The 288,358-nt window shown below is 41.3% G+C and overlaps 3 protein-coding genes across 7 annotated transcripts in view; 1 reads left to right on the top strand and 2 right to left on the bottom strand.

Moving 5' to 3' along the window:
- Nucleotides 1–8,341, bottom strand: part of GALR1 (galanin receptor 1) — a 16,880-nt gene extending 8,539 nt beyond the window's left edge. The window contains exon 1 of the mRNA XM_053396682.1: nucleotides 7,158–8,341. Coding sequence (XP_053252657.1) covers nucleotides 7,158–7,865 — 708 coding nt within the window. The 5' untranslated portion in view covers nucleotides 7,866–8,341. The remainder of the gene's footprint in view (nucleotides 1–7,157) is intronic.
- Nucleotides 8,342–91,510: 83,169 nt separating this feature from the next.
- Nucleotides 91,511–195,707, top strand: MBP (myelin basic protein). 3 transcript variants are annotated; one of them, XM_053396681.1, is made up of 9 exons: nucleotides 91,511–91,879; nucleotides 116,564–116,636; nucleotides 139,972–140,065; nucleotides 168,034–168,461; nucleotides 182,821–182,928; nucleotides 186,373–186,408; nucleotides 188,301–188,330; nucleotides 190,680–190,802; nucleotides 193,947–195,707. In XM_053396681.1, exons 2-9 carry the CDS (start codon nucleotides 116,589–116,591, stop codon nucleotides 194,001–194,003), a joined length of 924 nt encoding a protein of 307 aa, XP_053252656.1. In that variant the 5' UTR covers nucleotides 91,511–91,879; nucleotides 116,564–116,588; the 3' UTR covers nucleotides 194,004–195,707. The 3 variants fall into 3 exon arrangements, with proteins under 3 accessions (XP_053252656.1, XP_053252653.1, XP_053252655.1); XM_053396678.1 differs by lacking the exon at nucleotides 116,564–116,636 and having other exon boundaries at nucleotides 91,808–91,879; XM_053396680.1 differs by lacking the exons at nucleotides 116,564–116,636; nucleotides 188,301–188,330 and having other exon boundaries at nucleotides 91,808–91,879.
- Nucleotides 195,708–202,648: 6,941 nt separating this feature from the next.
- On the bottom strand, nucleotides 202,649–248,231 carry ZNF236 (zinc finger protein 236). 3 transcript variants are annotated; one of them, XM_053396675.1, is made up of 33 exons: nucleotides 248,128–248,231; nucleotides 244,466–244,608; nucleotides 243,458–243,622; nucleotides 242,988–243,166; nucleotides 241,168–241,292; nucleotides 238,395–238,567; nucleotides 236,551–236,697; nucleotides 235,090–235,161; nucleotides 232,498–232,662; nucleotides 231,361–231,574; nucleotides 229,629–229,901; nucleotides 227,897–228,100; nucleotides 226,212–226,356; nucleotides 224,848–225,108; nucleotides 223,878–224,128; nucleotides 223,312–223,413; nucleotides 219,361–219,512; nucleotides 218,850–218,950; nucleotides 218,396–218,547; nucleotides 217,596–217,808; nucleotides 217,187–217,457; nucleotides 216,312–216,415; nucleotides 215,087–215,452; nucleotides 214,325–214,470; nucleotides 213,711–213,954; nucleotides 212,744–212,923; nucleotides 212,033–212,191; nucleotides 211,256–211,434; nucleotides 209,856–209,987; nucleotides 208,518–208,715; nucleotides 206,826–206,955; nucleotides 205,643–205,819; nucleotides 202,649–204,261 (listed from the first exon to the last, which is right to left on the bottom strand). In XM_053396675.1, the coding sequence occupies exons 1-33, from the start codon at nucleotides 248,189–248,191 to the stop codon at nucleotides 204,146–204,148; spliced, it is 5,703 nt and encodes a 1,900-aa protein (XP_053252650.1). In that variant the 5' UTR covers nucleotides 248,192–248,231; the 3' UTR covers nucleotides 202,649–204,145. The 3 variants fall into 3 exon arrangements, with proteins under 3 accessions (XP_053252650.1, XP_053252652.1, XP_053252651.1); XM_053396677.1 differs by lacking the exon at nucleotides 248,128–248,231 and adding an exon at nucleotides 248,010–248,121; XM_053396676.1 differs by lacking the exon at nucleotides 248,128–248,231 and adding an exon at nucleotides 247,199–247,621.
- Nucleotides 248,232–288,358: the final 40,127 nt, after the last annotated feature.

Genomic DNA, 288,358 nt, shown 5'->3' with positions numbered 1-288,358 from the left:
CAGCCTAACCCATTTAATCTAACAACAGCCAAAGTAGGGGGGCAGCAGCCTCACTGACATGGCAATCCTGACACAAAGTGTGGTACCCATTGGTGACTCCCCCTTCAGGATCACTCTTGTTGAGGACCATCACATCACAATGGTCAGCTTTGACTCAATGGAGTGGATATCAGCAGAAGTGTCTGGAGTTCAGTGCTGCCCTCCTCCTTCCAGCAGCTTGCTATAACAGGAGTGAGCGAGTATTGCTAATGCCCTCTCATCCTGCTCTTGTTCTCCTCACCAAGGCAATCAGTGAGTCCAGTGTCAATCAGTGGAAATACATTAATAGCTCATAAGAGGTTGAAGCATGATTTAAGCCCCGAGTACGGCCAATATTGATTGCTGCAAGGCAGCTATTATGGTTTCATCCACTTGTTTCATGTAATACCTCTTCATTAGCACTTAGTATATGGGAAGTGTTGCTTTAAATTAATATATCAATAATTTTCATTGGGGTTAATGATAAAATCATGGGTGTTCTTAACTGTTCAGTAGAGATAATTATATGAATGCATTGCTCTTACTTACCTGTTACATAAAACAGATCAATTCAATTTTTTTAAATACTTTCCTGCTATTATAGTCCTGCTATTGTGTGATGCATGGTTTGCAGGTTACAATCCCCTCCACCCAATGTTAGAAACTCAGAAATATAAGCTCGGCACCAATTGGCTCCTTAAACCAGAGTTATAGTTGGCAAAACAGAATGCCTAGTTGCCATTTGGGGGGCTCAAAAGTCCTATTTTTTCCCCAAAACAATTTTTTGGTTCCTGAAATCCATTTTGATTGTGCAAATAAAATATAATGGATAGAATTCTACAGGAGCTGTTGCTAGTGTGTGAAAACAGTCAAGATCCAAGGATCTCCAGGAATGCACCTCCAGATGGTGGAGATATCAAGCAGCATCCTGGTGCCCAGGCAGTTCACTTGGTTGCAAGTGGCCAATAACCAGGTGGAAAATGCACCTGGCAAATTTCAAAGGATGCCTCCACCTCATGAAAAGCCACTCCAGAGGCTCAGGAAAGGTTATAAATCAATGTTTAGTGAATCCACAGTGGTCAGGCACTATGTACAAAATGACTTCTTCAGAGACAAGAAAAAACAGATGTTAATTTATAATATTTTCTTCGTTTTTCAGCCTTGAAAAGCCAAGTGAATGAACTGAGCTGAAATTGCCTCATTAATCTTTCAGTATTAATCACAGTGCAATCATTCTTGTAATTGAAGCAAAACCTGTGAAAATCCATGTCAAAGATTCTCAAAAATTATGCTTTACTTTAGCTTCTGAGGACAATTCTGAATCATCCAAGGGTAATTTCAGGCAGGTACTTGTTGTGAAAAATGTTGTTCCTCATGTTTTTCGCAGCATCCACACAACTCTGTTGGCATCAAAATGGCAATTCACATTTCCACCTCCAATTTAATCTGCATTTACCTCATTGTATTTTTTTTCTTTTAAAAAAAAATCCATCAACTCATTTGTGATATTTGAATGACACTCTTAAAGTCATTCATCCACAGTATACAGATAAATAGCAAAAGACACTTTTAGTAGCATATGTGAAAATCGTATTCATAAGTGTTCTTAAATAATACTATTTATTCAGACAAATGAACAGCCTGAGGAGAAACTTGCTACCGAAATGCTGCTTCTCTTTCCAGTAGAAGGCAGATTTATTAAACAGCTATTGTTTTTTATAGGAGCTGAAGGAGCGTAGTACTTCAGGGACATATCCCAGACATTATCTGGATTAAGATGCATGAAAAATGCAATAAACTTTAATGTCTAAAGTTTAACAACAGCAGAAAAGTTCACAAAGCTTTTCTCCCAAGAGGCCTTAATGAACTGCTTGAAAAAAATATTTTAGATGGCTATAGTCTGAAAATAGCTAATCACATATCTGTTACAGAACAGGTGATAGAGGAGGTAATTTATTTGTCAGAAAGCTCCCACTCTAATGAGCACAGCATCCTCCACCCAAACTTTTTAGAAACAAATGAGTGTGGCAGAGACCCAAATCAGTCAAATTTATTGATGCCATTAACCTTATGGGAAGAATCCCATTGGGCTGGATGTATCAGTGGTGTTACGACCAAAAAAGGTAACAAAAATTAATCTAGTAAACATTGGCCTGTTTAAGAACATTGTGCAATTTTATTTTGCTATGGAGATTATAGATTTGATTATTTGATTTTAAAATATTCCATATAACCGGAGGCATTGTATTTACAGGGAGAATGTAGTTGATATGCCCCAGCATTTATTGAATCACTCCATCTATAAAGAGGTGGGGCAAAAACATGAGGGGTTTTTTTGGGGGGGAGTTTCTCATTGGGTGAATTAATTCCTGCTTACTTGGCAGTGATCCAATACTGAGAGGGAGAGGAAAAGGAGGAGCAAGGTGGCAGGGACATTGATGTGGTGTGGGCACAATGGCAGGAACACTGGCCCACACTGACTCTTCTGCTGCCTGGCCCCTCTCCCTTGGTATCCGGCAGCAACTTCCACATCTGGAAGGCAGATAAACAGCACAGCTGCATCAAGGCAGGAGGTTAGCACAGGAGTAATAAGCCATCACCCTTAGCTACTAACCAGTCCATTGAAGTCACCAGCAGGCATTGAAGTCAGCGACCAGAAGAGTGGAGAAGTTTTGGTGACTTCAATTTGAAACATTAAAAGTATATAAACTCAGTCAGGTCCCTGCTTAGTCAGAGATCCCAGTGCCAGCTGTAGATTGAAGGAGTGGGAGGGTGTGCTGCTGCCCTGCAGCAACTCACAGGGCCCTGAGATATCTGGTATTTTCTATGGTTTGCTTTCTATTTTTGTCTAGCAAACAATCCCTGTTTAAGTACAATGTTCCTGTTTTGTTTATTGCCACTGGCATCCAAAAAGAACCCTTTGCCCCTTGAGAAGGCAACAGGCTAGAAGTGATTTTATTTAGTGTGTGTTTTCATTTGTACCCTAGTAACTCCTGAGGCTGTAATTACGCAGCTGTGATATAAGCAATTATACATACAGCCAACTTTGGGATATCTTGTGCCAACAATGAAACTAAGACTAGGAATAACAACCACTACACTCAGGTATTGTAACTCATTATGGTTTAGTAATTCTGTGGGCTGTACCAAGGTTGTATGACAATAATGTAGCAGCTGCTCTGTTGAACTTTTGTGAGACATTTCTACTTGGACAAGAATTTGATTGACAAGATGAGAGCAGAGGGTTGCTTTAATGATAAGTTTCAATAGGGAGGAAGCCCATTGTGATGCATGTCTTCTATTACTGTGCTACTTTTAAGGTTTGTACTCATCTGAGTGAGCAGTTGGGGGAGGGGAGATTTAAGAATGGTGACAGCCACTTCGGGAGTTTGCTGGGCAAAAGTGTCAGCAGGCAGTTGGTGGCAATCAGGGGTAGAGGTAGTTGATTCCTGCATTTATTTTAGCACTGGGAGAGGACTGCTGAGGCAAGAGAGAATCTCAGTTTCCACAAGCACACAGTTGCTTCATGGATAGCTGGACCAGTGGTGACTATTTAGTGAGCAACCATTCACTTGCATGCTACTGACTGAAGTAGCCCCTTCCTGAGAGCCAGTGTGGTGTAGTGGTTAAGAGCGGTAGTCTTGTAATCTGGGGAACCGGGTTCGCGTCTCCGCTCCTCCACATGCAGCTGCTGGGTGACCTTGGGCCAGTCACACTTCTTTGAAGTCTCTCAGCCCCACTCACCTCACAGAGTGTTTGTTGTGGGGGAGGAAGGGAAAGGAGAATGTTAGCCACTTTGAGACTCCTTAAAGGGAGTGAAAGGTGGGATATCAAATCCAAACTCCTCTTCTTCTTCTTCTTCCTTCACTCCATCCCCCCACAACTTAAAGGTACAGGCAAGAATGCCACTCTTTCACCAATTCCTGAAGCAGCCACCAGTGATTTCACCTACAACTGCTTCACCAAACACTGTTTAAATAAGCACATGATTAAACTCTCCCTCTCTTGACATTGCAGCATATAAGGTGCGGCCAAGATCAGAAGAGCCGTTAGCCCCATTAAGGCATTTTTGATATATTTAGCTATTATTACTCATTATTACATTTCTAATAATGTGGTATAGATGGTTCTACCTTCCCTATTTCATCCTTACACCATCCTGTGACAGGCCCTAGGTCACACAGGGAATTTCATGGCCATGTGGTCTCGCAGGTGCAATACTCAAACTTCCTCACCATTCATCAGCAATAGCATACAAGGTTGGGGAAGGGGGCCACATTAGCTTTCTGGCAAGTGAGTCACTGTTGCTTATCAATAGTGGGGTTGGTACAGTGAAAGTGCACCAGCAGAGCCAATCTGCTACTTCTGCAGGTGCATTTACACCAAGCCAATCTCCCTACTGCCTCACCCCCTACCAGAGCAGTAAGACACAGTGAATGACCCACCAGGAAACTAGAATAGCAGCTCTGTCCAAACTTGAGAGTCACTTCTGTCTGCGGAAGAACATACAGAAGGAGGCAGCAGGCTACTGGCTCCACTCGCAATCAGCTCCCTGGACGTCCACACAGATGTCAGCATAGAAAAATTATCCATATGAGCTACAATGCACAGATGTCCAGGAGGCATGCTATCCAGAACAAGATCAGCAATGCACTCTCATTGCCCCTTTCTATGTGCAGGCATTGTATGTGGGAAAATGCCTGAATGTGGCTAATGTCACATTTTTACTCTGACAATGTTTTTAATCATTTCAACTCTGCCACTTTTGTTACTGAATATGGAGACATTTCCCTTACAAAAACTATTTATTTATAACAAAATATTTATATGCTACTATATAATAAAACATCAAGGCATTTTAATATCTACATATAATAAAAGCACATTAAAAATTAAAATAAGAGATAATCAGCCAACCATTATGGAAAGATGCATTCTTATCTGCCTGCATAAGCCTGGCAAAATAGTAAAGGTTTCAGCAGGCTTTTAAAAAGACAGAAAGCATCTGCTGAATCTCTATTGGAAGTACATTCCACAAGATGGAACTGATGAAAGAAAGCTCTTTTTTGTGTTGATGTCAAATGAGCCTTACCAGCTTGGATAACAACCAATGATACTACAGCAGATGATCTCAGTGACTGAGATTATGCATTGCCATCAGCAGTGTGGCCACTGAGCTCTGCGGCAGCTGGAGCTTCCAAATCAGGTTCAAGGGCAGCCCCACATAGAGCACATTACAGTAATCCAGCCTCAAGGTTACCAAAGCATGGTTATCCCTTTCCAAGAACAGCTATAGCTAATGAACCAGGTAGAGCTGATAAGAACTCCATGGCCGCAGAGGGACACTCAGACATCTAATGGTGGTATATGGGAATATTCCCAAGCTATGGACTTGCTCCTTCAGAGACAGTGTGACCCCATCAAGAACAAATCATTTCCTGTATCCTGGACACAGAAACCACCACGCAAACAGACTGTCTTTTGAGGATTCAAGCAGTTTATTGGCCCTCATCCAGTTCACCACTGCACTCTGATACCAACCCAGAGTTTTCACATTCTCTCCTGATGTTACGGAGAAGTAGAGCAGCATTTCATCATGACACCTTGCTCTAAAACTCCCAATGAGTGCTGCCAACAGCTTCATATAGATCACATAATAAATTAACTAGTAGGCATTCTGAAAAGTGATGGTTTGCATTCCTGTTATCTGTTTTCTGCTTAATAAAACTAGTAAATCAGTGCATGCATATAGTATGCAAGGATTCTGATGTACTGGAAATATTGGAAGTACTGGGATTCTGGGCCAAATACAAAGTCTTTCTAACTAAAAACTGGTTTCAAAATTTGTTACCATTTACAACAGTGAAACTATGGCTAATGGTAACAATTAACTATAAATGTTGTGTGATGAATGGATTGCCATTTTGTATTAAGACAACTTAGAACCATAGAATTGTATATCTGGAAGAGACCATGAGGACCATCTAAATCCAGTCCCCTGCAATGCAGGAATCTTTCACCCAACATGAGGATTGAACCCAGGACCTTGAGATTAAGAGTCTCGTTCTCAACCCACTAAATATCCAAGCCTCCAGATTATAAATTCAAGCAAAAACACTGTGTTGTCAGAATGAAGAGAGTGTGGAGTTTCAAATCAATTGTAATTTGATGTCTTAGTCCCGTCTAGTTCTAGCATTTCTATTGATTCTTTTTATCTCAATCAGATAGTCAAGATGAACCCTTCATCTCAAAAGCAAAACTTCCACTGATCAAAAGACATTACACTTTAATTCACAGATTGCCTTATGGATAGGAACTGTGCAACTACCACCTGGAAAGTGCCTTTGTGCAGGAACAGATTTTAGGAAACCCCTATCTTCTTTCCCTCAGAAAGTCATTCACACTGAGATACCCAAATTTTTTAAGCAAAAGACTGCAATATGAAGCAGCATTCATTTACACAGCCTGTTGCTGCTTGCAAAGTTATCTGGATCAGGGCCTCTCTATTTTTGACACAGGGTAAGAACTGTAATTTGCCCTGTCTTTGAAGCAGCTGCAATTTAGTTCATATGGAAGCCATATAACGAGGTTGTTTGGCTCTGCCTTGAGTAAGTCAATACAATGTGGCTGAGTACTATGTGTTTGAAATGGGAAGTTACACTTATTGTAACCTCTGAAATATATCTCTAGTTACTAGTCTAAAGTTTATAATATCATAAAGAGATCAACCCCCCCACCCCACCCCTTACCATCTGGAATTTAGCTTGTGCAACCATTCCACACACACACTTTTCAACTTTGACTTACCCAAACTACACCATATATAACTTAATTAAGCCTCTATGCACATGAACTACTGCCTCATGGTCAATAAAGTCCTTGCAAATGCAACCTTTAACCTTTTAGTGTATGTTACACATTGTGCAATTATATCTGTAGCCAACACAGATTATGCACAGTAATGTCACACTAAACATTCATTGCACACTAAACATTCATTTTAGTCCAAGCTTTTTTTACACTGTGCAGTCTGCTGTGTAAGTCATTGTTCTCCAAGGCTGCTTTCCCTATATACTTTGGGAATGGCTGCCTCTCACACACATCTATGGCATGACTTGTGCTAATTCACCTGCACTCACCTTCGCATAGCAAAAGGAGATGAGCAGCAGTGGTAGCAGGTACCCAAAGACAAAAGTGCAGATCACGTAGACTTTCTTGTGATGAAGATTGGGCCATACTTCCCAGCAGAAAGTCTGGTTGATGATTTCATGGTGAACGATACGCTGGTGGTGAGCCACAGGCGAGGCCATGGCAATCGAGAGCAGCCAAATGACCCCGACGCCGAGCAGCGCATTGCGGGACACTCGCAGGGACGAGGAGCGCCGGGAATGCACAATGGCCACATAGCGGTCCACAGACATTGCCGAGAGCGTGAAAATGCTGACCAGCATGGAGACGGTGAAGAAGTAGTGGATGAACTTGCAGATGAAGGTGCCCAGCACCCAGCTGGGCGACATGTACACTGTGGACTGGAAAGGGATGCAGAAGAGCAAATAGGCCAAGTCGGCAATGCTCAGGTTGAGGACAAAGATGTTGGTGGTGCTGCGGGGCTTGCCCGGCTTGCTCCTGGCCAGCACGGTGATGACCAAGGAGTTGCCCACCACACCCAGGAGGAAGATGAGGCCAAAGACTATCAAGGTGATGAAGTTCTCGATGCCAATTTCGAAGAGGAAACTGGCCCTCCCCTCCTCCAGGGGGCGCTCGGGAGCCGACCTGGAGGCATTCGAGTCCAGCCAGGTGTGGTTCATGTGGTAGAGGGAGGTGGGGGCGGGCGACTGGGGGTCCATGCTCGGGGCAGTCTAGGAAAGCAAAACTCCACAAAGCAACAGGCAAGCGAAGCAGCCCCGTCTCTTCCCTCCCACAGAAAACCTTTTCTCTTCAGAAAGGGGCTTTTCTATCTTCCTCTCCTCCACCTCGCAAGGACTAAGCCCAGCCCCTTCTTGTTCCCGGGAACAAGGGGGGAAGAGGGCAGGGGAGACAGCCTTGCGTGGAAATGGCACGAGTCCCCGGGACGGTTCCCCTCATGCGCTGGCGAGCGTGTCCCTCTCCTGCCCGCTCAGCAGCGGCAAACTTAAAAGGCGGGAAGCGGCGCTTGCCCTCTCTGGCGGTCCGCTCGCCAGCCCATGCGGTCAGCTAGAGCTCCCTTTCCGAGAGAGACCGTCTGAGAGGGGACTCTTCTCTCGCCTCCTCCTCGTCGTCTTCTTCTTCTTCTTCGCAGGAGCGGACCTCTGGACTGCGCCCCCCGTTCCCGCCTTTCATCCCGCAGGGCTTCGCTCGGCTCGGAGGCAGCCGCTGCCTGACTGCGCGCGGACTGCTCGGCTGGCGCTTTTTCTCCCGCTTCCCCCGCGCCCCCCTCAAGCTCCTCCTCCGGCTCCTCCCTCAGGCTGCCTGAGGCGCCGCTCGCGACTTCGCTGGCCGCGAGACACGGGTAGCCTTTTCTCCCCGGCTCCTGCCCCTGGCGCGCGACGGGGACGGAAATCCAGCCGAAGCAACAGCTTCTCCGCTTCCTCGGGATTTCCGGGCTTGAGCAGCCCGCTGTTGTGGGGATGTGCGGGGCGGGAAGGGGAAATGCGGAGGGGAAACCCGGCCGGTCCGAAGGCGCGCGCAGTGCCTCCTGCTCCTCGCTTTGCCTCCCGTGGTAGCAGAAAGGGCGCCTCTATTTAGCCAGCCAGAGGAGGCAAAAGCCGCCACAGAATCCCACCCAGAACTCCGTCTGGGTTTTATTCCTTGCGTTTGTATTCTGCTCTTCCTCTAAGCTGCTCAGGGAGCATACATTATTTACTATTATTATTATTCGTAAGGGCTACAGCAATGTAAAAATAAAATAAAATACAGTATTAGAAATTAGGCATAGTCAGAGCAGACTAACTTGGAATCAGCGGGTTTAAGTCTGTTGTGCTCATTGCATCTTCTCTTGGGTGTGACTCACTTCTGACATCGCCCCAGTGTGAATGGGAAATCCGCATTGGATTTCTCCCCCTCTGAAGCTTCTGCAGCATCCTTATTTGTATGAGAAGAGGCCCCAAGGGGCCTTGCAATGTCACATATGACTACTGCGGGGGGGGGGAGGAAAACCATCTGTCAAAATTGCCCATGGAGTGTTCGACAGGTGTCATTCATCGATCTCTACAGTTCCCAGTTTTTGACGAACTTTTTCACACTGAAAAGGATCCTGTGACTTTTAGAAACAAAATGGGCAAAACATTTCTCCTAAGGCTATTTGCATACCTGGGACAGCTTCATCTGATTCATGTCTCCTGTTGGCTGCGGAGGAACAGACCTGTTAAAAACGTTTCTTACTCTAGAAATCCCACTAAGCATTTCCACTCCATTTTCCCTTCTCTGTGGCATGACAGTATCTTAAATCACTACCTTCATGGCATCGAATATGCTTTACATTTTTGTTTTTATCTTCTTTAAAGGTTTGGCTTAATACTGAACGCAAGAGCTGTAGTGTAGCTATTGAGGGTTGCATCCAGTACCTCTCCTTTTTCATTCTTTGTAGGCAGTGCACAGATTCATCAATTTTGTGATTCTGTGAAAGATTCTCAGTGGTGATGAATTAATTTAAGGCTTATGTATCAACTCATATTTCCCCTGGGGATCTAAAAGTGTTCCAGTTTTAAAAATGCCAACCACAATTCTCTTTTTTCAGTCATCAGCAGGCAAGCACCCTATCTGTTAGCTCTGGTCTATTGCTTTGGAGACCAGACAAGACTAAAATGGAGTTGTGGCACACTCTCAGACTCAGTAAGTCGTGAATGAGCCAGGGGCAAAACTAGGCTTTATTACACCCAGGTCAAAGACCCAGTTTGGCACCCACACCCACACACATTTGTGTACACACATACACAGGCTGGGACCCTCATTGGGTCAAAAAAAACCTGGGACAAAAAACCCAGCTCTGTTCCCCCTCCCCCCATGTAGCAACGGCTCTAGAATAAGCTACTAGTTTTTCACAACTTAAAGGTTTAAAGGGGCTCCTGGTCAATTGGTCTGCAAAGTGAATGTAAAGCCTGCCCTGACTTTGGATAACAATTGCCTCTCCTGATGAGGAGTTCCTAGTGGTGCAGCAATAAAACTGCTTGCACATGTGCAAAGCTAAGCAGGGACTGGTATGGTTTCAAATTGAATGGGATGGAGGACTGTGTGTTGAGATTCCTGCATTGCTGGGGTTTGGACTAAGTGACCCTCAGGGTCCCTTACAATTCTATGATTCTGTGAAAGATTCTCAGTGGTGATGAATTAATTTAAGGCTTATGTATGAAATGGATTACAGTATCCAAGCACTGCTATGGGTGTTGCTGTTCACTAGCAGCCCCTGCTGGCTACATTTTTCACTGTTGCCATCTTTTCTCATTTAGGTTCCTAAACTTACTGTTCTTAAAGAAGTTTGTTATTCAAGATGCTTCACTAGACCACACCAAACCAGCAACAAAGTCCAAAGCTCAACACACACAATTGTGCCTGCCTCTCATTTCTCTCTTTAAAATGCATCCCTGAATCCCACTGAGCATAGCTTTCAACAGGTAGCTATATGCCTGCCCTGTGAAACGCCCTCCCATCACATGTCAAGGAAATAAACAACTATCTCACTTTTAGAAGACATCTGAAGGCAGCCCTGCTTAGGAAAGTTTTAAATATTGGATGTTTTACCTTGTTTTTAATATTCTGTTGGGAGCTGCCCAGAGTGGCTGGGGAAACCCAGCCAGATGGGTGGGGTATACATATTTGATTGATTGATTGATTGATTGATTGATTGAATAATGCTGAAGAACTCAAAAGCTTGCTACTTTGTGACATTTTAGTTGGTCCGAATAAAGAGATGTCCTAGTATGGACTGAACAGAGCGGGGCTTACTTCTGCATATAATATATATTTGATTGCACCACACATCTCTGTTATCCTAGAAGTTCTTGGATGTGTTTTTAAAGGTACATGAACATGAATGATCAGTACAAAACAGGGACAGGGAGGAACAAAGAGCTGGTGCTTATGGCACAGCAAGGACAATGGTGTATTCTCCTAGAGTGCTGGTTGCCAAACGAACCAGCCTTTCTCCTAAGCAGGAGAGGCAAGTTGCATTAACATGGATTGCTAATTGCTAAATTGCCACTTGTTTCTGCGAATTCCTAAATCTGTTTATTAGGAACAACCAAAATGTCGCAAAATAGTGGGCAAGTTTTTTCAATCTGTTGCAACTCTTCATGAGGCTGGATGTTAAGTAAAGTGGGAAGGGAGAGCCTGCTCAGTATCAGAGCCATAATGTCTGCCTTGGCATAGCCTTTAAAGGGATACAGGTATGGGGCTAGCCAGGAAGAGTGCTGACACTTCAGAATTTACCATTACACCAACCTGAAAAGCTATTCACATTTTCAACATTCTTTCCCACATAATAGCTGTTCATCTATGCAAACAGCAAAACACTATATAGCTGCCTTTACAATACATTTTACAAGAAAATGTTGTTGTTGTTTAGTCGTTTAGTCGTGTCCGACTCTTCGTGACCCCATGGACCAGAGCACGCCAGGCACTCCTGTCTTCCACTGCCTCCCGCAGCTTGGTCAAACTCATGCTGGTAGCTTCAAGAACACTGTCCAACCATCTCATCCTCTGTCATCCCCTTCTCCTTGTGCCCTCAATCTTTCCCAACATCAGGGTCTTTTCCAGGGAGTCTTCTCTTCTCATGAGGTGGCCAAAGTATAGAAGCTTCAGGATCTGTCCTTCCAGTGAGCACTTGCGGCTGAAATGAGTCTCATTTCAAGAATCTTGACATGATGGAATATGAACAACATTATATGCTGCTGTGAGGCTTTTTGTAAGGAAGATGCATAAACTGATAAAAGGATTTATTCAAACATTGAAAACATACAATATATGTATAATAAGAGGGAGATGTAAAATCTTTCAAGCCAACCCCCCCCCCCAATATTAGAATTGAAAATTCTGGTATGCTTTGGGTACATTGCATGTGCAGGACAGAACATTGAGAAGCCATTGCTCTTCAGTAAGAAGAATCTTCCTTGAATTTAAGATGATGATCAGTAAATATATGCCTCCTTGTGACTGTCCTAACATCAGTGCATTTTTGAAGTGAAATAAAGCAATATCCTGCCCTCATGCAATGGATAAGTATGGTGGATTCAATAATGAAATTGGCATATGATTGTATGGTTTAAAAAAATAAAACAAAAATAACATATAAGGATATAGGCACTCAAGCACTGAAAACAGGAATGCAAAGACTTCAAATACATGAAAAACAAAAGCTTCACAAAGTTGGAAGGAGGGTTGCAGATGGACACTGGCAGATGCACAATAACAAATACACTTCATTTCTGTCACTCATCATCCATCACACATTACAGAAAATAGTCAATAAGTGACTTTGACCCTCCAGAGACACATTTCGCACAGCTATCACTGTAGTAAAGCACTACTTGGAGAAATAATTGCATTTTTCTAGATATGAAATACAGTAAACCCAGCATCGTGAAAATGCACTAAAACCCAAACAGAAGTACCACATTGAGGGAAGATGTTTGGATTGTGTGCCTTTGATTGTTAACAACTCTGCATTTCATTGTGCTAAACATGGAATACATGGGGAGGATATAAGAAATGTTTACATCAAATTTAAATTATGTATAGAAAATGGCAAAGTGAATTCAGACTGCCAGGTATTATTCATGGGGTGTATGATTTTTATTGCGTAGAAGTGATTTCTGGATAGTAATTGCCATTTAGCATGGGAGCAATCTTATGCTTAAGAAGCTGGCATAAAACAAGTCAGTGTAAATTAAGCTGGTATAGTTACACCAGATCCAGCAGGGCTGCTGTTCCTGCTTTACCTAAGCCCAGCAGAGGGGAAACAAGCATTTTAAATAGTGTTCCTTGTCAGCTTGCCAGGTCACATGACCAAGCAGGTTGCCAGGTCACATGACCAAGCAGGTCAGGCTTAGGATCCAGTCTCTTGGGGCAGAGCAAGTATCACTAGTGTATATTTGGCTCAGCCAGGGTTGGGGATTTAACAGAAGCTGACTTTGGCTGAGCCAGGCACCAGTCAGCTGAGCCAGACAGCAGCCTAAACTGGTAGTTCTGTGGGGTCTTATCATAGGACTGTCCCCTTAGTGTCTAATTTTATCCATTTTTTTTCTCCTGCCTATTATAGATTTCCATCTGACTAATCTTTGCATTCTTCACTTTCACATCACTTTCACACCTAATCTTTTGGTCAGTCTCAAACCTGTCCATATTCTGCCTGCTGTTTCCCTCATCATTAAGATCTTTGCCGCTGAACCTTCAGGAAAGTTTACATTATTTATTAGGGCAGAAAGGCATATGTCCGCTGCAATGCACATTTGTTTAGAAACTGTATTTTACTGGTTTCAACTTCGGCAGATAAAGAACACAAATTTCCCCCAAGTGATGCAAGGAATGGATTCTCAAACTATAACACACCAATATTGCTTGTAGCTGCCCTGTTTTAAAAGCATGGATTTGAATACTTCATGATCAATAATTTAAGGACATCCTTCTCAGTGTTCTCTGCATTCTAACACAGAAGAGACTCATGAACCTGAAAGTTATTTCATTTGAGATTTTCAGCACAATCTACGCATGTTTAGGGGGCACTGTGGTCAAAGGGGTTAACTCTGCAGTAAAAAGTTTGAGGACAGCAACTTTTATTCTTTTATGGCCTCAAGGTTTCAAAACATTCCCTCTCACAATCATAGAACTGGAAGGTATAACCTGAGGATCATCTAGTCCAACCCTCTGCAATGCAGGAATGTATATGAAGCTGTCCCATATGGGATCGAACCTGCAACCTTAGCGTTATCAGCACCATGCTTTAACCAACTGAACTATCCAGGCTACATACAATCTAAAGCATTACTATTCTAATTTGCCTAGTATTTGTGGAGCTGGTCATTTTGTGATTCTTCTGTATTGTCAGAATGTATATTAGGTTTTATTGTTGTATGCCACCTTGCTATTTTACATGAGTGAGCTGTATATCAATATTTATATTAAATAAATAAAACTGGAGGCCCAAAATAGTTATCATTACTTACATTCCCAATTATCTTTAACATAAAGGTAAAGGGACCCCTGACCATTACGTCCTGTCGTGACCAACTCTGGGGTTGCGGCGCTCATCTCGCTTTATTGGCTGAGGGAGCCGGCGTTCAGCTTCCGGGTCATGTGGCCAGCATGACTAAGCCGCTTCTGGTGAACCAGAGCAGTGCACAGAAACGCTGTTTACCTTCCCGCCGGAGTGGTACCTATTTATCTACTTGCACTTTGACGTGCTTTCGAACTGCTAGGTTGGCAGGAGCTGGGACTGAACAACAGGAGCTCACCCCGTCGTAGGGCTTTGAACTGCCGACCTTCTGATCGGCAAGCCCTAGGCTCTCTGTGTTAACCCACAGCGCCACCCGCGTCCCCCCAGTTATCTTTACTTAGATTTTTAAAAATTCTGAATTAAATGACTAGGGTCTCAATGTAAATGATATGGTGTGGCAGTGATGGAAAACTAAAACAAAAAAGCATATTCTGAGCAAGGGTTTGGCAGGGTTTAGTCTCAGAGTAGTCATTCTAAAAGGGTGACCCTGAACACAGCCTTTCTGACAACACTTATACAACCATAAGTTTTAAGTCTTGCAGTGTTATTCATCAGGCAGAATGGGAAGCTAGTTTGATCTCAGCTATATGAAGGACAAGAGAACCAATTAAAATAGGTTTAGCCATGCATAAATATTCTCCAAATAAGAGCAGAACTGCAGGCCAAAGCCACAATCTTACACATGTTAAGCATGCTGAAACCCACGGTCATTGACATATTTTACATAAACCATGTGGATGCAATTAATGTCCTTAATTTTTTAACATTTAAATATCAACTTCTGGGGATGGTGGAGAGCATCTCAGAACTGGAACATGACATGCTGATAATTTTCCTACTGAAAATTAGTAGCCCCTGAAGCTACTAATTCTATATTTAAAACGCTTTCTTTAGTCCATCTGGACTCACCATAGCTGCTATTATAATTGCAAAAAGTTCATTAATGTCATTCATGTGATTAATAGAATGTGTAGTTTGGATCTATAACATTATTAAACCTGTATTGGATTATGACCCCAGAGTTTCACTATCTGCCATGCATGCAAGAAGAAAAGCAGAAGGGATATTGTAGCCTTTTGCTATGGGATATTTCTAGGGAATAACTGCCTTTTTCAGTTCCTACCTGACAGAATGTTTTTGCCACTCAGAAGCTTGAAGGCACTCCTGCATTAACAGATGTTGGACCTTTAAGGAATGCTACCAAATGATATTTTGTGTCTGATACATTCATCTAGTAACTGAGGCTCGGAAGTTTTAGATAGGTTGAGAAGCCATAAACACAGGCAAACATTATATTCACATGTCGCCCGGACACAACAAGATGAAAATCTAACTTTCTTTCAGTGTAGCAGTGTTTGTTTCACATAAAATACTTACTTGCCTACCAGCCCCTCTCCTTCAGTTTTCACCAACATTCTTGACCATGTTAAGAGACTTATTTGTCATATCAGACAGTAACTCCACTTTTCCCCATTGGGTTCTTATTACAGCCCTTGGAATATTGCTAATTACAAAGAAGGGTTTGGCTTCAAAATCGAGGGCCAAAATTATCAAGATGTTGTTTATGCAATCAGCAATTGTGTAGATGGTTTGTTTTAAGTGAGCTTTTTCTCCCTTTTTTGCCCAATGCAAAAAGGTGCAGGTTCTGTCTTGACTAAGACAAGAAAGAGGGGAGGTTATAACTCTTTACCCTTCACACCAGGAGCTGAATCCAGATCAGGACTTCCACAACTACAATTTGCCTTTAAGGACCCATTCACACAGTTGCTAATAGCAGTTGCTTACATCTAGTTCAACTATGGGAATGAAGAATCAAGGAAAAAATATTGATTGTTAAAACACTGCCCGTTCTAGAGCCGCTGGGGTGGGGGTCACTGTATCGATGGATATATCAATACAGTGCCTCAACATGTATCCTGATGATGGATCAATGTGTGTAGTGAACCTGGTCTCACCATTGCTGGTTTGGGGTTTCTTTCACATGAGCTCTATAAATCAGTTCTGCCAGTTGTGGAACAGGTTTCCTGTGGGCATCCATCTGCAAAGAAGAAGGAAAATCATTCAATATCAACAACGTAGCTTTCTATGAGACCTTATCTCCCCTGCCACCACCCACCCACCCACTCACCCACCCACACCCCCCAAAATATGCAGGCAATGTATTAAAAGTTATGGGATACAGAATATACCCCTTCTAACATCACCTTTCATAAGCAGAAACATGTGTAATATCTGAGTGGCAGTAATATTTGTTCACTTTAAATCCATTTAAATGGCAACACAATAATGTATGATAATCTGACTCAAAGCTTTGATTCTTTTGTCCCTAGTGCTGAGCTGTGAGAAATAAAGCCAGAATCACATAAAATAAAATAAAATTGAACCAAATACACCATATTAGCTAACATGCACATCCAAGATAAATGGCTCATGGAATAAAAATCCATTTTCTTGTTATGTATATTTTAAAATCCAATAAAGATTTTTTTTAAAGTCCATTTTCTGTCAAAACAAACTTGAAACTGGATTTTTCTTGTAGCTGGGGTAGAACGATGAAATCAACTCATTTCTCTAGATAATATATTATCACATTTGAATTGCTTCTACTTCTACTGAGAAGCACATTTTGTGCAAGTCGTATTTCATTTTTGCTTATCAGCATACCTGAGCATCATATTTCACCATATAGTGGGATACATGCAAGAACACTGAGGGTAGGTGGGTTGCTTTTTCTTCAAACACAGAAGACCACAGCCCTTTTTTTTTTTATAACCATGGAATATATGTAAGAGTTGTGAAAGGGTCAGGATAGCCCCACTGTTTCAAGTACTGACCGTGACAGTCTTGGTCTTCTGACCTCTCTTTTCCCTGAGCAAGGTCAGCATGTATCTCCTGCCCAGCTTGCAAATCCATAGGTTATACAATAAGCTGCCAAACAAGAATAATAAGGGGAAAACTTGGGGCATTACTTGACACCAAGATAACCCACAGGAGGCGTTTAGCATCTCTTGCCTTCAGAAAGGTGTGACACGCACACACCGTTACCTGTGAAATGTGACTTGAGAGCTGGCAGAGACCAATAAAAAGGAAACTGAACTCAGTCCCTTGGTTCAGGGCCCCATCAGGTTTGATCTCTGCCGTAACTGATAGATGTCTATAAGGCACCAGTGACCATCGGAGAATGTAAAATTGACCAGACTCACTGCTTTTCTGGTAAGGAGGTGGAGAACGCTGTGCTGCTTTTTATTTAGTTTCTGGTAACCCAATAAACTAACACACTCCACAGTTAAAAAGAGCTTTTCATTATGTACACCTGCCTAGCCGTTAAATCCCATTCAACTTGATGGATCTTCTTTATTAATGCAACAACTTCTTGAAGTTTAGGGTGATATTTTTCTCTCTAGCAAGCAAGTGAAAGCAAGTATTTTCTATGCTAATATTATTACAGCATGTTTAGCTGGGAAGAGAATTACAGATCATAAATCTTTTACCAGGCTTTGCAATGAAATTTATTTCCAGCTTCATCAGAAAATGCAAATTAAAAACATTTGTCACAAATTCATATTTATACTAGAAATTTTAAACTCATGTTTATACCAGTCCTGAAATTTTTACTTCATTTGCATCGTTATCTGTATCAAGTGGCTGATATTGTAGAATTGTGTCAAAGAAACATAACTCTCTGCAGTAGTCAGTTGAGACAGAAGCTATGCCCATTCCAAAAATCGTAACTTGTTATTCTGTTTTTGCATTTGCAACAAATGTAGAATAGGTTTATGAAAATAGATGTATCCAAGAAGTAGATAAGCTGGATACTATTTTGTCTCTGTTTATGGGTAAAAGATTTTGTCTTTTTTCTTTTTTCTTTTTAGAAAAACAAATACATATGTATCAATTGGATAGCTAAGTATTTACCAGTCAGAAGGAGAGATATAAATGTCATATTGCTACTGTTATAAGCCAGTAACAACTTTAATCCTATTAACCCTAGAGAGAACATTCAATGAGTAATTCTGTTTCTGCTTTATCATCTGTGGTTATAGGGTTTGGGCCAGGGCATGTAAAGAGGTCCTACACTTACACAAATCTGTAGTCTTTGTAATAGTTCACTTTACTCAGGCACTGACAACCTATAGTCTCACTTGTCAGCTGATGGAACGCATCAACGCAGGCAACCCAATTTAACACCCAAAGCCTTGTTCTCATTCACTTCTTCGGAGTGTTACCAATCATCTTTGCACACAGGAATATAGTACAGTGGTACCTCAGTTTAAGAACAGTCCAGTTTAAGAACGATTTGGTTTACAAACTCTGCCAAACCGGAAATAGTGTCTTGGTTTGAGAACTTTACCTCAGTCTAAGAACGGAATCCAAACAGTGGAAGGGCACTGGTGGTGGGAGACCTCATTAGGAAAAGCGTACCTTGGTTTAAGAACGGTTTTGGTTTAAGAACAAACTTCTGGAACGGATTAAGTTCGTAAACCGAGGTACCACTGTAATTCAAAACCAGTGGGCACATTTTGAATTCTGAGAGAGGGCTGTGGGCGCCAGTCACAAAATGGCTGCCATAGGGGCATGGCATAGCACAAAATTAGAGACAGTACAGTCAAGGTGAAGCTTTTCCCATAAGTCAATTTCCATGCTAGAAAAGGCGTAGCCTGTTGAAATTCTGCCTGCCATATAGCAGCTAAAGACACAATTATTTGATTCCCCCCCCCATGCTAATCCTAAACCACAATTTCATTTGACATCTTGTACCCACTTACCTGGGAGTAAGCTTCCTTAAGCACAGAGAGGCTTACTTCTTAATAGACATGCAGACCATTGTACAATAAATTAACTATGCAACCATTCTTAGCTGGTAGTCATTTATTTGTTATAAACACTTTCTAGAGAAGATCCACAGCAAAAACTTCCTTGTGCAATCTAAAATAATCAAATATTTATCTCACACATTAGGAAGCCATTCAATCCAACAGTCTTCTCTTTGTCAGAGATGAAACTAGGATTCTTGCCAGAAAAAAAATATCTATGTGTAATAAACAATGAATTTCACAATGAGTTTCTAACCAATGATGAGTGAGGAAATGATAAATGAACTTCCTGAGACTACAGTAAACTGACTGTGCATAATCAGCTGGACTCAAAAACAGAGCAAATTATATAACCAGGAACAGAGCCTACATCAATTATCAGCTAAGTGCAGGCTTTTACAAAAGCAGCAATGCAGAAAGGCTTGAACTATATGGAATCAAACAGAGCAAAGCGAAAGCTCCTGGTAAAAAAATAATAAAAGGCAAGGTAATTGAATGGAAAGAAAACTGTGATAAAGCCTACCAGCCTAGAGTAGAGATTTAGCTGGCCTTGGCTTCTGTGTTACTAAAAGCATGAAACAGGTTTGATGTGGGACAGTAAATTTAGTAAGCTGTTTTATTTTGTTTTGAGTCACCTGCTGTGCATTCCTGAGCACCTGACATTCTGCCAAGAGCTGAGCTGACTAGCTTCAGGGTCTTCCTGTATCTTGCAGTAGTGGCTTAGTTTATCTGTTACTGTGGAAATCATTGAGTAGTTGTTACATATGAATTGCTGCTGCTGCTGACAACTTGTTGGTGGCAGGACACATGCTTTGCATGTAGAAGGTCCCAGGTTCAATCCCTTCAATCTCTTCACTTGTTTCTAAACTAAAAAGGCCCAGTGCAACACGCTGAGCAAGCATGATACAACTACCAAGTCAACATGAAAAGAATTGCATTACAATTCAGAAGAATCACCACAACCATCTTTGACAGATGTTGTTTATCGTCCTCTGTTAGACCAACAGTTCCCAGATGGTGGGTTTGATTCTATATTCAGTCATCTTGTGAAGTCATGTGGAATAATAATAGACCAGAAAAGGATATAAAAGATAGCACTGATCAAGAGGCCTTTAGTGTATCCCTTTCAGGCTATGGATTGTTTCTCTAATACAAACAAAATTCCCCTTGGAGGATCTTAGTATAAAGACATGGGAGCTATCGTCATTGCACAAAAGAGAAATTTCAGTGCAGCAAATGACTCACACACGTAGCATGCACCTGGGTATGGTAGGAAATGCCAGTAGAAATTATGTGGGGGGAAAGACAAAACTGATACAGTATACTATTGTATATTGGTGTGGTTTCAGTTTGGAGACATACAGACTGACTATGGAGTGATCTTGACAACGTATTAGAGACCGTTATGTTAGAAAAAAAAGGTGAAATCCCTCCTTGTGAGTTTAAGATGCTGTAGAAGGAACTGAAGGTGCAACCTGTCCTTTCATGACAGCTCTTTCAAACAGGACATTTGGTTTAATTCTGATTCCTGACATAGCACTCGAACCCAGTCACAGGTTCATTCTGTCCCTGAATATGGAACAGCGTGTGAAAATAGTGATAACAGGTGGGTATCAATCATCCTTTACTTCCCAGTTTTCTCTCTGCAGCAAAAGTGCGCAACCCATTTTGTATGAATTATACCGTTGTTCCACTCGCCCAGTAGCCACAGACAGCCACACTGCTCATGCTCTCAGCTAGCAAGGTGAAACTGCTGAAGTGCTCCACAGTTACAGGTTTCCAAAAAGAGGTCTCAGAAAGATCACAAAAGGAAAGTTGAAGGCGGAAGCAGTGGGGTAGAGAAGTGTGTGCACGAGAGAGAAATCTGTCGCAGCTAAAGATGGGGAGAATACCAATTTGCACTTCTGAAGTTTGCACTAATTTTTACTTCCTGAAACAATATTATAAAATGAAATGCAGCTGTCCTTCAAAATTTGCACTTCTCCTATTTTTGAAATGCAGTCCTCTGACCAAAATCTGTGTGCACAATTGTGGTAAGGAGGATTGAGATGACCAGCTGCTCTGCAAACAAGGGAAACCATGCATGAAAATGCATATATTTGTGAATGCATATTAGGGGGGGAAATAGCTTGCAAAACAGTGTACATTAGGAGAAATAAAACAGTGCACTTGCAGCTTATGCTCAATTTACTTACAGTATCACAACCTTATGTGGGTGAGGAATCAACAAACAAACAAATAAATGGAGAGCTGGGGAAACCCACCATCCTCTGCTCTCCATTTTTCCCCCCAGAACCAAACCCTCACGTAAGTGGTAGCCAAGTGTATACAAAGTCGTCCATGTTAGGAGAAATGTGTATGAAAATGTTGACAAATTTTGGTGAGGGCTTAAAAAAAAAATCACACTCATGCAGAAACATGGTGAACTGATTAGAAAAATGAGAAATTGAGAATTATATTGGCAGCCATAGTGCAATGCCATCGCCTTAAGTTTACAAATTGCAATAGGGACGCGGGTGGCACTGTGGGTTAAACCACAGAGCCTAGGACTTGCCGATCAGAAGGTTGGTGGTTCAAATCCCTGCGACAGGGTGGGCTCCTGTTGCTTGGTCCCTGCTCCTGCCAACATAGCAGTTCAAAAGCACGTCAAAGTGCAAGTACCACTCTGGTGGGAAGGTAAACAGCGTTTCCGTGTGCTGCTCTGGTTCGCCAGAAGCGGCTTAGTCATGCTGGCCACATGACCCGGAAGCTGTACGCCGGCTCCCTCGGCCAATAAAGCGAGATTAGCACCGCAACCCCAGAGCCTGTCACAACTGGACCTAATGGTCAGGGGTCCCTTTACCTTTACCTTTTTACACCAGTATTGATACTCAGAGGTGAAAGGGGGATCTGGGGGTGAGAGGAAAGAAAGGGTGTGTGTGTGGTGTTTTTTTTTTATAAAAAAGGCTTGAGCTGAGTTAGTTTGAGGTCTGCGTGAGTTACTAGAATTAAAAAAACTGCAATCACCTGCCTCTGGTATTTTTGATTTCTTATTATGCAATTCAGGAACAAAAGGAGAATGGCACTTTGACTCCACCACACCACCTTTCCTCCATAATATGGGTGCCACTGCAATTTCTTGTATGTTTTGGGCTAGAACGCTTAATACCTATTCATGCTAAGGAAAAGCCAAGGGGGAAAGGGACCTGTGCATTATTCATCCATTGCTTCAGAGCAGGAACTCAGAGCATCTTCTTTAATTTGCCAGTTGTGGGTGATAAATCCGAGACAGCTTTGACTGCTTTAAGGAACTATTTTGTACCTAGAGTTAATACTGCAGCAGAACACACTAAATTTTGCTAGAGGGGGACAGGAACGATGAGAAACTACAGAGCAATATATTGCTGCTTTAAAGGAATTGGTTGGCATCAGAAAACATCTCTTGCTAGAACCTGACCTTACCTGACAGAAAGCCATGACAATTGCTGGCTAGATAGAACCTGCCTGTGCAGAGACAAAGCTAATGGGTCAAGGCAGGACAGAACCAATCTTTGCAAATGCAGAGAACACAAGATATTGGGGCAAGTCTAAAGACTGCATAAATAAGAGCCTGCAGCTTCTATAATATGCACTGACACTGCTCTGCCACTCTGAATCCATGCAACGTACTACAGATTAGGCTAGCTGTTCTCCACCATAAGACGAGTCCTTCTGGATCAAGCCAATGGCTCATCAAGTCCAGCTTCCTGTTCTCAGAGTGGCCCAAGCCCCCAAACAGGATCTAATGCAACATTACTGTCCTACTCAGTTTGGTCACACCAACCAGTAGCTGTTGGGGTCTAAAAAATTGTGCTTTAAGTCAGTCTGTTTTTGGAGTACAGTTCCCATCATCCCTGAACCACTGGTCCTGCTAGCTAGGGATGATGGGAGTTGTAGTCCAAAAGCAGCTGGAGACACAAGTTTGAGAAACTCTGCTCTAAGTACTGTAATCATTTGTTCATTATGGTTTAATAAAAAAGGTAAAGGTGAAGAAGAAGAAGAAGAAGAAGAAGAAGAAGAAGAAGAAGAAGAAGAGGAAGAGGAGGAGGAGTTTGGATTTGATATCCCGCTTTATCACTACCCAAAGGAGTCTCAAAGCGGCTAACATTCTCCTTTCCCTTCCTCCCCCACAACAAACACTCTGTGAGGTGAGTGGGGCTGAGAGACTTCAAAGAAGTGTGACTAGCCCAAGGTCACCGAGCAGGTGCATGTGGAGGAGCGGAGACGCGAACCCGGTTCCCCAGATTACGTGACTACCGCTCTTAACCACTACACCATGCTGGCTCTAAAGGACTCCTGACATTTAAGTCCAGTGGCAAAGAACTCTGGGATTGTGTTGCTCATCTCGCTTTACTGGTCGAGGGAGCCAGTGTTTCTCCGCAGACAGTTTTTCTGGCTCATGTGGCCAGCATGACTAAGCCGCTTCTGACGAAACCAGAGCAGCGCATGGAAATGCTGTTTACCTTCCCACCAGAGCGGTACCTATTTATCTACTTGCACTTTGATGTGCTTTCGAACTGCTAGGTTGGCAGGAGCTGGGACTGAACAACAGGACCTCACCCCGTCACGGGGCCTCGAACTGCCAACCTTCCGATCGACAAGCCCTAGGCTCAGTGGTTTAGACCACAGTGCCACCAACGTCCCTATGGTTTAGTAAGGTGCTCTAAATTGATCTAACAGAGATCCTTAATTCTTCCACCCCTTTCATTTGTGTCACACACACACACACACACACACACCCCGGCCAGTTGTTAGTTGAACTCTGGGCCAAATGACATATTTGGTTGAATTAATGATTGCATCTAGCATGTCCACTTTAAAAAAAGAAGTGATCATGGGTTTGGGACCATAGACCATGGGGAACGGAGGTTAATCCATCCCTTCTCCTGTGCTACACTCCCAACAAAGATCTCTAGCTGAATAGCAGCCTCCCTCCCATAACAAACAGCAGCAGTGCCGGGTTTTGGGTGTTTCCCCAGTACAGGGTTTAGAGTCAAGGGGGTGCAAAATCGAGAAGATCCACTTGGGGAGATCAAATTTTGGCCTTGCACAGGGCGCCATATTATGACAGATTGCCAAGCACCACCCCAACAGCTTCTTCTTTGGGAATATGCACACACACACAGAGAGACACATATATATCTCAACATGAAATACAATAAAAATCAAACTAATCTAAATAATAAAAAGAATAAGAAACCAAGAAAAAAGAAAAAGAAAGAAAAAAGAGAGCAAAGGGGAAAATAACTATAAGGGTCCTTTATTACATTTATATAATTTATATATATCATATAAATCATGATTTCCACAAAGGTAACTTTAGTCTCTTCGAGATTGCATGCATATGCAATGAGGATTTGTCAGGCTTCACGAAAGAAGTGCCGGCTTTGGAGGAAATCTAAAGACACTTTTGCTAATATTTCTTATTTGAGATGCCATTAAAGAAATCCTTTCTCCTTGGAATCGGATAAAATAGAACCAAGGGTGATTTTTCTGCTTCTATTTTATTTGTTCACAGACTTTTTAGCTTTTGGAAGTAGAAAAAGGGAATGTGACGGCAGCCCCAGCCCCAAGAGCGTTGCTGCTTGGTCAGAAACCAGCTAGAGGGCTCGTGCATAGTTCAATGGCTCAGGAGGTGGAAGATGACCAGTTCTGTTAACCTGGGACTAAATTAGATGAGTCTAGTGTGTGCTATAGTGCTTAGGGTGTTGGACTAAGATCTTGGAGACCAGGGTTCAAATCCCCATTCAGCCATGAAGTTCACTGAGTGACCCTGGACCAGTCACTGTCTCTCAACCTAATCTACCTCACAGGGTTGTTGTGAAACTAAAATGTGGGCAGAAAAACCATGTACAGCACCTTCAGCTCCTTGGGATATAAATGTAATAACAAATAAATAACAAATAAATTCTGCTTGCAACTAACATTTTTTACAAAAACATACAAAATACCAGTCAGTAGTGAGGGAGGGCTGGTTATTATCAGGATCACAGCAAGTGGTAAGCAGGAGTTTCATCCTTTTTTCCTCTCTTATATTCTGTATGAAAATTGCTCCTGCACAGCTGCTGCTGGCATTTGGAAGGAATATCCAAATTTGCATTTCTGTGGCGTTGGTTGTTTAAAGCACATTAAGTGCAAAAACGCATTTAACATTAGGCCTTCTTGGGGCCAGGCACCAACAGTGGGTGGGGCCAGAGACAAAAAAAGTGGGCGGAGCAACAAATGTCGATTTTGCCTTTGCACGGTGCACCATACCATACACTTCTGTCCCCCAGCCAGGCCAGAAAGATCTCAGGGACTCAGTCAAATCAGGCCAAAACATTCACCAGTGCTTGCAAAGCAGGACTTGGAGAGCCAGTGTAGTGTAGTGGTTAAGAGCGGTGGACTCGTAATCTGGGGAACCAGGTTCACTTCCCCCCTCCTCCGCATGCAGCTGCTGGGTGACCTTGGGCCAGTCACACTTCTCTGAAGTCTCTCAGCCCCACTCACCTCACAGAGTGTTTGTTGTGGGGGAGGAAGGGAAAGGAGAATGTTAGCCGCTTTGAGACTCCTTCGGGTAGTGATAAAGCGGGATATCAAATCCAAACTACTACTACTACTACTACTACTACTACTACTACTATTCTTCTTCTTCTTCTTCTTCTTCTTCTTCTTCTTCTTCTTCTTCTTCTTCTTCTTCTTCTTCTTCTTCTTCTTCTTCTGTCCTGCAGCCAGGCCAGAAAGATCTCAGGGACTCATTCAAGCCAGGCCAAAGCACTCACTGGTGCTTGCAAAGCAGAACCAGTGGAATGTGTGGAAGAGCAGGGGCAGTTAGGGAGAAAGTCTCTGAGCCTAGTGTTCCCCACCCCATTGTATCAAGAAGCCCTAATCGATAAGCAGCACTCATCAAAGCCCACATCAGTTGGTGTGCCATGGAGCTTTCATTTGATTGGAACCAATTGGAAATCAAGGTGTTTACACTATCGGCTACAACTGATTCCTTAACTTTTCTATTTGTTTTTATTTGTCCATGATATTTTTCTCTGTTCCAGCTCTAATAGAGATGTTCTGGTAGGAAAGTCTCTTTATGGGCCCGGTGCAGCCAAGTCCCTGCTCAGCTTTCCTGTACCAGGCAAGAAAATGGATAAGCACCTAGAGCCAAGGAATTCAATGATGGGAGACACACAAAATGGTGACATAGGGTCTTTTTGGGGGGCAGCAACAGTCTGATGCTGGCTTTTTTAAGTAAACCCCAACAAAGGCTCACCCCAGTATGCTGCATTTGGCCATAACACTAACTAAACCATATATAGTTAAAAATTAAAATGAGAGCTTTTGATAACTTCTGTTTTGAGTCTATCAGAGGAAACTGTGAAGAAGGTTATCAGTAACGTTACCAGATTGTATATTTATAGGCTGAGATTGCTATTAAAAAAGGCATTGTAAAACACTTAGCACATGTTAAATCGTTTAGAAATAATGATAATGATGATGAACATGCTTAAATGAGGTACCCAAGAACAAAGTTACCTTCACATTAGGTGCTGATACTTTTTAAAAGAAATATAGAGAGGGAGAGGGAGGGAGGGAGGGAGAATGTGTTTGTGAAGGATTACTTGCTTGTCTTGTAATGTGATGTAGGAAGAAAAGGAGGCAGCACCCCCTTTTGAAAAGGTGGTTCTATAATAGGGAAAATGTGTTTTTGCACACCAGAAGAAGGCATTAGGGCATTTTGTAAGGGTTTTCTATTATTTCTTAAAATTCAGTTTTCCTTATGGCAAATAAAACTATTTTGAGTTTGTGCCTCTTTTTTATACCTAGATGACAATGCGATAAAGCATCTAGATTTCTGTGATTAAGCATCCAAGACTCCTGTGGATTTGCTTCTGGTCTGCAGTGTGAAGGTATCCAGAGTTTTTTTTGTTTTAGCAATAGCTTGCTTGGTCAGCCTTTGTTCTTCTAAGTAATGCTTTGTATTTGCTTTGATGGAGGAATAGCCGAAGTCCCTGGTAGCTGGAGCACAGGACAATTTTGAGTTGAGCAAAGGGAGCCCAGATAATGAATCACCAAATTGCCACAGTAACAAAAGTCTCATTCATCTTGGGAAAGTAGAGGACTTGGAAAATGAGGCTAATAACATCTCAGGAATTAGATGGTGCAGGACATATTGGTGCCCTGGATTACATTCTTAGACATCTAGACTCCTTGGCACCATTAGTGCTCAGAAGGAAATTATTTTTAATTGAAACTTAATGATTCCAGACTTTTTAAGAATTGGCTGCTTAAGTCGTTTAGAAATCTCTTTCTCTGCACAGCTAATTCAACCATAAAATGTTAAATAAGCTAATATTTTGAACCAACCACATTTCTACCTCATATTTCACACTGAGTTTAGGATACATTTCTGTCAAAGTAACATAAAGAACTGCATTATACTTCAGATTACCCATTCAGGCTTTAAAAAAAAACCACCACCAGATATAATCAGAAAATGAATATATAAGATGAATTTTTGAACCATTACCCAAACATGGAAATTACTGCTACCATTTGGACTCTGAATGATAGGTGCTGGGATGCACCAGTGGGGCAAACAATTTACGTTCATGTCCTGTTTAGGAGCTTCTCATAGGATCTAGTTGGTCATTGTGGGAACAGAATAAAGTGGTACCTCGGGTTAAGAACTTAATTTGTTCTGGAGGTCCATTCTTAACCTGAAACTGTTCTTAACCTGAGGTACCACTTTAGCTAATGGGGGCTCCTGCTGTTGCCGTGCGATTTCTGATCTCATCCTGAAGCAAAGTTCTTAACCCAAGGTACTATTTCTGGGTTAGCAGAGTCTGTACTCTGAAGCATCTGTAACCCGAGGTACCACTGTACTGGATTTGATGGGCCTTTGGTATGACCCAGCAGGGCTCCTTCTCATATTTTCAGTATGATTTCCCACTGTACTGTAATAGTAGAAGAGCTCACATCAAAATGTGTCGTTTTCGGTTTTTAATACCTAAGAGAGAACCATGACGACTGTTATCGCTGCTGAACTCATTGAACACCATGCCTGTCACTGTGGGATTAATCAGCATGAGAAACAAATTTGGGGCAGGGGTGGAAATTTTCAAGAATTTAAATACTAGGAGAATGTATTTGTCCATTGATTTAAATGGCATAATACTAAATTTGATGAATCTTTTGGGTGCAGACATGAAATACATGTACCTTGCCTTGCATATACAGTATACAGTAAAATCACAGAATTGGAAGGGACCCTGAGGGTTATTTAGTGCAATCCCCTGCCATGCAAGAATTTCAACTAGATCCCACATGACAGGTAGCCATCCAACCTCTGCTTCAAAACTTCCAAGAAGAGTCCACAACCTCTTATTGGAGTCTGTTCCCCTGGCAAACAGCTCTTACTGTTAGAAGGTTCTTCCTAATGTTTTGTTGGAATCTCCTTTCTTATAACTTGAAGCCATTGGTTCGAGTCCTACCTTCCGGAGCAGGGAAAAACAAGCTTGCTCCATCCTCTATTTGACAGCCCTTTAGATATTTGCAGGTGGCTCTCATATCTCCTCTCAGTCTCCTCTTTACTAGGCTAAACATACTCAGTTCCCTCAACAGTTCCTCATACGGCTTGCTTTCCAGACCCTTGGTCATCTTGGTCACCCACCTCTGCACACATTCTAGTAAAAGAAATTCCATTATTTAAGGCTTTCTGTCACAACAATATATATTTTAAAATAAGTCATACAATTTAAGACATGAAAGGCACTTCCCGAAGACCTATTTACTAAGCATTCATCCTCATTTGTTTGCACAAAGTTTGCAGGGAAGTTAGACTATGTCAGCTAAATTTTGACATGCTTTCAAAACACATTTAGGTTTCAGCCCCATATGCACTAGGACTTAGCTCTGAGTAGACATGTGAATTTCTAAGTACAGACTGCTTAATTTTTTCCATGGGTTTCAAGGGCATGCAGTATATTGTATCCTCGCTCACTATCGAAAACATGTGGAAAGGAGTGTGGCAAAACATTGTTCTGGAAGTACATCCTGAATATGGATGAAGAACTATACATCTAGGGCAACTTCAGAAGGGGATATAGATGCTTGTGACACCCCTACACATCTGTATTACTCATTTGATATGTGTAGCATTTATATCTCACCCTTCCTCCAAGGAACTCAAGGTGATGGGCACAGAACTTCTTCTTCACCACATGTTTCATGCTCACCAACACCCTTGTGGAGTAGATCAGGCTGAGAGATTGTGACCACCACAAAGTCACCCAGCCAGCTTTGTATCTGAGTGGGTGTTTGAAGCCAGTTCTCCCTCAGTTCTAGTCTGACACTCACCACTATACAGTACTGCCTTTCCTTATGTGGGGGAAAGTAGATTGCTTCTCCCAATGTGGTGTCAGGATGCTGTCAGCGGCTCCTGGCTGGTTGCCCAGGAAAGTATAAAGACAAGAAAAAGTTTCTTACTGTCCTTTTTTATTTCAGTCTTTACAGAGAGAGGCTATAGAACCCAGCCTCTTGGATAATGGTGTTGTCCCAAGTAAATCTCCACCCCCGTCTCTTCCACTTCCTCATTCATCACTTTTACGGATGCTGCTAGGTGCCCTCTGTCTTTGAGCTCTTTGGTTTCCTACTTCTAAGGTTCGCTGGGTTCTGGGAGATGGAGGGTTTGGGATGCTTTCTGATGACAACATGTCAGCCAGCTGCTGCTCCAGCTCTGCCTGCTCCTTCTCTCCCATGATTTCCCAACTTCCCCCCTCATCTGCCTCTGAGCTGTGACCTCCCACAAACCACTGTTGTAAATCTATCCTGTCTTCCTCTTCCTCCTCCCTGGAAGGGTCAGGGTGGGGAGGTGTTCTCCACCATTCCTCCTCTGCCCAGTCCCTGACAGGTGGTAGAATAAGAAAAGGTTTTATTTAGTGCTCCATTATTTTAGTACACTGTCTTAGCATGCCTCTTTCCTTTCCTCCTCCCCTCTCTCTCATCTTATTAGCCCAGAACATTTAGGCATAGTACTCAATGGCTCTCTTGAGAATCAAGAAAAACAACTGTTCTTGAGTGATTCACTGGAGAAAAAATACGATTTCATTTGTCTGCCCTTTCCTGACACTACACTGTGAATCTACATTTCTCTTAATATATGATGCAGCAATGCATTCCTTTTTACCTGATAAAATAGAATCCAGTGGCATGCTCACTGAGAAATGGATTCATCAAAACCTGTGAAAAGTCCTTGACAAAGATAGATTGAAAATTTCACTAGCTGAGACCCTGAGCCTATCAATCCATGTTGCTTTCCCATTTCAATAATACTGACAGTCGGCATGACACAATGGATGATGCACTGGGTATTGTCCTGAGGATTCAAATCCCTGTGACTCCCCTTTCTATTCATTCCCATGTTAGTGGGGTAGGAGAACTGAAAATAATGCCAATATATTTCTCATTTGGCGACCAATGTGCCCCTTTGGTTTCAAATAGTACACAGGTACAGGTAAAGGTAAAGGTAAAGGTAAAGGGACCCCTGACTATTAGGTCCAGTCGCGAACGACTCTGGGGTTGTGGTGCTCATCTCACTTTATTGGCCGAGGGAGCCGGCGTACAGCTTCCGAGTCATGTGGCCAGCATGACTAAGCCGCTTCTGGAGAACCAGAGCAGCACACGGAAATGCCATTTACCTTCCCGCTGGAGCAGTACCTATTTATCTACTTGCACTTTGACGTGCTTTCGAACTGCTAGGTTGGCAGGAGCAGGGACTGAGGAAGGGGAGCTCACCCCGTTGTGGGGATTCAAACTGCTGACCTTCTGATCGGCAAACCCTAGGTTCTGTGGTTTAACCCACAGCGCCACCCGTGTCCCATAGTACATGGGCACACCAGTCTTAAAAGTCTGGGACACAAATTTTAATGGTCCTTTAATGGCTATAGTGGCTCAGTGACCAGAAGTAATGTATTTAATGATAAGCCTATATGGATTCTGACCAAACTAAGCCTCCAATGTATATTTTGCTCTAGGAGGCTTAGTTTGTTCAGAATCTAGTATACACATCCACAGTTAACGCTAAATACATCACTTTTGGTAAATGAGCTGCCATAGCCACCAGGGGGCCATGAAAATATGTGCCCCAGGCTTTTAAGACTATGAGCTCCCGTTGCTCGGTCCCTGCTCCTGCCACCTAGCAGGAAGAGGAAGGTTTTTCCCAACCCTCCAGTGTGCAAAGTCTCTCACTGGTCCAGCAAATGTCTTAAAACAGGCTCAGGTTTGTAATTTTAAAAAATGAGTTCAGTATATTATGTATGGTGAGATGAAGAGCTACATCTCAGTGGTAGAACATCTGGTTTGCATGCTGAAGGTCCCAAGTCCTTGGCATCTCCTAGCAGGGCTGTGACAATCCCTGCCTGAATCTTTGGAGAGGCCCTGACCACCAGTGTCCACTTGGCTTGATAGAAGGGCAGCTGTCCTTATCCATCCGTTCCAGTCAGCAATTGTAGATGCTGTGTATTCTAAACAAATAGTAGACTGAGTGATCCTCAAAGGCAGTCCCATGTACAATGCAGTTCCTTAACCTGAACGTTACTACAACACAGCTACTGGGGACCTAACTCTGCCTGGAAGAGCCACAGTTGGCACACCAACCTCAGCTCATAGCAGGTGCCATTTGACCAAAAGAATTAGGCCCTTTAGTGTGGGCAACATCCAAGGTCCAAAATAGACTGGACACCAGCTGTTTCATCAGCACCAGCCACCTGCCTGGTCACTCTATCATATCTGGGATGAGTTTATGGGTTTTCTCTATCATATCTGGGTTGAGTTTATAGGTTTTCACCCAGTCCATTGCTGAATTTGGGCCCCTGTTCAGTGTTCAGCCTCTCTCCTGTTTGACTTGTGTTTGATGAAAATGAGACCCCATCCCCAAATCCTTGGGCGTCCTTGCGCCATGCATATGGGCTTCTGCGCAAAGAGCTTGTACCTCACATTTCTTGATGTGGGCAGGAGAAACACAGTACTTGAATATTGTCCTCCAATACATGAGCACTGTTGATCCTTCTGGAAATGACTGGCATTCAGAGTGTTCAGAGTAACTTCAAATCATTTTAAAAGGCTGCTAGATTCTGAGTCATGCATGCCTTGTAATTCAGTTTCAGAATATTATTATAATCCTAAAAACAATTTTCTCCTGCCTTCAACACTAATAGTATAATTAGTCAAGGCCAGGGTGTTGGAGTTGGTGTTTCGTGTGTGAAATATTTGCTGTGATTAGGCTGCCTTCCGGACTTTCCACAGCTGTGCTCTCATTTTGCTTTATAGAATAAGTATTATAATGCCATTCACCGGGGCTCTTGTATAAAGAGGTCAAAGAAAGTACCAAAATTAAAACTAGAACTTTAAAAGTCTTTGGAATATATTGGTAGGCAAACCACAGAGGCTACCTAGTAATGGAAGCTAATTATTATTGTTAAGTTTATTAGTCACTTTATAAAAGGAAAAGTCTCAAAGCTGCTTGATGAGGTAAAATACAACACATAAAAGCAATCTAAAACCAAAAAAATGCAAAGTTCATCATCCGATCTAAAGCAACACAATTGATGTTTGAATTATATTTTATTATATTTTTATCAACAATTTGATTATACAGTTACAGATAGGTAGCTGTGTTGGTCTGCCATAGTCAAAACAAAAAATTTTTTTTCCTTCCAGTAGCACCTTAAAGGCCAACTAAGTTAGTTCTTGGTATGAGCTTTCGTGTGCATGCACACTTCTTCAGATACACAGTGTATCTGAAGAAGTGTGCATGCACACGAAAGCTCATACCAAGAACTAACTTAGTTGGTCTTTAAGGTGCTACTGGAAGGAAAAAAAAATTTTTGTTTTGATTATACAGGTAACTCACAACTTGCACGTATTTAACTTGTGCACATTCAGCTTCATGCCCTTGGGGGAAATAAAAATAAAATAGAAAGGGGGCAGAAAGGGGGCAGGCATCTGGGGAAAAGGTCTTTGGCAAGCCCACCCATCATCAGACCCAATGCCTTTTTTACTATACACATTTTTTTTTTGGCTTTACATGCAAACTCCAGAAAGTAACCCCCGTGTAAGTTGAGTGTCGCCTGTATTTTCAAAGAATATAAAACCCATTAGAAAAGTGAAGGCATCAAATGAAAGCCAAGAACCAAAAGTGCAACACTAGGCATAATCACTGTATTTTATATTGTAGAATTTCACCCACTTTTCCCTAAAAACACATCTCCCCGCTCCTGTTTTGGCATATTGCTGTAAAGACTTGCCTACCCAAATCTGCAAATCAATCAGGTTCCATCCTGTGACTATTTGACAGAGGAGTAACAATTTAGGTGGCACGATAATGAGTTTTGTTAGCTTGCTTTGCTGGGTGAGTCATAGGCATGTCTAGCATAGCAGATTTAATTGGCTTTAAGGTGACATTTCCTAGATTAGGATGAACTGAGTGACCAGACTCAGCGTGCATTTTGCCCCCTCAGATTTATCTTACGGGGGGGGGGGACACCCAGAGTTGTCTTCAGTGAATCAATAAGTGAAAGAGGGAAGCAACTGCATATGGTAGACAGGAAAATAAATTCTTGAACACAGTTGAAAGTAACATTTTTGCTGCAGTTCAGGGAATGCCACAAGAACATTCCTGAGTACCAAGCAAGTGTGGTAATATTTGAGTCTCCCAGTTTTACTGTGGTGGCTCAGACTAGCTATAAAATAAGTATGGCCATCACTTTCCTACCATGGGGGTCATAAAAATACGAGCCCACATGGATCCTTGCTTCCTATACAACTTATTGTGCCGTCACTCTGTGTGCACAGCAGTGTTTGGATTGAACTGGATCAGTTTAACAAAGTTCACAATATATGTTCTTTATCCCTCAAGACAGATCTGGGACTGATCAAATATCATCCATTAAAGTGGTGGGGACATAAACAAACAAACAAACAAACATCTAAACAATTACTGTGTAAGCTATGCATACTTCCTAATTAGCTGGGTTTTCCTGGGTTTGCAGAACCTCCTGATTCAGAATATTCCTTTTAAGAAAAACAGAGCTTTACACTCAGGTATTAATGCCTTCCTACTGGAGTGATATTATAATATATATTTCTTCATTTTTGTTCATATGAAAATGCTGTTTTTATTTTTATTTTTTAGAAAAAGATAAATCCCCTAGTACAGGGGCAGGGGGAGTCTACAAGGGACAGTAGGTATCATGAGAATACACCATTCTGAACAATATTGTCTTCAGAAATCCAGCTTTGCACAAACACTCCATTCCAATTTTCCTTGTGCACAATATTCCATAAATTAATGCACTCCCTCTCAGGATCACTGCCAAAACCTTCTAAGATGAGAATGGGCATGAGTTAGAGGAAAGAGGCAAAGCAACATAAAAGGATGGGGGAAAGGTACAAAAACGGCATGCCCTCCAAAAAATACTATTTTATCACTGCAAATATCTCCCTATTTTATCACTGCATTTAGCTGTTGCTGGATGCTGTGCATCTGCTTTGTATCAGATGCCAAATAGTATGCTCTGTAAATGTCTGTTTGCTTAACAGAAGAGGCCTTTTTTTTCTTGTCAGCATATACCAAACAGAAATTCTGAGATTCTGATTTCTAGATACTTACTTACTTACTTACAGTGGTACCTCTGGTTACTTACTTAATTCGTTCCAGAGGTCCGTTCTTAACCTGAAACTGTTCTTAACCTGAAGCACCACTTTAGCTAATGGGGCCTCCTGCTGCCGCTGCACCATCGGAGCACGATTTCTGTTCTCATCCTGAAGCAAAGTTCTTAACCCGAGGTACTATTTTTGGGTTAGTGGAGTCTGTAACCTGAAGCATATGTAACCCGAGGTACCACTGTACATACTTACATTTCCTATGTGTTAAGTTGTGGGTGAACATATCAGACGACACAGCGATTCTTCAAACAGCTCTTGTTTATTCATAGGCCAGAACAGAACTGAAGTGAAGGGTTCAGCCAGCCTGCTTATATAGAGCTCCAGTACAACTTAACTGTAACAACTTTCTCTAACTATCCAATCACTGAACGTCACTTCCGATCCCTTATTTGCATATGTGGATCTGAACTATCTACAGTATCCCCCTGCTGGCCCAGGGTGATAACTTCAGTACATAACACTATGGGTTGTATCCGGCACTGCTATTCCACTTGTACAGCAGACTTCCACTTGCACAACAGAACTTCTGCTCCCTCTCTTTCTGTGTAGTACTCTACCAATCAAGTTATTTGGGCACCTGAAGTAGAAAATCCTACAAGTGCTTCTCCCTCTCCAGTGCAGAAAAACACTGAAAAAACTAACAAGTCAAGGTTGTGGAATATTTTCTAGTTACGCAAAATTGCTGCTGAAAGGTATCTATTCTGGTGCAAAGCTTCCTAGAACCAGAACCTAGCTCCTGTGTGAAAGCAGCCTTAGCTAGCTTATTTAAATGAAGTCTCTCTGAAGAATTGTTGACTCCATGCAGATATCTGAAGAACTGCAAGATGGTGTTGACAGCTCTGTTGATTTATCTGGTTGTATAAATCGTCCAGAACTGCAATCTTGCTTACTGAGCCGTAATCATCTCTTTTGCCATGAGCTCTCTTCCCCAGATCTCTTGCTGCAGGCTATAATGCAGTGAAGGTAACACTTTCTGTGATATAGATAGGCAACAGAATCCCAAGCTTAATCAGACTTACACAGCTGCATATTTGTGGGAGAATGTGTGGGGGGCCTTTCCTCCCAGGTCTCAGAAGTAGTGCCACACAGGACTCAATCCTGCATGCACACCCCTCGTGACCATATTTTATAACAAGGTTTAAAAACAGGGTTTTAAAAACCCTTAGCCCCACTCCCAAATTTATTATATATAGTTGTATCTATCAAAATTGTCCTGTTTGCACAAGGGCTTCCATAATTCCCCTGTCCCTCTTCTACTCCAGAACATCGGCGGGAAACCCAAAATACATTGGGGGAGCACACAAGGTGAGGGGAGAGAGGGGGACTTCTTTTGCACAAGCAAAATTCTTTGCGTACTTTGCTGTTGTTGTTTAGTCGTTTAGTCGTGTCCGACTCTTCGTGACCCCATGGACCAGGGCATGCCAAGCACTCCTGTCTTCCACTGCCTCCCGCAGGTTGGTCAAACTCATGCTGGTAGCTTCGAGAACACTATCCAACCATCTCGCCCTCTGTCGTCCCCTTCTCCTTGTGCCCTCCATCTTTCCCAACATCAGGGTCTTTTCCAGGGAGTCTTCTCTTCTCATGAGGTGGCCAAAGTATTGGAGCCTCAGCTTCAGGATCTGTCCTGCCAGTGAGCACTCAGGGCTGATTTCCTTAAGAATGGATAGATTTGATCTTCCTGCAGTCCATGGGACTCTCAAGAGTCTCCTCCAGCACCATAATTCAAAAGCATCAATTCTTCCGTGATCAGCCTTCTTTATGGTCCAGCTCTCACTTCCATACATCACAACTGGGAAAACCATAGCTTTAACTTTGCTGTACGCAACCCATATTGTTTAATTTTCTGTTGTATTGTTATAATTCCGGCTCTGGAAATGTTTTTAACATTTATGTATTCATTTTCCTGCTTCAATGAAGAGCAAATGGCAAATATTATAAATAAATAAATAGAGAAAATGAGTAGCCAAAAAGGTATAGCTTTCTACTAGGAACCTCATTTGATTTCAGTTCTGTTCAGGGCCTGTGGAGAAAACCCCAAGCCTCTTAGTTTTTCATGCAGTGTAGCTTTCCATTTGGATTGGTAGGAATCCAGTAGGGTTAAGGGTGCCAACCCAACAGGGAAAAAGCTAACTTTTAACCAATAATGGATCTTCAGATTCCATATCTGAGCGCTAACAGGGATTTGCCTGACCTCCAGGTGGACAGCTATGTTAGACACACAAGAAGGGATCCCTAGCAGGCAGCGATAGAACTTTGTTTGGAATGATTCTAAGGGAGCAAGGTTTAAGAAGCTGCAGATTTGAGAGCCATATGTCAGTTGTGTTAACATTTTTGCAGCAAAGTCCTGGGAGGCTGCTGGAATATATTAGCCCCCTTTTCCATAGAAAAACCTTATAGATCTTGGTAGATCTTTGGGCATTTGCAATAGTATTTTTAATTCAGCTCTGTCAATTTTAAACCAGGTATCATTTCCTTAAAATAATCTCCACCTTTTTTCATTTCTGTTGCTTACCACTCTGACCTTGTATCATTTCAGTAATTGCACAGAAGAAATTCCCTGCAGATTCTAACCATTGCCTACACGTTTCCTTCTCTGAAGACTGATCTACATGCAAGAATATGTTGGGTTAAGTACATATAGAAATACTTGCCTTGTCTTTACAGAACAGAATTATTGAATTTGTTTAACTTAAGGAATAGTTAATTCACAAACCCATATTTCTCACTTTGAACATTAGCCAGTCCTTTACAAGATTTTATTTATAACATAAAAAGTTGGGTGCAAATGTCAAAATAAAATGATATTGAGATTTTCCCCTGCTTCTGTTGTAAAAGACCAATGATATTATGTAAAAATTTGCATGCTGGGCAAGATTGAATCTTCCCCCTCCTCACTTTCATTCAGTAATAAGAGGCTTCCTAAATTAAATGTATTATTATCATCTCTGGAAAGGCAAAATGGCTCAGGATTCTGTTAATGGAGCAATTTTCTTTTTGCGCCTCAAATTGTCAGAAGAATAAAAGGTATCTCAGGGTAGCGATGCATTTAGTTAGATGTGGAAATCAGATCTGAACACTAAATGCCTATTATTATATCCATCTTAGGCCACTAGCATGTTAAATCCTATCTTCTGATCTTAGTGCAGCTGACCATTTGGTTAGTTTAAAGGGCTGCTTGCATGTCCATAGTTCACTGGCTATTTGCTCTGCTTGAGAAATAGAAGTTTGCTGTATGTACATGATGCTCACAACTTACTTGGGGATTATGTTCTGGGGAATCACACCTAAAGCCAAAATTGTGTATAGTCAAGATGCATTGGGTTCAATGGCAGGTGGGATTGTCAAAGCCATTTTCTCCAGGACCCCATCCCCTTTCCACCTCTTTTTTTCTTTCTCCTTCCTTCCTTCCTTCCTTCCTTCCTTCCTTCTTTGCAACACCCTTAAAGCTGAGTGCTCACAAGTTAAGTGTGCGCAAGTTGCGAGCTTATGGATCATTGCATTGCCTTCACTTCAGCAATTTTACCAGTTGGATGTAAACTGTAAAACTTTCCAAAACGTATTTGTGTATCTCTCAGAGGTTGGAAATTTCTTTGCCCAAGGTGTGGGACTGTACCTGACAGGAGTTAGTCAAAACCTCAAATTATGGCTCACCGTGCCAGAACAAAAAATAAAGAAACAGGAACTCCATTGGGGTGCAGTGTAATTTGGTGACTTGGCTAACTTCTTATCCAAACCTGGGCTTACAGTATGTTTAAGTTCTCTTTAAGTTCACAAAGCCCTTCATGGATCACTGCCTTGTCGTGGTGAAGGAGCTTGAATAACTCCAAGAAGCAATGAGCTATGGCAGGCAGGGCCACCCAAGACGGACAGGTCATAGCCGAGAGTTTAGACTAAATGTGATCCACCTGGAGAAGGAACTGGCAAACCACTCCAGTATTTTGCCAAGAAAACTCTATGGACATAAAAAAGGAGAAGTTTTGAGAGTTTCCAAGGCATGCTCTAGTTCATGGGGGCACAGAGAGTTGAACACGACCAAGACAACTAAACAACAAAGTTCACAAACCATGAGCTATAACCAAGAACAAACCTTGGCTGCAGCTCATGGTTAGTGAGATGAGAGCTTAACCATGAGCCCAGCTTCAGATGACACACAAAGTTTAGCATGGCACAGGAGTGAAAAAGACTAGTAGGTTGTGGCTGTGATGTCTTCTCCAGGAGCCCACATGGTCACATAGTTTCAGTGAGCCAAATGTACCATAAGGCTGAGCAGAATCTGCTTAAAGCTATTATTTTAAGGACACTTTCCCACAACTTCATTTTGCTCATCCAAAGAAGACCAGCCCTTAGTAAGAATCTGTTTAGCTGTGGGATACATCTACAGTTTCTAGCCCAGGAGCCATTATGGCTGAGGAATATTTCCTCTCTAGATAGTGAAGATAAAAAGAGCTCAAGCCTGCATATTATTGGATCATTACTCTGTCCACTTTAGCATGAATTGTAAGTGGTTAGTAATGGCAGGATAAATACTCTTATCATCATCTCATCTTGTGCTTACTTGTCTGTTAACATCCGCAATTGTTGATCTTAGCTAGGACTTTCTCTACAGTTTTATGAAAAATGCCCATTTTGAGTTGTTTAAAAGCTTCCTGGGCGAGTTGCACCATTTCCCTATGCATAGATATATGAAAGCTCAGTTAAATAATTAAATGCAATACCTATCTGAATCTATTTGTAGCCAAGGGCTTCATACATGCAACATTTATTTATTCTAGAATCAGCAAAGATGGAATTCCATGCCTTTTTCCCCTCTGTAGTCCATGCACAATCTAGATTTACCACATTTTGTGGCCCTGAAAAGCTCTTTCTTGAGAAACTGGCTTCATTCTAAAAATAAAAGCTTATTGTCATATTGCTTATGCATTATCCCACAGTGTGTCGATTTAAAAACAGAAGAATGTGCTCCCAGTATCCACATCTGTCCAGTGTGGGTGAGCATATACTAAGATTGCAATCACAATTTCTTTCTTCATTCACCTGAGGCATGTGCAGAGTGGGAAAGATGTAGACAACCTAACCAAGGGAAGGATTTTCAAACACATACCCAGTAACCATACCCACCAGCAGGATCTAGAATCAATCTGGATTAGTAGCACGGTGAGAACAAACATGATTTCTGATTGAGAAAAACTACAGTTCTGTGCTACAAATGGGTTGGTGTGTGCACAGCCAAATTTTACCCATTGAAAAATATGTGTGCGAAATGAACGCTATAGAGTGGCAGTTAGTGCCCCAGTGCCTCATTCCAGAAGACTCTTGTCAAGGCCCCAGCATTTCCCTCCAAGCCAGTGAATTGGAATTCAGTGTGGGGAAGCAGATCAACGAATGGGCATCAAGTGAAGGCATATCTGCCCCTTCTCTGGCTGAACATATCAAAGTGGAGGCAGGTGGCAAGGAAATGGTCTCATTGCAATTCATATCACTAGCGTGTACATAACTCTAGTAAGTCACAGACCATACTGAATATGAGGTTAACTTTTTATTTGGTATCATTCCACTAATCACCCAATTCTTATTACACTAATCAGTCCCCGTATATTTTTTTCCTTGAAAAAAGAGGCAGTCATTCTTCCTATATTGCTTTGACCATCTGCTGCAAACTCTTTTTATTTCAGCAAGCCTACTCAGGCATATAAGTTAGTTATGCATATTTGCTTTTAAAGGTTCTGCTGATTTTATCTGTCTTTTATTGATTATGGTTATGATTTTATTATTCTTTATACTGCTTTGATGTTTTTTGTGATTAAATAGTCTATGCATTTTTCATCTAGAGGAAGCCATAAGAGATGCATAAGGCATTCAACTTTCTGTTGCAATATTTTAGCCATTCTTTAAACTACTGATCAACTTGTGGACCTCCTTACCACTGATTTTGAGCCATAACTTCTATAGCCAATTTTATATGAGAAAGCCATTAATACACTACTGTGTGGATTTATTTTTATCCTCTGTGAATAATGCTCAGTTCTGCCTTAAAAGCACCTCACGATTCACATTGGCAATGATTGCTTTTATGCTTGGATGTTCCCATTCATTAAAATTTGTCAAGCTTGCTTGAGCAGGTAAACAATGTTATATATGTCTGCTTTGTTGTCTCATGTGTTTCCTATTCTCATTCCTTGTGTAGTGCAGGAATGAGAATGTGTGGCCCTCCAGGCTACAAGTCCTATCATTCTTGACCATTGACATGCTGGCTGGGGCTGATGGGAGCTGGAATCCAACAGATTTCCCAGTTCTGCTGTAGGGTTGTATGGATAGGGCAGTGTGGGGAGGACAACAGTGGCTTGTTGGAGGAAAAGCAATATCATAAAAGCAGAGATTAAAGCATAAATCAAGTGGCCCAATCTTGCATATCTGGGGAAACCTGTGGAAAAAGGCCTCTGAAATAAATTATTCTTGATGCTTCACATATGGTGGAGGATGCTATCCTGTCACCAGTGCTGAAATATTTGCAATTGGATGCTGCTTTCTGTTTAAGTAATCTTGTTGTATTTATGGTATTGAAATGTACCTCTTTGTATATTGCTATATTTTTGTTTTGCTGTGCTATTGTGAAATTGTTACTGTGCTATTGTTTTGCTATGTTACTTTAATTACAGTTTCCAAGAGAGCATTTTTCCTTGGGCGTTTTGAATTGTGACTATTCCACATAAAGGTTAAGGAATAGTCTTCCGCCCTACAGTGCATAAAGGCACATCTGGAAATCTTCAATTTCCCCTAATTTTATGACAATGACAGCAGCATAACAAATGGCCTGCTCTAAAGCATAGTGTTTTATATTGGCAATACAATTTCATTTCACCAATTATCTTTTAAAAAAAAGAAAGTCTGTATGTGCACACATATACACTACCCAGAAATCCAAAAGGACAGAATAACAGGCCCATAACAAGGAAGAAGTTGAATTAGGGAAGTCCAGCTAGAACAGGATTTGCTGTCTCATATAGTTCCTCAACGGAAGATGCCCTTGTTGACGATTAGATCATCTTTCTCCTAGAGTAATACTAAGATGGAACAGCACCGAGTCAATGTGATCATAGTATTATTACATGAAGTGGAATGCTTAAAGCACAAATTATTAAGGGGAAGATAGTGGAGTGGCTCAAATGAAAGAGCATGCATTAAATTATTTGATGCCATGAGGAAGGATGGATTTATGCTCTATGTTGTTGTTTCAGTGACAGAGCACTTTATCATTGGTTTGCAGACTGCCTCATCAAGTCTTTTTCTCAGACTGCCTCTGCTCTTCTCTCAGCGGACTCAATCCTCAGTAGACTCAATCAGTGGACTCAAAGGTAGGTTCTTCTCAAACGTTAGTATTAGTTCATGCCAACTAGGTGCCCTCTCAACCAGGGCCCACAATCCTGATTCAGCCCCTGCTTTCACATCTTGGTCAAGCCGGGAGTTCTGATCAGTGTTAACCATGGCTGAGGACATCATATTCAATGGGTGAAAGAGTCCTGCATTGCGGGGGTTGGACTAGATGACCCTATGGGGTCCCTTCCAACTCTACAATTCTATGAAGATGATTGAAGAGTGCTGGGAATTCAGCTGGAGAGGGACAGGAGGGGCACCAGTTCCTCCTCTGTGCCTTCAAGTCCAACACTATTGCAAAAATCATTTAGTACAACCGTTTTGGAAGCATGTCACTTTTGAAAACCTTACTTTCCTTAATCTTTATCTTATGAAATTGTCGGGTCAGGGGAGAATAATTCTGGAACCTAGTTTTGTTTTCAAAACTGCAAAGCTTCTTTTCATCCAAGCTTAAACGTTTGATCTGTATTCATCACAGAAATTGCATTGCCAGAACGCATTTAAGCATGGACTTAAACATGTGTCTCTTTTGAGTGCAGTTTCATAAATATGCTAATGCCTATCTTTGGGCCTTTAAATCCACATATATATATGTATGTATGTATTTTCTTTCAAGAGGGTTTTATGTGATTGGGCTCAGATCAATGGGCTCAGAGCTATTGGATGGATTATCATGAACAATGAGAATGTTAAAATAATCCCCAAAAATATAACCTAGATTTGGCAAAAGTGAAGTCCTTTGTTCAAGTCACTGGCAGAGGTGAGAATCCAAATTATGGGGTGCTAAGTGTAAGCATACAAATGGATCCTGCAACAAAATGTTCTGTTCACTGTCTCAGCCAGCCAGCCAATCCGCTTCTACAACATTCCATTCTATTCCCCCTCCTACCTAATTTTCTGGGGGGATTTTCACATACAACAGTTTATGAACATTCTATATCTACCAAATACTCTCCATATTCATTGGGTGTTTTGCATTCCCTGCTCCCTGTTGGGTTGGGGTGTTTTTTGTTTTGTTTTGTGCTCCTGCAAATCTTTGGGTTTCCTCTTGGATACAGCCTAACCCTAACCCTGGAAATAAAAGGGATGATCGTCTCCCAGATCTGATTTAACACTAGAACCAAAGTATCTCATGAAAGTACCTCATTATGTCATGGAACTAGAGCCAAACCTCTTTCCTTCCACCAGGCTTGCTGGTTTCTTTAATGAATGCATGGCAGGCAGAAATTCAACAGGAGTACCATTTCCACATTATTGTACCTCTATGCTGGGGAAAGCTCTCTCGACACTCAGAAATTAAGTAGCTGCTGTTTTACCAGACATGGGATAACTGAATTTTCTGCTTCATTTCTGTGAGTCAGGCTTGAGTTAAAGGCTTAAAAGGAGGGGTAGAGACCAGTTGGAAACCATGTCTCTAATACATACCACATCTAGCTTCAGAGCAGCTTTGCAAAAGACCCCAGCAGAACTCTCAAATTGCTCTTCAGCTTGTCAAAAGCCATTCACCCACAGCTCAGTCCCATTGCCTCTCTATACATCCCAGCTGCAAGCAGATATACTGTGATTAAGCAGAATAGGTTAGGCAGCACTCAAAGTGGATTGGGATTCCCTGGTCCTGCTCTTCAAGCTGACATAAAACCACACTACTTCTTTTTCAAATTGATCTGAGGCTGCCTTTGTCTCCATTTTCAGGTGGGATTCATTCATGTATCTGCAAATTGAGGTTGCTCAACTGAAGTTGATCTGACCATTGTGAACAACAAACCTACTTCCCCTTACCAAATAACAACAACAACAACAATAGTTTTGCAAAAAATGAAAATGAAAAGGAAAGGCCCAGGAAAGAATAGGATGCCAATGATTGAGCAACATCATCTAACTCCCTGTAAACAAATCAGGATATATGTTCAATAAAGAGCCAATGTTGTTTAAGCTCCTTGCAAACGTTGTGCAAACAAATCAGAATGAATACTTAAGTGACCTGGGTCTAGCCTAGCCTAATTTGAAACAAAACTCATTCCACTTCTTCCCTTCCCAAGTTCCTACACTCCAACAATTTAGGTCTAAACCTGCTCTAGGTTTTGGACAAAGACTAGAGAGCAAATAAATAAAAAGGCAGCTAACATTTTTTAACTGGTCTTGTATTGTAGTCATGTATTTTATTTATTTATTTATTTTTGCTCTTATTAATATCATGCAGCTCTAAGCTTATTGATATAGCATCTAAGCTAGAAGTATATAGCACTTTAGTTATGAGTCACATCTGGTCCATTTAAGGTTTCATCCTGTTTGCTCCCATTTCTCCTTGAAGATGGAGCTGATAAATAGTTGACTACCACTGCTACAAACAAAGGCTACAGGTTCCATTGTAACACTACATACCTGGGCGTAAGCCCTATTGAATTCAGTAGGACTTGCTTCTGAGTAGACATGATGAGAATTGCACTATTAATCACCAAATAGGAGATTTTGAGAATCTGAGATATTACAGTATAGGCAAACCCAGTCTCAAATCTCATCTATAGTTGCCATTGTTTTGTTTCTACTTTGCAGAAAGTAGAATGCAAATAATACGTATCCCCAAATTTATGAGCTTAACCTCAGTTAATAATGTGGATTCATTTCTTTAGATCAGGAGTGTGAATGTATTAGTTAAATATAGTGGTTTTTTATATATATATGATCATACATTTCCTGCATTTATTACTATGAAATTTATCTATGTATGCTTTCTTCCTTATAATAAACAGCCTCTTTTTGAGTACTCTGCTGTGCTTATATGTCTTGGCAAATAAATGTGGGTTAGGCTTACATTAGAACAGTGCTTGATAGTTTCTAAATGCAAAAGATCTCTCTCTAGGGACATGTTTAGGGGTTCTTATCCCATATACAGATTCCTCCCCCCTCCCCCGGCACACATGTAACAGTTCCTCTCAGACACTTGTTGCTGTTGTTGTTTTAATCCAAATCTCAGATTTCTTTTGCAGAGCCTTTTATCCTTGGCCTTGATATCTGGGTCTACAAAGAGAAAAACAAAACACTCTAGGGCACTATAGACTTTCAAGTGTTTGCGCTTGTACTGGCAAGGAAGCAACTTTTCAATTAGAGAGAAGGGGAGGAGGACTCAGATGTTGACTGGATTTAGAAATATAAATATATTGATTTGAAAAAGTTTTAAAATATTAAATAGACAAAAAGAGGGATGGGGAAATCCTCCTTTTTTAAAAAAACCCACTTAATCCATCACATCAGAGGTGCCAATCCCCCCAATACTGAGGGGGCCCATCGCCCATGTGTGACATCATGTGTGTGATGTGTGCATGACATCACATCACCTAGAGGAGGCCGATGTCAGGGACCCTGCTGAGGAGGGCTGCACTGAGGAGGAATGGTGGGAGCCACCCACTCCCGTTGCTCCTCATCCTGATCCTGAATCTTCCCATGGGGCAGGAGGACAGTATAGATTTGGAACAGTGATTTGCAGAGGGGCATAGTTCTGAAGGCAGAAGCTGGGAAATACTGGATGGTGAACAGCTAGGAGAAGAAACACTGGAAGAGAGAGGGTTAACAGATTCACAGTCTCAGGACAGCATTCCTCCGCTCAGCCCAAGGTAAAAAAGAGCTCAGAAAGTCTCAGCACAGAAAGCACAGAGGATACAAACTCAGACTGCAAGACGTAGGAGTGACGTAGATTAATAGGGATGGAAGGAGGGGGGGTTAATCCTTAATTGGGAGCACCGCCATTTCTAGGAGATGTGTTCTTTGTTCTCTCGCTGTGATTATTAAAGTTTCTAAGTGGTAAGACGTTCCTTTCTTTGATCTTCTTATCTACTGCCATGGGAGGAGGAAGCCGATTAGCTGAAGCCTGACAGCCAAGCATTTTGGAGGAGCCAGCCGCTGAAGCTGCAACGCACAATGTGCACCGTGCATGTGACATCACACACGCATGACATGCGCCAGGCCCCCTCCCAACAAATATTGAGGGAGCTGAGGTGTCTTTGGCCCCCTAGAGTTGGTGCTCCTGCATCACATACAAAGTTTCACATATGGCCTGATTTACAAAAACTAATTTTAAAATCCATAGCCAAAGATCATAGGGAAGGGTTCGTTAAAGATTATATCCAGGAACAAATAAAAGAGAATATAACTAGGTATAAACAAAAGACTTCTATTTCAAATGAATATATCGGAAGAAAATCAGGCCCAAAAGTCAAATGGGCAGTGCCGGATTTATGTATAAGCTAAACAAGCTATAGCTTAGGGCCCCACTCTCTTGCCCCCCCCAAAAAAAATGTAAATTTGTTTAAAAACGATGTACATTTCCAAAATATAAGATTGCTGTTCTTTAGTCATCTTAGTTGTGTTCGACTCTCTGTGACCCCATGAACCAGAGCATGCCTTGGAAACTCTCACTTTCTTCTCAAAGCTTCTCCTTTTTTATGTCCATGGAGTTTTCTTGGCAAAATACTGGAGTGGTTTGCCAGTTCCTTCTCCAGATGGATCACATTTAGTCTAAACTCTCGTCCATGACCTGTCCATCTTGGGTGGCCCTACACGGCATAGCTTATCGCTTCTTGGAGTTATTCAAGCCCCTTAGCCACGACAAGGCAGTGATGGGGAAAACATAAGATAAAAAACAAATAAAATAAAACCTGCATACAGCAACAGTGTTTTGTGTTGTGTAGGCTCCTGTGATGTAAGTAATGGGCCCCGCCTGCTAGCCTGCTTCATAAAATATCACTGGTTTGTCCATTTCTACATATAGGGTGCCTACATTCTGCATGGACTGGTTGCATGGCAACATATGCAAATAGCTTTAGATACCAATTAGGTCCATAAATTACCATATAGCATATATTCAACACAAAAAACAGTGACAGTTTGTTGCTGACAAAGGACATCTGGACATATAAAGGGCCCCACTACCTTCAGTAGCTTAGGGCCTCATCAAACCCAAATCCAGCCCTGCAAATGGGTATTTTGAGGCCTACCAGTTCAACAGGGGACAAGTAAGAAAGGGCAAGAAGAGACACCAAGAGACATTGGTTCAAAACATCCTACAAAACATGCTGCAAGAACTGAAGTCTGCTCAGAGATCTCTGGATGCAACCCAATGTCAATTGTAAACTGTGTTTCAGAGAGTATTTTAAACAGGAGTCATTTTTGAAAATGAAGTGAACATTTTTGGTGTCGCTTTTTGAAGACAGTTTCTTTTCTTTCTTTCTTTCTTTTTTTGCTGATTCTGAAGGAGTGGTAGGTGAAATTGCCTTTGATATTTCTCTTGATATGGCATTATATTCCTTTTCTCAGTAACATCTCCAATTATTTTCCATTTTCCATCCATACACTGAAATTTTCTAACATTCTGGCTTTCCTAAATTGCTTATTGGCGCCTTAAATATGCTTTATTTTATCCCGCCCAGAGATTACAGCCAAATGTGTACATTGCCTTCTTGCTCTGGGAAATCACATCTGTTCACTCGATCCTTTAGCTGTAGCCCAACAAGGCTAGGAATAGATTCTTTTTTGTTTATTTGTTTGAAAAAAGGAATTCAGGTTGAATTGGGCAGTTCCAGGGATTTAAAACACTGCTCCAAACATTTTGAATCCATACTGTTTTTGGTGAATCACTGCACATTGGCTATGAACCAAATGCCCTTTAATTGTTGCCATTCTTGCATCAATGGATTGTTGATATTTGTCTTGCAATATTCCAATGCTTTTGCTATTACTAGCATGTTCTTGGTGCATTTCACATCAGCGCCTCATCACCAAATCACAGAATATCCACCTTCTTACCAACACCTCAAGCAAGATAAGATGTTTTGCTTATTATTAGTTTATCCTACTTATATCCTAATAGGGATGTGGGTGGTGCTGTGGTCTAAACCACAAAGCCTAGGACTTGCCGATCAGAAGGCCAGTGGTTTGAATCACCGCGACGGGATGAGCTCCCGTTGCTCGGTGTCAGCTCCTGTCAATCTAGCAGTTCAAAAGCATGTCAAGTGCAAGGAGATAAATAGGTACCACTGCAGCGGGAAGGTAAACGGAGTTTCCGTGCGCTGCTCTGGTTCGCCAGAAGCGGCTTAGTCATGCTGGCCACATGACCCGGAAGCTGTACGCCGGCTCCCTCGGCCAATAAAGCGAGATGAGCGCTGCAACCCCAGAGTCGTCCGCAACTGGACCTAATGGTCAGGGGTCCCTTTACCTTTACTTATATCCTGCGTTTCTTCTTGTGAGTGTAAGATGATCCCCCCACCTTTTATGTTCACAACAGCCCTATGGGGCTGGATAGGATGTGTTATTGTAACTGGCCACAGTCACTCCACTGAGTTTCTGTACTTTTAAGAGCTTTTGTTTCCCTCCAAGTATACATACAACAAATATTTATTACATTTGTACTCCTTCACTTCAAGGAGCACGAGGCAACATACACACTCATCTTCCCATTTTAACTCTACAACAACTCTGTGAGGCAAGTTCGGCTGAGAGGTTCCGGCATCCCTCAGGTGTGTGCCATTGAGGGCCAGTGCTTTCCCCACCTGCTTTTTTCCTTTACGTACTTCTGAGAAGCCCAAAACAAACATTTCAAGTCAAAGCTGGCCAGCATGTGTGAGTCTACACTTTTTTTAGATCTATGACTCTACTTAGCTACAGTGCGGGTCCACATTGTATTTCCTTTTCTCCCATCCATCTCCCATGTAACAGCAGTGGGCTTTAAGCTTTCCAGCCAGGCTTCTACAATTGCATGTGTGTGTGTTTGCACAAGGGCTCATCTGAGCTGGCCTAGCCATCCACCTGAATCTAAGAGAACAAGTGAGAACACATTAATTTGAGCTGTGCCAGAACTAGGGGTGACCCCCCCAAGCCAGCTAGGGAGACAGCTTACCATAGTTTTAGCACCTCCATGAGTGGTGAATGTGGCTGTTGTCAAACCGGCATCTGTTCAGGGCTGCCCCAAGTCACCCAGCAACTTACTGTAACAACTTTATGGTGAGTTTCAGCACATATTTTTCTTGAAAAAAAGAACCAGGGGTAGCTGTTCCCTGTGTGTGTGTGTGTGTGTGTGTGTGTGTGTGTGTGTGTGTGTATCCCTGGAAAAGGAAACAAGAGAATGACATAATATGCCCTCATTTCCTCATTTCTCTGGGGCATTTGAAGATTCAGTTAATGGGCCACAGTAGGAAAAGGAAGACTACCATCTTTTAAATATCTTTTAAAAAAAAGAAAAGAAAGAAAGACTACCATTACCTGTCTTGCCTTGTGTTAAGAATCCCTCTCACATGAAAATTGGATTGTGAAATTTGATATAGTCATTTTGTATTTTCTATATATTCTCAGACCATTAAATCTATGATATATTCTTTTCTATTATGGCATTTTTAACACTTGCATGGAGAATTTTAATGATTGTTAGCTGCCTTGAGTATCTTTTGAGGAAGGAGCACTCTATTTAGATAGAATTTAATTCAGGAGGAGATCATGATGATTGATCAATAGAGGCAATTAACTGAAAGGAAATTTATTCCTGTGCAAGATCTTGGTGGGAAACAAATTTGGAATAGCTTAATTGAGGAGGAAGTACTATTGATTTGGGGTGCTTTAAATCAGGGCTGCTAACATATGAGTAAAGGGTACATATGCAGGGCTTTTTAAAGGGGAACCCACAGGAACTCAGTTCCGGCACCTGTCAGGTGAGTTCCAGTGAATTCTGGCACCTCTTTTTCTAGAAAAATAGCACTGGATCAAGCCCAAAACACACATAGCACATCTACAGCAGGATCTTAGCAGGCATGCACATTAAACAATTTCAATGACAAGGCTACTGAAACTATGAATGCAGCTTGTAATTATATATATTGCAAATATACATATCATGTATTATTTTATTTGCTGCATTTATCTTACCTTTTTTCCATGCAGCTCAAGGGGCATACCTTCTTCCTGCCTCCCCATTTTATCCTCACAACATCTCTGTGAGATAGTTTAGGCTGGACAGGGATTTGAACCAAAACTCTAACCACTATGCAATACTGTCTTCTTTCCTGGCCCACAAAGTCCCCCTGTTATGCAAAGCATCTGCATGTGGACATAATGTTTGAATTGGGTTAATAACATGAACAGGCTTGAACAGTGGAACTGAACATCCAGGTAAAATCTTGGAACTGATTGTACTGCCTTTGTTAATCTGCATGGTAGTTATATTATTTAGTTCAGAGTTTATATAGCACTTAATATGTTTTTTGAAAAAATTCTTTAGTGTAGGGTCTATTTTTAAAAAATCATTTAATCATTTAAACAAAATGACAACCTAAAAGCAGTAAAACAGCAATATAAAAACAAATAAAACAACCAGACGATGCAAACGCATAAACCAGGGCTCGATCTTATGGGTCAGGAAAAGCCCATACATGTGAAAGAAAGATATTGAAATGTTACTTTTATCAATAGAAGTGGCCTTGAAAAAAGAACTGGCTTGTCAGATGAGGACTGGAGGAGCACTCTTGCTTCTTCACCACACAAATAGGGCATGGAACATAGTCTAACTGAATTCATTTCTTATCATTGTTGTGTACAGTTGCCTTAAAGCAATGAAAGTCTTCAGGTTATCTTTGTGTGCTTTCTCTAATATCACCATTAAGAGACTTGAAATTTAACAGGTAAACAATGAAAACAGGTCACGAAAGATACTGTATTTCCTGTTGCCTTCCCTTTAAACGAGCTTATTTCTCCTTTCTCCCTCATGTTGTCATGGTTGCCAGAATTGAAAAGTTGCCCTAAGCAGCCTGCAGAGCAAAAAGGAAGCATTTACCAGAGTCCTCAACTGCTTGACAGTGATGATGATCAATAGTAACTTATCTGGATTGTGAAGAAAGGTTTTGGTTGAGGCTGATCTGCACCTCTAATCTATTCCTTCTGATGATTCTTTCATGAGCTGATGGGAAATGGACAAAAGTTACATTTTTGCCAGCTTATTTGAAAACAATATATACTTTGATCAAACCGCAGTTGAAATAATATATGCTACATACTCTACAAAGAGTGAATTCCCTTTTAACTCAGTGGGGCTTACTTTTGAGTAGATACATAAGAAAGAAACCAGTGCCTTGCATGACAATCTACCTCCTACCCTTCTAATCTGAAATGGAAAAGGTGCACAAGATTTTAGTTTATGAATGCATTGTTTTCCTCAAAGGAGTGTAAATCCCAAAGCTCTGCATTTTCTGACTGTTTAAACATGTAAAAGTATATACAGGATGGGGGAAAACACACAATTTCCACAACTGCTTTTTAAAACTATATGCTTCCGGTGATGCTTGCAGTTACCTGACCTTTTCCATCTATCCTCTATCTGCCCCTCCCTGCATTCTCTTGCAGAATGAGCACTTTTAGTAAACAACATTGTTTTATTTTTCATGTTTGATGCTTCCTGACCCTGGAATCTCTGGGAATTGTAGCTGGGAGTGGGAGAATAGGTCTAAGAATTTCTATTGCAACAGTATTCTGCAAAGGAAAAAGTTGGCATAAAGCTGGTGTAAGCTATTGTGCAGCCAGAACTCCACAAAATGAACGACCCCTCTCTTCCCAGCTTCCTATTAATTCCATGTCTAAATCAACTACCTGATACTCCTCATTATGGATAGACTCTCCTAGCCTTTGTCATTCGCTCTTAGTTTATCTAGGCCAATAGCTCATATTCTGAGTGCATCAAAAGAAGAGCAGGACAGAAATAATAAATAGCTGTTATACATGTGGCAAAATTCAAGCTTAAACTGAAGAAAGTAGGGAAAACCACCGGGCCAGTAAGATACAATCTAAATCAAATCCCTTATGAATACACGGTGGAAGTGAGGAACAGTTTTAAGGATTTAGATTTGGTGGACAGAGTGCCCGAAGAACTATGGATGGAGGCTCATAACATAAGATTGCCGGAAGAAATATTAACAACCACAGATATGCAGATGACACAACCTTGATGGCAGAAAGTGAGGAGGAATTAACGAACCTCTTAATGAGGGTGAAAGAGGAGAGCGCAATATATGGTCTGAAGCTCAACATCAAAAAAACTAAGATCATGGCCACTGGTCCCATCACCTCCTGGCAAATAGAAGGGGAAGAAATGGAGGCAGTGAGAGATTTTACTTTCTTGGGTTCCATGATTATTGCAGATGGTGACAGCAGTCATGAAATTAAAAGACGCCTGCTTCTTGGGAGAAAAGCAATGACAAACCTAGACAGCATCTTAAAAAGCAAAAACATCACCTTGCCAACAAAGGTTTGTATAGTTAAAGCTATTGTTTTTCCAGTAGTGATGTGTGGAAGTAAGAGCTGGACCATAAAGAAGGCTGATTGCCAAAGAATTGATGCTTTTGAATTATGGTGCTGGAGGAGACTCTTGAGAGTCCCATGGACTGCAAGAAGATCAAACCTATCCATTCTGAAGGAAATCAGCCCTGAGTGCTTACTGGAAGGACAGATCCTGAAGCTGAGGCTCCAACAATTTGGCCACCTCATGAGAAGAGAAGATTCCCTGGAAAAGACTCTGATGTTGGGAAAGATTGAGGGCACAAGGAGAAGGGGATGACAGAGGATGAGATGGTTGGACAGTGTTCTCGAAGCTACGAACATGAGATTGGCCAAACTGTGGGAGGCAGTGGAAGACAGGAGTGCCTGGAGTGCTCTGGTTCATGGGGTCATGAAGAGTCAGATACGACTAAGCGACTAAACAACAACATATATGTGGCAAGTTTGTATGCTGAAAGAGAAGCACTTGGTTTCTTCATGCTGATGCGCCCCAATTTGGTAATGGCCCAAAGCAGGTCTGCCCTATTCTTTTTCTCCCCTGCCCTGTTCTCATTATTCATTGAACTGTCACATTGCTAGGGGCTAACACATTTTGGCTAGCTGACTGAAACATTGTGGCTCTCATAACCACGTTCCTAAGGATATGGTATTATTGATCCTTAATCTTGCAGTATGCAAAATGCAGCAAGATTTCAAGGGCGGTCCCATTTCCCCTTTCCAGCCCCAAGCCAGGGAGGAGCATGGCTAATTCTGTACAATACAAAAACAAATACCCAGTAAACTCCACCTTGGCACTGACCAAGAGTTTGGAGTACCTGGCAAACAGACAGTAAATGGGAGCCTAGTTTGGCTGGAGTGCAAAGGGTAGAACCAAAACAAAGGTTTTCTTCCAACTTTGCATTGGTGAGCCACCAATTCAGATTTGGGAGGAAGTCTAGGACTCATACCTGGTGAATTTGCCAGAATTTGCCCATGGTAGGTGCGATGGGCAGTGTTGTGGATCCCACCCATTACCTACTCCTTCCTTTTCCACTCGCTCACTAGCCTTTGCCATCCATCTTCTATTGAAGTCCTGTGAAGAACACTCCGTTAGCAAGCATTTTTTGTTCTGTCTCTATTTTCTAACAGCAAATCCCCAGGGCTAGGGAAGTACAATGAATCATTACAGCAAAATTAAATCCATTCTAGGCTATAAACTGTGACATGCAAAATTTGCAAGGCCTCCACAAATCAATCCAGAGAAAAGCAATTATGCAAAAGACTAATGTGATCTCTGATCTTTCTGTGCTACTGGCTTTTATTCACCTAGTGTACAATTTTCTTGTTTAAGGGAATCTTCAAGATAATGGATAGGCAGGAATATCTCTGCTCCCTGTCGAACCATAATAACGATCACCTCTGTGTAGGTGGCAATGCTTAGAGGCCTCAGTAGGTATAGTTCATTCATTAGTGACTCTCAATTAGGCAAGCAACTTCTGGTTATTTCCTAGGCCTGTTCTAAAAGTGCAGGGCTGATTGCAACTGATGGGTAAGGCAGGAAAACCACCGATTACCCATCTCCCAAGGGATGCTCACATGTTATATTCAATGACTGTACAATCTGTGTAGCTATGTAGATAAGCAGATCAGCTGCACAGTAGTATTTATTCACATTAAATATTTGCTGAATATATAGTATGTACATCTGTGTACACAAGAGTAGAATTGTACAAATCAACAAGTGTGCACTCTTTTATACAAACACTCGTGCATGTGTAGAGTCCTCTTGTACCTGTGTTCAGTGTAACATGTGAACAAACCTCCAGGGATTATTGGTTGGGAAGAACCAATGTGATCACCCCATCCATTTTACTGTGAGGTGGCACAGCTAGGAGCACAAGAGAAAAGAGATCTCTTATAAGGAGTGATTGAGTGACCATTCCTGATTCCTTTCTAAGGGAGATTGCTTGAAAATGGTCCAGGGTGGTTGGCTGAAGTTTCTTCAGGGGGAGCTAATTGTTAGCAAGGTGGTATCTTGATGCCTGCAGAACTTTCTTGAGTATTATCAACCAGAGATGGAAGATGATAATCTCCCTCTCACCGCCCCCAGCTACACAAGGGGTGCTTGTATGAAGAAGTGACAGGTCGCCAGTTTGGGAAACAGAAACAGAAACAAAACTAAGAATTGGCTCAGCCTTACCCCCTTCCTGATTCCAGCAAATAGCAACATTATAAAAGCCAGGAGGGCACTGCAGTGTCAGTGCCCCGTATCAAGCATCTCTTACTAGAGTTCTCATGTGAAGAAGTGGATGGCCTGGTAGGAGTGCCCATGCTGTTTGACTCTGCTTGTATGTTTGTGAACGGAGCAAATATTACAGACATGCCATAAGTGCATTCTCCTGCAAATGAAACCAAGTTCAGATTGTGCTGGGATTTTTCACAGCTCCGGGGAAGTGGGAAGTTGCAACAAATACTTTTGCTATGAGTTATTTTCATAGTTCCATTTCCCTCTGGGCTAGGCTCTGCCAATACACAGGATAAGACCACAGTGACTATTTGCTGAAGAAACGGTCAGCTTGACTTGAACGCAGTCATACGATTTGTACATCCTACAGAATCGAAAGGAATTAAGACCTATGACCATTCTGAAAGTACATTTCACTTCTTTTCTTTGACTATCTATTCTGAGATACCATCAAGAATTATCTCTCCCCCCCCCCGAAGTTCAGAATGAAATGTTGCTCATGAAAATCCAAGAAACAAAATGATAGAATGCAGTAAATTATAGGGAAACGCTAGTGTTGTATGTGGGTGTATTCTTTGTCTTTGGAATAGTAGCAATTTCTTCAAAGATATGAGAACTAAAACCATTTGGGGGAATATCACTGATGGTTCACTCTGTGAATTTGGGGTAATTTATCATTGATTAAAATTGACATCGTTTTAGGTTTTCAAATGCCAGTAATGATGAAATCATACCAGATAGGATGAGTGTGATGCTGAATTAAAGGGTGGGGTGGGGGTGGGACAGCACATCCGGAGAAGCAGCTGGTGTTTCAATAACATACTGTATTTGTCAGTAAAAAAAAGGCTTTCTCCCTGCCCTGCCTTTCCTTTTGATTTTGCATTTGATAAAGTCACTGGTTTGTTGTCTAGCTGTGTCTTTCTCAAGCACAGGGGTAAGCTTGAAAAGATCCATCACTGCAATTATCACTATCTTTTGTGCACAATGTTCTCCTCCCCTGCAGTGTGATTTGCTTTAAATCCATTTGGGGGGATGAGATGAATTGCCATTGCTATCTGTGACAAATAATGACCTTAAAAAAAGAAAAATCCAGCTTGAGCCAATGTGCAGCACAAAGCTCTAAGATAAAAATTGAATATTTTTTTGTGTGTAAAGTTTTACTGCAAAACCTAATACTTTGGATTTGCTTATGCTGCAAAGGCTCAATGAATGGCTTGCACTGAATCACTGGAAAAGACACATGGTATTGTTCCTAATTAGGAAAGTACAGGTGTCTGAAAACCTCCACTCTCCTCTGTTACTATTCACTACTTCTAATGTGGCTTTGTGTTTGCCTGCTGGTATTCAATAGGCCAGAAAGGCCTACAACATGCTGTTCAGTGGGCTAAGAGGCCACCTGTCTTCTCCCAGCAGACCTTAATTACAACAGGACTAAGGTGCTGTTGTGAACTGTGGTCCCAATGCTCCATCCTCAGCAGAAGAGATCCCAGAGACAACGTTTCAGACTAGGAAGGGAGCTTTGCTTCAGAAACAATCCTTGATGCTCCTGCATCCTCTGAATCCCCTTCACCAGAAAGGACCCCGAAACCAGACCCTCTTCAGTCTGAGGATGTAGCACTATCATCATTAAACTTCAGCTCAGAAGCTGCCACCACATCACACTCACACTTCTGTAGTGGTGGAAACCTCACGTAGGTGGCAGGTCAAAACTTAAGGCTTCGTTGGTGTTTGCTTGTTGGCGACACATTAAAGTTCTGCTTCTCTGGCTTCTAGCTCCAGTGCTACTTGGAGCTCTCCATGGTGCTAACCTTTTCTCAGTTTCTGGTTTTCTGAGACCTGACCTCAACTTTGCCTGATCACATTTCTGGAACTTTCTGATACGCGCAGCCCAGACTGGTGGAGTAGACTCTTGTGTGTTCTTGTGGGGTCTTGTGTGTTTCAATCATTTGTACATGCAAGTTTCCATCCCCAGTCATTTCGGAGTCTGGGTCCCTAAATGAACTGTAAATAGATAGATGATGATAGGTAGATAAGTAGAAGATAGCTAGATGGAGAGATAGCTAGATATAAAATGAACAAACACCTATCTTATATCAGTATGTTATAATAAATACTTTACAGAAGGTTCTCTCTTGATTATTTAAGATTTGGGAGACCTCCAGAGGACCTGTTTTGTGAGCATTCATTCTGCTTTGCTTGCACAAAGATTATGTGGAGGTGAGATTATGTCCAGTCTTTATTGCACATTTGCTCTGATTTCTTTACAGTGGGGTTATATGACAAAGCAAATTTATCCTGATTGCCTGGTTTGTTGTTTATATAGCTTCCCATTAATCATTCATTCATTCATTCATTTATTCATCCCACACTTTTCAGTGCATTTTCTCATCACTTTTCTAACCACAAAAAGTCTGAGTTGAAGCAGGTTTGTTGTGACAGAGCACTTTAATCCACTTTAATTATGCAAACGTCAGTTTCCAGTTTGCACCTGTATCTCTCCTGGAAAATACTGACAGCACAGAGGCAACCTTTGAATGGCTCTGCAGTGCTAACTGCTTCTGAGAAACTTTCTGTTTAATGGATTTTGACAAACTGAGACGTTTCTCTGCAAACATTTTGCCTTTTTGTCTGAAAATAAATTGACATTTTGATTACATTTTAGAAGATGGGTGACTAAACTATTATTTAAAAGCCTTTGTCATCTGTGCTGATTGTTTAATCTTTCAAATGGAAAGCAAATTAATTATCCCACCTAGTCATTAGCATTAATGGAAACAAAATCTTAATTTTTTTCAAGACATTATATTCAAGTGGATTTGGCCAAGAGTTTATTGTGCATGTGTACATGAATACACACACAGAGACACACACATTCTGAAGACAAATGCATTTACCTTTTTATGGAGCCTAAGGCTGGCTAAGAAAAATATGTAAGATTGTCTCTAGAAATGGAAAGTAATGAAGCCATACAAGTAGATTAATCTTCTCTCCCGCCCAAACAGGATAATAAGCACTGGAGGGGTCTTAACTTTGGACCACAGCAGTTGTAGAAGGTTTAAGCAACGTCTTCCGGCAGTGGCACTTCCCTGTGCAGATTAGCCAGCTTCCCATGACTGCTTTGAAGTAATGAAACAGAAATTAGGAGATCAATTTAGGATCATCTTATGCAAAATGCATTTATAGATGGTTGATTACTACAAACCTTTCCTCTACTACATACTATATACTTCTTTGACACATTGTACATATATGTTTGACAATCACCTATGCTAGATTGTTTGCTTGATTTTCTAAGGTTAGAAACTCCAGAGAATAGTCGGGTGCAACAAAAATGAGAAGCCCTGTAGCTTGAGGAAAACGCATCTGTCTTTCTCATTATTAAAATTCAGGTGGGGCGAAAAACATTCCTGTTCACCCAGGCATTTGATGGCTGAAAGAGCCCGTTCCTGGCAAGATTCAAATTATTAGCTGTGAGGATACATGACTGAGTGTTTGTAGATGTTCTTAATGTTCTGTTTGTTTTACTTTTTGAAATTGTGCTGCTTTGCGCAATTTGCTGCTCTGGGCTCCTTGAGGGTAGAAATTTAATAAATAAAAATCAAATAAATAATGAAGACTAACATGTCTTCAGGTGCCAGAAGGATAATCTTCTATTGGTAGGTTTATATATACACATAGATATAGAGGCATAGGGAACATTTTTTTCTGTTGGGGGCCATATCCAAGCATTGGGCAGAGTCATAAGTGAGTAGAGACAGAGTCAAAAGGGGGTACGGCACACCCCCTCTCTCTTTGCTACCTCCTTCTCTCCCAAAACAGCAATTTAACCTCCTTGACACTGATATTAAATTAGACCAAGGGCCACATAGAATTGAGCTGAGGGTCAAAGGCTGGCCACCTATGGTCACTGGCAGAGGAAGGGGGGGCCGTGGGGGCGGTCCGCCCTGTGTGTCATCCCTGAAGGGGGTGACAATGCCGCAGGCGGCACCCCGGACGCTCGCCACAGGTGGCACCCCCCTGGGACGCTCACCCCGCCCCCAGATGTACAGGATGTGTGTCACTCTAGGTGCCGGAGCAGCTAGCTCCACCTCTGCCTGTGATGTAGAGGAAAGTGAGTCAAATGGCTATGAAACATAGAAAGTACAGTTCAAGATAATTCAGCTGAAGAATGTAGGCAGAACATAGGGAAATAAAGGTATAGATTTGTGGTAAAAAATGAAAAGTGGTTCGCAGGTTGGGGTTAAAGGAGGAACTGGCCTGAAATGGTTAAAGATTATTGCTCTAAATAACAATATCTGAAATGAGAGAAATCAATGTAATACAACTGAGAATGATTTCAGTATACCGAGCACATATACAGGTATACAATTTCCTCCCCACACTAATTTTCACCACTGAGGCTCCAGTTTTATTAATCTGACTTGTGAGGAATTTCTGCAGCTGGATTTTTCCACTTCCTGAAGATCAGCCATATGAAAATAGAACAATCTCATCTTACAACTTCTTAAAACCTTCTTGTTTCCCTAAAGCACATCCCTCCACGAGTTTCTTGTGAAGATCATAACACACTCAACTCCGAAAGGTAATAAGCTTGGCCCTGAGGTACTGTTCGGTTTATTCTTCTGTGTGATTACATGAGAGGGCTGAAATGAGCATCATGATTCTAAATTAGTACAAACCTTTCTTAGAGAGCCAAATGTCTCCCAGGGTCTGTTCAGCCTCAATCAGTTCTCAGACACTGAACCACAGGTTCAAGGATCAAATGACAACTCAATCAGTCCACAAAAATCAGCAGTTAATGTCTCAATATTTGAATGTCACCGTTAGTTTTTATCTTCATCAGACTTCTCTTCAGTAATTCCTTGCCACCAACCTGTTCGCCATCTGATGACTCCTTCATTGCTTTCTATTTAGCCTTTGACATCTGAGGTGTACCCCTTTTGTGATTGAATTCCTTGTAATTTTTAATCATTTTTAATGTTGTAATTTCAATTGCAAATAATAATACAATGCTTGTAAGGCTTATAGCTTAAGAAAATCCTTTTGCAGAAACTCAAGCATGTTGCAATGCCTACCAGCCCATAAATGAGTCCTCCTGCAGAGTTTTCTGCATGGAATCTTACCTGATCCCATTATGCTTTGAGTTATAGGCCAAAGGATCTCTTGTTTCACTGTCTGAAGAGAGGCAGCTGGAAAGCAGTTTAATAAGGTGTGAGGGGATGGACTGTTAACCATCGATGTTTCAAAGAAACATTGTAAGATCATTTGAGCTAGTCTCAACTTTACAGGGGAAAAAGAGAGACCTGAATTTGCAAAAAAGAAAAGAAGCTATCCCCACAGAGTTAAATGTGAGTGGAGGCATATCTCCATTATAATGCACACTGTAATGTCTACACCTGACAGCTGAAAGGCATGTATCTTTTATTTTAGTCCTGTTGGGAAAGGAAGGACATGCTGAGAGAATCAAGCATATTCCTGGACATGCTGTTGAGCAGATGCTGGAAAGCCAGAATAGTTCGTACAAAGGAATTAATCAAGGAGGAGCAATCAGACAAGGGAACAGTTACTGAAAGATAGCAGGAAGTCACAATTAACCTGTTGTGCAGACAGCAGCTGAAAGAGCCGCTTTTACGTGGTTGGTGGAGACCTGACTTCTAATCCTTGCTCAGCCATTATACAGACTGGATACAGAGACAGGCAGATATCGCAACACTGGTATATAGGCATGTTTTGTAGTGTAACATGATGAAAAAGACAGGTCCATGCCAAGTAAGCATATACATTTAGCTATGGTTTAGACAAAAAAAAAAAAATAGAAGGGGACAAAGGAAACAAGAGGGTAAGAAGGGATGAATACAAACACATTCTGACTTTATTTTCATTGGGGACTGATCAATGGAGGCTGCCCCATTAAACTGGGCACTGACCCACCAACTGCAGTGTTCCTCAGCCAGTCCACACTTGCTTACTTACATCCAATCCAGGGTGAGCTTCTTCCTCCTTAGCTTCAGTGTTGCCCTTTTAGGACTTAGAAGGGAAGAAGACGGGAACAAAACTAGAATTAGTTGGCTCTGCTGGTCACTGTTGGTCTCTTAGCCTTCCTGACTACTACAGTAATCCCAATGGTTAACTGCCATAACTAGGGCAGGTGAGTGCTAAGGGTTGAGTCACTGAGGTATGAAACACACTTTATCATGGCATAGCATCAGTTGTTGTTTATCAGGGTGAGCTACATCACAGAATTGTGAGGATAAAGTGGTATTACCCTGTGTGCTCTTCTAACTCATTCCCTTTGGAGATAGAGTTAGCAATAAACTATTCAGTCATCCAGGAAGTATTCAGGAGGAATTGGAAAAAGATCTAAATGAGGGTGAGGAGATATGGGACAATGCCAACTCAATACATTATGGTGCCCACAGGAGAGACCAAATGGTGCCCTCTCTACCGGGGGCAAACTAGATGTTGCTGGGCATCGTTTCTGACCCACATGCTGCTGCTTCACCCTGCTTCATTGGGGAAGGGAGGTCACCCTGGCCAGGGATGCAATAAACCTCTTCTCCTGGTGTGAGAAGTGATTGCAAAATGACTGCAAATCAGGTCCAGCAAATCCTAACTGTTCCTGAGTTACCTTTCTTTTGACCAGTACAACTCATATTATCGATTTTTAGGCATCCGGCTGTGAAACTTCGACAGCATTCACTGCTCCTGCATTTGGCTCTGTCATCCACATAGATAGGAAGGGGTCAAGCACAGTATTGGGACTGTAGTGAACTGAATATAATGCATGAGCTCATTCATTTTATGCATAATAAAGGCGATAATGAACTTGATGGTGGTGATGGCAATTACTATCCAGTCTCTGAAAAAAATGCTAAGCAGATGTGTCCCGAGAGACAGAATCTAAGGTGACATTTCGAGCAATTTACTGAATTATGCTAGACATTACAGAATAGGCAATTACAGGAAACTTGTATAATGGAGAATAAGAGTTTGTTGCTTCTTCTCAGGAGCCTCCTCCTATCTGTGCTCACACACTTGTACCCTGAGGGCCAGTGTAAGAACATTTTACTTTCTTGCATTCTTCTGGTTCATGAAATGAAATGATGTTAGGAACAGTTTGAACCTCAGGAAATGGCTGGCCTTTATGGCCCTTCTTCACAACACACGACACTGCTAGGAATATGACAATTCCCTTTGTCTTTTCGATTGGAAAATCTTTCTGGCTATTAAAATGTGAACTGTTCAAGGGGCTTCTTTATGTCAGTAGAAATATTGGACTGAAGTTCTTTCTTGTCCTTTCCTTTTGACAAATTAAACGTGTACTCTTAAATATTTCCTCGTGCGATGCTCACAATTTGCAAAGCCAAGTGGACTACTTGATTTAAAGCACAACCATTTGGCAAGCCTTTGTCATAGCTATTTTCTATCATTTAAATAAACGTTTGAAGCCAGTATCAAATGATAATAGTTGGTAGCTATACATTTGATAGTTGATATTTATTTCCTTTAACACAGATCTGCAGAGGCCTTATAATGAAAGGACTTTGAACATTCTGGATATTTAGTACAAAAATCACTGGAAAAGAATTTCTGTAAATCTATCATTACCTGTCTTAGATCAGATGTTTTGTGAAGCGTTACCCCTAAGCCAGTTAAAAGAAAATCTTTTTGTTGGCATCCATCTATCTCAAGAGACAATGGAAAAGCCTACCATCGGGAGGGTAAAGTCAAACTGTTCAAGAGTTACAGCGAAAAATGCAAACTGAAATATTACAACAGCAAATGCCATCAGCTGCCAAAAATCACACACCTGGGAGAAAAGACACATCTTGGCCTCATGTCAGAAACATTATAATATTGCAACCTGGCAGATTTATCTGCAGAAAGTATTCAATAGATGGGAAGCCACTACTGTAGAGGTCCTCTCTCTTGTGTCTGCTTGCTTTACTTCTACTGGAGGGGAGGCGTCTGCTGATAAGCTTAAGGTTCAGGTAGGCTCATATCAGAAAAGGAATTCCATGTGTGTCTGAAACCATGTAAGGCTTTATAATTCAAAAGCAGCAATTTGAATTTTGCCAGACTGGGCTCCTGTAGCTAGTATACTGATCTGTATTTACACATCACAAAATATTAAATCCAAAGAAAAGTGCAACTCCATCCCACTGTAAAATTCTACCATGAACGCTGATTCCCTTGGCATCTGATTCCCCTGGATTCTAGCTTCCAGTCACTGCTAGCAAAGCAATTTCAAAGCCTCCAGACAAGGAATGGAACAACACAAGCAGTAGCTACCTGACCTGGCTGCATTATTAGCTTCTAAGTAAGTCTGAGATGTGGCTGCCTGCATAGGTATAGGACAGGTTTGCATCGTAGTGGTGGAATGTGCATAGATATAAATAGACAGAGATATAGATGCTATGTCTTCTGTCTTGAAATGTCAGTTAAATGTAGTTCAGGGCATTATGTTTTGTCTCGTGTTCATTCATAGGTATACATTGGCAACAGATTGCACTGTCATCTAATGACAAGTTGAAATTTATCTGATAAGTATGTTCAGCTCTGAAAATGAGGAATGGGTGAAAAAGGGGCGGAAGTGGCATTGGCAAGATGCTTAGAAAGTTTAGGTAATTTTGATCAGTTTTAGTATTTTAACTTCTGTATGTTTTAAAGTATGGTTGTGAATTTTAGTTCATTTTCCTGTTTTATCTTTTTGAAAACTACTTTGAGGGGGTTTTTACAATCAAGGGTTGCATCAATTTTATGAAATAAATAAATGCTTTTATCCTTTTTCTCTCCTTTCAAAAATGTATTTCCATATTAAAAATGGTATAATCATATATACTAGGGATGTGCTTTGGCTCTGTGTGATCTGGGGGTCTTCTCCCTACACACACACACACACACACACACACACACACACACACAACCACCCACACAACCACCCACACACACACACACCAAAGAGTGAAGTCAGTAAACTTGCAGAGAGGTCTCAAGGGCTCCACAAAGCCTTGTGTTGCTCTGTTATTAACTATACAATGCTATAGATACAAAGACAATACCAAGGCATGCCATGTTAAAACAAAGGACAATAGTCCCACTTCATGGAACACAGTACAGTGGTACCTCGGGTTAAGTACTTAATTTGTTCCGGAGGTCCGTACTTAACCTGAAACTGTTCTTAACCTGAAGCACCACTTTAGCTAACGGGGCCTCCTGCTGCTGCCACACCGCCGGAGCACGATTTCTGTTCTCATCCTGAAGCAAAGTTCTTAACCCGAGGTAATATTTCTGGGTTAGCAGAGTCTGTAACCTGAAGTGTATGTAACCTGAAGCGTATGTAACCCGAGGTACCACTGTAACACAAACATCCTGTTTTTGTCACTTCCTATTCTGTGGAGTCAAAACACATACTGTCATGTGATAGACAAAAATCCCATGGCTGCAGTCATGGAGCAGGAATTCTAACAGTTAATGTGTGTGTGGGGGGGGAATCAGCTGTTTCATCCATACTCGTTGTTACTAGCATGAATTAACATCTCCAATTTACTCAGAAGCACACATTGAAAAGAATGGGAGATGTCTCCTTTGATCATAAGAACACAAGAGATTTTGCTGGATCAGACCAATGGTCCATCTAGTCCAGCATCCCGTTCTCACAGTGGTCACCCATGGGAAGCCCCCAAACAGGACCCAAGTACAACAGCACTCTCCCCGCTTGTGATTTCCAGAAACTGGCATTCAGAGCCATACTGCTTTGGACAGTGAAGGTAGATCATGTTTTTAAAATCTTGCTTGCGGATACCACTGTATCATTAAAGGATATTTCAAGGGAAATTGACTTGTGCATAGTATTGTTGAGAAGGTGTACTCAAGTAAGATCCTGGTGCCGCTGGGTAGGAACAGAATGTATACTAACTGGCCTTGCTCTGTGACTAATACAGTGTTGTGTAATTAAATTGAGCAATTTTTAAGAAACAAAGGGCAAAGCAACTATTGTTCATTTATTAGCAGTAACAGAATAAAGAAAAACGATGAGCAAGCAACCATTTTTGCTTCAAGATCTTTTGTTAACTGAAGAATATGTCATTTTAAAATTGCCAACAATGCATTTAATTTTTTTTGAAAAAAGAAAAACCTTTCCATTAGATAAGTATTCTAGAATATGAATTAGCATTCTTTGAAACTTATAATTGAATTTTGCGCTCGGCAACCTTTAGAAAATTGCCTTCTGGAAATTATTAATATGGACAAACCATGCACAAAGCTTGCATTTTGACTTTGGTGCTCAATTTTTTCTATGGATGAAATGGAAACCAGGCCCTTTTTTGCTGAATATTTGCTTCCTAATGCAGGGGACAAGGCTGCAACAGTGCCAGTTGCACAAGTCACAGTAAGTGGACATCTGAATGACCTCATGGTCTCTAGCTGAGCATGCTTTAGGTTCCTGAATAGGAATACTTTCCTGAATGCAGTCTGATCCTCTTGCAAGAAATGGGTCGTATCAGTAAAAGGACAAATTTGCATTTAGAATTGCAGCATTAGGAATTATCACACAGACAGGCAGAAAATAGGATTGCTTTCGGAAATCAGAACTATTCTAGACAAGGCCCCCCCACCCAGCGGCGGAGGAAGTCTCTCAAGCACCTGGGGTGGTGTGCCCAAGGGAAGGGCAAACTGCCCATAGGGCCGCAGTGCCCATAGGGGCGGGGCATGAGGCACACATAGGGTCGGGGCGCATGGCACCCATATGGACATGGTGCGCAGTGGGGCCTCAGCCACCCTAGAGCTGGGGGGGGAGGCAGTGGGTGGACAGCACAGAGCCTGCAGGCACAGAGATGCATGGGTCGTGCACGCTGCAGGTCCTGCAGTGACGAATGCCGCCCACCATTTTGTCACCTCCCATCAGGGCAACACTCGGGGCGGACCACACACCCTGCACCCCCCCTTCATACACCCCTGCCCCCCCCAACGCACCTGCAACAGTCATTTACACTTTGCAAGAGCTAACAGAGTACAATCCTCTCTTGTGACTGACCCATGTTGGAAAGCACATGGGAATTTATTGCTGGAGTGTGCATCCTCACCATCATCTTCCTCCACATGGAAAGCTTAGCAGATGTCTAAATATTACACTTATCATATCAAGGGTGCATGAAAATAACTATTAGTAGCAGTAGTAGGAGCAGCAGTAGTATACTGCCCTTCACCCATGGATCACAGAATAGTTCACAACATAAGCATACAAAATGGCACGACAAGAATGCATAACAAAGCAAAAGCAAGAATAAAAACGAATCAAGAACACCTCTCCCACACATTTAAAAGGCCATAGTGTTAATCAGCCAAATGCCTTGTTGAAGAGCTCTGTTCTCACCTGACCCCTAAAGATGAAGGCACCAGGTGAGCCTTTCTCGGGAGAGCATTCCACAAATGGGAAGCCACCACAGAAAAGACCCATTCCTGTGTTGCCAGCCTCCAGACCTCTCATGAAGCAGACAAGAAGTGCCTAAGATGATGGCTGCAGGATCCAGGTTAGTTCATATGGGGAGAGGTGGTCCTTGAGGCCTTGCGATCCTGGGCCATTTAAGGCTTTATAGGTCAAAACCAGCACTTTGAATTGGGCCTGGAAACTAATTGGCAGCCAAGTGCACTTGGACCAGGATTGGTGTCATATGATCAAACCGTCTTGCCCCAGTGAGCAACCTGGCCCCTGAATTCTGCACCAGCAGAATTTTTTTATCTGACGGGCTACTGATCCAAACCATGGCTGTATTATGGTTGGGCCAATTATGAGGGATCGTCTCGGTTCCTTGAGGAATTTCATACCAGTGCCTATTACCATGGAGAAGGGGCAGGCAATGTTGGGGAGGCTATTAGAGGCCATTGTGGTCAAAAGTGTTACAGTCATGGTCAAGATCGATAACCACAGGTGGCCAGGTTTTCCATCTCTGGTTTTTCTGGCTGGTTTTTCTGATGCCAGGAAAACATTGAAATGTATTCCTCTCCCTCTAGGACACACACACATGCCTGACTGAGCTCAACTGTCATTTGACTCATCCTCTCCCTGAATGTGCTCTGCTCGGGGCTATTCTACCTGGCTGACCCAGACTGGGAGATTAAATAGCAAGGAGCAACTGCTATTGAACTGCTTTCCCAGCACTGCTTCCTTCAGCAGCCATTCCAGATGGTCATTATAATGACTATTTTACATTGTGTAAAAACAGGGGCCCAGATTTGTGTATTTTCCTCTTCACCCCTTATCTCCTCTCTCTTGTATCATCTCTATGAGGGTGTATGCCCAGTGCCAGCCCAAGACATTTTGCTGCCTGAGGCAAAGGAGAAGATGGCATCTCCCTCCAATTCCACATACCAACTCTAACCAGTCTGACAGCTGAATAGTAGTTCAAAAACATCCTGTACTGTCCCTGAGGAATAGTGGACTAGCTCAGGAGGGGCACAGCAGCCTAGCTTAGGGTGCTTAGGCAGAATTGTGGGGAGACAGCCTTACTCTGTCTATTGGTAGAGTTGGCCCTGTGTACACCATTCATTCAAATTGTAAACCACCTCAAGGGTTTCTGCATTGGCAGAAAGGTAGTTTGTTAAGTGTAGTTGGTAAATTGATAAATATTCTGAAGCAGCACAAGCACATCCGAGTCTGTCCTCATAGGTACTCCATTCTGTACAATTTGCTCCGGTCTTAAATTACATTATTTGTACATGCTGTGGGATCTTGAAAAAATCATGTTGTAATTATGCACTATTGTGATTTATTAATCAAGAAATAGTATGGTCGCCTGCTATGGACTCACAAATTAGAGTCTCTAATACACTCTAATTTCTACATTAATCACATGGACAAAGTTCAGAACATCTTGTTTTCATGACTGCTAACCCAGTTGGTAAGCCATCCTCTGGCATCATGTTGCAAACACATTTTCTTCTCATTTTTTTGAGACTATTCTATGTGTCAGGTCAGCCAAAAACAGCCAGTGAAGAAAAGGTTTCCAGAATAATGACCCTTCAGATCAGTGAAGAAAAAGCTTCCAGAATAATGACCCTTCAGGTTCCTGTTATAGCTTATATACTTTTGGAAAATTCAGATGCAGTACTGAATAAAGCAATTAAGCAAGGAAAGGGGAAGAAATAGCCTTAAGTCACATAATAAATAGATTTATTATAGTCAAGGGAGAAAATAATAGAGAAACTTGAGTGTGTAGACAAATTGTAGACGAAAATAAATCTGACCATTTATCATGGAGAACAAAGCTCAGTAATAAAGAAAAGGCTGAAGAAAGAATGGGCATGGCTGGTCCATTCTGAAAGGCACTGTAGCTAACATACAAACACAAGAAGAGGCTGCTGGATCAAGCCAATGGTCCATTTAGTCCAGCATCTTATTCTCACAACGGTCGACCAGATGCTCATGGGAAACCAAGGAGCAGAACATGAGAACAAGAGCATTCCAGCAACTGGCATTCAGAAGCACTGCTACCTCGAACTGTGGAGGAAAGCATAGCTACCATGGCTAGTAGCAACCGACGGCCCTCCATAGCTGCCAGCTCTAGGGGGTCCAGGGTGCCAGGGGCTCTGACACAACTTCCGGTAGAAAATGAGGTCTTGTGAGGCCTCAGACCTGACCTCTGAGACCCTGCGAGGTCTCAGAAGCAACATCTGAAGCCTTGTGATACCTCTGACAAGACTTCCGGCTTCTAACGGAAGTTGCGTTCAGAGGCCTGGCAGGCCCCTGAATGTGACTTCTGGTAGAAACTGGAAATGATGGTGGAGGTCTTGTGAGGCCTCAGACATGACCTCCGAAACCCCGTGAGGTCTCAGAAGTGATGTCACGGGCCCTGCCAAGCCTCTGAATGTGACTTCCATACAGCAAAAACTGGAAGTTGTATTGAAGGTCCCGTGAGGCCTGGGAAGTGCTGTCATGTCACCGACACAACATGGCATCATGACGTCACATTACGTCATGGGTGCCATTGGGCACCCATAACCTGGAACCCAAGTCTGTGCCCCTGTAGCTCTCTCCTCCATGAATTTGTCTAATTCACTTTTAAAACAATCCAGGTTGGTGGCCATCACTGGAGAAGCGAGTTCTAAAGTCTATGTGTTGTGTAAAGAAGTACTTTCTTTTCTCGGTCCTTAAGCTTTGATTCTGAGGGACACAAAATCAGAGTCATTACCATCTAAATAGCCCATTTATGAAGGCATGTGAGTGTGCCACAGAAAGATATGTTTCCCTCGGTGTGTTGTCTCCCCATTCGTGTGATATTGAAAAAAAGTGATGTGGCACAATTGCATTAGCATTTCTGCCTCCCCACTCTCCTTCATTGCTTGCCTTTTGTGAGAGCAGAGAGAGGAGCCAATACAATGCCATCATGCCATATTCTTTTTTAACTATACATTACTGGAGGAGAAATGAGCTTGCAATGCTCATGCATTTTTCAAGCATGTGACCCCAGTGGGAACAGAGCTAATTGCAAAAGCTTTTTGTTTGCTCCTGGATAAGGCTAGCTCGTGACATTTTGCCGCCTGTGGCAAAGGACAAGTTAATGTTCCCTCCCTGTTCCATGTGGAGAAGCCAACTAGAAGGGCAGTTGAAGCTTACTTTGGCACTGGGATGGCATCTCCACTGCACCTGAGGCAGCAAGTCAGATTAGCAAGAAGAGGACAAGTGCCAATGTAGGGGAACGGCTAGGAAGCACAAGAGAACCAACCAAGGGCTGTTATTGCTGCACCCCACCCCAGTATCTCCTGCCTGTGATAATGAGTTGAAACTGCTTCTGTAGCTGGTGCTGTCAGGTTTGATAGACATAGCCTGTGCCTTCTAATCAAGGAACTCTACAAATAACAGAATATGAGCTCAGTTCCCATACTGGCAGTATTTTTTCATTCTCCTTTGGCAAGTCTATTAGGTGGATAGAGTAGCTGCAGTCACAATATTCCTGAATTAAAATTGAAGGCAGCCCAGTCGTTTGGTAAACAGCTCCCTTTTTCTTCTCTGTTGAATTATTGCAACATTGGCCTTTTAAATAATCATTACCAAACTAGATGTGATTGGAGCAGCTCCTGATTGTTGTTCATATTTCTGTTCCATCCATACTAATATAAACACACTTCCTGCCTCTTTCAAAAACATTTTTGCAAACATTTCTGTTGAACAGTCATTTTGTCACCAATCATCGTGGGCGGCTGCTTTTCCTCTCTCAACAGTTTGACAGAAATGTTTGCACAACCCCAGATTGTTTCATGCACCCACCTCTTCTTTCTTTGCTTGAGAAAAAAAGTGAGGACCCAAATACTTTGCCTTTGCAAAGCAGGGGGTGCTAATGGGTAGCTGAAAGAGCTTGAGGGCAGACCTGGCCTCCTTTCGCAAAGTTTCTCATTTTTAGGAATGGCAGTAGCTCAGTAGCAGAGCATCTGACTTGAATGCAGGAGGCCAAGGTTCAGTTGGTGCTGCCTCCAGGTAGAGCTGTGGAAAGCTCCTGGCTGAAACCTGGAGAGTCAGAATAGAGAGCATTGAACTAGGTGGAGCAATCGTCTGTCTTGGTATAAGGCACCTTCCTACATTCCACTGCATTCCACTTGCAAAGGGGAAAGATGACTGGCAGAGGGAGAGCTATTGGCTGGGGAAGTGAGCAAATCCTACTTTGAGCCAGCTTCAATGAATCAGTGTCCAGCTCAAAAGGAGGTTCCACTTTTCCAAATGGGGAGAGTTTGTATTTTTGACATCGCCACCGCTGGATTTCATTGACAACTCTCGTTCACGACCTTCGCCCAGTATACCTGAAGGAGTGTCTCCACCCTCATCATTCAGCCTGGACACTGAGGTCCACTTCTGAGGACCTTCTAGTGGTTCCCTCACTGCAATAAGTGAAGTTACAGGAAGAAAGGCAGAGGGCGTTCTTGGTGGTGGTCCCCATCCTGTGGAGCACCCTCCTATCAGATGTCAAGGAAATAAACAACTATCTGACTTTTAGAAGACATCTGAAGGCAACTGTTTATTGGGAAATTTTTAATGTCTAATGTTTTACAATTTTTAATGTGCTGTAAGCCACCCAGAGCCAGATGGGCAGGGAACAACAACAACAACAACATATTTAATAAAATATATGGTACTTCTTGGTTCTATCTTTTAAAACCTCAACAACCTCAAAGTGGGTTACAAAAAGAATAAAACAAATTATGAGAAACAAATAGAACTGCATGTTACGGGTGTTTTCTTCATTGCTGTTTTTTATTTTAATGGCTGTATATTTATTGTGTGAACTGCTTTGAGACTGATAAGTTATAAAGGAAAACTGCCATATACTTTGTAAATGAATGGATGTGTGTCTAATTTTTAAGTCAAAGGGGATGGGGGCATAATTCCCCTGTCCTTTCTCAACATGCCTTCTGGGCTTTGTCCCCTCAGGCATTTTTCTCCCAATCTAGCTCTAATATTGGAAGTGAGAGGAAATTGGGGGGGGGGGGTAACTGCCTTAAACAAAGGATAGGGGAAATAAGGTGTGGATAAGGAGAGCTCATCTCTCCTTGCCCATATCTCTCTCTCTCTCTCTCTCTCTCTCTCTCTCTCTCTCTCTCTCTCTCTCTCTGGCAATCAAACCCTCGCCTTCTTCCTTATGGGAACTTTCAGACTGCCGCTAGCTTTGGGTGGGGTTCAGTTGCATAGTTGCAAATTCAGGTTGTGCAATTATAGATGATGGACAGGTCTTCTGTGACAAACTTGCTTCGCCAAAAGATCTGTGTGTGATAAGGAAAGTAATGGAGAAACTCAATGGAAAATGTGAAGTAACACTTGCTTTGCTACAACATTATTTAAGGGCTTTCCCACATTTTGCATTTGAGATGAGGACCCATTTTAGGCTTTTGCATAGACCATTACAAAACAGTCCGTATGACTTGCCTTTGTCAAACGGCAGGCATATTACACCACTCTGAAATCTTTCATTCTCTGAGGCATTTTTTAATTTATTATTTCCTGCCGATCGGAGGAGAGCACAGCTATCGATTTTGCTATTGTGGCTGTTTAAAAAAACAAAATATATAGAGGTAAATGGTTTAGCTTCTATTTAAATTCAACGCTGGCTAGTTTTATGAGAATCAGAATGACAGTGCCTTCAAACGCTGTGCAAAGCTTCACGCATACCGGAAATTAATTTGCTATCAGATTAATGGCCTTGGCCAAAAGGTTAAGCCTTTCTACAGCTTAGCAAAAGCAATTTTGAAGTGAGTTGTGGCAACTTCCAGATGAATTCCAGATGGACAAGACAACAAAACCTTAACAGTTTAGCAGTCAGCAACCCCTGTACAAAGCCTGAATATAGAAGCAAGAGAGAAGAAGAGATGAGAATAAAGACAGGGCCCTATCATGAGACAGAATGAGGTCACCCCCTGAAACAGCTGATTTGGGGGTGTCATGAAAGGACAGCATATTTCTCTGCTAGTCAATTGTTGTTGTCATATTCTTGTCATCAGAGGGTGTAAGAGGCATGTAATATATGGTACCCAGTACTGTAGTTGTAAATGGGACGCAGGTGGCGCTGTGGGTTAAACCACAGAGCCTAAGACTTGCCGATCAGAAGGTCGGCAGTTTGAATCCCCGCGACAGGGTGAGCTCCCGTTGCTTGGTCCCAGCTCCTACCAACCTAGCAGTTCAAAAGCATTACAAAGTGCAAGTAGATGAATAGGTACCGCTCTGGCGGGAAGGTAAACGGCGTTTCCGTGCGCTGCTCTGGTTCGCCAGAAGCTGCTTAGTCATGCTGTCCACATGACCTGGAAGCTGTACGCCGGCTCCCTTGGCCAATAAAATGAGATGAGAGCCGCAACCCCCGAGTCGGTCACGATTGGACGTAATGGTCAGGGGTACCTTTACCTTTACCTTACTGTAGTTGTAAAGCAGGGGTTGTCAAGGTTTAACTCACCTCGGCCTGTTCACTTCCATGGTGATTACTCCATGGGCCGGATTGCGTCTGCACAGATGCGATTTTTTCTGTCTGCATAGATGTGATTTTTGGCGTCTGTGCATGTGCAGATGTGGTCTCCGGCGCCACAGAAGCGAATCCTTCACTCCAGTTTAGCGCAGTGCACGGGGACTCGCTGAGCAAGCGGCTCGGTTTGGGGGCGGCTCGTGGGCCATTTAAACAACCACAGGTTGCCGACCCCTGTTGTAAAGTAAGTGCAGTTACAGTTAATGTCATTAGTTGGCGCTAGTGATAACAGAGCTACATAAGGTGTACCAAACCAAGTCACTGGGCCTTTGACACCCAGAAATCTCCCAGTGTGTGCCTCCGCCCCCTTACACAGCACTCACAACAGAGCATTACAAGGCACTTGTGGGGATTTTTTTTGCCTCATAGTCAGAATAATTTGGCTGGTCTTGCGTATTTTGTCCATTGATGGGGGAGGCACCATTTGCTGCTCTGCCTTGGGCAGCATGGATGAAGATATTGGGACAGCCGTGAGTTGTTTTATGTCTGGGCAAACCTACTCACATATTGGGGAAATAGTATCGCATGAGCTGGCCAGCCTTCACATGGCTTAACCCCTTCATCTGAGCCATTTTCCCAATGAAATTTGCCCCCAGCCCACCTCCCGCAAGCTGCTATTTTATCCTGCAACAGAAAGTTTGGAGCTTCACAGTGCCACACAGTCTCTCTCTCTCTCTCTCTCTCTCTCTTGCCAGTTTTTACAAACTTTAGAAATGCTTCTCTCCCTCATCTAATTTATTTGTTAGGAGCACTGCTGAGGATAATAACCGACCTTGCAAAACAGTTACTTCAGGGAGTAATGAGGAGGGGGGAAATGCCCAATGATTAATAAAAGCAATTTTTTAAAGTTCACATTAGAACATCCTTGTGATGTATTTCAACTTTTTTTTAAATGAAATCTGCACTAACGGTTCCCTATTCTATAATAATGCAGAGCTTCTTTAGTTGGAACAAGTACATTATCCCACAGAGTCACCAGAGGGCATCAATTATTTGTGCAAACTGCATTATTGAGTCAGAAGTGCTTATTGTGCCTGTGTTTATATACTAAAACAATCTTCTACTGGATGAAGTTCCAGTAAGTCAGAAAGTAATTTGAAAGTGCACCCAGCATAATTATAAATCGCATTCATAATGATAGCATTTAATTAATTAATAAACAGATACTTGAGAGTTAATTCCAAGAAGAACTTTCTTCACATATACATATACTGTAGTTTCAAAAAATACTTCACTGCATTGTTTTCTAAATCAGCTTGGAGCCACGCAGAAGTTCTGGACAACAACTACCCTCACCCTCAACCAGCATGGGAAAATGGCCTAGAATTGTGAAAGTTGTAGTCTGATAATATCTGGAGATCACTAGGGTGATCTAATGTCACCCACATGTTATGAGTAAATAGAAATAAGAGCGACCCAGTGACATTTCTTGAAAACTCATGATTTTACAGCTTGGAAGGGCAGCAAAGTGATGGATAAGCAAGTAACCCCTCATTACATCTCTTCTCCAACACCAACTTTTCTGCCCCTGGAAAACAACAACAACTATGTTGCCTTTAAGAAACGGCATCAGGGTTTTCTGTGTTTTCAGAGGATGTTCATTATTAGTAGACAAATCATCAAGGATGATTGTACACCATTGCTAGTTTTCTAATTAAGAAACCAACCCATCCACCGCCCCAGTAAGTTTCTAATAAACCGTGTTTCCCTATAACTCAGTTTGAAATCCATTACACAGAGACCTTCTTGCCTTATTGGATGCCTCTTGTTGTCTTGTTTATTTTATATGGGGATAATTTTATTCACTGTTTGCTTGGCCTGTTTGCTGCCAAAGAGATAATGCAGAACAGGGGGAAGGTTGGGGGTTATGTGCCGGCAATATTTTGCTCTTGAATTATTGAAGTGCCCTTAAATAATTTAATAAACCTCAGCAGGTTATTATTCTGTTGATTGACAGGAGTCACTTTGATTCTACGGATCTCTGTAGCCCTGGAGGGCCAGAACCACTCAAGGCAAGGCTGAAGAGATCTAGCATGCAGGAAGAGAAAGGGATACATTGATATGGTGATCTCTGCTACAGAAATGCAGCCTGGTGGGAACTCTCTAGTTGCATGGCCATTTATAGGAAAAAATAATAATACTTTGCCCATCTGGCCCCAGCCACTCTGGGCAGCTTCCAAAACAAATAAACACATAATAATTCTAATTGTCCCACAAGTTTACCCCTAAGATCTAAGTGGTGTGATTCTGAGTGTGCTTTTGGAAGATGCAAAGTAGAGGATCAGCCCTGCTGACTTCTTCCAGTTCCACCATGCTAAAAGTTTGGACATGCACAAAAACAATGGTGGAAACAGAGGCCTTGTAAGATTGGGATGGAGAGTTGAGCATCTGGGACTGGCCTTGTTACATACTGCAGGGAACAGGTCACTAGTCAGTCAGGGGCTAAGGAGATACTTCAAAGGGAAAGTAATCAGTTGACATGGACCTAAATGTCAACATCATCAAAATGTCAATATGGTTAAATCCTGCTGCCTGTGCTAATTCCTGAGGGAGCAGGATTTTACCCTCTGTTCATCAGCTGATAAGTGCAGGGGGAGGGGATCCTGCTACTTTAGTGTTAGCAGATGAACAGTGTGCCTGTGTTAAATCCCTGTGGGGAACTGGCAGGCCCAGTCAACACAGAATTCAACCTTGCTTTCCACCCATCAGCTGACATCACCTGCCCATCTGAGTGATGCCAGCTGATTGACAGGTGGGCATGGTTTTGAGAAAATGATCCTATGGCTCCAATGGACCCTTTGGCAGGCCAAGGGTGATTGAGGGACAGAGGTTCCCCACCCCTGCTTTAAAACATAGAAATTTTATTGATTGCAAGTATTAATAATCAATCCATGTGCAGGGCACTCAAGGTTTCTATATTATACTAATTTCTGCTTTCTGGCCAAATGAGGATTCACAAATAGGCAACATAAATTGTGAGATGGAATTTCAAACCAATAATCTGCACTGCCCTCTGAGAACTTTTCTTAAAATTGCATCTTGATGCAAATGCAACTGAAGAATATATACAAAAATTAATCATCCACCAGCTTTGAGGCATAAAAAACCACAATGTGCTAACTTTTGGATAGATAGCCTTATCATGCTGTCCTATAAATTTATTACAGAATAAACTGAAGATGGTATATTCATGATTAACTACACATCACCTCTGTATAGGCTCTTTGCAAAACATACCCATACAGATGATGAAATGCTAGCAGTAAAACTAAGATAGCTTATCAAGGATGCAGGGGTTCATCAGCTGAAGGCACCAGCAAAATATAAAATATGATCTGTTGTTACCATAATCCTAAATAAAAACACATCTTTATTCATGCATTCACTCAGTTGCCTTCTCACCTTTCATTGGCATAAAACCTATTCAACCCATTAAAATGAAACAGAAGTATTTTACAATGTAAAATAGAAACACAACTAAAATTCTTAAAAATAATCATACAATTCTACCATTGTTTTATCCATTTGCTGTTGACCTCACAACAGCAGGGCTCTCTCCCCACCTGCCCAGCTGCATTCTCAAAGGCCTGTGCACAGATGTGAGGCTTTAGATGGCGTTGGAAAGTAAGCAGTGTAAGTAAGCAAAGTAAGCCAGGCATTCCTTGAAATGGGGAGCCTCCTTGGCACAGTTTTGGTCCAATCCTGTTCAGCAACAGCAGCAGTAACAAGTAAATGCCTCTTCCCTGCATCGTGCAGGCTGCTCAGATGTACAGCCTTCATGCTGGAACTTCAGAAGTGGTGGTGCTTATGTAGTACCATGCCCGGCCTCTTGGTGGCACCAATGTAATACCACAATACGAGAAACAAAACTGTCTCATATGACCAAAGCACTGTTTTATCAGAATTCTACACAGTAATATCTTCATATTTGTTATACACATATGGGAGACCCAGTCTTTTACTATCTACTTACATTTTCTAGTCAGGCATTTGGCCTGATCATTTTCAGGGAGGCTGGCACAGATCACATTGAAGATAAAAGTTTCGTGTGCATGAAATGCTATGTTTGTATGCATTGAAAACTTATGCAGAAGTTTGCGTTAGAAAGGAGGTTTCTCTCTAGCTAATGCGGCAAGATGACGCACCCCAAAAACTGAAGCAAAGATTACTCTCGTGCAAGGAGAACTCAGGGTCTATGTTAGTCCTTGGAGCCAGCAGCTGTAGAAGTTCAGCTCAGCGATCCTGAACAATCAAGATGCTCACATAGGATCTCATTCCCTGGGAACAGAGAGAGAGAAAATTATTTAGCGAATCCCAGAACTGTAGATGCAGAAATATGCAGTGCAGAAATATGCAGCCGTCCCATACAGGGATCAAACCTGCAACACTGGCATTGTCAGCACCACACTCTAACCAACTGAGCTATCCAGGGTTACTGAACTGTATTAAGTAGTAAAAGAAGATGGGACCATCTTAGCTTAGCTTAATAAAGCTACATCCGTTGCTTGCTTTTTCCAAGAGCAATGTGTTACAATTAAACATTGAAAAATACAAAGTAACTGTTTTAAGACTGTTTCCAGTTAAGCTTTGAAACACTTTCTTGCAGTGTACTGCATTCATTTCTACTCTGCGTAAGGTCCAGATCAGGGATTCTGCTTGTAGCAACTCTCCCTCACTGCGAGAAGTGAGGTTACAGGGAACCAGGCAGAGGGCCTTGTCAGTAGTGGCACCCACCCTGTGGAATGCCCTCTCATCGGATGTCAAAGAGATAAATATCTGACTTTTAGAAGACATCTGAAGGCAGCCCTGTCTAGGGAAGTTTTTAATGTTTGATGTTTTATTGTGTTTTTAATATTGTGTTGGGAGCCACCCAGAGTGGCTGGGGGAACCCAGCCAGGTGGGTGGGATATCAAATTATTATTATTATTATTATTATTATTATTATTATTATTATTATTATTATTATTACAGGTTGAGGGGAGATGGTACATGCCTATTGAATGCAGAGGACACACAACAAGCCCCTTATATACATTTTGCTCTTCTGTGATCAGGCTGGATGCCTGAATTGCGAATCCTATGTTCTGTTGCCTGTATTTCTGAAATCTTAAGCATGTACAAATCTTTGGTGTACAAATTTGTCCACTTTGTAATCCTCGGCTGCTGTATGATGAATTGAGCCACTTTTGCCAGGATGTCCAGCATTTAGCAGAGAAGACACCCAACCCCAGCTGATCTGCAGGCATCTATGCTGAAGATGTTTATCTGCTGACCCCTGAAAAAACTCTCATTGATTCCTGTGGCGCTATGTGAAATATAAACTCAGCTGTTTTGTAGGTACATGCACAGAGGCTCTTTAACGCTAATAGCTCTTTTCTCTTGCTGTCGCTTTTCTTGACTGCTGTGTTATTTACACCATCACACCCCCCTTCTGTCTAAGAAGTTTTTTTGCTATGAGGATCAAACAAGATCAGGGGCAGCCACACTTTCAAGAGCTCAGAGGAATTTTGAAAATGTGTTTTCAACACTGTCACAGAATATGCACAGCCACAAAATGCTTGCTGTGAGGGTGTGGTCAGTCACAATATGTGTTACTGCAACAAAACACTCATTTCCCTAAAGGGAAATGGATGCCGTTACAAGTAACAAAGTTACACTAGAGACTGAGAACAAGGCTTCAATCCTAGGTAGGTTCGTGTGGGAGTACGTTCCCACAGCACCACCTTTCTTGGGCTCCATGATCACTGCAGATGGTGACAGCAGTCACGAAATTAAAAGACGCCTGCTCCTTGGGAGAAAGGCGATGGCAAACCTAGACAGCATCTTAAAAAGCAGAGACATCACCTTACCAACAAAGGTCTGTATAGTTAGAGCCATGGTTTTCCCAGTAGTGATGTATGGAAGTGAGAGCTGGACCATAAAGAAGGCTGATCGCCGAAGAATTGATGCTTTTGAATTATGGTGCTGGAGGAGACTCTTGAGAGTCCCATGGACTGCAAGAAGATCAAACCTCTCCATTCTTAAGGAAATCAGCTCTGAGTGCTTACTGGAAGGACAGATCGTGAAGTTGAGGCTCCAATACTTTGACCACCTCATGAGAAGAGAAGACTCCCTGGAAAAGACCCTGATGTTGGGAAAGATTGAGGGCACAAGAGGAAGGGGACGACAGAGGACGAGATGGTTGGACAGTGTTCTCAAAGCTACAAACATGAGTCTGACCAAACTGTGGGAGGCAGTGGAAGACAGGAGTGCCTGGCGTGCTCTGGTCCATGGGGTCACGAAGAGTCAGACACGACTAAACAACTAAACAACAACAACAAAGTTCCACTGAACTCAGTGGGATTTACTTCTGAGTTTACTTCTGATTTACTTCATAGGCTTGCTCTGAATATCCTAACCAACTCTTCCCCCAGCCCCATGCACACATCCAGACTTCATATTTTTAAAAAACCCACCTTGACCACCCTGGTTTCTCCATTTCTCATCTTCCTACCATTCCCTTCCTTCCCCCAACCCCCTGCCTGGTCACTTCTCTCTGCAGTGTAGGGAAATCCATTTTGGAAATTCTGAAATGGTTGCCCTCTGCCAAGGATGGAAATAAAGAACACAGAAACATCTGATAAGGCTTTCCTGATTGGTGGGTCATAATGAGAGCTCTGGGAGAGCACTGGGAACCCTCAGGTCTCATGGTGCCTGCAGGATGCCTGCCCTTTATTGTTTGTTGAAAGTTTTTTGTGATTGTTCTCTCCTGACCAAACCTAAAACCCATCCTCTTGTTCTTGGGTCTCAGGGGAAGGGGAGGGATTGAATTTTCCACAGGAGCCAATATCATAAGTCACAAGAGGTCATGTTCACACAACAACATGGTAATCCAGAAGAGCATTCTCAGAATACAACAAAGCTTTTAAGTACCAAGTCCATTGTGCATCAAATCTCGGGGAATTTTCTTTGCACTGCAATTTAGAATGAACTTCTGTTTATGATGTGTCTCATGACAGAAAAATAGCAATGAAGATTTAGGCTAATAAAGACATTTTTGTTTAAGAAGCCTTTCCCCCCAAGCATTTTATGGAATATTAACTGTACAACTGTAGATACAGATATTGCTTTAGTTAAGAGGACCCTGCCTTTTACTGAGTCAGACAATTGGTCCATTTAGCTCAGTATTGTCTGCACCAAACGGCAGCAGTTCTCTGTTGGAGGCCGCTCCCAGACACGCCTGAGGATTCTGGTGTCTGACTACAGGCAAGGATTCTTCAGGAGCAAATATCTCCTCAGGAGTAAAACTCCCCTCTCAGTGATACTGAGGTATTGCTAGGAGTCAGCAGCAATTGTGGTTTGTGTTATGTATTCAGGGTGTTATGTATTCAGTGGTCTGTGTTTGCCTGAGCTTGAGTCTGGACTAAGGATTCTGAGCCCCTGTGTTCTGATTTGATAAATGATATCCATTCACAGAACATTTCAGTATTTGGGCCTCTGCATTGGCCCTTAAACTCTGAGTCATGATTCACAGCTTGGAAGTTTAGATAGCCAATCACATTGGGAGTAGGAGTGGCCCAGGCCTTCAGAAATGTATATAAGCAGTGGCTTTGCCACTGTTATTCAGTTATGTAGTTCAATAAATGTTCTTGCTGTTATCACTGTGTCTTGTCTTGTGGGAACCCACCTACACTTCAGTTTGGTTCCAGCAGCTCCAGGTCAAAACCCCAGTGCTGCAATCGAAGAGTTGCTGATATATTGTCTATGTATTAGCATGATCCCTTGCCTGCTATTGGATTGCCTGTTCTGATCTTGTAGAAGAAGAAGAGGAATTTGGATTTGATATCTCGCTTTATCACTACCTGAAGGAGTCTCAAAGTGGCTAACATTCTCCTTTCCCTTCCTCCCCAACAAACACTGTGAGGTGAGTGAGGCTGAGAGACTTCAAAGAAGTGTGACTAGCACAAGGTCACCCAGCAGCTGCATGTGGAGGAGCGGGGAAGCGAACCCAGTTCACCAGATTACAAGTCCACCGCTCTTAACCACTACACCACACTCACCTGTCCCTTTTTGAGATCTCTTCTAGCTTGGAGCCTGGCCTGGGACTGCTCTGACTTTCCCCCAAGTCTTTGCAGGGGACTCTTAACTACAATCTGGCTCATGTTCTGGTTGCTACTGTTTACTGAAGAGCCCAGTGAATACAGGACACTTAGCCATTGAACCCAGAACCTTCTGCATCCAAAGCAGATGTTCTACCACTGAGCTAAATCGCTTCCCCAAGGACAAAGAGAGTTTGTTTCTTTGTGTTTTTTCTTGATACCATGCTTTGGAAGCTTCTGTGTGATGGTTTATAGATCTACAAAATAAACTAATGGGAGGTGTGAGAATGGAGAGGAACATGTAGTTCTCTTCTGAGTAGGGGGAAGAAAGAGAAGACACACACCCTGCAAAAAGGACATATTTCTCAGTGTTTTTATATGAAAGGTGCATTTGACAACTGTTTTATGTGCTTAAAGTCTCCTGGGTGCCAAGCAATTGTAATTTCCTTTCTTGCAAAGCTGCTACCATCCTGAGATTTTATTTGAAAGGAGAAAAAAATTGAAGAGCAGAAGAAGATGATTGGGAATACTCCTATCAAGCCCAGAAGGCAGGAGCTGTCCAGTGATGGGGCATATTATGGTGTATTAGCTATAACAGCTTTCTGTGTGGCCTCCATTGAAACAGAGCTCTCTCTCTCTCTGGGCAATCAGGTCACGTCACCCATCACCTTTCTTGTCCCTTCTGCAAATGGCCAGAATGTAATACTGGCTATTGTATTTCCAATAAAAAAATAATTCTAAAGAGAAATCATCTCAAAAGTTGAGGATAAGGAACCTTCTTTAAAAAGGGGAAAAATCACAATGTGTGCAATGATGAAGCAAGAAATGGCCTGAATTTTGAACCACATTAGCCTTTCTATGGTTTTTAATGCAAACATGTGCTCACTGTAGAATATTAAATGTTAGAAAGACATTATAGTTTCTCTGGGCTTCCATTTTAAAGTTCCATCCCTGCTGCAAATACATTTATAAAGAAAAATCAGTTTTAAAATCTTTGCTTCCTGGTGGTTAGTTGTTTGTATGGAGTCTGGAGTGCAGTCTATTCACAGTGTTTAAGATTTCTCTTTTTTTATTACTATTGCTATTTAATTATTAAGATTCTGTAGATGTTCCTTGTAAAATTGACACCAAGATGGATGAATATAAACAAAGCCAGCCACATTTTTATTTGGCATGGCTCCTTTGCCTTTAGCACTATGATTGAGAAATGCAAAATTCAGCAGACAAAAGGCAGCATTGAATTTATTTTACCTGTCAAGCAGCAGCTGCATAAAATAACTTATTTTCCATCTAGAATATAAAAGTCACCTTTCAAGAGTTGTTGACAGTGACATATAAAATGTTATATGTTTCCCAATTTAAAGCTAACATATGTATTTTTATATCTCTTGTGCAAAAACTAAAAATACTGCATATTGGGGGATAAAATTAAAATATTAATTTATTTGTGGTAGAGTTACAAAAAGAAAGGGATGCAAATAAACTGCTAGAGAGAGAACAAAAAATGGAATATAAGAGATAAAAAGCTGGGGGTAAATTCATTGGCAGAAAATCTATTAAAAATTGAGCAGCAGCCTGAAGCAATAAAAACTCAGAAAGCACAAGAAAAAGAAAGCAAAATCACAGGAGCAACATATTCTAATTAAAGAACTGAAAACTAAGAATGGAAAAATCAAGGCTGATGTGGAGAAAAGCAAAGACACTCTGCAGGAATTAGGAAATTGATTGAAAAAGCTGACCCATAATCACAGATTGTCTAGGTTCAAACAAATAACAAACCGTGATTAAGTAAAAATGGAAGCAAAAGCTGCACTGGAGCTGCAGCCCATGAGCTCTTTCCATGAGATGCTAAACCATAGCTTAATGCCACATCTCAAGACAGCCATGGAAGGGTTTATGCAGGGGAAGGCATGAAAGGAAGGGTCAATATGCCAAGGGAAAAAACTGCACCATACATCAAAAAAGCATATATTTAAGGCACCACATCAGTCTGCCATGCAAATTGTTGTGATATAAGTGTACTAGCCACTGAGTCAGAATGGCTTCCCCCCCCCTTCCATTTTCCATCTTTGAGACATTCAGACTAACTTTAGCTTTATATTGTATTTCACAGGGTTTTGAGCCACTGTGTTTTGAAGTGACATACAATAATAGATGCACACAACAGCACAATAATTCCAGGTGATTTGTGCTGCTGAATGACTGGCTGTCATTTGCCTCCTTCCCTGTCTCTTCTATCTTTTCCCCACATCAGTAGAGGATAACTATTCTACACATTCTTTACTGGCGCAGAAAGGCAGGTGTGCTCAAGTAGTTGAGAGAGTTATCAAATCAAATACCTTTATTGGCATCACAGTATAAAACATGTCAGGTCACTGGGATAATTAAAAGGACAAGGGTGAAGCTGTTGAGGGTTGTAAGGTCACACTGTGATCATGTGCACTTAGATATTCTGCCTCACCCTGTCTGTTCCCCCAAAAGGATGGTTCGTTGGGAACCCTTTTGGGTAAAATTGTGGCTAAAAAGGAAGCTACTAAAGCAGTGATATCTTTGTCCTGATCTGCCAGGAGAAACCTCATTATAGGCCGGAGGTCCAACATTGTGCTCAGCATCAGTTGGTGAGGTCTACTGTGTAGAGAGCAATCTAAGAGAATGTGGTCCATTGAATTAGGTACTCCTTGGTTGCAGGCACACAAACGGGCTTGATATGGAGTATGTGAGCATCTACCCTTGGTCACTGAAGAGGGGAAGGCATTTAATCTTGCGAGCATAAAGATGGGAAGGGAGTAGTAGATCCTTTAGATATTTGGCACAGGTTCTGTAGGGTGTTGTAATACCTAAGGCCTCCGAAGAACAGGATCTCAGAGTATGAGGTAACAAGCACTGTCTTTCGTGGTCATCGAGCTGCTGCTTGATTATTTGGAATATGTAACTTTTGTCACACGCTTCAAGGCTCTCGAAAGCAATGTCCAAACTACAGATTTTATCTTGAATTGCTTTAAGAGTGTTAAATTTGAAAGACTCGGGTTCAAGTTACCTGTTCTGTAATGAGGTTCACCAGTGACTTTGTACCAGTTTCTGTCAGTCTGGCCTACCTCAAAAGGCTATTATGAGGAGAAAAACCAGGGGTGGGGAACCCACAGGTCACAAGCTAGATCTGACTCACAGGCAGATTTCTGAGTCTCTTCCCACCCATTCACTGGTTGTCCTCTGAGTACAAAGTTGTCTCCTTGTGAAACAATAAAAAACAACTATCAGTTCCTGCTTGCACTAGTTTCTCTTAGAAGATGTTTCTCTCATCCCTCACAACAGAATGTTACTGTCTAGATATTATATCTGTCTCTCTTTCACCACTATTCACAGTGATGTTGCATTCCTTCCCTACTACCCTTACCACATGTAGAAGGGAATGTCTGAACCAGAAGACCCCACATTTATGTGAATGCAGGTGATGCCTTTACCCTGGATAATGAATGGCATCAACTACCCTGACCTGAACCATTTGGAACCAGTTCTGGGAAAAATCTGGCAACTTCACAAAACTACTAATAACTGAATAAACTTGTAGCACCACACAAAGTCTGATTGGGTGGTATAGCTACATGGGTAGACCAAGTGATACTAAGCCAACCTATAAAAGGAACAGAGAAGAAAAACAAGACAAATTTAATTAAAAATTGGTTCTCAGGAGGATGGAGTCACATAGAAAATGTTTAACAAGTTCAAGAAGATGACTTCAGAATTGAAAGAACCCTTGCTGAACCTTGGGTTAGATGAGTAACAATTTCCAGTGTGCGCGTGTTGTTATAGTAGGGTTTGAGAGTAAATTATCAACCCACATATAATGACTTGAAGCTATTTTATTTTGCCTTTTGTTTTTCTTACACTGTTTTCTCATAGGATGAAAGCAAATCGCACACTGTTCATACCTAGCTTTTACTTAAATGATATCTTATTTTAAGGAACTTGATGAGCAGGTACTAACTTTCTATGGTTTCCTCAAGTGTTTTGGTGTCTGTCAGGGCTGAACCCTGTGATCAGTGGCAGTGCCATGAATCGTTGCAGATATTCATCCTGAAGGTCAAAGCAGGGTGTTAGCAGCCCGAGATAAGCCGTTGTGCTTTAGTCTCTGCCTCTGTTTTCTAGAACTGTATTTAGACTGTATTGTGCTTTAACGGGTAAGCACAAGCTCAGACTCAGTGACCCGGATCTGCAATTTTAGTGGATCCGGGAGCATTTGTGCATTGCAAACATGAGCCCTGCAGAGTGCAGGTGTGGAAAGAGGTAGACTGAGTGAGATGCAGGCACACTGGCCAAAACACAACTAGGGCAATCAGCTTTGGCAGTGCCAACCACTTAACATGAGTGGAATCAGAATCCTAGTCCCCTTCCCATCTTGGGATTCCTGGTCTGCTTCTCTCTACCATGGCCACATGACCCAGAAAGCTGTCTGTGGGCAAACACCGGCTCCCTCGGCTTGAAAGTGAGATGAGCACTGCAACCCCATAGTCATCTTTGACTATCCAGGGGTCCTTTACCTTCTCTCTACCAGTACAAACAAATCCATCTAGCAGTTACCTTATCCAGCCCACATTATCAGTTTCTCCTCAAGAATATAATGGGGTACTTTGTCAAATGTCTTGCTGACACCAAGGTGCACTATATCCACAGCATTCCCCTTACAGGAATTTACTTAAAGGAAAGCACAGTCAATGACAACTTTTGAGAATTGTGAGCACTCAGGGAGGCTGTAGAGTGCAGACCACTGGAGAGATTTGAAGAATGAAAGAAAGGAAATTCACAACCCTCTACATTGAAAGTAAGGTAAGCACAACAAAAACCTGTGTGAATTTCACTGGCATTTCCCCTCTACTTTGCTAATTTTTGAATCCAATTTCTTTTTCTTGTTAGTTGATGGAGAATGGTTGGAGAGGAATTGCAGGAGAAATTTTCATCACAGCATTTCCACAGGGAGCAGTAATTGCCAGATCCACTTGAGTAATGCAATTGTCTGTTTCAAATAGCTTACATCACATTCCACCTAAACATTATTTCTGAATTGTTATGTAAATGTAATAACAGCAAGCAATTTATCTGCCATATCACAATCCTCACTGACCCAGTCCCTTTCCACTCCTTTCTTCCTGTTGAATGCTGGGAGAGATTGCTAAGGCTATATATTGTTCTGATGATAAGTACTGCATGACATACCCTGATGCAAGAAATGAATGGACTAATAATGAAATTAGAATGAAAATGAGCAGGAGAGAGAAAAGGTGGTTGGGACTAACGATGGAGATTGCCAACAGGATCTGAGAGCGATCAGGTTCCATATTGTCCAAGATGTGTAAACAGTTCTCAGAACAAAGATAAACTATGTTAGGACTTTTCCCCACATATGGGGAAAAGACAGTATCTGCCATCTTGTTGATTTATAAAGTACAATTTACATATTGATTACCTCCCAGCTGCTTTCTCTCCCTGAACCAACAGCCCCACCTGGCAAACCAACCTCTCTTTTTTCAATTCTAATGAGGGGTTGCTGTTTGCTGAAGGAAGTAAATTCATGCTTATTTTTATTTGTTTATTCAAAAGAGAAGAATAATCTGCGTTAGATTTTACACAGGTTTTATTTGAAGCATGTATAACCGGGCTTTCCTATATAGTTCAAGGTGGCTTACAAGAATATTAGAAACAGCCAAGTACAACAAAGACATAAGCCAATGGGTCTTACTCCTGCATAAACACATGTAGGATTGCTCTGTTAAGCCCCTATGGGGCACCCATCAGCTGCACAGGTGTGACATGGTGTAAGGCAGTTTTCTGTCATCCTGTGTTCCCATCAGACCCAGCAATCTTGGCCAATGGGAGTTATAGTTCAGCAGCTCCCCACCCTGCTGTATACCTTTGATCCCTTATAGGGGCAAGAGTGTGGTTTTGGCTAGGGGGGGAAATATCAGACTACAGTATACAGAGCATAGGGCTGATATCAGAGTACTTTGGTATTTTGCTGTAAATAACAGGACCGTGAAATGTAGTTAAACTAAGGAGGCTGTTTTTCTGGCTTTATTTACATGATCTTCAAATGACATTATATAAAAACATATGGAAAGCCCAGCTGAATCAGTGCAATGGTCCATCAAGTCCATCAGTCCATTCTCACAGTACCCAATCAGATGCCCAGGAGAAGCCTGCAAGCAGAAATATGGCTCTCAGGCTGAAAAAGTTCTCTCACCTTTGACTTAGACTAATCGGCTTGTAGCGCAAAAATTAAGCTTTTCCCATTAGAATCGTTCATGCTCACCCTCAACATACCACTTTCAATCTAGATTGATTCCATATCCTGCCACCCACAGGCATGTCATGACTTGATGTGCATTTGGAAACCCTCCCCCTGGTTAGCTTATTCATGCCTTTTTTGCCCTACACACAATCCAGGTACCATAAATGGAGGAGGATGTGTTGATTGTAATTTTGGTATACGCCCACCATCCATCATTGGGCAGGTGTGGATTCATGCAATTGCCTACATGTATTTTCACATGGGCACACTGCATGGTAATGCAGGATCAATCTGCAGGGAGCTTTTGTTTTTGGAATGAAATAATATTCTCAAGAAATGCTTTTCAGGGGCAATAGATCTAAATTGTGTGTGGACTATGTTGTTTCTAGAATAAAATTTGTGTACACAGCCTGTCGGATATCACCCTTAGCCTTTAAGGATTTTTTCTTATTTTAACAGTAACGCATACACATCACATTTTTTGCTTGCGGTGAGCAATGTAGTGAGGATCACAGGATCCAGGAATGAGGACTTCAAACTCAAAGGCAGAGCTTACATCTATGTTTTAGATTTTCAGTACTTGGTAGGAAAGCAACAAGGAGCAAAAGGCTTTCTGAAGTGTGGGGTGCTTTCATCTTCCAAATCTCAATACCTTCTTTCAAGAGTGGAAGCTTTTGGGGATTTTTTTTTGCTCCTCTCCTATTTCCTGGAAATAATCAATAGGAGCATAAAAGGAAGTCTGTGATCACAAACCAATCACATTCCAATGTTTTCACCTCAGTTTACTTCCACATAATATGTTTGTGATCCAAGTGCAATTACCGTACTACAAGTCTCTCAGGAAAAGGTGCAATACTAATTTTTTTACTCCAAGTTCTTGGTCTGAACAAATGCAATACTTCTGTCCATATACTTTGCCATTGCTGATGCAGTTACCATTCCTGGAAAACTCTTTAGCTGAGAGGTTATTCTAACAGAGAATTTGCTCCAATAAATTACCATTGGAGAGATTATATTGTTCAACCTGAGCAAACACCTCTGCATTAAGAAGGAGTTGGCACCCTGGAAATAAACTGAGCAAGCGGCATTCTGAAAAGAATTCACAACCCCATCAAAAACCTACAATTCCTTGGAGAAGCCACTCAGTTAACTGTTGCTGCAATATACTAATGGAAAGTTGAACTGAAAGGAGAGTGATGAATTATGATACTTTTCTGAGTTTTCCCCCACAACAAACAAAACTTCTGTTTCTGTAGACTCTTTCTAAGCCCAGGTAATAAAATCCTTCTTTTTATTATAGCGTTGAAAGGTCCTCCCTCCAATTTTAATTATTTTTCCCTAAAGGGATAAAAAAATCCAAGATATATTAGGTACCTTAGGGTACCCCAGTTTGTAGTCATTTCTAAGACTGGGTATATTTGTAGGGATCATTTGTTTGAAGGCAATTCATTGTTTGAATGAAACTAAGGCTGCATTTGGATGTTGCTCTCTCCATGAGCAGGTGCTCCTGTGCTTTCTTCCGGGTTTCACTCCTGCACTGACATGCACACCTGGCTACAACTCCAGCTTGGATTTTTGCCCCGGCCTTGTGCTTCAAGCCTTAAACCCGTTAATCAAATGCCGGGATATTTGCTCATTAATCCAGTTGTTCAGTGTGAGTTGTGGTGAGCCTGAAGCCTTGGTCTAGGATGGTGAAGGAAGGGATTGCTACAAGGGTTAGCCAATAAGCATTCTGCACAGACAGACAAGGAAGGTGGGAGAGAGGTGGCTTCCTGATTATTACAATGACTCTCCAACTTTGCACAACTGGTCCAACCCCCCCCCCACTCCTCCCCATTGCTCAAGCCTAAGTCCTTGCACTGATTGGACAGTTACTTAGCATGCCATTGGATGCAAGCCAATATACAAAAATACAGCAGAGACTACCAGCCCTATCCCCCAGATGCAAAAGCATGCATTTACGGCTAGCAGTAGCACTCTTACTTCTGCTGCTATTGATTGATTAAGGTGGAGAGGAAGCAAACAAAGTCAAGCCGCATCACTCAACCTAGGATCATATGAACTACTAGATGATCATAGAGTTGGTCCCTTCCAACTATGATTTCTATGATCCTCGCCTGCCTAGTAGGGGCATCATCCCAACCTATGATTCATTGCCAGTTCACCCATGAACTATCATCAACTCCCTGGTTTATTCAACCTCATCCACCCCACCATTGATTTTAGACAATCATTCATGGAAATCACCATCCCCGGATCTAGCTAAAACAAGGAATAAAGCCTGATGTCATCACCATTCACCCTCTCAAAATAGACAATATGCAGACATGAGTGGTTTATCTCCACTGTAGGTTTATTAACACCTTTACCATGCCGTTTTGCTTTGTTTTGAAAGTGCAAAAGCAAAAGGGGAAGGAAAAATATTCCTGTGTGTTCAGTCCTTTGGGTCAAGATATATACTAGTGAAGAACAGGGCACAGATGGCATTTTTGAGTCATTAAAATAGCAACATGCAGTTTTGCAAGCAACAGGAAGGATGCAGAGGAAATGACACTGGTGTGTGTGCCAGATGCATTGAGCAGAGATAGCTTCCGAGCACGGGTGCCTCCTTCTTTGAAGAATTGCTAACCCCAGCACAGCAGACACAGTGTTTGAGTTTTAGGAAGAAATTCTGCATTCTGTATGTGCATGGATGAAATGGGGGGAAGAAAGTGTGGGAAGAGCACTGGCATAGGGAGCTTGGGGATATTGTAGAATCCATGGGTTGTGGTCAATAAAATTATACTCTTGAGTAGACCCAATGAAATTAATAGATGTAAGTTAGTCATGTCCATCAATCTCAATAGGTCTACTTTGATTAGAATTTAGTTCGCTACAACCTAATGTGTCTTTTGGAGTAGGACTGGCCACACGTTTGGCTGGAGTCTTTTAAGTCAGGGGTGTGGAACCTGTGGCCATCCTGATGTTGGAGGACTACAACCTCCTCCACTCCTGCCTGCTGACTGGGGCTGATGTGAACTGGATTCCATCAACCTCTGGAGGACCACAAGTTGCCCATCCATGATTTAGGCGGACTCAGACCAGGAAGGAAGCCCAAGGAGACCATGGATGGTTTGTCAGGGTCATTTTGAGTCCTGTAGACAAGGCTGCAAATGGAAGGCAAAATGGGTCGGCAGTAGTAGTTCTGACTCCAGTTCTGCTGTACTTCCTGGATACAACAATTTTCTGCCTGAAAATTTGTTCCTCTGGTATCTTGCCAACTTTTTTTGCAGACCTTAACTGAACTGATTCACAAACTACAGGCTCAAACCCACGACCCTGAGATTAAGAGTCTCACACTCTACCCACTGAGCAGGTCTTAGGTGAGGGCAGGTGAGCAGAGGCAACTTTCTCAGTCCTTGCTACAGAGAGAAGAGACACCCACTGCCTCCTCTTGTTTCCCCCTCCATGTGGCACTATGGGAAGGGTTGGATTCCTTGGCTGAAATCTCTACCAAAATGCAATCCAGGAGAAGCAGTTCAGCAGCAGAGATGTGCTTTGCATGCTAGTCTGATCCCCAATGTCTCCAGGTAAGGCTGGGAGAAACCCTTGCCCCAAATCCTGGAGAGCCACTGTAGACAACAGGGAGAGGGGCTGCTCCTCCCATGACCACGCTTCTCACCTTGCAGAGAGAGAGGTGAGAGAGTGGAGAGACTCTATGCTGCTCACAACATAGAACTATAGAATTGTTGAGTTGGAAGGTACCCCGAGGGTCATCTAGTCCAACCCCATGCAATCGCCCAAGGGTCCAATCCTCTATACCACGGTGCCCAGAAAGTAACTTGAAGTAGGACCAAGCACTCCCTTGCTTCGCTCGCCAACTTTTCCGCTCCAAACCCCGGAAGCGGCAGAACTCTGAGCAGAAGGCACCATGGGGTGGGGTTGCAGGGACTTCCTGTGTGGGGGGGAGTTCTCTCCACCCACACCCCCGATCCTGTCCAGCCCCTGCTGCAGCGCAGGGGGAGGATTCAGCTTTGTTCCTTCTGTTCACCCGCTTCCAAATAAACGTGTCAGTGTAACGTGTAGCTCGACTCCAAAGGGGGCGGGCGGCGGGCGGGCGGGCGGGGAGAGTGCCCAACCTTTCCTCTGCCCCCGGGAAGGTCCGATCCAGCGCAGAGGGTGCCTTCTCCTCCTCCTCCTCCCTCCCCCGCGCCCCTCCCCGCCGTGTTGACATTCGCGCGCCTCACTCCGTCCTTCCTGGTTCGGGAGGCGGGCGCGCGAGCCCCACCCCTCGGCGCTCGCCAGCTCCGCGCGCGTCCTTGCCTGGGCGAAGGTGCTTCTTGGACGGGAGGCTGCGGCGATCAAAGACCCCGGCGGCTGGCAGGAGGAGGCGGAGGAGGAGTGGGAGGCTGACCCCGAACTCGTGGGAGGAGGCGAGAGAGAGAAGGCGGTTGGGCAGCCACCCCAAGCCGGCGCACGCGGGCGCCCCTTTGGAGCTGCCCACCTGAGCGCACGGGACAGGAGCGGCGATTTGATTCGCACCAGGCCACGCTTGCTGCGGAGGGAGGAGGAAAGCGGCGCCTTCCAGCCTCGTCTCGCTTCGTGACAGCGCCGACCGAGCCTGGGAGGGAGCAGATCCGAGGGGGATCTCCCCCACCCAGCCACCCCCTCGCCACCCGCCCTCCTCCTGCGTGGCAGCTGACGAGCCGACTCGCCCTGACCTGTGGGGTCCCCCACGCCGCCTTTGCTCTTCCCCGCCGCCACTCCAAGTCGCCTTCCTCGCGTGGGTAGAGGAAGGGGGTCTCCTCCGTGTCTCCGCGCCCGCCCGATCCCCCTCTCCGGGGGGTGGATGCTGCAGACCCCCGGGAGCCTGCGAGGCCAGAGCGCGCGACAGAAGACACCTGGGGTGCGTTATTGGGGCGCGAGCTGCGCCTTCTTTTGTACTCTTTTGTGCATTTGTGTGTGTCACTGTATGTGCGCGCGTTTGTGTGTGTGCGAGAAAAAGGGTGGCGCGGCTGCCGCTTGACGATAGCTACAATCTGTCTCACGTCTGTCTGGCGGCGCTGCGCCCAAGACGCGGCGCGGATCAGCCCGATCGTGGAGTATGTGTGTGTTTGTGTGCCTCTGTGTTGCGATCGCCAGGGGCTGTAGTGGAATTGCTGGCTGGATCCCAGGCAGGGGAGAAGGCGGACTTGTTGTCCCTATCGATGTTGTGGCCTGAGGCTGATAAATAAATTCAGGCTACCACCAGCCTTAAGGGGCGCAAGCTGGTGGAACACGCCCAGCCCTTCCCTAATCTTTCTCTCCACTAAGGTAGTCGACTAAATCTTCCCCAGCGGTAGCTGCCAGAGTCGCGGGGGGGGGGCATTGTGCGCGCCCTTTGTGCCACATCTGGCGTTATGGCATGCATTTCCCGCTCACCTGAGAAGGAGTTACGAGGCCTCCCGCAACGGGCCTGGACTGTGGTTGATGAAATGGGCGAGTAAACCTGCATGTATTGCTCCACGCTGCCTTGCGATGTTGCATAAGTGGGCGGGTTGTAAATATTTTTATGAATAAAAATTAATAAATAGTGTAACATGCCAGGGCATGAGCTGGAGAGGAAGTGTTGCAGGAAGGCAGTAACCGGTTTGCAGCACAGAAGTGTAGTTTTTCTCAATCCGGAATCCTCAACATGCTGCTTTCAAGCTAGATCCGTTCTAGACTTGATACACATTTGAAATCCCTCGCCTGGATTATGTTCCCTGCGCCTACACATGCCCCAAGTGAATCAAGGAGGAAGTGGTGACTGTGATCTTGTGATGATCCCACCCATGATGTCGTTGGGCAGGTGTGGATACACCACCATGTTTTCAAAAGGACACACTGAGGGGTACTGCAGAATCAAACTGCAATGAGCTTTTATTTTTGGAAGGAAATCAGCTTATCAGAAAGCGCTTTTGGGGGGCATTTCTCCACTGTAGATCTAGATTGTTTGCGGACCACATAGAAAAAGGCAAGGACTCTGCCTCTATTGATCCTAGAACAAAATGTCGTGTGTACACAGCCGAGTATTGCAGAAGGGATATATACAAATGGTTGCAAGAGAAAGTGGGATGAGCTGGGAGGCCCTGATCTCTTGTTGTTGCTGGTTATGCTGCTGCTTCTTTGTGAGTTTTGTATGCTTAAGTGAGATGAAAATTGTCTAGCCAGCCTATGTGATACTCTTCCTGATACAATATAACAATTATGGGAGAATAACAATTAGAAGAGACTGTGTTGCTTCAGGGACTACTCATAGGATAATGAACATGAAACTCTTGCCCTGAGGAAGTTCAGAGGAACTTAGAGTGCGCATACTCCTCAGTCAAGCTAAGTTGGTCCAATAGGAGAAGATAATCAACTGTGACATATAATCAAATGACAGAGGAGGGAGTTCACCTCATTTGGCAGTGGACCTTCTGATTTATAAACTCGTTTGGAGTTTGTCCTGGTCACTGACTGAATGGGAGACCATCTGGGAATCCTGTTGTAGGCTGCCTGGAATTCCAGGGTGGAAGACGCCAAGCAGAGGCCTGCTGGATCAGACTAGAGGCCTGCCTACACAAGCATTGTGTTTCCCACAGTCACCTGCACAGGTGGGAAGCCCATAAGCGGGAGATAAACAATAGACCTCTCCTGCTGCTGCTCCAGGACAATTTGTGGTATTCAGAGGTATGTTGCCTTAGATCCTTAAGGTAAAGGTAAAGGGACCCCTGACCATTAGGTCCAGTCATGGCCGACTCTGGGGTTGCAGCACTCATCTCGCTTTATTGGCTGAGGGAGCCGGCGTACAGCTTCCAGGTTATGTGGCCAGCATGACTAAGCCGCTTCTGACAAACCAGAGCAGCGCACAGAAACGCCATTTACTTTCCCGCCAGAGCGGTACCTATTTATCTACTTGCACTTTGATGTGCTTTCGAACTGCTAGGTTGGCAGGAGCAGGGACCGAGCAACAGGAGCTCACCCCGTCGCAGGGATTTGAACCGCCGACCTTCTGATCAGCAAGTCTTAGGCTCTGTGGTTTAACCCACAGCGCCACCCGCGTCCCTCTATCCTTAAGGTACTATACAGTAAATAGCCATCACGACTGGTAGCCACAGGTAGGCTAAGCCCTGCATGAATTTGTCTAATCCCTTTTAAAAACAGCCCAAATTTGTGGCCTATACCACTTCTTGAGGTACCAAACTCCATAGTTCATTTATGTGCTGTGTAATTCCTTTTTTCTGGCCTGAATCTTCTATAGCAAAGTACTTTTATCTGTCTTGAATCTTCCACACCCAAGCTTCATTGGATGACATTGAGTTCAGGTAATATGAGAGTTATTCCACTGCTCCTGATCATTTCTACAACTTTTCCAGCTATACAGTATCTTTCTTGAGATGTGGTGACCAAAACTGTACAACATATTCAGAGTGTAGTTTCATATGATACGAAAGCTTTCTGATATTGGTAGTTCTTTTCCTGATTACTTTTCTAATGATACCTAACATAGGTAGGTGAACATTACAGTATTTCACAGTTGCCACACACTAGATCAATGTTTTAATTGAGCTTTCCACTGTGATCCTGATATCTTTTTCCTGGTTCAGACCTAATCAGTGTGCATGTAAGGTTGGGATTGTAGACCCCTCCCCGCAAGTGAATTACTTTACACTTGCTTATATTAAACCACATTTGCCATTTTAATTCCCCTTCAACCAGTCTGGAGAGATTCCTTTGGAGATCATTGCAATCAGTTTTTTGTTTTTTGGTTTCTCCCCACCCTGAATAATTAGGTGGCATCAGCTTTGCTAGCTCACAATTCACTCATAACTCTGGGTCTCATAAATACTCCAGATCTTATCAATCTGACTTCAAATCTGAAACCTTCCACCTCCAAAACACACATGCCCACTTTTAAGATAGTTGCAGTTGGAGCTCCTGAAGGACTTGCCGTATCTTGGATACTTATGTCATATGGTGTTGAAATATCATTGCAGGTTATTCATCTGAACTTTTCAGGATATTCTTATCTCACACTTGAACTTGGTAACAATGGTATGATTGTTGCGTGTCCTTGTTGATCGTAGTTGTTAGAGAACACATCAGCCATGCAAGCTTATTTTTGACTCCGTGCTCCATACAGACTAGCTCTTGTCTATGCAAAACATTTTATAACTTATTTGCGTGGCCTTTCTCCCCTGACAATTGTGTACTTGGAGGATATTCTTTAAAAGGTCCACAAACTGTCATTTTATACTAAACATAGTACTGCAATCTATCTGATATGGTAATTATAAGTTAAGTTGAAAAGAATGAGGCAACATTAAATAAACAGTTGTTAGCCTACTCATGATTTGAAAGACTTCTACATCATTTTTACCCCTCTTGCACATACATATATAGAGAGATAATGTTAGCAATTGAAAATGACTTTATTCCAAGGCTGGAAACAGCTCCACTTTAAAACAAGTGCATTTCAGTTGTTTAATACAGTGGTACCCCGGGTTACATACTCTTCAGGTTACAGACTCCGCTAACCCAGAAATAGTACCTCGGGTTAAGAACTTTGCTTCAGGATGAGAACAGAAATCGTGCTCTGGTGGCGCGGCAGCAGCAGGAAGTCCCATTAGCTAAAGTGGTGCTTCAGGCTAAGAACAGTTTCAGGTTAAGAACGGACCTCCGGAACGAATTAAGTACTTAACCTGAGGTACCACTGTAGTTTCGGGAGGTGGGGGGGTGCAATTGCTTTTTATAAGCTGCTTCAAGCACAGGGAGTGGCAGGATTTTGAGAGCATCTCATATTGGTCAGTTGTTGCAACCAGTGGCGAAGCACTACTGGGGGCGGAAAGCAGCTGGGGGCATGGTATGCATCCCGTAGGGGGTGACGCACACCCTGGGGGGCATGGTATGCATCCCAGGGGCGTGGTACACCATCTGTGAGGGCATGGTGCGCATTCTGGGGGCATGGCATGCTGCCTGTGGGGGCGTGGTGCCCGGCACACTGGGGAGTGCACAGCGTGTGTCGGGGGGACGCCACGATGGCACCCTACCAGAATAGTGGTGCCGGGGGCGGTCTGCTCCCTCCACCCTCCTGTTCCTCTGCCAGTGGTTGCAACAATGTAGTTTGAAAGTGTTTCAAAAACCAAAACAAATATTTAAAAACATGAAAGTGCTCCAGTCACTTTGGTGTACGCTAAAGGCATGTGGTGGTGGTGTTGTTGTTTGTTTTAAAAATACCATAATATGCTACCTGGAAAACACAGTACAGTCGTACCTCGGGTTAAGTACTTAATTCGTTCCGGAGATCTGTTCTTAACCTGAAACTGTTCTTAACCTGAAGCACCACTTTAGCTAATGGGGCCTCCCATGCCACCGCGCCGCCGGAGCACGATTTCTGTTCTTATCCTGAAGCAAAGTTCTTAACCTGAAGCACTGTTTCTGGGTTAGCAGAGTCTGTAACCTGAAGCGTATGTAACCCGAGGTACCACTGTACCCTTATATTTCTGAAACTGAAATGTTGGTTCAAATTGCTGGCTGGGATCAAACTGAAAATATTGATTGCTATTTTACAACAAGATCCTTTAAAGCACCGTTACCTCTGTATGATAGATTAAAAAAGACCTCACAGACAATTATAGGTCAGACCTCAGCATACGTTTGAAATTCATTGTGGCCAGGCTGATAATTCCAGGTTATAAATAACTCTCGTTTCACCAAGGACACCATTCAGAAGAGAAAACTTGATTGCTTTTCAAAATCATAATGTAAGCAGACCAAAGGATGTGACAGCCTTACCTAATTTGATGCCACCCAGCTGTTTTAGATTACAGCTTCCATCATCTCTGGCCATTGTCCTGGGAGGGCCAGTCTGGAAGTTGAGGAAGGCTGGGGGGTTGAATAATCACATAGCTGAATAATCTGTACAGAGAATGCTAACATTGAATAATTGTAGCCTTGAAGGGTTGAGACATACTTTGTATGTAGAAGTTCCCAACTTCCCTAGCATCTCCAGGAAAGGGTAGAAAACATCTCTCTGCCTGAAACCTTGGACATTTGTTGCCAGTCTGTTTAAACCATATGAAGGCAACCAGCGTTAGAAACTCAGATATATAAGCTAATCACCAAATGCCACCTTAAACCTAGGTTACGATCACCACAATGATTGTCCCTTTTTTTGCAATGGGTTTATTATTATTCTTGATATTCATTTCATTCATTTCATTTCAATACCACTTTATATTTTAAAGAAAAAACCCTCAAAGTGGTTTGCAACACATTAAAACATCAAATAAAACAATCCAAGATAAAACATATGCAAGCTTAAAGGAAAATATTTCAGATCCTTCTCTACATGACATTTTGCTTTCCCCATATTTATTTACCTCCTTAATTTATATTGCGGCTCCATAGCAGAAATACTCTAAGAAGCCATTGTTGGACTAGGACCTGGGAGATCAGGGTTCAAATCCCCACTCAGTCAGGAAACTCACTGGGTGGCCTTGGGCCAGTCACACCTTCTTAACCTACCTCACAGGGTTGCTGTAGGGATTAATTGAGGAGGAGGGTGAACCATGTGCTCCTTGGAGAAAAGGGTGGGATATAAATAAGCTCTTCTGCTTACCTGCTTAAGAAAGCTGGAGAAGCCAGCCAGATGGTGATGTCAGTCACCAGCCTGGCATCCAGAGATCTCAATGTCTTCGCAATTGGACGCATGACAGTGATAAAACGCGCCTGGCACCTGGCTAATTTCAAACGCTGTAGGCAACCTGTGACCTATGGGCTGCAAGTGGCTCTTGTGGGGCTTCCCTGTGATCCCCTGCCAATTTATTCCACTGCCGTCTGGGCTGCTGGATTTTGCTGTACAGTTGTGATGGGTGCCATCCTGCCCACGTAATCATGTTCCTCCTCCAGCACACCACACAGCTGTTTGGTGCACTGGGGGATTGCGGTTGTAAAGGGGAGAATAGCGCACAGGGAGGCATAACCTCTAGCTGCTGCATGTGGCCTTCAGGGACAAAAAGGTAACTTCTCCCTGGATTGTAGATATAATACTCAGATACGGTCTGGCTCTATATAATGCGTCTTCCTTCCTGGTTTAAACATGCAGCATAACTCTTGGGCTAAAGCATTCTTTTGTGTGGTTTGTGGTGATGTGGCTTGACACTCGAAGCAGATTTCATGAGGATTGAATTTCAAGCACTCTCCATGCTATTTGGTGTTCATTTAAAGCAGGTCTCAGGAATAACATCTTCTAAAGTACTTCAGGCTGAAGTCTCTGGGGCCCAGCTGCACACTGTGTTCCTGCTCTCAGCTAGAGTGCAGGGAACTTTTGCTGAAATTACAATTTTGGCTGAGGTGAAGCCCATATTCTCCCCTTTGCTTCGCAATTTAAAAATCCAGATGGCATACCTAGCAGTGGAAGAGAAATCCTTAAGTGGCTACAGGGAATGAGCTAGAAGAATAGTGTGACCTGCATTCCCCCTTACAAAGTCAGGGGGGTTCATAAGTGTGTATCATTGGCCCGCATGATACTGTATCTGGCAGGAAGCCTTGGAGAAATGCTGTGACTCACAGAACATAATGGACTCATAAAGCATAGTTGCCTTGACTGTAGGATGCCATACCCTCCAACATTCCTCATGAAAATAGTGACATTCCATTCTAAAAGCATGGTGACTGTCATTGTAGGGGTCACTTAGAAGGTGACTGCTCAAGTCCGAATAGAAAGCTAAAATGGCTTCAGGGTGGTGAATCATGATGACTGGCAGCAGTGCATGGTTTTGTTACTGGAGTCATAGCTTCTATGTTCTCAGTTTTAAAAAGAACATTTCTGCTGGCTGTCTCTAAAAGCACTTGGACGACACTTAGCTAAGTGGTGGAGACATCCCAGAAGAAAATGAGCAGCTATGGCCAGGTATAAGCTTCTTAATCACTGCTCTATACTACTCTCCTTAAGGGCTCCCTTTCCTCGCACATTACCAGTGTGATATGGCTGCTCCCTTACACCCCAAATTCATGGATTCTTCTTTGCACATGATTTGGAATTATTCTAAGCGTTCCAGAAAAATTCGTCTGAAAACTAGGAGCTGTCTTGGCATTCTGAGAATCAGCCTGAATCAGGTCTAGAGAAGAGACATTAAAAAACACTAAAAAGAAACACCACCCCACAAAAAGCTAAACCCTGTATCATGAACCCTGTCCAAATATAATCCCTTATCTAAAATACTTCAAGCTGTTATGGGACCAAGCAGCCCCATTCTCCCCATTTCTTGTTCTTTTTCATCTGGCACTTTCAACATTGCATAGAACCTATAAGTCACTTGTGTGCCTTTTAAACATTCTGTTTCCTTTTTGTTTACAAACTAATATACTTTAGCTATACTTAGGGAATCTCACAGATCTGAAGAAACCACTACCTTGTTTTTGGAGGTTCCATTCCCTTCCAAACTGATATACACCAGACCATCCAAATTCAACATTCGAGGAGATTATGGTGATTAGACCACGAGTGGGCAAGGTATTTTACAGAGTAGCACAACCCAAAGCCACACTTCTGACCCAAATAGCATTCTGCCTAAATTTAGACCAGATGTGTGGGGTAAGGGTGGAAACGGCACAGGTGGAGATGAAAAGGAGAATGGATGAGAGAAAGATGGATAAGGAGGAATAATTGTGAGCAAATGCTGTTGTACCATGGTGTGCATGTATGAGTGTGGATGCTTTGTTTTGGTTCAGAAGAAGGGGCATGTTTGGTCAACTCAAGGATTATGACAGCAGTTAAATTTTAGACATCTTTGCAAAAAGAAAGAGGTGGGTAGCATGATGTGAATGCTTGGCAAGAAAAGGCAACTTATTAATACTTTTACAGCTGTTGTTTTTCTTATGATGACTTAACTGAACTCATTGTGCCTCAGTTACCAGGAGTCAAGTCAGCTTCCCACATTTCTATCCCTTTGCTTGCTCTCTCAGGCTGGAGCTGACACCAAAATGTAGATGCGAGCAGTTGATCAGTGCCTTTCGGGGGGGGGGCGGGGAACTGCCTTAGCAACACTGGCACATACAGTCGTACCTTGGATCCCAAATGCCTTGCGACTTGAATGTTGCAATGCCTTTGGCTCCTGAACGCCTTAGGCTTCTGAACACCGCAAACCTGGAAGTGAGTGTTTCGGTTTGCAAACATTATTTGGAACCCAAACATCTTCCGCTTGAGTGCAGGAAGCTCCTGCAGCCAATCGGAAGCCGTGCCTTGGTTGTTGAACATTTTCAGAAGTCAAACGGACTTCCGGATGGGATTCTGTTTGACAGCCAAGGTACGACTGTATTTGTTTAATAAAATGATAAGGTGACAAAAGGTAATTCCAGAGATGTGGGGACAAGATGTCCTTGAAAGGATTTAAGTGTTGGGGATAAGTGAAACCCAAAGAAATTGGGAGAGGGCTTCTGGGATGTCACATCACCTTGGTTCCTTGGTTCCAATATTGTCACCTGGCTCATTTTTCAGTTACACTGTTCTGATTGTTTCATTTAAAGTTGCAGGGACCACATTTGTGTCCCTCCCCTTGTTCTCAGTGCTGCTGAGGGTGACTGACAGCACTGCTACTTTGTCTGGTTTGGCAGTTTAAAGAGTGTCATACTTTGCTCTGTACGTGCGCATTCATATGATAACTGTATTTACAATGGAAAGGCCCTGAGATTATTTTTAAAAAAGAAATATTGTTTATTTATTTCCAAACATAAAAATGGTGTTTGTGTGTGTGTGTGTAGCACATGAACCTTTCAGGTTAAAAGATAAGGATGTGCCCTGCCCAACTGTTTATGCTCCATAATTTGATCACCCCATTAATCATGTGGGCGCAGAATACTTGAATGCCTGAGTACATGTACATGCATATGTCACAGCTTGCAATATAATTGCCTGGAGGGATGTTCCTGCATGCTTTATTCCTGTGATCACTTGTTGACTTGCATTGGTTCCCTGTCTTGCTTGGGATAGGGGTGAAATAGTTCACTGTGCATATAGTCATAATTTTTTGAGAAACGTTTCTGACAAAGCCTGGCAAAATATATTGTTTTATATCCTGTGATATTATGGTGAACAGAGTGTGCTTTTAAGCATACCATTAAGGCACTATGTTGCCTTAATTTGTTTTCAGTCTTGTAATAAGTACAATGTTATAGATTAAGGTTTTTACAAAAATCAGTAAGGTTAAAGCTTTGGTAAAATGCTTGTGACTTTTGAGTTTGGGCATGTCCTTTCTTTGTGCTTGTTTTTATTAATTTGTTTAGAATTGAGGAGGGGTGATGAATGAGGAAATGGTATTTGGTGCACTAAAATGGTGTATTTGGGGTTTGAATCCAGATGATGGCGATTGTAGGGGTTTTCAAATTATGCTCTGCATGCATACATTGGATTGCACCCACTAGTCCAGAACAAGTTTGGGGGGGGTGAGGGAGGAGGAGTGGGAAAGCGGCATATGTCACTTAGCAGTATGGTAAATTCCGCCCACTATTCCCCACAGAATATTTTCTTTCAGAGAAAATGTACCTCATCATTTATTTTGCTTTGGATTCTTTGCTTTAGTATGCAAATGAATTTGCGAACCCTTAAACTGCAGGGTTTCGTCAAGCCTTGCACATGAAATGGTGAAAGGGAATAAATTCTGCTATACAGGTGTTGGCTATTGAGGTGCTAATCTTCAAGTTCTTCTCAGTGGTAAGCTTCTTTCTTTGTGGGATAATATCCCGGGCCTTATTGCTTCAGAAGAAAGCAATGCCTCAAGAGGAATTTAGAACTGGCTGGAGATGGTTAGTGAATGAGATGTTACATCTTAGTTCTTAATTTTTCTTTCTTTCTATACAAAGTAGTTGCTATTAGCTTGTCAAGAAGCCTGTTAATCCACCTTTGGGAATCCTGGCTAAGTGAATGGAGATAATGTCATGCTTTTATCCCATATTGATTTTTTGACATGAGAATGCGGTAAGGAAAATATCCTTGTGTCAGTCAGGACACGAGCCAACCTGTAACCTTGATTTCATGGTACAAAACACTTTTCTTGTGTTGTGGAAGCAATAGTTTTTCAAACTCCTGGTTGAGTTAGAATTTTAGCGTATGCCTTCTATTAATAGGAACTTTTTATTTATTAAATTTCTATACCATCCTTCAGCCGAAGATCACAGGGCAATTTATAATATAAAAAAACAAAAATAACAGTTTTAAAAGTCCGTAGATGGGCAGCTATGCAAACAGAATTGCCCCTTGTGTAAAATACCAGGTCGCATCACTTTGTAGGCAGTCTGTGGTGCACAGCAAGAAGGGAAAGCATTCAAGGGTTAGAAGGAGTAACTAGAAAGATGCATCTGAAGATCCCAGGGTGGTTAGCAGTATAAAAATACAAAATATTTATAGCTATAGTGTAGAGATTGGTAAAACATGTCCTTTAACTTTACAGCATACATCCACCCATCCTCTAAACCCCTTTCTAGGATACTTATTCTGAGCAGCCAAATTCCCTCCCTCCTCCATTTTGTCCCTCTCAACCAACACCTCAAGATTTCATACTGCCTGTGAGCTCACGGGTGCTTGTTTGAGTTTTTAATCTATAAAAGTTTACACTCGCTTTAACCTCTATTTTGGGGATACCCAGGAAGACACCTGATTATGTGGAAAACACGCCTTTCTTTTGTGTGGCCTTCTTTTGATTCCTGACTGGTGGACATGCCAACATCCAAGTTTACTGTGAGAGGGAAGGATGTAGAAATGTCTTACTGTGCTTTTCTAAGAGACGCAGAGTGGCAGATTATTGCAACGTTTATTTATCCATCTAATGGTGAGATTCACGAGGAACCATGGCAGGGGTGCTCTGAAGCTCACAGATCTTCCTCTGGGCAATGTGTGTATGTCACACATTTAAGCAGAAGTTGCAAAAGAAGACATGGAAGTCATTCACATCTTCCCCTTTTCCTTGATGATACTCCGTCTCTTGTGGATAATGCATTCTGAAGGAAATTCTGCACCATTTCAAATGCTCAAAGAGGGTTTCTTTCATCCTGTTGTGGAAAAGGTCTTTCACTGATTATACTTCAAGTGACAACTTCAAGATTCAAGTGACAACATAATTGACTATTCCTAGCAATATGTTTCCATGACAAATCAGTCAGTAGCTTCAAGTGACAGCAAACAAAATAAGTGTATAGAACAAAGACAGATAAAAAAGGAAGACAGGGCATCTCCCATCCTAGAAGAAGAAAACTACTTAGGCCAACTGCTTTAGAAGATGTATTGAGTGTCAGGCCTCAAACAGCTTTCTAGTTCTAAAAGGGAGAAACGACTATTGGGATAACGTTGAGGTTTATCAAAGATTAATCTGTTACCTCTCTCTGCATGTGCTTCCAAAGAAACGCAGTTAAAAACAAATAAGGAGCCGAGAGTTCAAAGCCGTATTTTAGTATCATAATGCAGAAGTGTAATATTACTTGTTGCAAATTGTCTTCAAGCCTTTTGTCACTTCACAGATTGCGGTGACTTATGATTATTGCAAATTTGCTCTAGAAGCACTGTATACGATGCCTAGCAACTTCCACTGTGTGTGTGTGTTTTATAACAAGGTAGAAAAGGATGTGATGCCCCAGTTTCTCAGTAAGTAGTCTGTTCTGCAGGCAATATAAATTGTGACCAAAAAAAAAAAAAAAGCAGCTGAAATGCTGCTCTCTCCTGACATTCATTACAGTTATTATTTGGGTCAGGTTCCCCCCTTCTTCGATCTCTTTGTTCTGCAGAGATGGGTTTCAGTGAAAAGGTCAGGCTATATTTAATAAAGATGACATGAAACAGTAGCAGGCGTAGTACAGATGTGAGGCTATTGGCAGAATGTACAATAGGCTCCAGTAGTTTTGCAATGTGTTTTGCTCAAAGTAAGGATTGCATCTACTAGCTCTGTCTTTCCACAGCACCCGGTTCTTTTTTTCTTTGTCATTTTACATTGATCCATTTTCTAAGATGCCTTGTGCTGCACCATGCATAATATTTGCAGAGCTATGAGGTTTTCCACAGCAGTAGCATCTTTCTTTCTTTCTTTCTTTCTTTCTTTCTTTCTTTCTTTCTAAGCCAACTTCTGCATTCAGGATATATTATGCTAATGCCACAGGGTAACATGCATTTCTTTATTTCTACAATTCTGCCATGTTGGGGTTTCAAAGGATTTGCAATGTTCCAAAAAGGCCTGGTTTGTCTTGAGCAGGGGCAGCAGCGTAGCTACCTGCTTGGGCACCCGGGGCAGCGCAAATGCCCTGCACCCAGGAGCAGGGCAAGCTGAGGCACAGCACACTGTGCAGAACTTCCATAGTCTGCAAGCCCCATGTTGCCGTTTCGGGCAGCATGGAGCCTGCAAGCATCACTTCTCAGGAGAGACATGTGGATAAGGCATGCTGCAGGCCAGGCCCCGCGGTCACCCCCCTCAGTGATGACACCAGGGGCAGACCACACCCACCATACCCCCCTTCCTATGCCACCGATCGGGGCCGCATTGCATCGAGAGCAACCTTTGGGGGAGCCGTATGTCAGGGATGGGCAGCACCAGCGGCAAAAGTACTGGAGCAGTGGTTGTGACTTTTACTTTTCTATAGTAAGCTGCATTCCAGACATGCATAAGTCAAAGCTATCTACACACACATCTATCCACTACCTAGACAAACAAGGGGTGTTATCCCAGTTCGAGGACAGATCCCAGCCAAGCAAAGGCACTCAAAGGTATAGAGCAGGGCTTCCGTGCATGTTGGCAGTGTGATGTAAGACGCCCCAATCAGGTGAAAGGCTGTGGCCCCTCCCAACACCAGCATCAACTCTTGGAAAACTAGATAAATAGTAATGTGGGGAGAAGTCACAATTTGGTTCTTCCAGGATAGTTCAAGTTTCTTATGTTTCATAGCAACATGGGCAGGATAAACGTTGCTGTGGCTCCACGGAGGATGAGACTTTCAGTGGCTGCTTTCATGATATCTCTGCTTACCTTCACTGTTGGAGGCAATATGCCTCCGAATAGCAGTTACTGGGATTCACAAGTGGGGAGAACTTGCATAGACATCTGGTTGGGAACAGGATGCTTGACTAGTTGGGCCCTTGGCTTGACCCAGCAGGATTGTCTTATGTTCTTGTGATCTGGTAGGGTTCTTCTTATGTTCTCATCAGCAGAAGAATGTAAGGACCTAGCCTAAGGGAATGCTATTAGAAGCAAGAATTTCAGTGAGAATTCACTGTTTGTTTCTGTCATTTGATACAGAGTCCCATTTGGATTGTTGGTGTTTGTTCTATAGTGTCTGACACAATACTTTCTAGGATGCATTTAACTTTTGCAAACGTATGTTCCTTTAGATCTCTGTCCCTCCTTCCCTTCTCAGGCTGGGAATTTTTACCATTTTGCAGCACAATCCTATATATGTATATCCATTCGATCATAAATCCAGTTCAACAGGGCTTATGCCCAGGTGAGTGGGAACAGAATTGCTGTATTTGTTCATATACTTGGGCTCAGAGCATGGGGTGAAGGCACATGGTGCAGTGGAACTTACTAAATCTAAGCTGGCCTCAATGTGGTCAGTGTCTTGAGGGAAGACGTGGAAATTCCACATATGCTACCTTGTGCCTAACAAGAGAAGGGTAGGGGAGAAATGAAATAAATTCATGGGACTAATTTCAGTTTGTGATTGTGGTGTACTTGAGCTCCCTCCTCATAAGACTGAGTTATAGTGTAGGTGTTTAATTTAGTCTCTCTATTATAGGCTGGGTTTTGAAATCCATGAATATGGTGAATGCAGTTTTATCATCCTATCAACACTGTGAAGAGAACATGATCTGAATAGTACATGAGGTTTTATTTTCTCAAATGTGTCGCCAGTGCAAAATTCCTCTCTGAGACAGGATAGAGCTGTTTGTAAATGTCTGTTGTGTTACTACAAATCGTATTCTCTCTCTCAGTGTGTGTGTGTTTTTAGAGATATATTTTTTAGTGATGAAGCTGGGAGTATTTTGTTATGTTCTTTGGCTTTGATACACACATACACAAGAATAGGGAACCTGTGGCCTTTCAGATATTGTTATATTCCTTCTGCCATCAGTTCCAACCAGCATGTCCAATAATTAGGGAAAATGGGACTTGTAGTCCAACAATATCTGAGGTGGCCAAAGTTTCCCCATCTCAGATTTATGAAATGTTAATCATGTGAGTAGATAAAGGCCATATCAAGGTACAAAGTCTGAGCAGCATTTATCTTTTAATTTGAAAACAGAGCAGAGCACAGGTGTATTTGATATACCTGCACAGTCTGAGAGGTGTTAATATAGTGACTTGTCTAAATTCCAAGCTGATAATTATGTTCTGCCTACTTAAAATGCTTCCTAAAAGAATCAGATGAAAATAATGTATTCATTTCCTGCTCAAGATGAGTAGTGAATCCCAGCGGATTCAAAGGGGCTGTATGATATTAATTGCTAAAAATATCTCTCTAATTGTTCGGGATCTTCAAGTAGGTATGCACAAATTTGGAGCAGAAAATTTGTAAGGCTTTGTTTCTTAGTATCCTGACCCTGATCTGTGGCCTGGGCAGGCTACCGTTCTGTGCTCACTTCCCTGAGTTCAAATCCCACAGGCTTCAGAATGTAAGATCCACAAACTGCTGGATCTGTCCAAAACCCCATCTATTCCAATATTCTTTTCCCACATAGCCAACCAGATGCCTATGGGATTTGCTTCTGTCCTGAGTAAACAAGCTGAGTACTGCCATGATGGTCAACAAAACTGAGAAAATGGTATAGTACAGTCTCTGGCCTTGAATAATGCCTTCATCGTTTAAAGTGATGGCATTGTATTGGAGGGACTTCATATCCCCCAAATGCTTGAGGCCCAGTCCTGGGATGTGCTGAACACAGACTCCTTCATGGAAGAAAGAACTGGCAACTCAGGCCCTCTGACAATCCACTTTACCAGTGCCTGAGCCCTCACCTTAACCTAGAATAAAGGTCGTTCCCCTGAAGAGATGACAGAAAGTTGAAGAAGCACTGGGCTTCAGGGCAAACCACCACACCTTTAAGAAATCCTCTCCTTATCGAGGACAGCAGTCTTCAGAGTTTTTGTCCTGCTATGTCACACTCAGTATTGCCCAGGACATCACTGGAAGATGTTTATTTCTTAGGAGCTGTCCACAGTTCTGCAGGCCCTTTGTGTTTTTATTCCCTGTCTTTGTGACCTTTCTTTCTTTCTTTCTTTCTTTCTTTCTTTCTTTCTTTCTTTCTGAAAAGCCGCTGCTAGCTTTTACTAAGGACTCTCTTGGGCTAGATAACTTTGTTCTTTTGAGGCCCCATCTGTATGATACATTTAAAGTAGTATCATACCGTTCCATACAGTCATGGCTTCCTTCTCCAAACTACTATTCCCAGAGTTCACTGGGATGAGGGATTGACTGTTAAAACACTCTGAGCAGTTCTGGGCAAGGAAATAGGAGTCTTCTAATAACTCTCATCACCATTAACAAACTACAGCTCTCAGGGTTTGTTGGGGGAAGCAACAAATGTTTAAAGTGGTATGATACTACTTTAAATGTATAGTGAAGATGAGGCCTGAGTTTCTGTGTGGCTTCAGCTGATTCTTGAAGGAATTGTCTATTTCCCCCATGGGAATTATCCAGCCCAAACTACATGCTGCACCATTTTATCCTGGGACATGTAGAAATATAAACATCTCATGCTTCAAAATAAATTACGCCCAGATCAAATTATCTGCAAACAATGGGATTTTATTTTGTTTTATTTTTTGCCTGCAACAAACTGGGCTTGGCTCACTTGCTTGAGCCATCTGCAGCTCTTTGCTCAGAAAACTCGTTTTGTGGTGTATTTGTGGCGCATTGTTGTGAGCTTTGTGTAGGATGATTGAGCAAGCGTGATAGGATTGCCTCTTGCTCATGTTTCTCTCTTACGATTCTAGGGCTTAGATTTCAGTAAGGAAAAAAGAAGATGTTTCTAGAAAAGAAGAAAGTACTTCTTCACACAGTTCACAGGTCAACTATGGACGCTGTTCCCACAAGAGCTAGTGCTGTTGCACTCATATCCTGCTTCCATGCTTCCCATAGACACCTGGTTGGCCACCGTCAAAACAGGATGCTGGACAGATGCTCCAGCAGGCCTTGTAATTGGTCAATTGATTGCAATGTGCTTACACCTCTTTTTTTCAGGATCTTATAGACGTTCCTTTTATCCTCTCAACAGCCCTGTGAGGTGGGTTATGCTGAGGAAAAAGTGACTGAGAAACCTGTTTTTAATTAAAAAAACCGTATTCACAAAACCGAGCCCAACTCACCCTGAAAAGATAAACAAATCTGCTTCAGAGCCCTTAATCCCACTCACTGTTCCTGAAATAGTCAGGAGGAAAGCTGCACCAGCCTTCGTAAATTACAGAAAGTGGCAAATGGACAGCAGGAGAGGCTGTGGCAGGAAATTGCAGGATCCAGATGGGGAACAATGTGGACTAGTTGTGCCAGCTGGCATACACGGAGTGATCCTCAAGAGCTTAACGTCAGCCTTGACATGTTGTGCTTAAAAAAAACAAAACCAGAATGCATAATCTTCACATGGCTGCTTTTTGTATTCTAGTTACAGATTGCATAAGGTCACACACTCCGCTGAGCACATGTTTTTGTGTCAACACATGCCGTTTGGGTCAGGTGCAGATCTGCTGTCCTCGGGTACAGCAGTATTAGGCATCTTAAAGGCATGTTCCTCAGATTCATGGGGATAATAATGACCTATTTTCTTCAGCTCAATTGCTTGCTTAATTTGTTTTACTCATTTGCAGACTCCCTGCTGCTGAGAATCAAATATTTATCATTTGGTGCCCAGGAGCTGTTTTTAAGAAAATAAGCTTGGGCATAGGCCAATGGACTGTTTTGAAATCTTTTTTTTTTTTAATGTCATTTTAATGTTACTTTTTCTCTCTGCTGTCGTTGGTTCAGAGTAAGATCCTGGTCCTAAATGTTTATGATGCCCTATCTGCCTTTATTGTTTGAACATAAACCCTTGCAACTGGTACCACATTTTGCAATATTTCCCAGTGTAAATTAGTAAATTTGTTGGAATAAATTAATATTTCCATCCCCTCAAGTAGATTTGAAATTAAATAACAGAATTACAGTAGTCATGCTGAGAAAGGACTTCAGCTCACTCAGAATCCCAGTAATCTTAACTATTCCCATGCATGCTTTCTTGAGAGTCAGGGTGAAACTTCATATTATTCTAAACACAACCCCCAAAATAGTTCCCCTTCCTTATTGGAAAACCCTGTTTCCTGATGCCACAGCGCAGAACTATTCTGTGAAGGCAAACTGATTTTCAAAGGAAAAGCTCAAATGGAAAATGAGCCCTAATGCATCTCTGAAGGAGCTGTCTAGACTCCAACCAGCTATTTTTTAAAGCAAAAATATAAGCTTGCAAAGAAGATTGTGCAAAAAAACCCATTATAACGACAATTTCTGTCTACAGCTATCGCTGATATCTGGATCCCTGCTGTTCTTGTGAAAGTATTTAATAGAGATAACGTCTTAAAATTATGTACTCTTTCCAAATTATGTGCCCTTTCTCGCTTTTCTAAAAATAACTGTGTACAGTTTGCCAAGCAGTTTTGTTCAAAATGGGGATGTGGCAATAGTTTTGTGGAATATTTCCCATTCCTGTTTCAAAATCAGTATTCATACAAATGTGCACTTGGAAGAAATGCATCCATTTTATTGTTCATAATCTTCCCTGTCACTACAAACCTAACAAGAAATCAAGATGACACACACACACACGGAAAGGAAAGGATCTGAAGGCTACTTAATTGATTTTGGTTTCCCAGTCTTAATAGCTGCTCCCTGAATCTGGAGATTCATTGATGCTTTATAACAGCAGTAACAGCAGCTGGAAAAGTGATCTTGCACAGGCCAGTTCTAGATTAAAAAATGATCCAATCTCTTACTCTTTATGTGTCCTTGCATTACAGTTCCTTGCAGATGTAAAAGCTCTGCTGTCTACATGGATCTTCTCTGCTACAGAGAAGAGCTTTTAAAATTATGGAGCTGTAAGCTTGACTGAAGTGAATGAGGACGCTCTCTTAAGAGACATCTCCAACCCTATGTGCCTAAGCTGCTGTTTCACCATAAACTTCAATATACTTAGCCCATCATCTGCATACTTAAAGCACATATGGAGCTCTACACTGGGGCTGTAATGGTTACTTAATAATTTGAAGACTGCATCCTTCCATGCTTCCATCAGTTCAGATGCGACCTGTGTGCCAAGCCCCGACACCTGTTCCCACTGACTGTCCTTCAAAATAGAACTCTTCCCCATTCTCCCATGTCTTTTATCAGGGATGTTATAGCAGCAGATTTCCTGCAATGGATTGGGGTTCAGCTCGATAACTATTGAAGGCCCTTCCAGCTGTAGCCTTCTGTCTTTCAGCAGCATTTAAGGCCTCTTTACTTGGACAGGCTCTCTAGAGCCAAAACTAAATCCATTAAGTGTCAGCGGGCTTTATATATTAGACACCTATTTTATCTTTGTCATTTGATCATTATAAGACTTCAGTCCTTTTGACAACACTGGCTAAAAATTCGCAGCTACATAACAACAACCAAATATGTTTTCAGCTTTGCTTAATTAATACAGGAGACTCTTCACACTTTTCCTCAGAGGCTTTATATATTCATAGGTTAAATGCACATTTGAGAAGGATCTACATTTTGTATTTCAAAGGCTTCCATCAAAACATCTTGTTCCACATGATTTTAGCATCAGGCAGATGGAATGAAGTGGTTTGTCTGAATCACACTCTGAAAAAGGAAGTGCACCAAGGAGGTGTGACTTTGCATAGACACCAGGCAATTAAATGTTTTCATGCAATGCGGCAAACAGGAACTCGTGTGGTTAGTTCTACTGACACTTCTTTTTTTTTTGTAAAAGCCAATTAAAAAATACCATTCCGTGTAATTATTATTCCATGAGAAATATCATACGCTGCCATGTAATAGCACTATGAGAAAACAACTTTTAAAAAACATTTTAATTGCCTACCAGCTCATAGATGAGTAACTAATAAAGATAGACTTGGCTAATTGATGAATGGACAGTGTTTATAACAAGTAATTAAAGACTGGATATTTTCCAAGACAAGAATGAAAAAAATTCAATAATGAAAACGCATCTTTGCATCCCCAAATATGGGGATGGTTCTAGGCCAAATATGGTTCTAGGCTGGAATTGCATTGTACCGTGCTAATCCTATACAGTTGGTACCTCAGGTTACATATGCTTCAGGTTATGCCGCCTGTAGGGGTGTGGCGCCCAGCCCGGGCAGGGGACAGTCATGATGGCACCCTGCTGGGATCGCACTGCCGGGGGCAGTGCACTCCCCCCACACTCTTTCTCTGCCAGTCTTCCCAGGTAAGCAGAGTACATTACAGTCATACCTCATGTTGTGTCCACTTCAGGTTACGTGTTTTCGTGTTGCGTCCCGCAGCAACCTGGAAGTACTGGATGGGTTACTTCTGAGTTTCGCAGCTCGTGCATGCGCAGAAGCGCTAAATTGCACCACGCGCAGACGCGGTACTTTGGCTTGCATCAGTTCCGTGTTATGGACAGGCCTCCGGAACGGATCCCGTCCGTAACATGAAGTTCCACTGTACAGTGGTACCTCGGGTTAAGTAATTAATTCATTCCGGAGGTCTGTACTTAACCTGAAACTGTTCTTAACCTGAAGCACCACTTTAACTAATGGGGCCTCCTGCTGTCACCGCGCCGCCGGAGCCCGATTTGTGTTCTCATCCTGAACCAAAGTTCTTAACCTGAAGCACTATTTCTGGGTTAGCGGAGTCTGTAACCTGAAGCGTATGTAACCTGAAGCATATGTAACCTGAGGTATCACTGTATTGGCTTCATAACAACCCTGGGTGCAGCCATCACTTTTTAACAAGCCAGTATGGTAGCTTAGACTGAAGGACAGTGACTTTCTAGTTAGCACATGCTAAAGGAAAGAATGGTCATGCTGTAATAGGAATATATAACTTTCTAAGTTTTGCTCTGTAATTTGTTCTGTAGATGTTTTCAAAACTGTCTGGGAAACATGAGAGATGCTTCTCTAAAAGTATCGTGCAATCATATGAATTAGTTGTGGTTTGGAAAGTGTTAGTAAAGACATCCATTTGAAGTGACAGCTGGAACATCTGCAAAGTGTGTGGAGAACAACCTGATTATATTTGTTGGATTAACAACAACAAAAAACATTAAATGCTAATGATATATGTTTGCTAATTTAGTGCTGCATGCTCATGCTGCAATAAAACAGTAAGTACATTTCATTTTTTCGTAATGGATTTCAGCATGGGCCTGCTTCGAAGGACACACTGGAATAATTTGATTTTTAAAGCTTCATAAAACTCTTTTCTCTGGTTGACAGATGTATGTTTATCACATGGTGGCTACAACACCAAGTGGTGCCTTGCATGTCCATGTGTGAGTGGGCATTCAGGATCAAAAACCATCAATCAAACTTTCATATCGACTCATGTCACCTCACATGCAGTCCTTTTCAATGGAGTCATCTCACAGTCAGCTATGAGGCCTCAAAAGTGGCAAATTCATCTAATGTGAGGAGCATGCAGATGTTTGAACCAACCTTTAGAGTTGCTGTCATCTGCAACAGAGTAACTCAGCTACTCCTTAGGAATATGAAATATATTGCATACTTAAGCTAATGTTGCTTGTTATTATCTATGTGGTGGGTGCATTGTTTTCTCTCTCTCATAAATGTTATGTTAGATGACATATTGATGTATTATATGACACATACTCCTATCCCCCTTCCCTTATGGTATTATGTACAGTGGTACTTTGGTTCTCAAACTTAATCCATTCCTGAAGTCCTTTCCAAAACCAAAGCATTCCAAAACCAAGGTGTGCTTTCCCATAGAAAGTAACGCAAAGCAGATTAATCCGTTCCAGACTAAAAACAACCCCTAAAACAGCAATTTAACATGAATTTCACTATCTAACGAGACGACTGAAATTGAAAATGAAAGCAATAAACAATGTACTGCAGTCAATCGATCAGTAGCTGAACTGGGTTCCACACAGTCACAAAAACAAAACAAAAAGAGCTGCAAAAACAAAAACACAAAATAAATAGCAAAAACAGACAGACCTCAGTGTAACACTCAAAATGGAAGTGTGGCACTCAAATCGGAAGCATAAGACTCAAAATGGAGCACGTTTGGCTTCCAATAAAAGTTCGCAAACTGTAACACTTACTTCAGGGTTTGCAGTGTTTGGGTTCCAAGTTGTTTGAATACTAAGGCATTTGAGAACCAAGGTACCATTGTATATCACACACACACACAAACACGCAGCCACATAAACATATGGTGACATATTGTCAGGTAACAAGCGATTAATAAGTTTAATAAATACTTTTTGGGAAAGATGTTTCTTTCATGCTAGCTTCATGGTAGGGTCTGCCACCATTCTTGTGGCTACGGCTGTCTTGTGCAATGAACTGAGCACATCCAGGCTGGTCAAACTGGTTTCAAACAGGCCAAGCGGGAACATACTTCAGAAATATCTTTCTCGTCTCTTCTGTTTATACCTGTGTACAGCAACACTCATTCTTCTTCTGTAAACTGTCGGGAAACTGTTGTTGTTTAGTCGATTAGTCGTGTCCAACTCTTTGTGACCCCATGGACCAGAGCACACCAGCATATGTACAGCATATGTACATATGTACAGCATATGTACATATGTACAGCATGTGTACAGCAGGGCAAATGAGTGACACCACTAAAAAAATTATTTCCTTTGGTGTTGCATCTGGCCCCCTCAATTATTTGGAGAAGTGAGCGCCTCTGCAGTTAATGTCATAAAGTGGAATACAGTGGTACCTCGGGTTACATACGCTTCAGGTTACATACGCTTCAGGTTACAGACTCCGCTAACCCAGAAATATTACCTCGGGTTAAGAACTTTGCTTCAGGATGAGAGCAGAAATCGTGTTCTGGTGGCGCGGCGGCAGCAGGAGGCCCCATTAGCTAAAATGGTGCTTCAGGTTAAGAACAGTTTCAGGTTAAGAACGGACCTCCAGAACAAATTATGTACTTAACCCGAGGTACCACTGTACATTTATTAGGAATAGGTAAAAGGTAAAGGTACCCCTGCCCGTACGGGCAGTCTTGCCAGACTCTAGGGTTGTGCGCTCATCTCACTCTAGAGGCCGGGAGCCAGCGCTGTCCGCAGACACTTCCGGGTCACGTGGCCAGCATGACAAGCTGCATCTGGTGAACCAGAGCAGCGCACAGAAACGCCGTTTACCTTCCCGCTGGAGCGGTCCCTATTTATCTACTTGCACTTGGGGGTGCTTTTGAACTGCTAGGTTGGCAGGCGCTGGGACCGAACGACGGGAGCGCACCCCGCCACAGGGATTCGAACCGCCGACCATGCGATCGGCAAGTCCTAGGCGCTGAGGTTTTACCCACAGCGCCACCCGCGTCCCAGGAATAGCCAGCCACAATGGCCAACCAATGTTCAGAAATGATGAGTGTTTGCAGTCCTACAGCATCTAAAGTGCACTATGTCAGCTAACTCTGATTTACATGTTCTCAGTAACCATTAATCCAGAGGCAGTATTAAGGAAGGCCAATATAATTATTCTCATATAAATCGATGTGAGTTTATATTATTTTTAATTGCATTTACATCCTACTTTTTTCTCCAAGGAGCTCAAGGTGGTGTAAGCTCAAGGTGGTTCTCCCCTTCCTCATTTAATCCCTACAAGCAACCCTATGAGTCGGTTAGGCTGAGAGGCAATGACTGGCCCATGGTCACCCAGTAAGATTCATGACTGAGGGGGGAATTGGACCCTGGTCTCCCAGGTCCTGTTATGACACTCTAACCACTACACCATACTGGTTAAGGTAGTTTAGCTTGTTGAAGGCCAACTGGTTACCTGAGATGTGAACCAGAATCTTCTGGGCTCACACAGTTGACTACTAAGCTGTAGCAAAACCTAAATGCTGTTGCTCAAATTGCACAAATTGGTGGTGGGGGAAATCTCTTCTAGAAGTTGGCAGACAATATGAAATAAGGATCAATAAAGAGCAGTTAACTCCCACTCTTATAGCATACAGAAGTGCTATTAAAATATCACTAATCTGAAAGAAGTTGGCAGTAGACGAATCATGTCAATTTGACTCATGTGATTTCAATGGATTCTCCCACTGAAAGAACAAACATTGGGTTCTGCTTGCATTGTGTTAGCAGCCTGTTTTGTTCTCCCTGTCTTTCCAAGTGGCATACCTTTCTATCCCTGCTTCCCTCTCACCCACTTGGAAAGACATGCCAACTGACTTTTTTTCTCTGGATTCTCTCTGGTTTCTGTTCCACTTCAGAGAATCAGCATTCTTTTTTGGTCACTGTGGGGAGCAGAGCCTTTAAAAACCTTACTGGAAGTAGTTAAATGTCAGCTGAGCCTGCACGATTCTTCGTGCACAGCCAACTTGCTTTCAAGGTATTGATGTTTTAATAGTGTTTCTGTATACTATAAAGAATGGGAGTTAACTGCTGTTGATTGATCTTTTATTTCTTCTTGTCTGCCAACTCCCAGAAGTGGTTTGTGGCTTATTACTGGGTAAATTATATTAATCAACCACACTAGCATTTAGAAGGCAGATTTTGAGGATGACTTGGATTTGGAGAATTCACTAATGCTTCCGGGTAATTTGTAGCTTGATAGCATGCACAGACTTAATATTTGATGTACAGTGGTACCTCAGGTTAAATACTTAATTCGTTCCAGAGGTCCGTTCTTAACCTGAAACTGTTCTTAACCTGAAGCACCACTTTAGCTAATGGGGCCTCCCACTGCCACTGCACCGCTGGAGCATGATTTCTGTTCTCATCCTGAAGCAAAGTTCTTAACCTGAAGCACTATTTCTGGGTTAGCGGAGTCTGTAACCTGAAGCGTATGTAACCTGAAGCGTATATAACCCGAGGTACCACTGTATAACAATTCACTCCTACAGCTGTTTAGGATCAGGCTTCCGAGTGAGTCAGTGTGACAACAGCTTAAAACAATCAAGAACTTTCTATGCATTGGGCTAAACCTGCCACACAGTGAACCCTGTAGTCCGGATATTGCCCTACCATGCCTGGTCATGCTGGCTGGGGCTGATGGAAGTATGATTCCAACAGCATTCTGCAGAATCACAGGTTGCATCACCAAAAAAAGGAGGACATGGATATCCACAAAACTGGCATAAACAAATTGTAGGCCCAGCCCCTCTGGTCAGTAGTGCAGAAGTAGTCAATGTGGTTCTCTGCATATGTTAATGGACTAGAACTCCCATTATCCCTGATGTTTGGCCATGCTGGTTCAAACTAATGGGAATTGGAGTTCAGCAACATCTGGAGGGCACCACATTGGGTACCCCTTCCTTAGCGTATGTAGAGTTAAAGAGACTATAGTTAACTGGCTGATTTTGGAATAACATAACTTTTTTTTCACCCTTTTTTTGTCTGTAGGTCTGGAAGAAATTTGAGGAGCACCATGGGGAACCATGTTGGAAAACGGGAACCGAGTACCGAGAAGGCAAAGGTAAGAGAGAGTCTGATTTCAAGCATAGTGCTAACTGGATAACAAATTGAAATCATTTACCTGGTGGTATTGCAGCCACCCTGTAAATGCGTTTTTTATTGAAGGCTGAAGCCTTATCCTTGCCAGGGAATCGTTTGCCTGCGTCCCCAGGGCCGAAGAGAGAGCAAAAAGCACCAGGAAAGATTCTTCTTTGGAGAAAAAAGTTTTATTGAAATCTGTGCACAGAGGTGGCCAGTGGGATCGTTCCCAAAAGACTGGCCCATAGATACAAATAAACAAGCATCTTTATACCTGAGAGTCTGCCCATCTCTTCCCACCTCTTCAAATTCTCCAATCAGCTAGCAAGGTTAAGCTTATTTCCTTATATGGTATATAGCTATCTAAACGCCCCTCCTTTCCTTGTTCGTGTGTTCTTCTCTTGCGTTACTGCATCAGAGAGCATGTGCAGAGCGCAGCTCCTGGTTTGCAGAGCGCAAGTAATAGCAAAGAGGAAGTAGCTCACAGCTTGCAATTGCGGTTTTTGCTAGCTGCTTAACCACAAAAGCAGAAGTTAGCTTAGGTGCAGATAGTATTGAGATTAACCCTTTCAATTCCCTCCTCTTCTTTTGGACAGCCTATCTCCTAGGTTCGTCCTGGTCTCTTGGGTTTATAATCCTGGGGGAGAACAATAAGGGCCATGATATTTTATTTTATTTTTTTTGCATCACACCTTGTAAGCATTGCACCAAGCAGGGTATACAGAGGCAAAGAAGCAAAAGGATTAATAGCGGCCTTGCTAATAATACCACAATATGCCTGAGCCAACTGCCATGAGGCAGCCAGAAATATAACCAACCCCATAGATCACCTCCTGTAGTTTTCAGCGGGTTCCTGGCTATCATTGTTTCCATGTGATCAATGGTGGCTGAAATGCTGACATTATTATCTGGGACATATCTATTTTATTGCTGAAGGGCCCACTGATACTCGTGCTCTATCAGCTGCCTTGCTTCTTGGGAGGTTGTGTCCCACCTCTCTGAGGAGGAGCCTATTATCTTAACCAATTTTCCCACCTGTCCTTGTGGATGCTTAATACTCTCATGATTTCTTCCCAACACACTGTATCCGAAAGGGGCTTCTCCCTCTACATATATTAACATATACCCACAGGAATATATATCCACCCTTGCAGAGGCCTGACACACAGAGTGACCATATCAAAGAGTTCTGGCCCCAATATCAAAAGTCCTGGCGGTGCCTTAAAATTTGCTGGGGAAAAAAAGTCTCTACGTTGGGGACGCTGCCCGTGGGCGTCCCTCCCATCCACTTGTCCAGTCGTCTGGCGCTCTTCTGAAGATGGTTAGCTTCAGAGGATCATCAGGATTTGGTGTAACTGTCCAATCTAAAATAGCCTTCTTCACTTAAGTGTGGTGGACCCAAGGGGTGAGGTCAGCAATTTTAACAGCAGTGGGCCTGGGTCCACCTGTTAAGAAAAGAGAAAATCTCGGGAGAATTACTGCACATAATTATTAAACTGCACATTTTGACTAGCATGGGGGGTTATTGCAAAACTGAGTGGACAAAGGCTGGTCCATTGTCAGATTCTATTGATTCTATTAGGGGAATGATCTCCCTAAGCAGGCACCTGGTTACCTCGGACGCCCCCTCAGTTCTGGTAGGTCAAGCTTCAACCCATCCTGTATACGTGCAGATCGTCACGAATAGGTAGCGGTATAGTCCACAGCGGGGCAATTCAGTAAAATCCACAACAAGGTCTTCCATGGGTGCAGTTCCACTATGCTGAATCCCCGGGGGAGCCAAGGGTCCGGTTCTGGGATTATTCTTTTGACATAGCGGGCACTTCCTGGAAATCTGGGCTGCCAGTTGATAAAGGTGGGCTATGTAGAAGCACTGCTTCAGCTGTCTGGTTGTGGCATCTGGTCCCATGTGGGTGGACTCATGGTATCTCTGAGCAATCTGCCGAGAAAGGGACTCTGGGATCCATATTCTGTCATCATGAGTAAGGTACCATCCTTCTTCGGACAATGTCAGCTCCTGAGCATCTGCAGTGTCCCTTTCCTTTTTAGTGTATATTGGCTTATCAGCGGTGTTCAAGATCCTTCCAGGGACCAGTGCTCCAATAACTGACGCGGGAGCTGGTTCCCGGGCTGCTCCCTTGGCCACTCTGTCTGCTAGTCGGTTTCCTCTGGCCACTTCTCCTAGTCCAGTTTTGTGTCCATAACAATGGATAACTGCCACTGCCTTGGGCTCCCATACAGCATCCAGAAGGTTCAATAAGGCTTGTGGGTGGGCCACCTGGTTTCCTCTGGAGGTAAGCAAACCTCTTTCCTTCCATAAGGCTCCATGGGCATGTAAAGTCAGAAATGCATACTTGGAATCAGTATAAATGTTTATCTTCTGTCCCTTTGCTAGGGTCAGGGCTCTAGGTATGCCACTGGCTGTTGCCAGCTTCCCAATTTTGGCACAAAACCCCTTTCGCCGTCCCTTGGTCCTCATCCACGAATAGAATAAAGGGTTTCTCAGGGTTTGGGATGCCAAGCGCTGGGGCTTGCTGTAGTGCCTTCTTCAAATCCACGAAGGCTTACTGTTGTTCTGTGCCTCAAACAAAGGGGTCTCTCTCAGTTCCTCTGGTTGACTCATGTAGAGGCTTGGCAATGATGCTGTAATTAAATATCCATATCCTACAAAATCCTGCAGACCCCAGAAAGCCACGGAGTTCTTTGGTTCTGGTATCAGGATAATAGCCTGCTTCCTTTCTTCACTGGTAACAAAAGGGTGTTCCACTGTGATTGGCATTGCCTCAAGATCCTATGTTGGAGCAGTCGCTCTAGATGCACCCACACTCCTTCAGTCGCCCTTCGTGGGATGGGATACTTATTTACTGCAACAGGATTGACAAATGGCTTGGGCTTCACAATTATTGGTGGGATTTTCTTTGCCATTCCTGGGGGGTTACCTTCAGCCCATACTGCGGGGTTCACTTGTTCCAGAATACTGGTGGGGATGGGTCCCTCCTCTTCTTTTACCATCATGAGGCGCCAGTACTCCCTCAGGGGTGCCTCCACAACCAGTTCCCCAAGTGACATAGTGGACAATGTGGCTTCTCCCGATGGCTTAAAAATAATTTGGGCTTGCAACTTTACCAACAAATCTCTTCCTAATAATAGAATAGGGCATTCTCTCTTCCAGTGCCCTTCCTGTCGGCAGATGGCGCACTGATTCCTCCCCAGACGGCTTCGCCCTCCTCCCCGGGCACTTCCTCTTTCCTGAGGGGTGGGGGTGGCTGCCTGTAATGCCATCAACTTCCTTGTTTGATACTTCTCCTTTTTTCTCTGGGCCTCCTCATCTCTCTAATTGTAAGTGGTTTGAGCTATTTCCAACATCTATTCCAGCCCATGGCCGATGAACCCCTCAGGCTTCTGGATTTTTTTTCTTTTGGCGAATATCGGACGCTGCCTGAGCTACAAAGGCAGCCTTTATGGCAATATCATCTGGGTTCTCCTCAAAGGTAGGGTTCTAATTTCTCCAATTGCACACATCAGCACTTGAAAAAGGCACATGTTGGACTGTATAAGTGCATGGTGGTGCTTCCCCACCCTGTCCTGGGGGGCTGGTGGGTCATACACTCTGCGTAGAGGCATCATTGCAGTCCCACCCTTTTTCTGTGCCTTATGGGACTTATGGAGGGACGCCCTGGTTGCTGCTTCTATCCATTTCTTCTGCCATTTCTTCCCTTGTGTTGGGGAACCTCCTGCTGCTGCCAACAAATGGGAACTAACATCCACTTCTTTCGCATAGGGTTGTACATACTGTTGCAATCTCAATTGTCTGATACTGTGTCCACATTTTTCCTTTCTTTGCTAACTCAATTAGTCCCTTCATAAACTCCTCATCATCCTCTTCCTCTTTGCTCTCTAATTCATCAACCTTGGAGGGTTCAGGCTGAGGGCCGGCTCCTCCCTGGTCCTGGGGCCCTGGGCCTCGGGGATTCGCTAGAGGGGCAGTTGGTGGAGCATAGGGTGGCGGCGGTTTAATGACTTCCCCCTCTTCTCCTTCCGGTTCTGGTATCACCGGGGGGGCCTTTCTGACTTCCCTGCCGGTTGGGCTGCACAAATTGTATTTTGTGGGGCGTCGCCTCGGCAGGCTTTCAGCCACGGTGGATTCTTTTCTACATTGGTTTTCCAGGTAGAAATATAAGGGATCTGGTCTGGGTGGACGTTCAAGATATTTTGATATAGTGGGTTGATTAGTTGCAAATTAAAACTGCCCTCCGAGGGCCAATTAGTTCCTTGGGTGGGCCAATCAACCTCACATAATGTCCTCATCCTCTCTCTTCTCAATTTGAACCCAATCATCATGCTTCGTAGCTGCTTTCCAGTTGGTTAAAAAACATTTCAGAGGACTACGTTGGCTTGCCCCAGACCCCATTTTTTTTTTTCAGATACTCCGCTCCTAACCGGGCTTAAGATCCTTTCACACACCAACCACTACAGGCTGTGACTTGGCGAACTCTCGTTGCCAAGAAATGCACAGCCCTGCAATCGCTCGGCCAAGGGGACGCTAAGCCCCGGCCCACACTTGACAATTCAGCCACTGGAGTATCTGACATGCAACATACAAAACACACCTCAATAATTTTCCCTCTGTTTCCCCTTTCCCCAACCTTACTGGCGGCACTCCACTGCCACCTCTGTTTCCCCTTTTCCCTTTTCCCGTCTGGCGGGGCGGCACCTTATTGCCATGGCCAGACCCTTTGTTCCTTTTCTGGCGGCACTCTACTGCTCACAGCCAGACCCTTTATCCCTTTTCTGGTGGCACTCTACTGCTCACAGCCAGGGGAAGCTGTCCAGGCTTCCTACCACGCCCTTTCCCTTAGGGCTTACCTGTTCCGCTGCGGACCCCTCCTTCGGCCGTCCTCTTTTCTCCCTCGACCAGGTGTCTCACTCCGGAGCGGTGTGGCCGGCTCCCCCCACGAACAGGCAGGGGTGCGCACTTGGAGCCGCGAACGCCGGTCCGGGGCTGTTCACCGAGGTCGGGCCTGGCCCTCCCCGGCCCCCTGGGGTGGGGCGATTCCCGGCCAATGCACCAAAATGAAGGCTGAAGCCTTATCCTTGCCAGGGAATCGTTTGCCTGCGTCCCCAGGGCCGAAGAGAGAGCAAAAAGCACCAGGAAAGATTCTTCTTTGGAGAAAAAAGTTTTATTGAAATCTGTGCACAGAGGTGGCCAGTGGGATCGTTCCCAAAAGACTGGCCCATAGATACAAATAAACAAGCATCTTTATACCTGAGAGTCTGCCCATCTCTTCCCACCTCTTCAAATTCTCCAATCAGCTAGCAAGGTTAAGCTTATTTCCTTATATGGTATATAGCTATCTAAACGCCCCTCCTTTCCTTGTTCGTGTGTTCTTCTCTTGCGTTACTGCATCAGAGAGCATGTGCAGAGCGCAGCTCCTGGTTTGCAGAGCGCAAGTAATAGCAAAGAGGAAGTAGCTCACAGCTTGCAATTGCGGTTTTTGCTAGCTGCTTAACCACAAAAGCAGAAGTTAGCTTAGGTGCAGATAGTATTGAGATTAACCCTTTCATTATCTCTTCGTACGGTCTGAGTTTAATGCCTTGATCAGGTAAATGATTTGTTAAAAGAAGATAAAAAGAAATTAGGATTTGAAGACAAAAAAACTAAATTTAATGTGGAAGTTATAGAAGGTAAGAACAAAATATTGTCTAGGATATACGATATTTTACTGGAGTGGTACACAAAAGACGAGGAGGTGAAGGAGGCCATGACTAAATGGGCGATAGACATTGGTTATAACATCGACTTTGAGAGGTGGCTGGAATTGTGGAATACTAATATGAAGTTCACGGCGTGTACGACACTAAGGGAAAACCTGTGGAAAATGATCTATAGGTGGTATCACATGCCAGTGAAGCTGGTTAAGATCTATAGGTTGAAGAACAAAAGATGCTGGAAATGTGGAGAGGCAGAAGATGACTTCTACCACATGTGGTGGTCATGTAGCAAAGTGAAAGGCTTTTGGGAATCGATTTATAACGTACTTAAAAAAAAATTTAAATATACTTTCCCCAAAAAGCCTGAAGCTTTTCTGCTAGGAATGATGGGTAAATAAATTAAAAAAGAAGATAAGATATTATTCCTATATGCCACAACAGCCGCAAGAATCATGTTAGCACAAAATTGGAAAACGGAGGTTATGCCCAATATAAGTGATTGGCAGGTTAAAGTGATAAATTATGCCGAGCTTGCTAGGATAACAGGAAGATTAAGGGATCAAGACGAACAGAAATTTCATGATAATTGGAATAAATATTTGATGTATATTGGAACTAAATTTCAGGCGACACTGGCGGGGTTGAAATAACTCTAACAGTAAGTGATTAGTTACAGATAGGTAGCCGTGTTCGTCTGCCATAGTCAAAACTATTTTTTTTCCTTCCAGTAGCACCTTAAAGACCAACTAAGTTAGTTCTTGGTATGAGCTTTCGTGTGCATGCACACATGCACACTAGTGTATCTGAAGAAGTGTGCATGCACACGAAAGCTCATACCAAGAACTAACTTAGTTGGTCTTTAAGGTGCTACTGGAAGGAAAAAAATTTTTTGTTTTGAGTAAGTGATTAGTAAGTAAAAGAGATAAAATACGTGACTGTAAAACCTATCTGATACTTACCAAAGGAGTGGAGGGAAGTTCAAGGCTCGGCAGAGCCTAAAACAACTTTGTACTTATGATTTGTGGAGTGGATATAATATGTGCAAGTTATGTAATGGATTTTGTATATGTCTATATGTATATATATGTAATATCAATAAAAATTTATCGGTGGAAAAAAAACAACCAAATTGAAATAATTTAGAGATAATTTCTTACATTTCCCGGAAGTTTTTATTGCTACTCAAGTTCATGGTTGATGAAAATTTTGGTAGGTACAATTTTGTCCCCATCATTTCAGGGCAGCAACAGTATTTGGCTGTGTCTCATATAACAGCTATAAACTCAGAGTGTTCTTTGGATCAGCATTTAGGAACGTTGCTCAATATAAAGTATGTTTTTGTTTTTTTAATTTGACCTCTAAGCTGCATGATTTTATGTCTCATATATAAGAAGATCTCCCCGCATGGTTCATCCACTGAGGATTCAAAACTGAGTTTTTAATTTTTGTTGTCTTTGCTCTTTTCCCAATAGAAGCCAACATAAGCACACACACACCCTCAAAGCATGTATATTCTTTTGGGAAACTTGGAAGAGTCTGCTATTTATCCCTGCTAAGGAAAACAGCAAAAGGCGTGGAGGGAGGAATTAATGGCATATTTGATTTGGAGCTTTACAAAAGTCCTTGGATAATTTTGCTGCTGAAGAAGGGGAGGTTCTGTGTGGTGATTAGGTGCTGCTGGCTGTACCACTGATATTTAGGTTTGCAAATAACGTGATTCAGATGTGCTGGTTTCATTTTAACTGTTTCATTTCTCTCTTGCCATTTCCCTTGAAATATGAACCAGTGACTGGTTTTGCTAGTGTTTCAACATATCCTAAAACACATCTTAACCAGCATGTATTGGTTTTTGTGTTTTTCCAGAGTCAATTTTCAGAACCAAGTAATACTTTATTGGGAAGGAAATACCCAGAGTAGAGTGCTGAACACGTAGATGGGGCACAGAATTAATTTCTTCTAACATATAACGTGATTTCATTCAATTAACTTTACCGTTCTGTGAACCTTTTCCTGGCATACTTACTATGCTTTTTTACTATGTTTTTATATGTACAGTACTGTAAGCTGCCCAGAGTGGTTGGGGAAACCCAGCCAGATAGGTGGGGTGGTAATAATAATAATAATAATAATAATAATAATAATAATAATAATAATAATACTTTGAAATAGGATTTCTCCTTCTTTTTAGCTGCATGTGGCAGTCAGGACAACTTTCCAGTTAGATTTCATAAACAACCCCACCTACCTTAGCTGCAGCCTGCAGAGATCTGTCTGTCCGATTGTCTGTCTTTCGCTCTGTGTTTTTAGTTACTACCTGTTGTCTTTGGTGCAATCACATTGTCATGTCACTCAAAAGAGTTCTGGCAGGTTCTTAGCAATAAGTGCTGAGCATCCACCTTCAGCTACCATATGTGAGAAAGAAGTAAAATCATCCTGACCTGCAAAGGGGGGGCGGGAGAGTTGGATATGAAATTGTTACAGCTGTATGATTTGAAATACTCATATTATTACTTGGGCAGGTGGTTTAGTGAAGTTAAGGTGCACTGGGCACAAAGACCCTTAAATTAATTGCATATGGCCTGCAGTATTTTCCAGTTCTCTGGACACTGTGGGCCCACTCCTGCTCTATGGACCACCCCTCTGGGAATTGCTTCTTCTTCCATTCTGTGTGTGTGAGCGAGGGAGGGGAGGGATGGGGTGGCACAGAAAGAGGGAGAGCTATGCAATTTCCCAACTATGCAGCCTCAGCCAACTGTCAGTTGTGCACCCTCCCCTTCGACTTTACCCGTGGGTCAACAGCTCTTCACAGGAAAATAATTCCCTTATACTGTACAGTATAGGCATTATGTAGCCAGTGTGGATGTTTTGAATAAAACCTGTGTGCTGAAGACCTTCCCTTAATTAGCCAGCTGTGCCAACGAAAGAAGCAATGGACAAACTGAACTGTAGCTTCCTTTAAAATAACCCAGCTGCATTTATGATTCCCTTTTTGTGTCATCAACCTGCTTCTTTTCAGCCTTTCTTTACAGGAACTCTTGAAACAGCTTAGAAAGTCTATTAAAACCATGAAGAGCAGGCATACAATTACCTTAAAGAGGGGGAATATTGACAAATAAATTTTGCCCCTTTTCTCTTGGCTTTTCACAAAGCGCTCTTCAAATTGTCTTGTTTCTGAAGTGCAAATGTTTAAGATACAGTGTGTTTTGTTGTTGGTGACTTCCCATCAGGCAGCATTCAATCACTGTACTTAAAATAATTAAGGCAGGAGCTGAAAGAGATGTTTTTGCAAGACAGGAAGTGGCAATGTTCTTGTGGCTTTGGTCTTCAGGGTGGAAGAGGTAATGGGGAGAGCGGAAGCTTTGTTTTCCCACATTCAACAGACTTCAGTTTGTATCCAGGCTGATTATACTGTAAATTTTAAAAACGGCATGAACTGCCCTGCAGTAGCCAAAGCATGGCTTATTGATAACCTTCTTTTTCTTCAAATTATATTCCTCCCCACCCGTCCCCGCCATTTCTGTCTGAAGGTAATTAGCCCCACTATATGCTTTTAAGCTTGTGCATAAAAGATCGAGAGTTGGGGGTGGGCCGGAAGGTGAGCAAATTTTCTGGTGATACTGAGTTGTTCAGGGTCGTTAAAACAAACAAAAAAAGGATTGTGAAGAACTCCAAAAGGACCATTCACTGAGTGAATGAGCGGTAAAATGGCAAATGTGATTCAATGTGAAATAAAATGGCTGATATCCTAATGCCATGACACAAATCTATGGTGCAACTGCATGTTTATTTATTTTTTAATCCTGTATAGTAGTACTACTACTACTACTACTAATAATAATAATGATGATGATGTGTACGTTTCTGGTTATCCCACATAAAAAGGGGATATTATGGAATTGGAAATGGTTCAAAAAAGGGCAACCAAACTGATCAAGGGGATGGAGCAACTCCCTTATGAGGAAAAGTTATGTTATTTGGCACTTTTTAGATTAGAGAAATAATAATAATAATGATGATGATGATGATGATGATGATGATGATGATGTATTATTTATACCCCGCCCATCTGGCTGGGTTTCCCCAGCCACCCTGGGCGGCTTCCAACAAAATATTAAAATACAATAGTCCATCAAACATTAAAAGCTTCCCTAAACAGTAAGAAAAGTAAGAAGTGACATTATAGAAGTTTATAAAATGATGCCTGGGTAGAGACGAGTTTCTGTCCCTGTCTCTTAAGACTAGAACTTATGGATTTCCAATGAAGCTGAATGCTGGAGGATTTGAAAGGACTTCTTCATGCAGCACATAGCTAAACGATGGAATGTGCTCACAAAGGAGACGGTGGTGGCTGCCAACCTGGATGGCTTCAAAAGAATATTAGACAAATTTGTGGAGATAAAGGCTACCAGTGGCTACTAGCCATGATGCCTATGTTCCACTGTCAGAGGCAGTATGCCTCTGAATGCTAGTGGCTTGGAAAGGCAGGTGGGCAAGGTGCTGTTTCTCTTAGGTCCTGGCTTGAGGGGTTCCCATAGGCATCTGGTTTGCCACTGTGAGAACAGGATATTGGAGAAGATGGGCCATTGGTGTGATCCAGCAAGTTCTTCCTATGCCGCCATGTTTGTAAAGAGATAATTAAAAAAAAACCCCATTGATTCTGTTGCTGTGCCATAGCAGGGAAGATGATGATTGACTTATGAGCCACAGTTGACATATGATTCTCTTGAAGAATGAGAATTTCAGTTATGAGCATATTCATGCCCTCCCCAGAAAAACAGCCACATGTTTAAGACCAAGGAAGTCTAGAAGAAGAGTTGGCATCAGCAGAAGGAGAAATTTAATTGTTGTCCCCCCTCACCCCCAAGATTATCGAGCCTGGATAGGAGAGGGAGGAAAGAAGCAACATCACTGATGAAAATAGGAGGAAATTGAGAAGCAAGGGTTGTGGGGAGGGAGTGAAGATGTGTACACTGAGTCTGAGATGGCATCAGTTACGGCTTTTCACCCTTTTAAGTCTGTGGTGTATGGCCTTTTAGGCTGAAGAACTGTTGGCCATTCAGCTGGGCCCCGGTGGGTCTGCAATTTCGTATGACCCATTTCTAATGGCAATATTTCTTAGACCAGGAGAGTCTGTGTCTGCTTCTAATGCATCTATCTATTCCTGCAGAGACATCAGTTTAAGACAACAGCATTTCTGCTTCTTTTATAGCAGCAAGTCATTAATCAACGGAAGATTAAAGTACCTCTTGGGAGGAACATATCTGGAATAACCACTTCCCTGGAGAGCCTTTGTTACATGGAGGTACTCCCCGCATTATTTTGATGATAAATAGACCTGACAAAAGATCTCTTAAGAATCTGCTCACAGATTTCAGGGTTGATATAACAATTTCAACTGGAAGCAGAATTCAGCTCATTAGTTATTAAGACTGACAGGCTGTGATCATATTCCAGTAACACATGCAGAATAAGGATCTAGAAAGAACTGGAGAAAGAGAAGAGCAATAGATGCTAGTGGAGTCTAAAGCAAGGAGGGGGAGTCTCGGGCCTTCCAGGTGCTGTTGAATTTCAGCAGCCTGAGCCAGCATGAACAATGGTCGGAGATGATGGGGGGGCACTAGGACTATTCCTACTTTGTAGAGTCCCCAATATTTCCACCTGGCCTGGAGGAGAAAACAGGCTTAGCTGTGAGGTGTAATTGGAAAATATTCCACTTTTTGTTGTTGTTTAGTCGTGTCCGACTCTTCGTGACCCCATGGAGCAGAGCACGCTAGGCACTCCTGTCTTCCACTGCCTCCTGCAGTTTAGTCAAACTCATGCTGGTAGCTTCGAGAACACTGTCCAACCATCTCGTCCTCTGTCGTCCCCTTCTCCTTGTGCCCTCCATCTTTCCCAACATCAGGGTCTTTTCCAGGGAGTCTTCTCTTCTCATGAGGTGGCCAAAGGATTGGTGTCTCAACTTCAGCTTCAGGAATTCCACTTTTAAGTTTGCTTAATTCCCATGAAACAGATTTTCTAGAAGTTCTTCTCATTCTTATTGTGTAATAGACAAGACGCTGAGTATTAAACAGATCACTGACACTTCTATGTGTTTTCTTTGCCGTCCCATTGCCCAGAAGATCTAATGAGCCAAATCTGATGGATGATATTTGAGGAGGTAGAAAAGAAGTATGCTGGGAAACTGCAAACCAGGATTCCTGAGTAATGAGGCATAATACGGCTGAGTTTTACACTGGCTTTGAAAGAATGATCAAACTGAAACATAGACTATGTGTTATAAATGAAACCATTGATTGAAGCAAAAGGTCTTTTTTGCAGGTGGGCAAATTCCCTGTTCTGTTCTCCTCTTCACATATGTGTACACCTATGTATTTACTTTTATTTTTGTTGTGGGCATGCTATACAGATAGGCTTGTCTGCTGCATCTACTTTTTTTATTGAGCTGGAGTGACCAGAATTCCTCTGAGTCTTCCTGATCAGAAACAGAGTATGCTCATGAGCTTCCCAGATACTTTTGGGCTGTCCATAGCTGAAAGCAGAGTCACATCTGGAAAGTGACTCTTAGGCACCTTATGGAATAGAAGGGCATCAGTAGGTGTAATTAGCCAAAGACAATTGCTATTTTGATAAGCCATGTCCACATTCTCTCATTTGATAAACATTGTCTCTCACCAGTGGCAGAGATGTGATACAGATCCACTCTATCTGAAAATAAAATCATCAGGATAACTTTTAACTGGAGAGAGAACTCATAGTTCACAGCAAATTCATTAAGATAAGTCTGTGTGTGTGTGTGTGTGAGAGAGAGAGAGAGAGAGAGAGAGAGAGAGAATCACTTTTCATATATTTTCTTTTTCATATTTTTTGTGTTTCTGCCCCACAATAAATTGTGTAGGATATCCTCAGTTATAATGTTCCAGATATTGTTTCAAATTTACAACAATCCAAAAATAACACCCCTTTATTTTCAGCAAATTTCTTCCCGCTTTTTCCAGTTACTTAAATCAGAGCTCTTATTAATTGTAGCAATTGATCAATCTCTCTTCTTTCTTTCTTTAAAAAAACAGCAACTGATGATCAAAATGCATTTTTTTGCTAGCTAATCCCAAGGGGGTTATATGCCTAGCCAGATACATTTCCACAGTATGTTTCCAAGTTACTTCCTTTGCTCAGTTAGAGATGGTGTCCTTATTTCCATAATTCTTTCCACTGTTATGGTTTCACCTCTTTAAATTCCCCTCTTTGCCTGCCTTGTTAGAAGGAGAACTTAATCTTGATGGAGCACTTGTGTTTACTGTGCTGCCACCCGCTATTTAACTTCAAGACAGCTTACTCCATAGTTTCTGTCACCAAATAATGCTCAGCTGAAAAAAGATTGAAATGTTTCTTATCCGTAGGGTATGTTCTGGAAATGAACTTGGGCTTCTTTCTGGTATTGCTGTTCTCATGTCAGTACATGTACTTGTTACTGCTGTCTGGAATTCGTTGTTTTCAAATATAATTTGAGTTTACTAGAAATAGCACATTAATATCCTGGAATGCTATAACAGCCTTAAAAACGTGGCCCCCATGATTGATGCATCATTGGTATGTCTATTACATTATGAGAGAAAGGGTAACTAGAACAACAGGCTGTTTTTGGCATGTCCAATTGCAGTTAAAATTGATACCTTCCTTTAACCACAAGATGTCATTAAACATCCCCTTTCATTTCCCAGGATAGTTTCTGGAGTTGCATTTGACCAAATGAGACGTATGAGATAAGTTTCTTTTAAATTTCAACCTGTAGTCTAGCTGTACAAGAGAGCTTTTTTGAAAACAAGAACAACTGTATAGATATGACACACCATGTTTGGGTGAAAAATAATGGATTGTTTCTAGCAGAACAGGACTTTCTATTTGTAGATGAATCAGCTGTCACCTGGGAGTGAAAGGCAACAAGCCACTCCCTGCTATGGTATTTGGGTGAATCATTTCCTTGCAATTTCCACATCTTCGCTAGAAATCATAGATATTTATCTGAAGCTGCTACGGAAATTTCATGTGATATGAAGCTCTCTTCTTGCTCGACTTTCTGAGGTCAGCCAAATATTGTGCAAATGCCACTGTTGTTGTAAATAAACAAAACACTAAAATGCAACAGTTAATGTTTCTGATTTAGTATTTAGCTAGCCACATCTACCTGGTTTTAGTTTTTTCTTAAATCTAAGGGAAATCTATATAAATCATTAGCATTGTTGCATACGCCTATGATTTGCACGTCATGGCTTGTATGTAAGGAAATGCTGAGTCAACGTCCTGTCAGTGCAAGGATTCCTGCTTGTGCAACACAGCTTCCCCTCTCTCCTTCCCCCATGTTCCCCTTGGTCTGTTCTGGGGCTTCCCCCCTACCCTCCAGAGCAGATTTGTGGCAAACTTGTAGGGGCACTCACAGGAATCTTTCCATTGGTGCAACACTTACTTAGTGCAGTATTGGATACAAGCCCATAAGCTTCTCTAATGTAACCCACTTGCTGATCAGTTACTTTTATTTGATTATAGGATTTTAAGGAAGATATTTACATAGTAAAGCAAGAAGGAAGAAAGTGTAGCCATTCAGATGGTGCTGGATGCTCATCAGTCCTGGCCACCATGACCAATAATCAGGAATTATGCTATTTAATATCTGTTGGAAGCCATTGGGAGTAATCCTTTGGAGATTTGGGGTGTGGTGTCACCAGTATGCTGATAACATGTGGCTTTAATTCTCCGTTACACCAGCAGAGGCTGGGGCCTGGGTGCAATGGTGGTCTGGAGAAGGGCCATTAAACTGAAATTGAATAAGACAGACTGAGCGAAAAATGGTTCCCGGAACTTGCCTGTTCTGCGTGGATTTATACTCCCTGTGCAAGAACAGGTCTATAGTTTAGAGGTGCTACTAGAGTCATCATTGTCTCTAGAGACTCAGGTAACCTCTGTTGTGAGGAGCATTAGTGGCATTACAACCTGCAGATTATTGTATAGCGGTGACCTGGAAAGGGGCATTTTTGACTGCTGTGCCTATTCTTTGGGATATCTTTCCTGTTGCTGATAGGAGGTGGTATGGTGGGGTGAAGCCAGGTGAATTGCTGCTGCTTACTGGGAGGGAGGAGGAAAGGTGATGGCAAGGTCAGCAAGGTGCAAACGCACCAAGCAGAGCCAATCTGTTCCCCTGCTAAAGCTTCTGCACTGTGCTGCTCTCCCTGCCACCTCACCTCTCTAAACCTTGGTAAGTAACAGCAACGCACCTGCTGGGAGGTCAGGAAAGCGCCTCCACCCCACCTTGCCATCCACTACTGCCCCCTGCTGTACAGGAGGCACCATCTGTTTACACATCATCTAAAGACTTCTATTTTTGCTCGGGCGTTCCCCGGTTATTTGTGTTGAAGCTTTGTATTTTCTGAAGCTGCTTTTAATGTTACGGGTTTTATATTGGTGGTTTTATATTGTATATTTTATAATAATGTTATGCACTGCTTGGAGATTATTTAAATGATCAGTGGTTTTGAAATAATGTTAAATAAGATAATGGGTAGTGTCGTACAGCAACAGCTGGTGAGCCACAGGTTCCCCATCCCTGCTGAAATGAGAAAAGGATAGCATCAGGAAATTATGTTCATGTTGAGCAAACATTTCACTTCAGGGTGCATGCTGCTGGTGCAATAGAAAAATCATTTTTTTAATGCTAGGAAATCTTTCATCCATTATATAGTAATTGCTGTAATTTTGAAAAAAAATAAATTAGAAATTTAATTGACATGCTAACGTCTTCATACTTGGAATAAGAAAGGTAGAGAACCAATCGCTTTTTTCTTTGTTAGCACGGCAAACATGGAAGCCTTGTTATTTCCTTTTTTTACTCTGAGATGACTGTGGAAAATAATGAGCTTATGACAGGGATGGAACTGACCTGCAGATAAAAGCTTAATTCAGAGTTGAGGTAAAGGGTGTGCTTTAGAATTCTACCAGGCATGTGGTGGCGAGGGAGAAGGATGATGAATTGCAGCATATAAATGAATTAACAGCCTAAAAAGAATTATATAGTGGTTTCGAGAAATAAATGTCCCCAGCATTGTGAAATAATTTCCTTTAGGATATAATTGTAGATTAATTTGACAGAATTATCCCCTTTTTACCTGCCGGGTCACTCAAGGCGTGGCGATTACTAACATCCAGGCCTCAAATCTGACACTCCCTTATGAGAGTGCCTTGAAGTTGACCCTTGTGCCAGTGAAGCACCATAGCTCACCTGCAGCAGGTGAGATGGACCAGGTGGGCAGTCCAGTGAAGAAAGGCAAACACCTTCCTACTGTGGAAGTTTTTCGTCAAACCAGGAGCCATCCCCTAGAATTAGACCAGCTTTGTCTCACACTGCATTCACTGAATACCTTTGCTGGTTCCCCTAGTCCCCCCCCCCCTTAAAGAAACTTAGCAGTCCATGTGGTATTTGTGGTTCTATTAGTGCTGGTAGCTGAACGTTCCTCTTCAACCAGGCCTTGGGTTGATTAACACTCAATGCCCCTTTAAATGTATTATGGGGGGGTTACTGGTTTGTTGTTAATTTTACTATGGATTTTGTGGTTTGTATATTGTAATTTTATGTTGTGAACCTCCCTGAGATCTGCAGAATTGGTATAATTTAATAAATAGTAGTAATAATAATTTCCTCTGGACAATCAAAAGCGCTTTACACCATTAGCCAACTGCTGAAAAACACGTGTGTGTGTGTGTGCCTCTCAGTGTCTCCAGTTGCCAGCCAACCTTCCCTGCTTCCTAATTACTATTATTATTATTTGTGTTTGTTTGCTCTCTTATGGTACAGATACCTCATCAGCGCTCCATTGCATTAACTGTAGTGTACTTGTAATAGATGGTTTTAGGAGATCACATTATAAATCTATCCAGCTTCTATTTCCCCCCAGGTACTTTTAACACAGGGTTTTTGCAGTGTCCATTGAACATCACTTTCAGGTAGTTTATATTCTGTAGGCTTTTATGAGGCTGCCTGTGTTGTTCTTCAGCAAGTTCTAAAAGAACATTGTGACTGCAGTATTCACATATGTGGCCTAGATTCCTTTGAGAGCCCAACGAAGACATACTCAGCTTAGTGTCAGTTGCCACTGTCATGTTAATAGTGCATTCAGCACATTTCCAGAAAGTTTAGCTTGGCTGAAAGACTGGAGTATGGACTGAAGAAGACACCTCCTCAGCAACCTTAGTCATTTTCAGATATTTCGCTGCTATACATGGTTGTTGTTAAGTGAAGGAAGGGGCCTCAAGGCATCTCCATAGCCTGTCTCTCTGCCTGTTAGTCAAGTTGATGAACAGATGACTTCTAAATATTACTGGGTACATTTAAGCACAGGGATGAGCATCCTTTCCTGTAGTGATTTACAACAAGGGGAAATTGTTGAGACAATGCTGTATCTTGTCAGAGAGAGTCAAAATTTTAAGTTTGTTCCTACTTTTATTCATTCTGGTTTTATATCGTTTTGTTCTAATTTGTTTAATCCCATTTAATTTTAACATCGGTTAAATATACAGGCACATTTCTAAAGGAGAATGTTGTGATTTCCCTGCAAAATTCAGAATTTCAGGTTTATTCAGTTGCACATAATATAATTTTGGTCTGTGTTAATTTCTACTGATGTTACCTGGTTCTGATTTCATATGGATACAAACTTTCCATCGTTAAATTCTTGTGATTGCCAGATTACCAGATGCAAACAAATCTACTGTATCACAATAGTACAATATCTGCAATCTCACCTGAATACAGAATTTATCAGTAAAGCTAAATAAATTGAAGAAGATGGGAATGTTACATGCAGTGTCCCATTGTTCCAGGCACATTTTGCGACAGGGAATTTCATTAGGGCAAGCAGTTTCTGAGCTCTGGGTGCAGTACTGCACCTAAGATTTCATATTAAAATTGCAGGAGGAGGTTTTTCTGCCTCCCCACTTCCAGCTACTCTTTGAAGACTGGTGAAGAGAACATTAGGAATATTAAGAATATTAGGGGAGGTGGGAAGGGGAAGGACTAGACCATGTGAAAAATGAACATAATGTTTTAGCTGCAGTGATTCATTTTCAACTTTGTATTCTTGTTATTAAAAAGTGTGCCTAGACATTCCATTGTTGTGCCCATAATATAGGTTTAAGGTGCCATTTAGCTCCTGGCTTTCATAACTCAGTTTCTAACACTGGTTACATGGCTGGTTCGTTTGTTAGCATTGTTTAATTTCAAATCATTAATGCTCCCATGTCATCCCAGAAACACTCTTCAATACCATCTGTGAACACAACACAGAGGAGGGTTGTTGTTGTTGCTTTTCATTTTCTGCTGCTAACTTCTTAGGATTATAGGTTTATTGCTCTGCAATCTGCAATAAACTCAGAGCAGATGTTTAGATCTTGCAGCATTTCAAACATTCTTGCTTCTGGAATGTACAGGTTTATAGCTTCAGGGCTATGATAGATGAGGGTTAGGATTAGGCATAAAAATCAGTGCTGAAATAAATTAGTCTTTCATTCAGGAAAGTAGCTTTTATTTATGACATTCCTGTATTATACATCCGCATCTTGGGATTCTCAGCTACCTCTGCCTAATTGCTTAATGGCTGTACTAATGTCAAGTCAGAAGTGTGTAAGCAGTGTAATGAATTAATTTGTCTCTTTCACTTCTCTTGGAAGCATCAGAGCAGCATACTTGTTCTTAGTCTCACCTAAATCATAGCCTAGACCTACTAAGTCTCAGACACCTTGCACCTTCAACTTGCCTGAACTCTGGGTTCGATCCAGTCTTACTCATGTCAAAGCCTGTGGGCTGTGTATGACAGGCAGAATGATTGAAACATTCAATCCACTACCAGGTGGTAGTATCCCTCCACTCAGCCCTGCTTGGATCCAGCTGGCACAGCAAAGAGGCTTTTCTTCACCACCTGCCCCGGTCAGTGTGAATGGCAGGGCTGTGTATGTGGCAGTGGTTAAGATGCTCCATTAACACTGGAGAGTGTAGGTAATCCTGGCCTTGATGTGCGCGGTGTTTTGAATCGACCGCTATTTTTACGGAGTGAAGCCGCACAGCCGTTGCCGGAGAGCGCTGACTTTTTCCTGTGGACAATTGGACTCTAAACAAGTACCCGTGAGTAGAACAGAAAATTGGATTAAGAAACATTTTAATTTGGCACTGAAGCAGGAAGGTTCTAAACAGGAAGTCCGCCTTCCGCTTTTGTAAATAGACTGAAGCAAAAATTGTGCAAGCTAAAGTCTGGAAAGTCGTATATAAAGGTCTAAAATTCCTCCAGTTTTAACTACCAAAACCCCTCTTGGAAGCAGGAGTAAAGAGGGGGAATTTTGATTGTTCAAGCCTGCAGGAGAGAGAGTAAAGAAAGATAAATTTCCACCGTCTCAAACCTGGGAACGGGGTGTCAGAGACAGAGATTTTTGGGGAAGTTCATTGACTGTGAATGGAACGTCTTTTGACAGATAGTTAAAGAAGAGAAACAAATTGATTCCATTGTTGCCTTTTGCATTTAAAAGAAACAAAAAAATTGAAAAATGAAAGTAATTCTCTTTTGTTGGACCTGCTTTCAAAAGATGGATACAAATAGAAATTGTCTCCTCTAGAGGGAGCTTGTTAAATTGTTGCTGGAGTCGATCTGGGGATTTCACAGCTGTGGAGATTAGGATCGTGGGACCAGACTCTGACCTTGAATAAAAATGTGTTTGGAAGAAGTTTTGGTGCTTGCTTTTTGCAAGACAAGCGCTTTGTTGGAGCAGATGCATGAGAAGATGGATTTGATGACTGTTGCAGTCAAAAATTTTGGACAAACAGCGAATATTTATACAGAAACCATTCAGGAACCAACCCAGGAACCTGTTTTGACAGGGCAAGTGCAAATGCAGAAGATAATGGAGGAGGTTGCTGTTGAACCTCAAGTAACACAAATGGAGAGACCCGAGGCCCTGCAGGAGCATAAGCCGCTGTTCTTGAAGACTGAATTTTGAGTGGGCCAGGGGGGGTCTGGAGTTGTGGGGGCCCTTAATTTTGGAGGGACTTTGAAACATGCTTTTAAATACTCTCTGGACCACACTGCTGACTGTGGGGAATGGGACTGTGGGGAATGGGCTGATCTGCTGAGGAGAGACGGAGATATTTTTGAGTTGGGACATGGAAAAGACTTAAGAGCCTCGGACATAAGATTACCAGGTTGATGGACTAGATGGAATGGACAGTAAGGACTGACACAACCCGAGACCAGGAAGAAGAGACGTTGGATGAAGATTGGAAGAAAATTTTTAAAAAATTTATTTTGGGAATTAGTGTAAAATTAATGAGTATTAGGAAAAATGTTGGAATGAAACTATTTGGCTTTAGTAGAAATGATATAAGGAATTATGTACAAATAAATATTAAGTTTTAAGCTTTAAGGTATTTTATGGTAAGATACGGTTAAAATAAATTAAGGTAAATTGAACAACAGAATATAGTGAAAGATGGAAAGGATTTGCTGAGCTAATTAATAGGTTAGACTGTTAAGATAAACTACCCAATAAAAATTGAGAAAGATGGAAAGAATTTGCTGAAACAAATAACTAAACTAGAATACAAAAAGGGAGGTGTGAGGAGGTCAATGAAACAAGTAAATAAAAGATAAAGATATGGAATATTGGATGTGTGTTTTTTTATTATTGTTATTGTTGTATTGATTTGTATGTTTTTTTTTCCTTTTTTATGTATTGTTATGTATGTTTTGTTAATTTTTTTGTTGTTTTCTTTTCTTCTTTTTTTCTGTAATTTTTGAAACTTCTAATAAATATCATTTAAAAAAAAAATCCTGGCCTTGATGGTCTGACTCTGTAGAAGGCAGCTTCCTGTAACCTGCTGGTGGCTAGGGGTTTCGACTATGTTAAAGCCCAGGAGGTTGGCCGCACTGCTCTTACAGCTATTTCCTATGTTTAGCAAATACCTGTAGATCTCAGGGCAGTTCACAACATAGAATTACAATATAAAAAAACACAGAAATACATAAGAAAAAATAAAAAAGACAAAGACAAGCCAATAACCCCACTCCCCCACCACACATTTAAAAGGGCATCAGATGTAAATTAGCCCAAGGCCTGTATTTAAAAAGATCAAGCTCCTGCAGATACTGAAGCAAGCACAAGAGAGCACTAGAACATTTGAGAAGCACTGTGGAAGGCGACAAGTTCTTGTCAGAGATTTCCCATAGCACAAGAATGCACAAAGCACCACTGAGACAGAAATAACTCAAGGAAGCTTTGGTTCATTTGGAGAACAATGGCTTATATTCTGGGTATATGTGGAAGAGACTTGACATGCCAACGTAAGTAAGGCTGCCACAAAACAGCCACTTCCAGTAATTTTTTAGCTGTCATTTGTCTTTTAAAGCAAATGCTTGCAATACCCAACCTAATTCCATAAAACAGACTATGTTCACACAAACACCAACTTTAACAAATCCATAACACCTTAGAACATGTGTGTTGTTGTTATGGACCCATCCACAGTGACCCTTCCCCAGGGAGCAAGGCCTTAACCAAGAAAGATGACCAAACTGGACAAGGTAGCATTCTGGGATTTAAAAAATTGGCCACAACTTTCTTTGGCCAACTGAGGTCCTGAGGTCAGGTGCAGCTGGCTTTTGTCAGCCAAGGTGGACCAGACTGTAGCCTGTTCCATTCCACCTGTTTTCCGCCTTGGAAGTAAGCAATACCTGCTTAGCCCATGCAGCAACAAAGCAGAGACATAGGCACTGAAGCTGCAATCCAATGCACATTAATCTGGGTGTAAATTCTGTTCAACTCAATGAGCTTACTTCTGAGAAGACATTGACAAGCCTACACTTTGCATCGTAGTTGGTAGCCTTCATAAAGTAGTTGATTTAAGAGAGTATATATATATATATATATATATATATATATATATATATATGGATAGGCTCCCATTTTCATTTATATTAGAATAAAAGCACTTAATATAAATCTCATAAATATAATATTTGGGTAATTAAAACACACCCAAACAGGTCATGAATCTCTCCAGCCAGCTGAGAGACTAGAAGATGTGCTCTCTATTCTTTTCATTAAATTGTGAGCAATGGACTGCAAGACATCTTAAGACACTGGGAAAGAAAAAATAGACAGTTGGATTAGAGTTAGGTTTTTACATCCTAATCTGTAGTAGAAAATTCTCACAACATCTGGTACCCTCTAGCAAATGAGCCAACTTCAACGTTCTGGTTTTGAGATATAAAGCCCTCCAATGCTTAGGACCTAAACACTTCATGGCTCTCCTTTTCCTGTCTATACTTGCTCAGGGGCGCCCTCTGAACTGTGCTTCACCTGCCAGGCCGCTTGCCTTCGTATGGTTTGTGAAGATTCTGTATGCTGAATAAGAGCATCCAAACCTAGAGGGGGAATCGCTGTGTAGCTATGTCCCATTAATTCTGTTCATTCTGTATCCAGTACATCTAACCAGCCTAGCAGGGCCACATTCAGCTTGGTGGGCCATAGGAACATAGGAAGCTGCCTCATGCTAAGTCAGACCATTAGCTCAGTCTTGTCTGCAGCAGCTGTCCAGGGTTTCAGATGCTGTGGATCAACCTGAGACCTACATGCAAAGATGACGCTCTACTGGTGAGCTGCGGCCATTCCCAAAGTCAAAATTTGGTGGGTTAGACTGCAGGCATGGCAAGGCCAAGTCAGAATTTCAACTAGGTTCTCACAGCTTCATGGCCAATGTGCTACTTCCTATTCCATGCGGGCTCTTGATGTCCTCCAATGCTCCTGGATAGCTCAGTTGGTTAAAGGGTGGTGCCAATAACGCCAAGGTTGCAGGTGCAATCCACATTTGGGACAGCTACATATTCCTGCATTGTAGAGGGTGGGATTAGATGGTCCTCATGGTCCCTTCCAGCTCTACAGTTCTATTATTCTTTGCTTCCAAAATTCAGATACCTTCAAAGAACCAAGCCCGGTCCTTTTGGCAGCTCATTGATTGCAGCCCATTGCCAAATGCCAGTCCATGAGCACCTCTTGATTAATGCCAATATTCCAAATTATGGAAGAACCAAGCACAAATCATGGCCCGTCCATGGCATGGGCACACTCCCAGGTCGCACCTGTTCTGCCTTTCAGGTTGGCAGACACGGGCTTAAGCGGCACAGCAGGATGCAGTGCACTCCCCAGACCCTGCTGGGCAACATTGTCAGAGGGCAGCGAGCAGCAGCCACCATTGACCCATGATGAAAGCCGGAAACTGACATCAGTAAATGTCTTTCTGTCAGTTTCTTAAAATCAGGGCTTAAAATTGAGCCAGGAGTCAGCCTCTGGTCATGTTTTTAGGCTCCCCAGCACATGTGAAGAATTGATGTAAACAAGGTCTATGCACATGTACAGAGTCTATTTTGTCCCTTCTAGGATTAGAGGTCAGACTTCAAAGCAGCATAAACCTGGCTCCTGGTGTATTTCTCTGTAGAAATTAAGAACTGCCTATTTGCTGACAAACAGTAATTTCTTGCAGCTGCTCCTTTGCTGACTCTTGTAATGTACATTTTTTTCAGAACACTGAAGGAAAAGTGGAGGAAGCTGAAAACAAAGCGAGCCCCAAAGCAGACCGGCTCACCCAGCAACCCTCTGAGGACAACGAAGTATTTGGTATGTGACCTAAGTATTAGAGCCGTGGTTCCCAAACCCTTTCCCCCACTTAAAACTTGCTGAGAGTTTTGGTGTACCACTTAAGGCCCCACCCACCTCTTTTAGCAACTGTAGTGTGTTGCACTAGATTGCTTCTTTTATTTATGATATTTCGTATTGTAGAAGGTAGCACTAGATGCCATTTTAAAAGAAGCAAAGTTTCTGTGAAGTTGGCAGGTGTATGTATGTCATCAGTCAGCAGACTGGCTAGGGATGAGACAAGCGATGCCTTTGCAAAAGAAGAAAATAAAGGGACAGAAGGGGGAGGTAAAGGTAAAGGGTAAAGGGACCCCTGACCATTAGGTCCAGTCGTGGCCAACTCTGGGGTTGCGGCGCTCATCTCGCTTTATTGGCCGAGGGAGCCGGTGTACAGCCGGGTCATGTGGCCAGCATGACTAAGCCACTTCTGGCGAACCAGAGCAGCGCACAGAAATGCCGTTTACCTTCCCGCTGGAGCGGTACCTATTTATCTACTTGCACTTTGACGTGCTTTCAAACTGCTAGGTTGGCAGGAGCTGGGACCAAGCAGCGGGAGCTCACCCCGTCGCAGGGATTCGAACCGCCGACCTTCTGATCGGCAAGTCCTAGGCTCTGTGGTTTAACCCACAGCACCACCTGCGTCCCTTAAGGGGGAGAGATAGTTCTAAATGTTCAACATGATAATTGTGACTTACAATCCATTCTTATGCATGCTTCCACTCAGGTGGACTACAACATCCATCGCCCCAATTGTTAGCCCTACTGGAGCCTAACAGTATCTGGAAGGTCACAGCTTTTCCATCCCAGACTGAAAGGCTTGATTTTGAGTATTTACATCTTCCTAATATCTTATGTTGTGGCAGAAGAAGTTTGCGTAGCTGACAAGAGCAATTAAATTAGAAGAGGTGGAGATAGCATTTGGAGCAAGGGATGTGCATTTGTTCTGGCCATGTTAGGAGCAGCGTTAGGAAACGGAACTTCAAAATAATTATCCAGTGGTATATAATAATGTACAGTGAAATACAACTTCAGGACCATTGCATAAGCACTGGAGAGAAGTGGAGGCAACAATTGCAATGCATGGGAGTTATGCTCAGTGGTAAAGAAAGCTGGGAATAAGAAGTTATGATGCACTTTAACAGCATATTCTTGTATTACAACAGTGGCTACTGTTAAACATAATTCATAAGTTTAAAAGCTCTGTGGATATGTCATTTAAAAAAATATGTTGGCGCAATGTTAAGGAAAAACAAAAGTTATACGAAACAAGTTCAATAACTGCTTGGGGTGGAGAGAAAGAGATTGAGTATGTAGGAGGAGAGAGCGAAATACTGGAATCGTTAATAGCGCTTGATAACTTACTGCGCCTTATATTTTGCTTCTTAAGAGGTAGGTTTTTGCAGGAAACAGTGGGTTGCATTGAACTAACCTTTATTCAGAGTAAAGCAATCAGAGTTAATGGCTGTGACTAACTTAGATCCATTTATTTCAGTGGGTCAGCTGAGTAAAAGTTAGTTGATGTTAGAGTAACGACTCAGAATAAAATAAAACAAAATGGAGTAGATATGGCAATGGCAATTACAGCTTATATCTGGGCTGCTTTTTGATGCGGTTCATTTATGTAACACACTCACTGCCATTCTCCAGCAGCGGTAAACAAGATAAGGAAAGCAAGCACGAATGGAAGCAAATGGACACACAGCAACTTACCTGATTAATTCTTTCATTGGCTGACGCTGTTTAGCTGCCATGCAGTGGATGAAGGCTGTGAGGTTATTGCAGTTCACAGTGATCTGCTGGGCAGCTCCATCCATCAGCTGTAAGCGCAATTGCTCCTTGAGAACAAGTCTTCGCATTAATGCCAAATGGTGACAAACCAACACAAAGCTCATTCTGGTTAAGAGAGTGCCGAGAGGTTGTTGCAGGGTGGTGTCATGATGACAGCACAATCCTCCCCTGTTTTTGTTCATTTTAAGGTGAGGATTTTACTAGTGCTGTTATGGACTGGCCAAATCCCAATGCTTAGTGACCATCATACAGAATCTAAGCAACGCTAATTTGTTGTTTAGTCGTTTAGTCATGTCCGACTCTTCGTGACCCATGGACCAGAGCACGCCAGGCACTCATGTCTTCCACTGCCTCCCACAGTTTGGTCAAACTCATGCTGGTAGCTTCGAGAACACTATCCAACCATCTCATCCTCTGTTGTGCCCTTCTCCTTCTGCCCTCCATCTTTTCCAACATCAGGGTCTTTTCCAGGGAGTCTTCTCTTCTCATGAGGTGGCCAAAGTATTGGAGCCTCAGCTTCAGGATCTGTCCTTCCAGTGAGCAAGCAACGCTAATTAACAGGCTCTAATCCTATAAAGAAATATTAATTTCTATAGCATTTGTACAAAATGACATTTAAGTAATTCTGCCAATCAAATGCAAGTGTGATCAAAAGTAACATCTGTTTAGTGAACTTAATGGATTACTGTCAAATACATTAAAAGAGCATTTTTTTCTGACCACATTGTAAGTGTTCTGAAAAGGAAGTGGAAATAATTTCTGACAGTAATGTGCTATGTAGGGAGAGAGAGATGATCGAAGTCTAATCATTTGTTAAAGGCAGCTGGGGGGACTATTATTGTTGTTGTTGTTGTTGTTGTTGTTATTATTATTATTATTATTAATAATTTCCTTTATATACCACTTTGTATTTTTAAGATAAAAATCTCCAAGTGGTTTACAACATACATTAAAATGTCACATGAAGCAACCCAGAGTGAAACATTACAGAAGAAAGCCAAATATACATTCAAAGCAATGTAATTAACTAAATTATTAACTAAAATATTTAGTTTATATTTAGTATAAACTAAATATTATCCTAAAGACTTCAAAATAAAATCCTACTAAGGTGATCATGTACAGAATGCACATTTAACACAGCAAAGTTAATTAAAAAAAGATCTAAACATTTCTAAAGGAAGTCAAATATAAAATGCACATTTAAAGCAGCACGATTAGCAAGAAAGTAAAATACCCCCAAGCCACACAATCAAGAATTTTTAATATATAATTTATGAATTTTTTTCAAATAAAATACTGACCCTTTTAAGTGTTCTGAAAGGGGGAAATGATCTTAAAAACCAGGAAAAATCAAGATGAGATGGGGAAATGGGGCAAACTGAGGAAGTGTTGGAGGCTGCATAAAATGAGATTGGGAGCAGAATGTAAGTTATCCCCTTATGCTCTAAAATATGTAGCAAAAACAATAGACAACCTCAGTTTTACAGGAACCCCAACCTATCTGACCTTAAACTCCTTCCATCCTTCTCTCCACCTCTCTTGCACATGCACAACATGTCATCTTTTTTGTAAAGTTCCTTCCAAGTTCGGCCAAATCCACCCAAGCTTTATTTTGATCAAATTAAATCCAACTTGTAAGCATCCGTTCAAGGCATTATTTCTTAACGTAAAGGCCATGAACTGTATGTACCAGCCATCACTTTATTCTTGTTAGCTGCAAGCATAAACATGACACTTTGCATAGATTCAGAGAAATGGCATCTCTCACGGCAGGCCAGAATTTAACCATCCCAGTTGGGCCTCTATTATTACTATTATTATTGTTGTTGTTGTTGTTGCAATATTACCTGCCCTTCAACCTAAGGTCCCAGGGCAGGTTACAGCTATTAAAACACAACATTAATATATATAAAAAATATTACACAATATCAAAAAATCTTGAAAACAATATTACAAAAATAAGGTGGGTTCTTAAAACACACATCTCAAGTGTCAAAAGGCAGGATAAGGAGGTGAAGCTATGTTAGCACCACCACTTCTGTGCTTGTGAAAACAGGTTTATAGTATTACTTTTTATGATCTGATGAATTAGTTCTAAAAAAATGCAAATAAAAATAATGAGTTTCTAACAAAGGAGTAGATTTGGGGTACATGCACCCCCCCCAAGACGCAGACTATACTTTTGTTTTACGTCAATGCATTATACAGGGGGCTACCTTCGAAGGCAGTTTGGAAACTATAGCTAGTGCAGAATTCAGCAGCCAGATTGTTAACTGGAAGTAGGAAATCTGAGCATATAACCCCAATGGCAGACTACATTGATTAGTTTCCTGGCTCGATTCAAAATGCTGGTCTTGGCATATAAAGCCTTCTGTGACTCAGGACCCCAAAACCTCAGGGAAGGGACTCCCTCTCCCCACATGAACCTACCTACACCCTGCATCAATCATCGGGGGCCCTTATTTGTGTGCCCCCCTGAGGGAGCTTCTGTGAGTGGCAACACAAACATGGGCCTTTTCAGTGGTGGCTCCCAATTGCGGAAAGATCTCTTTGGAGAGAGGTGCCTGGTTACATCTTTATCAACTTTAAGGTGCTATTCCTGTTCATCCAGGCATTTGGCTTTTAACTGGAGTCATGTGATATGATGATACCCTAGCTTGCATTGGTGTTCATCTTTTAGCAGGATGAGGCGGGATTTATCCTTTTTCTGTTGGTGCAAGAGGGGCACATTTAGTCATTCAAGTTCTTTTATCGTTCTGTTGTATTTTATATTTCTCTTTTATGTATGTTTTTTATCATTGTAAGCCGCTTTCAGACATTTTTGTAGTAAGCGATGAATGAATGCTATAAAAATAGTAGAAATAATAGTCAGTGCTTTTGTGTGTGTACTGGTACTCACTGCTACAGAGCAGTATCACATTTTTTTCTGCCCATGGCACCCATTTTGTGCTTACACCCACTTTATTAGTAACAGCTTAGGTCCTGGGTACCTCAGAGATCACCTGAACACTTATATCCCACTGAAATCATCTGCCGGAGCGTCATTGGTCGTTCCCTGAGTTGGTGAGGCTAATTTGGCAATGACAAGAAAATGAGCCTTTGGTGTCATCGGCCCAGTTTTATGGTATAATATTCTGCTAAGAGAGAGTGGGCACCTTCTGTGAGAACTTTTATATTACTTGCTTTCCTCACAAATGTGACCCCGAATGACATACAAAAACTACTAAAACTGATTATAACAAACACAACCAATGAAAGCCTAAAAACACATCCTATGCAGAGAGGAAAAAAACAGGCGATATAGGTCCCACCCCACTATAAGAGGCCATTAATGTAAAGCTTCTTAAGGATTTTTTATCTAGTATAAGAGAATCTGCTTTTGTTTCGTTTTATAGGCACGTGGAGTGTCTCTTTAAGGACTGACAAGGAGGTCCACAGCAGAAATTAGTGTCTGGCATTTGGGGTGTGTGTGTTTTTTCCCCCCAACTGAAATTGAAACAGGGAAAAGAGAAGTAAAAAGAACTAGTATTTTCCATCTCCATACAGTGACACTCGTGCAGAAACATCCTGGTGGCGACAAGACGGCAGTTCCTTGTGGGTATCGCAGCGGATCCTTGATAATGCTCTCCTTTATTTCAGCAGCATTCAGAGGACGATCGCTCTCTAGTGCCTTCCCTATGCTCCTCTCATCGCTTTTTATGGCTCCAGTGAAACGCCTGATTTATCAGGGTATTCTGAATGCACAGCTCAGCAGGGACTTTATAAAGACCCTCTATTGTAGCAGCGCTTAAGAACTGGTCCCCTCCCAAACTGGTTCAGTCTCTGCTACTAGCACACCGAGCCACTTGGTGCTTTTCTGTGGGCTTGAGCCTCATTCTTCCACTGCACATTACAGCAATGGCAGCCTGTGCATAAAGAAGCCATTTGAAGCACAGCTTACTTTTTAAGATTACAAATCAAGGAAAGGGCAACTCATTCGCCGCAAGTGTGAATTAAGAAATGTAGTGTGACTTGCAGTCCCTCATCTACTTCGCAAATCAGGGCGATTCACAGGATAAAACTGCAACATAAAAACACGACATACGAAATCAAAATAAAAAACAACCCAATCAATCTCCCCAAGCACATTTTAAAAGGGCCTTGGGTGTGAATCAGCCAAAGGCCTGGTTAAAGAGGAACACTTTTGCCTGGTTTAAAGGTGTATAATGAAGGCACCAGGTGAACCTCCCTGGAGAGAGCATTCCACAAATGGGGAGCCACTGCAGAAAAGGCCCATTCTTGTATAATAACTGATCTCATTTCTGAATAAGATTCAGAAATCGCTTAGAATGGGGGTGGCTTACTGAACACAGGAGGATGCAAAAGCAACGCTTGCTCCATCAGTTGAATAATTAGTTTTTGCAACCTCCAGAACCCTGTGACATTGTCCTTCCATGGGCAAAACATTTAGGAGAAGAGGAGCTGTAGCTTAGTGCTAGAGCAAATACTTGGCATGCAATAGTGTCCCTTTATGATCCCTGCTTTCTTTTGGCAGAGCTGGGAAAGACTTCTGCTTGAAACCCTGGAAAGCCACTGCAAGTCATTGGTGGACCAATGGTTTGACTTGGTCTAAGGCAGCTTCCTGTGTTCCTGCACAAATGTAGAAGTTCTTGTGTGGGGAGCTGGATCTCTGCCAGCACAGGAAGCATTACATGCCATGTAAGACTGGCCATAGTCAGTCAGGCTTACCAGTAAGGATGCACAAATCCATCTACTTTGACTTCTCTCTCCTTTTTCTAGTCTTAAGAAGTAGCAGATTGTGATTAAGAAAAAAAGTTTTCATGAAAATTCACCAGGCACATTTCGCCTGGTATACAAATTTCTGCATGCAGTTTTGCCTCGCGCCTGCATTTTTCACAAGCAATCCCTAACATAAAGAATTGTATGTACCTTTCACATTTAGCATTCCCTTTCCTCTATGATATTTTTTGGGAGAACAGCATTGCAAACTTCAAAGAAGTGCAAAGTTCAAAGGATTCTCATTTTCCGGAACAAATATGAGAGCCAAAAATCATGTGATTCATCCAGGACTCCCCCCCCCCCCCCCGGAATCACCTGCATGATTTAGGCCTATGGGATGTTACAAGCAAAAATCATCTCCATGTACATGCTGAGGTAGGCTCTGGACTGCCCCTGTGAACAATATCTTAACCAGCTATAAAAGTAAACTAAACACTGCTGTGTCCTAAGCTGCTAAAAGAGGCAACTCAATAAATGGTCAGTATGGTAAAATTACACGAGACTCTCTTACTAGCAATTATAGCAATGAAAATAATTACTATTAAAAAACCATGCTGTTTCTGTACAAATGTTCCTTAAGCAATTGAAGGCCAAAGCCTAGCAGTTTTCTCTCTGTGTGTCTTTAAATCCCTTTCTGAGCAAAGGCTTTTTGATTGACAGGCTCATATCCAAGCGCTCCGGGCAGTTTGAGATTCATAATATTTTTGCATTGCTTGGATGATTTTAAAGCAATTATTTTTTTATGAGAGGGCAATAGGTGGCTTGAAGTTGGAACAACAAAATAGTCTGCCTTTAGGGTAAAAGCATACTTATGAGATACTAGGGCAAAGCTAGGCAGCATGGCAGAATACCCATGGCTTTGTCCAGTGCTTGTAATTCCAGACCACGGCTGGAAGCATCCACTCCCTCATTGAAACGAAACCATAATTCGTCATTGGAGTTTCGCTTTTGTTCCTTCCTGCTCTCTCCCCTCTGTGCTGGATAACTGGTTGGCATATTTCAGTGTATCTAATTTGGTCACTGCATGTGCATAGAGTTGAATCAGGGTCATTTTTCTTCTGTTATTAATGCAGTTATATTTCTGACACTTTTGCGCACGCACAATCTGTTCATGAAATTCAGAACTTTGAGAAGTGCTGCTGACCACCAGCTTAAACACTGTTAGTAGGGAGGGGAAGACATTCATGGTGGACAGGTCAGTTAATGTCCATTTGTCATGATTGCTAAATAGGTGCGCCATTTACAGAAGCGTGCCCTGGTTCTTTTGGTATTCCTAGAGCAGTATGGAAGGGTTAGTGATTCCTACACTGCGCAGTGTGAACTCTCAGTGCGCTTCATGCGCTCCTGCAGTGCAGGAAGTAATGGCAGAGAGTCCCAGAAGTAACACAGAGTTCCCTTTGTATTTTGGGTGATGTGGCTGGAGAGGCGCTGCTATTGATCTGTGACAAAATCCTTTTTTCCATTTCCTTTGCCTTCTAGGCAAGCCCCATTCAATGAAGTAACACAGCACTATCTTAATTAATTCAATTTGTATGCTGCATGGATTCTGCCATTCCTCTGGATCTGATTCAGTACCAGGCAGTCATATTTGCATGAAAAATGCTTTATTGCAAACATGACATTGGAGGCGGTGCATGATGTTAATCAAACCAAGACTCATTTCTGACAAGAAAAAAAGAAACGGATAGGTGCATCGTCCTCTTTATTCATTTTTGGCTGTATAGTTTTTGTGCCTTGTTTTGCTGCCATGCATAAAAAATGGGAGGGGGGAAAACACCTTCTTAGCATAATAATAGTATATGCATTAAAGGGATGTGATAAGGAGCATTTTCCAATTTAGGTGACCTTTGCTTCCAAAGAACATGAGAAGTGAGGTGTTCCCAATCTTTCAGTACATTTGAACATTATGAAATTAAATTACATTATATACAGTGATAAAATGAACAGTTCCTTTTGCCCTAGAACCCAAGTGCACGTAAGAGGCATCCATAATCATTTGCCTGTATAGTGTATGCGGTCCTTTCAAATATGCATCGGCAGCAATAATGCAGAATGTGAAATTTCTCCACAGCCTTCAGCTTGTAATTTCAGATGGAGAAAGAGATCTGAAACAAACCGATCTCTCATGTCAGTTAGCTATCTTAACTCTTGGTCCAAATCATGAATTCTGTTTCTCGGCTTCTAGCAGATAGCTTCAAAGACCCTCACTGTTTCAGAATCCTCCACAGCAATAGCCAAAACCTTTTGCCAAGTATGCAAAAAGCCAACCATAGTGTGAGTTGCTGACACTTCAGTGCATACGACAAAATAAGTGCATTGGAAGAAGCAGGCTGGTTGCACCTTTGCAGCTCATTATAACCTCTGCACTGTCCTAATGACACAGAATATCCCTTTGACCCAGCTAACACTCTAGCAGTTAACTCAGCCCTATTTAGAAATGGGCAGCAGATCCATATTCTCAAGGGAAAACTCAATTGTCAGCCTTGTGCTAAAGAGTGGCTCACACCTACGTGAACAACCCTTGATTGAATTCTCACTACTTAATGACTTCACAGCTGAAAATGTGCTTTGGCTCCATTGAATAGCATTATGTTTGAAGCCACGTGCAAGATCAGCTTGCGATATTTCATCTATAATTACTCAGCCATACATGCAAGTCACAAAAGAGATGAAACCAGCACTTGGGATACTACTACCTTCTATCTCACCCTTCTTTAAAGCTTCAGAAATTCAGTATCTATGTAATGTACTTTTCCGTGTATAAGACTAGATCTTTTTCATTAAAAATAATGCTTAAAAGTGGGGGTCATCTTATACATGGGTAGTGCATGGGGTGGATGTTTGATTGGTTGCTGCCGTGGCTGTCAGCGGCTAGTGTGCGTGTTATTGGTTGCTACATCAGTGGGAGTTGTTGATTGGCCGACGCTGTGGCAGTTGGGTGGGTGGTTTGCAGCTTCTGCCGTCGAGGGGACGGACGAGAGGCTGATTTTGCAGTGTGTGCTCAACAACTCTGGGCAATCCTCCCCCCAAAAAAGCTCTACAACTTTGTGCCATCTTCCCCCATTTTCTTAAATTTGAGTCCCCAAAAATAGGGGGCGTCTTATACATGGAGGCATGTCATACATAGAAAAGTACGGTATGTTCTTTGGTAGCTTTCTCCTGCCAGAATCTCAGGAATATTGGATAAATCGTGAGTCAGCACACTCTAAATTTACCAATCCATATACACTCATTGGGGCAAGGTATTTGTGCATGTACCTTACACTAAGTAGTATATCTGATTTCTACCATCTCCCCCACTCCTTTTTTGCATGGAGAATTATTGCACAGATGGAGCGAGTGTGTGTGTAGAGATTAACTAATTTGTTGCAGTGTGAGCTTTAATCAACAAGAGTTCCCTTCATCAGATGCATGAAGTGTTGTCCTCAACTAACAAAAAAGATACTTGTAGCACTTTGAAGATGAAAAAATATGTTGCACATAAGCTTCCATGAACTTGAGTCCACTTCATCAGATGTATTAAGTGGAACTGAGAATAACACTTCATACATCTGGAGAAGTGGGTTCCAGGCGATGAATGTTTATGCCATGATAAATGTGTTAGTCTTTAACTAAGGTGCTACAAGGCTCTTACGACGGGACCAAGGGACAACTCCTGTCAAGCAAGTCTCAATGACATTCAAAACCCAGGCTAAGGCTCTCACAGACCAGAGCAACTCCCCTTTGGAAATGTCCACGCTGCTGGGTACAAACTCCGGGCTGGGCAATCTGCTTGAAGATGGTGTTTCATTTTGTTTGCAGAAAAGTGTGGTTCTTCCTTTGGGCAGCCCATTACGTTGCTGTTAATAGCTCGCAGCAGTGAGCTTTGGTATCATGAGTCCAGATTAGTAATTAGATAGGAAATGGCAAATTACCCTGCTTTCCTACACCACCTGCTCGGTATTATATTCTCACTTCCTATATATTGGCAGCTATGATGGCAGACAGCTCCATTTAAGGCTGGATTTGCCCAAAGGGTTGGCATAGGTTGATAGGTTTTATATAAATGCCTGATAATGGCTTGGATTGACAGTAAAACCATTTCCTATTAATTCTTCCTAGCTTCTTCTAGTTTGGGCAGTGCTTAGAAGCTATCATTTCTCTGTTGGAAATAAATCAGTGTCCTCTTAAGAATACGAATGATACATCAGTGTCATGAATGCAGAATTGTTGTTATTTTTTACTATTGGCACTTCTTTGTTTTTTTAAAAAAGGAAGTGCCGATACTGATAAATGTGCCGTGGGCGCCAGCACAAAATGGCTGCCATGGGCAGTACTTCGTATCAGTGAGTACTGTAAAAAAACACACCATTATTATTATTATTATTATTATTATTATTATTATTATTTGTTGTTGTTGTTGTTGTTGTTGTTGTCCTCAGGTTACTGTAGTATCTGACTGTCCTTTGTTTGAATGTGTGAATTATATGTGCAAAGGCAGGCTTTGGCAGGTAGAGTGGATGAAACCAATAGTGGGTGCAGTGCTCAATAATGTAGTTTCTTTAGAGGGGAGAGAAGGGCAGATGGGGCTCATCAACCTGGCAAGGGAGAAGCAGAACTCAGATCCGAAACCTCTGCTGCCCTGCGGGATATCTTAGGGAGAAGAAAAGGCTAAGGAGTAAACCCAACACAAATATGGAGTGGAGTCCCTAAGACAGTTGGAGGGCACCTTTTGCACCTCTTCCTGGCAACTCCTGCAGCCAAGCTGGTGCCAAACATATTGCTGTGCTTTCTTTTGAACCACATCAGGAAAGCCAAGAGCTGGATCTTGTCATCTGGGCATTGCAGGACCTTCTATACACCCTGCCCATGCTTGTGCAGTCATTTCAGTCCTGCTAACGCAGCAGTTTGATGTCGCCCCCAGAGGAACTTCATTGTATCTCAAGACAGATGGATGCCAACAATATATAGCAAGGAGGAGGAACCTGCCACCCACCTGATGCAATTGGGTTACAGCTTCCATCATCCTTGACCATTGTTTCATGCCAGCAGGGGCTGATGGGAGTTGGACTAAAAAGAACATACCTGGAGGGCTATAGGATCCCCATCTCTGTCCTATACAGAAGTACCTCAGCTCTGTGCAAACCAAGCAGTCAGTGTGGTTGGCTTTGAAAATGTTGGCCTCCAATGAAAACAAGGGAATGGGATCATGGAATCATCAATCCACTTTTTCTTCTATTGCAAAAAAAAGACATTTGTGAAATATCTGGAAGGTTATGCAGTATTTTCGTTGTGTGAAAAGTCTTTTGAGCAATTTCCTCCATTTTGTGTGGCATTCGGGGGGCAGAGCTGGTTTGAGCAACTTCTGTTTCATGACTTTTCTGCCCTCATTGGCCTCCTTTGACAGGAGGTCATCCAGAGCTCAGACCAAAAGAGTCAGTAAGCACCTGCTGTCCAATCTCCTAATCTCCCTCGCAAACAAACTTTCAGAATGCCAGGTGTTAATGATCATCAGTACCACCCCCTAAAAGGGCTGTAAATACTCAGAACTCCAACATTTTATGGCTAGAGGAACAACGGAATGGACAACCCAGTACTACCGTCACAGAACATAGTTTTGGTGTAGATGTGGGAAAGTATAATCACTGTCGAAAAAACAGTGACATCTGACTGGTGCTGTGGGAAATCTGCTACAATTTCACTTTTTTAAAAAACTGAAACTATAGCACTGTAAAAGGTATATCTGGAAGGACTCCAAGACAACAGAAATTGTAGCTAGATAATACAGGAAATGGGCTTGATCCACTTTTTGTTGAGTACTTTGTTATGCCAGGAGATGTTGATGTTGATAAAGATTTTTTAGATTTTTACCCCGCATCTTCTTCCAAGGGAGTCAAAGGTGGAGATGGGAAGCCCTGGATGGTAGATATTAATTATGTATCTGTAATTGAGTTTGAAGGGTATGGAAGAGACTTTGTTGATACGTAATTCATTAAACGTTTGATGCTCCATACAGAATTAATGTCAGCTCACATCTTTGGCATTCTGTGATATATATGTTATAGCAGGGGTAGGCAACCTAAGGTCTGTGGGCCGGATGTGGCCCAATCACCTTCTCAATCCAGCCCATGGACCGTCCGGGAATCAGCGTGCTTTTACATAAGTAGAATGTGTCCTTTTATTTAAAATGCATCTCTGGGTTATTTGTGGGGCCTGCCTCATGTTTTTACATGAGTAGAATGTGTGTTTTTATTTAAAATGCATCTCTGGTTATTTGTTGAGCATAGGAATTCGTTCATTCCCCCCCCCCAAAAAAAAATATATAGTCCGGCCCACCACATGGATGGCGGACCGGCCCATGGCTGAAAAAGGTTGCTGACTCCTGTGTTATAGTATATGCCAGTAAAGAGGATGGAAATTGTTTTATAAGATACAACCATAAATGAAGCTAACATTGTTTTTAACCAACGATGCAGAAGTTTACATTAGCCATTCCAAACCCATTTGCCACCAAAATTGAAAGTATGCGCTACCACATCAAAAATGGTTGAGTCTGATGACACTTAACACCAGCAAATAATAATGCTAACATTTTGTAGCTTGCCTTTCTTCCAGGAACCATAAGATTAGTTTCACAGCACTTTTCTATAGTTGAAATGTTCTCTAGAGTGGGGAGTGTGTTCTTTTCCAAAATTACAGGTCTATTTGAGTTTATCACCTTTAGCTAGCATACCTTTTATTATTACAAATTATGTAATATTGCCGCAAGCAATATTTCAGAGACTTGCAGATCCCATAAATTAAAGTCTATGGTCTACAGACATAATGCATGGTTTTGACTTGGCTACTTTGTTAAATTTTAATTCAAAGTAGCTTTCGTTTAACACAGTGAGATTTTTTTTAAAAAGTAAACATTTGTTTTATTGCTGTGGTAATTTATTTCATAACCACAGGAACTCAACACCAAGCAAAACAAACACCATAAAGGAAATCAAGGACACTGCATTAGTTGCTCCTAAAGGCCTTTCTGGAAAGCCAGGTTTTAACCTAGCGTCTAAAGACCAAAACTGGTGAGATTTTGACAGCTTTCTTGGAGAGGGCATGTCATGATGCTGGTGCCACAGGTGAGAAGACTGTGCCAAACTTCAGATGAGCCTCAGGTATTGAGTGGAGCACGTAGGTAATTAAACAGTCATTTCGCAGGCCCATGATGGTTTAAAGAGCCTGGAAATGAATAGGTCACTAGTATAGATCATACAAGATCAGAGTCATATGAACCAATTAGCCAAATCTAGATGACACCCATGCCATACATCTGAAGCCCCATGATACTTCTTTAAACAGTCATGGTTCCCCCAAAAGAATTCTGGGAGCTGTAGTTCATTAAGGGTGCTAAGAGGTGTTAGGAGACTCCCAGAGCTACCATTGTCAAAGTGGTTTAACAATCCATCTCTTTTCATGGGGAACTCTGAGAATTGTAGCAAAATGGACATCCTGTCCTCCTTTATACCCGAAGAGGACAAACAAGTGTTCCATATAACTCCCATTGCCCCACATACCTTGGCCTGGAATCTTGACCACCTGGCAACTCCTGGGACTGAACCTGGAGTTTCCTGCAGGCAAAGCACACACTTGACCACTGAGCTTACAGCTGCAGTGTGACTGTTACAGGGGATAGAGAGGGCAACCATAGCAGTTCTCTTGGTATCTCGTATTCTTCATCATCCCTCAGAAGAACCACCAACTACTTACCATTGCCAAGTGGTCCAGGTTGGTTCTGAGTCACTTGGAATTATATGAGTGGAAGAAAAACTCACCAAGACTCAGTAGAGTTCAGAAAGTGTTTTCCAAGCCCTGGAACATTGGGAGCCAGCTCTTTATTACCATTCCTATAGCTTTGTTCTTGGAAAACCCACATCTTTCTTTCTGTGTGCCTTTTTTGTACGGTGCTATACTGAAGAATACTATACATATTTGAACAGCTAACTACTCTTTTTTTTTTGCAAAAAGGTTTTGTGTTTTTTTTTTAATAGCAGTAACTCCCACTAACTGGTACAAAGCTTGGTACTGTGCAAGCAGTTTCTCACTCCAGAATGCTCTGACTGAAAAGCTGATATTGTGTTAAGCTCCATCGATCACTGCTGCTTTTCTATACCGTGAGCCACCATTGTTCTTGGTGCTGCATTGAGTCACATCTAGAGCAAAGAATGCACTTGCAGGGGGAGGGGACGGAGAGAAGAGAAATTGGGGGAAATAACTTTCAAACTCAAGATAATTCTATTAGCAGTACAGTGGTACCTCGGGTTAAGTACTTAATTCGTTTCGGAGGTCCATATTTAACCTGAAACTGTTCTTAACCTGAAGCACCACTTTAGCTAATGGGGCCTCCTGCTGCTGCCACGCCACTGGAGCACAATTTCTGTTCTCATCCTGAAGCAAAGTTCTTAACCTGAAGCACTATTTCTGGGTTAGCGGAGTCTGTAACCTGAAGCGTATGTAACCTGAAGTGTATGTAACCCGAGCTACCACTGTAGTAGTAGCAGCAGCAGCAGTAGTAGTATACTGCCCTTCATCCATAGATCTCAGGGCAGTTGACAGCATACGATTACAATATACAAAACACAAAATGCTTAATAAAAATAAGAACAAAAACAAACCAGAAATCCCACAACACATTTAAAAGGGCATCGGATGTCAATCAGCCAAAGGCCTGGTTGAAAACGAACCTTTTCGCCTGACACCTAAAGGTGTCATAATGAAGGTGCCAAGCAAACCACCCCACAAGTAGAGAGCCACTGCAGAAAAGGCCCGTTCTTGTGTTGCCGCCCTCCAGACCTCTCATGGAAGTGGCACATGAAGAAGGGCCTCAGAGGATGATCTCAGGGTCCAGGTAGGTTCATACCTTCCAACGTTTCTCCAATGAAAATAGGGATGTCCCATTCCATAATGATAATTTTACTCTTTATACCCCACACATCTCACCAGGTTGCCCCAGCCACTCTGGGCAGCTCCCCACAAATATAAAAAACGTAATAAAACATTAAACATTTTTTTAAAACCACTTCCCTATACAGGATTGCCTTCAGACAGCTCGGAGGTCAGATAACTCCATACCCTCCAACATTTCTCCAGTGAAAATAGGAACACCCTATGGAAAAGCGGGACATTCTGGGATCAAATCAGAAACTGGGACAGCTTCTCTAAATCAGGGACGTCCCTGGAAAATAGGGACACTTGAAGGGTCTGTAGGTTCATGTGGAGAGAGGTGGTCATTGAGGTGTTGCAGACCTGAGTCATTTAAGGCTTTATAAGCCAAAACCAGCCCTTTGAATTGGGCCTGGAAGCTAATTGGCAGCCAGTGCAGTTGGGCCAGGATCAGTGTAATATACTCAAACCATCTTGCTCTGGAGAGCAACCTGGCCACCAGATTCTGCACCAGCTGAAGTTTCCAAATTGTCTTCAGAAGCAGCCCTACATAAAGCATGTTGCAGTAATCTAATCCAGAGGTTACCAGAGCATAGACAGCAGTAGTTAGGCTGGTCCTGTCTAGATATAGTTGCAGCTCGGCCACAAGCCAGAGCTGATGGAAGGCACTCTGCACCACTGAAGCCACCTAAGCCTCAAGTGGCAGCAAAGGATTCAGAAGTACCTTCAAGCTGCATATTGGAAAATCCTATACCAGCTAAGCAATATGTAGAGGTTCGACAAGCTTAAATGATATTTATTGTTTATAGAAAGAACTTGAAGGACACTTTCTGACGGTGAAATCAATGTGAACTAAGTTGCCCCAATTGAGTCTGACTCCAGCCCACTGTGTTTGGAGCCTGGAGACCTAAGTTCACATTCCGGCTCAGTTGCTATGGTCCACAGTTGGTTCTGAACCTAGAACCATGGGGATGTCAAATTCGTAGCCTGGCCCTAAGCAATTGTCCATGAAGATAACTCTCAGAGGGAGCTTAGTGCTTATTATCAGATGCACGGAAAATACAAAGAGAGATTTTGCTTAACTGAGCTTCGATGCAGCAGATGAGATTAGGTTTTTGCAAAGCACATTCGCGGAACAACAAAAAATGCTTTTGGACTTGGGGGAGTTAATCAGTACACAATATGAGCAAAATATAGGTCAAGTGGCAGTGTGGATGAGCCAGGATCACTGTAGCTCTGTGATAGAGAACATACAGATTCAACCCCTGGCATTTCCAGTTAAGAAAGACCCCTGTCCCAAACCCGGGACAGCTATTGTCAGTGAGTAGACAATACTGAAAAAGATGTATCAGCCATTTGGCCCTGTTTGATGTATTACAGTATTTTAATATTTTTTTGGAAGCTGCCCAGAGTGGCTGGGGAGGCCCAGCCAGATGGGCAGGGTATAAATAATAAATTATTATTATTATTACTATCAGTTAACTTTCTATGTTCATTGGATTGTTGGATGAGGGAGTGCTCCAGATGAACTAAGATCAGAAAAGGCCAAAGGGTGGTTTCTGTGAACAGAAGGAAAACTTGGAAAAGGGATGAGTAGAGAGGAGAGGCTCATGCAGCCATTAGCCATATAGATAAGGGAAGCTGAAGATCACAATACTTGACTGAAAGTTTAAACTGTGGGAAGGTTTAAATTATCATCATTGGGATCATTGCATTTTTCTAAATGAAGAGGACTGTTAGTAGTTTGATCCCTTTATAAATGTTAACTTTTCTGGCAAAAGCAAACTGTGCCCTTCCTCCCCCTGCCTGTGTGGGCCCACTTGATTATGCAGTGTGCAAACAAAGGCATTTTGAAAAGCTCGCAGAAGCTCAGTGCAAATCTTCTTGCTCTTCCCCCTACACAATAGTCAATAGGACCCAGAAGGGACTATGCGCTCTGGTGCTGTGCTCCTCGCAGTCCTGCCTAAAGGGGTATTTGGGGACATGCTGGAGTGCATAATAGGATCTCTGCAAGGGCCTTCCAGAGCAGATTTCATCCCAGTCAGTTTGATCCTTAGCACAAACTAATTTTACTCAGGCTAGAAGACACAGTTAAGGAAATTTGCCATAATGCATGTAACAAGCTTGCTGTTAGAAACAAAAAACAAAACAAAACCCTTCTGATATGACTTAACGCAGAACACATATTTGCATGCCCTTGTTGAAGAGGAACATTTTCCTTTGAACTCTAGTTTTCTAAATTTCCTCCAGCTATAGATACTATTGGATGTGCTTTGGAGTAAGTGATGTGTTTGTGGGTTTGGCCCAACACACTTGACCAGTTTCCCATATGAACTGAGCATGTGCCCAGAAATATACTCCAGAATATTCTTTGTTTAATAGGGGTTCCATGGAAGATTTTCAGGGTGCATTAAGCAGCCAAGTGTTCCTTGAAAGCACAATGTCTGAAAACCACTAATCTATAGAAACCATTGGCCATAAGAAACTCACCTCTCCTTCTACTCTAGTCATCACAATAATATAGAAAATGAGGTGAAATGTGTTTCTTCAGTGTTCATGTAAAATTGTAAAATGCCTTTAAAATGAAGTTTTACAAAACTGCATTTTGAATCATGGATGATCTATGATTGGTACCTTTGATAATGTAATTTGGTTTCTAGCTTATCCTTTCCTAATAATTTGGGGCATATACAATAAGACTAGAATCATTCCACCACTGTGAAATCCTGGTTGCATGACAGGCTGAATATTTTTTAAATGCACACTTTTCCAGAAACTGTTCATTCTCAACATTGATGAACGTCTGGGGAAAGAGTGTTCCACAGTTGTGGGCAATCACTAAAAAAGCCAGCCTCTCTCTCTGTTTTGCAGAGTTCCATAAATTATGCATAATCTGCAAAAGTTCCCTTTTCCATATTTTTGGGGACCACAGAACTCAAAGCAATGGAAATGATTAACACTGTGTGGTTTACTGAATTGTGAGGTGTTTTGTTAAATGCTCCCCCATATTTAGCCTAATGGAGACAGTCCCTCATTTGACTTTGCTGTTGCCAGTAGCTTTCATAAAAGGTATGGTCACACTCCACCCAATCTCTGAGCAGTGCAAGATTCTAGGGATACCAGCATCTGTGTTTCTTTTTGGGCACAGTGGAGTCTGTGGTGTCTTTATGATATATGGTTTATCTTCACATATATGCAACCTGAACCTATGATGAAGGGGTTCACAGCATTACTCCCCAAGAGGTTTCTGTTCCTTTCTGGACTACAGCCCTGCAGCCTAACAGCAAAAAGCCATTTCACTCTGACCCGTAACTTCCTCCTGTCAGCTTTCATCACATTGTTTCTCCTAAGTTTTTATGGACTCTGCTTTTTCTAACACCAGCCAAAGCCCCACTCCTTTGATGTGCTCATGGATTATTATCCCCAGGCCATTACATCAAAGGAAAACAGTCAGACTCCATTACTTTTTACACTTGTCTTATACTTGTTGATTCCACGGGATTAGGGATGTGTGGCACACAGCTTAGCACACAGAGTCTGACTTAATGAGCCTTCTCACATGGTAATTTCAGAGAACTAACAGCCCCTAACACACATCTTAAGACAAATAAGTCTGACATCCCATTTTAACATACTAGTTCTAATTAAGCCCCAACATATACCAAACACAGGCTTTTTTAGCACCCTTTTAGAGTATGTTAAAGTGAATGGCTTTTAAACTTTTCATTTGTATTCCTTTAGAACCTATGTTCTGAAACACAGTGGCACAGTTCAGATGTGAAATTCTTCGGCTGATAAGTCATGGTTCATTGACCCACAGATGAACCATGTTCCTGCATCTCTGCCTTCTCACTCAATTCTTTATCTTTTCCCTTAACACACTTCGATTCAGTGCTTCTGTAGGGATGCGGGTGGTGCTGTGATCTAAACCACTGAGCCTCTTGGGCTTGCCAATCAGAAGGTCGGCAGTTCGAATCCCCGCGACTGGGTGAACTTCCATTGCTCTGTTCCAGCTCCTGCCAACCTAGCAGTTTGAAAGCATGCCAGTGCAAGTAGATAAATAGGAATCACTGCGGTGGGAAGGTAAACAGCGTTTCCATGCACTCTGGTTTCCATCACAGTGTCCATTGCGCCAGAAGCGGTTTAGTCATGCTGGCCACATGACCTGGAAAACTGTTTGGACAAACGCCGGCTCCCTTGGCCTGAAAGTGAGATGAGTGCCGCAACCCCATAGTTGCCTTTGACTGGACTTAACTGTCCAGGGGCCCTTTACCTTTACTTTACCTTTTCAGTGCTTCTGTCCAGGAGTTTGGCAGCAGTAATTAAACTGCAGTTTTCTGGTCAGGATGTCATAGGAAACAAAGATTTAATCTGCTGGGACAGCAGTACCAAAGTTAGGCATATTTCCAAATCAGCCCCACTCTAAAATGTTGGATCTGTCAGTCTTTGCTCCTGCTATACTTCTGGATCAGAGGATAGTATCACTTGCTATTTCCTCACATATTTGAAGAGAATGGAAAGAGGAACCTAACAATGTAATGGCCAAAACTTTAATGGCTGCTTTGATCTTGTTGGTAACAACTCCCAGAGTATGAAGACAAATGAATATACAGGTAAGGTTAAAAAAGATAGAAATGTGTCACTTTTGATGACAGGAATGGATTTTCTACAGGGAAATGTTTTTACATTTCAAAATTAATTAACTGCACCAAACAACTCTCTTCTCCACAACTTTTTTTTGCACACAGTGGCTGTTTCAATCTAATATTGAAGAATTGGGGTTTCTTTTAGAGAGCAACAAAACACTTTGAAATAGAATGGAATCAAACAGCCCTTAATCTCGAAAACTCCTTTCCATCACCAATATGATCATGACGGTGATTGTTATTACAATTTTGCCTTTTCTGGAAACCATTCAAAGACAATACTTTCGACAATATATAATTACATTATATAAAATGCTAAAGTTGCCACAATAAAACATGCTTGAAAGCTGCAGTCATAAAAAGTCCTAAGAACAGGAGGTAATTAAATGTTTCAAGATCCCAGCCGATCTACAGGGAGAAAGTACTTTTGGAGGCAGTGCCAAAAAGTTCCTATCTCTTTTTTACTACAAATGCCTTGGTACTTGAATCAGAGAAAAGATGCAGGAAACAATGTGTTAGCCAGGAGTGAGCATGGACCAATGGTACCAAATAGTATGGGAAACAGCCCATGGAAAAATTAACCAACTGAAACTGACATGGGGAGAAATAGAAGACACCCTCACCCTGGTATGGCTCCCCTTTATCACATACACAGCCCAACAAGACAATGACAAAAATCCACCAACAGCATACAAATCAATATGGCTAACCTGATCCAAAACACCCACCCACCCCACTCACACATGAAAACAAAGACCACCACAGCCAACCACAAATGAACAACCACATCCTAGGCCAACCCCACCCCAACCTCTCTCATCACCAAAGGAACACAAGTGAACAGCAAAGAACCTGCACAAGCAATGCTGACACCAAACCCTACATATAGTAAGTAAAATAGAAACATCGCCACCCGACCCCACCCATCTTTCCGCCCTCTCCACCTCTTTCCCCCTTTCTTCCTAATGTCTCAACAAATGAAACTGATTTGTAAAAATGTTACATGGGGGGGGGGGAAATATGAGACGCACACTTTTGTAAATCAAGAAAATCTTTAATAAAAAAACAAACAATGTGTTAGCCACTCCATAGCTATGGTTTTCACAGATAAAAAAACATAAAACCCATCAAATAAAGCGAATAAAGGTTTGTTTGTTTGTTTACTTACATCTAAATAATGTATTTAGGTTAGGTATCAACATTGATTTATTGAATCACAGCTGGAATGTGCCTGCAGTAGTAAAACAGCACAGATGCACTTGCCTATGTTGGGCAAGGTGCTCAGTATTTGAATTGGTGGTGGCCAAACAAGAGGAAATAAAAGAAGTAAATCCATTGTTGGCTTCACATGTCCTCCTATAGACCAGGAATGGGGAACCTGTGGCCCACCAGATGTTTTTGGACTACAGCTCCCGTCATCCCTGATCATTGGTCAGGCTGGCTGGAAGTGATGAGAGATACATATGGGAGAACAGCATACGAAAAAATAAAGGTTAGACACCTTAGAGCCCTGGAAGCCATGATCCTCACTTGAGATCAGCAAATGGGAAAATTATTATTATTATTATTATTATTATTATTATTATTATTATTATTATTCCCATCTGACTGAGTTACCCAAACCACAATAATTAAAAACACAATAAAACATCAATCATTAAAAACTTCCCTGAACATGTCTTGTAAAAGTCAAATAGTCTTTCCACTTGCCATCACTTCAATTAGCACTGAAAATAGCATGACATTTGAGATCTGTTGCTAAGATAAGTCTTTTCTCTTCTTTTTTTCTTTAAGCTTATTACAGGGAAATAGCATGCCCACTGCATATCTCCAGCACATAATTTCTCTATAAACTTGCATAAAGCATAAGCAGCGAGTTCATTATTATACTGTGGACATCCATCTTAAAGAAGTTGATTTCCTCTCTGCAAGCCACTTTTGTTCCACATAAGGCTGCCAACCCAAAGTTATCATAGGTGTTCATTAATAGATTTATGACATGGAAGACAGCTAAGCATTCCTTTCCTGAAGCAACTCTTAACAGTCTGTAGAATGAATGCTTATATATCTTCATTTGAACAATTCACTTTCAGTAAAATAGGAGGCAAACTTCCACAGGGGGGGGGGGAAGGACGCAGGGGGAGGGGGAATATTACATTTTCATCATGCCACATTTTGTACTCTCTGTTGTGTGAGATGCTTATAGCTAAACAAAAACTATGTTCTAAACACACAAAGGATGGTTTCTGCTTGAAAGGTGTGGGTGCCTTGACAGAATTTATTTGTTGAGAAAGCTTTGGGGTTTTATTTTATTTCTTGGGTCTCTGCGGGGTTGTCTGGATGTGTGCCACATGCTTTTCATAGATTCCAAATTTCTGCCATAGCAAATCCCACTGGCTGCAACCACAGGCTTTTGTTTCCTGTTCCTTCTCCCCCATGACCCTCAGTAATCTGAATCTATGCCAGACGTACTTGGAAAACAAGGAGGATGTGCTGCAAACTAGGCCCACACTACCAAATTCCACTTGAGAGCCATTGTTCTACTTCATCTTGACAAATCAGCTTGTGCCCCAGTGTGTGAAAATACATAATAAAAATTGAAGTAACTTTTAGACCATTATCAACTAATTAAAAATATATATAATATTTTAAATGTAAAATAAACAGGTGTTAAGTTCACAGACTACATTCCAGAAAAAGTGTGTATCATTTAATTACATTTTTATGTTTCTTTGGTAAAGATGCTTATGTACTCAAGGAAGTCACAAAGCATGTCAAAACTTGCTTTTGCTGTATCAACATGATGGTGATTTTATTTATTTTATTTTTCAGTTTATAGCCCACCCTTCCTCACAAAGAAGCCCAGGGTGTCAAATCTGGACTCTCATTTTTCCAAACTAGTGATGGAGCAAATTCCTTCATTTGGGTTCCAACTTTGGAAAATCAGTTGGTTTACCAAGCACAATTCCTTTCAAGCCACATCTGACCCTACCTCATCAACTACGAGACCTCATATTTCCCCCAGAACTTTCCCCCATGGGCCTATGAATCCTCACTCAACCAACTACTACCTGCCTCCCTCCAGACCCCTTCCTCACCACTCATCCACTTACCGGCTCTATGTGGGACAGGGAAAGGAGGTGGGGGTTCTCTCTGGCCTCTCCCTTCCTAGGGCCAGGCACAGAAAATCTGGTAAATAGGAGCTTCCAAGTGCTCCTGGAATCTAGCTTTAGCCATAGCAGCATGCCATGAGTCAGAGGAAAAGTGGGACCTTTCTCTATTCCACTGCTAGAGAACCAGGAACGGCAATTAAGTGGGTGGGTGGGCGTTTGGAAGCTGGTTGGGTGAAAAGTAGGGAGTGACTGACTTCTCCCTCTCAGATGAAAAATTGAGATTGAGGAAATTGGTGGTGGTGTTTGAGGTAAACTTCATGAGCCACCAATTCCTGAGCTAAGAGTTTTGGCAACTTCATCAATATTGTGCTCCGTATAGCTAATGCAAACAGACACTGACCACTTACTTCACAACTGTACAAAGGTTGGGTACAGATTCAACCTTGCATTTCTCCATCTACTGCATCTTCAATCTGTCTTCATGGGAATGTTCAGGTTTGATTGTCATGGACAGCCGCCCTTACAAGACATTTTCCCCCCACTTGGGTTACTGGCAAGGCTTTGGGGTCAATTCTGGGGTCAATCTGCACCATTTGGTTCTACATGACTTTTAGAACACTCTGGCAAGAGACACTTCACAGGATATTTCAGCACATCTTCAGGTTTCATGAAGTAAAAAATTGTTCTGCATAACCAAAGATACTTTGCATTGTACATAGAAGCCCCTGAAATTCTATGACATTCCACAAGTATTCTCCATGACTTTGAAGTGTTTTGTTTTTTTGGCTTTTAGTACCCATTTAATAGAATCATACTTCATCTTTGAGCCACAGAGAACAAAGTGTACTGCTCTAAAATTCCAACACTGCAAATCCCACAGGTTTCACAGATAAAATTGCATTAACCATTTCTTCAGAGGAATTCATTCAAAGCATGATAAAATTATGTTGAACTTTTGCACTGAAGTGTATTTAACTCAGGAGATTGGAAGAGCCTTAATAACAAAAGGAAAGTAAGAGATAACAGTTAAGAGCAGGTACTCACGGTGTCCCTACGAATCAAACTGTGTGTAATTAACTTGAACAGGGTATATGAACAGAATGGTTTTCTTATTCTGAAATAATGAGTCAGACAAAGCTCACTCAGATGCAGTGATCAGGACTACTTCAAAGACCAAGAATTGGAGACAAAAGCAGTGGCTCATTGCGTTTTAATATCTGGCAATTTTAATACATATGGTTTCAGTTCTGAAATTATTCTAGCAATGTTGGATGGAACAGAAAAAAACTTAAACTACATTTAGAAAATGGTGCATCAATCATATTTGTGAGGGTTTTTTAAATTATCAAGCCTGGCATTAGGATGTCCCAAAATTATGCCTCATGCCCCTTCCAACAGAAGAATAGGCACATTAATAAATTTATGGTATATAATGTATGGACAAAGAGCAGAAATTACTCATATATATTTGCATGGGTTAGTACACAGAAACACACATACAACCTTGCCCAGTCATATAGCCAGGAATAATTGTTAAATAATTCTAGTATTCTGCATACCAGCAACCTATGGCCTAAACAGAAGCTCTGTAAAGGGACTGCACTTTTATTAAGACATTTGCTTTTAAACATGATGCTGACATAGTAAATGTTTTTTGGGGTGCCCGGAATCTTACCTAGACTGGAACCAAGTTTGTCCCCATGCTACTACGTTATTGTGGTGGCCATTGAGTGGAAATGTATTGGCAGGCCTGAGGCCTTGTGTTGCCAACCTCTCATCAATCAGGCTGGTCAAAATCTATTCCTTTTTACTTTATCATTTTATCTCTGCTACTCTGCAAGTGCAGGTAAGTACACCTATAGTTGTGCTGTACCTTTTAAAATGGTGACACTCCACTGTAGGGAGCAGGAGAATAAAAGCTCTCAATACATATTATCCTTACTAAAGAAAGGCATAAGATGTTCTAGCTAGTATTGGGAGAAGCTCCTTTTGTGGCACAAATGCTTTCCTTTGTTGGCCAGAAATAAATGCATTCACTGACACAAAGCACAACTGTTGTAAAAATATTAGCATGCAGATGCTCTGGTGTTTTGTTAATGCATTTAATTAAAAACAATAGCTTCATTGTTCTGTCCGTTCCCCCCACCACCCAGGAATGAATGTGTATTATGGCATAGAATCTTGCCAGTGTTGATGAATAAAATTCCTTATATTGTGTTGGTTGCTCACAGGGTCTTTATGCAGGAATTAATATCTGATTTAATTCCAATCTCAAAAAGTCTTGGGACAGCAACATTTTCACAGAATTGCAAGGGATCGACCTCTTTACATCTCCACAGTCAGCGACAAAGTTGCTAAAGTCCAGACAAGCGACAGAAATGTTGCTACTAAACACAGCCCTTTTCCGTTTTTAATTACATTCATTGGTTTCTTTGGAAACTGTTATCCCTGTCACTGAGGCCAAGCAGGTATGACTGAGCTCAGACCCTGCTGACGGTCTAAACAAGTTGGGGGGGGGGGGAGGACATGCATTCAAATGCAAAAGTACTCAAATTCCCCCCTCCCTTAAAGAAAAGAAAAAGTTGGTTGCAAATTTTTAAAAAGCTGCAGTTTCAGGAAAAGCAATAGTGCGTGCATATGTGTCAATGGCAACAAAATATGAACGCAAGTGCATATGTGTCAATGGCAAGTGCATATGTGTCATGGCAACAAAATATGAACGCAAGGGTTGCGACAGGGATTACCAGAAGTGATGAGATGCTGTTGGAATCTCTGGCAGTCTGCTAGCAGCAAGGCATAATCCCCAACAGAAAACGTGACAGAGAGATCAGAAAGCTGTTCTGTTTGCTTCATCCAGCCCAGCTTTCCTCTCAGTTCCTCCACCTTCTGCCTCTTCCTTCTGCATCAGTTTTAAAACACTGTCTGCCACAGTGGCTCTCTATCTCTGCTCCAGTTCTGCCAGAGCACATGTCCTGGCCTTGGAACATTCTTCCTGGCACGGAGGACCTGTCACCAACAGTAGCAGTATTCTGAGACGGGCAGAGGACCTTGAAATTCTTTATACTTTGGGCTCATAAGAAGAACCTGGCTGGATCCAGACAAAGGCCTGTCTAGTGCGGCATTCAGCCAGATGCCTAGGGGAAGCTTTCAGGCAGGACATGAGTGCAACAGCCCTCTCCCACTGCTGTCCTCTGATTCTGGATCCTCTGGTTGTAGTAGGGATCAATGGGTTTATTGAATCCCCTTTCAAAACAGTCCAAGTTGGTGGCCATCACTGCATCTTAGGGGAGCATAAACCATCCATGGCAGGAAGGAGTGTGGTGTACCATTTGTCATGAATCACCCACCATTCATTTTCATTGGTTGACCCTGGATTCTAGTATTGTGGAATTCCCCCTTTTTCCCTAAACAAAAAGCCCCAAACTTTTTAAGTTCCTCATTGTTACGCTTGCTCTTTTCTGCACCAGTGGCGATATGATTGCTTGTGCAAAACACGTGTCAATTCCAGACAGGTCATATGAGGACTGAGTACCACTTTTTTGTACATGTGTGAACAATCGTTTCCCCCCACAAAATCTGTGGTTCTCCTGAGCCTGCTGATAACACCTCTCCTATGTGTGAATAACGTCATGTTGTCTACATAGGTCTGGCACTTGGAAAATTGAGAATCATTGTTAGCATTTACAATAATGGTGGTGAATCTCTTTTTCCTCTGAGTAAACTGTTATGCCAGAGTACATTTGCTAATAAGACTCACCCCCAAATGAAATCTGTCCATGTAATTATTTCTCATCATTGCAAGTTAGGATGGATAGTGAAGATGCATATTTGCTTATTTAAAATGTTACTTAATGTCTATCATCAGAAGACTCTAGGGTCTGTACAAATGTTTGAATAACCAGATATAAATACAATTTTAAAGCAACAGGTAAGTATAATATATGACAAAAAGCAAAACTTAAAATAAAAATCACCTCACCTGGAAAAAAACCTGCAACTTAAAATGCCAGGGCAAATAGCAGACTTGCAGTGGCAGTACCAGTGAGGGTATTCCAAAGTCAGGGTGCCACCACAGAAAAGGCCGTGTGAACACTTAGTATATTTCTACTAAAGAGGGTATTTGAAGCAGGATCTCTCCAGAGGATCTTAATACCTGGGCGGCCTGGTATGCAAAGAGGGGGTCCTTCAGGTATTTGGGTCCTAAGCCATTTGGGACTTTAAAGCACCAGTGCCATAAATAGGACTCAGAAATGACTAGTCAGCCAGTGTAGATTTTCCCAGATACTTTTCCAGGATTATCATGGTCCAGAACCTAACAGAGCTGTTTAGAGGATACATTTACACTTATGCTTGCCTAGCCTAAACGTTAGGTTATCAGTCATTACAAATTTGTTCTGATACTCTCCTGCAAAAACAGGGAAAGCAAAAGGGTGCTTTGTCTTGTTAACAACTAAAGACCTTTGCCTTTCTTCCAAATACAGGTTTCAGTAAATAAAATAGGCATGCACCAGCCTGACAACTCTTCTTTCCTGCTATATTCTGATAAAAATTAATATATCTGTACTGGAGCTGGTAGAAGGCAGTTCTGTTGCAACTGCACATAATCTATGGACTTTGTGTGAAGCAGCAAACCCAAGGCAAGGGGAAGAAAGCTGCATTGTTCCAGCTCTCTGTTTTTCAGAGGCCTGCATTCATATCTCATCCTTGTTGTTTGCAGGAGAGGCAGATGTGAACCAGAACAATGGGACCTCCTCTAAGAGCACAGCGGTGACAGACTCCAAGGGCGCAGCAGACCCAAAGAATGCCTGGAAGGAGGCCAACCCAGCTGACACGACTGGTCGTCCCCATTTGGTCCGCCTCTTTTCCCGAGATGCCCCAGGGAGAGAAGACAACACCTTCAAAGACCGGCCCTCTGAATCAGATGAGCTACAGACCATTCAGGAAGACAGTGCAGCAGCTTCTGAGAACTCGGATTTGATGGCTTCACAGAAACGCTCCTCTTTCCGGCATGGATCCAAACTTGCAACTGCAAGTACAATAGACCATGCTAGACATGGATCCCCCAGAAGATACAGGGAACCGGGTCTACTTGACTCACTGGGCAGATTCTTTGGAGGTGACAAACATTATCCCCGGAGGGGCAAGGTGAGCTCAGAGGAAAGGAGAACAGAATAGCTGCAATGAAGTCAAGAATTGTAAAAGGATGGGTGGGAGGAAACTCAAGAGAATGCAATAACCTCCGTAGAGCAACAGTTGACTTAGCCTTCAGAATTGTGTTTATCCATTTCTAATGTGATAATTGGCTGTTATGACAATTTTAGAAATAATGCATTAGAGAATGTTACTACAGACAGTCCCCTTTTAAATTGACCTGAACTTCTAATTACCCCTAATCCTCTTCTAACCTAATGCTGGGATTATTTTACATCAGGATGTGATGCTCTGAGGCTCCCTTGGGGAGATTTGTTGTTAGCTGGTTGTAAGTAGTACCTATGGTGGGAAAAGGCTTGGTGTTCTTTTGAATTTTTTCCTCCCCATCAGTGATATTTTCCTTGCAATGTTTCTCAAAATCTGACTGGAAAGGAGTCACAGAAAGACAATTGTTTACAGCAACTCTGTGATAGCTTTATAGACACTGACTTTAGTTTAACGTCTGTTGGCTTCATGTCTGTTTATGACTCTTGATGGCATTTGTAACCCCAGGCTGTGTCGTGAGACTAACACGAAGCTTTGTGAAACCAGGGGACAGCTCGCCAACCCTAATGCCTTTTGTTTCTTTTCTGATGAGAGAAACAAAACAGAACGCGGGGATTGTGACAAGATCAGACCACATCTGTATTAACTTGTGCTTTTTCATGGATGAATGTTTGAAGGTTCGCAGTGCAAATCTGTGCATGTCTAGGCAAATGTGTATAGAAGTGCTGCCTTAATAAAGGAAAATACTTTTCAGCTAGTTTGGGGGATGTCAGTAGCAAAAGCACTGCCAATGCACACATATAATTGTGTACTGTTCAACAGATGAGAAGTGGAATGAAGCAGGAGAATGGTACACACATTTGAAGAGGGGAAACCAGTTCCTTCACTGCTGTTAATGTATCATTGCAGTGTTTGCTAAACCATTTGGCTACTGGCTGTTATATTTTGTATTTTTATAGCTAACATTTTTGATCTGGCAAATGCTTTTGAAGAGTTAAAAACTTCTCTGGGTGTAAGGGACAGAGGGTCAGTGGTAGAGCTTTGCATTTAGAAGATCTCTGGTTCAATCCTCAGCATCTCCAAGGTATGGCTAGGAAAGACCTCTGCAGAGCTGGTGCCAACCACCTTATGTAGACATTATTGAGCCAGAGAGACCATTGACCTGACTGGGTATAAGGTAGCTTCACCTGCTGCTGCAAGAGAAGTCATTGTTATTAAGTGCTGATGTCCTTTCTCTCTTCCATCCACCCTGAGGCAAAGTTCACACTTGATTTTGCTCTGCCTATAATGAAAGGTGTCTTTTTACATTCTCAAGCACTTGCCCACTGACTCTAGTTTTTTCCCCCCTTTCGTTTCAGAATATTTTAATAAAACTTTTTTTAAAAACCCATTGCAGTGCACCTAGTTCTTAAATGCTTTAGCAGTGATCAGAGACCATGAGGCAGATCAAAAAATGAGCTTCTTGGTTGGTAGTAGTCACTGATACTGGTAGTTGGGCTAGTAGTTGGTCCAAAAGGTGAGACATTCCATACTCTCTTTTCAAATTAAAGTATCGATTTGCTTCACTCTCCAGTCCTGGGCAAGTCACTTAAGAGAAAGTTGGCAGCAATTGTAAAAATAGCCAAGCAAGTATAGTTGGCTTCAGTTCAGTTTAGATCAATTTCTAAGGGAGTTTGCATCATGACAGTATTGCCCTTGATGACCAACTAGCTCAAATCTGGCTCAAACTGAAATTGAAATGTTGTGATGTCACAAAACTGACAGGTATAGCACGAAGACACTATTTCTCATAGATTAGGAGATCACTAAGGGATGAACCTGCACCTACAATAAGCAGTCACTACATGTTCTGAAATGTAAGTGATTCAAAAGTATTCATTTCAAGCATTTGGTGATAAGCGATTTACATCTGGTTCAGACTGTGGATATTTCTGTATTTAGCTATAATTGTGAAATCTATTTGTCTGTTAGGAGTGGAGTTGCATATAGATAGACACTCTCATGTGAAAAATCATCTTTTGTATTGTTGATCCTAGCACACTGCTGTAGATTTTCACTGCCACAATTGGTACATTTATATCTCCATAACTCATAGTCCAGTGCCTACGGAACAAAACTAAAAGGTTATGAATTATTCCAAATACTATTTAGCTGCAACAGAACAACTGCTTTTTAAATGTTGACTTGCATATATCTTGGCCAGTCAGTGAAGAACTGGCTGTGCCATTGTGTGACAACATTGTGCTCTCAGAAATAATAATGCTGGTAATGAACAATATCTCCTGGGAATTCATTTCAGGAGACTTTCAATGCTGGAAGTTAACTCAGCAAGTGCCACAAATATTTGTTAATACTAGCTGTGCATGTGTGTTTTTAAGGAAAGCATAAAGTTACTAGTGTCATTCAATCGTCTTGAATAGTATGGGTTTCAGATAAGAATTGTTACTTCATTATTATGTCAAAGTTGCTGGAAATGTAGGTATATGTTTTTCCTCCCTGTATTTAAAAACATAATGATTGCTAATTATTGTGTGTAATAGTAAAACAAACACTGATGCACTTTGAAAGTGTCCAGAAAAAGGTTTTTTAAAAAATAAAAATAAAAAAAGCTGAGGCAGACACAGAAACTAAACCCTGCAAATATACTTCATCACACACTCAAAGAGTATCTTTGCCAGAGACAGGAATTATCACCAACTGAATGTAGCTGCTGATAACCCTGCCTTTGAGTGTGCACCAAGCCAACATGGTAAACATGCAACAGTGTAGAACTTAGGTACATGGAAAGGGATATAAAGATGCAGGGTAATGAGATAATGGAAAAGGTCTTTTTCCAGACTTAGAGGATATGCTCCCTAGGGTCCGTTGGTAAGGATTCCCAAAGCTCCAACTAATTATGTAACAGGAGCTGGGGTAATGGTCAGGGCGTTGTTCCAGCCTCCTTTCCCTGTCCTGCAGTGCTGGTTCATATATCTGATCTGCCCACACTTGTGTTGGAATGCAGCAAACACAAACATCTTTTTGTCCAGAAAAAGCACTGACATTCAGGCAGAGAGCATGGTGAATTCCTTGTGGAGGCATATTCTTTTCTTCTTAACATCCATGGGTGAAGAATACATGCGTGAATAACGCTCCCCTTTGTTTAAAGAGAGGAGGAGGAAGGGGAAAATAGAAGAATGCCTGTCTTGTTTTCGCCTCCCCTGCCTACCCTCTCAAAAGACAGGTTCTCCATTGCTCTGGTATTTGTGATGCATCAGGAAAGGGTGGGAGAGAAATAAAATGTACCAATATGAATGTATGGATATATTGTCTCTCCTTTGTGGCAGAAAACATGCCACCTGTGTTCCCATGGTTAGTACCCATGCGCCATCTATCTATCTGTATGTTCAAGTTGGTGGGTTCATGTGCAATGCACACATACGTATACAGGAATGAATTGTGAACAGATCTTTATAAAATTATTCTTATTTAAAATTAGGCAAAACTTGACACTTGACTTAACTTCAAGTGAGTCTCTCTGGTGGTACTTCTCTTGGTACAAGCCAAGTAGTTGCAGCATTAAAAACAAACTCGCAGTCACAGCCCTGTTGTATAACCCAATTAGTACAGCCTTTGATGAGGTAGCAAATAACTACTGGACAAATTGTGGACTTTGTAAGGGATGTTTTCCAGCACAGTTATATGTCAGCTAATTAAAAGCCTGTCTGTTTTCAAACATAACAATCTGTACTCTGAAATATTACAGTTTTCAGAATTGCAAAACCCAATATATATTAGGGGGAAATCCATTAGATTTAGTGCCAAAGTAAATTTACCAGCCTGTTAAGTATTTTCCAGGTTTAGGGTCACAATTAGTACACATTGTGGTAGAACATGCTTAAATACCTACTCAACAGATGCATTAGGCAGTTATGCCTAAGTTGTATCTAGTTTGTTCCAATTCATCAGACTGAGAATGTTTTTTAATTTGTAATTACATCTTCAAGCTATTGCATATTATTTCCAGCTATAGCGCCTATTCTTCCATTCACGGTTCCTACTTTCTGATGTTTCCTTACCAAGTACTAACTAGCCATAAATAATTCTTTGATCAGTTTTAACCCTTGATCTAACACAGGGGATGGTCCTAAACATTTCCACTGGTCTAGCTGAGGTAGAGATTGCCAGTGTGATGCTTCTGCAACACTGAATCCAGGGAGCCTGATTTGGGGTTGTTGCATTGGCGCAGCTGTCAATCTGGCTGTCAATACTGTACAGCCTTCTGAAGGGCATATTATAAGCTACTGTATAAAACCTTGCAATCAAGCTGTTGATAACATTCACCACACTATAAAGCAATGACTTGAGCATACACTTCCTTGGAATGAATCTCCAATGAAGTTTAAGGCAACCCCCAATGATGGGGAGATAAGGCATCAGCCACAAGAAAAATGGGGCAATAATAAGGTCTACAGAACTGGGAGTGATTTGATTAAAAAACCACAACAAACCACAACACAAGCACTGGTCTGGAGAAACCTGCTCAAGATGCAGATTCATGCAGATGCATCAATTTTCTGAAAGGAGTACCTTCAGCACCTTCTATGGACATAGCACCATCTAGGTCAGGATTTTTATAACCCAGGAAGGACTTTTTGTTTGTTTTGTTTTGTTTTGCTTTGCTTTTAATGCTGCATCCCAGCATATAAAACCAAGAGATGGGTCTGGAGCTTCTGAGACCAGTTGAAATAGTTGATCATTAAAGAAAATGGTGAAATAGTGTAAAGTGTTTGCTTGGTATAAAATTGAGCAGGAATCAAAACAGCAAAAAGTATGTTTATTTAAAGAATCATAAGTTTCTCCTAATTTGAATGAAAACATGTCTGAATGTTACAGGCATTAATCAATTTCATCTTTCTAAGCTGAAATATGCAGGTGCCTTATGTTCAAGAACAGGACCCCACTATAGCAAGCCACTATTAAACTAGGAAGTCTAAACCATAGTTCACCATTTCATCAGAACTGGAAAACTATGGTTACCAATTTTGCAACAATCTTAAATCTTAAATCATGGTTTAATTAAGAGATTTCCTGGCTTTATCATGACTTGCATGGTGATGCAAAGGGGTTCTGTGTGTGAGTAAAAGGCTCAAGTTCATGCATATCTCAACTTGATAAACTGAGATGTGATGGTCAGAACCAGACCATGCTCTTAATATGTATGAAATGTTTTGCATATGAAACCTTTGGAGGAAATTAGCCACATCAATAATAACTTGTATTTTTCACACTTAATTAAGAGTATTTCAATGTGTCTATCTAGTAGTCTGAAGGAAATTATGTATTGTGATTTTTTTTTCCTTTTTACAAGTCTTTGTTGTGTCTAGGAGAATCATGTCATACCTACTGTTTTGTACAACTGTTGTATAAATTGTAGCATTGTAAAATATATAATTGATGGTACTAGCGTCCTAGAGTCTGTAACACGACATGATTTTGTTTCAATATTTGACCTTTGTCTATGCTTGAACATTGGTAATGCATTTATTAAATAGCTTTCACACTGTTAAGTGGTGCACTAATTATTTAAGCTTAAACATTAACATCTGAACCTAACCATCTTTACAGACTGTATTGTGACTTGAATTGTTCATCAAAGTGCTTGTTCATCAAAGCTGAAATGAATAAAATATGGGGGGGGCAGGTAAGCACATGCACACCATTTGAATGGCAATGCCTATCAACTTGGGGGGGGGGCTCAAATATTTTATTGGGAAGGATAAAGGGACCTCAGCCACTGGGAGTTGGCTCCTGCGCTCTCTAGCAAGAATAATCAGCCCATCCCTTGGAAGAGGTAGAAAGCAAGAAAGGATATCAGAAGGAGAGAGAGAGAAAGAGAGAAGGGGGAGACAGAAAAGAGAGTAAAGGAGAGGTCCCACTCACTTTTGTCTCTGGTCTTGCTCACTGCTAGCTTATACCCAGCACATATCCAGGGGAATGCCCTTGATGGAAAAAATGCACACCCCTGCTCTACGCTAAAGTGAACTCGAACCAAATTTTAGCTTCTTTAATTTCATTGGGAGAATTAAGGATGCATGCAGTTTTCCCACTGAGTGGACCATGGATCAGCACATAAGAAGTGTAGGCAAGAGGATTAACTCATTAGTCTGCAGGTGCCAAAATGTTCTCTGGGAAGCTTTTCTTTGTCTTTACGCAAGAGAAATAATAAGCTCCCAATAAGCAAGGAGTATTTTTCACAAAGATTCCCTTTTTGAATTGCCATTTGGGCATTCAAATATTGAATAGCATTCAAATTGACGAAGGAAGAAGATGTAGAACTCACCCCAGGGAAATATTAAGCATATGTGCCAAATGGGCAGGCTGGGCAGAGCAGAGCAGGATTTTTTTACCGCTAGATGATACAATTCTGCTTACTCTCTAATAAGGAGAGTTGTTGCTCTGTTGGTTAAAAAAGGAAGAAGACAAAGATACATAAGGTCATGTTTTCATTAAGCCATGCTGTTAATTAAGCTATGATGTAAATCAGGCTCCACTTTGTTGTATGCAAACACATTTTCAATCAGCTCTCTCAGTTTCTTTGATTTTTATATACCTATAAACAGCCATTGCCACATGCTAAATAAGCGACTAATCGATGTACAATACTGCAGACATTTCTCCAGCCCAAAGTGGGATGAAGAAAAAGACTGAAAGAAATGTTTTTACTACCACATTTGGATCACAGTAACAGAGGCTGTGTCGATATATCTGCTAGTTCGAGGAAACATTTTGGCTTAGAAAGTAGCACTAATGGTATGGCTGCTGTTAATTATTAAACTCTATGATGGCATGATTTTTTTCTGCTCTGCCCTGAATGCTAATTCGCTATACCTAAACTGAAGCTGTGTTTTAAAAGATTCTAAGGTCAACATCTGAGTAAATTTACTTGGAAGATGGTCAGAATTAAGCTTGGCTGTCTAAAACACAGGTTGCTTTTTCAGGTGAATAGGTCCTTGTTCCAGCAATGCATATAATACTTGTTTGTGCAAACAGAGCCACTTAGAAGGATGAATTTTAAAACTGAGTTTGGGTCTGCACTGACAGCTCATAAGCAAATGAGCTGGAAAGCAAGCCTTACTTCTTTTTAACCACACATTTTAGACAGAACTTGAAAATAAGTAGAAACCATCAATGCATGTTTTTAAATGTTTTATGTTGCTGCAAGAGGCGGCAACAGTCAATGACCTGCCGTACCTGTGACTTGGCTCCATGCCACACTGGGTAACATTTAGATAAAACATTGATATGGGAAGGACATATTATGTGGCTTCCAAATCCTGCTTGGCTGACCACTCAAAAGCCCTGTAAATTGGTCCATGGGGAGATGTGCTACTAATGGAGCTGTTTCCAACATTGTGAACCCATTCCACATGCATGGCATCATGGCTAGAGTGTTGGACTGGAGACCTAGGAGAGCAGGGTTCAAATCCCCACTCAGCCATGAAGCTCATTGGGTGACCTTGGACCAGTCACCATCTCTTAGCCTAAGCTGCCTCACGAGTAGCTGTGAAAATGACATATGGGAGCTGAGAACTATGGACATTATCTTGAGATCCTTGGAAGATAAAGGTGGTATATAAATTTAATAAATAAATAAAATTCCTTACTGAATTGGACTCATAAAAGACTTAGCATGATAGGTTGTTTGTTGTTGGGTTTTCAGAACCTTTCACTTAGTATATTTTCTTCATGTTGTGTAATCCCAATTCCTATTGTCCTCCTTATTTCCCCTCCCCTGAGCTTACTGCATTTGTGTATGTTAATCACAACTGAACACTGTTAATAATAGATATAATAGGAGTCCACATATGCACATTTGTCATTCAACTACTCATGGGCGTTGCTGTCTGCCTGAATATGTAGTGTGTGTGTTGGCTACCTGACACCACCTCTAAATAACTACTGTGAAGCCCATACCAAACTTTTTCTCACAGTACTCAAAACAAGTGTGGAAGTACAATTTTCCTGTTTTGCAAGAAATCAAAAACTTCCCTCTTGCCTAGGTTATTCTAAGTTAGTACTATTTATATAGTTTATAAATGGTGTTTCACCAGAGTCAATGGGCTGGATTTCCCTTCATGCAAGGCCATGTATTTAGCGATATGATATGAATCTAACCTTGTGATTAGAGTCCCATCAAGGAACCCCTAGGCAAAAAAGAGATCCTGTCCAATTAATATTGCAATTATTGTTGCAACTACTGAATCTAAAGACTTTTCCAGTTAGTATGCACATCCAGTTCATGCCATCCATCTGCAGATTGCCACACAAGATGACTGTATGTTTATGTATGTCAGTCTCAATTGAACACTGTTAATAATAGGTATGGAAATCACCTGCAAAAGGGTGTTGAAACTTCCCTTTTTGTTAGATGTACATTTATTGTAACTAGGAAACGCCATCTGCTGGTTCAAAATCCCTCAACAATGCCTTAAAATGAAAGAAGCAAATGCAAATTGTTTCTGTTTCCCATGTTAATTGCCTTTCAGATGCCTATATTAAGTTAAGGGCAGAGGAAGATTTTACATATGTAGGGTCTGATACCCACATAAATGTATAGTATAGAATTGCTATATCATGTTTATATAGCAATTGTCACTGATCAACAGGCAAAAATGTCATAACCCATAACTGATTTCATGTAGTCAAAATTATTGTTCTAGACCAGTGATTTGAAAATATAAAGCAGCAATGAAACAATATACTCATATTGTTTTTGATTTGTTGGTTTTTTTTACACAGAGCTATTTTTTGTAAGCTTCCTGAAATTGTAGCTTCTCTTGTTAGGATGTTACTGATTTTCCTCATTTTTACTGACTATCAGTAGACTTTATTATTATTACTAACAATTATAACAACAAACAACAACTCTGAACTGTGGAGATAACAGTAGCAAAGAAAGTAAGGTATGAGACAGGACACTTTTAGAAGGAAAAAGCAGGGTATGAAAAGCTGTACCCACTGAAATCCCATCCTCTATACAACCATTACAAGGCTTCCCCATGATCTGTAGGCCTTCCATGTGATGAAAAACATAGTGTTAGATTGTAGCTCCTTCTGAGTTGTAGCCGGAGTGGTATATGTTGGTATGTATGTGCCAGGGAACAGAATCAAGCCATTGAAATGAAGGCGAGCCATGTTGTGCCTTGAAATATAGTCCAACTACATTTGTAACATGTCTACCTGACAGAGAAGTTCTGTTTCACATTGGCAATGGAGGAAATGCTACAGGTTTCTTATGTCAGGAGCCACTCCACAGGATAGCAGCAACCTGTTGCTGCATTTCAAGTTCATGTATCAGTTCCCAGAAGAAATTGACAGGTAGGCCTCTGGCACTGCCAGACGGACGGGATGAAAGTAAAAAAAGGAAAGGATAAAACAATGTGGTATGACACTTACTTTCTTCCCCAGTCTGATAGTTCCTTCACTGACATTTTATAAGAGCTCCCAAGCGTGGAGTCACCCCACCACTCAATTCCTCTTAAATATTAGCTTTCATTCACCTGTGCCTGCCTGGTTGCCTTGGTAATTCTTGTTGCTTAGTAACAAGAACTAGGACAGGGGATTGACCTATTGTCTCTCATATATTTCTAAAGAAATAGTTTTCCACTGGATTTTTTTTAAAATCTTTTTTGTATCATTAAAAATACAGGGTGGTATTCAATGCTAGACTTACTCAGAGGAGACTCATTAAAGTTAATAAACATGACTGACTTAGGCACATTACTTTCAAGATGTCTGCTCTGAGGTCTTAGTTCACTACAACCACAGGCACACATTCCACTTGTCATTGGCTTGTGATATTGTAAACATCCTCGACTTGTGAGCAGCCTGTAACTACTGTGTGAAAGGATCCTCGAGTCGATGACCCTTCAGTCTGATTGCGAGGCTCTTCTTCCATTCCTAAGCATGCAGCTAGTTGCCTACTGGGTTTGTTTTGATGTCTGAACCTGATCATGAAACACATTCTGTTGAAAACTTTATGCTAAAAGCTATGATGATATTCGGTTTGGTGGCTTAGGAAAAACAACTTCCATACTTAACAGGTCCTTTAGTCTCTCAGTCCACAAGATGAGTGCCATTGAGAACAGAGCGTCACTGGCAGGAAATTTCTGTGCTTAATGTGGCTCAGGCAGGAGAGGTCGGTGAAGAGTGGCTGGATGGCATCTTCAGTTAACTAAAAGACAGGATTGAAACAAATCTGTAATTTTCAGATAACACAGCCACATGTGGATATTCCGTGCAAAATAAAAAGTGTTGGTATAAAAATAACCAGTAGTTACATTTCAGTCTTTTGTGTTTGTGTTAATTCTGTTAAAGTGTGACTTTGAATGTAGCAAACCGTAAGAATAGAAATGCAAGTGCCAACTGGGGAAAGCAAAGTTAGGGAATGGGCAGAATTCACACGACAGCCAATGACTCTCTTCTTCTAGTATATAAATGCATGCATACAACATGGATTTAGAGCAAACCTAATAGAGCAAGCTGAAAAAAGGGCCTACAGTATGAGCGGTGGCCATGTGGTTAGTTTATAGAGGGCAGTCTTCTATTTGAATGGGTGTCCAGTCCAAGTTCAGTTTAAAGATAAAGAACACAAAGAAGGGAAAGAAAGTGCCTTGAAGATCCCCTCAACAGTTAGCAGCTGGTCAGTAGAGTGAGCAGGCAGACCAGCCACCTTATCAGGTTCTTCTTCTCTGTGGTGAGAAATACTGTATTTCTATTTAAATTATAGCCATTAGCTCAAAATTTGCAGCTATACATATAAATTAGCATATACCAATGAGATGCAATTGTGTTCTGTTTCTTCTTCTTCTTCTTCTTCTTCTTCTTCTTCTTCTTCTTCTGGTGCATAAGTGATCACCCTAAGAGCATGGCATTTGAAAATAAAGTGTGTGTTTCTGTGTGAGTACAGTGGTACCTCGGGTTACATACGCTTCAGGTTACATATGCTTCAGGTTACAGACTCCACTAACCCAGAAATAGTACCTCGGGTTAAGAACTTTGCTTCAGGATGAGAACAGAAATCGTGCTCCGGTGGCGTGGCAGCAGCAGAAGGCCCCATTAGCTAAAGTGGTGCTTCAGGTTAAGAACAGTTTCAGGTTAAGTACGGACCTCCGGAACGAATTAAGTACCGTATTTTTTGCACCATAACACTCACTTTTTTCTTCCTAAAAAGTAAGGGGAAATGTCTGTGCGTGTTATAGAGGGAATGCCTACGGGTGGCATGCCTACGGATTTTCCTCCTCTAAAAACTACGTGCGTGTTATGGTCGGGTGCGTGTTATAGAGCGAAAAATACGGTACTTAACCCAAGGTACCACTGTATAATCCTTAGGAGGAAAAACATTCTAGGGGGAGGGAAATGGGGGGAAGGCTCGGATATTCATTTATTTGGCAAGTCCTTTATCAATTGCAGTCTAACAAACAAGCTGCAGGTTTTTCTGCACATAGCTTAAACAAAAATGCATGCATGCTTTTTGGCATCTTGGGAATTTTTTTTAAGCTATCTAGGTGTCTCAGCTGCAGAAATATAAAGGAATTGCCATGACAACATTAAAAAAGCAAAAGAAGTCAAAATTTACCGATTTCCAGTTTCCACATTAATGCACACAATGGGTTTTTCAAAGGTCAACTCATCTCAAAAGAATTTGAAGTTAACCCTTTCAGATTATGCTGATACATCCAGCAACCGCCTTCTGGCACATACCAGGTTGAATATATACTGTATATGAATGAATCTGGCATATACTTCTGGGACTTCAGGCTAAGACAGGAAAAGATGTGGAAATTTAACTGATTTCAATGAAATATTAAGTTGTGCTCCTTTTGGCTTTGTGACCCATACCAAAGCTTCACAGAGAGCAAATTACCAAGCTAAACAGATACAGAAAAATACAATGTCATGTGGGATCTCAGATTGCTTTGTGAACAGTCTTTTAGTGTGCTTCCTTGTGAAATATATGTCCTCCTGACTTGCAACTGAGCTGCATACAGTGGTACCAAGGGTTAAGAACTTAATTCGTTCTGGAGGTCCGTTCTTAACCTGAGGTACCACTTTAGCTAATAGGGCCTCCCGCTGCCGCCGCACGATTTCTGTTCTCATCCTGAAGCAAAGTTCTTACCCCGAGGTACTATTTCTGGGTTAGCGGAGTCTGTAACCTGAAGTGTCTGTAACCTGACATGTCTGTAACCCGAGATACCGCTGTAATGGCAAGGAATTTGTTAGAAATTATTAGCAACAGAAGTGAGAATGAAATATTCAGATACTATACACAACATCTGATTTAGGCTACCATGCTACTGTAAGAAGGTAAGTGCATGCACATTTTGCTATTAGCAGACATAGTGCATAACATTGATATTCCAGAATGTATATCTTTTCATATATAAAATGTAGTGCTTATTGAACCTTATTTTACCTAGTATCTCAGGGCTGCGTCTCACGGTACTTTTGAAAGACATGACAGCACTATCAGGACTTCCGTGAGTGTAGGACGATGGGAGCTTTCAAGTTACACAGAATTCACCATGAGGAGGAATGGAAAGGTAGCTAATTCTAAGATATTTAGAGGGCAAAATTGGTTACAAATGCAAGGAAGGCAATCCAAAAAGTGCTAAGATCACTTTGACACATTTAGCTACCCCTAACTCAACAGCACTAGTTGCTCTTTTTGCATTACAAGGTCTTAATGACACCTGAGATTTGTGGCTCTAGAAAGATGCATTTGTTTTCTTGCTGAACATATTTCATGCATCTTGCTTTTTTTTAAAAAAAATGCTTCCTTGATAAGCCCCTTCAACAAGATTTGTAACCCATTTTCTGTTTATATAAATATATATTTATGTTTATATAAAATTATGATTTTTTAAAAAATCATTCAGCATGACTTGGTTAACATCACCTTTAATTTCATATTTTATTTGCTTTAGTTTTTTTAATAAGAACATTAATACCTAAAGAAGATTTCTGTGTAAGTTGAAAGCTTGCATCCAGATCTGTAGCACTGGCTGATCCAATAAAGTATATTACTTAGTTTGCTCTTTGTTTTTTCTTCTCTTGCTCCAACACTGCTACTAATGGCTGCAATCTTAAATGCACTGATTAGTACACATCATCAAATTTAATGGTACTTGCTTCTAATAGTTAGGATTGTGCTATAAGACTCTTGGTGGATGCAGTTGACCATTTACCACACACTGGCAACTTGTCAGTAAAGTATGCAGGAAGCTTCTATTATAATAGCATCTGGTCATATTGGAAGGTGGGTTTTTAAAACTGGACTAAGCACATGCTGACCTGCTAGTCATATGGAGGAATGCACCCTGCATTAAGTTTACGTGAGTCACCACATGCTAAGTGGTTTTCTGAATCTGTGCTTAGTTCAGAGGGAGAGAATAGCCTAATGATCACACACAAACATTTCTGTTTCAAAAGCACATGAATTACTGACCAGCTAGGAATTGCAATAACCAAGGACCTCTGTGCAACATCTCCTTTTTATTCAAACACATGCCAAGAGCCTAGCACCATAATTTCATTACAGGCCACATGAGGTGTACATGCAGAAAGTTCCAGTTCTCCATGTGTACATGCAGAAAGCGCCACCATTAGGATGTTCACCCAAAGGGATCTTACTTACTACTTAAGTTCTGGAGATCACCTGCCCAAAACCATGAAAGGCACTGCCGGTCAGAGCAATGTAGACAGACCTGCACTAGATGGAAAAGCTCTGTGATGTAGCTTCACATGTTGATATGAATTCATAGCCATTACTTCCCACGCATGGCTTTTAAAGGGCTGGGAAGTCAAAGCAGGAGTGAAAATGATAGGATAAATGCTCTTCCACAAGGGATTCACTGGTCTCTGTAAATGTATTGTATTTCATTAGGCACCATCCTGAAGTGTTCCACTGCTGTGGAATTAAAGAGTAACAACAACCACATGGTATTTTCTTACCTTGGAAAAGAGAATAGATAAACTCACGGAGGGTAAGGCCTGGATAACTAAATGGATATTCAAGCACAGTTGCTGGGGGAAAAGTTGAGAGTTCCTGCTTCCACATCCTTCTTCAGGGTTCCTGGAAGTATTCTGCTGGACCCTGTCAGTAGAGTGCTTTTCTCACGTACTTCTGTACCTAATGTGTGTTTCCATCTCCACCATCTCTCCTTTGAGTTTTAAGAATCTTAATGTTTGATCATTCCCCAATGGGCGCTCAAATTCCTTTCAGATTGCTTGCTGGTCTACAAGCATAACCTGTCCTTTGTTTCAGGATTATCATCACGCTGCCAGAATTGGCCATGTAAGTTCCCTGCCTCATCCAAGATCTCATGGCCGATATGTGGATGAGAACCCAGTAGTCCACTTCTTCAGGAACATTGTAAGTTTCCATTTCACCTTGGTAATTCTTTCACTAAACAAAAATGCTTACTTTACTTTTAAAAACATACACACCAGCTAGCTAGTGCCCTGAAGATAATTTCTCTGCTAAAAGGGAGTGCAGAAAAAATTATATCTAGTGTGCCAGGTAAGAGGATGGACACTGGAAGTCATTCTCCTGATCCACAGCTCTGTATGCATTTCTATGGGCTCACAGATTTTTCACCTGGAGCCTATCGGTATTTTGCTGCCTGAGGCACAGGACAAGATGGTGGCCCCCCTCCCAATTCTATGAACAGAAGTCAGTCAGATTGGCAACTGAATCAACACCGGCAACAGGACAACATCACTGTAGCATCGGGTGGCAGCAGGCTAGCTTGAAGGTCACAGGGCAAGCCATGTGACAGCTCTCCTCCTATGGCACTTTGCCACCACACCCCAGCATATGTCACTTGAGGCAAATGCCTCAGCCTGCCTAATGGTAGAGCCAGCCTTGCCTGCCATACTCTATAGACTCAAGGGAATGTGTGGCAGTAGCACCTTTTCCTGAACTGAAGATGAACAGCTGGTCCTTTTTGAAGAGGAGAGACCATTTATGAGAATTGGCTGTTTCTGCAGCAAATCACTATGTTGGAGCAAGTCACATGCCCAAACAAACTAACTGTGTGCAGATCCAGCTTATTACCAGTTTGAGGGCTATTAAAAGGCAAAAGACAGTCTTCCAAGGCAGAAGAGGGTTTTCCTCAGTTTTGAAACTGGAATTTTTCCATTCTAACATTGAAATCTTTGGAAAAATCCAATACTGTAATCTGGACTTGCTCCCTTCTTTCAAATAGAAACGAAAATGGATAGAAATATTCTGTGTCAGTGCCAATACCAAAGAGACAAATGTTACATGAATATTTATAGAAATTACCTCAATCTTGAGTTGTGGCTCACTTCCTGTGGAGCCTTCAGAGCCATGGATCTGGGACACAACTCCTGCATAAACCACTGAGCGATAACAAATATATGGATTTTTACCAGAGACTAATAAGCACTGAGGAGCAGGAAGTCCCTTGCTTCTCAGGTGGTATTTAATATATGGTGGTTTTGTTATGAAGAGGTTTTCCCCACCTTTTCCCTTGATGTCTAGAACATTTTCATCTTGTAGAAATTTGCAAATCCCTCACACTCACTCTTATAAGCCTAGCCCAGCAGCTACATAAGCAGAGAGCTTATCTGAAAGTTTTATTTTAATAATAAGCTAATTCCCACCCTGAGCCTCTGAAAAAAGGGGATAGAAATTCAAATCAAGAAAGAGGTTGTAGGAGCAAACATACATTGCATATTTGATTTAGGCTTCAATCCTAACCCCACTTACCTGGGAGCAAGCCACATTGAATTCAATAGGACTTAGAATCATAGAATCATAGAGTTGGAAGAGACCACAAGGGCCATCGAGTCCAACCCCCTGCCAAGCAGGAAACACCATCAGAGCACTCCTGACATATGGTTGTCAAGCCACTGCTTAAAGACCTCCAAAGAAGGAGACTCCACCACACTCCTTGGCAGCAAATTCCACTGTCGAACAGCTCTTACTGTCAGGAAGTTCTTCCTAATGTTTAGGTGGAATCTTCTTTCTTGTAGTTTGGGTCCATTGCTCCGTGTCCGCTTCTCTGGAGCAGCAGAAAACAACCTTTCTCCCTCCTCTATGTGACATCCTTTTATATATTTAAACATGGCTATCATATCACCCCTTAACCTCCTCTTCTCCAGGCTAAACATGCCCAGCTCCCTTAGCCGTTCCTCATAAGGCATCGTTTCCAGGCCTTTGACCATTTTGGTTGGCCACCTCTGGACACGTTCCAGTTTGTCAGTGTCCTTCTTGAACTGTGGTGCCCAGAACTGGACACAGTACTCCAGGTGAGGTCTGACCTGAGCAGAATACAGTGGCACTCTTACTTCCCTTGATCTAGATGCTATATATCCTACTTCTGAGTAGGATGGCAGGATCTGTCAGTTTTGGTTCTCTCTCATTTTTCAAATCTTAAATTCAGTTCTCTGTGTTTCTGTAGCAATCTTCAAACTAAAATCATTATGAAACTTCACCAATACTTTAGTACCAATTTCTCCTAATAAACACAGTTTTTGAGTGCAATTTTGACTAATGTACACATTTTTGCGAGAAATTTTCCCTAACTCAATGCATTATAAATGCATTTGTATACACACTTTCCCGTAATATATGCATCTTTGTAAATATTGGTTGGTTAGAGAACTACATTGCAAAGTTCTGGTAAGTGCAAACTTCATAGGATGGCTTTGTTTGTCGTATTGTTTTGTAAAATGTGAATTTGATGGATTTGCCTTTAAATGCAAACTGTACAGTCTGCACAATAGTTGAGCAGCACAACTAACAAGTGTACACAGAAACTTGTTCAATGTAACATGTGAACAAGCCTCTTCTTTTTAACAACCACATGTTGAGCATACAGGAAGCCCAACATGGGAGCGCCTCCTCACATGTAGGGACACCATGCCACCTCAACACCAACACAACCAACTCTTTCTATCCCATTGAGCACATCGGTGACTCTATGCAGACAGCAATGAGAGACCTTGCTTCAGAGCAGAGCTGAGGGTGTGACACTACTCAAGATGGTGCTACACAAGTAACAAATGCATAAAGTGTATTGAAAGTGTCTCATGTGACTTGTTACACTTCACATTACTGAGAGACAGAAAAATGTAGGGCTGTTGCTTTCTGCAGTAGCTACACAGCTCCCAAAATATCCAGTTCCTTCCTAAGAATCTAAAAAATCTGGGTGCAAAGCTGAGGTCCACCATGAATTCATTGGTTGGACCAGAATGAGAATAATAGCAACTAGCTTTGCAATGTTGCTGGAATTAAGAATGAGGCTTGTAATTAAAGTGGCAGATCAAGAGTGTTGTCTAATGAAGGTCATGCAACTGATCCTCTTTTGCATTGCTCATTTACATTCTGAGGAATCTTAACAGGGTTTGTGGGTTTGAAGAACAAAAGTCAATTCTTATCGAACAGCACAGGAGTCTTTGTCAAATATTTTCACGTAACGAGCAGCCAAGAAGCAGTTTTAGCACAGCATCAAGCAGACAAGGTACTAAGAGTGAACTCAACCCTTTTGCTGGCAAAAACAGCAAAACCTATGCACAAGAAGGCATCAGCAGGCTTGAGGAGTTGCACTATTTAAAAAATAATAATAATTTAGGAATTTTTTAAAAATGAGGCAGGAAGAGCCCAATGAAGAGTGAGCATGCTCAGAGGTCACGGAATGCTTGCTGACTATTGGTGGTCGGGTGGGGGAAGGAGAGAATGAAAAGCCCAGTAGGAGGGGACCTGAAGTGGAAGCAGACCTGAAAACTCAATTGTATAGCATTTTGTTGCAGATCTTACTTTTCCTCTTACTTTTGTGTTGTTTTTCAGGTGTCTCCCAGGTCAACTCCTCCCCTGTATGGAAAGGTACGTGTGAAAATGTGACATTGATTCACATTATGGGCCATCAGCTTGCAACAAGCCAAAGACTAAGAGTCATGTCTCCTGACAGAGTATGACTTACTGTATTTTTCTGTGTATTAGACAATACTTTTTCCTTTTAAAAAATGGCAAAAATTGGGTGTCTTATACATGGATAGTGAATGCAGAGGGGAGACGTGCGATTAATAGCAGCAGCAAGTAGGAGATTAGCAGTGGCGATTGGGCGGGTGATTGGTGGCTGTGGCAAGGTCTGCTGGCGATTGGCTGCAGCTGCGGCAATTGGGCAGACCATTGGTGGCTGCAGCAAGTGGGCGGGTGGGCTGTTGGTGGCAGCAAGCGGGCACACGATTGGTGGCTGCTGTGAGGTGTCCAATCGGCAGTGGTGGGCAGGTGGATGAGCGATTGGCAGAAGTGACCTCCCCCACCCCCACAAGCTAAACAACTTAATTTCTTAATTTGGGATTAAAAAAATAGGGGTCGTCTTATACATGGGGGCATCTTATACAGGGAAAAATACGGTATATAGAATGATTTCTCCCAGAATGCTGCTATGTAATGTAAACAGCACATAATGCATGTATGTTGCTGTCTTAAAGGAGCCATGCATCTGATTAGGAACACATTGATTTGCCTTACACTGAGTCAGACCATTGTGCACCTGTATTGGCTGCGCTAACTGGCTTGCCAGCATTTCAGTCATGGTCTCTCCCACACCCACCTGGAGATGCTGGGATGGAGCTAGGGACTATCTGCACGCTGAGCAGATGCTTTATCCCTGAGCTCTGACCCTTCCCTGTGATGATCCTTCCATGCTGGTTCAGTGGACCCTTGGTTCCCCACTGGGGCTTACTCTAGCCTCAGACAAAAGCATGAAACTGCTTATAACACAGATATGGTTGTTTTTCTTCATTCAAGGCTGCAACAAGGATTTCAGGCCCCACTCTTCTCAAGGTCATCTTTCAGAGGCCACAGCTGTTCCAATGCCACCTCCTCTTAGGATAGTCTGTCCATCAACACTCATACCCTTTAGTGGTTCTCCCATCTTCCTTTGTGACCTCAGGCTGGTGTTGTATCTCCAGTGCCACTTTCCTTTCTCCCAAGTATCTACCCTTCTCTTAAGGTTGACCTCACGGTACATCTAAGCACACCCTAATCTGAACTGCAAGAAGACCTTGGTGCTTCTTCCCAACCCTTTACTTCCCCACTTGCCATCGTAGCTTATTGCCCAGCCTTAGAAGGAATGCTGAGCACATTTGAACACATGTACCCATTGCAAAAGGATCGCTGGAAATGTAGGACAAGGGTTCTAACTAGGTTACGTTACACACACTGGGGACAAAGGCAAATCCTCCAGATTGTTCCCAGCACCTGATAAGGCAATTGGAATGGGCAATTGTCAGTTATGCCTTATTTTAAAGGACATTGCTAAATCTGAAATGATCCAAACATCCTAATCAATCCCTCTTATTCCAGCACATTATGCCAGACTGAATCAGATGACTGGTGCATCTAGAGCAGCACTGTTAGATCTTGACTGGAAAGCTGATATCGAAGCAGCTTTCAGCCAAAGGCCTTTCCAAATGCTGGCACCAGAACTATCCAAGACTGAACTTGTTGGAGCATGGATGAATCGCATGTACTTTACAATGGAGGGTCACTTGAGTCTAATATGTTCCACACAACCACTTGGGTTTTAAACTCCTTTAAACACTTGATTGCAAACTACAACCTAAGTATAGCTTGATCCTCATTCATTTTGATCCTCGTTAATAGACAAACCCTCCTTCACTGATTATACTTCTCTTGTATAGTGTCTTCAGTGTCTTTTTGCCCCATGGTGGTCACCATGTCACTGTTTCTGTTTCTTGTATGCGCAGGGGAGATCATCCTTTTCCAGATTTAGCTGGGTAGGTGATGAACATGCTTTCATGTGCAGCCATTTTGCTTCGCCCCAAAAGTGCAAATAGCATCTGTTTTGTTTTTTTCTGTTTTGCCTTCCTAGCTCCTGCAGAATCTTCACATTCATGTTTTTGACTGTGGCTTGTTTGCTTTGCTCCTCCTGGCTCCCAAGCAGTTCCTTTATGCCCATGGTTTCGTTGCTTGCTTTTATCCAGAAGCCTGTCAAGCTTGCAATACAATTTAAATTATTTTTCCCCGAGCACGGAGCCAAACTGCACTGCATGGCAAACCTCTTCCCTTTCAGGCAATTTAAAGGTTCTACTGATCTCTGTGTGTCTGTGGAATGCCAGTGGGGAGGTAAAAAGAAAAGATAGCTTGAAATAATGAATTGGACACAACTCCATTTTTGTTTGGGATCATGAATATAGTCAAGAACAGATGCAGGGTATACATTTTGCATCCCGTTATTTGATGGGAGTTACAATATCATTTATTGACACTTGTAGAATCAAAGAGTTGGAAGGGACCCAAGGGTCATCTAGTCCAACCCCCTGCAATGCAGGAATCTCAGCTAAAGCATCCATGACAGATGGCCATCCAACTTCTGTTTAAAAATCTCCAAGGAAGGAGAGTCCACCACCTCTTGTGGGAGTCTGTTCCAGTTCCCCAGCAGTTATATTTTCCAAAAGAAAATGATGAGGAAGACATGATAACGTTCGTTCTTCACTGTAGGCAAAATTATATTCATTACCACTATGCAGAACACCACTAGAATAGATTAACTATTAGACTGAGGAGTGGGAAAGGTGCCATTTTCATTCCCATCCTGGAGAGGATTAGCTGAACAAGAGGGGGAAGGGAGCACTCTGTGTGTGTGTGTGTGTGTGTGTGTGTGTGTGTGTATGTGTGTGTGTGTGTGTGTGTGTGTGTGTGTGTGTGTGAGAGAGAGAGAGAGAGAGAGAGAGAGAGAGAGAGAGAGAGATTATGTGTCCTTAAATGCTTTGTATGTTAAGAGTGTGTAGTGTTTGTGTGTTAAGTTAAACCTCCAACAGTTTTCCAACAAAGGTTATGCCATCGAATACCAAAAAGCTTATTCTACTAAAAAGTCTGTTGTCCTGGAAAGCTAATGTTCTTTAGCAGGAAGACCTCTTCATATAGTTCTCTCCCCCACCCATCTGCTGTAAACTCATTTTGTTCCTTTAGACACCTGAGTTCAGAACAAAAGGTTTTCCTCTTAGAATTAATTAGAAGCCACAATTATCAAACACTACTAGAACTAGTTACGTTTTTGCTTTAAAATTACAAAATTATGTTATGCCAGGTTGCTTAGAAATGTTTCCATTTCCACTGAACATTTTGCTAGGCCAAAAAAGGTCATTACCAGCTGCTGTAAAGTTTTAGTGAAATGTTTGAATGGCCTAAGCTCTTACTAGGAGGCGGCAGGAAAGGTCTCGCAACCTCAGGAAGTGGCCAAGCGTGTGGAGGCACTGACTGTGTTAGTATTTTATCCTTTAAACTGGTTGCTGTGTACAAGACTGATTAGAACAGTTTACCATTTTCAAAAAAGACATGGCAGACTTGACTTGCATTGCAGTGTGTTTGCTGAGTTGTTTGCCCGACTTTGGATGTTGCATACCAATCCTGGCAGGGGAAAGCTTTTAAATTAAAGTACTGCTTTGCGGTTGCTGAGCAGAATGCTAGTTGAAAATTCCTCCTTGAACGACCAGTTTTCATCAGACAGTTGTGCAATTACTTTAACAACCTTTCCTCATTTTTAACAATGCTTTTCAAAAAAAAGGGGGACATCGGTAATGTGTAAGTACTTCCTTCAAAATATACCTTCACCCTACCCCATTAATATTCAGAGGGGGAGACTTTTAAAGGGGCTAAATGCATGCAAGATGAAACACATTTATTTTCATAGTACCTTCTTCCACATTTACTTGATGGCAGCTGTTATCACTTGGCAGCCTGGCTGTGTTAAGCAGTTTACATCAGTTATCACATTATTAGTCATTAGGGATTATTATCACCTCAGGCAATTCCCAAACAATGTGCTCCAAAGAATGCAGTAAGATTCATTTAAATGCTAGCCAACATGTAAAAGATATTGGATTTGCCTTTAGCTTTCCTGTATATACATTTTGCTCCCTTCTAAATATCTATTTCATTGCCAGCAGTTGAGGTATTTTCTTTCATCACCGGTTATTTCGGGGAGAGCCCTATCCTACCTGTCTCTTATCCTTTCATGAGCTTAGCTAATGTAATAGCCTTCTGCTCCCAGTCTTCCTAAGCTATTGTAATATATGTCAATGACAAAACAAAGTACTGTATTTGCAATTTCCTTTTCTTTGCAGGGTGGTGAAACTCACAGGCCTGGATATGGAAGTGGAAGATTCTATGAGCATAAATATGCTCACAAGGGACACAAGGGATACCACTATGATGGCCAGGGCACACTGTCTAGACTCTTTAGACTGGTAAAGTAAAATATAATATATATACGTATTTTTAAAAGTGTAGGTGCAAAATGTGAGAGGAAGTTAAAAACTAGGAACAGCTGATTATTGCATTCATTGGATATATAGTTTTACCATAGATTTATCATAGCAACTGTCCTGGAAATCAGCAACACTGCTTGTGAAAAAGAAGAATGGTAGGTTTGGAAGACCATCCAGTGTGGACTTCTGATAATAAATTCCAGCATTCTCTTTGCTGAGGCAAAGTTCTCAACTGTAACTTATACACATCATTTATAACCCAGATGATGAGGCCTCCCAAGCCTAGAGCCAAGTGAGCAATAGAAACACCTGGTTAAGCTTTATGTTTCAGCTGAGGAGCCGTACGGAAGGATGCCACGTTATATTTGCCTTTCTTCAGCAAGAAATAGGGCATTGAGCATGTCTGCACCTAGGTTGTGCAATGCCTTGCTTGTAAATATTAAGTAACCACCATCAGTACTTTGTTTCAAATGCTTCCATAAGAAGTCTCTCCTGTTACAGTTTACACAGTTTACAGAGTAGTTTACCAATCAATACTTCTTCCCAGGGAATTCTGCGAGGAGGATAGTGGTCTCCTGACAACTCTCAACATCCTTGATAAACTACAGTTCCCAGGATTCTTTGGGAGAAGCCATGACAGTTTAAAGCTATAGTGCAGATGGGGCCTAAATTAGCTGAAATCAATGGGCCTTCAATTACATTATGGCTAACTTGTTCCATTGGTTTCACTGAAAACCTAATTCAGCCACGTTCCCCTAACTTATAATAGATCCCACCCAATGGAACTGCTAGTCATATAAATTTGATTGGCATCAATAGTCATAAAGATGAAGCACTCTGGCTAAACTGGATAAACTTCAGAGTTATTCAGATGAAAGAGAAAGTATATGATTCAATATGTGTGAGGTTAACTGCTCCGTTATGCTAACAGTTTGCATCAAAATAGGCCCACAGAATTATTTGTGGAAGAGTCTTACCTCTAGTCTAGACTTTCCTAGTTGTGTACTGCTAGGCTTGGTACCTCTATAACTGGTACAACTGGAGAGAGTAGTAGTCCCTGACACTGTAGTCTGGTGTGTCTTGATCCAGTTTATCCAGTGTGATGCTTCAAGCTGCATTGTTGCACTGCGAAAGCTTTTCAAGGTTCATTAGCACACAAGACAGTTGGATTTTCACCTGAAACATTTTCCTTATCAGGACAGAACAGGTTGCTTACCTGTAAATGTAGTTCTCTGGCGGAGGCTCTGTGTGACAACAGAGACCCTGTGGAGAATTTATATTGGATGATAATGAAGCAAATAGACAAAATGAGGAAGGAAGAACATAATGTTTTATACCTCTGAATGTAAACAGAAATTATTCTAAGGTTACAAGAAATAAGGGGGGAAATGTGTTTGTTGCAAGGAAAATCATTTAATATGCATTGTTAAAGTGAACCAGCAGTTATAGTAAGAAGTTAATGGCTTTTCCCCCCAATTGACCAACACATCTTGCTATTTTGTGTGTTGGTAGAACTGCCCATCCCTATTCCTATTTATTACCATCCACTGTCTTATGTCCTTTTCTCTGTTTCCAGAATTAGCTATTATTGGTTAAATTTTCTTTTCATGCAACTTCTGTGTTCTGTGCAGATATATACAGTATTTATAAATGCCAAGTTTTAATTTGTAAGCCATTGGACTTGACAATAAAGTTTATAAGCCATTAGAGTTAACCATTAGATTAGACCTTCATTCTCTCCTAGTAGATGTTGTGATTTCACCCCATGTTTCCATAAGCAGGAATTTCCCCGCATTTTAACCATCTGCAAAAATGGAAGTTTGTTATCCAATATGTAATAATTTGCTATAAAATGGTCCTCATTAAAGAAATATTGGATAACATATAAATAAAGTGTGGCTACTTAAAATAGATCTAATTAAAGGCAGGTTTCTGTGGGAAGTAATGGATTTAAAATGTCTGCAATAAAACAGAAATAAGTGCTTAATAGGGCATAATTAATTGTCAATTAAATATAATTACAATGCTCCAACTATTTTGATTGATGAAACTAAGCAATGATGTGGCTCAGTAGCAGTTGCAATTACAAACGATCAGGGAAATATTGCTGGCTTTATCATCAAAAAGTAATAATAGAACCACCATTAGAAAGCACTAAAAACCATCTAGCAAAATCCTATGAGGAATGACAAACATGTGTTGGGAAAACAGTGAGAGGGGGTCTAGCAGTAGACCTGAGGTACTCTGAAGAAAGCATCATTATTACTAGAGATTCTGAAGTCCAATGACCTGGTGCCTGGAGGATCCTAAAGAGGTTCATGGAGGTTATAACTTTCTCACTATAAATCCTCGGTCTTCTGCCTTGTGTTTGCTGATTTAGTAGAACCTTCTGAAAAAAGAACGTGGCGTTGTTTGGATCTGCTAACCTTAAATATCCCAGATCAAAACAAAATGAATGGCATAGTGAAATTTGTTTTGCAGGCTTCCTTGGCAATGTAGTTGTGCAGCTCATTGGTGCTGCCCAAGTGCCTGATATGGGTGGGGGAGCTTTTTTTTCTGGCACGAAAATGATGACAAGGATGGAGCCAGGTGGTTCTCTCTGGGGAGAGCATGCCATAAGCTGGAAGGGCAGAGCTCAATGAGACTGCCAGCCCAAGGTAGCTTTGTTTAGTTTCAGTGGCCTTGGTTTCTCTGACCTATCCAGCAACACTGATAGCAACCAATTCTTTAGAAATAATTAGTATTTAGGGACTAGAACCCACTGATCGAGGAATTTGTTACAGAAGATAGTATCAAGTTTTGTTACCTGAAATTTAATTAGAATGAACTCATCATACTTTAAAATTTGATTGTAAAAATAGAATTCCCTGAAGGCAAACTATATTTGAAATTGCAACTCTTTTAAAGATCAAAGTAGTAAAGAAACCTTGAACAAAATCAAATAAGCATATGTACCCTCCTTTCTGCAGCTATGCATGAGAGATTCCCTGCGGTTGGTGGAACCAATCTGTACTAATTTGTACCAGAGTCTGGATGGAATTGCATTTAGCACTCTTATACTGTAGATCTGAGCAGTAGGTTCATTTTAATCCAATTCTTTGTTGTTGTTTTTTCTTTCCAAAGGGAGGATCTGGTTCCCGACCTGGCTCCCGGTCTGGCTCTCCCATTGCTAGGCGCTGAAGCTCTCAGATGTTACCAAAGAGCTACACTCTCTGCTTTATAACATAGATGCCTTGAAGGTTTAATAACAAACTGCAGAATTCCCTAGATAGAAACACAATCTATTTGTTAATGTCACTGAGTTGTGCATGCAGTAGAAGTACACAAAAATTTATTGGCAAATGCTGACCAAGAGCAAATGCAAAACAAAACAAACTTCCAAATTTTCAAAGTAGCTTTTACTTGCTGTCAACAGCATTACTTTAGGGAAAGTAACAGTCCCCCCATATTATTCATTCATCTTCAAGGTGTTTCCAAAGAATATAGGGCTTTAATTTTTTAAGCACATACAACATTAAGTCCCTTTCAGATTTCTTTTTCACTAAACTTTAAGTAACAACATACTACACAATTGTCTACATTAACCCTGCCATTAACGGACTTTTGAGATCTCTGCTGTAAACAAAGAAAATAATAATAATAAAAATGTGCAGAAGTTGTAAGGACTGTTTATCCATTTTTTTTTTAAATTCTTTGGTTTTGATTTATTATGATTTCATTTTTTCAGTACCCCTTTCTCTCACAGTTTGTATTTGATTTTTTCTAACTGGATTAGGCAGTCACAGAAAGGTATCTTCAACTGGGAGTTCAAGGTATGTTGCAATGTGGGAGAAGGCAGTTGTTACTGTTTCAATGAGATTGAGCTATGGCCATAAGGAATGATGCACCTTCTAGTGCATGACCAATTGCTCATCACACCCAACACATTAGAAATTAAGAGTGGCTGGGAGAGAGAATAGAGGATCTCAAACTTGAATTAGACTAGTTACAACAGAAAATGAGGGGTCATTCCAACAAAGGAAAACATAGAGTTGGACATATGAATGTCCCTGCAGCTCTACACAGGCACTTGCTGCAACTAAGTCCATTTGCAGCTACAATAAAAAAAGAGTCTAATTTCTAAATAACAGAAAGCCCTTTGGTGAGGAAGTTTCAGATAGTATCTGCACATCTAAAGTTAGCGTTCCTAGCTGTCGTGTTAGTGCAGCAGAGTTAAACATGCAGTGCACCAGAGCAAACTACACTGTTAGATTGTAGGTATTAAAACTAATGAGCTAGAAATAGGTGCTAATTGTTGACACATATACTAAGGAATAAACATGTGGAAATGGGTCTACCCATCTACGTGAAGAAAAATGCTCTTCTGAATTGCACTGTTTTATAATATTCAACTTATTCTGTCTCTAAATGACCTTCCTGTACTCATGCAATGTTTTATTTGAGCTTATATGTTGTAGACACTATATTAAAGACTAAGTTGGCACCTGCCTTTAGCTAATGAACATCAGGAGTTACCAACGTTAATGCCAACTGACATATAGTGGATGTTGTTGTTGTTCTTGTTGTTAGCGATAGGTCACTCTAATCTACCATAGGTTTCAAGCAACATTCTTAATATGCAGCAATGAAAGATGAGAGGGTAGAAACACACAGAAACAAACAAAACAGAATACCGAAATTGTTAAGCACACGCAAACACATTACATCTTCTTTCAAAATGTTGTTGGCTATGTGTATTTTTCTATGTGTAGCCTCATCCAGTTGTGTATTCCACAACATAATAGTGAGTTTCACTTAAGTGTATTGTTCTTAAATGTGTATGAATACAACTCCTGAAAAAAACAACCACCAATATTGAAATAAAATACTCAACTTTTAATGAAATTTGGAGGATTTAATTTTTTTAAGCGTTTAGGACTTTAAGGTCAATCACACAAGCCAATAAACTAGACAGACAAACTGCTTCAAAGCCGCACACAAGCATACACTATGTCTGATTGTGATTCTTAATCTTTTAGAACATTCTGCCAAGTGTTTGAAGGGAAATGAAAGATCCACATTTCACCAAATGATTTTCTTTCTTTCTTTGCTTCCTGTGGATTTATTATTTTTTATATATATTTTTGCATCTCTTCAAAAGAAAATTTTCAATCCTGCACACAGTTCTTTCAAAGTGAAGATATTTTAAATGCAAAGCATGTAGAGTCAAGTAATATGCTTAGGACTGGATTGTACATTCCATACATTCTGTTGTCGAAGCCATCAAATGAAACATGGTAAACAACGTTTGTCAGTATATGTCAGTATAAGCCACTTGTATCGTCATTTCCTTCCAGAGTCTGGGGCGTTAAACAAAGTGCTCAAACTCAGGCAAAAAGGAAAAAAAGAAAAATTCCTGCCTCCCTCTGAAAAGTCCAGGACTACAATTCAAAAAAATGTCAAGAGGAAAGCACTAATCAGTTCTTGCCTTCTATACACAACGGACCTCCTATAGCTCCTGAAGCCCACTTGGCCTGCAACATGGCCAAGGAGTTCAAGGTGGTTACAAGGTTCTCCCTAACCTATTTTTCATCACAACCATCCACTGAGGTAGAATAGGCTGAGTGACTGGCTCAGTGAACACTTCACAACTGAGTGGGGATTTGAACACTGGTCTCCAGCATTCTTACCAATACGCCACACAACACTCATAAAATGTATGCCTGAGTGAAAACTAGGTGACCAACACATTGGTTTTCACTTGCTTACTTGGCCTCTGATTGGTTTAATATGATTTTTCTCTTCACAGGTTAATTGTGTACACTCTTGGTCATCTCAACATTTCCTGCTTCCCACAAACTTTCTGTCACACATTCACTCAATGAAATCGAGCACAGGGCTAGGGCATGAACCCAGGCCCCTTAACCATACTTAGAGAGTCTACCTGTGCAGAAACTAATACAATGCGAGATGCTTAATGCCTCTCAGAATGTCCTCTCATTGGGCAACAACTTTGAACCCTATCAAGCAGGAATCTATTTGGACCAAGTGGTATAGGTGCTGTAATCTAAGGAACTTGACACATATACTTCCCATATTATTCTTCATGTCTGCTCACAGTAGTACATTATACTGTTTGTAGACACTCACTGTTTTTCTTAAAGGGCACTGAAATCTACAAGCACACATCTTTCCTACGGACTATAAGTGTCATCCTTCTCATGGTGTGAATTCAATTAAAAGGCATTCAAGTGTGGAAACATGATAACAGTGCACAAAGAAATCAAGATAACATCCTTTCTTTCACTGAAATGGTACAAAATGAGATAAATAGTGGCTAAGATCTTTGGGAGAGGAATTGGGCATGTTGGAGTGAGTGTATAGCCACAAAAAACAGACCTTTAATGGGGGTAAAAGATATCAACCAGACATCACTATGTGGTACTGCTGCTCTGGAAGTTGGCAGAGTTAACTCCAGAGATGAATAAGGATTTACTGTGAAATGTGTCAAATTCTGCAGCAAAAGAATATAACAGACCTGTGGGACCAGGGCCAAGGCCCATCTAGTCCATCATCGTGTTCTCACATATTGATTCTTCTTCAAAATTAACCAAAAAAACATTTTTTTTGGGGGGTGTTACCAATATTATTTAAAGTCCCAGAGTCCTGGAAAGTAACTAAAATAAAACTTACAGAGTTCACTTGAGCATTAAATTTGTTTCTGAGGTGTTCAAAACTACGAGAAGTGTAAATCTATGCTGTATACTGAAGAATGCTTAGGAAATAGCCTCACTATTTTATTCTGAGGTGGAAGAAAACATTGGCAGCCCAAACTCAAAGAATTAAACACCAATAAAGCAAAATAATGTATTAAAACAAAACCTGAAACAAAACCAGGATCTGGCATTGTCCTGAACTCAGGTCCCAATCTGTGTCACTGAGCATCATACACCAGTCCTTCTAACCCCACTGAAAATTATCTATGAGTACTATACCTTTTCTCAAGTGAATGGAAAAATTTTACATTCACGAAATACGGTAAGTTATTTCTGTTGTTACATCTCACGCTTACTCCTACAAGGGTGGCTGGGTGGCTAACATTAATAATAATAATAATAATAATAATAATAATAATAATAGAATTAAAATCTTTTTTAAAAAATCTTGTAACAATTGAAACACGGTGGCAAATTATAAAAGTTCAATTGTTAAATGCCGATGCAATCATGTACCCAATGCCTGACAAAATAAAGGCATTCTTCATTTATGCTGTAATGTTATGTACATGGGGAACAACCAGATTTCTCTAAGGAGGGAGGTTCCACATATGGGGGGGGGGGCTGCCACCAAGAAGGCCCAGCTCTGTGCCTCAGCTCCACATGCCACATTCTTCAACTGCAGCAAAAAAGCTTTCTAGTTGTCAAGAAACCTTCCCAAATGGTGCAAGATGTGGTACAGGATATTGCAAACTGAGGCTGCCCTTTGTATGAGTGGAAGGTACTTCCTCTCATGCAAGAAGCCTTTTATATTCCAGGCATCACTGTCCAAATCCAGATCAGAAAAGGGAAAAGATTTCGTGACCTCCCATTTTTTTGAAGAGAATTACCAGGAAGCGGTTTTAAAACTTGAAAAAGCAGAAGAGGCCACTAGGACATTTCTCTTATTTCTGCCTTGACATTTTTAGAGCTTTGTGGGGGCGGAGGTGAAATATTAAAGTACTTACTGTGTAAGACTGACAGAAAAACGCCACAAACAAACCTCCACAGAGGCTTTAAAAGCTGTTTACTGGGGCAGGGGCATACAAAGAATCTTCCGGGTGGAATATAAAGTTTCTTTACTGACTTAAAAGGAGTTTTCCCAGCTGTCTGCATTTTCAGAGAAGAGCTTTAGCAGATGAAGTACCATTAGAAGTTTAGGAGCAGATGCTATCCTCTCAAGAGGAAACATGCAGAGGTTACTCAGAGATGAAGGAGAAGAGGGTTAGCTGAAAAACACGCATACTCATAGCTGTAAAATGTTCTTTACTATTTATTGAGCTCAACAGTATGTGAAGAAGCAATTTCAACTGCTCTCTTGGTAGTAACAAAGTTTGGGGCTCAAGTGTGCTTCAAATCATATAGCTGAGGAAGGAGCGCTGTCGTTTTTCAGCATACTATCCTTATAAAGACTGACAATCCTAGTCATCATAAAACCCAGAGGATTTGTCTTAATCAGGATGGAGTTTGGCATGGAGATCTTCCCAGAAAGAGGCGTAATCTGAAAGCTCCCAAATGAATAAGTTAAATAGCACCAATGTGGATGTCCCTGTAGTTGTGAACATTAGTTCTGCCCGCCCAAAACTTGCCTTCTGAAAAATGCAAGATTATTGCAGATTTCTTTCTTTCCTTCCTTCCCCATTTTAATGAACCATTCAAGAAATAGCAAGCTATTCTGCACACGACTGGAAGCTTACTAACGGGAGCATATTTCCTAAAAGAAAAATGGTGGATGAAACAGGCTGAAAGCAGTAGAAGCCAGAAAGTGGGAACAGTTCTTTCCACCATTCTCTGAGAATCTGACTCTCTCCCCTGTTGTGTGCACCTTTTCGAACTTGTAGGTCTCTTGTTACATACTGCTTTTGTGTGTGTTTTTTTATTGAAACATTTTCATGGATAGCAAAGGCACACTCTGTTTTCAGTTCATAAAGTCCTTTCTACAGGTCAGTTTTGAAATGGTTTTTATAATCCTAACATTTCAAACTGAAATGCTCCTTTAGAATGAAGTGTTTGTAGTAGTCCGTACTCAATGCCTATTGCTTAATTTCTCAGAGTCTCCTCAAATCAGTCTCCCTTGCATTACCACAAGCTCCAACAGACACCATTGAGCTTGTACCATCCCAAGGACTTTGTGCACATTTAACAGGCAACTCTGCAAAACAGGTGCATAATAACTTGGCTGTGAGCCCATGGGCCCTGACTAACTTCAGCTACAAATATAGTTGTTTTAAACAGCCCACTGAAGAGGGACCTAAACTGATAAATTAATGTAGAGAAGCAAGTTGCTTTTGAGATGTCACTTCTGGCCTCATTTTCATTTAACAGAAATTCAGATCAGCAAATATGGTACAGCACTGAGGCAGAACACCAGGAATTATGAGTTTGAGCACAGACTCATATGCTCGTGGACAAAATTGTGTTCGGTGTGACTGATTAAGAAAACTTAATTGCTAAGGGAATCCGAACCGAGATTACAAAATGCAATTGCTTTTTGAAGCACTTCTAAGGTTGCACAAATTGAGCTCATGGCTGGGTTACCAGATGCAGGCCCCAACACAGCAGAGGCTGTTCAGCAGCCTCAGCTTTTATATAGTCTGTAAGTTGCCCAGAGTGGTTAGGGAAACCCAGCCAGATGGGCAGAATATAAATAATAAAATTATTATTTTTATTATTAACTAGGGTTGCTTTCTCTGCTGCGTAGCATCAAAATGGGACAATTGTGTCTCCATTCCACCCCGTTTCTAATCTTTAGGCCTTTAGACAAATGAAGGGGATGAATGGTATTTGTTTTCCCTGGTTTTCAGCAAGATTGTTGCTTCAAGATGGCAGTACGGATACTTCACAATCCTCTGCAACGGTTTCACCTGTTAAGCCTTCTGAATTTAGAGAAGAGGAACAGAACACAGATATTCCTGGGGCCTTAGGAATCTTGTACTCTTCAGCTAAGAGTATTCAAAGTTTGCTGGAATGGTGAGAGAAGAAAGCTTGTCTGATCTGGGCAAGGCAGGAAAGGAAATAGGATGGAGCCTGCACTACTGGCCAGTCTTCAAATCTAGGTCACAGGATCCTACCTTTCCTCGGTAGGAGGCGGACAAAACCCATGTCTGGATCCCTCCCTCCTACTGAGCTGAGAAAATGTTGTTGTTTAGTCATGTCCAACTCTTTGTGACCCCATGGAGCAGAGCACACCAGGCACTCGTCTTCCACTGCCTCCCGCAGTTTGGTCAAACTCATGCTGGTAGCTTCGAGAAAGTAGTGAACTGTAAATTCTGGTAACATAGCTTACTTGGATCCATTTCAAATCAAGTTTCTAGTTTGGCATAGAACTAAAATGGCATTGGTCATCCTGGTAAAGTATTTATCCTAGAGAAATGATGGGAGATTACTATTCCACCCCATAGCCTTTGGGGTGTCTCAGGATGCCATCTTGTGTTCACATGCTATTTAGCATTTATGTAAAAACCATTGCGAGAAGTTCCTTTTGGACTAAAGTGTCATCGGAATGTCATTCTTTTTCATATTTTTAATTCCAGCTCTAAACATGTGTTTGGGACCACTTTGCGGTTGGATGAAGCAAACAAGTTGAAACCTAATCTAGATAATCTACTGTGGGTAGCAAACTCCGCAAATCTGATGTCAATGTAAGTGGTTGTGGATGGGGTTGCACTCCCCATGAAATACCAAATTTACAGCCTGGGAGGTCTCCTAGACACAGCACTGTCGATGGAAGCACACATGATCTCAGTGGCTACAAGTGCCTTGAAATGGGTTAGCTTGATTCACCAGCTGTGAGCCTTTCTAAAGAGAAGTAATCTTACCAGTGTTGTACATGCCCCAATTACAGCTTGGTTCCACCCACCAAGGGCTATTGCCCCTGCTCATCTACCCCCTACTCATAAAAACAAAAGAAAAGCCCTTCTAGCCCAGCATTCTGCCCCTCTCTTTATACCTTGCTCAAAGCCCCAAGCCCCACTAGTCCATCAAGGATCCCCCCCCCCATATCTTCACAGCTCCTCTGTTCTTCTATCCTTGCTTTATTCAAACCTCTGTTGTTTAAAACAGGCTTCCTCAACCTTGGCCCTCCAGATTTTTTTGGCCTACAACTCCCATGATGCTTAGCTAGCAGGACCAGTGGTCAGGGATGATGGGAACTGTAGTCTCAAAACATCTGGATGGCCAAGGTTGAAGAAGCCTGGTTTAAAATGTGCCTTCTTTTGCTCCCCTCCCCAATGGCCTAACTTTATGCAAACCTGGGATTGTGACAAGGCCGCAAAATTATCCAGTGGTGGCTATACTCTGATATCATGGCTGTGAGATGACCTCACATTTTTATGTAATGTAGGAAGAGATATAGATACAGTGGTACCTCGGGTTAAGTACTTAATTTGTTCCGGAGGTCCGTTCTTAACCTGAAACTGTTCTTAACCTGAAACACCACTTTAGCTAATGGGGCCTCCTGCTGCTGCCGCACCGCCGGAGCACAATTTCTGTTCTTATCCTGAAGCAAAGTTCTTAACCTGAAGCAGTATTTCTGGGTTAGCGGAGTCTGTAACCTGAAGCGTATGTAACCTGAAGCGTATGTAACCCGAGGCACCACTGTACATGATTTGAAAATATTCTGAACGACAGAAGTGACATTACTGATGTTTACACACAGGTTCTACTGTGAAAGACATGATTTAACAGAAGTGGGGGGAACACTAAGGACATATCACTGGTACAGTGGTACCTTGGTAGTCAAATGGCTTGGCTCCTGAACAAATCGACTCCCGAACGCCATAAACCCGGAAGTGAGTGATCCGGTTTGCAAATGTTTTTCGGAAACCGAACGTCCAACGCGGCTTGGTTTTCAAATATTTTCGGGAGTTGAATGGACTCCTGGAATGGATTAAGTTTGACTACCAAGGTACCACTGTACTGCAACTAAGGATGGTTTGGTGATACTGGTTCATCTGAGCTATGAGAAGCCTACAGAATCAAGACCAAGTGCTCTCTTGTTCAGCCACACTAGTTAAGATTTCCTTCCCACCAAATTGATAGCAACACCCATTCAAAGCTTCTGAAAAAGAACATATCAGACACAAAACCAAGTTTGGAAAAAATTAATATTATTTAAAATATGTCTGACTTAAATATTTCCACATAACAAAGTGTTATTTTCAAGTCACCAGCTATATCACTTATATACATATGTCCATAGTTAACAAAACAATTATGAGATGTCCTATCAAAAAGCAGTGATTTTTCCCATTCAGGAAATAGAAAGAACTAGTCGTATAATACACAAGTATAAATTATATGTACATATATCTTCTTTCTGGAACTGAGGGGAAATAAAAAGCAATTATTCTTCAGAAAGGTATAACATGTCTACATTACAATAAAATGAATCAATACTGATTTTGAAGTGGTCACTTAAAGTTGAAAACTTTATGAGCACTTCCTGTAACTGGGATTTTTGTTATTTACAAAATATACTCAACAGCCACATAGAGGCTTAATTATCTGTATATATACATACGCACACATATATATAACATATAAAGAAATTCAAAAATTTAAAGTAAAATTAAGCAAAATCCTTCTGTCTTTGGAATGTCTTAAAACAGAAAATGCTTTATTCCAGTGTTTCTTTACATATATTACCTTTTCTAAGTAAATGGGGCTTTTCAGAACATTACTGAAAAGCCTAGGTAGTTTTATTTTTATTTTTAATCAAATGTCAACAAAATCAAGGTTATATTAATTGGGGGCTGTCAGAAACCAATCTGCATTTGCTGATACAACTTGTGCTACAGCTCACTTGGTTTGCTCAAGACAAGGCATGGTAGTATGCCCTATTATTTTTAACTTATGGCTTATGTTTTTTGTAGTTATCAAGCTAACACTTCTGAGCATTAAGACCTAACACAGAAAATATGTGCATTTGTTGTTCACTTCAAGGAGATTCTATTATTAGTTACATTTTCTTTGAATAATTATTGCTGAATGTGAAGCTAAACATGTACAATTAAGAAATTAATTTTAAAAATAGCTTTAATAAAATGAATATGGTCCATCACTTTCTGACATGTCAGCAACACCAGCACCATAATGTAATACCAATTAATGAACTAAAGTAATACCAGACATTTAATGCCGTATTGTAATACGAATTCTCTACTGCATGCATCTAACTTTGAGATACTCTTTCTTCCAATTAATTTTAAACAGTCAGGACATCCTCATGATTGCCAGAACTTCCATGCTGTCTACCTTCTAATCAACGTTCATTGATACCAAGATCTGGGCGTGTGTCTTTTGTTTTTTTTACATGAATACACGTATGATGGGATTCAAAAGATGAGCAAACTCCATGTACCTGAGATCATTGATTGTAGTCAAGATAGCAAAGTGTATCTGGTGTTTCTTCAATATCCTACAAGCTTACAAAAGACAATCATTCTTTTGGTAGTTTTGTAAAATTTAAAAAGTTATATTATCTTATTATTTTTAATATGTTCAGTTTTAATAGTAAAAATCCATAGGTGACTATCTTTATAAAAATTCTAGTCCTGAAAGCATTTTGAGCTTCCACCTTGGTTGTCATCAAAAAATATTGGTCCATTCATTTGAAGATTCTTGAACAACCTCTTCCAAATTCAGAGCACGATTAATGTCTTCACCTTCCTGTCCTTGATGACTGGTAGATTCTTGTATTGTGCCTACCGTAACAAGGAAGAGAAATAATGCTGAGAGATCTAATGAAAATACAGAAGAGTTACATTTAAGCGCTGCTTGACTAAACATCCAATAAGAAATGTGTAAGATTTCTTTGGTGGAAAAGCAAACTAAATCCAGCCACGCTTCATGTAATATTTACCTATTAAAGAGTACCATTTACATCCTTTGAAAGTGTTGGTACAGTGCTGTGGATGGAAGTGCTCATCTGCGAGTTGACTGTTCCTTTCAATGGACAGAGCAAATGTATTCACATTAAGGCACGCAAATGCTTAATCTATTCTGTCCATTTGAGTTAATGAGGCAGTCCATGAGGGCAATGGAGTGCATTTATTGATGCAAGAAGTCACTGAATCATGGGAAGAAACTATCATCTATACAGCAACCTAAAATTACTGTATATATTCCATTACATGCTTCACAGAAAGCAAAAGTTCAGCTTAATGTAAATGAACCCAGAGTGAGGCTCAGACTCATGCCTTCCAGCCTCACATGTGTTTAACAGCTTTTCACTTCCAGTTTAGCTTAAGTGCAACTTCTTGTCTTGTCTGATCCAACAAACAGGGCCAGGAAAAAAAAGAAAAAGAAAAAAGGGAAGGGGAGAAAGCAAGAGCTCAAGGCTCATTGACGTCACACAGAACTATGGTTAAGCATGATCTTCAAACCAGTTTATATTGCCTTCAGGAACAGGCACAGTGAAATAGCAAGAGAATTATCACTAAGAACTTCCTTGCTTTGATATGGCTCCTGCATGCATCTAGGAAAGAATTATTCCTTTAGAAGAAACTGTGTTGGGCAAAAAAAGAACCAATGAAGTTGCATCAAGCTTCCTAACAGATATTTTAAATTTTATTGATTTATCATTTTTGCCAATCGCATTGATGTTTTCCTACTATCAAGTGGTACATAAATTTATGAAATAAATAAACTGAATAATTGCAGACTATAATTCTGTACAGTTTAGGAAAGAAAGAAAAATGTTACTATTCAGTACAAACAGCAACACATTCATACACATAAGCCGTGCAGTACATTATGTACTTTTGAATGCCTACAGCAAGGGTGAGAATCCACTTTTGTCTGGCCTGCCACAGCAATATGTGTCCTACACCCAAAGTTTTATGAGGTTAGGTGAGTGACAGGGGACATGGGCTGACAAAAATGACATTTTTTCCAGTCCTGGCCTGGAGAATGAGAGCAGGGGCTGAGATTTAAAAAGAAGGAAAAAGTAAAAGAAGCTCCCAGCACTCAATGCTGTCCAAGTAAACGATGTTGAAACTTGAGAATATTGTACCATAAATGCCAGGGCTGGTTTAAGCCCTACAGTATTCTATATAAAACTTTCACTTGGCAAATTTTACATACCAGAATAGCCATGGGCTCGTTTCATATGAAGCTTCATATTGCTTTTCTGGGTAAATCCCATTGCACAATAATCACATTTGTACGGTCTTTCTCCTGTGTGTTTTTTCATATGAACTTGCAAAGCACTCTTCTGGTTAAAAGCCTTCTCACACAACGTGCACTGAAACGGTCGTTCTCCTTTAATAAACAAGACACTTTTAGACCATTAACTGCAAAAGTGATGCAAAATGGAGTAAAACTCCTTAAACTTCACAAATACACTAATTTTACTTGAACTGGCTATGATCACCATTTAAGGGACCGTTCTCACTAAAACCTGGTCAAGACAAGGAACTATTTAGCTCCTATGCATTGGGCTGAAATAACGGAGCACCTGACTCTGAGACCTGTGGCTCAGGTTAGGAAAAGGCCCAGAGAAGCAGAATAGCTCAAACACTGCTAATTTACTCTTGAACAGAGATGCTCAGTTAACTTTGCTGAACTCCTTTCTTCCTTTTGAACTATGCTGTTCCTTCTTTGGGCATGGCGTGTAAAGATAGCATAAAGCAAAAGGTTAAACAGGTAAAAGTTTCAGTTGCTGCATTACTCCTAAAAGTCCTCCAACTTCCACAGTACGGATCACCCAGGGAGGCCGACCTGGCGCCTTTGTTGCATATCTTTATGCACTAGACAAAAACATCTCAGGCCTTGGGCTAGTTAAACAATCTATGGCCTTTTAAACTCTCTCTCTCTCTCTGTGTGTGTGTGTGTGTGCGTGTGCTTGCTACTATGTTACGCAAATTTGCAATTTTATGTTGTAAACCAGTGGTGGCCAAACTTGGCCCTCCAGCTGTTTTGGGACTACAATTCCCATCATCCCTGACCACTGGTCCTGTTAGCTAGGGATGATGGGAGTTGTAGTCCCAAAATAGCTAGAGGGCCAAGTTTGGCCACCACTGTTGTAAACCACCCTATGATCCTTGGATGAAGGGTGGTATAGAAATTTAATAAATAAATTAAACAAATAAACAGCCCAGGCACTCTGATTGCTGCCTCTCACTTCCTATTGTCCCATATTCTGCTGCTAATGCAATGGTGAGGATGGGTAGGATCATAGCTTTTGGATTAAGTTGTTTACAATTTACTTAACCGTTTGTTAAATTGAACAGCTTGTGGCTAGCCACCTGTACTGATAATTTCTTACCTGTATGAATGCGGCTATGCCTTTCCAGCTGGCTCGGCTTAGCAAAGGCTTTTTCACAGGTATCACATTTAAATACCCTTGGCTTTTGAGAACTTAATGATGGTCCTGCCTGGTGAGTCTGCAAATGCTCCTAATTCAAAACAAAGAAGAAATACATAGAACATGTTTAGGTAAGATAAATAATAATGGGTGCTAAGTTGCTCACACATCCTTTTGTCAACACCAGGCATAGGCAAACTCTGCCCTCCAGATGTTTTGGGACTACAACTCCCATCATCCCTGGCTAACAGAACCAGTGGTCAGGGATGATAGGAATTGTAGTCTCAAAACATCTGGAAGGCAAAGTTTACCTATGCCTGGTCAAGACCTACAAAATCTGAAGCCAGCAATTGCCAAATTCAATCTATTTTATAAAGAATGCAAATAACAAATTCCTTAACAAGTACAAGACCTTATTGAATTAAAAATAATTTTAAAATTAGAAGAAAAAAGCAAAGCACAACCATTTGCAACTTCACAGTTTCAGCAGAATGTTAAAAACAAAAGCAGCATTTCTCCAAATTCCAGATTTATTTCCCAGTAAAGAAGCCCACACCCACATAAGCCAATATGGCTCAATTCAGGTGTAACAGCTTTCCATTATGTCTGAACGAAGCCTAGAAATCAGAATCAAAACTTATTTTTCTTTCTGTACCTGCAAAGAACCAGAATACAGATTTTGCATGCTATAAGATTAGATTGTAATTTTGCTTCCTGATCCAATAGTGACAGACAATGTGATTTGTATTAAAAACAAATGCAATGCTAAATGGAAAAAGAAACAAGCAGAATCAACTGCACTAAAACAGTTAAACAGAAGTTTTCATAAAAAGGATGGTCCAGGTGAGCCTCTTAACCATCAAGACAGAGGTAACCAGCTGCTTTTTTAAGATAAGGGCATTTGAGAGTTTGCACTCTCTGCCACACAGGAAGAATATCATACCAGCTGGAGCAGCAAATTGGCCCCATCCATTTGCCAGAGAAGAAGTAGCTCTAAGAAGATAACTAGCTAAAGAATACTCTGCTCCAACTGCCAGTTGCCCTGGGACTACAGACATTCAGGAAAGCACACTCTGATCCCATTAACCAGCCAGAAGGCTGAAAAACAGCCCAGATATCAAAAAATGGAAGAATTCTAATGCATCAGAGGAAATACTATTGGAACCCCAACATCCAGACATAATTTTGAAAGCATCCCTACTTGTTATTAAATGGAAGAAAGTTTATAAAGAATCTTTTAACTCTTATCAAAGTTTCCTAATAGGAACAGAACTATTTTCACCAAAATATACCCACAGTGAAGCAGTAAAAGTAAAGGGACCTGACGGGCAGACGACTCTGGGGTTGCGGCACTCATCTCACTTTACTGACTGAGGGAGCCGCCGTTTGTCCGCAGACAGCTTCCGGGTCATGTGGCCAGCATGACTAAGCCGCTTCTGGTGCAGCGCACGGAAACGCCGTTTACCTTCCTGCCAGAGCGGTACCTATTTATCTACTTGCACTTTGACATGCTTTCGAACTGCTAGGTTGGCAGGAGCGGTAGATGGTCACAATAAAAATAAATAAGAACGCCATTTTCAAAGGGATACCTCTTTGCCTAGTTAGACCTCTTTGAGGTTTTCAATATAATAAGTTGTGAATTTTATTTCGTACCTTAAGGTGTGTTGCTCGTTTGAAGGCTTTATTGCAAATATGACAAACATGGATTCTTTCCTTTCCATGAACTTCTTTACTGTGCTGCATAAGCATGGCAGCTGAAGAAAAAGTCTGACTACATTCAAAACACTGGTGCACACGAGGCTCTTTTTCAGCTTGAATGCCTTTAGATAAACTTGGAGAAATCTCATTCACCTGCAACAGTTACATAAAATATACACACATTACAAGAAATAAAACCACCTAAAACTCAAGAGATAAACATCACTCTTCAGATGCAATGACGCTTTGAAGAACACATTACAATTGAATAGGTACTGAAATATCTCATGCAACTTTTATTCCAACTTATTAGTAAAATAAAGTTATGGAGCAATTCTGCTAACCCCCTTCAGAGAAAGCACATGAGTGCCTGGTTGTGGTGAAATACTGAAGAAATGGATCCCTGGGTGTGCTCTGCTCCTGCTAGAGCCCCACTCCCAATCAGATCCACAAGCCAATTACTATTTTCAAATAACCATCACCATAATAAATTAATTTTCAGGTTGACTCTGAAAGAAGAAAAAGAAGGGGCAGGGAAATAAACGAAGCAAATGTCAGTGAATCCCCATCAGAATTAGAAGAATTCAAAGGAATGATGGTACAGAGCACAGGGTAATTGAAGTAATTGCCTTTTCCTGTCAATTACTCCTTTAGGACTAATCTGTGTTTGGCAGCATACCAGAAGTGAGCAAGACCAGAGCCAATAGTGGGTAGTACCAGTCGTTCGCCCCCTTTCTTTTTTTATGCTACCTACATGATGCACTGCTGCGTCAGGCAGGAGGAAAAAAACTGAGGGAATTGACCAATATCCCACAAGTCTTTGCTCCTGCCTGTCGTCAGCTGGTGAGGGATGTCCCACACCATTGGCTGCAGCGTCCCTCAAAATAAATTTAGGCCAATGGCCACACGAGGCCTATGACAGCGGAGTGCCCACCACTGGCATATAATGCAAACAAAAAGGGATGTAAGAAGAAAAAGACACCTTTAAGAATTAGACTAACTTTAAAATGGAGACTTCCAAGACATAAGAATGTGCACTTAATTTCACATTTAATATTCACAGTGTTCAAAAGGAAAGATTTGGTTAATATGAAGCAACTTCAAAATTCTTCTTGAAAATGCAAAGGTCAAACCTCCAAATTTAAACCTCCATACTTAACTTCCATAATACACTAAATTGATTAGGATAAGATAAATGAGAACATAATTCTTCACCTACGTAAATTCTACAATATATATATTAAGCCTATTTTGTATCTTTATTCAAGGAACAACATACATAAAAAGGTTTACCTGATATGCTAATTCATCCTGGCTTGAAGGTATTGAATGTGGGGTATGACTCACTAGTATAACTTGCTGGGAGCTTGAAGTGCTCTGTCCAGAGAGATTAGAATCTGTCAGTAAAGCAGGGAACTGTTGTCCCTGCCAAAAGAAAAAGTGAAATGCATTACATTTAGAAGAAAATGTAACTGCAATGTGCAGTCAAAGACTATAAATATGAATTTGTTGATGTGTCATAACACCAGATTTTTCTTTGAAACTTTTTTAATCTGCTGTTGCCGTAAACTGTTATCTATCTCATTGAGTCCACAATAATAACAGCAACAAAACCAGTAACACAGCCCATGGCTCCAAGAATCAAGCCATCTAAAATTCAACATGAGACAGAGAGAAAGAGGAGGGAAAGGGAGGAAAGGGTATACGTTACAAGAAAAAATATGTGTTACTTTCAGTATGGCATGGAGACTAAGGATTTGTGTCACAGGATACATAAAGATACATAAGGAAAGGTGTGTTTAGATAAGGGATTTGAAGGGAATAAGAGACTGGGCACCATAGTTCTCAGAGCCTCTCCTTAAGAGGCAGGTGGTCACTAGTGCTTCCTAGGGCATGTCATGGGTGCTTTCTAAGGCAGTTTTTGGCTGTGCCTGGATTAAACTAGGAAATGCAGAGTTTCAGGGATGGATAAAGGGAGATATGCCTTACTGCATGGGCTGAATGACCTTTTATGATATACAGAATTTTCCTTCTCCCAACTATTATTGACAAAGTATGTCGGTAAACTCTTATGTTTATGTTTATTTTAGAATAGCAAAGCTATAAAGTGAACACTACTTCTACCATATATTCTAGGTCTTTCTCTAATATACTTAATAGGTCTTGCCCTATACTTAAAGCATCTCCTACAAATGCTTGTGCAGCCTGCAGCAACCTGAAGCTGTTTTCAAACTACCCTTACAGCAAGAATTTGCTTATCAGTAATCCACAGGTACATTGCAAGTGTTAATTAACATGGTAAAACCAGGGGAGAAAACAGCGGATGAATGCTTAGCAAAGAAAGCCTTAGTAACTATTAACAATGAAGATTTCTCAAAAAGAGTTGAAACCTGACAGTGTAATCTTCAAATAACTGCAGCAGCAGAAACACCACAAGTCAACAAGCACTGAAAATCACAGGCAAAACAAGTTCAATAGGAGTATTAGAGTAAATTTTAAAAGTAACTATATTGACATTATACATTAGGGAACATAATCTTTGTACTGCACAAATATTTTCTTTGTCAAGCTGCATTCAGGCTTCCTTTAACCTAGTTTTATAGCAGGTATTAATTAGCAGGTATCAGGAATATTAATTAGCAGGTATTAGCAGGTACCAGGTATCAGGAATAGGCTAGAACCGTGACACAAACCTGTGATGTGATGTTAAGAGTCACCGCATCAAGACCAGCAGATAGCATACTTTGAGTATCGGCTAGGGTCAATGTGACACTACCATCTCCTCCAACTCCTGGTGATGACATTACTAAATTCTGAGCTGGCTGAGACATGGGTGGTGTTGAAGGAAGGTTCCCACTCGATGCATTAAGCTCTGTAAAAAGGTATGATATTTCAAAACTCTACACATAATTATCATGATTTACTAGTTGGGAAATGTGCCAATCTGCCTAGCACTATACTTTTATGAATACTCATGGCTGTCCACTTTTCATAACATGTTCTGTGTAGACACTACAGGCAGCAACCATTTCATGTGGGGATTCTGTTCCCGGCCACCGTGTGCATCGGTGGAGCAGTAATAAGTGTGCCATGCCCCCATTGGACCTGCCTTCTTTCCACGCCCCCAAAAGGACCTGCACATTGGTGGGCCTAAAATGGTTGCTGCCTGTAATAACTTACAAGTGGAAATTGCTCAAGCAGGCTGAAATAACAGCATTTTAATAACAGTATGAAACAATATGAACATAAAAGTAGCTTACAACGCCATTTTTAATGGAAAAATCTAATAAAAGAATGTACTGCAATTGATGGAAGGAGCAAAAAGGGAAGGCATTTGAATGACTTGGGCTTCAATGAAATCAGGCGTTTTTGAGAAACCAGTTCTCATTTCTTCACTGAAACCGCTAAGCCAGAATACTGTATAATAAGATTCCATAATACAATTTATTGAGAAAAAATTAAAAGCCTACCTGAACTACTGTTCAGCACTGGGCTCTGAGAGAGGAGTTGATCATTACTTATTGTTAATGTAGCACCTGCTGACTGATTATTGATTGTTGGTGCTGCCAGTCGTAGATTCCCATTCAGTTCATTAGCTCCAGAGGAATTATGCTGAATAAGATCCTGGCCTAAATGCAAAATTGAATCTATAAGCCAATGAAGATCTATAATTGCTTCTGCATTTTTAATGCATAAAAATATTCTAATTTTACAAGAAAAAATAGCTGTAGTGCTATGGAAACATAAACTCATGAAATCTGTCAAACTGTAAATATTAAATGAAAATATTAAATATTACAGTAAATCAAAAACATCTTTAAGAGTTCAGTTAAAACAGCAGTCAAAATAAATTTAAAAAACTGTCCAGTAGCACCTTAGAGACCAACTAAGTTTGTTCTGGGTAGTGTGCATGCACCTTCTTCAGATATACCCAGAACAAACTTAGGTGGTCTCTAATGTGCTACTGGACAATTTTTTTATTTATTTTGACTGCGTCAGACCAACACGGCTACCTACCTGAAGTTAACACAGCAAATAGAGGAAGAGTTAATATGCTAGGGAAAATAAATGCCACTACACCGAAGTGTGTGGATATCTTTGAACCAGGGCTTGTGAAGTATTAAGCATATATTATTAGACAGAGTGACTTTACACACAAAAAATAAGGATAGTATACTTGCCAGATATGGTAAGGGTAATTTCTTGAGGGGTTCCTGACGAGTTTGAAGTAGTTGTACTAGAGGCATGAGCTAAAACATGGCTCAGACTCGAATTATTTATTGTCAATGTAATCTCATGCTGACCATTTGAATTTGAAACCATACCCTGTGAAGTCATGACCTGAGACAGATCCTGTGAACCTAAACACAAACAGGGTAGCAATAATAATAATCAGCAGCCAAACTTCAATATGTTAATATTTACTGTCGTGATGCCTGTTCCAAGATAAGCAGAAGACACAGAAGCAGGTCTTAAACTGGCATGGCCCAATTATTCACAAAAGCAATATAAACAATCCCAGGAGGAATCACAATTCTTGAGAAGAGATGGTGTTCCTAACTTGGATGCAGATTATCCTATGTCTTGGAAAGTAGCCCTATGTACTTGTTTGGAAGTAACTGAATGGGTAGAAATCCTCACTCCCCTTTGTCTGTAGTTGTCAATCTCTTTTGCCCCTGAATACAGCCTCATCTGCTTCAGGGTGCTAGCAGACGGGGGGCTATAGGAGAGGCCTTTGAAAAATTTTATCCAAATAGTGCACTCAGCCACTTCTATGCATGACTGTACATGCAAATAACTCTTTAAAAAGAACCCAATCACCCTATTTATTCAGGATAATGATGCATCATATAGTAAATGATTTAAACAATTAGGGAATTCAAAATACATAAATGTTCCTCAACCAGGAACATGTTTAATTTAATTTGTGTGGTTTTTTTAAAAAATAAATCTTTATTGATAGAAATACATGGTTGATCAGTATTTGCCAAGGGCAATAATATATTTGCTCTTAAAATTGAAATTAATATTTATATAATAAACTTACAGAAAAGATGAGCAAAATAAATTTAAACGTGGAATAATTCTGGGAGCTTTTAGCAACAGAACCCTTCAAAATGGAAGTGTGTGCTTTTGTATCATGCTTACCAGCAGTGTTTGTAGTCAAAACAGCCTCTTGCTCAGATATAGGTCCTATCGTCATATTTGCTGAAGAGGTAACAGTGGGCTGTAAGGACAAGCTTGACAAAGGTTGTATTACCACATTTGCTGGCACTGAACTATCTGCTGTCTGGAGCGAGGTGTTCTGAGTAGCCAAACTGGGATCCCCAGTTAGCTGCTGGGTCAGTACGTTACCCTGTTGTAGCGTCTGCTGCAGAAGACTGGGATCAATCTGAAAAGAAAATGAATATAGGAGATGCAAAAAGATGACACCTCTCCACAAAATGTTATAGAATTTCTCAGAGAAAGTATTTCCCCATCTTCAAAGTAAGCTAGTTTAAAGAAACTCTAACCATGGTTGCAAGAGTTAAGTTATGAAATCTAGTTTTTGCTAAAGCTTGATTATTTGCACAGATTATTAAGATGTTTTCTATTTACAACCACATTTGCACATAATGCTAAGCCTCCCCCCCCCCAAAAAAAATGGTTTAATAAGCCAGGACATGCATGAGCAGTATATATACAAAGGCAGTCGCTTTGCATTTATCTGTGCAAAACTTACTCTTTATTTGTTTATAAAAGATAATACAGGATAAACATACTTGTAATGTAATGTTGTTGATGCTGGTAGGATCTATTCCAGATATTTGAACGTTTGGTCCAACCAAGTTAGCAGCAAGCTGTAACTGTATTCCTTCAAGGGTTGCCAAACTACCATCCGTCAAGGATACAGTTAAATCACCTCCAGCTATAAAGGAAAACAGTCAAATATATATATTGTATCCTTTATTTTCAGGAAGCCATGCCAACAAGTTCTATCTTCTATGGATAAACATATCACATTCATAAGCAGCCCACAAGAAGTACTTGTAAACAAAGACAATTGCCCTGCCTTTCTCCTCTAGTTCTCTCTGCCCTTCCCTTTCTTCTATCCGGCATATCTAAAAGCAACCGATGTAGATGGGGGGGGGAAGAGTATCAGGTGGGGGGCAACTTTAACCAGTTCCCTTCCCCTCCCCACTTTCCCTTTCACAGCTAGGTGGGCAGACTGGCTAAAGGATGGGGGCTTTGTTTGCAGTCACTTCACTTTTCCCAAGCCAAACTTTCCCTCTGGCTTACTGGGATGCTGAACTGTGGCAGATAGTGCGGGTGCAAGAGGAATGTACATGCAACAGCTCCTCAGAGTGATCTTCGCTGCTCAAGCCAAGTGAGCCGATGAAGTGCGCAATGAGTGAGCCAAACCTGTGAATCTCGCCCGAGCTGTGCCTTGTTCAGAGCATGAACCATAGTCCTACTTCTTCCTTATCAGGTAATACCAACAGAAAGAGGCTTTAAACCCCATGCAGAACAACAACAGTGTTTACCTGACATTGAAGCAGGAAGTATAGCCTGACCAACAAGACCTTGTGGAAGCAAATTTTGGTCAAACTGGCCTGTCAGAACAGAATTATTCATGATGAAAACATTGGGATCTGTTGAGGATGAATTAAGAAGGTTTACTGGCTGTAGTCCCTCAGCCGGAGTGCGAGGCGCAGGCTTCCTGGCCTTCTTGGCCTCTGGTTTAAAGTGACACTGTATGTGGGTCTTCCTCCGTCCAGAAGTTCGAAACCTCAAGTCACAGTGAGGGCATTTAAAGGGTTTTGCTCCAGTATGTAAGCGCATATGCACTTTCAGGCTACCTTTTGTAGAAAATGAATTGCTGCATACGTGACAACTGAAGAGCTTCTGACCTGGAGAGTAAGAAAACAGTCTGTCAGGTGAAAATAAAGATCCTAATCTCTTTACAGCTAAGACCCACTGCAATTCTGTTGAGCCTGTACAGCGGAGGCCACTGTCAAACATTGTGTCAGAAAATTGTGTCCCTACATGTTCCTGTCTTCCGTTCCCCATCCACTTTCCACGTAGAAAGTAAGAAAATGAACAAGGACATATATTTCAATGTAGGATGTCCCTGAACTTATGGTTTAAAATATGAACAGCTGTATTAAGTGTTTAATACAAAAGTTTTGCACAAGACTGATATTTAGCTGATAAGAGCTCCACATAAATAAATAAAAATAATTAAGGATGTACTGTGATCGCAGTATCCAAAGTCATCTCCCACAAATGCAGTGATTTCAAGAAAACAGCTCCACCTGGCTTGTTGAAATTGCAGCATGCTTTCAGTGTGTGGCAAACTGCTAGAAATACGCATGCACATCCTGTCTGGGGAGGGGAAATGGCAGTTCCACACTAGTGATGGCTGCATATGTATAATGGGTTATTTTCCCTCAATGGATTTTCCACAGTAAAAAAATATATCTGATTAATATTTTTTTAAGTACAGGCTGCCATTTTGATGACAATGACATCAGGTGGACGGTGAGAAAAGCTAACATGCATTAGCAGCACCTGTTCCACAATAAACCTCCTTCTGGAAGCACCCTTCAACACTGAAATCAACAACCACCCACTGCTGTAATATTTTATTAAAAACCCAAACATCCCAGCCAGATTATCATCCTAAAAAATTCAAGTGTTTTGATGTTCCTGGGGTTTTTTTCACCTGCACATTTCATTAGAGTTGGAATTATAAAACATTTTGCTTACCTGTGTGTGTTTTTACATGGCAATCCAGAGTAGACTTTACAGTAAAACTCTTTCCGCATTCATCACATTTATATGGTTTTTCTCCCGTATGGATACGCACATGCCTAGTCAAAAATAGTTGTTCTTCAATTAATATATGCTTATGCGAATACTATATGTTTATCAATGTCTGCTAGCCAACACCAATGTTTACAAAGCAATTAAAACATCTAGGTCTAAAAAAATTGAGGAGCATTGAAATGTGGTTTTCTAAGCAAGTTGGAAAAACATGTTTGGAAACATTTTCCAAGTCCAATTATACCTGGAGCTACTAAGCCACAGATTTTCATTCAACAAGCTTTTCATAAAATGGTTGCAATCCAGGGACTGCTTTCATTTATTTAAAACATTCCTATACCACCCCTCATCGTATCAGATACCAGGGTGATATACAACGATATAGACAATAAGGTATTTGAAACCCATTACAATTAAAGACTAACATCAGCAACCATAATGAAAGATAGCAAATTAACATGTATTAACTTGTGCTGAAAAAACTGTAATGCAGGTACCAGGTGGACCTTTTTAGGGAGGGCATTCCAGAAACAGGGCACCATCACTGTGAAAGTCCTATGAGTAGGACATCAGGCACTTTTAATTTGAACTGTTGCCTCCCATGCCATATTGCAAGCTACATTTGAAGCTCCTCCACATTTCAGAAGTGGATCCAATGTGATATGAACAGCTGCTACTAAGAAATCAGTTAATAAACAACTTGGCATGCAATAAATAGTGGAATTCTTTAGACTGTGGCCAGAATGATTAAAAGTGTGCTGCAAAAATAACGTGCTTCATGTGTATTCTTTAGCTTTGGGGGTGGCAGGCCTTCTTACCTGACTAAATCACTAGGTTTTTTAAAGCTTTTTGGACAGTAAGTACAACAGTTGGCATATTTAGGCTCAGCTTCCATTTCTGCTTGCTTGTCTTTGATTTCACTAATTCTGTCCTTTTCTGCAGCAGATTGGACAAGAACTTTTTCAGAAACAGTTGCGCTTTCTTGTGGCCTGATTTTTGCAAGTTCTGCTGTTTCTTCCTCTGTGAAAGTGATAACACCAGGTCTAGACTTTCTAGAAGATGTTCTTTCAGAGGTCTCATCATCATCTTCTGTATATTTCAATAGAGAAACAATAGCATGTTATAGAGTACTTTTAGAGGCCCATTAAAATAATTAAACAACCTCTGTGAACATCACACTGTTTAAATATCAAAGTGATTATTCACACATATGGAAAAAAAACTCACCTCCTCCTGCTGTTTCTCCACCTGATGCTGCCGTTGAAGACACAGTTTGATGCTTTTTCATGTGCTTTTTGCAGTGAACAGTAGTTCTGAAACTTTCATCACAAAATGGGCACTTGTATGGTTTCATGCTCATGTGAGTTGCCATATGTCTAGTAAGGCTTCCATTAGTAGTAAAGGATGTATTGCAAATGCTGCAACTGAATGCTTTAACTCCTGAAGGAAAAAGGACAAATAGGCTTTCTGGTGATCTAACAGAACATGTTCAACAATGAGTCAGATTTAAGGTGCAATTCCAAGCACACAGCAGCGACTTGCTTTCAATTTGTTATCAGAAACGTGTTGATAGTCACTAATTATTATTATTATTATTGACATTTTTATCCCACTCTTCCTCCAAGGAGCAGAAACAGTGACTGGCCCAAAATCATGGAATCAGCTTTACAGCTGAGTGGGGAATGAAACTGATTCTCCCCATTTTTAGTCCAGCATTCTAAACACACCATATGCTCTAATTTAGACCATTTTAAAAGGCTGTTCTACCAATAACCATTACCCATGTCAGATGAATGGGATCTCCATATCAGAGGCAGTATACTTTGAATTCTGGAGATGGCAATGACTTATATGCTTTGCATTGGACTGCTCAGTAGCCACTGTTAAGAACAGAAAGCCAGACTACATGACCTTTGGTTTAATTCAGCAAGGAAATTCATACTGTCATGCCCTTCTTTTGGACACAGGAGAATTACAAGGCTTAAAATGACTTGCAAAAGAACCAAATATTACTACTGCTTTATCACCTGTATGTGTCTTCTCGTGAGATTTAAGAACCCCAGAAGAAACAAATCCTCGTCCACACAACTGGCATTTATAAGGCTTTTCTCCAGTGTGAGAACGTACATGCTGCTTCAAGTGGCTGGATTTCTTGAAACCCTTGTTGCAATATTCACACCTACAAAAATGGAAGTTCAATTGGAATGAAATGAAAAGTCAACTTTGATGATGGCCTGTAAATAAATATGACATGCCAATGTTTCCTGGTTTACTGCTAGCAACAACTGATATTATTATACAGAATTGTAGTTCATGAATTTAGGACTTAAATGTTTCCCAGTGACATATATTCAGCTCATAAACCAATTTACATTGCAAATCTGTGTTTACTCAGAAGTAAGTCCCACTGTGTTCAGTAACAGAGTGGACTTTTCCTTTCAACAGCTACATAAGAATGGCCAATTGTAAAGTTCAAAAAACCTGTAAGAACGCTTGCTTTGATCTTCATTATCTTCCAGAAACTGAGAGCGTTGAGGATGCAGCTCAAGTTCTTGTGACTGATCTTGAATCAGGCGGGTGGTCTGGGAAGCAAATATTAATTTTTCAGTTGTCAATACAATACTAAAATCAACTCACCTAAACATGTAACAAGGATGGCTAAACTCTACATTTAACCAAGTAGAGTTGTGTGGCAATAAAATGGCCTAGTCCTAAAGGAAGCTTGTCTTTAGCAAAGGTGACAGATTCTTTATTCGTCTTCTTTTTAACTCTGCTGTTGCAGGTGGTGACTATAGAGCAGCTGACATCTCAAAGGTCCAGTCACCATTTCCATTTCCCCCAAATGTTCTGGGCATTACAGGTCATTGTGGGGAGGCAAAATGTTCAGTTGGTGAAGAGGTACAGCTCTTCTCTCTGAAGTAGCATTATTTGACCTAAGAATGCAAGTTCCACAAAGCTATAAAAACTACACACCTTTCAAGTAAATACTTACTACATTAATAGCATCTGGTGCAGGAACCTGAAGTAGATTTGGTTGGTGGTAGCTTGTTGAAAGAGCTTGGGATTCAAGGGTGCTTGAATCTTGAAGCTGCTGTACTGCTGGAAATTGATTTTGCTGACTGTAGCCATCATTAACAGTAAAACCTACCAAAAGACAAATGAGAAAGCTGTATTAGACGTGAGGTTATTGGATTGTTTTGTTTTTTATTATGTATTTTGTGGTTTTATATTGTGATTTTATCCTGTGAAGCACCCTGAGACCTGCAGGTATAGGGTGCTATACAAATTTAATAAAGAACAATTTATTATTATTATTATACAGTACATAACTCACACTTATCCATTACAATGCAAGCAACTCACTTTCTGCAAACTATAACAGCTCAACAGTACGAGTCACCTAGCAAGAAGGGATGTAAGGAAAACCTTGTACCAATTTTTAATCATAGATCCATAGATTTTTAAATCATAGGTTGAACATGCCTTTGCAAATTAATAGATCCTAAAATCCCTGTCCTCCTTGCCATGGAAGGTCAGGGATTTGGAGTCTTGCTGGTAAAAGTTCATGATAGTGGCACCAAAATGATATGGAATTTGTAGAGCTTAATCTTAGGTGTTGCTGAGACAATACAATAGCCAATAGGATCAAACCATCGCTAATAAAGAACAAAACAATGGTAACATGGAAAGACAATAATTATTTCCTCTTCATCTACAAGAAAACAGCAAAAAGAAAAAAGAAACTTTATTGGCATCCAATAAACAGCCACAGCAATGAGGATACTTACCCCCATGTTTGCCTTCAACTATGTTCTCCACAGAACACAATTTGAAGTTTCCTTAAAAAGTCTCAATTAGCTCAGAGCCATTCAAATTCTGAATTTAATGTTATGTGTACATGTGTCTAACAGGTTGACTCAGCTTCCTTTATCTACATTGGTTTCACAAAAATGTAAGACTCAGTACAAACAATAACAACATAAATATTATGCCAAACTAATTCCTATTCCACTATATTTGTGCCTCTTCAAAATGAAGTTATTTGCTCCTCTCATAAAATTTATGTTATACCAGCACTTCACATTGAAAAAAACAGGTTTAACTGAATCTACTGCTTCTCTTTTTTCACGGGAAGAAATGAGTTATACTCTTCTGAAAAACCAAAAAACTCCCTTAAAAGAATCAAGTCTTCAAAAAAAGTCCTGACCCCTATGGTTGTAATTCGTGGGCAATCATTAAATTTTATGCTGAATCTAATTTTTAAACTGTATTTTAATCAACTGTTTGATTGTGTTTTAATGTATTTGATATTAGATGTTAGCCGCCCTGAGCCCGGTCTCAGCCAGAGAGGGCGGGGTATAAATAAAAATTTACTTCCTTCCTTCCAAATGAATTTTAAAATTATAATGTAGTACCTTAGAGATCAACTGAGCAGTTTTAGGTATAAGCTTTTGTGCACATGCACACTTCTTCAGATACTCTGAAACAGAAGTCATCAGACCCTTATATATAATAAGAGGGAGAGGAGGCAATGGGTGATTGGCTAATGGGTATGGTAAGTCTGTTAGTGACCGTTAATGACAGTTGGTCCCACAAGAAAAAGAAAAAGCAAGAGATTTTTAAAGGGACAGTATGTAGAGGACCAAGAATCGCTTTACCCTGTGTAATGGGATAAGAATCCAATATTGCTGTTCAGATCAGGTCTCTCCATAGTTTTCAGTTTAGTGATAAGTTGTAATTCAGCAACTTCTCTTTCAAGTCTATTTCTGAAATTCTTTTGTAATAAGACAGCCAGTTTGAGATCTTGTTCCACCAGGAACAAGACAGAGTTGTTCCACAGGCCTTTGGTCAGGGCGCAGCCTGACTCCCTCCTCTGGCAACCTGCACAGAATTTTGCTTAACAGTTGCCATCAATTTGATTTTAATTAATTTTTATAATGAAATGTTTTTAGAATGTTGGATTATTTGCTTGTTTGATTATTTGATTGTTGTTAGCCGCCCTGAGCCTGGCTTCGGCTGGGGAGGGCGGGATATAAATATTATTATTATTATTATTATTATTATTATTATTATTATTATTTCGAATGTCCTGGGAGACTGAAGTGTTTTCCTACTGGTTTCTCTGTCTCAAGCTCTGGGAGGAAGACCTTTCATAGCCTACAGACAGCCACCTAATCTTAAACTCCTCCTCACCCACAATAATACAGCAACCAAACTTAACATGGAAACTGGTACCAGAGCCTGCAATAAACCCAGATGCCAACTTTGTTGCCACATACACCTGGGTAGTACCATTACCGGCCCCAACAACATCAAACATACCATCTCAGGCCTACTTAATGGCTCATCTTCTAATCTTCTAACATAGTGTACACCATCAAATGCCAGCAGTGCTCTTCAGCTGTCTATTTTGGACAAACAGGCCAAACCTTACACCAAAGGATAAATGGACATAAATCTGACATCCGTAATCACAAGACAGAGAAATCAGCAGGAGAACACTTTAAAATTTATTTTAAAGAACTACAGTACTTGATGTTGGTCTCAATGTTCTTAGCAAGGTGTTCCTCAAATTCTTTTTTTAAGCATCCCTTACACTTGCACTTTTTGCCAAAGTTTATATTCCTTTTTGTTCTCTTCATTTAGACAAGACTTCCATTTTTTGAAATAAGCCACCATGCATCACAACCACTGACTCCATTTCAGAACTATCTACCAGGCAATCCAGAGGAAAAATGAAGGGGAAATGTGTGTGCGTCCTATGGAGCGAAGACGCCATAGCCCCACGACCCTCTCCCGGCTGGAGAGGTGACGCGCGGCTATGGCAGCAGCCTCTCCGCTGCGCCTTTCCGCTGCTCCCCGACCTGCTCTTTGGGGCTGGTGGTGGGCTTCCCCCCGCCAGCCCCAAAGAGCAGGTCAAAAGGAACCTGAAGCCTGGAGAGCGAGAGGGGTTGGTGTGCACCGACCCCTCTCGCTCTCCAGGCTTCCAAGGTAGCCGCCTGAACGCACCTTAAACGGCACCTTGTTTTAGAGCGGGAAAACAAGAGGGGGAAAATTCTCCCCCTCTCTGCGCAGCGCCTCCTGCCGCTTCGCTGAAGGGGCGCTGGGCAGAGAGGGGGAGAATTTTTTTTTCTTGTTCTCCCCCCTCTAAAACAAGGTGCGTCCTATTGTCCGGTGTGTCCTATGGTGCGAAAAATACGGTATATGTTCCTAATGATCAAATTGCCCCCCGCCAGGATCCCTCCACCCCACCCCCCAGAGAAATATCCTCAGCACAAGAGGATAGCTGCTCATCCCCCAAAGAACGAGTCCCTTTCTAAGGAGTTGTTTCCCTTTTCCTCAGTGATGTTCTCCTTCCCTAAGACCCTCCTTCTCCCTGACAGCAGGGGAACTATCATCATGGAAGGACAATGCAAATATAATATCAGACTTTCATTTTCCTATCTTCCGAGTAAATAAACAACTAAGAACAATGAAGCACATATGTAGACAAAGAGAGAGGGTCCATCAAGTTAAACACATGTTTCTATATAAACCTACCTGAGATTTAAAATTTCTGAATGGCTCCAGGAACATCAAATAACCTTCAAAGAATAGGAAATCTGTAGAGAGCATTCCAAGTAAAATAGAAATCTTGTACAATACAGATTTTAAACCATGCTTTGTCTAGCATTACTTAATACCTTACATTTCTATGAGATGAATACTTTATGATAAAGAAGAAAACTTTCCTAAAAGAAAATAATTAAACCTGTAGTTTCACAAATTAGATTGGTTCTGAAACTCCACTCAATCGGTTTCACAAGCACCAACCTTTTTCTGTAGATGTGATGACATTCTGGAATTGCAGTCACTGTGCAGCTGAATACTGTTGAAGCTTTCAAACATTGCAAAAACGTACTCATAGGTCACTTTGAAAAGTATTATTTAGAAATTTACTAACCTTGTGATAATGCTTGCTGATCAAATGATTGCTGTGCTATAGTCTGCTGCTCAAACTGATTCATATTTTCTTGCAGTGCATGTTGGGATGTCACAAATCTATCTGGAAATGAAATGAAATGTGAAAAATGAACATAAGATTTTACTGCAGTCCATTAATTTTCAGCTTTGTATTCTTGTTATAAAAAAGCATGCCTAGGCACTCTGTTGTGATACCCATAACCCAGGTTTAAGGTATCATTTAGCTTCTAGCTGTCACATCTGTTTCTAATACCAATCATGTTCACTGAACGAGCTGCAGCATGGGTCTAATGTGACTTTCTTTCTGCAATGAAAGGAACGTTCACAGAAAGCCTGAAACTCATACTAAGTTGAGATTTGTCCCCAATAAATGATGCATTAATAAGACCATTCATATCACCACTCAGCTACTGCTGCAGCTTTGCACAGTAGACTCACAAAAAAAAAAATCAGGTTCATTAAGCCTAATCACAACATTTAAGGATAGCTGCTAAACAAATTTCCCTTTAAACTGACTTATTTACCAATCTTTTCTACTACATTTACCTTCCTCTTGACCAAGTGGTTGATCAGTCAACTGTGGCCTCAGTTCAGTTTCCTCCGAGTCCACAACCTGCTGCTGGTCCAAATCTAAAATAGTTTCTTGATCTGTTGTGACAGCTTCAGTTTGCTGCAGCTCTTCACTTTCAATCTCAACTTGCATCTGAGTAGAAACATGAATGCTCTGCTGGTCTACTGTTGTATCATCAATTGAAGCAGCTTGCTGGTGCTGTTGCAGCTGTTGTGCAAGCTCATACCTGAAAGAGGAAGACGACAGTTCTGTTGCACTAACAAAATATGAGGTTGACAGTAGGAGCGTCTTTTAACTGTGTGTATATCTAAAAAACCTCAGGATAACAGAATAACTTAGTTTGTATTTGACTACCTTCCTATCTTCCTTCAATCATAGCAAATTTCTGTTCTGTTCACCTGCAACAAAATATTACTTACAAAATGGGCACCATGTTGCTGTCCAAACAGTGAGCTGCAAGGACAACTGGTGGCACTGACACTGTTAGCTGAACACTGAGATGGGTCCTACACTACGTGGAGAAGTCCCAGACCCAACATAGCTACATTTTCCTACTCCACTACCCCAAAAAATACATCTGTCAAGGGTCCTCTGTGCCCCAATATAAAATTGCAAAATAACACTAGACTGGTGACAGGCCCAAGCACTGGACAAAGGGAGATGCTACAGTTGTCCAGCCTAGTGCTTCCCTACCCAGTGATAGGCCTTGAACATGTTTTTTAAAAGTAGTACCAATGTATAACTGCTGGTCAACCTTTGCATGACCAAGCCAAATGCTGACACTATGCCAGGCCTAATCACTCATTCAGAAGTTGGTTAGGAATTCATTATTGGCACACTGAGAAGACCCCTTAAAATTCCCAAACTAAAAAGGTTGGCTGCCCAAGCAGACAGTAGCAATACAAGATCAAGTGCTCGTAGAAAGCACAGTTAAAACGCACGTACCTGTGAGTTTTCATGTGTTTTTTGCAGTTTAATGAGGTTTTGAATGTTTTCTGACAATATGGGCACATATATGGTCGAAGGTCATTATGGATGCCCATATGCCTCCTTAGACTCCCGCCGGTTGTGAAAGCCCCGTTGCATATTAGACACTTGAAAGCTTTCAATCCTGTGTGTGTTCGGATATGTGCTTTCAATACTCCAGCAGACACAAAGCCTCTTCCACACTGAGAACATTTGAATGGTTTCTCACCAGTATGTGATCTTAAAAAATAAATAAATGCCAAAGTGTGACGGACGGAAGAGCAAATGTTCAAGTTCAAGATTATTAATGATCAGCTGGAAGAGGGGCGCTCATATAACTGTTCCCAAATCAGCAAAACTGATTTGTAAGTATTTTATTATACGTTCACAGTAGGACCTACAACAAAATGCTACTGAATGAACTGCTGCTGTTCCAAGTTTCAAGCCATTCCAACCCGCCTCCTCCGCCTTCCCCCACAAAGCATCAGCCAGCGTTTTGTGCCCGCTGAACATGTTTGGTCCTCACTTAACTGTTTTGATGTCTCTTCTCTCCCTTACAGATTTTTTTCTGAAGGGTGTGTGCATGTGTACATGCTTCTGTAAAGCTCTGGGTTCCTCCAATCCTACTAGTATGTTCCTACTATGCATAGATGGTGCCATACAAATAAGTACTTGGAGAATGAGTTTGTTATTAGTATATAGTCATACTAAATTACATTATAACTGGGTTTTTTAATATATAAACCTAAAAGTAATTATTTATTCTTCAGCTATAATTATTTCCAGTTACAGGGTTGAACCCATAAATTTGTTACTACCTAGCCCAAGTTATAAACATGATGCTGTACTTTTATAAATTATTTTATCACTACTGCTGATTGTTAAGGAAGAATCAGTCGTTCAAAGGGAGTAGGGTGGAATAAGATAGGCATAATGCATCATGATTTGGGGGGATCTAAACTTAGGGGTGCTGAGCACCAGCGTACAATAAAATTATATGATGCAATAATTACATTATTATACCATCTATTTATTTTAATATATTTATCTAATTTGGGTATACAGGGCACCTCACTATTCGCAGGACAAAGTCAGCACTATTTAGGGAAGTGAAGATTCCCTCTTAATCTCACAAAGAAAAAAAATTACACTCTCCCACAGCTCTGTATTTTGTGCTTTCTAAACCTTAATGTTCTATGCCTTTGGAACGAAGGTGAAACAGCAAGTATATTGGCAGTATAGCAGCACAGGACAGATGTGAGAATACAGAGAAAGAACTATTTCCTGTTCTTTAATTTTTAGAACATTCTCTCAGCCACCCACATCTTTGCTCTGGAATTTACCGTATATGCTGTTTAAGATGGCAAGACTTTTTATATGCTCTATGACAGTAATAACATTTATATGGCCTATCCGCTTCATTCACAAAATTATTATTGAAGTAATTTTGGAAGAACTGGCTATTTCTTGGGATTGGCTGGATAAGACCTGTATAGAGAAGGAAAGAAAAAGACGGATCAAACTGAGACAGTTTCAAATACTAAAACAATTGTAACACCTAACAGCCGCTGTTTTCAAATTGTCATGCTCTTAGCTTAATAAACTGAGATATGGACAAACTTCAGCTGCCCACAACTGCTTTACTCTTCACATGAATGGTGAAGCATGTCAGGAACCACACTTCCTATGGTTAAGGGCTTCCAAAACAGCCAGAATACTGCAGCCATCTTTAAATCATGGCTTCGTGTTCTAGCTTGCTTAGAAGTAATTAACCATAATTCCCAGTCTGAATGCTCTGGTTAACTGAGGCTTCCTGGCTTGATTATGTGTTTATAAGAAGGGAAGAGTAACATAGTTGCATGCAGGTGCCTGACCTTTGTACCTATCTCAGCATATTAAGCCAAGATCCTGCTTGTCCAAATACAGCCATATTCTTTCTCCTAAATGAAATGAATTATAAATAAAATGTAATTATTGTAATTATACCCTTCCTTCCACTTCATATGGAGAAAAGAAGACACTACTGTTACTTTAGCTTATGTGAAGGTTAAAACTTAAAACTCTCTTTAAAGCCTTAAATATATTCCTGTGTGTCTAAGGAAATGTTTTCCTTTTTTAAATGAACAAACTAGCTATCAGAAGGTATCAGCTTAATTTTGCAAAGACCTGGTAGTTATTTACACTATGCTATTTAAAATCTCAGGTGACCAACAGGCTGAGAACAACTATGCTGAAAATGTAGAATATTTCTTTGCTTGTATATCTTCCCTGCATGAAATTTTAAAAACTACTACGTATCATCTTTCAGCTTTTCACACAATTAAAGGTAAAAGGTAAAGGTACCCCTGCCCGTACGGGCCAGTCTTGCCAGACTCTAGGGTTGTGCGCTCATCTCACTCTATAGACCGGGAGCCAGCGCTGTCCGCAGACACTTCCGGGTCACGTGGCCAGCGTGACAAGCTGCATCTGGCGAGCCAGCACAGCACACGGAACGCCGTTTACCTTCCCGCTGGTAAGCGGTCCCTATTTATCTACTTGCACCCGGGGGTGCTTTCGAACTGCTAGGTTGGCAGGCGCTGGGACCAAACGACGGGAGCGCACCCCGCTGCGGGGATTCGAACCGCCGACCTTTCGATCGGCAAGTCCTAGGCGCTGAGGCTTTAACCCACAGCGCCACCCGCGTCCCTTTTCACACAATTACAGGCATACAAATCTGATTTGTTCCATGAACTACATACTGAGCTTGTGTTATCAGTGTAATGCTGCAAGTCATGATAACTGCATTACTGCAGCAGACACTGTGCTCTATCCAAAATGTTTCTTTAACTGAATCAATGGCTCAGAGGACTACAAAGTAAGCTACATGCCTAATTACATAACAGCCTTCACATTAATGACCATCAAAACGCAATCAACAAGCGTTTTCCTCAGGCATCTCTTTGGTCAACTGGGAATCCTGGTTTTTAGTTTTATTCTATAACTAAAAAGTAAGACTTTATGCAAGCAAATCATACTGTGCACACTTTACCTAAATCTGTGATGAGTATAGGTTCTTGCAAAGGGATATCAGGTACTGGAACATTCGTCTTTCCTGTACGAAACTTTGCAGGTTTACGCTGATGCCTCATCTTTCTTAGTTCCGTGTGTTTAAAATGAGAGGCAATGTGTGTCTTTCTGTGACCAGAAGTTCGGAACTTTTTATCACAGTGTGGGCAAGCAAAAGGTCTAATACCTAAAAAAAAGAATAGCATATTATGTGTTTAATATTCTACAGCTTCGAAAGCAAGACAAAAGGGTAAATGTATTTCTTGACCTCATCTAGAAACTTTCCCCTTTACAGCCTCTATACATAATTCAGCATGTGAAATATGTCTGTGCGATAAAGTCTGTGCGAAATAAAGTCTGTGAGATACTGATGTCCTACCAGTGTAGGACACTGAGTTCATATGCAATATTTGGACTTGCACACCTCTTCCTGCTCCTCTTCCATGCTCCAAAACATTTACTACCCAATCCAGCTCTACCTAAACAAAGCTAAATGAGATGAGTTACACCTGACCGTGGGTGGCAATATACATCCAAAAGCAACATAGTACAGCACTGGCAATATCCACATTTAAATAATATTGCACATGTTAAAAGATAAATGTAAAGGTACTCCTGCCCGTACGGACCAGTCTTGACAGACTCTAGGGTTGTGCGCTCATCTCACTCTATAGGCCGGGAGCCAGCGCTGTCCGCAGACACTTCTGGGTCACGTGGCCAGCGTCACGAAGCTGCTCTGGCGAGCCAGAGCCGCACACGGAAACGCCGTTTACCTTCCCGCTAGTAAGCGGTCCCTATTTATGTACTTGCACCCGAGGGTGCTTTCGAACTGCTAGGTTGGCAGGCACTGGGACCGAGCAACGGGAGCGCACCCCGCTGCGGGGATTCGAACCGCCGACCATGCGATCGGCAAGTCCTAGGCGCTGAGGTTTTACCCACAGCGCCACCCACGTCCCTTATTGCACATGTTACAGGATGCTTATTCAAATCACATCTTAAAGTCAGCTACTGCCCCAGTCAAACACTGACAAAAGTAAGTATAACCAATCTGTGGTGGAACACCAAGATTTCATCCATCCATCTGTCTTTCCACCACATGTTATCCATACATAACATGGAATATAAAGTCCATCTATAGTCTCAATTTTGTCATTTAAGGATCATGCATTATTGGGCTAATACATGTGAAACTTAAGGTGAAAATCACTTGACCATCAGTTACATATTACAGCCAAAACCAATGAAGAATTTTACTTTTATGGCATCTTAAGGACTAGTAAATTAGAGGATAAGCAAAAACAAAGTTCTGTTGTATTTTCTGTAAAAGAATAACATGGCAACTCTTCTGTCAAATATTATGAACAGTGCATGAAGGCAATGTGGGCTGAGTCAATATAATTTCACTGCCTCGCCCTGCTTTGGGTAAAATAGACATGCAGATGAAGCTCCTGACATAAAAAAAAAGATTTTTTTTACATCCCTTGCTAAAGTGAGAACTTGGCAAAATTTCAAACCTGGAAGTCAAAAGTTTTTCATATTACTGATTAAAACTGTAAAAAAAAAAAAAACTGGGGGAAAAAATATTTTCAGATTCCTGCAAATTAATCAGATAAAATGTCTTGCATGTAAAAGGCACATAAGCAACTTTCAGTACGACTTTCTTAGTCCTAAGGAAGTTCTCTCAATATTAGGAAAAGATAAATGTGACAACTTACCTGTATGTAAGCGAATATGCACTTTTAAACTTCCTGAGGTAGAAAAGCTCTTCATACAGTACTGGCACTTAAAAGCCTTAATGCCGGTATGTGTTTTAATGTGTGCTGTGAGAGTGCTCTTCACAGCAAAGGCCCGGAAACACTGCGGACATTTGAATGGCTTTTCATGAGTGTGAATGCGGATGTGTCTCACTAGATCACTGGGCTTTTTAAATTCTTTAGAACAATACGGACAAATATGCCATCGTATTCCGTTTTCCTCACGTATGGTACCTGAAATATAATTTTAGAGATCAAAGAAGTACTTGCTTTACTACTTAAAATACTATTAATACAACAGTCTCAGAAAGAGAAGTCAGAATTTGAAAAGGAGACTCAATATTAAATTATGTTAACAAAGTGAAGACATCTTCCATTTCCCTTTAGTCACGGCTCTTCTCAGATTTAAACAAAATTGTAAGTACAAGAAACCAGCTTTAATCACAATATTAGATTAAAATAAAACAAGCAACGGGAAATAAATGGAACTAGATTATACAGTGAGGTTTTATTTAAACTGATCAACTGCCCTAAATAAATTCTATTGGAAAAATGTATTCATTAAGAGAAGATGTTTAATATATTTGGAAAGAGTAGAATATACAAGTAGCACTGTTTTTTATGGGTAAGATAGTTTAAGGTGTCATAACTCTCCTCAAAAGTGGCAAACAGAGGGGAATTGACTGAAGGGCATGTGTCCTGCACAGGTAAGATTTTAACGGTTCCATTAATATGCTTAGTTTTAGAACGTAAGATGGAAATGGGAATTGGTTTTAGAAACTAAGAAAAGGTCTGGCCAGAGGACTAGCCTGTAAGTTAATAACTACAAGGAATACAGTCTTGACTAAGAGTTAAAAAGTAAACACCTCTAAGAGATGTTTGGTGATTATATTTACTTTACAATGGGGAGGTGTGTGGCAGCCCTAAGGAGGACATGAGACCTACTGGACCTCACCAGCTAAAAATAGTCTGTCAGTTGTCACTGAGAATGTCAGGCTTAAGAACATGGGAACTGAGGTTACAATGGGTCTGAATCCTTTGCTACAACACCACAAGGAAAAGGATTGTGATAAATGTGATTGTAAACACTCTCGTTGCTAAAACTAGGGTATTATGTACTCCAGGTATCTTAAATATTCTGTCTGCTTAACCTATCTGCCTGAATATCATCCATTCCCTTCAATGTGAAGAGAACATTAAGAGTTATTTGTTCTGCACAGTGCAGGAATTAGCTAACCTTCTCATGGAAAAAGGGAGATTGGAATTTTTCTAGCCAGCAAGTTAGGGTGCCCAAGTTTTGGGAATATTGGGATTAGAGTCGTGTCTGGTTATGAGGAGTTAGTCCCTGGTACACATTGGCAAGACCAGGAACCCAGAAAGTGATCAACTCACCCCCTCCTGGACTTCTAGGAGAAGGGGACTAAGTTTACAAGACTGGTAAACTACACACAACCTCATATTTTCACCCATCTAATCTTCCACCCAATTCTCCAAGAGGACAAGGGATTGGGCTCCAATGAGGAAGCAGAAATTGCATCCTAGTCTAATCCCCAGACAAGTCGTTTTCAAAGAACCTGACTCCTAGTGAATTGAAAGGACCCAGTATCTGTTCCACGGGATGGTGACAAGAAGGAAAAATGGATGTGATAAACAATAATAAATGGTATTATATAGTGAACAATTTCATTATTACCAGGTAGAAACTGGGATTTTTTCTTCAGAACTCTTTTTTCCTTTTTCTCTACTTTTTCTGGATTTTCTTGCTCTTTAATTGGTTCTGGATTGCTAGTGTTGACTTGATTCTGAACTTCTGCATTTTCATCCTGACTTGAAGCGGTCTTGTTTTCATTGCAGTCTGCATTTGTTGAGACTGGGATTGAAGACAGCCCACTGTTTTCCAAGGCTTGCTAAGACAAACATAATGAATTAAACTGAGTGCATGATTCATAAATATGTGACCAAAGGTTTTGGCAAGAATGCAATAAGTCAACTATACAAAGAATTATATTTTGACTATTTTGAAGTCTTCAGATAACTTTTTTTTTTACTTGTCACTTGTTATATTAGAAGCAATATTTAGAATCTAACAAATGCAGCACCCTCTCTTTCAGAAAATCAGAGCAGAACTAACAATTTCAATCCATTACCCCATGGAATTTTGTCAAACTAGAGGAACATTCTCTGTTTGCAAAAAGCTACAGCTTTACCAGGTTTAATTAGCGCTGCTTTTTTAAAAGAAAAATTGTCATATAATGCCACTATTTTAAAAAACAAAATTCCTACATTTACCTCTTTTTTTATTAAAGCTGACAGCTCTGGACACGGAAGAATGGAGAATGAAGCTCACTGGAAGAAGTACTTAGCAGTTGCTATTGCCATTCCTTCAAGAATGCTCAACACTAGGGACAGAGGAGTCTTGCAGCAAGCAGTAATTTTCTATGTTTACCTCAGCTACTGGGAATCAAACACAGCAAACACTAGGGCAGAGATGGGAAGCCTTTCAGATGTTGTAGATCTACGATTCCCATTACCAGGTCATTGACCATGCTGGCTGGAACAGATGGGAGCTGAAGTCTAACAACTGGAGGACCATCCACTCCTTTATTGCTGTGTTAGGATGAAAGCAGTCATGGACCGCTCACCATAGCCTAATGTATCTAGTACTCTTTTCTCCACATGTGACTCTTCTCAGCTCCCAGCACAATCTAGCAGGGTGAAGTTAGAGGTGATTTGATGCAGTATACGGAAGACTGTTGTTTCCTCCACCCCACCCAGCCTTCTAAATTTTAGGAAAGAGTAGGTAAGGTTCCAAAATAGTTTTTTACCCTACCTGCAAAATGTCTCTGTTTATTCCCACAGCCATACTGAGTTGCTGACCAGGTTGCTGAGACTGATTATTTTCCACTGGCTCTGACAACTCAAGCAGTTGCTGAATGACGTCAGTTACAGACTGCTGACCTTGATGTCCTGCCACTGAAGTTACTGGATTTTCTGTCTGTTGACAAAAGAGATGTCGTATTAAATATACAAATGTCATTTGTAAAGGAATTAAACAATACAAAACATTTGGAATGTAACTGTTTGCTGTTGTTTTTTACAGGACTGGCCTACTTATGTACTGTACAGTAATCCCTATATTAAGAGCAAGTATGTCAAAAGTGTCATTCATGAATAGCATTCAGAAACAAATGAAAAACCAGTGTGGATCATACAACAACCGAGTAAATACTCCAACAAACTGTTATCAGTCAGAAAAGGTTTGGTTATAAATGAAAGTTTGTAGAATGCTCATAAGAGGATTGAAGCTTTGCATGATACTGATCTGGCTGTAACTTGTGTTAATGAAAGAAGTGAAATTAAGACTGTACAAATAACCCTGTTGTCTTAAAATCACGCTATGGAGGCTCAACCATTTACTCTCTGGACGTAAGCTGGATCACTATGAAAAAGGTTTCAAAAGTTCTAGTTCAACTACCACTATGAATGCACTGATGAACTTCAAGAAACTTGGGCTACCAAGAAAAATGCACATATGGTCCCCCCCCAAGGATGTACATTAATGAATAATGAGCCTTAATTTATTACCCTATGTAAACGTCAAATCTGAAAGACCAGTTCATTTCTAACTACACAATATCTGGAATAATGAGAAAGTATGAAACTGAACTTGCAAGCCAAGAATTTCCAAGGTACTGCAACAATAACATCCAGCATTCATTTCTGTTGTGCATTCATATTCACATGCTCTTCCCCTTTGGGAACCAATTTACCCGCCAACTGGTTAAATATTTGCTGGAAAAGTGCAAAATATAGAAATATATATAAATAAAGTAACTATGAAAGAGGCAATAAGATATCAATTTACAGGTCTAATTTAAATTATAAAATTAACCTTCTGTAAGGGGACACACACACAAAAAAAGGTCCAAGACTTTCAAAGAGGGCAGATGCATCTATTTTGAACATCTATTTATTAAATATTTTTCAATAAGCAGGGTGGATAAAAATCATTGATTATTATTTTTTAAATCAGATTTTTAAAATAAAATGTGTTGGGAGGAAAAATCTTTCTAAAGATAATTTTCTATTTAAGTTACGTTATAGTCCAGAGGCTATTCATCCAGAAATAAGGATTTGTTTTTCATGTGTGCTAAAACTCAGTCTAAGTTTTTTTTTTAAAAAAAACAACAACCAAAAAACATTTAAACACATCAGTTAACAAACATGGATATATAAGCTATAATGTTATTGCTTTAGTTAAATAGTTTAAATTGTAATTAAGGAAATGATTATTTTTCTCCTTCCAATAAAGTACAGCAGAAAAGTTGTCCAAATATGAAGTTAACTTATTAAACCTCACCATAATTTCATAATTATCTATGTATTTCTAACAGTATAACCAAATCAGTAATTTTTGATATAAATGTAAAAACTACTCTGAAAATTTATTATTCCAAAAATGAAACCTTCCTCTGGTTGTAAATATTAAGATTACATCAGCAAGAATGAGTCTTTCTGTAAAAAAATTGATTTAAATCAAGTCTTACTGACTAGTGATTTAAACTGTGATTTAAAGCAATTTGATTTAAATCAAGTTCACCCTATCAGTAAGTATTAAAAAGCTAGCAATAGCAATGCTTTTCTACTTTCACACCCAGCACACTGGCCCCATTCCAGAGATGCTCTTATATAATCTTAGCTACTTTACATGAGCATCAACCTCTTATTTCACCAATGCACACACCCAACATTCCTGAGGTCTGTGAGCCTTTTCCAGGATATGAGCCTTTGGTGGCAGGCCCTGTTCTGTGATGCTCCTTGCCAGTAGAGGTTCAGCAGAAGTTATCTGTTTTCGTTTAGATGTCTTTCAAAAGCTATATTGTTTAGACAGAACTTTGCAACATTTCTTTCTTTTTTTACTGACAAGTATTTATTGATGTTATTATAGCCTTGTTTACCACCATGCTATATTTTTATGGAAGTGTGGTATATACATTTTAAAGTAAATAAATAAAAAACTGCATATAATACTGCCTCTGACAGCATTAGCCACCTATTTAGGTTTGGATTCAGCCCTCTTCCATGAGGGAATCGCCCTCATTGTGTGACTGCATGCACCATGCAAGTGCACTCTTTGCGAACCCTGGCAATAGGATCGTGACATTCTTTTCCCACTGAATTATCATCCCCCATTCTTGCAAGCTGCACAAAAATTACCCTTACAAATGATTAAAATAGGGTCCTAAGGTGGAAACGCACAGCATAAAGTTCTTAAAGTCTCTAAAGTAGTTTGCAACACCTTTGAACTGTTTTATGGAGGTGTAATAAAATTTGTAGCACAATCCAAAGATGTTGAAAATTTTGCAAGATATGTTTTACCATAACAATGCAACACAATTAAGCTAAGAATTAGAATACTCACATTCTTCCATTTATTATCAACAGGCTGTAGCAAATTAACTGTTGCTAAAGTCAGAGGCTGAGCCACAGAAACCTATGAAAAAAGAATAGAAGCATTAACTGTACAAAAATAAAATATGCAAATCTAAAATGTTATACTGCCACTGCCAATTAAGATCAAGCAAAACAGTATGCTTTTTTTTAAAAAAAAGTATTCAATTATACAGAAAAACATATTCTTAGATCATATTTTTTAATTTACACAGCTACTTCAGTTGTATTATTTTTCTAGCAATTAAGATACAAAACCCTGATTTTCCTCTTTAGCATATTCCTGATTACTGGATATAAGTGGCACTTAAATGAATAAGGGCAACTGCTGGTAACTAATCTATTAAAACTCAAGCAAGATAATGGCTAATCAAATTAAAGTATACACTTAGCTGTTTCCTTTTATTTTAGCCACAAGGACATTACTGCATAAAATTGGCTTTGTTAATTTTTTGGATTCACAATGTTCTTTTCTTTAAATTTGTTTCCTTAAGGGGACAGTTTATGTCAAAATCCACCACAATGACCAGTTTAAGATGCAGCAGATCTCAGACTCAACCAGGCCCTAAAAGGGGTGTGGCAGGGGCAGGACCAGAGAGAAGGGTTAGGCTGCATCCTAAGCCCATTCAGCTCAGTCACACGACCTGGCAAACCAGCATGGAACACTAGTTTAAATAATTGATTTCCCTCTGCCAGGCTTCAGTACAGCCAAAGCAGTAGCCCCGCTGCTGAATGGGGTTTGGATCTGGTGTAACTTTGCACTGGCTTTGTTTGGGACCAGTTTTTAGTGCACAGGATTTCTCCCTAAGTGCATTTTAGCTAGAAAGGAAGAAATATTCGGCATCTGACATGAATATTAAAGAGAAAGGCAATGTGTGACTTTAACACAATAGTCTGAGCACTGTATTGAATCACAACTATGATTTAACATGAACAAGCAGAATGATAATGCATGGTACTCAAAAGCCCCCACTGTATTCCTCCACTGTTCCTTGCTTTAGCACACCGGAAGGTAAGGGAAACAAACCACCATCTGGCTTTGTGTTATATGAGAAACAATGCTCATGATTTGCTTCTCACCAAACCAAACCACAAGCAGAAACCAGTTTGTTTGGGGCTTACCACTTAGTTTGTTTGCAAGAAACAAGCCACAAGTGGTATGTCTGTACATCATGAAGCCAACCTCCAGTCTGTTCTTTCCTTGGCACACAAAAGGAGTAGCAGAGGAACACAGAAGTGACAACTGAGCAGCATGCGAAACCATTAATTTCAGAGGGACCTAAAGGAAATAATTCTTGCTGGATTTTGTCTCACCTAGAAGGAAGTGTGATGACATATCTCACACATACACAAACAGAATATTTATCTCAAAGAGCAAAGACATTGGGAGCCTGCTTCCCTTTACCAAAAGAGATGAGAATGTAAAGGTTACCGTTGTCAAGGGAGATGTTTCTGTAGTAGAACTCGTTGTATTCTGTGTGCTACTCATATGCATCTTGCTGATATGAGTATTTAAGCTGCCTAAACTTTTGAAGATACAACTACATTCTGTACAGTTATATGTAGGGCCATTCTTCACCTTTAGGAACAAAAGAGAAGAGGAATGCTTAGTATTAAAACTTTGCAATTACAACTACAACAAACTATAGCCAGTATCTCCTTAGCCCTGTTTTATTCCCCAGCTGACAGAGCAGTAAAATTTGCATTACAGATGAACTCAAGGCATTAAAGATCTGAAAAAGCCCAGCCATATTATTAAGCATTGTGCATGTCATAATTATCTCCACTCACCAAATGAACACTATCTTCCACCCTAAAAATGGAAAACTCAATGAACCACGAATAACAATGTCAATGGGCTTGCTTGTTTGGTAGCTGAAACTAAGTAAATTAATTTGTACCTCATATAAATGCTGTGATTAAAATGGGAGGGGGGTCATAAAATACAAGCAGGAAAGTGTCAGATTGGAGATGGAGCCACCTGGGAGGTAGGAGCAGGGAAGTGTAGCACAAAGAGAATGGCAGCTCAAATCAAAATAGGACAAAAAAGATGATTCAACATTCTATAAAACCTATTAAGTTTGAATAGTGATGAGACTTCCATCCAGCTTGTGTCAGAGTGGCTCAGAAAGTAAGCTCAATTACTTAACTCCCACAACTGGAAATAGCTCAGCTTCTTTTCAAAGCCAATACAACTTTTGAAGTCAGAATCACATTTTGAAGGACCACAGGAAACCTACTTCATGGGAGAGGGAAAAGATCGGAACTTCCACTTTCTCACTCCTGCTCTAGAGTGCTCCAACCCTGCTACCCCGGACAGTCAAGTATTGTTTAAATTTCAAAGTGGAGAAGGGTTCAGGTGTGACTATGTAAGTAAGGAATTCTTTCTAACTTGGCCTTTAATCTAAGGAGAATGATTTGGGAACCTTGCAATGCTCAGCTCTTCTTTGAGATAAAAACTTCAAACTTCTCAAGCTTATTCAGGCCACAAATGAAAAACATTGCTAGCATCTCTACTTTTGCCCTAAAATAGCTCTTTACCAGGGGAGTATTAGTTTAGTGAACAACTGTTTTTGTGTGCTCCAGAAGGAGCTATATAATTTTTTCTGCCACAGCTGATATCAAGCACTATTACCAGTGACATTTCACAGATGGTTTTTTTGGAACTCATACTGCCTCTGCCCTTTGTACACTTTTCACGCTTAAATCACCATCCCCTTTCAATGGAACACCTCCTCATCTGATCCTTTCTGAACTCTGCCATTATCACTGCTATTTTACTATTATCATCCACCAATATTTCTAACTACGATACCCCCTAGTAGGCTGCTCAGAAATCAGGCAGAGCGAGTCCTTCTCCTCTCCCATCTGGAAGAGGTTGATGAAAATAGGGTGACTGTGAAGACAATATGGAATCTAACAGACAAGGGGGCAAGTAATGATAGCTGTTAGTGGCTGCACTGAAGGGGCAAAAGGGGGAAGGGGCAGGTGTAAAAACAATGTAAGGGGGGGGGGATTTCCTCCCTTCCCCAGAAAGCAAGAACTTCTCATGAAAGAAGTCAAAAACTTGACTGAAAATTATCTACTACAATTCCATGGAAATCTATAGATGCATCGAAAACAAAAGAAACCAAATGTTTTTCTTCCAACTAGTAATAGACCATAAAATGAATGTTTCAGAAATTGCAGGCATTGAATATAGATGAAGATGTTAATTCAGGACCTGTTGCCATTTAAAGTGTGTTGCCAATAACAGAAATGAGCTGTGCTATTTACCTCTGAATGAACTCTCTGAATATGTGATTGAAGATTGCCTTTCTGAGAAAAGGCTGCAGGACAAAAGGCACAGGCATGGGGTTTTTCACCGGTGTGTTTAATCATATGGGTTTGCAATGCCCCCTTCTGATTAAATGCTTTTCCACATTCACTACATTTAAATGGCCTTTCACCTAACAAAAATAAAATTATATTTATACACACACATAAAACAGAAATATGAGTTTTCATTGGTAACAATTTCTAAATGCATTTGGCGTAAAACAGTACAGTAAAACAGAGCAATGATTACAATACTCTACTGGAAAACCGTATTTTTCCCCTCTAGCAAACATTTGTAGATAAAATAGCCCCCTAAACATTGTAATTTTTTGTCTGATCATCCTTCTCAACTATACATCAATAAGTATCATATTGCTTTGTATACTTATTAGCCCATCAATAAAAAGTACTTATTTAGAGAATGGCCCCACCAACTTTTTCTGCATGAACAGTCCTGGAGACTTCCAAGACACACTTATATCAGCTTTCAGAATCTGCATATGCACACACAGTGCTACTGTAAAGCTGGGCTTGAAGTAGCAATGGGAAGTCCTCCATATACTCCATCCAGTACAGCATGAAGCTCCATTACTCAATGCACACATTGTCTGTAGCTGGACTGTGTATGGAGCAGGGCTGTGACAAGATCATGAGGAAGGGAAGGGTCAATCACATAACTCACAATCCTGTGGAGAACCGAGTAAATGAGGGGCTCATGCGTCTATTAAACCACAACTAAGAAATACTTGATTACATACCAAGTACTTAAATAACTAAAAATGGAACTCTTCAAGGCAAATAAACAAACTGAGCATATATCAAGGCTCCATTTGGTCCCAGAGACATTCCTCTCAGCAAATAAAGGAAGAGAGCAGGGCAGCATTGCTACTTCGTAAGTTTGGAGAATGGAAAGGATGTTCTGCCCGTTTGGTGGGAGGAGGGTTGCCTGCTTGTTTTTTTGTGTGAGCAGGGATGATTTGGGGAGGTGAATGTGGTTTTTGCCTTTTGAGGAGATGTTTTGCTTGTTTCTTAAAAGACGATATTAGTTTGTAACTTTTTGAGAGGCATTTGGGGTTTTTTCCTGTTAGTGTGGACTTTGGCGTGGATCAGCAAGTTTTGCTTCTCTGTGACTTTTAGGGTAGACAACAGGGGTCTTGCCTATTTGTCACTTGGATGAGCTGGGCTTTTTAATGCTGGGAGGCCTTTGCCTGTTTTTTGTGTCTTTTGAGGGCAGATGTATTTCTCTCAGGTTCTGTACTTTCTTGTGCTTTGTGGAGGCAAATATGCAGTATGAGATTTGGGAACCAAACCAAACGTCTGCTAATTGATGGAGAAGACTATTGCCAACTATTTGCATAGGGACTGCTTTGAAAAGCCATAACCAACAAAATACCTGGGGTCATTTTCAAGCCAATCTAAAGTGAGCTGTAGGAGCTTGCATCTCTCTTACATTGATTTAAACATCTAACTCCTCAATATATACTTAAGTCCTGAAAATCGAATATATTTCATGGGGTGGTAGTGGAGGGACTGAAATAGTTAATTCTTAAATTAGGGCTAAGGCTGACCTCTTGTGGCCATTTTCTACATTTCACATATAACAAGGGGGTCCTTGTAAAACTATTATTCCGTATTTGAGAATTAAATTTACTTTCATTAAAATTATTTAATACACATTAATGGGCAAAATGTTTGATAGTTAGGGTCATACCAAATATCAGAATACTAATTAAAGCTTATCCACACAGAATTTCAATATATACATGCCATACGGTCTAAAATGATTGCATTAAGCTTGCCTGCCAATATGCATCAGAAGCCAGCTTGAGAGAATAAATGCCAAGGGAAAGAGGATGAAAATTTAAGTTAAAAGGTCAACAAAACTTGAAGAGACAGGAGCAAGCTGTTCACCCAGAAACAGCTGTTCATTATTCCATTCAGTAACATGAGTGGGAAACTGCAAGGTTATTTCAGTAAAACTTGACACAAGCAAATTGATGTATTTGAGTCAGTTCACATGGCCCAGGTTGTACAGGCTGTACACATAGCACAGGACAACACTGAACCTTGAACATCTAATATTTTGTGCATTGCTCCCTTTCCGAATAAAACTTGAAAACTGGCACCTACTACAAGCAGACCCCATTCATATAATTTGTATAGCCATACAGCAATTTATGCTCCTAAGTCCCATTTCACACTGAGGGAGCAATCCTATACACTAAAAGCTGTCATAACACAAGCCAGTGTAAGTTAAACCAGTGTAATGATCCACCAGACAATTGAGCCACCTTATGCCTGGTAGCGAGAAAGCAAGCCTTCAAAATAGTGTTTGAGTTAACGCCACCCTTTTTAACTTACACCAGGTTGCCAAGTCATGTGACTGAGCTGAACCTGCTTAACATCCAGCCTAATTCAGGTCCCATCACATCCCTTTTTTAGGGCTTACACCAGCTTAAGGTCTGCCTGGCTAGGACTCAGTCCACTGGATCCCAGCTGAGCCGAAGATGAGAGAGTTAAGTTGGCATAGCTTGAGCTATGTTCTGAACCTCCCAACTCAGCTGGAGATCTTCTTTCGTGAATTAGCATCAACAGTTGTAAGTAATTCAATTCTCCTATTTAACTAAAAAGTTTATGTAGAGAAGCAAAAGCAAGCAGTGTGTGTTCATTAGGTTATCTGAAGTCTATACACATTTTCAAATATACATCTCTGTGGATTTATTCACCTTACCTGTGTGTATTCGAACATGCCGTGTTAACTGACTTGGTTTCTGGAAAGTCTTTCCACAGTGTGGACATGAATATGTAAACCCACTTCTGTCAATATTTCTGTTGTAGGACCTGCTGTTTGATACCCTGTAGACATATATTAAGTAGTTAAATATTATGGTGAATTCAATTGCAATGTTATCACCACATTTGAAAGGTAAACAGATTACCATCATTATCCCAACTAATTCTGGTTCTACAGAGAATTGGAATTAGAAATGAAGGCCAGGTATACAGTATTGTAGATGCTTTACCGGTAACAATACAGTGGTACCTCTAGATACGAACAGGATCCGTTCCAGAGCCCCATTCGCATCTAGAAGCAAACGTAACTAGTGATGGCACGTCTGCGCGCGTTGCTTTTCGCTGCTTCTGCGCGTGGCATCATTTTGAGCATCTGCGAATGCAGCGAAACCCGGAAGTAACACGCTCTGTTACTTCCGGGTTGCCGCGGAGCGCAATTCGAACGCGCTCAACTCGAAGCGCATTCAAGCCGAGGTATGACTGTACAGGGCAAACCATAATTATGGCTTCATTACAAACTTTCCAAGCTGAATCCGTATCAAACACAGACAACAAAAGAAACCCAGTAGGCACTCAATGATTACTGTCAAACACACTGCAGCTATCTCCTGATTAATGAAGCCGTGAACTTTTAAATGAACAACTTGGGAGCAATTTACCTATGAGATTGCCTTACCCCACATATGCCCTATCAACAACCTCCAACTGGCAGCATTGGCACTATTACAGAAGCCACATCATACCTGCTCCGCATTTGTATGGACTTGATCATTTCGTGTGGCAGCTCCTAAACTTTGGAACTTCTTGCCTATTGAGATCATGCAGGCACCTTCACTGTACTTTTTCCAGTGACAGCTAAACATATTCTTGTTTAGGCAAGTCCACCCACATGCTTAGAAAGTTGAGGTTATTTTAATCTGTTTTAGTATTTTAACTTTTCTATGTTTTAAAAGTTTGGTGCTGGTTTTTTTCTTGGTATTACTATTTTATCTTTCGTAAACTGCTTTGAGGTTTTTTACAATCAAGAGGTGTATAAATTTTATGAAATAAATAAATACCATGAATACAAGTGCTTATAAAAACTTAAGATGGGTGCTTGCCATCTCACACATGGAATATGATGTCAGATAGGTCATGTGCACAGTATAAAAATGCAAATATATATGTGTACTTCTTGTTTCAAAAGTACACGTACACACACTCCTTCATAATCCTACACCTTAGGCACAGCAGAAACGTATGTACAGAATTTCCACAAGTGGGATTGAGTGGGCAGCACTAAAGCAGCTTAACATCTAAAATTAAGTCAGAGTATTAGTTATAAACAGCTCCCTGTTACTGAATTGATGTTCTGCTTTCCTACATAATTTTTACTTTTGCTCATTTATCTTCCTCCACAGTATTCTTGCCAATCAAAATGCCTGAATTATCTGCGTGAAATAAAATATTCCGGACATGTTTAGCAGAGTTTAAGCAACAATACAAAAAGTCACTTGAATTAACGAAGGAAGGATGCATAACAAAACCCTGTCAGCTTTACTAACTGTTGTGCTTCACATGGAACTTCACCTAGGCATAAGGATGATGTTTCATGGTAATAGCTACCCAAGTTAAGATATCAGCGTGAAATCTGGTTGGCCTACTTTTGCTTATGGGTGTTCATCCTAGAGCTTCTGAGGAAGGCAAGCATGATGGGTCAGCCAGAGAAGTTACTGAGCTTTTAACCTACTTGTTGTTTAGTCATTTAGCTATTCTCACCTTATTTTGTAATGAGTTTTCATGTGCTCCTTTAGTTGGGAAGATGTTTCAACCTCTTTCTTACAGGTTTTACAGATATGGGTTTTGCTTCCAGACAATTCTTGACGGTGTTCTTCCATGTGTAAGGCCAGCTGGCTCTGCAAAGTAAACTCATCTCCACACTCTGAACATATAAGATTCTGCAAAGATAGTAAACTGGTTTGATTCTTTTCTAAAACAGCATAAAAATACATTACTTTATAATAACATATCATCACTTTAAGCATTTTCAATCCTTGAAAATTTGAAAAATTGACTATAACATTTGAAAAATTGACTATAACAATCTGGGATCAGGGTCACACATACGTCAAAAAATCCTTGGTGGAATTTATTAAGCATGACACAATTTGCAAGTCAAAAAAAAGTTCCCTACTCCCCTCCACATCTTTGTATTCTGTATGTGCTTCAAAAATGAAGATAATAGTCACCTCTTCCTTTTCATGAAGCATAATATGAGCTTTAAGACTAGCCACTCTAGAGAATTTTTTATTGCACACAGGACAAGTAGGATCTTCTCCATTGTGGGTACATTTATGCAGTGTAAGGTTGAACTCAACATTAAACGACATCGGACACTGGTCACATCGATGAGGCTGTTTGTGGAAAACAAAATCAAGGCAATATTTAAGCTTCATAATTCCATTGACGAGAAAATATAAGAGACAGAGGTCACATCATTATGATTGTAAACCACCACGAAAACATCACTGGTTTAGTATATAAACTCCTTAAGTAAGTAACGAAGGCCAAATGAAATGGTGCCAGTTGCCAAAACAGTAAAACTTCAAATATCTGCTATAGCCTTCCTTTCCTTTTCCACACCTTATTACAGCATTTATTTACTGTCTTTATAAAACCATCTTTATGCCAACACACCTTAAAACTTTCCCCACACAATGCACTTTTGGAGTGATAACTGAGCTTTACACATTTCAGCTTTAAGAGAGGAAAACAAACCTGAAACATTTCACTGGAGAATGACTGTTCATTTACTTCTTCCCTTATTATGATCCTAGATTTTTAATTTGTGCAACAGAATTTTAAATATATTAAGATCTTTTGTATTGCCTAAAACAGTTGCATTACAAAACAGGGCGGAATCTTGATAAAGCTTGAATTTTTATATTGTTGTTTCCTAGATTATTAATAGATTTATATATTCAGTGGCTCGAGCAAGCTGTTATGCCCCAAATACAGCCATTTCTTCCTAAGCTGAAAACAAGAATAGAGTCTTTCAAAATGTGATATATCTTATATCTTCCTGGATCTGCATATGACAAGAGGTAGGAAAGCTCCATATTATTAAGCTTCCTCAAAATTAGGTTTACAAAGAACCCTGGAATTTGATTCATGAGGAAATTAAATGGAGATTTGTGCACCTATTCCACATCAGTCATTTTGTCACAAGAGCTACTCAGATTTATTGAGATACTCACCTTGTCATTTTGCTCATGATCCCTCATATGGCGCTGGAATTGTGTGTCTTTCGAAAAAGACAGAAAGCAGATCTCACACTTACGGATGTTTGGTACTTGCTGGGTATAATTATTGTTCTCTGTATTCAGTGTTAGAACACCATCTACAAAATAAAATAAAACTTTTTTTAATGAAACTATGCTACTTGTTCTGATTGCTTATTTTACAGCTGCTCAAAAATGCCGATTACCATTTGCAAAAATGCCGATTACCAGGTTATTGGTTTTTAAAACAACAACTGTAGAAGAGATATCTACCATTTTGTATGTTTTTTCTAGTTTTGTTATTGTAAAAAATATGCATAATTTGAAAATAAGTTATTTCATTGCCTAAAGCTCTCAACAGCACATATTAAAAATACAAGCTAACCTTTATTCTTTCCCCTTTAATTTGTAACAAAATTTTCAGGTTACATAGGTTGCAATCCTCTTATTTATTCTTGTATAATCACAGTGATTTCAGAAGTTACATAAAATATAATAAACGACTGCAGACACAGTGAACCATCTAAACAGAAATGTGTACTTGCAACTCTTTACTTGTATCCTGTTCTCAAGACGCCAAATACACAACAGAATGCTAATTAAAATACTATTAAAAATAAGCTAAATTTGTAGAACTATCTGCATGTTTATTATGTTTTATTGTGTTGAGGGATTCCTAACAGCCTGATCCTTTGTGGAATTAGGCATACAAAAACCCAGTGAAATCAATAGGCTACGTTGTGGTATCAAGATTGTACTCACAGATATTAACTTAGTTCTGATTTTTAAAAACTGCACATTGTTCACTTTGTTTACTTCAGCACCTGTACATATTACACTTTGTCCATCTTGTGTTTTGTAACCAATACTAATTCTTAAAATAGTGTAAAGTTCAAAAAGGAAACTGTCTCCCAAGACAGTAAGTAAAATGTGAATATAGGCTTCTTTCATAGTTTTTGAAACAAGATACTGACTTGTTTTGTGGTTGGAGCCTTCCCGCCAAAAGAAATGTAACCAACTTCGCAGTCTCCCCTTGAAGTACAGAAGGCCAGAGCTGCTAGGCACTAATATAAATTCATTCTGTGTATTTCTAGCCCACCTTTTTCTCAAAGGAGCTCAATCTACATGGTTCCCTCATCCCCATTTTATCCTAAGAACAACCCTATGAGGTAGGTTAGGCTGAGAGACAGTAACTGGCCCGAGGTCACCCAGTGAGCTTCATGGCTAGTGGGGACTTGAACCCCGATCTCCTATGTCCAGAACTCTAACCAATACATCACACTGGCTCTCAATGTGATTTCACCACTTCATCTCTGTGACTACTCTAACATGAGGTGTTTTTAAGGAAGAAATGTCTCCTATCACTGCTCACAGCAACAAGTTCACTTTTGTTGTGGATATACACTCAGACTATAAGCAGGGATACAGGAAAACATGCTTCAGAAATACAGGAAACTTTAATGAGATACCCAAGTGTAATGTACAGCAGCCTATAGAAGAGCAGACTGCAGGGCCTCTTCATCACCGCTGCCAAGGACCAGCTCCATCAGGCCTCAACTATCTATCATCTACAACAGCCATAATGAGATGGTTAGGTATGCCTGGGTTTTTAACTTTTCCTCTCTGAAATTTGGCCAACTTATTTGAATACATTTCATACATCCATTGGTTTGTTTATTCTTGGTCCCTTCACAACGTGATTCTTTTGGGGACCCACCTGCAGAAGGTGTCAAATACTGAATGTGGAAGAAAGTGATCAATTTAGAGTAGACAGATGTGGGTATACAACTACTAAACCATCACCAACTGCTGCTATTTCACCAGTTGGATTTGGGCTCCTCCTACTCTCACAGCAGGCATTTAGAACAATGGAACAATGAAGCAGGAAACAACACACAATCTGAGAAAATTGCCACCACCAACTTGCTGCTGTTTCACCTGCTGGGATTGTGCCCAGCAAGCTATGTGATGGGTCAGGTTTTTGGTTTTTAAAACAACAACTGTAGAAGAGATATCTACCTTTCAAGTAGTTTTTTTAAAATGGTTTGAGAACTGGGGCAAGATGAGCAGAAAAGCCAATTATGCTTGAGATGCAGGGGTGGGAGAGGAAAATAGATGCAAGAAAATATATTTAGTTTCCGTGTCTTTTATATCCAAAATCTACCTAAATGTAATACTTCAATGTAATCCTAATCATGCCTACTCAGAAAAAAGTTCCACCAAGTTCAGGACAAAGGATAGGCCAAGGATAGTGAACCTGTGGCCCTCCAGATGTTCTGCAGTACAACTCCCATCTCTGACCATTAGCCATGCTGCCACAACGGATGGGAGTTGTGGTCCAACAACATCAGGAGGGCCACAGGTTCACCACCCTGTTCATCATCTCTGGTACTACCATAGGATGTTAAGTAAAATACAACATTGCTGTGGCCAGGCCACAAAGCACAACATCAACAGTACCCCCCTCCTCTGTTCAGGAAGTACTGTACAAAAAAACCCCAAGCCATCAACACCTGGAATAGAAGAGCAATGGTACCCTATGATGCCCTAACCTTGCTTTTTTGGATAAAAAGGCTCAGGACTGGAGTACAAAGAGTGCCAGGGCCTCAAAAGTTCCACGGATTTGAAAGCAGAGGTGGGCAGCGTCAGCAAGGATTTGACCCCCAATTGTCTAGGAACTGCAAGGACGAAATGGGTTTCCCTCGCTACCTAGGCTGCTGAAATGAAGTCAGCTTGGGGAATCCAGGAACGGAGTTGTTTGTGTGAGTTAAGACTTCTTCCGAGTTCTGGTACTCCGAACTAATTCCTGGCTCAGAATTCTCCCATTTTCAGAGCCTGTCCTTTTTGCACCTTGGTGGGTCTCGGGGGTCTGGGAAGAAGAACACAAAGCAGACCCCGCACCGCCACTACTACAGGCAGCCTTCCTGCCTTCCGACATGGTCGCCGAGCACCGGAGGGTGAAGGCAGGGTGTTGCTCAAGTAAGGCTCCAGAGAGAGGAACCGCCGCCGCTGCTGCAGCGGAGCGCCCGCAAAGGTGGCGCCGCCCGCGTTCCTCTCGAGGCTGCGGGAAAGCCCGTCCCTTCACACGGGCGCCTCGAGAGCGCATCGCTCGCCCCGGGATGGAAAACCACCCCGCTATGGGAACCCCCCATTTCCCCCGCGCCACCGATCGCCTTAGAAAGGGCGCCTCAAACGGGCAGGACAGGAGACGCCGCCGCCCAACCCCGCCGCCGCCGCCGCCCTCCTCCTCCTCGCTCCCCGTCCCGCTTCCCTTCCCTCGCCCGTTCTGACAGAATCTCGCCTTCCCTCCCTCTATATATAGATTTATAAGCGCGCGCGGCGGTAGCAACATGCGCTCCTCCGCCTCCGGCTGCGCGGAGTTAGCTCGGTATCATTCCGCACAGGGCCGGCCGCACACTAAGTCCCTCGCACAATAGGCCCGGCCTTCCTCCTTCGCCTTCCTCCATATCCGGGGACTATATGCGAGGCCCGGCGGATTGTTTCGCGGTGCCTTTCTCACCCTGCGCGAGCGATGTGAGGGATTCAGCCCAGCGCCCGGAGACGTTTTGTTTTGCTCTTGCTTTTCTCTTTTGCTGAGCCCGGCCGCGCCTCCTCCTCTTTTATTTTTTATTTTTTACCTGACTCGGTGGCTGCTTTGGTGTTTTCTCTACCGCCGGGTTTTGGAGGCCGCCCCCGCGGCATGATTGCCCCCTCCCCCTTTCCCTCCCCCCTCCCCTGTGCCTTCGGTCAGACGAGCGCGCGTGCGCGCGCGCGCACACCCCTCACGCAACGATGGCGGAGGGAGAGGCGGTTGGGCGGTTCGAACTCTTCAGGGGAGGGAAGGAGGGAGGGGGGGTGAAAAGCCAGAACGCGCCTCTGAAGCGGCCGCGCGCGCCCACATACAGGGGTGCGCACGGCCAGCGAGGGGCAAGAAAACACGGATGCGAAAAAGAGCTGGTGCTAGCGCGCACGCGCGGCTCGGGAGGCGGCGGCGGGGAAATAAGCGCATGCGTCGTGCCCGCAATAAATAGCATGCGGTCGGCAACAGGAAGAAGGGTGGCAGCTTAAGTTACTGTAACGTGTGTTGGCGATGAGGGGTACGGAGATCTTGCGCCCCAGTGCAGAGAGGCAGGCAGCAGTCCTAATCCCAGTGACCTGGAAGGAACTGTTCGCATCCGTCAATCATATTCCGATGGGAAACTTTCCCTTTTTGAATGCTGAATAACTGAACAGGCTTTGTGCTGCAGACTTTAAGCATACTCAGTAAGGAGATGTTGGCATCCATCTGTCTGGAGAGACAATGGAGGACACCTCCAAGTGATGAAGTCAAACTGCTGTGTTAGCAGCACCAAAGCAATCTCCTGGGAAGCAAGCCTGGGAGCACTATGGAGGTCCTGGGCTGCCCAGACAACAAGATCCCTTTCTGATTGGATGCAGGTGGCGCTGTGGTCTGAACCACTGAGCCTCTCGGGCTTGCCGATCAGAAGGTTGTTGGTTCGAATCTCCATGACGGGGGGGGGGGGTGAGCTCCCGTTGCTCTGTCCCAGCTGCTGCCAACCTAGCAGTTTGAAAGCACGCCAATGCAAGTGAATAAATATGTACCACTGCGGCAGGAAGGTAAACGGTGTTTCCGTGCACTCTGGTTTTCATCATGGTGTTCCGTTGCACCAGAAGGGGTTTAGTCATGCTGGCCACATGACCTGGAAAGATGTTTGTGGCTCCCTCGGCCTGAAAGCAAGATGAGCTCTGCACTCCCATAGTCACCTTTGACTGGACTTAACTGTCCAGGGGTCCTTTACCTTACCTCTGCTGATGTGGGCCAAAGGAAAGCAGAGCAATATGTTTGGCACCAGCTTTACCAGAAAAAGGCATACAGGGTCCATCCAACCCTCTTAGTGACTCCACACTAAATTCATGGAGGGTGTGCTCCTTAACCTTATGTCCCACAAACCAGCAAAGCTTTAGAATCAAAGCTTTCCTTCTCCTAGAAGGGCTACCTTACCAGGCTGGCAAGCCCCATCTGCCCCTCACTTCACTATACAACATGTACAGAAACTGGACCCACTATTGGTCTTGTCTGCTAATTCTGCCAGAGCCTGTATTTGCATGCAGGAGAAATCCCTAACTCACTGAGGGTTTGAGACTCATTGGCTACCCTCACTTGGTTTAGCCCGTTCCTTTAGTCCGTTCCGTTCCGTTAGTCAAAGCCGTTCCTGGGATGTGGCCACTGTTGCATGCTGACAGCTTCTTGGAGCCATAGGTGAGAGCAGAGATGGGGATGGGGACTAAAGACAGGCAAACTATCCCAGAAGGACCATGACGTGTCCCCCACCAGAGGTACAACTCCTCTCCTGACACCCATACATTCCGATATAGGAGTAAGTCCCAGTGAATTTAGCAGGACTTGCTTCGAGCAGACGTGGTTAGGGTTGCACTGTTGGTGGCTACTGATTATAGACCCATTTAACTATGCCTGCATTTTGAGCAACAGGCTTCAGCTCTGATGCATGTGCCTCCCACTGAATTCATATTTATTACAATATTCTTACCACTTGTATTTATGATGCTCATTCAGCCACAGTTTAAGTGGCGTTGGAAAGGCAGTAGCCATGCAACAGGAGAGTGAACAGTGGTATCTCACTTCATGAGAAAATACAGTTTTGGGTATGCCAGGAACACAGAAGTTTTTGGCCTTGTGGACAAGAGAATGGTTAAAGACTGGAAAATGGTATTGGGATTAATTGGAGAAACATATTAAATAAAGTGGTTTTAGAACCACCAACATGTCTGCTAAAGACAACTGCCAACACAGTTCTCTGGACTCGGCCCCTTAGGTAGGACAAGAACCACTGTAACACTGCGACCCTAAATAGCCACAAAGATGGTCCAGGAGGAGACCATGGCCAGATAATATCAAAAGCCACAAAGAGATCAAGAAAAGAGGAGCAAAGTTGCACTCCTGTTCTGGATAAAACTTGTCCACAAGAGTGACCAAGTCCAGTTCATTCCCAAGACTAAGCTTGAACCCACACTCAGATGGGTCTAGATAATGATTATATTCCAAAAATGCCTGCTGTTGCTCCATCACAACCTTCTCCATTACCTTACCTAAAAAGAACAAGAATGCAAGGTGTAAGGAGGCAAACCAAGCACAGCACAAACTTGAGAGAATTGAGAGAACATATGCAGCAACCCGTGTCTTATGTTAGTGCATTGAACTCGGGGGGAACTTAGGGCACAGCATTAGGGATGGCGCTAGAGAGAATACAAGGCTGTAATTCACTTAAAGGGACTCTGCTGATGTCATCAGCCACAAGTACATAGACTGAGCAACGGATGAATAGAAAAAGACCTTGGAGCTCAGCAGGGCAAAATGATCTCAAAGGAAACTGCTGGAGTTATTTATAGATTTTTAAGAGCACAAGTATACAGCATGAATGCACAGCAACTGCAACATTCAAGAGTATTAAACAAGTTTAAAAACCTTTAATTGGTGCCCCCCTGCATGCAGCTAGACAATGAACATAACAGGCAGCCCAGCAAAAAACCTACTCAGAAAGTGGAAAATAGAAGCAGCCTAGTTTCATAGGCTAAGCTAGGTTGAGGAGAAACTGCAGGAGTATGTTTGGGGGGGGGGTTGCCTGTAAAGATTAATACAGTAAATTTTAGGCAAGTTCAGAGTTTTCAACTGTCAATTTTGTTTAATGGTCCTGTATTACGGTAATTGTTGTGTAGCTAAAAGAGATGTTATAATTGAAAGTAATAGTTTAAAAATTCTGGCTATAACCACCATTTAAATTTTCCATATTTATTTATTGTATTTCTAGAACTTCCCCCCAGGGCAGTGTACGACTTCATTAAAATGCAGAACATTAATTGAAATCTTTAAGAACTGCATGTCTTAAAACCTAACAATGCACTCCAGAGCAACACTACATTGAGGGCATCGGAGAAATTATAACGAGCTCTGCCAGACTTTTATTTACATTTTATATTCTGCTTACAGGTTGTAGATGATTAAGGCATATTTAAATTGTGTTAAAAAATAAAATCCTACAGCTACTCAGCTGGTTTATCTCAAGTGCAGATTTGATCTGCCAGTGTGTCTATAGAAATATGAATACTTACAGAAAGAAAAGTTGTTATGTACATATTGACACCAAAATTTTCTACAACAGGGAAAAACCAGTAGAAAAATAGAACAGTTCTTTTTGGGGTTTGCTGCCTTTTTTGTGTTTTCCCCCCCTCTTTTTGCTGTTAAGTGCAGTGGAAACTAATATTCAGGTCATTAGTTTAATATGGGATTAAGATTTCCCCCTCTCATCAATGGGATCTAGTGTTTAATGGTCAGAATGAATAACTCCACAATCATAGAATGCAATTCTTGTTTTATTAAAATAAACAAATGCATGTGACATCAGCAGATCCAAAATTGTGCCCTTAATCTACAAGTAAACAAAGGAAGCATTCAGGGGTTTGACTTTTGTGCAGTATTGACAATTTTGGAGTAGGCTGGGAATATTATTGCTCCATAAAACTGAGCTGTTTTGATGGGATATTCTACACCGTACGTTCTCCCCGTTAATAAACAATGACAAAATCTTCTTGTGAAAGCTCTTCCAGAGAGTGTTTTTATATCCAGTTGAGATCTCGGATAAAAATGATTTTAAGAGAAGGTAACGAGTAGTAAAATAAATCAGCTTTGATGTCAGTTTGTCTTATTTCAATAATAGTCACCATGGAAACAAACTAACTGACCTATTTCTTTTCATACCTCTGAATAAACAATAGGGCTTCCCATTTTCATACATACTGCTCTTTGTACTAGGTGTTTACCTTCCTCCATGATAATAAAGAGCTTTTTCATTGTATTCTTCATATATTACCTCAAAGGTTTCTTTTCATGATTTCCTCTTCTGTGGATTTTTTATTTTCTTTGCCAAGACAATGAAGGCCCTGAGTTATCAGTAAGAAAACTTTTATTTTTATGGGTTCGTGCAGTATTCACTTTTGAAAATATTATTACCAACAACTCCAACTTCCCTTAAAATCATACTTTTGAAACCTACTTATGTGAGGCAGAATATTGTTACTGAGGGGAAAGCAAATGGTTCGGAGGCACTGGTTTTTTGTTTTTTTTAAGAAAAAGCTTTTCATTATTTCTTTTTATAGTGTATATAAAACAATTATAACAACAAATGAAAATCAAAACATGAAAAACAAAACTATAAAACAGGTGAATAGTTGCACATGAGTCCTGGGACTCAGCTACATTAGTAAAATAAAAAATTAAAATTAAATGCGACACCAGATGGTGCTGTAGAGTTCGATTCTTCGGCAATGTGATTTCCCATTATGAGCTCTACAATGCATTTTCCTGATTTTTTTAATGATCCAGCCCAAGTAAAGACTATTAACTTTATCAGATCATCAATTATTGTTCCAGATTTGCCAGGCTTTTGACAAAGGTCTTGAAAATGATGGTTCCACTCAAAGCACATGGCCATTTATCAGCCAGACCCATGCCTTATAAGAACTCTTGTGCAGCTGCTTGGCTTCTGGAAGTACTGTGCTTCTGCCTACTCCCCATGTCAGTTGCCTCCAATTGTATGTTTCCGCAGTACCACCTTTCAGCCCAATGCTAGCCTGCATTATGACGGTGAGTTTCTCCCAGGTATTCTAGGGGATCAGAGAGTCCACCTTCACATTCTCCTTAGCACTGAACTCCAGCCATATGCCTAGACATGCTCGACCTACCACTCCCATGTTGTCGCTTTGTATATTATTGCACCCTTTATGATACTGTTTTGACTGAGACAAGGCACAGTGGAATTTTCAAAGCACGATTCTCCTCTTTAGCCAAATGGTGATGTTAACAATTCAGGAAACTTCCATGTACAATCTGTCCAGGTTGTCTAAAGCTGTAAATAGGCTAAGCGCTGGAGAACTCCCAGAGCACATCAGCACGCCATTCTTAATGGTTATTGCAGACACTTATGAATGAGCAAAAATCAATGTGATCCTCGGCACATTCTGTTCTGATCTGTATCAATCGTAGCTGTAGCCACAGTACATTATAGTAACCTAACCTCAAAGTTACCAGACCATGGATAACTGTGGGAAGGCTATCTATATTTCTTTATTGAGGAGAGGCAATAGGTAGGACACACACCAAATTGGTGAAAGACTATTTCAGGCCATGGATGCCGGCTGGTTGTCCAAAGACAATGACAGATCTAATAGCAGGCCTACTCTGAAAGCCTCATCTGCATCTAGTACATCTACATCTAGGAAGGAATGAGAACTATCTTCTTGGACAACATTTTTTTTTGATTGAGATTCAGTTTATTAGCTCTCATCCAGCCTGTTCCCGACTGCAGATACCCAGTTAGCACATTACTAAAACACATGTATTTGTTCATGGAACAGCATTCAGCCGGTGTGTTCAAAAATAGAAATAATTTTCTCCTGCAATTTTGTTCATGTAGCTCATCCAAAATGAGACATCAGAATGTGGATTTTTCTGGTGTCTTCTTCTTCATCTTCTTTGGCGATCACTCATAACCAAGTAAGATTGTCTTCCTTAAACATGGTTTTAACAGTTAGTCCGTAAGTGACTGTGGAGGCCAATTCTGGATCCACATGTCCTTCCACAGTGGGGACATAGGTTTCTGGGCTGGAGTTGGTCATGGTGAGGATTTGCTAAACGTGCCTTCCTCTTAGCACATTTCTCCCTTTTGTCCTGAGTTCAAGCGTCTTCAAAGCCCATGACACCTTTGGTAAAGGCTGTTCTCCAATTGGAGCGCTCGCAGGCCAGTGTTTCCCAGTTGTCTGTGTTTATACTACTTTTTTTAGATTTGCCTTGAGAGAGTCTTTGAACCTCTTTTGTTGACCACCAGCATTACACTTTCCATTTTAAAGTTCGGAATAGAGCATGCAAACTTGGCTCACTTTATCTTGTTAACAGCCCCAAGATCTTTTGATGAAGGGCAGTAGTATATAAAAAAATATAAAAAAATAAAGGAGATTTAAAAGGAGATTAGACACATGGGTGGAGGAAAAGGCTACCTATGGCAACACTAGTTCCTGGAAAATACCAGTGGAAGAGTGCTATTGCGCTCATGATCAGTTTGTGGACTTCCCATAGACAGAATGCTAGACTAGATGGGTGTTTGGTTCAACCCAGCAGGGCTTGTCTTATGTTCTTACAATATTTTATCACTGTTATGGATCCCTGGTCCAGCTCTGGGACAAGCCTCCATTTCTAGTAAATGTAAATTGGGTGGAATCTTTCAGGAAACAGAATTCCGATTGCCTTGGTTATCAGGAATGAATATATTGGTGTCTGTCACTTTACAGCCAGGCTGTTTTTAACAGGACCCTGAGTTAATTCCTTGTGATAGAGATACTCAAAGCACTTTTGAAACAGACTAATTCAAACCAGCAGTTTCCATATTTATTCATGTATTTATTTATTCAAAATATTCATAGGCTGCACTTTCAGAACAGTAGACCAAGTTTATTTACATTACAACATGGAAACTGAATACTGCAACAATAGTTGATTTGTTTTTGTTCTTTTACCATGTTCCAAAGGCCTGTACAGTTTGTCAAAGATGCCTTAAAGAAAGCAGGGCTGACTCCTGCTGCACTTCCACTGGCAGGGAGTTCCACAAGACAGGGCTCACTACACTAAAGGCCCTTTCCTGGTTAAAGACTGACTAAACCTGGAGGGTGGGGGGGACCACCAAAACGTCCCATTCTTGGGAACCTCATCCAACAGCTAGAGACCAAAGCATACATGCATGAAGCCAGCAACGGCCTTGGTATGTCATCAACAACCTGTTATCAGTCAGGGGGCTAAAGAGGAATAGGGAACCAGGCAGAGGGCCTTTTCGGTAGTGGCGCCCGCCCTGTGGAACGCCCTCCCATCAGATGTCAAAGCGATAAACATCTACCTGACATTCAGAAGACATCTGAAGGCAGCCCTGTTCAGGGAAGTTTTTAATATGTGACATTTTAGTGTATTTTTCATCTTTGTTGGAAGCCGCCCAGAGTGGCTGGGGAAACCCAGCCAGATGGGCGGGGTACAAATAATAAATTATTATTATTATTATTATTATTATTATTATTATTATTATTATAGCTCATTTCAAAGCTCAGGCAAATGTAATTACAGACTGCTATGGTAATGGAAGCAATTTCCTCAGAATAATTAACAAACATATAATCGTCAGTGTAGCTGATGTAATCTTCCAGGTTCTTCTTCTGCTGACCCAGTAAAGGAGAGGGAAAGAACCAGCTTGGGGATGGATTGCCCTAAAATCAGATGGACAAACGCAGCACTTGCTTGGGCTGCCAGTGTGGTGCTGTCCATATGTTGTTTGACCTCAACTCCTATAACCTGTATCCTAAGTTCAGTAGGTTCTGATTAAAGTGTTGTGAATCGTTAGTGGGATTCTGATACAGTACAGTGGTACCTCGGGTTACAGATGCTTCAGATTACAGACTCCGCTAACCCAGAAATAGTACCTCCGGTTAAGAACTTTGCTTCAGGGTGAGAACAGAAATCGTGCGGCGGCAGCGGGTGGCCCTATTAGCTAAAGTGGTACTTCAGGTTAAGTACAGTTTCAGGTTAAGAATGGACCTCCAGAACGAATTAAGTTCTTAACCTGAGGTACCAGTGTACTGAATGTGAATATTATGGCTTTCCTCATGATACAGAGATCCTTATCCTTCATTCTGCTCTGTCAGTTAGCTGGGTGCAGCCTCCTGCTCTGGAGCATAGGACTCAAACCAATAACTTCAAGTCGCAAGAAAGGAGATTCCGACTAAACATCAAGAAAAACTTTCTCTCAGTAAGTGCTGTTCAACAGTGGAACAGTCTCCCTCGGGAGGTTGTGGACTCCCCTTCCTTGGGGGGTTTTAAGCAGAGGTTGGATAGCCATCTGTCATGGATGCTTAAGCTGAGATTCCTGCATTGCAGGGGCTAGGGCTCCTTGGGGTCCTTTCCAACTCAACAATTCTGATGCTATGATTGTTGTTGTTTAGTTGTTTAGTTGTGTCCGACTCTTCGTGACCCCATGGACCAGAGCATGCCAGGCACTCCTGTCTTCCACTGCCTCCCGCAGTTTGGTCAAACTCATGCTGGTAGCTTTGAGAACACTGTCCAACCATCTCATCCTCTGTTGTCCCCTTTTCCTTGGGCCCTCCATCTTTCCCAACATCAGGGTCTTTTCCAGGGAGTCTTCTCTTCTCATGAGGTGGCCAAAGTATTGGAGCCTCAGCTTCACGATCTGTGCTTCCAGTGAGCACTCAGGGCTGATTTCCTTAAGAATGGATAGGTTTGATCTTCTTGCAGTCCATGGGACTCTCAAGCTATGATAGGTAAAGTGACGCCTGACCATTAGGTCCAGTCGTGACCGACTTTGGGGTTGTGGCGCTCATCATGCTTTATTGGCCGAGGGAACCGGCATACAGCTTCCAGGTCATGTGGCCAGCATGACTAAGCCACTTCTGGCGAACCAGAACAGCGCACAGAAGCACCGTTTACCTTCCCGCCGGAGCGGTACCTATTTATCTACTTGCACTTTGACATGCTTTTGAACTGCCAGGTTGGCAGGAGCAGGAACCAAACAATGGGAGCTCACCCCATTGCGGGAATTCGAACCTCCGACCTTCTGATCGGCAAGTCCTAGGGTCTGTGGTTTAACCCACAGTGCCACCCGTGTCCCAAGCTATGATACATCTTCCTAATAGAAAGAACAGAATTCTGCTTCATAAGGTAGCTGCTTTGCATCATAATGGCTGAAGCCTGGTGTCAGCAGCTAGAAGCAGATTGAAATGCGGTAATAGGTAATGAAGCCTTTCTTAATATTTACATCTGTGGAGGCTGGCAGATAGATAGCTCTAGTATGCACAGTGGATTCCAGCTGTAGTTTGCACAAGCTGTCTATCTGCCAGGTGGAAACAGTAGCAGATATCACAGGAATATACATATATACTCCTAGGTGATCTGTCCTCTGCATTCCCCTTTCTCCTGTCGTTATCTCGAAAATGAATAGCAATATGAAGAAAAAGAGCTAGCTTTGAAATGGGGCTACAGGAAATCCCTTGTGCATGGATTCTTACAGCCATAATTTAGTAACACCATCTTAAATGTTTCTGAACTCCGACCTGATCCATAGATCAACAACGGGAGAAGCTGGAGCCTTGCAACCATTCAGAAGTAAGTATCCAATAGTTTATAATACTTAGGGAATGTGTCATGTCCCAAAAGGGGGAGTATGTATGTGTATCCTGGAGGTAAATTGTTTTGGTCCTGAATCCAGTAACCTTCACTGATTAGTTTTACCTACAAACCTTTTCCCTGCAGATGTGGTTCGAAATGTAAGCTATAGCATCCCTTGTGGATTTTGGCTTTTATTAGCAAAAAATACATGTTCCCTATCAGAAAATCCTACACCTTAGAGAACATGGCGCAGATTGATGACAGCAGGTTCTGAAGTACCCAGGTGACTCTGAAAATACTCCAAGTAAACAATTTGCTCCTGGTGTTTTTCCAATTCATCAAAAACTCAAACTTGAGCCTATCTCTAAATCTTTATCTCCAAAAAGTCTACTGAAGTGAACTGTATTGCTTTTAGAAATTACAAAGGACAAACATATTCTTTGAATAATACCAGAATATTTACCTGCAGACTGCTGGTTATATCCTACTTTACAAAGGGTTTGAGGTTTGGTTGTTGGTGCTCTTAATGCTGTTGTTTTAGATTTTCACAATGGGGTAGCCTAAAAATGGATTGATTGATTGATTGATTGATGAAATCAATTCAGTTATTCACTACATTGCCGATTTTGTTTTCCATTGCCGGTTTTATTTTGTTGTCCATTTTAAATATTGCTTTTAATCAGGTCATCCCCTCTCAAGTATGTTTACTACTGAGCAGACCAAACACCACTATTGATTAAGGATAATTTCAGAGGCTCTTTTTCCCCTAGTGAAGAGCATTCAGTGCATAATTTGCCTTTATTTCAAGCCTTTCATTATATTTCCTTAGAATATTACCTGCCATGAAGTGTTGTAATAACCTCCATTGTTTTCTTAAAGAAACAAGTTGTGTAAGTGCCACTGTGCACCATCTTTCTTTTTAGCCAATATCCCATGTTTTTCCATCACTTGGTTCTTCCCTTATTGTTGACAATATCCTCTTTCCCCCTCCCTTTTAATTTATTTTGTGTACTGTTTCACCTAGCTTGTGTAATTTTTTTTTGCAGTGCAGTCTGTAGGTACATAATTCCAACTTTTTCTAAATAAAGTGAGACCAAAAAGGTGAGGTGAAATGAAATGGATGCTATGAACACAGCCTTTGAGTCTTCTTCTCTTTCCCCCGGTCCCTACCTGGTTGTCTGTTTGGCAATTGCAAGTATTATACAGAGCTGGACAAGTGAGCCTTTGTGGGCTTGGAGGGAATTTTATTGGTGTCTACCGCCAGTCCTTAGCCCCAAAGGTCTTCTGAGTTGGCACTTCCCTGACTGTCAACTGCCCATAAGGTCTGGTACTAAAGTTCTCCTCATCCCATCCCAACAGCTGCTGTAGGAATCACCCATCTCTTGCCTATATCTTAATACGCTAGGGCTGTTGTGTCAATGACATTACAGACAGATGCATTCTGAACCCCTTGTACAATGTTTTGTGGACTCATCCTGGATCTAAGAGCTGAAGAATCCCGCAATATGGCTCTTCCTTGATTTTGAGGACTGGGTTTTGCTTTCGCTGCAGTGACACACTGTTGATCAGGCTTCCTCAACCTCGGCCCTCCAGATGTTTTCAGACTACAGTTCCCATCATCCCTGACCGCTGGTCCTGCTAGCTAGGGATCATGGGAGTTGTAGGCCAAAAACATCTGGAAGGCCGAGGTTGAGGAGGCCTGCTGTTGATGACATTGATGTAGCTATGGCTGATCCAGAGGGCTGGGATGTTTTATTTTGAGTTTTCTTGCTTAAAAGAAAATCCGGCTGAATATTTGTAGGCTCCATTTCTGGGTAATGGAAGCCCTTGTGTCAAAGTCTTTCTGCACAAACACAAGAATTTCTAGTAGCTACCATGCTGAAGGAAGCTTCCAAACCAGCTCTGGTCACAGGAGGATAAGAGCTAATTAAAATGAGTGTATTAATATGTAAGAAAAATGCAGTATGGGTGAGTCTGAAATTGAAACGTTGCATGATTTCAGCCCCATAGACAGCCCCATTTCAGCCCCATAGGTTTTCTTTGTACAAACAACTTATTATAGGATTTCAACTGAACCACGTAACGTCTGCAAGTCCTGTCTGCTTACAATGCAGTTACATATTTAGAAGACTTGCGGGAATATTTTAATCCAAAAGCTAATTGTAAAGTACTTTCAGTTTGCTGTTGTTCTCTGCCATTCTCCAAATATTGACAATTTATTGGTTTAGCATTCTGTGAGCACCAACTGCTCCCACTCTGAGCAGACAACACCCAGAATGCCATGAAGAATATTGCCTTGTTGATAGAACAGTGTGAGTTTGATTTATGTGCCAGGCATGGCTATATGTTCCTGAAGAAAGGCATCATCATTGTAGCTCAGGGTGGGCAGAAAGTCCACAGTGTATTCAAGTTTCTTATAGATGGCCTTCTTCTTATTTGTATAAGGCCTGTAACACAAAATAACTGCACCACTAGAGTGCCACAATGTGATGCTGTAATATATACAGTTGAAAATTAGGTAGGTTCACATTAAAATGTGAATCAGACTGAATTCTGCCCCACCATCTCTACTAAATCTGAAGGCAAGTGGATATAAGATCAGACTATGCTTTCTATGGTTTTTGGTTATCCTTCAAAATTTGCACTTCTCCAAATTTTGCAATGCAGTCCTCCAACTGCGCGTGTGTGTAGTGAAGTAATCTTGAAAATGGGAAAATGAGAAACTGAGTAAGGTTGCCATACACCTGTGTTTTCCTGGACATATCTGGGAATCAGGCTGCAAAAATGGTGTCTGAGTGGATTTTTGCTGAATTGACACAATGTTTGGGAAACCTGGACATATGGCAAGTAGGGCGATGTGGTTTTTTTAATGCTTTAAAAATCCAAAAGAAGCCCCCAAACTACTATGGGGGGGGATGTTCCTTTAAATAACTAAAGAACTTTGTTCTGATTTTCACTTTGGGGGATATGGCAATGCTAAATCTGAGAGAAACTCAAATTGACAAATTTGTCTGTCCCTATGAATAAGCCCCATTAAACTCAAGGGAAATTACTTCTGAGTCAAAGTATACCAAGGATGAGAAACGTTTTTGGCTTCACATGCCAGATTCTTATCAGGATGCTTTCCCCTGAAACTCTTTATGCAAAGAAAATTACCATAGCATACTTACTTTCTTCTCATTTGTTGAAAAAACAGAAAACCATGACAGTTTTGTTATAGTAAAACCTATTAAAAATATTTAATGCAACTTAAATCTCTCAAAACTGTCCTTGACCATAAACAGAAGTCTAACGGCCTAGACTTTTTGAAAACTTGAGAGCCAGTTTATGAACATGCAATTTCTTTGCCTTCCAGGAGATGGCAACCAACTTCTAGAAAATTTTCTATTCCAGAGATGTCTTGTAACTTCCACAAGGGTAAAAGTTTGAAGTAAATATGCAAATTCACCATTGAAAAGAAAACTTTTCTTTTTTAATGTAAATCTTCAGGTGTCAGAATATTTTGCATTAATGATTATCAGCAAGAATGGACAAACAGCAGAAAAATGGAATGGCAATGTTGTTATTTTCATTCTCAAGTATTAGGAAAAATAACTACGGTATACAGTATCAGGTTTAGATACTTTTTAAACTCAGATATGCTTCACTATTTCTTATCCATTCACTAAAATTATGCTTTGAAAACTGTGGGTCTTTGGTTGAGCATATGGACTATGAGGCAACAAATAAAACATGATTGTCATAAAGTAGTTAAAAGTTTTTCAAAGTTTTTTGCTCCATGTACCAACCTAAACAGTTTAACTTTGCATTTCAAAATCTGTTTTGCACAATTTGTTTTCCTGTCTTCATGCAACCTTAGTCTATGTATAGTAAACTGTCTGAACGTTTCAGTTAACTAGTTTATCAGCAGGGTTGAACAAATCAATGGTTATCCAGTAAGAAATATTTGAACATAAGGAAGATTCAGTCCAGATGACTGCCGTATACAATTAACTGATAGATGTTATTACTTTACAACACATTCCGACAAATATCTGATGGGTGGGGGAGAGCTCAGTGACAGGATAATACAGATGACAAAGTTACTCCCAAGGGAGAAAGCTTAGCGTTTTGTAGTTTAGCCATGTGTTTCTGCTGAGTTTTAAAAAAAAATTAATGTTTTTATTGCTAGCATTTCTGTTCCACACTCACTATAACTGCTACCATGGGGAGGGGAGGGGAAATAGTCCAAATCCTGTTCTAATTGTGTTGACTCTCTATTATGATGATGATGATAATGATGATGATGATGATGATGATGATAATAATAATAATAATAATAATAATAATAATAAAATTTTAAAAATATTATTTATACCCCGCCCATCTGGCTGGGTTTCCCCAGCCACTCTGGGTGGCTTTCAACAAAGTATTAAAATACAGTAGTCTGTTAAACATTAAAAGCTTCCCTAAAGAGGGCTGCCTTCAGATGTCTTCTAAAAGTCTGGTAGTTGTTTTTCTCTTTGACATCTGGTGGGAGGGCGTTCCACAGGGCGGATGCCACCACCGAAAAGGCCCTCTGCCTGGTTCCCTGTAACTTGGCTTCTCGCAGTGAGGGAACCACCAGAAGGCCCTCGGCGCTGGACCTCAATGTCCGGGCAGAACAATAGGGATGGAGACACTCCTTCAGGTATACTGAACTGGATGGCTTTTCACAATTTCTGTGCTCTCTTTAGGTATAAGCCAGGCAGTGCTCTGAGAGTAATGATGCAACAGGAAGAAGGATTCAAAGTGTTTTCTTAAATACTTTTTTGTTAAAAGTACCACAGGAATATAAAAAACACACACAGCCAGATCTGAAACAGTTGACAGTAATTGACTGTGGCTTTCTCCATTAAGAAAACCTCACCTGCTGTTTTGTAGAGATTGGTTATTAATCATCCAGTACATTCACCTACATTAACAGTAGGTTTAAGGGGAGAATGACTCAGCTTATCCATAGTTTATAGCAGGGAAGGCTAGCCCTAACTTTTCCTCAGGCTGAGGGCCACATTGACCCCCTAGGCAATGTAAAAGTGAGTGTGATGAGCAATGCATTTGTCAAGGCTGTTTTCCAAAAGGCAACACACAGGGATCCCTGGGAAGAGGGACTGGCTGTTAAACCACTTTGGAAACTGTAGCTCTGATAGGACTAGGAGTCTTCTCATAACTCTCAGCACCCTTAACAAACTACACTTCCCAGGATTCTTAGTGGGAAGCCATGATGGTTTAAATTGGTACGATACATTTAAAGCAGTATTGTACAGATGGAGCCTCAATGTTGATCACACTCAGGTCCTCTAGGACCATGTATACGATTGCAGTCACTGGGTATTTTTATTTTTTTAATTAAATTTGTGTACCTCCCTTCCTCTGAAGATAACAGAGTGGTTCACAACATAAAAATACAGAATCAAAACACAAAATACACAATAAAACATAAGCAGAAGTAAAACAAACCAATAACCCCTCCCCTCCCACAGACACATTTTAAAAGCCATGAATATTAATCAGCCAAATGCCTGGTTGAAGAGAAACATTTTTGCCTGGCACCTAAAGATATATAATTGTTCATAATGATGCCAAGGACAGTATCCAATACGTGCTCGTGGAAGGCATGCAATACCCTTTGACCCTCACATTCAGAACGGGCACACTAATGTGACAGAGCTATGAAAATAGTATTCTACAGTTGGGGTCCTGGCAAAATGCAGCATTGCTTAACGAGAGGGCACCTCTTTAAGGAAAGATGTGAGTTAAAAACTTCTTGTCTTTCGCACAAAAGTAAGGTAAAACAAAAAGTCCCATATTATATATATATAATTCTTTTAAAAATCTGAAACAGACCTGGGCACATAGCATAAATCAGGTTGGATTATATTCTGTATTTGGTTGTAATGCTAATGAGCTTTGGGCTTTTACTCTCTTCCCTCTCTTCTAGTGTGGCCAAGAGGAAATTGGAACTGTACCCCAAGGATGTTTCTATTTCAGCCATTTCCTGTTTGTTTGTGTGTGTTTTTTAAAACGACAACAACACCCTTTCCATCCTCTGCTTCTGTGTCCAAATACAAACAGATAATCGCAATTGCCCTGTACCACCATCCGAAGGCAGGGGAGAGAGATCTTCACCCATCAGGGAACATTGTATATTAAGTCCCTAACCACTCACTAGTTGCTTGGTAATACGGCCATTTCATGAAGCTAGCCAAACTTTTAACATTATTTTTAAATGAAGAATGAACTGTGGATCCCTAAAAGCAGTTCGAAAACTTTTCAGGTAAATTTGAAAAATAAAATGAGAAAACAGAGCAAGTTCTGCACTGTAAGGATACACATGAGCACACAAACACAGTTACCTACTAAAGGTGTGTTACTGTTTCCCTTGAGGAGAACTTGTAGGGCATCAAACAAAAATATGGTATCCGAGCACAGGTATATCCCAGGACCACATCTCAAGTGCCCTTAAAACAAAATGTATTTCTATCCTACTATACAAGTTCTGAGCTCAGCTCTGGAATCTGGAAAGACTTTCCGGGAGGGGGGGGGTACCTGGCTACAAATTGCATGTAGAATCTATGAATTTGCACACAGAAGGGAATGGGCAATGTCACCAGCTCTTAGTCACAGTTCATTTCAGTTTAGCCTTCGGGCCACCACTTGGCAGATGCAATATAACCACTCAAAGGAGACTGCTAAATAAATCCTAGAGCCTCTTGACAGCATGCTTCCCAGTCTGAACTCTCAGCCTTCCTTTGTTCCATTATGTTCAATACAATGAGTGTGAAGGAGGCCGTTGTAAAGGACAGCGTGGAGACCACAACAGACCCACCAAGCACAAGTCCAAAAAAAGACAAAACCCCAGGTAACGGCTGAAGACGACTGCTCTGCGCTCACGTTCGCGCCAGTCAGATCAAATTCCCGAGTGGACATATGAAATGTATCAGATCGCAGCAGTAGCGGGTAATAACAGCAGGAAGACACTGTGACTGAAAGGGAGAAAAAGGTCAATGAATGCCTGGACAATCACCAGCACTGGCCTCTTTTTTATTCATTTTATACTTAGATTATTCTTAAACTGCCAGCTCGTAAGTAAATGTCATGACAGTGTACAGAAATGTCCTCCGCAAGTGACAAAATGTAAATCCAGCGCTGTCCCTGGAAAATAGGGGTGCTTGGAGGGTCTGTACACACACGCAGCATCCCACCCTGGTGAGGGCTTGGGAAGATGCTCCTCTCTGACCCCACTTGAAATTGTTTTCCTGTCAGTTTAGGGCCCTCCCCTGCCCTCCCAGGCCAGATGGAAGTAGACCAGGCAGAGGAACAGAGGCTAAGTCATTGAGGGCTTTCGGCTAGATGATCTCTCTCCAATGAGAAAGCACCAAAGGGCTATTCGTAGGCATAGCCAAAATCTTCAGCACAAAGAGAATGAAGAGTGAACATTGGCCTTAAAAACACAACAGCTCTTTCTTGTGTTCCTTTCTTATTTCAAAGGAATTTTCTCTTACGTGTGGAGGTGCTTATTTTCTGTCTCTTGCAGTTGTTTCCGGAAATATTAAGAGAAGATCCTGTTCATAGTTTTTAAAGCAAATTGCTTCACCGTTCACTGTCTTAACCATCAGCTTCCTGGAGCTTCTCTCCCTCCCTTATCTTTCACAAGTTCATCCATTTTCCAACAGAGTGGAAGTGACTGAAATATAGCAGCATAGCTCAGTGCAGGGTGCATTTAGCAATGCCAGCTTGGCTAACAAGTAAACACAAATGGGATGCCCTGCTGCTTTAGGGCTATTCATTAAAGGGCTTCTTGATGAAATCTTGCTTCTGGAATGAACTGCTTGTATCAGCATGAAATCCAGGGTTCTAGACAGCAAAATATCAATAGGACAAATAAGGGATATTCTCACTACCCCCCCCCTTTAAAAATGAACTTGAGGCGTGCACCATTTCATTAATTTATAATATAGTGGTGCTAGGAGGGCTGGTGGCTTTTACATTATAAATACTGACATTTAAACATCTCAGCAGCGTTCTTAAATCATTGTGCTGAGCTGAAACCCTGCTCTCCCACCCTCAGCCAGATAGGAAACATATATACATCTCTCTCTCCCCACCACCCGGAAAAAAACATAATCATATTTTATTGCTGTGAAGCCATGCACTACTATTATAAGCCAGGTTATATATTTGTAACTTTAAAAATAATCATTTAACAGAGAAGGTTGTCTTCTGCATACAGTAATTATCACTTTTCCTTTGGGCTTATGTGTGTATGTGTGTGTAGAAATAGAGAGATAAAGGAAATATTTGAGTGCATGCAGAAAGATGTTGCTTTACTTAGCACTTTTATTTTATTTTTTTTATAAGATATTTATTAAGATTTTTTATAATATTACAATAAAAGAAAAAAAGAAAAAACAGAATAACAAAAATACAGAATAAAGAAACTTTTTAAGAAAAAAAAAACCACACATACATTTTCAATTACTTATTTTCTTTGAACTTGTTTCCCGGACCTCCTCATACCTCCCTTTTTTGTATTCCACCCCAAATTGTTAGTTCAGCAAATCCTTACCATTATATTATTACCTATTTATAATCCTTTTTTTCATATCTCTTAAAGCATTACAGCTGGAAACCACTTAATTTCAATCCAACATCATTCTAACACTCATTAATTTTACAATATTTCTGTAGATAATCTTTAAATTTCTTCCAATCTTCTTCCACCGACTCTTCTCCCTGGTCTCGGATTCTGCCAGTCATTTCTGCCAATCCCATATAGTCCATCACCTTCATCTGCCATTCTTCCAAAGTGAGTAGATGTTGTGTCTTCCAATACTTTGCAATAAGTATTCTTGCTGCTGTTGTAGCATACATAAAAAACGTTTTGTCCTTCTTTGGCACCAATTGGCCGACTATGCCCAGGAGGAAGGCCTCTGGTTTCTTCAGAAAGGTATATTTAAATACCTTTTTCATTTCATTATAGATCATCTCCCAGAAAGCCTTAATCTTTGGGCACGTCCACCAAAGGTGAAAGAATGTACCTTCAGTTTCTTTACATTTCCAACATTTATTGTCGGGCAAATGATATATTTTTGCAAGCTTGACTGGGCTCATGTACCACCTGTATATCATTTTCATAATATTCTCTCTTAAGGCATTGCATGCCGTGAATTTCATACCTGTGGTCCACAACTGTTCCCAGTCAGCAAACATAATGTTATGTCCAACATCTTGTGCCCATTTAATCATAGCAGATTTCACCGTTTCATCCTGAGTATTCCATTTCAACAGCAAGTTATACATCTTTGACAAAATCTTAGTTTTGGGTTCTAACAGTTCTGTTTCTAATTTTGATTTTTCCACCTGGAAGCCAATTTTCTTGTCCAAATTATATGCCTCCATTATCTGATAATAATGTAGCCAATCTCACACTTTGTTTTTTAGTTTCTCAAAGCTCTGCAGTTTTAGTCTATCTCCCTCCTGTTCCAAAATTTCCCAATATTTCGGCCATTTGGCCTCCATATTGAGCTTTTTCTGAGCCTTTGCTTCCATTGGTGACAACCACCTTGGGGTTTTATTTTCCAGTAAATCTTTGTATCTTATCCAAACATTAAACAATGCTTTCCTGACAATATGGTTTTTAAATGCTTTATGTGCTTTAACCTTGTCGTACCACAAATATGCATGCCAACCAAAAACGTTGTTAAAACCTTCTAAGTCCAAAATGTCTGTGTTCTCAAGAAGCAGCCAATCTTTTAGCCAGCAGAATGCTGCTGATTCATAGTAAAGTTTAAATTCTGGCAGGGCAAATCCGCCTCTTTCCTTTGCATCAGTTAGTATCTTAAATTTTATTCTGGGCTTCTTGCCCTGCCAGACAAATCTAGAAATATCTTTCTGCCACTTCTTGAAACAATCCATTTTGTCCACAATCTGCAATGTTTGAAACAAAAACAACATTCTAGGCAAAACATTCATCTTTATAGCTGCAATTCGACCCAACAAGGAAAGCTTCAAATTTGACCAAATTTCTAAATCTTTTTTCACTTCCGTCCAACATTTTTCATAATTATCTTTAAATAAGTTCCCATTTTTTGCTGTCATATTAATCCCCAAATATTTCACTTTCTTGACCACGGTTAAACCTGTCTCATTCTGAAATCTCTCTCTTTCAATCGGTGTTAAATTTTTCTCTAAAACCTTAGTTTTTGACTTGTTCAGTTTAAATCCTGCCACTTGACCAAATTCTTGAATTAGTTCTAAAACCCTTTTAGTACTAGATTCTGGCTCCTGTAACGTAAGTACTAAATCATCTGCAAATGCTCTCAATTTGTACTGTTTGGCTCCGACCTGTATACCTTTAACCAACCGGTCCCTTCTAATCATGTTCAGCAAAACCTCCAGGACCGATATAAAAAGCAATGGAGAGATTGGGCACCCCTGTCGTGTCCCTTTTTCTATCTTAAATTCTTCCGTCACCACATTGTTTACAATTAATTTTGCTTTTTGTTTAGAATATATTGCACCTATACCATTTTCAAAACCTTGGCCTACCCCCATCCCCTGTAGGTTCTTTTTCATAAAGCTCCAAGAGATGTTGTCAAAAGCTTTCTCCGCGTCCACAAACATCAAAACTGCTTTAGTATTTATATTCACTTCTAACTTTTCCAATATATCAATTATATTCCTCAAATTATCAGACAAATGTCTTCCCGGGAGAAAACCCGCTTGATCTTTATGAATCTCTTCCATCAATACTTTTTTCAATCTCTTGGCCAGAATGTCAGCAAAAATTTTGTAATCCACATTAAGTAACGATATAGGGCGGTAGTTCTTAAGCTGAGTCTTTTCAGTCTCTGTTTTCGGTATAAGTGTAATATACGCCTCTTTCCACGACTCTGGTGCCCTTTTCCCTTCCAAAATTTCATTGCAGACTTCCTTCAAAGGTTGTAATAGCCACTCTTTCAAAGATCTATAATATCTAGAAGTCAGCCCATCCAGTCCTGGAGATTTGCCCAATTGCATATTTTGAATGGCACCTTCTACTTCCTGTTCAGATATTTTATAGTTCAACATTAATTTACTTTCTTGAGAAATTTTCTGTAATCTATTTATTTTCAAAAATCGGTCTATATCCATTTCTTTCTGAGGCCCTTGTGAATATAATTGTTTAAAGTACTTCTGGAAACAGTTTCTAATCTCAATTGGGTTATGTATGTTCTTTCCTTCCACTTCTAAATTTGTAATAGTATTTAATTTTTGTCTTTTTTTCATTTGCCAAGCCAGCAGTTTCCCACATTTGTTGGCTGATTCAAATGTCTTTTGTCTCATTTGTTTGATTTTCCATTCTATTTCCTGATTCATCATTTCCATATATTGTACTTGGTATAATTTTATTTCTCTCAAAATCTCCTGCAACTTTGGTTTTGCCCTCAATTTCTTCTCACTCTCTTTTATTTTCTCCAAAATTTTGTCTTTCTTCTCATTTTGACTTCTCTTCTTTATTGCATTCTGTTGTATCAGAAACCCTCTCATAACAGCTTTGCTTGCGTCCCAGATTACTCTTTTTTCTACATTGGTGTTCATGTTTATTTCAAAATAGTCTCTCAAAGTTTTTTTGGCCTTTTTATAGACTTCTTCATCTCCAAATAAGGTGTCATTCATCCTCCATCTGAAGGAGCCGGATGATATTTGCTTCATCTCCATCCTTAAAGCGTTATGGTCGGATTTACTTAGCACTTTTAAACAGGGCCGGTGCAGAGCTGACCACATGAACTCCTGGTTTGTGGCCCAGCATCCCCACCCTAGCTATGCAGGTGCCCAGACCAAGAAGCATTCCTTATGCATGCTCAGTCTAATGCTTACCGTTCTTCATTACCTATTGCCAGAAGATTAGAAACCAAAATATCCTGGTTTTACATGCTAACTCAGCATTTTATATTTCTTGAAGCAAATAATGTGACACTGCTTTATGCTTGGGTTCCCAAGTCATCTCCTGTCTTGGCCTAGGACAGCATTTAACAAGACTGAGACAGTCCTTGCTTCAGCAAGGTGCCTGCCTAATGTGCCCTGAGATCATGCCCTGGGACGCATTCTTTCCTTAACAGGACAAATTTGTCATCTTGTTAAGGGTGGTAGGGCATCTTATCTGTCATGCATTGTGTCACAGCTGACAGACCTTTTCTTTCTCTCTCTCCATAATTAAGATTCCCACTTAGTTTGGGTCGCTCTCTTACTTTAGCATAGTTTATTTTGACATTGCACAGTATAGGTTTTCTGCTGTTTATCTTCCAGGAAATATTTGAAATACAATCCCACTCAAATGATTGTGAAGCACTCAAATCTAATAATATATTACACATTTGTATGGAAATTATACATTGGGGGGGGCAGTGCCATAGATCAATGGAAGAGCATGCACAAGGTTCCAAGTTCAGTCCCCTGTGTCTCCAGTTAGAGCCCTAAAAGAAGTGAAAATGGTGAAAATGGCACCTAGCAATCGCACGAGCCTTTGCAAGCACAATCCCAGGAGCCCTTGCACCTCTGAAGCTTGTGAAAAGTTGGAGTTTGAGCCAAGGAGGTTTGGAGGGATTCATTAGAACTCATACGGAAAGTAAACAACCAGAAGACTTTGGAACTGCTGTATTGTACTTTGGAACTGTACTCTATGTCTACTCAAGGAACAGCACATAAACAAAAAGAAATCAAGGCAATGCAAGCACTTCTGGAAAGCTTGCCTTCCAAAGAATTGCATGGTAGGGAATGCTAACAGTCTAGAAATAGATGTAGGTATTATTACAAAATTCATTTCAAGTCCCACCCTCCCTTTACCTTCCAAAATTTCTATTAACACAATTGGTTCAAAGCCGTTTTCTTTCAAAGGGTCTAAAATATACAACTTCAACATTCTGTTCCGTGACTGTGCAACCGTGAGCAAAGTTTTCAACAGCAAGAGTGCCAAATTCCTCCACGGAGAATTTCATTTTGTAGAACTGACTGGGAGAATTTTTATACGCACTTAAAGATGCGGTGAGTCCTAAATTCCTACTTGAGAGCTACGATTAGCACAGTGTTGCCTTAAAAATCTCTCTTCTTTTCCAAGCCATTGTTTTCAAGAGCTTGCTTTCATGTGCATTACTTTGACATGAGTAGGTGAAATATAGCTGCAGGCAGAAAGAAAGAAAAACCTAGGTATTTTTCACTCCAGCAGAAATTGCCTTTGGTTGCAAAAAGGAAATGAGAATATGACAACACACCTAGCTGATTCTACCAGGGAGAGAACAGCTCTATAGGTGCTTCTCTATCCTTTGGTGTTAAGACTTATAAAAAATGCTACCTTGCTGGCAACTGTTGCTTGTTCTACTGACGAACTCATAACACCACCAATCATAAAGGTATCAGACAGCATTTCATGTGAAAACTAAATTTATTCAAGTTGTTAGAGTGGTGCCAGGCTAAACGCTATGTCACAGCTCAGAGGCATGGAGAACTTCCAGGCCATTGACCACAAGGCCATTTTTCTCAAGCTACAATCGCCTGCCCCATACCTGATATTATCTATAATGTCAGGTGAGGGGACGGGGCTGCCAATTCACAACCAGGAGCCTTGAAATGTGCTTATTATCGGGCATTGGCAAGGGAGGTTGCTGTCTCCACCAATCAGCTGACTGGCAGTTGAGAGCAAGTCAGTCAGGATTGGCTTTGCAACTGATCCCAGCAGAAAGCAGAGCCTGAGGTTGCCTGATAGGCACTGACTCCAAACTCCCTGAAACTGCGCTGTGGAGTTCCCCATGGGGGAATTCAGTAGTGCAGCTGCTCCCTGCAGAAAGCGGAGCTTGAAGTCAACAGCTATCAGCTAATTGGTGGTAGCTCCAAACTCTGACTGGGCTTGGGTTTTCCTTTGTACCGGGGTTTGCCATGCTACAAAGAAAAATGGATTGTCCAACATAGCAGCTTCAGGTGACAGACTGGCCCTGATGAAAGGGTCCACCAACAGAGGGGGAATGCAGGGAAGCGACTTGTCTTTCTATATAACATTCCTGCCACCCCAAAAGTGCCTCAGTTATATGCAGTTTGAAAATCTCCACAACAGTAGCTTAAAGTTAGATTTTGTATATTGGTCAAATCCCCACCCCCATTCTAGTGTGTGGCAGTTTCCTTCTCAAGTGTCAGTGCCAGTGTATTTTTGCTGGGGGGACGCAGGGGGATGCATATCCCTAAACATTTTGTGAATCTAAGTTTGGCCTCATTGAGGGGCAGTATTTCAATATGAGTAGGAAAATGAGAGTACCCCTAAACATTTTTTTTAAGAAAAAAAGCACTGGTCAGTGCTGATAATGTCATACAGTTTTGTGGCTAGGTGCCACTGTGATTTTCTTTTTGAATCCTTTCTCCGCTTACTTGTAACGTATTCAGAGCCAATAAACAGCAAGGCTGCAGTTCCATGACATTTGCTCAGGCTTTTGAAAAACTTATTGGGTCATCATGCCACAATAAAAAGTTCCATGAAAATCCTATAGAAACAACAAAACACTTGCCTTCAACAGTTTATATTTTTTCTCTCACTTGCCATAATATTTTCCTTACTACAGAGCTGAAACCAAAGTCTGGTTCTCATTCTGGAGCTTGAGAGCATAACTCCTAAAGACGGTTGCAGTGGATTTACACATAAAAATGTGTCCATTAATTATTAGTTTTAAAAATAATATTTTTTAAAAAAGCCGAGGCCAGAAGTAGCTTGCATGCTGATTATGTGGAGGATTACTTGAACACCTCATTTTCTGTTAATGCCCCACTCCTCAAAAAAAAAAAAGTCTTGTCATTGCCATGGAAACTCACATATTTCTTTGGCTTTTGCAGGAATCACACCAAATGCATTCCTATGGGCTGCCCCCACGGTTCTTTTTGCTCTTCTTATTAAATCAAGTTAAATCTGATGTCCTGTCAAGATAATACATCACAACAATATACAGTAGGTGGCAATTCACTTTTAGGAGAACTTAAAAATAGCTAATAAAATGGATTCACTACCATAACCAAAGGACAGTAAGACTGAGATCCAGCTCCTGAGGTATATTAATGGATCTTCAACCTGAGAAGTTTAGTGTGTGGATAGATGAAGCATTTCTTCTCCTTCTCCTTCTGGAATTAAGGTTTTCCTGACATACATTATTTCAATGACAAGTTTTTAATTCCTTCTCAGCATATATATGTCATGATCCATAGTGGTGACATAGAGGAGCAGGACCTGAACTCAAATTTATCTCCTGGTAAAGTGAACGGAAAAGCTCAATTACTGGCAGAAGAAGTGGCCTTGGGTTTTGAAATTAGTAAATTAGCAATTGAAAATAAAGTAACAAGTATGACTATGCAAATCTATAATGGAGATCCATTTAACAATGCTCAGGAACATCTAAAGAAATTGATTCACAGTAGACCGATGACAGACAAAAAGAACTTCTTCACACTCAGTGTACGAAGCACAGATTTACCAACGCTGATTAGCCCTTGATATATAAAAACAGGATATCAGGATCAGTGCAGCTTTCATCACTAGATGCTGGTAATGAACAGCAGGAAATGGCAAGTTCTTTCAAGATCTGCTTGCAAACTTCTAAGAGGCATCTGATCAGCTGCTCTTAGAAACCTGACGGCTGAATCAGGTGATTGGATCTAGTAAGGCAATTATTATGTTCAGATATGTACATACAAGACTAGGAAGAGCCCTGCTGCATCAGCCTGGGGAGCCCTCAGATCTCACATCCTCATTCTGACACCGGCCAGCCAGATACAGAAGCCATCTCACTGTTTGCAACTCAGCAACTCCTATTCAGAGATACACTGCCTCCATCCGGATAGCATGCCTAATAACCATGGATGCTACAGTTTTTTTATTCCTAGAAGTTCCACTAAACTCAGTGGGGCTTACATCCAAGTAGAGAACAGGACAGCACATTTGAGGAGGCAGATGTTATGCAGAGAGCAGTACTTGCAATGGCAGCAAAAGTAAGATAAACAAAGAAAACAGTCCTGACCCTGAATGTTTCTTAGAATGCCCCCCCAAAAAACCCCAGACTCTTGCCCACTATTTCAGAGAAAATTTGCTTCCCACAAAGTAAATCCTTAGATCATAGCTAGTTTTCCTCACCCTAAATAGTTTGGTACCCAATGTACCTTGCCGTTCCCCCGATTCCAGACTACTTATGAATGAATGAATATATGTAGAAGATCATTTTTCCCCACCCCCCCAAATATCAATACCTTGTTGACTGATATACCTTCATTAAACATTGTGATGCTATAATGATTGTAATGTTAATGCACTGATAAATTAATTTACCCAAGCCCCTTTAATTGGTTACCGCCAGCCCTTAGCAGGGATTAATCAGCACCATAAATCAGCAAACCCAAGATGGACTGTGCATCTGGTTTTCTGGTTGCAGGCAGTTAGAAAGCACACATACAGTATAATTGCTCAGGAAGCTTATTCGGGGTAAAGGGGACAAGCAGTATACTTTGATGATTCATTAAAAAATGTCTTAGCAGAGGCAAAACTGCCCTGTGCCAGCACTTGACAGGAGCCATGCGTCTTTGTTTGGTGCTTGTTCTGCCATGCTAGTTGGTGGGGAGTGGGAGGGGAATACATTTCCACCACAGGGACTGTGAGCATATGCAGTGCAAATATTTTGACAGTGAATATAAACAGCTTTGCTGCATTTTAAACCACTAAATCAAGGGCACAAACTCCTATGCGTTTGCAGATTGCAATCTTCAGTGAAGATGGCCTAGCATCTGTTTTGCATTTGTGATTTCATGGCGTACTTGTCTGGGAAGATCTTCTTTTTTTGAAGAAAAAAAAAGCCTTTTTTTTTTGGTGAGTTATTTGGTTGTCATGGACACCACAACCATACTTGAAAACACAGTGTGGCAATGCAGGAAGAGATCTTGTCCCAATGACTTGTGCCAACACGCAGAGACAGTTAATGAAGATCGTATATATACTATTAATCATTTCCTCTAATAGCAAACTTGGGTGGCTGAGTGCCTTTTTCCATTGGGAAGCAAAACAGGCCCACCCAAAAATAGGGTAGTAGCTTCTACCTACTTGGGGGATCCCCTGGGTATGCAGAAAGAATGTAAGCTTATAATTCAAAAGAGATAAAAAAACTGAAAACCCTAAAAATCCATTGATAAGGACTTGGGAATATTCCAAGAGTTGTGGAATATTTATGGCCCATGGAGATAAATTTTAGGGTGACACCATTCCCTTTGTCTAGAGATGGAACTTCCATGTTTATACTAACAGCCAAAGAAAGAAATTCCTGTCTTCGCTGCTGCCTTTTATTTGGGTGCTGCCCCATCACAGATATGCTAAAATCCTTTGGGCAACTCTCACTTCCCGAAGATTGCCATTTATTCTATGTAACTCTGAACTTGGTGTTTTCATAACTATCCCTGTGGAAGTGAAATGGGGTCAACTTAAGGAATGCTTTCTACAAACTCGGAGGACTCCTCATGTGAAGTGTATTTGTTTGTAAATTAAATGAAAATTGAGGGGGGGGGCAAATACCAAACCAGAGGAAGAACAATGTATGAACATAAGAAGAACTGTGGAACCGTGGCCTGTCTGCTGAGAAAAAAATGGCAGGAGAATGGAGGCCAGGGGGTTAACCTGCTGGATCCACGCCCCACCCCGGTAACAGGAATGTAAGAAGGTGCCTTATACAGAGTCAGATCATGGGTCCATTTAGTTCAATATTTTTGCTAAAAAACGAATGGCACTCACAGTCAGAACACTGTAAATAGAGATGATGATGATGATGATGATGATGATGATGATGATTTTATTTGGTTGTCTGTAAATATAATACACATCATAAAGTGTTTAAGCCTATCGCCTATGTCCTTTTGATGGCAAGGGAGGAAATAATAATAGCTATTATTTCAAGTAGCAAAGAAAAAGCAAGATACTCTTGTAAGAGCATTAAAAAAGTGTTGCAGGGATGTCATGCTTGTTAGATGAGCTGAGCTGTCTTTACCTGTCAGGAGTGCTGCAGCTCAGGTTCTGTGGCTGCCTGAGATCTGAATCAGCAGGACCGAAGCGAAGCCTTCTCCCTTCTTGCTGCTGGCCTCTCTTGGCATTTTAACGTGTCATCTGACAGAGCTTAAGTTTCTCCAGCCTACTTACATTTTCCTAGTGGGGTAAACATTTATAACGTAAAAGTTTACAGTTATCTTTTGGAATCCTGGTTTGGGAATTTTAAGTACCGCCTGAAGAATACGAAGCAAATTCCTCTGCTGACGACAGTAATCAGGAATGCACTCACGAGATCTTTCATGGGTGGGTGGTTCCCCTAACTGTGCAGCCCAGTGCCCCATCAAATAGCAAACTATCACCCAGCTTGTCTGCTGGAATATTGTGATGTTGTCATGATGCCGGCTACAATGTGAAGGTAGCAGCTAAAACGGACCATGTCTTTTCTCCCCCCAATTTGTCTTGAAACCCCATGTTTCCATAAAGGTTCTCGCTTCATATCAGTACCTTTTGTTAAGAATCTCTGTTGGGCCCCATTACTCCACGTCTGGGGCAGTGTAGCTCTCAATTTGGTGGAAATCTGCTGAAATACCTACAGTGTCCATTATTGGGGAAAATCTGAATCTGTTTACAACATTGGCTCCACTACATTTGCTAGCGTACTTGACCATGTTTCATAGTGATAGTTTGCCTAACAAATTACATAACCAAATTCCACCCTTTAGCTCTCCAACCCATATTCAAGAATAAAAGGTCGTAGCAATGAATGTGATAGGTATAGTGTTGATTCAACTGAAAGATGCTCTTCTGAAAGATACTCAACAGTCAGTCCCTTTGGGAGGGGGAAGTTCTTTGGAGTTTTCCCAAATAAACCGATTAGTTCAATTTTTGGCTGCTTCCTAGCATTCCTCCCTGTAATACATATAAATACAGTAGTCCAGAATCATTGCCAGGAAACATTTGAGCATATACATCTTCAGAATAGTATTACCTCTTTGAGAGGCAGAAGCAAATTTATTTCTCTAAATTCAGGTTTTTGGTCAGTTTTCTTTACAGTGCAGCACACTCAGTCGCTCAGTTTATATTTGAACATTACTAGTCCCCACAAAAAAAGGATTTTTTGAGCATTACTCATTCAAATCTCATACGACAGCAATGTGTGCATGGGAAGAACATAAGCAGAGGTCAGCAAAGAAGGAAAGATATTCACACACTATTAGCTACTCAGCAGATAGTTATTATATCCTCAAAATATGGGGATGCATTGAACAGTCTTCATGTTGATAGAGTACGAGTGTGAAGCTTGAATAAAATATGCTTCTGCATTAACTGCTGTCAAATTCCCAGTTCTGAGGATCCGGGTAGGCTTCTAAATGCAACTCTAAGTAATAATGCATGTGCACACAAAGAGAAAAAAGAAATGCACAGGAGTATGGTAGGGCTCTATGTGAGTTGTAATAGGCTCCAGAAAAATTCATGGGGGCCAATCAGGGGTGGCGCTGTGGGTTAAACTACAGAGCCTAGGGGTTGCTGATCAGAAGGGCGGCGGTTTGAATCCCCACGATGGGGTGAGCTCCCGTTGCTCGGTCCCTGCTCCTGCCAACCTAGCAGTTCGAAAGCGCATCAAAGTATAAGTAGATAAATAGGTACTGCTCCGGTGGGAAGGTAAACAGTGTTTCCATGCGCTGCTCTGGTTCGCCAGAAGCGGCTTAGTCATGCTGGCCACATGACCCGGAAGCTGTCTGCGGACAAACGTCGGCTCCCTCGGCCAGTAAAGCAAGATGAGCGCCGCAACCCCAGAGTCGTCCACAATTGGACCTAATGGTCAGGTTACCTTTACCTTTCACCATTCTCTAAAAAGTATGAAATGAATAACATATCTCTCACCTGTGCCATTGCTTTTGGGGTTCAACAAAAGTCCAAGAGAAAAGCTCAATACTTTTTGGGAGTGTGCTGGTTTTTACTTTTTGAAATATGGAATCCTAGTAGTGGCCCATTCACAATGCAGTGCTGTAGAAGTAATGAAGAGATGTGTGAGGCAACCCAGTACGCTCTGATATCCTAGGCTTAACAACACGTATTAGTTCTCCACACACATCCAATTTTTGTTCTGCTTTACTGTTACAACCTCCTCCTTTCATTTCTGATCCCTCCCCTTGACTGCTGCATTTTGTATAGTCACCCACACACAAATGACCCATTACACGTAAATACACGTTTCTTTCAGGCCAGGTTAACCATTGCAGATTCTGCCCAGCATTTAACAAACAGTTATTTATCCATAACTGAAGATTGCAGCTTATACACAGTGGATACATATATTAAACAGATTGTGGAAGAATTGGGAATGTTGCCTCACCAGAACCTCTCAGGATTGAAGCACCAGTCATGTGCACGTGCACAGCATTTATAGAGGTGCTTCGAGACTGGCATGCTAGCAACAAGTTGAGGCTTGCCAATTTACTTCACAAGAATTTGTTGAGTTCTGGCACAATTGGAAGGTAATGCTTCAGCATAAAAAACAAATTAATTACCATTTCATTCTGATAGAATTATATGTCTTCTTTCTACTTTGCTTTTCATCTGTCTTCCCTTTGCATCACTCCCATATGAGTCAGGTGCTTTTTAAAACCATTTTTGATCTTAGCTTTCTAATCCTGTATCTTACAAGGATCCCTGCTGGCCCTCATAGCAGACAAAAATCCTTTCCTGGATTCAAGATGACTGTTAAGTCCACAATGCTGCCTTACCAGGCTGAGTTGAGAGAAATTCCAAAGAGAATTTGCCTCAATTTCCTGCCATGAATTCCTTGCATTCAGGGGCAAGGTGCATAGCTGTCAACTTGTCCCTTTTCTTGCAAGGAATCCTATTCGGAAAAAGGGAATTTCCCTTTAAAAAAGGAGAACATTGACAGCTATGATAAGGTGTTCCTTGAATGAGCCCTGGTAGAGTGGCTTATTCAAATTGACCTTTTTTGCATTTCAGCTAGGGTTGGAAACCTATGGTACTGATGTCATTGGACCACAACTCCCATTAGCCCCCAGCATAGCCAATGGTCAGGGATTACATGGTCCATCAGATCTAGAGAGCCACTGGTCCCCCATCCTTACTTTATGCAATGGGATATGTTCTTTATAGGAGAAGGTATGACCAATGTATAGAAGAAAACATGTGTGAGCAGGATCAGAAAAAGGCATCCTGAATATCCCTCGTGGAGGCACCAAATGCTGTTTTACCTTATTCATGCAGATATAGGCAAAGTGAGGTGTGGGCAGCCATCTTCTTCACCTACAGATCAGGGATGGAGAACCTGGTGACTTCCATATGTTATTGGATTCCAGTTCCCATCAACCCCACCTAGCATGGTCAATGGTGAACAACAATGGTAACTTTAGCCCAACATCTGTCATGGATGCTTTAGGTGTAGTGGTGAACTAGATGGGTCCCTTTCAGCTCCACAATTCTATGATTCTATGAACATCTGAATGCAGGGCCAGCCCTATCATTTGGCAGTATGAGACAACTGCATCAGGCAGCAGATGCCATCCTGGCCATTCCTCCTGAGCCACCAGCCATTCCCTTCTGCTTGACAACCAAGCTGAGGGCTCCATACGGCCTGCTCTGCTTCCCCCAGGGGAATGCTGCCCAGCTGCCAGTGTCAAAATCAAATTCAGCTGCCAATCCATTCAGCTTCTGTATGCAAAACAGGGAGGAGAAATCTGCTGCTTTGCCTTAAGCAGCAAAACCTCTTGGGTTGGTGATGACTGAAGGGCCACAGGTCCCCCGTCGCTACTACAGCAGACAAAACAGACCATCCAGATTGTCACAGGGTAGTTGACTTAGACAAACTTATGCATTGCAATGGGAGAAAATCATTAGACATGTGGTGCTGCAGTGGAGAGATTGAGAGAGAGAGAGCGGCCTTTTTGACATGAATGAAATTAACAGCCAATTTGCCTGGAGGTCAACTGTTCAGCACATCTCCAGATTGCTTTCACCAATGTATTCCAGCATGCGAGCCACCTCTTCAGAAGGGCAAGACAACCAATGCAATTGTGTGAGAGTTTGTAGGCATGGCATTGAAGAGCACAGGTCATGCCTGCTGCTTCCTTGTTTTAACGGCTGCACTGCAATAATGTCAAAGTCTTCTTTTTCAAAGAGGTGTTTGGGAGCTGCTGGCTGATCAAAAGGTGCTCTCAGTTACCTCCTCCTATCCTCTGGTCAGCTTTTATTGCATGTTCTCCCAATCTGCAACATTCGCAAAGCAAGCAAAGTTGCACTTATATTCCACTTCCCCACACACACTGGGTCTGCATTTGTTTTGCCTGAAATTGTTATTCTTCTCCCATTCCATCCTCTTTCTAATCTCATTCTTGCACACCACTCCTTACTCTCCAGCAAATATCATCTTCCCTCTTGCTTCACCTCATTGCTTCTCCCCCCTCTCTCCCCCTACCTCTCCCCCTCCTTTTATACTTAACCTTCTGTTTTTCTTTGGTGTCCTGCAGGAAGGATATAATACAATTGCTGCTACACAGAAACAAAAGTAAATATGTTACACCGAGGGAGTGCAATGAAGCCGCACGGCCTTTTTGCAATATGATACCAAGCCCGGTTTCTAGGCTAGGGAAAGTTTCTTGAATACTAAGCAGTGTTTCAAGTTGTTAGATCAAGTTGTTGTGTGTTTTTCACCCTCCTGTGTTTTCCATAGTTCTTTCAATCTGCTCTAGTTTTTGAAAGAACCATTAGACAAGATCCAACATATGAACAAAAAACCAAAGCTGGATTGATGAACAATGTTTGGTGTTTCTCTCCCTTAAAAAACAACAACACCACACACACACACACATACACACACATTCAAATTTAAGAGGAAATTAATTGCCATATTATTTGAGTGCTAGAGCAATGTATTCAACAGGGAAAAAATAGCTTCCTCCTTTCTGGATCAATGCAATGAAGCTTTTTTTTTTAAGCTGAACAACCCATCACAAAATAAAACTGTACAAATAAAAATGTTACAGAATTATAAACCGTCTGTTAATGAAATGATTCAAAAGGTCGGGAAAATATCTAGGCAACTCTTTGAAACTAAGAAATGTTTGTTAAAAATACCATGACAATTATATTGACTATTGTCTGAGTTTTGCTAAATCCAACTTTGGAAATTGTGACCCAGTATGCCAGCTGCAGGGCTACCATATTTAATCATTCAAATAGTTAGATTAATTAATTAGATGTTTGATTGCATTAAGATTGAAGAAAGGGGGAAGTTTATGAAGATGCTGGAGCAAAAGGAAGAAGTAGTAGGTTTTTAAAACAAATTGATTTTTCAAAATAAAACAAACCAAAAGTACTACCGATAGCATGTGTCATCCTAGATTAAGCCTCTTATGAAGGAAGGCATGTTCGATGTTTTCTGCTAGGACATAGAAGGTTTGACTTGAATATTAAGATCAGTTTAAAGTGAGGAATTTCATGGAAAGAATATTCCTTGTTGCCTCCTCTCGCGGCACAACCATAGAGGATTGAGCAAAATGAGATGGTGTGGGAGGAGCTTTCAGGGATAGATCACCAAAAATTGGATGAATCTCTGCCCAGTTCAAAGCTGGTTTACCTGCTCCAGCAACCTCTGCATCCTGCCAAATATTGTCCAGGAGATCCCCTGACCATTCACAGCAGGTTGGGGGCGGGGGATTGCTGCAGAGAGAAGGAAGGGAGCAGAAGCCTTTCCTTCCATGTACTTCCAGGAACTAACTTACCTGATACTTTCCCTCACTTTTTGCTTTTAATTTTTTTATTATTTTTGCTTTTTTGATTAGTATTCATTTTATTTGCATTACAATTGCAACTTAGTTGTACGGAGGGAGAAGGGTGGGGAAGCAGAAAATTCAGCACAGTGCAAACACACCCCTGGAGCCAATTCAGCGCTCCTGCTGGCAAGCCTGTGTTGGAGAGAGAGGTGTTTGGAAGAGAGATTCTTACTCTCTCAGAGCAGAGTTCGATTACGGGTGACTGCTCCAAGCACAGTAAAACTTAGATTTTACGTCTGCCCTTGTCCACCTTTAAACAAACATTCCCATGAAATTACTTAGGCTAGAATAAATCACAGACAAAACATCTGGAGAGCACCAGGTTGGGAAGGCTGTATTAAATGATCCTTATTAACCTGAAAAAGAACAGTACATTAGGCACCATTCCTTGAAATAAGGATCAGGTGGCAAGCTAGCAACAATGGTCTCCTGTTTAATTTTCTATTTCTTGTATCCATCCTGCCTTATATTTCCCTTTTCTTGCTTCATTTTTTAAAATGTGTGTTATATTGTAAATGGAGAATAAAAAAATAGAACATAAACAGTCAGTGGTAGTGGTTGTGATGACTGAAGTTTTTTGGGAAATAGACAATAGGAAGATATTTCAGTCCCATTTAAAAGAGGCCACATGGTCAGGGCTCAGTTGCCTATATGAGAATGGGAGTAGATTAACCCCCTTTCATTTCCCACAGTTCTGAGCAACTGAGACGACGTGTGAAGTTAAAAAGCTGAATGTGCTATATATTTTGGAGAGTTGCCTGGTTGCTATGCTTTTTTAAAATAATAATAATAATATTTATTAAAGATTTTTTAAATTTATAAAAAAGAAAAAATAGAAAAAATAGCAACTTCCGGGGTGGCGCCATCGGCAATGGCGGACTCCCTCTGAACGGGAGGGACCAGCTCCGCGTGAAACGGGTCTTTTCCGCTACGGCGAAGTGGGGACCCTTTAAAAAATCACAGGCGGATGAAGCCTGTGACCATGGGACTCGGCGGGCACCTTTAGCGCCCCCCCAACCCGCAAAGGAACCCATAAACGGGCTCCGAAGCGAAGAGGGGGGAAGTGGCGCGGTGCTGTGAGTCTACTGCTTTTTCCGTGGAGCGAAGCCGCATAGCCGTTGCCGGAGAGCGCTGCCTTTTTCCTGGGACAATTTGGCATCTAAAGAATCACCCGTGAGTACTTAAAACTCAAACAATTGGACTTTAAATAAGGATCGGCCAGCAGAGAGGAATTGGACTTAAAATTTACTTCAATTTGGTACTGAAACGGGAAGGTCTAAACAGGAAGTCAGCCTTCCGTTTCTTTGTAGTCAGAATAAAGCAAAGACAACGTAACTAGAGCATAGAAATTCACTTTTAAAGGATTGGCTTTCATCATTTAAAATCGTGGAACCCCCCTTCGGTAGCAGGAGAAGAAGGGGGATCTCTTTTTGGATTGTTTAAACCTGCAGAAGTGAGTTTAAAGTAACTTTCCACCGTCCTGATCCTGGAGCGGAGTGTCAGGACTGATGTTTGAAGCTTATTGACCAGAGACAAATGTTTTTGACAGATAGTTAAAAGAAAAGTAACATAGTGACTCCATTGTTTCCTTTCGCATTTTAAAGGAACAAATATGGTCTGAATATTTTAAAAAAGAAACTTTGTTGCTATTGTTCTTAAAAGAAAGAATAAACAAGTTGTCCCCCTAGAGGGAGACTGTGAAATTGTAACCAACTTCCGGAGCTTGCAGCTGTTACAGATTACAATCGTGGGAAAGGACTCGTGACCTTGCAGGACAATGTTTTCAGAAGCTCTGTTGGGTGCTTTCTGTAAAATAAATGCCCTATTGGATCAGCTAAGCCAGAAGACGGACTTGATGACTAATGCGACCAGAAATTTTGAACAGGCAGTAGGAAACTACATGGAGCCTACCCAGGAACTAAAACAGGAGTGTGCCATGACAGCACAGATGAGAGAAGAGGATATTGCTGAACCCTGGGTGTCAGAAATGGAGGGAGCTGCGGCCCTGCAGGATCATGAGCCTCTGGATTTGATAAATGAATTTGGAAAAAACCAGATTTGGAAAGATAAAGTTAGGTTTGGTTTGGAAATGGGGGGTTGGAATGACCCTCCCATGCCGGGATGTTTGGACTTTCTGAGTCTGGTAATGGGCCGTCAGATGTTTGGAGCTGTGGGGGCTTTTAATTTTGAAGGGAATCTGAAACAGGTGTTTAAATATCACATGGAGTTTAGTCTGGACTATGGAAATGGGGCTGATTTGTTGAAAAGGGTCAAAAATATTACTAAGCTGGAGTTCCTACGAGTGGAAGGAAAATATGAAGAAGAGTCGCGGAAGGGACATGGAAGAGACTTGAGGGCCTCGGATATAAGGACACCAGGTTAATGCGCTAGATAAATGGGACAAAAAGGACTGACAAAATCCGGAACCAGGAGGAAGGGACGCTGGATGAAGATTGGATTGTTTTACTTGTTTTTCTTTTATCATTAGGACTGCTTTAAAATAATTGATGAATGCTAGAAAAATGTTGAAGGGGAAGTACTTGGTTCTAGTAAAAATGTTTAAAGAATTAGGTTAATGGTATAGTTATGAGAAGTCGGTAAAAATAAGATTTAAGTTCTAAGTTTTAAGGTTTGCTATAAGACAAGATGAAAATAGATCAAGATAATATAAGGACAAAATATTATGAACTATGGATAGGATTTGCTGTGATAATTATTAACCAGGATATAAGAAAGGGGAGGAGGAGGAGGTCAAAGAAAGAAGGTAATGAAAGTTAAAAACTTGAGAATGATGGATGTATTTTTTCTTTCCATTTTTGTGTTTTGTCTTTTTTTCTATTTTTTCTGGTTGCTATGCTTTTGGATGCCTCTTAAGACATCATAACCATATTTTGCATGAGATCAAGGAATACAATCGGATGCCATCTTTAACTCAAGATGGCAGAGTGAACCTTTCAAACCAGTACAGTGGTACCTCAGGTTAAGTACTTAATTCGTTCCCTTGGTCCGTTCTTAACCTGAAACTGTTCTTAACCTGAACCACCACTTTAGCTAATGGGGCCTCCTGCTGCGTCGCCGGAGCACAATTTCTGTTCTTATCCTGAAGCAAAGTTCTTAATCTGAAGCACTATTTCTGGGTTAGCTGAGTCTGTAACCTGAAGCGTATGTAACCTGAAGCGTATGTAACCTGAGGTACCACTGTACTGATTGTAAAGCATCAATTTCAAAATGGCACTGATTTTATTGATTTATTTCTTGGTTTCTTAGAATCCCCACACACAATGCTAGGTACAAGGCTGCTACTTATATTGCTGTGTTCAAGGTAGGAGGAAATCAAATCAGGCAGGAGCCGGCCTCTCAACAACTGTCCTTTATGGCTACATAACAAAAAGAAAGAAAGAAAGAAACTACAGGAGCTCAAGAGGTCCAAAAAGCATTACATTGAAAAACAGCACCTCCTGGTATATATAAGAAATTTATAATTTGGAGATGCTGCTTCGTGGATTTTGGGCCCCTTGAAGTATAGTTTAAAACTAGAATAATTGCATTTATATTTATGGACATTCATTGTTTTAAAACAGGACCTAAAATAGCCATGTTAAACCAAATGAAGTGGTAAAAAAAATTAAATATATTAAATCTCCACTAACATGGTGTATTGATAACAGGTCTCTTCAGAAAACTCACCTCCTTCTATGATGCAGAATGATGGGCACAAATGGAAGTAAGATATAGTTTATAAAGAAGAGAGCGAAAAACATGAGATGGTGGCCTGGGTCAAAGCTTGCATTTTCATGGGGGAGTTTGTTCAAACAAGATCTCGTCTTTCCTTGTGTTTTGTTTTGTTTAAAGAGGAGGTGCCCTCACACTTCCTTACGTTAGAAGATCCAAGCCAAATCAGTTACCAGCACAATGCAACAACCCAAAGGACTAGGAATGGTTTCCTGCCACTCATTAAATCATAGGAAACCCCTAAATATATTTCATAAATCTGTACTGATTTATTATTGAATTGTTATAATTTACTTGAAAGGTTGATAAATCTGAATTGAATCTTTTGGTTAATCTGCCTTGAACTTTAACCTTATAATCAAGCCTCAACAAGGAATGCTTGGAGGTGACGACCTCTGTTTTACAAGGTCAAATACTGCTGAAGTCAATAAGAAGAGGCACAGCAGGGATCATACATACCCAAGCTGTGACCTGGGAACACAGCGCCAAGGAAGCCGTAAATGTAAAGCTCCCCTAAACATGACAATCCAATCCTCGTCTTGAGACAAGCTGGCCAGCCTTATATACCCAGGCTGTGCAAAGCCGTGGATCTCCTTGTTGCAGTTACTGCTTCATTACACCTCTGCTTATTTGCTAATTTAATAAAATATTCCTTCTGGCTTCTAAGACTTCACCAGTCATTGGCTGCACGTGCCAAGTGTCTAAATGACCCTCTCCATGCATTCATATGGGAAGAGCAGACCCACGCCCCTTAACATTTTGCAGTCTACTTGTTCCACACAACAAGTCACTTGTTGTGTGCACTTTAGCTTGATGTGTGAAAGAAGAGCTATAGAGAGAGCGCAGTCTCCCCCCATCCAAACACTGGGTGAGGAAAATGGGGCGCACAAAATTGTGGGGTGCAGCCAGCATGCACAGTCTCCCTTCCTCTCCATGTATTGGCTTCACCTGCAGTTGGGGGACATTAGAGATCCTGTCTTGAAATGTCCCTTCTCAGTCTCCAGAATGGGAGATTTTCATTTTCTGGTACAGTGGTACCTCAGGTTACATACGTTTCAGGTTACAGACTCCGTTAACCCAGAAATAGTGCTTCAGGTTAAGAACTTTGATTCAGGATGAGAACAGAAATCATGCACGGGGGCGCAGTGGCAACAGGAGGACCCCATTAGCTAAAGTGGTACCTCAGGTTAAGAACAGTTTCAGGTTAAGAACGGACCTCCGGAACGAATTAAGTACTTAACCCGAGGTACCACTGTATTGTTTTTAAAAGTAAACAGATTCTCTGGAAGCTGACTTGCCTCCAGTGCTACGTTCCCTGCTTGCGCAGTGTAATCACAGAATTACGACACACACTCAGCCTTGCTCATGGCGCTGTCTGAGCAACTGCACAAACAGCCATAAAGAGGGGTGGTGGGGCGAGGGAGATGTGCAGGTGCTGGCACAAACCAGATGGGTAGTTTGTTCATCTAGATTTATATATCAGTTGGAAAACACACAGAAAGAGAGAGAGAGAGAGGCGAGGCTGGGGAGGAGAGATGGAAAAACCTGCACAACTGATTAGGGAGCTAAAGGTTAATGCAGGGTTTCCATCCACATGTTGTGATTTTTAGTATCCATGTGAGATGCAGCAGGGAAATGTGCCTCTCTTAAAAGCAGACTAATTTCGAAAGACAGTTTCCTACAGTGCTTACACAAATTCCCAGGCATTTTCAATGGAGACTTGCTGATCAGCTGTGCATGAAATCATCTACAACTAAGCATTGACCCCTGCTCAGCTAAAAGGTGTAGACAAGTCCCTATACTACTGCACCCTCCTAATGATCTGGTTTGCACACTGCATTAATCACTTCATTCAGTGGGGCTGCTTGCCGAAGACACACAGGGCTCAATCCCTTCTTTCACTCAAAGTTAATCCTGTAATGTTTTCCCACAGCTAAATCATACACTGTCATATAGTTGCAGGATATAATCATTGTTTCCTTGCACATTGAATTATAACCTTGAAGCTATCATTATGGTTAGAGGGAGGAACAGGTAATCACTACCAATCAGGGATGGCAGAAGCAGTTTGGCTTCTAAATAAAAAGTTCTCAACACTCCTTTGGTCTTTTGATCTCCCCCAAAAGCCCGTCCATGCCTGGCACCGCATCTTTTATGTGCAAGTGAGTTATCAGAGCTTTTGACAATAATAATAATAAAAGGGTCCAATTGCCTGAGTTTGGTCTAATCCTGCTACCATTTAAATTAAGGCTAGAGTCATTTTTCTGCCCGAAAGAGTTAGGATAAGAAAGTTTCCAGTAAATAAAATGGGTTAACATAAAAAATGTTAAGTCCTCTGTTCAGAACAGGTCTATGTTTAATATGATTCCTAGTTCAATGTTGACACTGTGTACATTTTCAAAGGTAGCAACTTGTAACAGCAGAAGTAAAAGAAGATTAAAGGTAAAGGTAAAGGGGACCCCTGACCATTAGGTCCAGTCGTGACCAACTCTGGGGTTGCGGTGCTCATCTCGCTTTATTGGCCGAGGGAGCCGGCGTACAGCTTCCGGGTCATGTGGCCAGCATGACTAAGCCGCTTCTGGCGAACCAGAGCAGCGCATGGAAACGCCGTTTACCTTCCCGCCGGAGCGGTACCTATTTATCTACTTGCACTTTGATGTGTTTTCGAACTGCTAGGTTGGCAGGTGCAGGGACCAAGCAACGGGAGCTCACCCCGTCGTGGGGATTCAAACTGCTGACCTTCTGATCAGCAAGCCCTAGGCTCTGTGGTTTAACCCACAGCACCACCCGCATCCTGAAAGAGCAGTATTATTTCTCAGTTGGCACTTAATAACAGCAATGCCACTTTTTAGATTGATCTATAAACAAGCAGGGGCGGAGGAAGGGGGCTGCGGTGGGTGTGGGCCACCCTGAGTGTTGCCACTGAGGGGGGTGACAAAATGCTGGGTGGCACTCTCCTGGGAGAGACGTGGTGGCTTGGGCGTGCGCAGGCTCCGTGCTGCCCAAACCGTCCACTGCCTCCCCCCCCCAGCTGTAGGGGGGCT

The sequence above is a fragment of the Podarcis raffonei genome, chromosome 7 (genome assembly GCF_027172205.1).
Source record: "Podarcis raffonei isolate rPodRaf1 chromosome 7, rPodRaf1.pri, whole genome shotgun sequence".
In the NCBI taxonomy this organism is placed as follows: Eukaryota; Metazoa; Chordata; class Lepidosauria; order Squamata; family Lacertidae; genus Podarcis; species Podarcis raffonei.
This window is presented reverse-complemented; position numbering and strand designations above follow the sequence as displayed.

Bases quoted from the DNA above. Each gene is read 5' to 3' on its own strand.
- MBP (XM_053396678.1), top strand. From the start codon at position 91,823: ATGCTGCAGACCCCCGGGAGCCTGCGAGGCCAGAGCGCGCGACAGAAG. The intron at 188,331-190,679 runs GTAGGTGATGAA...TTTTCTTTGCAG, and splicing joins CCTTTTCCAGATTTAGCTGG to GGTGGTGAAACTCACAGGCC. The intron at 190,803-193,946 runs GTAAAGTAAAAT...TTCTTTCCAAAG, and splicing joins TGTCTAGACTCTTTAGACTG to GGAGGATCTGGTTCCCGACC.
- ZNF236 (XM_053396675.1), bottom strand. From the start codon at position 248,191: ATGCCGCGGGGGCGGCCTCCAAAACCCGGCGGTAGAGAAAACACCAAA. The intron at 219,513-223,311 runs GTTAGTAAATTT...GTCTTTTGGTAG, and splicing joins TCAGCAAGCATTATCACAAG to GTTTTACTGTTAATGATGGC. The intron at 218,548-218,849 runs GTTTTTTGAACT...CCATTTTTGTAG, and splicing joins CAAAGCAAGCGTTCTTACAG to GTGTGAATATTGCAACAAGG.